Genomic DNA, 263,223 nt, shown 5'->3' with positions numbered 1-263,223 from the left:
GATTTAACTTGGCTTCACCTTTTAGAATATCTTCCATTTATCCATCTAGTAGCTGTGTAATTGGTAAATCAGAAAGAAATACAAAAAAAATTAGTATTAAATTTTTTTATTAGCAGAAAAGGATAGGTGTTGGTTTTCTATCTTTTTTTTATGATTATTCAGTGGGACTTTGAGTGGGACTTAACGACAGAGTTCTGAAGGTCCAGATTAATGATTAGACTTAGTTCAACAAAAGGTAGATTAGGCTATCACCTAAATTCCACGTTTATTATTTTCTATACCTTATAGTATTTTATTATTCTGCTTTTCAGGGGAGTTTATCCCCCCCAATTTCTAAAAGGGCCTTTTCATCCTGAGGCCCCCTTGACACTTCAGGAAGCTCTCATCCAGGAGGGTACCAGACTCCAGCCTGTTGTAGGAGCTGGGCTCGGAGAAGCTGGTGGGGTACAAGGCGTGACAGTTTAGACATGCCTTGTCCAGAAAGCTCTCATCCAGGATGGTAGCCAACTCCGGCGTCTTGTAGGAGCTGGGGTCTGACCCCCGACTTCTTGGCTGCTGCTTCTCCTCTGGACCGACACCAGGTCCTCCAGGTCCTTAGATAATTGCTCCACCCGAGACCGAAGCTCATCGGTGCTCGCTGGTGGGGTACAAGGCGTGACAGTTTAGTAGGGTTGGGCACCGAGAACCGGTTCTAATAGGAACCGATTCCTAACTTTCGGTTCCGAAACCGTTAAGAAAATGTTTGCATCTCGATTCTAAAAAAATAAAAGAAAATTTAATTATTATTATTTCTTTTTTTACTTTGTTAATACCCTAGTTACAGTACAGCAACCAAATTAAACTGTATCATGTCAACTGACAATGTGAATAGTATGAAAAAAATAAAGATTTTTCAAAAGATTTTCTCCTGCAAAATAAGCTGTGACCTGTTTTGACCTGCACCCCAAAGAATCGGAATCGAGAATCGTTTAGAACAGGAATCGTAATGGAGAATCGGAATCGTTCAAATCCAAACGATGCCCAACCCTACAGTTTAGACATGCCTTGTCCAGAAAGCTCTCATCCAGGAGGGTACCCAACTCCGGCGTCTTGTAGGAGCTGGGGTCTGACACCCGACCTCATCGCCCACCATCTGGGCTCCAAGCACGGTGTACAGAGCAGTCTTAATTGATCGGACCTCCCTCTCCCATGTTCCCCCGAAATGGGCGAGCATTCGTGGATTGAACTGGAAGGTGACCTGAGATGGAGCGAGTTGGAGTTCCTCACCCATGCTCAGGAAGCTCTACCTCAGTTCCGTGTCCCCTCCTCGAAAATTCGTCCCCTGGTCAGACAACAGTACTGAGGGGGTCCACTGAGGTCTGTGGTGGGGGGGAGCTCCTGGTAGTGCCAGAGGAACGTCCTTTTTTGGGCACTGTCCAGAGTCTGGCAGTCATCTAAGTCTGGGCCTGTTGGAGCCTGGGCTTGACTCAGCCCGCAGAACATGGACTTCTTTATCTCTGACTCGTCCTGGTTCGCAGCCCCGAGGTGTTGGGATGGGCCACTCCTCCTCCGGGAGTCTGAGGAACTCTGGACCGTCACTGTATGAGTTGGGACGGGTGAGGTCGGCTAGGGACATCCCCAGAGTGAGACCGGGGCTGCGCTCGGTTTCATTGATCGGGACGTAGTAGTGCAGGTGGGCCGTCTGACCTCCCTCGTCCTCAGTCAGGCTCTGTAGTCGCTCAGCTAGCTGCTCTGTAACGTAGACTGGTTCTTACCTGAAGCGGGGTCCAGTGTAGCTCCGTCGGGGAGGGTGCCCTCGACCCTTGGCCCGATGATGATCTCCGGGAGCTTCGGGCGGAAGAGTGGGGAGTTGCATTCCGGATCGCTTGCGTCATTTGTGCCTGGAGGCGGTCGCATTCCATATCCTTCTCTGCTTGAAGGCGCTCTCTCTCTGACTCGCACTGCGCCTGGATGCGTTCGTGCTCCATCCTTTCTTCAGCCTGGAGGCGCTTCGGAGATGTTCACGTTCACTCTCTCGTTGCGCCTGGAGGCGTTCCCTTTCAGCCGTGGCGGCTATCGTGGCGATTAGGGCTTCCGCTAGCATCCTGTCGGACTCGCTTGAGGATGACGCGGATGACCTTGATCCGGGGCTGCCCGGGCTGGGCGGCGAGCCAGTCTTCATGCGTGCCCCGAGATCCTCGTCGGGGGCACGGTCCTCTGTGGGTCTAGTCAAGTCATGCCTCACTGGTCCCCCCCTGTAAGCTAGGTTAGCTGCACTAGAGCTAGCTGGGGTCCCTACACCACGGTGTGCATCTAGGGTTGACTCTTGAGTAAGGTCGGGCATGCTTGAGCTACCAATGTTATCCCTGCTTAGCATCCTCTTGGTGAAGCTAGTGTGTAGATCTATGGCGTAGCCCTCCAGGTTTGGAGGAGGCTGACACCGGCGCATAGGGCGTTCTAATGGGGAGATCTGCTTGGGGAATGTCCACCGCTAGCCATATTATCACTATGATCCGGCTCGAAGGACCAATTGTAGCTAAGGGGCTACACAACCCTGACTGTATTTAAATGATGAGACTGACGAATACTAAATTATTAATTAACCAATACTAAATATACACAAAATGGCGGACACTCTTATTAACTGGGAGGGGACAGGGGTACCAAGTTGAATTATTACATTTAATGTGTAACATAAAAACACACATGTAACATATCACATTAATATCCTGGGGCTAATCAAATTTACATGCAACCAGTATCCTAATTATTATTATACAATTTATATATATCACAATGTCCAAATTAATTATACAATTTATATATCACAATTTCCGAATGAATTATGAGTCCTAAGCTAATGGTACCAGGTCGTTGGAGCTCTGAATGGGGGGGGGGGGGGGGGGATGGTGAATTGTCCAGAGGAGAAAGATGAGGACGGAGACGGTGATCTCTGGAGTTCCTACTCCAGAGGCTGATGTAGACCCGTGGAAGACCGTCGGGTAGTCGCTGGATAGGGGGGTCTCGTACGGACCGGGTTCCTATAGTCCAAAACGCCCGAGCTTCGGGTTCGATAGCTAGTTAGCCCTTTGTGCGGCGAACCAGCACAGAGCTGAATTCAGCCGCAACCGAACTCAGCCTAATGTCTCTCCTGTCTCCGTTATTTTCTGCACGTCGGCAGATCGATGTTGGAGTATGTTACTCCACTTCTCCTTTGGCGATATTACGATACCGTTTTTAACTAGTAATTCACCAACGTTACCATTACAGCGTTGTAGCAAAAACAACTCTCTCCTGATAACACTTTTTCTCGCCGCACCAACTGTAACCCTTCTCCGTACGATACACAGTTGCATGGGCTCGCTCTGTCTACAGCACGATACAAGGAGCATGTGACAAGGGCGAATAATAAAATACTATCGGGTCAATAAACGGAGTAAATATATATCTTATACAAATAAACAATATATGGTATAGAAAATAATAAACGTGGAATATAGGTGATAGCCTAATCTAGCTTTTGACGACGTGTACAGGTGGAGGTTGTTCCACTGGTCAGACGAGGGTCCAGCCGGTGTCGGTATCGACAGGAGAGAGTGTGAGGAACGAGGGGAGAGCTGTCTGCCGCTTCATCAAGCAGGCAAAGGACAGGAGCTCATATCTTACAAAGAACTAGGGCTGACCTCGACTGGTCGAATAGCCGACTAATCGATTGAAAGGAGCCGTAGTCGACTGCCAACCTCTTAGTCGAATGCAATCTTTTTTTTAATATACTTTTATTTTGAATAAAAGAAAATTGGGATCATTCTTTCCAAAAGCAAAGAGGCCTAGAAGCATAGCTGCCTAAGAAAACGGGCACAGAGGCACTGAAAGAGGATTTCACCCGTCTAATGAACACACTAGACTAGACAAATATCAAGATGTATCCATCAGTGGACCAATTGCATGCTTTTGCAGAGGACAATAAGCCTTCAGTCGACTCCTTCAGACATTAAGCACCCCCCACAGCCCAAATGGAATGATACAAAGAATAATATATATATATTTATATTTATAATTCTTTTTGAAATAATATTTTTTTTTTGCATTCGGGGCGGTAGTCGACTACCAGTCGATGTTGGCCAATCAAAGTCGACTATACAAATCCTTAGTTGGGGACAGGCCTACAAAGAACATAGATCTCACCACGTAGATCTCACTAGCTGTGGAGCATTTGTCATTACTTTTCTTTTCTCTCTCTGCCTCCTTTTCTGTTCTCGCCCCTCTGTCTCCTAGTGGCGTAGTGCTCCACGCTATCAGACCAAAGGTTGCATGTACACACTGTAGCTGTCGGGGGAGGAGGCGGTCGAAGAGAACAGACCTGGAGGAAATAGTATATGCTTTTAGATAAATAGTGATGTGCACTTCGTCCTTGGGGTCCACTCTTGATGGACGGTGGTTATGTGGCTTTGTCAAGTTACCATTTACTTCTTGTTTAAAAGCGTCATCTCATAGACACACGATAGGTTCCCCAGGTCTGCAGGGAACCCAACCTGAGCTCCTCGCTGCAGTCCCTTCGCCTCCCCTCTCGCAGGGCCACAGCCAAAGCCTGCTAGTTATGCAGAATTGAACAACAACGTCGAGAAGAACGAGGGAAAGTCCGAGAGAAAGGGAGCATGGAATGTTGAAGAGAAGGAATGACGGGATGGAGCGAGGAGTGGAAAGGGAAGAGAAAGTGTTAAGGAAGTGAGGTTAAGTGAGAGGTTAATAAGAGAGGTCAGAGGGTCAAGTTAAGGACAATCTGGAACTAGTATGGTTGAGAGAATATGAGTGTGCGATGAAGGAGAGAAGAGAGAGAAATAAAAATGGAGCTTACATTTCACAGTGCTGCCAGAAGGCTAGCTTGATATTGTAAACGTAAAAAAGCTTTCGTGGTGTTACACCATCCTACCAATTGTTATTTTTAGCAAGTGAGTTAGCACTTGTTTGTATGATGTTTACTGTTCTGTTCAGAATGGTTATTGTTATTATTTATTTATTTTTATTTACCGCTGCTGCTTTTGTTTTTGTGTGTGCTTTAGATGCTGCTGTCAATAATTTTTCCCCAAAGGACAAATACTTTATTGTTTATTTTTAAACCAAATAAGTGAAATAATGCAATGTGTACATGTTACCAAATATAGAGAGCCAGTCCGAAGATGGCAGAGGAAAGTGAGAGATTGGCAATTAGAAAGAGAGAGCGAGGAGAAGGTGACGAGGGAACAGAATAGGTTGATATCCCACGGCTACTAAACCACACAAACTAAGTGCACACACACTAAGCTAGCTCTCTAAGCTAATACAAGTATGTAGTCGTTAATCTCACAACATCACACTAAACAGCACAGTGTAAATAACATGATTAGGGGGAAACGTGTCTTTGTCTGTCCAGGTCTTTTTTCCAGAGTTCACTCTCTTTACCATTTTAGTCAGGAGGTCCGTCCTCCACCGCGCGTCCCACCCATCAGCGCCTCCGTCCGTCTCTCTGTCCGTCCGCACGCTCCACCACCACCATACACACCAAAGGTGTCGACAACTAAACGAATACAAAAAGAGCATTGTTATTATTGTTATGACTATTGTTATTGACATTATATATATATATAAAATCTCTCTGTAGCTAGTGAGGGAGGGCATGGGGGGGGGGTGGGGTTGTAGCAGTGCCTGTGTGTGATATACAGATGGAGACTGGTGTTCTAACACACCTGGGGCGTAAGCAGTCTGCTACTCAACCTAGCAGTCCTTTCTACTCTGTGGCTAGCGAAGACTTAGTCTTATAGGGAGGTGTAGTGGTTACGTCATTGCTGTTTCCGGCCGGTCCACCTCGCTTGAAATCGCAACGTATTTCCCCATTGCCCATTTCTAAATCGTCTCGTTTAAAACAAATAAAGCATGAACATTTGCATGGTGTACCTTTCTGTGCGTATTGATCCACAATCTATAGCTCAACATGAAAATATTCGCAATTAATCATAAAAGAATTACCTAACATTTTATTTCAACCAAAAATGCTTAAACAATAATGTTAGTGATGGAAGGGAACTGATTTTGTGCAAAAAAAGGAACGCTTTCCAATGTTCATGCGGCAGAATTGTTACAATAACCGATAATCCATTTTCCCAATGATAAATCCCTAAACGGGTGGACCTCGCGGGCGGTCCAAAGTGACGTCAGACTACACCTCCCTATTACTTAAAACAGAAGGTTTGCCATGTTGTCATGGGGTTATATATCCTGAGAGTGGGGTCTGCAGCCACAGTGTTTCTCAACCTGAGGACCATAGTTGGTCTCATCATCATGGCTCTCTGGTCGCTGACATCAGATCTGTAGTTGAGCGTCGGGGGGGTCTTTGGGGGGGCCTTCATGGTATATCTATGTAAAGTCTTGTTAACCCTTTCACTGCCACACTACCAAACGGTTAACCCTTTCACTGCGACAATTCACAGAAGGTTAACTCTACCTTCTCAAAAGTCAACTCTATGTATGTCTTTGTTACCAAATGTCCACCTGAAGATTTGTGTTAGACCCAGTCTCCTGCTGTCAAGTTTCTTCTTTTGTTTTGCTGACATTTCTCTCTTTTTTTTCTTTTCTTTTAAACATACACACTCACTCTGTTCTGCTCTTAGTTTGTGTGTATCTTTAAGTTTGAACACACCTGCTGGGCGACGGGGCCACACTTAACCATTCAAAAAGAAAAAAAAGTCGGTGGGGTTTTTACTAAATTGAGTGACTACTTTTGGTGTGCGTGTACGAAAATAAATTATAGAAAAATAAGTTTGAATACTAATGACCTGTGTCCTGGTGCAGTGTAACACACACACACATGTCTAGTTATTGTATCATTCTACGCAGTGATGCTGGCTACTGCCAATAGTGGCTTTATGTGTATGTTAGCATGACAGTGGTAAAGGCCAGCACTGTTTAAAAAAAAACAAAACAAAGAAAGTCCTCGGACACTGAGGGAGCGTGTATGTGTCACTCATAACCCATCTGTAAGTTAAACCAAATACCATTTCACTATGCAGTCATTCAAACCATGTCAGCTTGCTTAGATGAGGAAAGCCTCCTGTATATTTACACACATATGGTGAAACTGGAGATGGCGACAACATGAGACCTTTTTTAATTGAATTATTTTTTAACCCCCTCCCCAGTATGAGTGAGATCATGCCTTCAGCTAATCCACAGAGCTAACGATTAAGAGAGAGAGATGGCAAGAGACGTGTTTTGAATGAGCTGACAAATATTTAAGGATTGTATTGGGGTTTTGGGTGGGAGGGTTGTGGACACGGGTGGGTTTAGACTTGTGGTTTGTAGATTGGGAGATGTAGATTAATGCTGTAAAGTATATCAATTGCATGTTATTGTCACCGCTGCAACGGCCATTGGTTTTCGATAATGGTCTGTTAGGGTGGGGGAGGGGTGGGGACACAAACTCTATCTTTATTTATGATTTTTACATATATTATATATTATATATCTTTGTTTTTTGTGAAAATGTTGAATTGTGTACGTGGGGGGGAAAAGACACACTTTTGTCTTTTTTTAACATTCTCTCGACTTTCTGTTTGCAATATATACATTTAAACTCTGACCGTCACCAGTTGAGTTTGCGAGGCGGATGAGTTGGCGATTTTGTGTATCTCTTTAATGAGACCACTTTAGATTGTGTCTCTTTAAGTGTCTCTTTAAGTGTCTGTTTCCTTTTCACGTGTTGTGTGTCTTTAGTTAGCTGTGTGTGAGCAGAAGGGAGTGTGGGGGGGGCACGTGTCAAAGTGTTCTGTCTACCAAAAGTCTATTCGTGACGACGACGGCGATTATTATTACCTTTATTTTTGTCCTTTTTTTTATTTATTTATTTTGTTTATTATTTTGATTGTTTTTATTATTATATTCAGGGCAAAGATTACACCAAATTGAACAAAGAAATCACTGGGTGATCCCTGAGAGCGGTGAGAGATGGACAGCGTGGGACAGTTAGCTAGACGAAGTCTGTCTTTCTTTTTCAACGGTGTGTCTTTTTCTGGCGCGGCCGAGTGATCCCCTTTTCTCACCACTCCACTGTAGTCTCTTATCCAACCTACGTCTTCATCCACCCTACGTTGACACGTCATAAACTCCTGTCCTCTTCCTCTGAATTAGAAATTGTGATTCTGTTTTTTTGTTTTTTGTGATTAAATATCGTGATTTCTTCCTTTCTTGTTTTCCCCTCGTTCGGGGTCATAATTTGTGTGCCGTTATGCTGCGTTCACGTCATATGGGAGTTACCGTTAACCCATTCACTGCCACACTACCAAAGTGTTAACCCTTTCACTGCGACAATACAGAAGGTTTAACCCTTTCACTGCCACACGACAGAAGGTTAACCCTTTCACTACCACACTACAGACCGTTAACTGTCTGTAGTGGTAGTGAAAGGGTTAATACGAGCTGCCGTCTGGGGAAAGGACTGTTCACGGCAGCCTCCTAGTGGTTAATTACTGGGTGTAACAAAAATGTGGAAGTCTGTCAAAAATAGGCAGCAAACTTGTAATATTTGTTTTATATTTCAAAGCCACACAGGCTATGGTCGACTGGTCGTGCCCCACAACTGTAATATTATAGTTTGTTTCAGAGCTAAGCAAGTCCACCCATGTCTACCATCTTTATTTCCTTTCTTCCTCTATGTCTATGCAGAAGAAGATAACACTGGTTGATAAAATAACAAGAACTAATACCACAAATGAACGCTGAACTAGTTAAACATTTCTTGCGGGGACACTCTTGCTAAACACCCCTAATTAATTATCTCAAACCCCACCCTCTTTTCTTGATCCTCCAATCACAACTGTTGCTTCCCCAACAGAGTTTGTCCGGGGGAGGCAACGGTTGTGATTGGAGGATCAAGAAAAGAGGGCAGGGTCTGATAGGTCAACTGAGCATGCCCTCATTGCCTCAAGCACACAGACGGCTCATATCTAATCAGTTGTTGAAAGGTATATACTGTTTATACAGTGTATTATTATTATACACGTACCTTGCCCTGTCTTTCACTTTCTCTTGTGCAGAGCCTGCAACAGGAGCTTGCAGGAGAAATGTATTTGGCTAAATGTTATTGTCTTGACTGAAGTAGTAACATAACGTTGTTCCAGTGTTTGTCTCTTTCTTCCGACATGGCGTGAACGCGGCATTATTTTATTCTTGTGTTGTTTCATGTTTAGTTTTTTTTCTATCCATCCCCGCCCCAAAAGCCCCACTGTTTTGGTCTGTGGTTTGTCTGATGCTGTAGTCGTGAGCTGTTGGGTCAATATTGCTAGAGCTTTGTCCTTCTAATGCTGAGACTGTCATTACTGATGTTGCACTTGGGACGGCTCTGTTGATAGCGTGGGGGGCGGGGCGAGGGAGATGTCAGTTGGGCGGATAATGTGTGAATTTTTATTTTATTTTTTTTAAGTCTCAGATGTTCTTTTATTATCAATCATAGATCTGTGACTCGGAGAAAGAAAACAATGTGTTTTTTTCACTGATATTTATTTATTGGTTGTTTGTACTTTTTTTTATATATATATATACAGTATATATATGTTTTTCTTTTGGAAGCCAAACAAGACACGTGGTAGAGGAATGGTCTGTTGTCAGCATCTTACCATATACAGAAGCCAAAATATTGTATTCAACAACCACACAAACCAACTAGGCGATAGCTAATATAGGCTGCTGGTTTTTGTTAGATCTACGGTATGATAATATACGCTACTGCTGGCTTGCCTTAGTATCGGTCAGATGTAAAGGATGTTTGCCTATTGATGGCCGTTATTTTATTCATCAGACGTTCTACACAGTAGGCCCCAAACAAACTGTATGGTTTAAATCTACATAGTCACAGCATGGTGTATTAGAAATCTAGTGCTTTGCTAATAGTAAGTTTGCTGCTATTATTTGAGACTTGGATTGGTTTTAATACACAAATACTGAATGCCAGCTACAGTCCTAAAGCTGACTAGATGTTTTAAAGTTTTCTGTGTTTTTGATGGATGAATACAATTGTTAGGAAGTTGACTGATTGGCATACTGTTACACCATGGTATCGTCTGGACAGTCTGCTTTACTGACGCACCTTTTGTTTTCTCCTGTTTTTTTATTTTAATTTTTTTATCCCCACCCCGTCTCATTTCAAACAGAATAAATGCCATTATATTGTGAATACCTCAGGATTTTTTTTGGAGAAAAAAATTATAAAACACTTAAAAATAAAATAAAGAAATAAAAAAACTAAATTAAAAACGTATTGAGAAAAAGTTTGTGTCATCTGGGTCTTTTTGAGTTCAAGGTTACAAATACGAAACAGATATCACAAATATCTATTTCATTTTCACTATTCATTTGACACCTTTCATTTCTCAAAAAGCATAACTTCATCTTTTAAACAACACTAACCCTTTCACTGCCACACTACCAAACGGTTAACCCTTTCACTGCCACGTGACAGGGTTAGCCCTTTCACAACCGTCTGTAGTGTGGTAGTGAAAGGTTAACCTTCTGTAGTGTGGTAGTGAAAGGGTTCAATTCTAATTTGTTTTGAACTTTCAAGAGTTAACGCACCCTATTTATGCTCTAGTAACCTTTGTACAATTAAAATGTATGATCACAACCAATTGACCTATTTCAAGCTCCGTCCTCTTAGCTTGACGGACGAAAGCTACGCTTGTCGAGAAATGAGGGCCAGCCCTCACTGATTTCTCAAGGTTTAAATAAAGGTTTGAACTGGAAAGGTGCGCTCAGTAGAGCACAAATCTCCACATTTCTTCTTTCTCTCACAGAGAGAACAAACACGCCTACAATATTTAACAAATGCAACGAAAGCAGATCTCCCCGCACTATTGGTCCATATATTGGTTGAACAGGAATGTGCAACAGAATGCTCAATGCACTGGCATGACTTGTGTTTCCAAACAGCTTATACTAGATTGCTGATCTCCTCTTAGCCCGAGTTTCCTAGTAATGGCCAATAGCTTTAAAATGTAAAATCTTTAAATACTTACACCTGCGTCTGGAGGAGGGATATACCAGACCTGGAAAATGACTTTGATTGGCAAGGAGCCTGGGCAAATGTCCGACTTACATCAAGGAACCCGGATCATCAACAAATCAATCTTAACTATATTCACAGGACATACTTGACTCCTATAAGACTGTGCCGAATGGGGCTCAAACAAGATTCCAAATGCACCCAATGTACAAATGGGGACGAAGGGACATTTATGCACATGTATTGGGACTGCTCACCAGTTAAGGCATTCTGGAAAGATGTGACCCAACAAATATCAAAACTCGTATCTTGGAATATACCTGTACACCCCTCGGTATTGCTGTTGAATGATGTTTTTGAGTTTGCAGTGAATCCACAGCTAAAGAGATTGGTTTTATCGGGTATCACAGTAGCCAAAAAGCTGATCGCATCACGCTGGTTTCAACCGGAAAAAATGTGCTGTAAAGTTTGGTTTCTTACATATCTCGATGTAATTTACCATGAAATATCTACAGCAAGAATTCTGGGTCTCAATGAATCCAAAATGTCAATGTGGTTAGAAGTGGTGGAGAGAATAAAAGCTAGCTTATAATGGTAGTGTCTGGTTAGGTGCGAGGGATAGTGGAGGTACTTCTCAAGGTGGGGTCCGGGAGGGGGGGGTTCGAGCTGAGCATATGTGTGTAGGTTTTTTTTTTAGATAACAGGTATTATGGGTATATCTTATATAAAACAACTAACCAAAAGGTGATCTCATTGGATGTGCCCTGACAATTAATGCTTGTATATCTTATCGTGTGTTGTCATGTTTGTTTATATGTTTGTTTAAAAAAAGAATAAAAAAAAAAATACAAATACTTACACCTGCAAACATTTAGCCTACTTGGCTTATACAATCTTGTTACAACTAAGATATCATAGATCACTAGATTTATCAGCTGATAATACGCATTTGATGTTTGCATTTCCTGGTTGAAAACGGATGATATTAGCAAAATGGACATTAAAATGTCTCATTAAAGGGGAGATGAAACATTGAACAATATGAGCCTAGTTTGTTTTTTGTGTACCTTGGGTAAGACAGGGTCCTATAATCAAATGTGAAATCCTGCTTATTTGTCTGAAAACTCAAATGTAATTTCCCTGTTTTCGCCATGGGCGGCGCCATTTTAGATGGTGACGTCACGTGATGGTTTGGTCTGGCTCCTGGCTTACACTGATGGTTAGCTGCCTAGTAAACATGGAGTGTCTTGAAGGTCAGTAAATGGCTAAATGCAACGTTACCTACCAAACAACGGGACCGCGGTGGTTCTTTTTGTATTGCTCCCGGCTGTTCAAACTAATTTTACCGTGTGAAAGAGAGGAAAGTTGGTTCATTTCCACAAACTACCAGTGAAAAAAAACAGTGTTGTTGGCGCGTTGGCTGGCTGCACTCAAGCGGCGCGATCAGCCTGTTGGACAGGGAATGAAGATCTGCAGCGAACACTTCATTGCCTCGGATTATGTTGTTGAGGGTGTCTTTGAAGAGGATGGGAGGTTTGTCCAGAAGACCACTAATCAGCTGAAGCCCGATGCGGTTCCCTCGGTCTTCGACAGACAGACCGGCCCAGGCAGTTCAACCAGCGTCAGCCCTGCACCGGAGCATTTAGTGTGCTGGCTACCTAGCTACGGTTCAGCTAACTAGCTACATCCAGCATTTAGTGTGCTGGCTACCTAGCTACGGTTCAGCTAACTAGCTACATGCAGCATTTAGCATGCTGGCTACCTAGCTACGGTTCAGCTAACTAGCTACATGCAGAATTTAGCGTGCTGACTACCTAGCTACGGTTCAGCTAACTGATGCAGCATTTAGCGAGCTGGGTTAGCCGGCTAGTTGGCTTTGAATCCCGGCTAGGTAGCCAGCACGCTAAACAAGGAAAGATGAAATTACATACCTGGGTTCCATCCTAGAGGCTAATCTTTACTGTGACAAAATGGCATCCAATGTAATAAAAAAAAAGTCAACCAAAGAACTAGATTCTTGTACCGGATCTCCTCTCTGATAAACAAGAATACCCTGAAGACTCTGGCAGGAGCACTCATTAAAGGGTACTACGACTATGCTTGCACCTCATGGTACCAAAGCACCTCAAAGGCGCTAAAAACTAAATTACAAACATCTGAAAAACAAACTGGTCAGACTACTGCTTGACCTTACTCCAAGAACCCACCTCACCCCTGCCCACTTTGACTACCTAGGATGGCTTAGAGTAGACGACATAGTACAGCTACTTGCAATGGGCCTGGTCTATAAGATACACTACACCACTAAGGTACCCATGTACATGTCAAAATACTTCCCAAAGGTCAGTGAATACCACAACCACAACACCAGAGGGAGCTCTACAAATCATGTTAAACCCAGATTCGGCTCAAACAAGGGACTAAACACGTTTTGCAATTATGCCACATCAATGTGGAACGCCCTACCCACAGCTGTAAAGGAATGTGAATCACTACCCACCTTCAAAACCACTTTCAAAGAGCACCTACGGGAGACTGCAATTCGAAACTGGTCCCTGTAAATGTCCTAACACAACCCCCTCCAATGTACAGTTTCCCCCACCTATACCCAACCCCCTCCAATGTACAGTTTCCCCCACCTATACCCAACCTCCTCCAATGTACAGTTTCTTCCCCCTCAAATGTATATACTCTCTTTTTAGACTCTTTTTGTACTCATAAACAGTACTGTATATTTGTATATCTCGTATGTCATAAATGTCTAGATGTAACAGTACTGTCTACCTGTATGCAGGGGTGTAAAAAGTACCCAGAAATTATACTTAAGTGAAAGTATGGGTACCGTCTCAAAATCTTACTCAAGTAAAAGTAAGAGTATCTGGCTAAAAACACACTTGAGTAAAAGTAAAAAAGTTTCTACTTTGAAATGTACTTAAGTACTAAAAATAAAAAATGAAAACTTTTTTGTATTGCAAGGGATAGACCGGGGTCTCAAACTCATTCCATCATGGGCCAAGTTTTCATTTTAACTACACATTGCACCAGGTGAGTTAGTTGAAGAGGTGAGCCCATTGATGGGGATTTGATTGGCTGTTTTTAAATAAAGTGCGGCTGCAGTATTAATAAGTTAATAACGTTAACGTTAGTTCAGCCAGAGAAGAAAATTACCAATTAAAATAGTTGGACTTGCGAGATTTGTACTTTGTAGGTCTGCATTTTAAATGTATGGAGTAAAAAGTATGTTTTTTTTAAATGTAATTGAGTAAAAGTACAAGGATACAAACCTAATCGGCTGAGCGGGGTTGGGGCGCTTGATCGGGGGGGTCCGGCGGTCTCTGGGGAGGGGGAGGAGGAAATGTCTTGTCTGTCTTGGTTTTTGTCTTGTCCTTCTTAACTTTGGCTGGGGGGATTTTAGGGGGGGTTGGTATTTAGCTATTCTGCGCTATATGTCAATTCACATGCCATTTCCCCAAGGGACTAATATTGGCAGACTGATTGACCTGTCAACCAACTTGGAAGAGGAATTTCTTTCTTCTTACACTTTACCGTCTGCGAGTCTGGCAGTCTTGAACATGTGTAAGGGACCTAGGCTATCTACAGTAAATCTGCGACAACACTCTCATAAACAATCTTTTAAGTCACTCCACTTTGTAAAGGTGGGGAAAGGTTGCCATGTCTTGAAGACCCCTTTTTGTTATTGAAGTAGCCACCTATATTTGATAGGTTGGACGCTGTTTCTTTTCCTTTTGTCTTATAATTTATTATTCTGTATTATTGTTGTTATTCTCCTGTGAAGTTATGTTTTTTGTTACTGTGGTTATTGTGTTGTCCTGTTTCATGTAATTAATAATAAAAAAATTTGATCAAAAAAAAAAAGGATACAAACCTAATAATACTTGAGTAAAGTACAAATCCCCCAAAACAGTACTTAAGTATTGTAACGAAGTACAATTACTCAAGTACTTTACACCCCTGCCTGTATGTCATGTATGTCATATCTTATGATGAATTGAAAATGGGGGACCCTGATGTAAACAAGACGAAAGTCTTTCTCTGGTCTGCATCCCCGTAACAATTGTGTGTATTGAGCTGTACTGTATTTGTACCCATTCTGCAATCTGTTAATAAAATGTTCAATCAATCAAACTAACATCAAATTGCCTGACTGTAAAGAGGAGTCTTGTGTGGTTTCTAATGAGCCCATTTTCATTCAGATATTGAGGTGAAAAGTCAAGGGAACCATTTGAAAATGATCTGTGTATCGATTATTTGTAGCCTCTTTCGTGACTGTGATGCACGCCAACAAGGTTTGGCCGTGTGAATCCCTTGCTCCCCGATAGGAGACCAACCTATTTTAACTCTGAAGAACTGGTCCGACGCGAAACGTTCGTTATACAAGTATCGCAGAGAAATGTCAAAGGTACTCCGAGTTGCACAAGGGTCTTGGACAGAGAAACGCAATGGTTTGAAAGCTCGGCGTTGCTAATAAACATTTAAAATATTTTCTATAAACGTGTAAAGTTTTAACGTCACTGAGGCCCTGTTTAGACGGAAACGCTAGCAGGTGAATACGTTCGGAAAACAAAGTAAAATACTTATTTGCATCAACAGAGTGGAGGATATCTGTCCATGGATACTCACCGACCACTAGTCCAAACCTGGTCAAACTAGCTTCATTAAAGCTTCTCTTATATTTAGGATAGAGTATATAGATGGAGACTTATCATGTTCCCTATATAATATGAGAAAGATTGGACAATGATCAGCAATATCCATGCACAGAACTCCTGATTTCATGCTCTTATCCAACACAGTAGTAAAGATATTGTCAATCAGAGTGGCAGATGTCTCTGTTACTCTGGTTGGTACTGCAATCATAGGATGAAAGTAGTGGGAATACATTGTACAATACATACATCGATTTGTGGAGCTCCCTCTGGTGTTGTGGTCATGGTATTCACTGACCTTTAGGAAGTATTTTGACATCATTGTTACTCTGCGGAAGACATCAATAAGAGATGACATCATCAAAATTGCTCGCATCCAACGTGGGAAGCTGAAACATGGTGATCATTCAATATTTATCTACGAAGATCTAAGCAAAGACGCCATCGCTCGACGTCTACCATACAAGGAGGTGATGCAAAAATTGTTCAAGTCTGGCCACAGGCCAAGGCTAACATACCCGGCGCTGTTATCGATCGTGGGCAGGGACGGCCGCAGGATTGGATTACACACACCTAAAGAGGCTGAGGATTATTGGAATCGATATGGAGCAGATCCCCCAAGGCAGAACGACACTGTCTAAAAACAGATAAGCCGATTCATCTCCCTCTTTCTCTGTGTATATCAGTATTAGAATGACTTTTATTGTGTTCATCAAAGTAGCAGATGATATGCAGGCCGTCTATACCAATGCGTATTGTGTATAATACGATTCGTAATACATTATAATTTCAGACCTCTGGTCTCCGGGGAGACAAGAACATATCATTGGCAATAAGATCAATCTGGAATATTCTGGGTTTATCGCTCGACTGCCCTGGGTCACTTAGATCATTCTGGAACACAACAACAGTCTATTAGTACTAGTGTATTCTACAACCTTCTAGAATATAATGCACCATGACAACGAAGGCCTGCAACTCTAACATTAAACATCCGGTGTGTATAAACATAGCATATAATCAATTGACTGAAGTTCAATCAGACCTTAATAATACTTTAAAAATCATCCACACCTAAACGTATGAACACAACAAGGTTATTCTAACAATTTAAGTAATCACTCCACTGATGAAGAGACTGGCACATTGAAGCTCTAAAAGGCTCTGTTTTTCTATTTTATCTAATCACTCAATTCGGTTCTAGTGGCTTCTCCACGTTGAGTATTATTCTATCTCTCACTCCTTATCTTTATCTTTTTTTTTTATTATTCTATTTTTTCTCTCTTTCTTTTAACTTACATTGTTCTTTTCCATTGTTCTTCACATTAAGGTGTCAATATTTCTCTACAATCTTTTCCTTTTTCCTGACTTTCCTACATGTTAGTAGAGGGTTCAAATGAATATGTCGATGAAAGTTTATTCTCTTTTTTTTTCATTTTTCACAATATTTCATTACAGTAAGGGAAGGTGCAAGACCAAAAGCGACATTCTATTGTATTAGAATGAAAATGTTAGATCCTATGGCAATTAGCATAGGAAGATTAGGATTACAATGCTCAGTTTGGGCAATCCGGTGGACTAAGGGAGAAAGTCATACGCGGAGGATGTGTTTTTGGAACACAGGCCTGTACGACTCTCTGGGTGAGGGGAAAATAGGGGATTTTTATTTGTATATATATATATATGTTTTTAAGCTCGGCTCTCAACGGGACCTCATTAATTGGATGTACATCTATTGTAGCTTCGCACTCCAGAAGCATTACCAAAAACTACACAAAAACATGCATAGATTATGGCTAGTTTGAATATAATGATATGGAACACCGGTGGGATAAACAAACAACACAAACGCAAAAGCGTGCTCACACTGATGAAAAAAGAACATGTGGACGTGGCTCTACTAAGCGAAACGCACATTTTAGAGGAAGACATAGATACGTTAGCGGATAACATATACCATAATATTAGTCACTCTTCTTTTGGTACGAGAACTCGAGGTGTAGCCATAGTCGTCAGACGTAAATTAAATATCGAATTAAAAGGGGTATGGTCGGATGCTGAGGGGCGTATAACTATAGCTAGGATTGTACATAATAACAGGAAAATAGCGTTGGCAGCGGTATATGCCCCAAATTTGTACGAAGTGGGTTTCTTCACTTCACTAACCGTTGAAATGTTAAACCATCCCGAGTACTCATTTATAATAGGTGCGGATTTTAATGCCATTTGGAATCCAAGGATGGACAAATCTTACCTCGCCTTTTCCAGCGAACAAAAAAATTCATCTAAAGCATTAAAAGATTGGTCAAAGACTACAGGGGTAATTGATTTATGGCGTTCACTTAATCCCACGACCCGAAAGTACTCCTGTCGATCGGCGAGACATAACACATTATCCAGAATTGATTACGTCTTTGCATCCCCGAGACTATTTGATAAATATGAAGTGGAAATGATACCCAATGCGCTTTCAGATCACTGTTATTTAATCCTAAAAGCAACATTTGGTATACTATCTTCCCGGGCCCCAAGATGGCGTTTTAATACTATGCTGCTTAACAACAAGGAATTCATTACACAACTCAAAGAAGCTCTCACAGTATTCCTACGGGAGAATGCAAACGCGGTGCAAGACCCCAGAATAATATGGATGTCGGTAAAGGGTATGATCAAGGATTTCACGGATAGATTTTCCTCCATATTGCGCAAAAATCAATGCACAAAACTGTCTGAACTGGAAACGCTTTACTCAACGTTATTTAATTCTTTAAAATACAACAACTCAACTAGACTAGAAAATCAAGTTAACGTTCTAAAAACAGAGATCAATGCAATATACAGACAAAAATCGGAAATGCAAATACGCAGCACAAGACAACAGCAGTATTTCCAAGGTTCTAAACCTAGTCACCTATTAGCCATGCGATTAAGAATTAATGCAAAATTTGCAGATATAATTGCCATTAGAAAACAACAAGTACTTGTAACAGACCCCAAAATAATAAACGATACATTCAAAGAATTCTACTCCGACTTGTATAATTCAGAAACGACCTTTGATCAAAACAAATTGGACACATATCTTAATCAAATTATTCTCCCTAAACTTTCGGAGGACGACGCTAAACAGTTAGAAGCACCGATCACATTAGAAGAACTCAAGAAGGCCATATCCGGAATGAAAAATGGTAAGGCTCCGGGAAGAGACGGTATCCCATCAGAAATGTACCTTTCTTGTTGGGACATATTTGGACCCTTATTACTAAATATGATTTTATACTCAGTCAAGGAGGGGAGCTTCCATAATCACCACAATATCGCACTCATTTCAGTCCTTCTCAAAAAAGACAAAGACCCCACCGAGTGCGGTAGTTACAGACCTTTAAGCCTCCTCGGAACCGATGTCAAACTGTACTCTAAGGTATTAGCCATCAGATTGCAAAAGCATATGACGTCTTTAGTTCATCCGGACCAAACTGGCTTCATAAGAGGTCGCCTGATCAATGATAACATAAGACGAATACTGCACGTACTAGATGCAGACAAAGAGGACACCACACCTAAGGCGATGCTATCCCTGGATGCTATGAAAGCATTTGACAGGCTGGAATGGTCGTTTCTATGGGCAGTATTAGAAAGGATGGGGTTAGGAAAAGGATTCATTGATATGATTAAAGTATTATACAAGGACCCATCGGCCATGATTACAACAGGCACATTCATCTCCGAAATCTTTCCGGTATCACGCTCAGCCAGACAGGGTTGCCCTCTTAGTCCCGGACTATTCGATCTATCATTAGAGCCTTTAGCACAATATATAAGACAATCCCAATACATAGAACCAATCGTAATCAAGGGCACACAACATAAAATTTGTTTATATGCGGACGACGTAATATTGTTCATGCAAAGCCCCAACACCACATTGCCGCATCTACTCAAGTTGATAGAGAACTTTGGTGATTTATCGGGATTTAAAATAAATTGGCCGAAGTCGGCTTTCCTTCCACTTAACATCCATGCAAAAAAAGACACAACCCTCCCAGGTGCGATACCCATGGTAAAACATTTTAGATGCTTGGGTGTGGAAATATTTCCCACCATAAGACAAACGGTGAAGCACAATTACACAAAAATACAGAACAAAATCAAAGACGACCTGGACAGGTGGGCAAAACTTAAAAACTCAGTACAGGCAAGGGTATCAATAGTTAAGATGGATGTATTACCAAGAATCAACTTCATCAGCTCAATGCTACCGTTACCCCCTCCAGAGGGCTACTGGAAAAGATTACACTCCTCCACATACAAATTTATTTGGAATAACAAACCACCTCGCATAAAAAGATCCACCGCACAGAGAAATAAAGCAGACGGTGGCATGGCAGTTCCAGATTTTTTACAATATTTTAAGGCTTTCACATTAAGACCATTGACAATATGGTTTGATCCCCAGGCTTTGGTATCTTGGAGAGAATTGGAAGAAAACATAGTAGCCCCACAGAGACTGAAGGACATAGCACACACTAAACTTCCAATCAAGCACTGTGAGCGGAAATTTGGCCCCATAATTACCCATGCAATCCGAACATGGCGGGAAACACAAAGAAAATATCCTAACCCTCAAAAATGGCATAATCACACTCCCATATTCAATAACAATGCACTCTTAATGGGAAAACGTCCTATAAGATTCCCTATATGGGAAGAGCATGGCATACACTCATTAGGGGATATTTTTTATAACCAGGGCTTCTGTAGTTATGGAGAAATATGCACAAAGTTTAACCTCACCGAGTCCACATGGCTTTTTTACATACAGTTACGCCTATGTTTGAAGTCTCACGGTGTTCCATTACACATACCAGTTGAACACCACAGATACCACAAATTTTTCTATGAAAGAGAAACATTGGGAGGTTTTGTATCAGGTTTTTATTATCAATTACTAACGTCCTCGTATGAAACCCTTCAACTAAACGATGTCTGGAGGAGGGATATTCCAGACCTGGAAAGTGACTTTGATTGGCAAGAAGCATGGGCAAATGTCCGTCTTACATCAAGGAACCCGGACCATCAACAAATCAATCTTAACTATATTCACAGGACATACTTGACTCCTATAAGACTGAACAGAATGGGCCTGAAACAGGACTCAAAATGCTCCCAATGTACAAATGGAGACGAAGGGACATTTATGCACATGTATTGGGACTGCCCACCAGTTAAGGCATTCTGGAAAGATGTTACACATCAATTATCAAAACTCGTATCTTGGAATATACCAGTACACCCCTCTGTATTGCTTTTAAATGATGTTTTTGAGTTTGCAGTAAATCCACAGCTAAAGAGATTGGTCTTATCGGGTATCACAGTAGCTAAAAAACTGATCGCATCACGCTGGTTTCAACCGGAAAAAATGTGCCGGAAAGTTTGGTCTCTTACATATCTCGATGTGATATATCAAGAAATATCTACAGCAAGAATTCTGGGTCTCAACGAATCCAAAATGTCAATGTGGGTAGAAGTGGTGGAGAGAATAAAAGCTAGCTTATAATGGTAGTGTCTGGTTAGGAGTGAGGGATAATGGAGGTACTATCCAAGGAGGGGTCCGGGAGGGGGGGGGGGGTTCGAGCTGGAGCATATGTGTGTAGGGTTTTAGAAAATAGGTATTAGGGGTATGTCCTATATAAGCATTTATATAATTGTTAATTTCGCTGGATATACACTGTATACGGTTAAAATATTATTATAGACTTTTTTTTTTTTTTTGTCTTGTTTCTGTACTTGCATGTAATTTTAACCACCTTGACTGTTAGTTTCATTATGCAATATGTGTTAAGTACTGACTTTTAATAATTTTTGTTTTGCAATAATAAAAAAAATATAAAAAAAAGGAAGTATTTTGACATGTACATGGGTACCTTAGTGGTGTATGCTTTATAAAAAGTATTTAAAAGAGTCCAGAATCACAATCAAATATTTGGATGGCTTGTAGCCAAAAATTGCATGCTGCTGTTAGACAGGAAACAGGAAACGGAAGTCCATTAGTCCGACAGCCCTTTGCTCCGAAAATACCCACAGAAGAATGACCAGATAAGACTCAGAAACTGATGTGGGTTCAGTTAAAACCATCGGTTAACCAATTAGAAATACCACTTGTACAGTAGATGAACCCTTTCACTACCACACTACAGAAGGTTAACCCTTTCACTACCACACTACAGACGGGAAAAGGTTAACCTTCTGTAGTGCGGTTGTGAAAGGGTTATAACCCTTTGGTAGTGTGGTAGTTGTTGTGAAGGGCCAGATTAAACCGAATATATATATTTATTTATATATATATATTTAATTGTATTTGTATATTCTCTAATATTCCCTGATATCCCTTGTATATTCCTTGTACAATATGCATTGAATATCCATTCTAGCCTACTGAACATCCCATAATAGTCTCCATTCTACTATTGGTCGAGACCTTGGTGCCAGGCTGCCATACCCCTCAGACCCAGTTCAAACGTACCGCTCGACATGTACGAACAAGTCCTAGTTCCGCGTAGGAATTTGGCTACCGCACCACTAATGGGACTATTTGTTCATAGTGCGTATATATACTGCGCTACTAAAGTAGGACTTTCTTTTCAGTCCAGTTTCTTACCCTCCAATAGAGTCACAGACGTAAAGCCTCCCCGCGACGCCACGTGTGGGAGTAAGGCCAAGTTCGCCTACCATCGGTATTGAGACATCGTGTATATTAATATTTGAATAGTCATATTTGGCACTATATCGTTGAGTTGGACGTAGTCTATTAAGCTAATAATAGTCTGTTAATATATAGTGCTTCGTGCGGTGAGAATACTACCGTAGTCAGTACCCCATCGTTTCGGGCAGAGAACTGTCTGCTTACCCAGGGTGGTTGACCCTATGTGAAGCTGCACCCGAGGAGCCCCAGAGCCGACGAGCGAGTGGACCTGTATACCGGATTATTCTACCGACGACAGCCCGCCTTCCCAGGCACGGATTATGCTTTGGATACTTTGATTATTCCATGGATAAAGACCCCCGACACTGCCGTGTGTTGGAACCCCCCCCCCTGGAGAGGACGCAAGGTGAGGAGACGCTCTGCAAGACGAGGTCGCTTCACGTCTCTCCCCCGTGGACCGGAGAGAGCCGGCCCACAAAGAGTCCACCTGCTTTCATCTGTGGTCCAAGGATCGCCGGCGCATTGAACGGCACTACAGTGGGTTCACCTGGGATACCCTTGGCCGGACGAGGCAGCCGGATTCTACCCCCCCCCCCCCCTCCTACTCCTGTCGGCTTACAAGCGACCGGATTAACCCCCTCTAGTGTATCTAGTATAATCATTAAAGTATCATTGCTGTTATTCCTTAACTATTCCAGGTCGTATATTTACCACCTGCGCCTTCAGAGATTGGACATTCTCTATTGATATACCGACGAATACTCTTTGCCATAAAAGTGCATACTATTTCAATTCATAAATGTAATTAAGTGATTAAGTGCTTATTCTACACACCATCGCTGTGTAGAAATAAAGACCTGTTTCTAATTCGTACATTTGTGTTGGATCCGTTTCATCTACGTGAGAGTGTTCATGATAATATATTTATGCCGTGTACTGGGTGGCCGAATATTAAGTACAAAGGTAGTGGTAGTAAGTATCATATCTAGTAATACAGTCAGGGAATTGTACCCCTCAGTTACAATTGGTCCTTCGAGCCGGATGGTAATTAGTGTAATATTAATATAGTGTTATTAATATTGAAATGGCCTATGATGAACACTCCACGAAACGATCCTCCTAACCAACGCCCGCAGCGCGAACGACGGCTCCCTCAGTACTTAGAGGCTTACGCTGTCAGTCAACAACCTAGTCTTCTACTAACAGTAAACGCGGTAAAACTAGAAAGTAAAAGTATGTCTAACCCCAACGCCCAGACTACCCCGACCATAGAGGCCCCTACGGGCTCTAATGTAACTGACCAAGTTCACGGTGGGGACCAGTGGGAACCAGACATGACTTCACACCCCGCCAGTACTGAAGAAGTAGTCCCCGATGAGTCCCGGGAGGAATACAACGCTACCGAGAGAGAACTCGGCACGGAAGAAGACGGGGAGAGCACCGTGGAGATAGAGCTCCAAGGCTCCGCAAGGAGTACCCCGAGGGAAGGCTCCCCTATACAACCGCCTTCTCCAGAGGCAGAGAGGACCCTACAGCAGGCCTTCCTCATCAGCCTGAACGCCGCTGCTGAACGCGACCGACTGCAGATCCAGCAGCGAAGCGAACACGAGCAGATACGTCTAGAAATAAGACGCATTCAGATGGAAGAGAATGTGGCCCGAGAACGAGCCGGTGCTCAACGGGACGCAGCGCGCGACAGACAGCAGTCGCAACTAATAGAACAGCTGATCAGACGGACAACACCCTCTCCCTCCGCCAGAGGCTCCAGGAACTCGTCTAGACACACCTCCAGGGCGGCATCCCCTAGCCGAGTAAACAACCCTGAACTTGACCAACAGACGAGGTCTATACCCCCCACAGACCACCTCCCCCCACCGGTCCAAGCGAGACCTAGCAACCGGGAAGGAGCAGCATATCCTGTGGAGAGGCTAAACCAGAGACTACAAGCACTGGATGACCTAACTGAAGACGAAGAGGAAGAGGAGGAGAACCACGCCCGAAGACAGCACAGTACTCTACCGGACCAGGAGGTCCGGTACAGCCCAGGCTATACTCCCGCGGAGCTGCGCTACAGACCCCCGACTCTATACACGGGTGAGCACGACGCACGACCCGCACCGAGGAACAGCACCTGGACAAGCGGGCCATGGTACACTGCCGGTACCAGCCCATACCAAGGAGCGGGAGGAGACTCGCCTAGGAGGCCTCTCCCCCAACGCTCGCCGATGTATCCACAGTCAGCGTCATACATTGGCACGCCTATGGTACCCGACTTCACCCAAGAGAACCGGGCCCAGTATACAGAACTCCGCATGTGTCTGGAGACCATGTTGGTGGATGTATTGGATGAACGCCACAAATACGCCATCCTACTGAAGCACTTAAAGGTACCCCGCGCACATAATATAGCGCTCGCCTACGCGACTTCCACCACCCCATACACAGCAGCGCTGGTAGCATTGGACCAGAGGTATGGGCGCATATGGGATTACGTGATCCAGGAGATCCGACACATCGACCGCTTACCCCCAGCAATAGACAATCGAGCACTGGACGACCTGTCCATCAGAGTGCAGTCCCTGGTAGGGATGTTGGGAGCGCAAAGAGAGAAGGGGAGGCATGAACTTTACGCCAACTCAAATGTGGAAAGGATCCTGGAGAAGCTGCCGCCCGCTCGTCAGGAGCGCTTTAGGCGGCAGAGGGACCACAGAGACCCGAATGGCCCCGAACCGAACCTCCTCGATCTAGCAGACTTCCTGGCGAGAGAAGTCAGCAGCCTACGGCTAGATACATTCGGACGGAGCACCCCTGGCTCCAGAGAAGGAACCAGACGACTAAATGATGGAAGAAGATCGGTGACTGTGATGCACCAATCGGAGTCAGTACCGAGCAGCAGGAGCCACAGTACCCCCTCCAGAACGGAGAAGTGGAAGATAGTGTGCCCCTACTGTGAGAAAGAACACTGGCTAGCGCAATGTGACTCCTTCCCCAAGCTGAACGCGGAGGAAGCAGGTCAATGGATAAAGTCCAACAAGCGCTGTTTTCGCTGTGCGCGCTCACACATGGCAGCCGAATGCCGCTTAAAGAAAAGGTGCACCAAGTGCGATGGAGCCCATCTGGACATACTTCACGACAGTAACAGACGGCGCCCTTCACCTGCACCATCCAGCCGCAAAGCGAGCGTCATGTACATCGATCCCGCCAGCAGCAGTGGAGCCCGAGTACTCCTAAAAGTAGTGCGTGTGACACTAAGCTACCAGAATAAAGTCCTGGACACTTACGCCGTCCTCGATGACGGGTCAGAGAAGACCCTGCTGCTCGCCTCCGCTGCGGCCCAGCTAGGGCTGCGGGGAAGCGAAACCCAAATGACAATTCCGACAATAAGACGAGATTTGAAGACGATAAAAAGCGAGAATGTCTCATTCTCTATCGCAGCAAGCGGCCAGCCTGAGCGACGGTACCAGATTGCAGACGCTTTCACCAGCCAAGAAATAGGACTGTCGCGGTACACATACCCCGTCGCCAAGCTGATGGAGAAATATGCACATCTGCGCAAGTTACCGATCCCGCTCATAGACAATGCTATGCCGACCCTGTTGATAGGCTCCGACCATGCAGACCTCATTGTCCCGATAGACCGGGTTCATACCGGACCCCGAGGCTGCCCTGCAGCAGTCGAGACCCGTTTGGGATGGACTCTCCAAGGCCCGCTCACCAAATCTCTCAACCGAAGTACAGCCACTAGATGTCTCCACTCCCGAGTCACAGAGGGAGAAACCGCACTCCTGCAACACGTAGAGCGGCTATGGACCTTGGAACAAATGCCCTTTAAGAACGGAAAGAAAGACATTCGCTCTAAAGATGACATTTACGCCATTCACCTCCTCGAGACAGGGACCAAGAGAGTCCCGGTCAACGGCGTGTTGAGATACGCCACGCCACTCCTGCGGCGAGAAGGAATGCCTACTTTCCACGCCAAGACAGACGCCACAGAACGGTACCTGCTGAACACGGAGCGGCGCTTAGCCAAGAACCCCGCCCAAGAGAGTGTATACCGCGCTGAGATTGACAAGCTCATCACAGCGGGACACGTCACAAAGATGGACATTAAAGAGGCTGACCAGACCACTGAATCGTGGTACGTGCCCCACCACAAGGTCCATCACAACGGTAAAGACCGCATAGTATTTAACTGCAGCTACCAGATCGGATCCCAAAATCTGAATAAAGAGTTACTGCCCGGTCCCACACTCGGCCCCTCCCTACTCGGCGTTCTACTCCGCTTCCGCCAGGAAAAGGTGGCCATCAGCGGGGACATTAAAGGAATGTTCCTGCAGGTGAGATTAGTAGAGGCGGACAAGCCCCTGTTACGGTTCCTATGGAGAGAGAAGCCAGGAGATGAGCACCCAGCCATCTACCAATGGGAAGTCCTCCCCTTCGGAACGACGTGCAGCCCCTGCTGTGCGACATTTGCACTACAGAAACATGTAGCAGAGGACCCAGCAGCGGACGAAGAGGTCCGACACAGCGTAAAGAACAGCTTCTACGTAGACAACTGTCTACAAAGCCTTTCAACCCAGGAAGAAGCCGAGGCTCTCCTGATTAAACTCCGCGCCTCATTGATCAAAGGCGGCTTTGATCTCAGGCAGTGGGCCAGCAGCGATCCGCAAGTACTGCGCAGCCTCTCCTCCGAGGACAAGGCAGCCAGCAGCGAGACCTGGATGGCTACAATCCCGGGAGAAGCCCAAGAGATGACCCTGGGATTGGTGTGGCGATTCTAAACAGATTCGCTTCACTACAGACACAACCCCCTGACTACGGAGCAGGGAAGGCCGGCGGCGGCGCCGACCACCAGACGGAGTGTGTACACAACACTCGCCCGACAATATGACCCGCTAGGATGTATTCTACCGTACACCACCAGGGCAAAAATGACTGTACGAGCATTGTGGGACAAGGACCAGGGCTGGGACGACCCCATTCCCGCACACCTTGCATCCACCTGGAGAGAGTGGGAGATGGAGCTCCACTCACTCCCAGGCGTTAATATGCGCCGAAGCTACTTCCCACCCACGGTGAGGCCAGAGACATGTAAAATGGACTTACACGTCTTCAGTGACGCCTCAGAGGTCGCATACGGATCAGTAGCCTACTTGCGAGCCCAAGACCAGGGGGGAGAGATCTACACAGCATTTGTCCTCGCCCGCTCGAGAATAGCCCCACGCAAGCAACAATCTATCCCACGTCTAGAGCTCTGCGCAGCCCTAGCCGGAGCGCACCTAGCCACGCTCATCCAACGTGAGCTCACCATACCGGTGTCTAGAACAATCCTGTGGTCAGATTCCACGACGGTACTCGCCTGGATCAAATCGGACTCATGCAAGTACAAAGTCTTCGTGGGAGTCAGAGTCACCGAGATTCAAGACTTAACCGAAGAGTTAACCGGAGAAACAGAGTGGCGCTACGTTGATACAAAACAGAACCCAGCTGACGTCATCACCCGGGGGATGCCCCTGGATGACCTCACCCGTCGCAATGTCTACAGTGACGGCCCTGCATTCCTAAGACTCCCGGAAGGACAGTGGCCCATGCCTATCCCGAGGGAAGCAAGTCCAGAGGAGGTGGAAATTAAGAAGTCTGTGTTCTGTGGATTGAGCACCGTAGCCTCCACCGACCCTAACATAGACGATTGCACGTCCATAGAGAGTGCACAACAAAGAACATTCCTGCGGTACCACCCGGAGTGCAAGTCCCCCGCTGATATGTCAGCAGCTAACTACGAGGAAGCAGAATTGCTTCTACTGCAGCGAGCCCAGAGAGACTCGTTCCCCGATGAATTGGCCTGTCTACAGGGAGGAAAGCCCGTCCCATCCGACAGCAGATTAATTCACCTGGCCCCCGAGAGCGACGCTCATACCCTCATCAGAGTGGGTGGTCGCCTACGCAGACCCCCCAATCTACCGGATGACATTAAACACTACCTACCGTCTCTACAGACCCGCCAGAAGTGGGTAAAGGAGAGAGACAATTTGACAGAAGGAACAGTCGTCATGATTATTGATCAATCACTGCCCAGAGCTATGTGGCCGGCCGGCCGCGTAAGCAAAGTGATCACCGGTGCCGACGGCAAGGTCCGAGCAGCTGAAGTGCTCGTCCAGGGTCGCACTTACACCCGTCCCGTGGCGAGGCTCATAGAACTGCCTCGACTCCCAGACACAATCGATGATGACCATGACCCTACAACCCTATGACTTTGTGAAGTTGACTGACCCCTACAGCAAACCCTTATGTGTAAATAGACAACGCGATTAATCTGTCTCTGTTTAACTGATTAGGTCTGGGACCTATTCAGGGGGTGGCTGTTGTGAAGGGCCAGATTAAACCGAATATATATATTTATTTATATATATATATTTAATTGTATTTGTATATTCTCTAATATTCCCTGATATCCCTTGTATATTCCTTGTACAATATGCATTGAATATCCATTCTAGCCTACTGAACATCCCATAATAGTCTCCATTCTACTATTGGTCGAGACCTTGGTGCCAGGCTGCCATACCCCTCAGACCCAGTTCAAACGTACCGCTCGACATGTACGAACAAGTCCTAGTTCCGCGTAGGAATTTGGCTACCGCACCACTAATGGGACAATTTGTTCATAGTGCGTATATATACTGCGCTACTAAAGTAGGACTTTCTTTTCAGTCCAGTTTCTTACCCTCCAATAGAGTCACAGACGTAAAGCCTCCCCGCGACGCCACGTGTGGGAGTAAGGCCAAGTTCGCCTACCATCGGTATTGAGACATCGTGTATATTAATATTTGAATAGTCATATTTGGCACTATATCGTCGAGTTGGACGTAGTCTATTAAGCTAATAATAGTCTGTTAATATATAGTGCTTCGTGCGGTGAGAATACTACCGTAGTCAGTACCCCATCGTTTCGGGCAGAGAACTGTCTGCTTACCCAGGGTGGTTGACCCTATGTGAAGCTGCACCCGAGGAGCCCCAGAGCCGACGAGCGAGTGGACCTGTATACCGGATTATTCTACCGACGACAGCCCGCCTTCCCAGGCACGGATTATGCTTTGGATACTTTGATTATTCCATGGATAAAGACCCCCGACACTGCCGTGTGTTGGAACCCCCCCCCCCCTGGAGAGGACGCAAGGTGAGGAGACGCTCTGCAAGACGAGGTCGCTTCACGTCTCTCCCCCGTGGACCGGAGAGAGCCGGCCCACAAAGAGTCCACCTGCTTTCATCTGTGGTCCAAGGATCGCCGGCGCATTGAACGGCACTACAGTGGGTTCACCTGGGATACCCTTGGCCGGACGAGGCAGCCGGATTCTACCCCCCCCCCCCCTCCTACTCCTGTCGGCTTACAAGCGACCGGATTAACCCCCTCTAGTGTATCTAGTATAATCATTAAAGTATCATTGCTGTTATTCCTTAACTATTCCAGGTCGTATATTTACCACCTGCGCCTTCAGAGATTGGACATTCTCTATTGATATACCGACGAATACTCTTTGCCATAAAAGTGCATACTATTTCAATTCATAAATGTAATTAAGTGATTAAGTGCTTATTCTACACACCATCGCTGTGTAGAAATAAAGACCTGTTTCTAATTCGTACATTTGTGTTGGATCCGTTTCATCTACGTGAGAGTGTTCATGATAATATATTTATGCCGTGTACTGGGTGGCCGAATATTAAGTACAAAGGTAGTGGTAGTAAGTATCATATCTAGTAATACAGTCAGGGAATTGTACCCCTCAGTTACAGTAGTGAAAGGGTTAAAATAACTACTAGTTCAAGCAACTGTTATGATCATAACCACAGTCTGTAGAGCATGTGTCTCTCAAATCATTGTGCAAATGGTTTGATTGGGTGTGACATCACCTTCTCTGTGATCCTATCCCTTTGTTTTAGTAACCCTCTGCTTTCCCCATATGGAAAAAATAAACATGATTTTGTATTGCACTGGGCAAGTACTACAGATAGATAGGAGAGTTTTTTTTGCACCATATAACCGTTGGAAGTTCTTATCACTTTGAGCTACACCGGGGACCAGATGATGTTATTACACCTTGGACCAGAAATAGAGCTTATGTAGCATCCTGAATATTCGACTATTATTCAGAAGTGCTGACTTAACCTTTTATCTCCCCTTTGTGCACAAAGACATGTTAACCAGTTTCCCTTGATATTCTCCTGAACAATGACGCGAGTTTCTCCTTCTCTCACCGGCTGGAATATGGATTATAAACACTAACTGAATCATATTCAACCCAGCTCGCCTACCAGCAGCTTGTCAGCACCAGCAGACCAGCAGCAGGCTTCGGTTCGACGAAGCAGAGGATGCCGCCTCTCCAGCAGAGGTCGCCACAACACAGCACGCGCCTCCAACCTGCTACTGCCCCCCTGCCCACCACGGCTTGCTAGCCCTTGTGACGAGAGCGTTCGACGCCATCTTACCACCCGGACGAGTGGTGGTGAGAGCGAGGCCGCCATCTTGGCTAAGTACAGTGGCACTTCGGTGACCAAGACCATATCGTACATTGCACAGTGTGTCGCAGCCTACGGGTGAAGATAATGGTTGCTAACCACAGTACATAGGGGTACCCCACAAAAATTTCATGCCGGCATTAGTTAGGACTTTTGTTTGGTAACGTGGGCCCACATTTTCATTTCATTTTGAGTGTAATAACGTGTATGTTCATTCATAATGATTTCCCATCCAGTTAACCCTTCTCTTCTTGGGGGTAACGTAACGCTGCCATATATGTAAAGCCTTAGAGGGGTATTATTATTGGTACTAGCCCAGACGTGGGTAAGGAGTCAGTTACATTTGAGTCTGCAATATCTGGGTCTATTATCTTTGAGTCTGCAATATCTGAGTCTAGATTATATTGGGTGTGTACAATATCAGTTGTCTGCAAGGTATTGAGTTACGACTCGAATAATAGGAGAACTACATTTCATTTGACTCATTGCTATTTGATATTTGTAACTGACCAGTCCTTAAATAACACTAAAAGCTGTGGATGGGCATCTTGTGTGTTCCTGAGCCTTAACACTAACCCTTTTGGTGCGGGTAACGGTAATGCAATTAACCCTTTCCTACCTACCTTCCCCTTCCAGTCATTAAGGTGTCTGGTGGTCATTGAGGGAGGGAACTGCTTGGGGGGGGGAACAAACATTGTTATTCATCTACTAGTCACCAGGTGTGGGAGGACTAATGGAGGTATTGGGGGAAGTGAGAGTGTGTTGGGGAAATACTGCTGACCGCCCTGGAGAGGCGACAAGACCAGAGCACCGAACCCAGGTTGGTAAATCCCGGGCTCCATCCACTCCTACTGCCGGCCTCCAGTTTGACGCTCCAGGCCCAAAGACGAGGGGGCAGTCAGACAAAGCAGGGATAATCCACCCTGCTACACTTAGAAGATAGTTAGATCTGGTTTCCATTCATAACCAAATTGGTTTTAAGTCTCCAAAGTCCAAATTTTTTTCCGGTCTCTTCCGCCTTGTACATATATATTCTGCTTCAAAAGTGGTTATGCTTTGGCCCTCAAAGGGGGTTAGGGTTAGGGTTAAGGTTAGGGTTAAGGTTAAGGTTAGGGTTAGGGAACAACATATCAATTGTTGTTGAATATGCGGAAGAGACCCTTCGGCGCTAAACCAATCAGAAAGGGTCTTCGCTGTACGCGGCTAGCCAATCAGAGAGCGTCTTCGCAAACATAGGCTATGGAAAAAAATCACGCGGGGGGGGGGGGGGGCATCAACCTATGGTAAGGGAACCAGCTCCTAATCATCAGAGAGGAGAGTTGCATTCTTATATTCAGTTCCTGAGAGGATCTATACAAAAATGACACATGGTTTTATGTTATAGTATGCTATTTATAAAACAGGAATATAGAAACATCAAAGGGATTAAATAGTTATTTAGAATTAAAAAGTAGAATATGCATACTTATCATTTATTAGCCCATGCTCTTCTTCAGATATGGATTTTTCTCTTAAAAACTTTTTAGCAATGTCATACTGTATGGTTTATTTCATTGACATTGTTTATAGGTGGGTACAGCCCTGACATGTAATTGTATTCCTTTTTGTGACTGTTACATAGACAAGAGGTGAGTTGGGGGGGCGGCATGAACCAGGATTTGCACCCATGCAGTCACAGGGTGCATGGTATCGCTGGAGTGAACTAAAAAGATCACCACCTCAGTCGTGTTTTTAATTGCAGGTCCTTTAATCCATATTCAGTTACAGAATGGAACACCAAGAGGTGTCCAAGAGGTCTTTGTAGTACTGAGCTCTGGCCACAACGTCATTGGAATAGTCCTGGTGTTCGGTATTTTCATCCACGTTTTTGTAGGAGTGGACACGGGAAGCCCCCATGTTGTAGGCTGCTAGCGCCCCTGGGCAGACAAACAAAGAAAATTAGAAGATACATTTTTTCAACTGAACATTGAAATAAAAAGTCTGCCGTCTACTTCTGCGCACGCCTCACATATCGGGATGTAACTCGAGACCCGCTGAACGGATATCGACAGGCAACAAATAGGGCTTTAATTCTATATTGTATTAAGAAATATGCACACCGAGCCGCTAGAGGTCGCCAAAGTGCCGGTGGGCAAATCGTCCTCAAGAGTGTGTGTTGTCGTCGGGCCTTACAAATAAATTTGATTTGATTTACTATAGTAGACGGTGTACCGTGTTTCCACTGTGCTTCTAAACCTATAATACACTACACAGTGTTGCCACTGTGCTTCTAAACCTCTCTACTTCCCCCAGTCTAAATTAATAGAAAATACACAAGCAGAGGTTGGAATCCTCCAATGTACAGTTTCTACGTCAAATGTATATACACTCTTTTTCTGGACACTTTTTGTATCACAAACAGTACTGTATTTGCAAATCTGATATGTCATAAATGTATAGATGTAGCAGTACTGTCTATCTGTACGTCATGTATGTCATATATGTTATGATGAATTGAAAATGGGGGACCCTGATGTAAACAAGACGAAAGTCTTTCTCTGGTCTGCATCCCCTTAACAATTGTATGTATTGAGCTGTACTGTACTGTACCCATTCTGCAATCTGTTAATAAACTTTTCAATCAATCAATCAATCAATCAAGAGAGGACAGAACAAAAACGAAACAATAAAACAATATACTGTATATAAAACCAAGTCATAATCACCTTTCAGACACTTTTCTTTGCTGCCCCAGTCCTTCCTCTCAATTTCTTCATAGCATCCAATCAAAATCTCTGTGGCTTGACGGATATGTGCCTTCCCTTTGGGACCACCTCCTTTCTTAACCTGTTTGCCTTTTAGCCTCATGGCTTCATAGTCAACCTACAAAAATAATTAAATTACATTACAATCAGTGCAAAATGTAAGTACTTGTACCATAACATGGTCATTTGTGGCTGAAGTGAACACTCCTTACCAAAGTAAGTGGCTCGGGAAATACAGAAATGAACCAACAATTTTTTTTTATCCACTTTTTCTCCCATTTTCTATATTTTCTCCCATCCCAATTTCGTATCGTCCAATTCAACCCTCCCCTGTCACGAACGCTGTTTCTTGCCTCCCACAAGCCGGCTGCAATGTGGACTAAGTCATACATAGCACAAGTCCCCTCCGGTACTTGAGGTAACAGCAGTCGCATCTTTTCACCTGCGCAGCTCGATCTCTCAGTGGCGAGGAGTAACGCGTGGGAGGCTCACGCTGCCCCCGACACTTCCTGATTCTACTGCGCAGGCGCACCAACCGACCTGTAGGAGTCGCTGTCCACAACGCCCGATCCCCACCCATCAGTTTCCCACCCCCTAATACGGCCAATGTGTATTAGTACGGATGACCAGCTAAACTGAAAGCAAATGTGGAGCGCTGGGCTTGAACTGACGAGCCCAGCATCTCCAGCATTTCGTGGTGAGCGCCTTGCCCACTACGCCACGTAGCCGCCCTAGAAATGAACCAACAATTAAACAAATGAATGAGTACTAAAAACTTTCATTTCAGTCAGACTTAAAAATACTTGTACTTTCATACCCCAAGGAATGCACATACCTGCATGACCCCATAGGCTTTGCTATAGTCCCCTTCACCGTTGCTGTCCAGGCCGGTGCCTCCCCTGGACTCTCTAGAGATAATGCCGGCAATGACTGCTGGGTCCATTCGAAGATCTTTCCCAACTGCCAGTATGATATCCTTGTACTTCTTTATGTCCGATGCATCCGCCTTCGCCATGTCCTTTGACGTGGCCACACCTTTAAAAAAAATAAAAAATCATTCGAATGAACTTTTAAAGTTTTAGCTGCATGCTTCAGGAATCCCTTGCCCCATGTAATTCATTGGATAATACAGATTAATGTGTGGGATGCGATATTCCTATAGAAATTAGCACATACCGCCTTTATCACGTCCATCACCTCTCGCTGTCTTATCTGAGGCGCCAGAGGTTGCAACTTTTGTAATGTCTCCATAATCTACATTAATTAAAGACAACCATTAGCGGCACATTACGCTCACCAGAACCCCAGGCCAAACAGGAACTACTCAAATACAATTGATTGAAAATTGTATTAAGATTGCAGAATGGGTACAGTACGGCTCGCTCAATACACACAATTGTTAATGTTCACTACATTTTCTCCTTTAATTATCTATGTGCCAGTGAAAAATGCACACACAACAAAATGCACGTTGGGAAACCATCCATTCTCTCCCAATATTACAGTAATCCACAAAACCATTCATGTTACACAAAAATGTAGGATATAAAATGTATTTCAACTGCTAATGTACACAAATCTAAACTATGCTAACAAAAGGCATGGATAACACACATTGGACTTGGAAACGTCCTTAAAACAACAAAACCAAAAAAAGTTGATTCCATATATTGATAGCAGGAACAGATGGCCTGTTCTGGACATTATTTGTATAATATTATAAATATGTAATAATAAATTAAAATGTTGGGCTAAAAGTGATCTATATTTAGCCCGGACATATTCTACTGCTTACTGGGCTGAGAATCTATTCTTTACAACTACTGTATGTATTCATTTTCAAACTACAATCGCTGTAAGTAGTCAGAATCATTCCTTACCCATGTTGTTTTTTTTCTGTGTTTGGTCTTCTTTCCTTGCTCACCCGCAGATTTTGATTCCATCCAAATGTCAGGACAGTATATATAGCAGAGAGGGGTAAGTTCTATTGGTCAGTGGATTGAACATGTGGTTTCTAAAAAAGCAAGACCCAGTGAGGAAAAGAGCCCAAGTTCAAACTGAAAGTGAAATAACATTGTGTTAAACAAACAAGTCTGTCTGGTAACACAGCATCTGGTGACATAACTCTGTATGATAAGGATAAGGATATCTTTTATTAATCCCTCACAGGGAAATTCCAGTGACATACACATACAGCTCATCGTCTCATTAAACAAACATCATTTCACAATCATTACATTTTTACAGTAATAACGGCACAACATAAATTCAAACAGACATGTACATTTGTTGACACATATCGACTACAGTATGTCTGAGAACGAAAGTTACAGCTCTGGCTCGAAGCCCGGGAGTGGTGCAGAGTTCAGTTTTACTTTCCATTTCTGGTAGGTTTAAAAGAAACCACGATGGGATATTCTGTTCCATTAGGAAGGGGTGCGTATAGGCAGCAGGGTTGAACGCACAGTGGTCAATAAACAAAGGGAATATAGAGGCATACAGTAAGTGTTTTTTCATCCAAGCGCCTGGCGTGCGTCTGCCTCTACTTCACAAGCAACAACAACATGGGTGAGCATGGCACCACCGCTACACATCAAATGTAACATTATTATGAATTGAAAATGGGGGACTCCGATGTAAACAAGACGAAAGTCTTTCACTGCCACACGACAAAGGGTTAACCCTTTCACAACCACACTACAGAAGGTTAACCCTTTTCACTATCGGTTAACCGTCTGTAGTGTGGTAGTGAAAGGGTAAACTTCTGTAGTGTGGTAGTGAAAGGGTTACGAGCTAACATGGTGTTCATGATGACGGTTTTGTTTTGACAACATAAACATTCTAAATGGTCCCAAGTGTATTTATTGTTGCAGTGTATTTGTGTGAAAATACAGTCCTTGAGGGCAAGTGTTCTGAAAATAGTTTTGCTGCTGTCAAATAAATAAATTTGTTATTGAAATGGGTTGTCTTTAATCATATTTCTGCTGAGGTTTAAATGTTTAATAGATGCTGTTTAGACATCTCACGTTTTGAAATTGAGATGGGCATCTAAACAGCATCTATTAGACATTTGATTGATTTGATTTGATTTTTATTTAGTACATACAATTTATACAATAGTATAAAAACAAGGGGTACAAGGATAACATGTGAAAGTCTGTCGACTTGTTTCCAACATGGTCCCAAGAAAAATACAATAAATCACAAAGAAAGAGTTAAGATAAAATAGATACAACAAGTAGATAAAATAGACAACACAATTTTCTAAGAGCCTCATTACAGCATGTCATGTTCCTGTTCTTCAAGAGTGGTGGCCCAGCACCCTCTGCAACCTATTGTTGCAGATGTCGCTTCACACCCCTCTTGAAGACAGCAATAGTGGGGGAGTTTTGGATGGCCCTGGGCAGAGAGTTCCACAGCCGGCAGGCTGTAGACAGAAAGCCATTCTGTGAATAGGAACCCTTTCTAGGCTCATAAACTGAGAGCTGTCCAGACCGTAACTGTCGTCCGTGGACCTGGCCACGCAGGACAATACGAGAGCATAAATATCTGGGGGCAGATCCATTTAACATTTTATACATATGTCCCAGTTTCAGAAAGGAGACCCTCTGCTCCACAGGGAGCCATCCCACCTCATTGAAGTGACATGGCTCAATATGGGTTCGAGGTGGCAGATTTAGGACCAATCGTATGGTCTTATTTTGGCTGGTTTGTAGCCTGTGTTTACATTCCACTGTAACACCACTATACCAGTACGTACTTGCATAGTCATATTGGCTGAGGATCATGCAGTTGGCAAGTAGTAGACATCTAGGCTAAGATCTGGGTTAAATTTGGTTTAAAAGTGAAAGTTTAGTATAGACGTCTATATCATAGCTGAGCCATTGATTAAACATAATTTAGACATATATATTTAAACATAGCTGTTGAAATGACATTGAAACAATGGCTAGGTGTTATCTAGACATCTACTAAACTTTAGACTGATTTTAGCCTCGACAGGGTATGTACAGTAATGTACCATATAAACGTCTTTTCGTCATCAAATAAATGCTCAATGGTAGGTAGACTGTTAGTAAAATTGCAAATATTCTGCATAACTGCAACTAATGTCTCTCTCCCTCTGTGTGTGTGTGTGTGTGTGTGTGTGTGTGTGTGTGTGTGTGTGTGTGTGTGTGTGTTAGGTCAGTACGGAACCCTTACCGGGGTTGAGACAACAGGTGCATCATGGCAAACAGCACGTGATGATGGATTAGGCTGCGATGGTAAGTGACGTCAATCAAACTAGCAAGATGGCAAAGGCGATTTGTTTGATTCTCATTGAACTACATGTGTTCAATTATGCTTTATACGTCCTCCTGTCTCTATTATCTTTGACGGCCCCCTCATTAAAAGATTATAATACTTTTCTCTGTTTTGACAAGTTCTTACCTGTCATCATCATCATCATTATCATCATCAACAACATCATCATTATTATCATCAACATCATCATCACCACACTTTTTGAATAATCTAATAATAATCTATTCATCTAATAATAATAATCTGAGGAACAAACCAAAAACAAAGCTGCTGTTAACTCCCTTTTCAATGCAGGAGAGGCTGCATCTCATCAGTTGGCGTCAAGTGATCTGCCGTACGTCAACAATTACAAAGACAGGATCATCAGGGCGGCGAGCAGGCAGAACGTGGACCCTGCTGTGGTGGCTGGCATCATCTCCAGAGAGACCCGCGGTGGCAGAGGGGCAGGACTGAGCAACGGCTGGGGGGATCACGGCAACGCCTGGGGACTCATGCAGGTAGTAGAGATGAGTTAGAGTTTTCGAATGTGCGAATAGTCATGTGCCAGTCTCCACATTCGATTTTCATGTCAGATTGGAAAAATATATATATAAATGTTTTCTTTTTTTTCCCCTTTTTAAACCATTCTTATTTAATTAATTTTTATATTTAGAGGCAGCCTAATTTTCATAGCCTAATGCCCTAATTGATCTAAAAGATGCTGTCGACTAGAAACACACCTCTTCAATCAATATCTGAAATATATTTTTTTTAAAGAAACGATGTCTATACTACTATCTACTATGTACTATGCTACTGTCCCTATACTACTATATACTATGCCAATATGTCTATACTACTATGCATGCAAGAGTGTAGCACACAAGAGTTTAACAAACAATATCACCTACCCACTTACCAGAGGTGTAGCCTACTCCTCCTGCTGACAGCTAAATGCCTTAATGTAAATGTGTGTGTGTGTGTGTGTGTGTGTGTGTGTGTGTGTGTGTGTGTGTGTGTGTGTGTGTGTGTGTGTGTGCGTGCGCATGTGTGTGCGTGTGAATCTTGTTCCTCCTAGGTGGACCAGAGATGGCACCCGTCGCCCCGTGGTGGGTGGGACAGTGAGGAGCACATCAGTCAAGGCATTGAGATTCTCATAAGCTCTTACTCCCAAATTCACAACATGTTTCCTCAGTGGACCAAGGAATACAAGCTGAAAGGTGCAAATACTTGATTTCATTCAAAGAAAGTCTTGATGTATTTTAGATGTGCAATGCATTTTATATTCCCTCATAATTATCGTCATGGCATGAGCAACATGTGAAGGCAAAGATGGCCGATGATGAAGTAGCCACAGCAGGTGCACCTCTTCATGAAGCCCTCTGTGTTCTGCCTTAACCCTTTCACTACCACACTACCAAAGGGTTAACCCTTTTACTACCACACTACCAAAGGGTTAACCCTTTCACTACCACACTACCAAAGGGTTCACCCTTTCACTACCACACTACCAAAGGGTTAACGTTTTCACTGCTACAATACAGAAGGTTAACCCTTTCACTACCCCACTACCAAATGGTTAACCCTTTCACTGCAACAATACAGAAGGTTAACCCTTTCACTACCACACTACCAACGGGTTAAACAATAGGTTCAATCACACAGAATCCACCATGAGCAAAGGCGGCTATAACAATGAAGTAAGACATCATCACTCAGTTCTTTTAGTCTATTACATAACTGAGGTGAAATCTTGTTTTGCTTCTTTTAAAAGTATTTTGAGTGTCACCTGGCAACGTATCCCGCCTCTGAAGAGCAGGTGCAAAGTTACTGCAGATTTTAGGGGAATGTTGCTCATCCAGGTTTCTCCCTTTCATTCATCTCTTTTGACAACTAATGCTGGATTCTTACTGTCATAATGTCATACAAATATTATCATCAGCATATCCTTTCATTTTATGTTAATAGGATCTATGAGTGTAGACTAATGATGAGACAAATACATGACTGGCTTGCAACACTGCAACACTTTGCACATTGTTATCATTGGAGCCCTGCAGCGTTGCAAGCTGTTTATGTATTTGTCTATTTTCAGTGTTTGCTCTTTTGTCTCAGTACCTGTCCTCCGTGGTTTGGATGTGCATGTTGCATACTCCTACTTAGACTAATGACCAGCGATTATGGGAAATTACATTAGAGTAGGCTATTGTTGAATGAAGATTCCTATTTTGTTGTTTATAGTATTAGATGTTTATCTTGATATTACCATCATTATTGACAGTACTATATGTGAATACTGCTAAGGAAAAGAAGCAGGTCTGATCCAGCAACCTGATTGGTTGATAGCTATTTTATATAATTACCCTCACTATAATATAAAACAAACATACAGATGTGTTCCATAGACTCACAGGAATTGTGTAGAATTGACCAAATAGTGAAAGAAATAGTAAGATAGTTCCCCTTTAAGTGGCTTTCTACAGGGCTCTCTGACACAGAGCAGAGATGGTATAAAAAGCAGACCAGTTTATTGAAAAGGTGGTGTAGTGGGCAAGGCGCTCGCCATCAACGCTGGAGACGCTGGGTTCGAATCCAGCTCTCGGCATTGCTATCAGCTTGGCTGGTCGTTCATACTAACACAATTGGCAGTGTTAGGGGAGGGAAAGCTGATGGGTGGGTCCTGGGCATTGTGGACAGCGACCCCTACAGTTCGGTCGGGGCGCCTGCACAGCGAGGGTAGGATCTGGAGGGAGGTAGTGTGTCCTTCCACACGTTACACTCTCCCGGTGAGAATCTGCGCTGCCAGGCTGGCTGCCGGCTGGCTGCACATGTGTCGGAGGAAAGCATGTGACAGTCTCCGGCCTCCCGGACCAACAGTAGGGGGGAGTGCGCAACAACCACTTGGGGCTGTATTGGCATAACGACTAACAGTGGGATGGGAGAAAAATCGGAAAAAGGAGGGGGGGAAAAGATAATAAAAAATAATAAAAAAGGTGGCAAGATGACCGAAGCTACTGTAAATGTGTCATGATGACAGAAGAGAGTGCAGGTGTGTCCTTTCTTCATCAGCGTCGCCTTGCAGACAGAACTCTTCATTCCGAAACCAAGCGGCGCACATATTGTGGGGACATTTTAGATGAAAGCATGTGTGTCAGGCGCACGGCCATGTTGTCGGACAGCATGGGATTTCTTCCAAGAGATGACCAAATTAAATACAACTTCCTCTGGGGAAGATGGCAAATAAGTGTATTTCCCAAAAGGTTGGAGTGTTCCTTTAAATGAGTGCACCCAATATGAGTTATCCTAAGAGCCTATTTTCTCTTGACACTGCAGGTGCATTGGCTGCCTACAACATGGGGGCTGGGAATGTGGATTCATATGAGGAAGTTGATGCCAAAACCACTGGGAAAGATTACTCCAATGATGTCATCGCCAGGGCCCAGTTCTTCAAAAGAAATGGCTATTGAAGGCTGACTTCAAAGACCAACTGACCTTCATTTTGATGGGTAGAGGGCAAGCCCAAAAATTCTATTACCATGCCCATAGGCCTATACCTGCATGTACCTCCTCCCCCATGCTGTTATAATTCCTGAATTTCCCCAAGGTAATCAATAAAGGAATATCTTATCTTATCTTATTTTCTCATGTTCTTTTTTTTTTTTTTTTTTTTTTTTTACTTCAGGACAAAATCAAAACAACGAAAAACAGCCCTTTGTTGTTTTTCTGATTTTGGATTTGTAATCTTAAATTAAATGATCGAATGACACAGATTACTTTTTGGAAGGTTTCACTGCACAGTTTGGGGAAAATGTGACAATTATGCTCCATACACACTAATGGACTCTCCGCTCTAGCTGAAATCTGTGATTTCACAGTTATTACACAATAGGCTACACATGTTTTTATATCGCCACAGAGGCCACAATTGAATTACACATAATCATGCAAAAACCTTCATCAACTCCCTCTAGTACTCATATTCAAACATCTAAGTTTATCTCTTATGGTTTTGCTTTTATTGTACTCTAATTGAGTGAAGTGCCGCCTCATTGAAATGCATTGCGGATGGATGTGTGTCGGTTAAGATTTGAATCAATTAAGGCTGGCAGTTGGGTCATGATGCACATAAAGAAAACATTCAGTTAAAGGAACAGGCACATGAATAAACCTCTTACACTTTCACTGAGAAAAACACACACACACGCTTATGGAAGATAATAATAATAATACACTTTATTTGTATAGCACCTTTCATACAAGAAAGCACCTTTTCACATCAGTAAAAAAAGACAGGCATAAAATGAGTACAAAATTGGCAGATCAAGAGCAATGCATAAAGTGCAGACATAAAATACGAGCATAAAATAGATAGCAGAAAAATAGACAAAGTCAAGGTAAGGCATAGAACATTAAATCACAGTTCTTCATATTATGATCTAACATCCCAATAGGCCTCTTTGTTTACGAATTTGATTATCACTGATACACATAATAAAATAAACAGTAATAAAAGAGTAAAATAGTGCAATAGTGCAGTGCAATAAAATAGTTAGTAAAATAGAATAGACGAGTAAAATAATGCAATAGTATTATTTATTAATAAAATAGTTCTCATCTACAGTACAGCAATCACAAAGTGCTTCAGCATAGCAGTATTTTAGATGTTTGGTGCTGTCAGAGCCATAGGTCTTTCTCATATCCTCTGCCTTTCCCCCACGTTCCAAGGTACATTAAAGAACAATTACAGTTCTGAATTACATTGACAAGAATTTTCCACTGTTGTGAAGCACTTTGAACTGCAATTTCTGTATGAAAAGTGCTATACAAATAAAGTTGTTAAGGTTTGTGTTGGCAGAGGACCCAAACGCAAACAGAGACGAGGAGAGGTAGATGTAGATTGTCGAATTCTGAGCACTGCTCCTTTAATCCGAGTCACTGGTAAATGCAAAGAAAAGAGAGAGCAAGTCTCCCACAAAAATACAAAACAAAAAACACGTCACTAGACGGCGCTGCAAAAATACTCGCAGTAGAGACACTTGAATTAAAGAAGGCAAAAACAAACAATAGCGACACTAAACTGAGAAGGCTAGAAAACAAACGAAAACATAAACACAGCTAAGCTGGAAAAGGAACATAGTGCAAACGTTACCAGTCGAGTGAACGGAATACATAGGGAGCGTCACGATAAACAAGAACTCAGGAACAGACCATCGGGGAGAAACAAACACCAAGAGCAAGGCAGGAAACGAAATGACGCCACACCGAATACAAGGGACACACAGGCATATATACAGAGGCTGATTAATAACGAGTGACAGTAGAACTAACACAATACCTGATTAGGCCGAAATACAAATACCCACATTGAACAACACTAGACTAGATCACACTTATAAACACAGACAGGAGGAACACAAGACTAAGGCAGGGGAAACAAGGCAGACAACAGAATTACAGGCAAAGACACTAATGAGGTAAACAAGGTGACAAAGGTATTCAAGTTCAAGTTTGATTAATGCGCCGGATAAGCTCAGTTACACAACGGGTTATCCTAGAAATATCTGTGGTAGCTTAGCGTTTGGTTCATGTGCCAGAGACACTGTGAAGGAATCAACAGGCGAGCATCGTCGAAGAGCAGGTGTTAGACATTAGCCACCTTGCGTTAGCTGTTTATAGGCGTCATAGCAGGAGGGTTCAACACGACCCACAGTTTAGCTGTGTTTAGGCGAGTACCACAGTTTAGCACACGTGCCGGCCCACCTCAGCAGCCCAGTAGAGGACGCCACTACACTCCACGCTTCTCCAGCCTCTCCAAGCCGTTGCCCAGCATCACCTGCCCCAGCGTCTACTCCGCCCCGCTGGCTGTTATCGCGGGATCTCCGTCTGCCATCTTAGCATCCGGACTAGTGGTGCTAAGATTGGGCCCGTCATCTTGGATAAGTATCAGCGGTGTTCTGAGTGTTGAAACGTGTTCGGTAGACAGTCCACTGTGGGGCGCAGGCTCTGTAAGAGTGAAGATAAACGGTGCTTTGAACGAACGCTGGAGGGCAGTGTATAGGGGCGCCCCAACTATTCCAAGCCAGCTTTAGATAGGACTTTATTTGCTAAATGTGGGCCCACTGTTAATTTCTTTTGAGTGTAATAATATGTGTGTTCCTTTATAAAATTCCCATTCAGTAACCCCTTTATCCCTTCCCTCTTCCTCCCCTCTCTCCCCACCTATGGAGTAGCGGAACAGTATATATAAACCCTTAAAGGGAAGGTGTTGTTACTGTGTCTAGCCCAGTGTGGGAAGCACTTTAGTCTGTGTTACAGAGCGAGGGCACTAGGTGCCCAGGGCGTAAATCACTTGAATCAGACTGTAATTAACTGTAACTTGAATCAGACTTCACTAAAAGGACACTGAATGGGAGCACTGTGTGTGTCTGTTACTGAGTCTGTTGTCTTAACCCTTTTCTGCCCGGGTAATGCTCATTATTATTTAACCCTTTCCCCACCCCTGCTTATAGTTCATTGTTAAAGGTCTCTACAGGTCATTAAGGAAGGGTACTGCTTTGGGGAGCGAATACATCATCCATCTTACTGCCATCAGGTGTGGGAGTGCTCAGGAAATATTGGGGGAAGTGGGGGTGTGTGGGGAGCTACTGCTGTTTGCCCTGGAGGGCAAGAAGGACCAGAGTACAATCCCTAGGTCAGTGAATCCTAGGCCCCATCCGCTCCTGCTGCTCGACCTCCACTTCGACATTCCTGGCCTACAGTCGGGGATCCAGCTAGACTCAGCTCTGCTGCGTCCCGCTACCAGGTGGCCGTGTACAACCACTCCCATAAAGCAGGGATAATCCACCCTGCTACACATATATACAATGTTCAATGCAGAGTAGAAGTAACTGAGTTACCATACAATATACTATACAATATACTAATATACAATATACTATATAGTGCAAAGGAGAAATGGGATGAGGTACAATTTAGGTACAATTTACAGTAAGGTGTAATGAGGTATGGGTTGTAGTGCAAATTCTTTACCAATAAATATAAAGTGTGTTTAGGTGTTCTAAAGTGTGTAAAGTGGGTGCTGCAGTGAGTTGTTTGTTTAAAGTGAGTGTATGCGTGTGGATGTGTGTGCTGTGAGTGCATTTGATGGCTGTTACATAGTGTTATTGTTCGTTGAGCATCCTGATGGCCTGGGGATAGAAGCTTCTTCTGAGTCTTTCTGTGCTTGCCATGAGACTCCGGTATCGCTTGCCTGACCGCTTGCCTGAAAGAGGCAGTTGTTTGGGTGGCTGGAGTCTTTGATAATTCTCTTAGCCATACCCATGCACCGCTTGTTGTAAATGTTCTGGAGAGTGGGAAGCCCCCCTCCAATTGTGCATTCAGCTGAACGGGCCACTCTCTGTAGTCTGCTACGGTCTTGTGCGGTGCTATTCCCAAACCAGGAGGTGATATTGCCAGTCAGGATGCTCTCTATTGTACATGAGTAGAAGTTCTTAAGGATCTTCTGACTGACTTGGAACTAGGAAGTAGAGGCGTTGCCGTGCCTTCTTCACAACACTGTCAATGTGTGTGGTCCATGTCAAGTCCTCGGATATGTGGACTCCGAGGTACTTAAAACTGTTCACTCTCTCAACCGGTGCCCCGTCGATGCTGAGGGGGCTGTAGTCCCTGACCCCCGACCTCCTAAAGTCCACAATCAACTCCTTTGTTTTGCTGACGTTTTGCTGACGTTCAAGGAGATGTTCAGGGACGTTCAGTATTGAGCAGACATAACTGAGCAAGGTGCCATGTTGGGAATTGTCCAGCAGGTGGAGGAAGTCCATGGAAGAGAAAGTTCAAAGGTGGGGGTTGTTGAGGAGTACAGACAGGAGGGAAAAGTCCTGGGACAGTTGGACCCTTACAAAAGTTATTATTAAGATGTCAATCAACAGACTTCATTGGTCTAAAATTAACCAAGCCCCAATCTGTAAACCACGCCCCATTCTGAAGCCAGGCCCCCTTTCATAATTGAACCGTTTGAGACTTGTGGGCGGTGCCCTTGGACTCAGTAGGGATATCCTCTTTCATTGGTCTATGTTTTCCCCGCCTCCTATGTTTAGGTCCTGCCCCTTTTTGTATCTTTTTAACTGTTTGCCGTAGAGACTCGCAAGGGGGGTCGTGGGACTCGGCGGGAAGATCCGGTGCACAGGCTCCACCCACACTTTCACAATTTCCCCCATGGAATTGTCTAATTTTATTTATCATTTATTTAACCAGGGTAATGGAAATGGTTGAGATTTCCATCTCTTTTTCAAGTGGGCCCTGCCCAAGAAGGCAGCATACAGAAGATTTTGCATATACAACATTAAAACAAACACAACAAATTTAAATAAAAAATAGCAAGCAGGTGTGGTAGTCAACTACCTGCCTGCATGCAAAAATAAAATAAAAGGTTATTATTTAATTTGTTTACTTTTTTTGGGCATTCCATTCCATGGGCTGTGGGGGGTGCTTAATGTCTGAAGGAGTCGACTGAAGGCTTCTTGTCCTCTGCTAAAGCAATTGGTCCACTGATGGATACATCTTGATATTTGTCTAGTGTGTTAAATCCTCTTTCAGTGCCTCTGTGCGCGTGTGTGCGCGCGCGCGCGCGTGTGTGTGTGTGTGTGTGTGTGTGTGTGTGTGTGTGTGTGTGTGTGTGTACGACACAGAACAAAGTCTGTGGTCATATTTACCTCTCCAGCTGAATGGCTGTGTGTGTGTCTTCGTCCTCGAGCAAACTGCGGGAAGTTACATCATCCCCTGCATCGTGTAACATCAAACTGGGTGCCTTGCGGCAGTGGCAAGGGATGGACAAGATGACAAACCAGCCAAGTGTCTCCAAGAGACTGGAGAGGCAGGGAGGGAGGTAGCCACTGGATGACAAAAGTCACATTCCTCATGTACATACCAGACTCGAGACATATCAAGTACGGGGGGGGGGGGGTCTTTATCAAGATGATGGCTCATCTTTCAGCTTTCAGCAAACGGACTACTTTAGGGTTACCTCTGAATAAACGGTTCAGAGCTAACCTGCTGTAGGCCTGCTGTATGAGATTTAATAGTACTTTCCCAATGTACAGTTTTGCTTGTACAGTTGTACAGTGTTTCCCCCCCCAACCCCTCCCTACCCAACCCCCCCCCCCCCCACACAACCCCACCCAACCTCCTCCAATGTACAGTTTTTACGTCAAATGTATATACTCCCTTTTCTGGACTCTTTTTGTATCACAAACAGTACTGTATTTGCAAATCTGGTATGTCATAAATGTATAGATGTAGCAGTACTGTCTATCTGTATGTCATGTATGTCATATATGTCCTGATCAATTGAAAATGGGGGACCCTGATGTAAACAAGATGAAAGTCTTTCTCTGGTCTGCATCCCCTTAACAATTGTGTGTATTGAGCTGTACTGTATTGTACCCATTCTGCAATCTGTTAATAAAGTTTTCAATCAATCAATCAATCAATTGTTGATACACGTGATCGATCAATAACAGATTACATACAGATGCAGATGCCTTATCTTGACTGTGTGTGTGTGTGTGTGTGTGTGTGTGTTTTCTGAATCTGTTTGTGGGGGTGTGGACATGCACATAATCTGTGTGTGGGTGTTATCTTCTGCATCATGTGTGCGTGTGTGCATGGGCGTGCACCCACACGTCTGTTCTGTGTGTGTCTCCTCCCTTCCAGTCTCCCTATCATAGTCATGTTGCAACACGCTCGCCCCCACAGTTCTACCATATGATCTCTGATGCCAGACAGATCGGAGGGTGGGGGTGGAGTGGAGGTAGAGTTGGGATAGGGGGTAATGTTAGGGTTGGAGAAGTAACTTTACACCAGGGAGAAGACAATAGAATGGACCACACCTCCACCGCCTCTCTCTCTCTTTCTCTCTAACTCCCTCTCGCCCCCTCGCCTTCTTGCTCTCACACCCTTTCGCTCTCCCTCTCTGCTCTCTCTTCTTTCTCTTTGACCGTATATGGTAGGAAACTTGTGAAAAAGCCCATTGGTTGATGTCAGAGGAAGCGTCAGGTAGACAGAATCCTCATTACTGGAAGTGACGTTGTTTTGGTATTCATCACTGAAGCCTGAGGTCAGGGCCTTTTTGACTTCATGCATCATCTTCATTTGTCTTTTTTTTATTAATTTGACTGAATTTGATCTTCACTCGATTCTTCAAATTAAGTGAAAAACACAAGGAGGAGGAAGCTGTGCTGTAAATGCAGTTGTTTTTTACACATCTGTTTTGAAACTGGCACACACACACACGTCACACACACACACACGTCACACGCACACTGACACACACACGCACACGCACACACACACACACACACGCACACACACACACACGTGACACACACACTTTATTTGACCCCTTTGTCAAATCAGATTATATTCCTAGTCGTACATAGTTTATTTTGGAGGCTTTATCTTTCAAAAGGTTAATCAAGAAAATGTTTGGGTCGATCAGTTTTCAAACTGTTGTACACGAGTTGATCGACGGACACGGAATAGGCTCCCGCCCCCAACCCCGCCCCCTGCTATACTTGTGACCTACCGCGTAACCCGAAGTCAACTCAGGGGCGGGGCATCAACCCACCTGTGTGCGGATCAAAGACACAGGGCGTCCGTCCTGATTGAGCCACGCCTGGAGAGCAGGACCTTATGACAGCACAGGCGGAGGGAGAACAGAAAGGAGGGGTGTAGAGGAAAAGACAGAAATAGGTGCGGAAGAGGAACGGAGAGAAAAAAGGAGAAGAGATTCACTACAACTTTGCGTCTTGTTGTGAGGTTGCTGTTGTTGTCGCGCAGGAGGAGTTCTTGCGAACGCGGACGCCGAGAGACGAACTGAACCCACCCACACAGTGCCTGCAGGTGAACAACAAGCAGGTATGCTACGTGTTTTCTTCTGCAGCTTGACAGCCTGGTCAGTCTCTTCCCTGTGATATCCGTGATAACACACAGTGCGCACTTTCGACATTTAATACAATAGCTTGTTGATTACTGGAGCTCAATGGGGTATTAATGAGCGCACAACCAACATGCGGATATTCCTCCACCCCTGTAGCCCCTTTCGTGACTGTGGTGCGCCGAGTGAATACACAGTCACTTGCTCCTCAATGGGAAACCAACCTAGATGTACCCTGAAGGACTGGTTCTGCCCGAACCGTTCGTTATACAAGAATCACAAACATTTCAAAGGTACTCACAGTTGCACGAGGGTTTCGGACAGACATGCGGGATGGTTTGAAAGCTCGGCGTTGCTAATAAACATTTTAAATAATTTTTATAAACTGCTCAAAACGGCATTATTTCCGGCGTTGGGTGCCTGGTGCGCCTGCGCTGTGATCACCCAACGCCGGAAATAATGTTTGTTAGCAACGCCGAGCTTTCAAACCATCCCGTATCTCTGTCCGAAACCCTTGTGCAACTGTGAGTACCTTTGAAATGTCTTTGTGATTCTTGTATAACGAACGGTTCGGCCAGAACCAGTCCTTCATGGTACATCTAGGTTGGTTTCCCATTGAGGAGCAAGTGACTGTGGATTCACTCGGTGCATCACAGTCACGAAAGGGGCTACCACCCCTGCAGCCCAACGCGGAAACGCTACAATACCACCACTTATAGGCTAAGCATAATAGGTAGCTATACTGTCTACTAGCTATACTGTCTACTGGCCAGTGGTACTCAGACATAACCAAATTCATGAGCTCAACAAAAATATACTTCTGAAATAGCCACATTACATAGTGGCCCAAAGTCCATAACTATAGAAACAGAATAATGTAGTAGGCTACAGAGCCAGATCATCATAGAGATTAAACTGTTTAATATATCTATGCTGATCATCCCCACCACCACCACACAGTCCATAACTGCAGCTTTAGATTCTCTCTGCTCCAGGTAGGAGAATGAGAGGGGGAGACTGGGGAAGGTGCACAGTACACACACAACGCGCGCACACGCAGGGAGGGGCAGAGAACTTCAGGACAGGTTGACTGTACACAATTATATTAGTCTGTAAACTGTTAGCAGGAGATAAACATTGGACTTACCCCATTCATTGGGATTTGTGACACAATCGTTTTTTTAATCTGACTCTGTCCTGCCTGGATTGGTGATTGATTGAAAATGTTATTAACAGATTGCAGAATGGGTACAATACAGTACGGCTCAATACACACAATTGTTAAGAGATGCAGACCTGAGAAAGACGTTTGTCTTGTTTACATCAGGGTCCCCCATTTTCAATTCATCATAACATATATGACACACAGATAGACAGTACATCTAGACATTTATGACATACCAGATCTACAAATACAGTACAGTTTGTGATACAAAAAAAGTCTAAAAAGAGTATATATTTGAGGGGGAAGAAGCTGTACGGGGGGGGGGGGGGGGGTTGGGTAGGTGGGGTGGGGGAACTGTACATTGGAGGGGGTTGGGTTTAGACATTTACAGGAGCAGTTCGGTTCTTTTTAGTTTTCAGTTATTTTATATATCCTTTAGGAAAGTCTGAAGGCCATGTTACTGTCTGAACATTGGGTGTTTTGACAAAGCAGACAAATGCAACTCATCTTTGAATGTTGTGTAGCCTACTCACAGTCCTACACTTACATTTAGTCATTTAGCTGACTCTTTTATCCAGAGCGACCTCCAGTTAGGGCTGCAACTAACGATTATTTTGGTAGTCGACCAATCTAACGATTATTTATGTCACACCCTCCATCTCTGCTTCCTGTGGGCGTGGCTCCTTTTCCGGGCTCTTAGCAGACTTCTTAGCTAAACATAACAGACCGACAGTAAGTTTGGGGGAACTAATGGGATAACTGGGGTTGCAACAAAAGTGCAACTAGGGCTAAAAACACAATGAAATTAAATAATATATCCTTCTTAGCAGACTTCTTAGCTTAACATCCCAGGGAATTAATGGGATAACTGGGGATGTTGTTTGCTCCTGACAAGAGTCTCAAAGTCTGGGGTGATGGTAGACAAAGCAACTCTGAGGTCATGCTCAATGTCCAATCTGTTCCTCTGCTTTGTCTTCAGCTGGACCAGAGCTGAGAAGCCACTTTCACAAAGATAGGTAGTGCAAAAAAAAATTAAAGTTATAAAAAATTTATTAATTTACGACGCATCGACGCAAAAATTCGGCATCAACGAGTTTTTATGATCGACATCGTCGATTATGTCAACTAATCGTTGCAGCCCTACTTTCAGATTCAGATTTTATTGTCACATCTTCATACACTGTTACAGCATAGAGTGAAAAAATAGCAGTATAAGAAACAATAACATGGAAAAAAAATCTGTCCCGGAGTCTGCTGGTCCGGGCCTTGAGGCTGTGGTACCGCCATCAATTTGTTGTTCAGTCTGTAGTGTGGTAGTGAAAGGGTTAACCTGCTGTATTGTTGCAGTGAAAGGGTTAACCATTTGGTAGTGAAAGAATTTGATTCATACAGGAATCTAGACTTGGATGCATCTGGAGCTATGCTCATGGTTAATAAATTATGAGATGGTCCATGAAGTGATGCTGGTGTTCAGTCCTGGTGAATCCCTCTCCCACCATGTATATTGAAGTCAAACACACCCTCTCCCTCAAAGGTGAGGTTGCTGTTGTTGTCGCGCAGGAGGAGTTCTTGCGAACGCGGACGCCGAGAGACGAACTGAACCCACCCACACAGTGCCTGCAGGTGAACAACAAGCAGGTATGCTACGTGTTTTCTTCTGCAGCTTGACAGCCTGGTCAGTCTCTTCCCTGTGATATCCGTGATAACACACAGTGCGCACTTTCGACATTTAATACAATAGCTTGTTGATTACTGGAGCTCAATGGGGTATTAATGAGCGCACAACCAACATGCGGATATTCCTCCACCCCTGTAGCCCCTTTCGTGACTGTGGTGCGCCGAGTGAATACACAGTCACTTGCTCCTCAATGGGAAACCAACCTAGATGTACCCTGAAGGACTGGTTCTGCCCGAACCGTTCGTTATACAAGAATCACAAACATTTCAAAGGTACTCACAGTTGCACGAGGGTTTCGGACAGACATGCGGGATGGTTTGAAAGCTCGGCGTTGCTAATAAACATTTTAAATAATTTTTATAAACTGCTCAAAACGGCATTATTTCCGGCGTTGGGTGCCTGGTGCGCCTGCGCTGTGATCACCCAACGCCGGAAATAATGTTTGTTAGCAACGCCGAGCTTTCAAACCATCCCGTATCTCTGTCCGAAACCCTTGTGCAACTGTGAGTACCTTTGAAATGTCTTTGTGATTCTTGTATAACGAACGGTTCGGCCAGAACCAGTCCTTCATGGTACATCTAGGTTGGTTTCCCATTGAGGAGCAAGTGACTGTGGATTCACTCGGTGCATCACAGTCACGAAAGGGGCTACCACCCCTGCAGCCCAACGCGGAAACGCTACAATACCACCACTTATAGGCTAAGCATAATAGGTAGCTATACTGTCTAGGCCAGTGGTACTCAGACATAACCAAATTCATGAGCTCAACAAAAATATACTTCTGAAATAGCCACATTACATAGTGGCCCAAAGTCCATAACTATAGAAACAGAATAATGTAGTAGGCTACAGAGCCTGATCATCATAGAGATTAAACTGTTTAATATATCTATGCTGATCATCCCCACCACCACCACACAGTCCATAACTGCAGCTTTAGATTCTCTCTGCTCCAGGTAGGAGAATGAGAGGGGGAGACTGGGGAAGGTGCACAGTACACACACAACGCGCGCACACGCAGGGAGGGGCAGAGAACTTCAGGACAGGTTGACTGTACACAATTATATTAGTCTGTAAACTGTTAGCAGGAGATAAACATTGGACTTACCCCATTCATTGGGATTTGTGACACAATCGTTTTTTTAATCTGACTCTGTCCTGCCTGGATTGGTGATTGATTGAAAATGTTATTAACAGATTGCAGAATGGGTACAATACAGTACGGCTCAATACACACAATTGTTAAGAGATGCAGACCTGAGAAAGACGTTTGTCTTGTTTACATCAGGGTCCCCCATTTTCAATTCATCATAACATATATGACACACAGATAGACAGTACATCTAGACATTTATGACATACCAGATCTACAAATACAGTACAGTTTGTGATACAAAAAAAGTCTAAAAAGAGTATATATTTGAGGGGGAAGAAGCTGTACGGGGGGGGGGGGGTTGGGTAGGTGGGGTGGGGGAACTGTACATTGGAGGGGGTTGGGTTTAGACATTTACAGGAGCAGTTCGGTTCTTTTTAGTTTTCAGTTATTTTATATATCCTTTAGGAAAGTCTGAAGGCCATGTTACTGTCTGAACATTGGGTGTTTTGACAAAGCAGACAAATGCAACTCATCTTTGAATGTTGTGTAGCCTACTCACAGTCCTACACTTACATTTAGTCATTTAGCTGACTCTTTTATCCAGAGCGACCTCCAGTTAGGGCTGCAACTAACGATTATTTTGGTAGTCGACCAATCTAACGATTATTTATGTCACACCCTCCATCTCTGCTTCCTGTGGGCGTGGCTCAATTTTCCGGGCTCTTAGCAGACTTCTTAGCTAAACATAACAGACCGACAGTAAGTTTGGGGGAACTAATGGGATAACTGGGGTTGCAACAAAAGTGCAACTAGGGCTAAAAACACAATGAAATTAAATAATATATCCTTCTTAGCAGACTTCTTAGCTTAACATCCCAGGGAATTAATGGGATAACTGGGGATGTTGTTTGCTCCTGACAAGAGTCTCAAAGTCTGGGGTGATGGTAGACAAAGCAACTCTGAGGTCATGCTCAATGTCCAATCTGTTCCTCTGCTTTGTCTTCAGCTGGACCAGAGCTGAGAAGCCACTTTCACAAAGATAGGTAGTGCAAAAAAAAATTAAAGTTATAAAAAATTTATTAATTTACGACGCATCGACGCAAAAATTCGGCATCAACGAGTTTTTATGATCGACATCGTCGATTATGTCAACTAATCGTTGCAGCCCTACTTTCAGATTCAGATTTTATTGTCACATCTTCATACACTGTTACAGCATAGAGTGAAAAAATAGCAGTATAAGAAACAATAACATGGAAAAAAAATCTGTCCCGGAGTCTGCTGGTCCGGGCCTTGAGGCTGTGGTACCGCCATCAATTTGTTGTTCAGTCTGTAGTGTGGTAGTGAAAGGGTTAACCTGCTGTATTGTTGCAGTGAAAGGGTTAACCATTTGGTAGTGAAAGAATTTGATTCATACAGGAATCTAGACTTGGATGCATCTGGAGCTATGCTCATGGTTAATAAATTATGAGATGGTCCATGAAGTGATGCTGGTGTTCAGTCCTGGTGAATCCCTCTCCCACCATGTATATTGAAGTCAAACACACCCTCTCCCTCAAAGGGTGTAACTGACTTTGGCTACTTAACATCTTCAGAAAAAGCAGTGCAAGCGTCCATCATTGTCCAAATTGCCACTGTCCACCTTTGTCCAACCCATCGGCTGAACAGTGAAGCAGTCGAAGATATGTGTTTATTTCCCAATGTTCTTAATCAACTCCAAATGTCATAACGAACAGCCATCTTGTACAAATTGTTCACCCATCCATTAAACCTTCAATCCCTGTAGCCACCTACCAGGCTGACTGCAGATAGCAGGCAGTGATGCTGTAGTGGCACGTGCATGAATTCGGTGTTAAAAAGGGCCTTGGGTGGCGCAGCGGACTAAGCGCTCGTCACCAACGTGAGAGACACTGGTATCGAATCCGGCAGGCTGTCAGCGTTGCCTCCGGCTTGGCCGGCCGTCATACTAGCTTAATTGGCAGAGTCAGCGGGAGGGAAGCCGGTGGGTGCGTCCGGGTCGTTGTAAACAGCGACTACTACAGTTCGGTCGGGGCGCCTGCACAGCGAGGGAAGGATCTGGAGGGAGGTAGTGTGACCACACGTTACACTCTCCCAGTCAGTCCGCGCTGCCAGGTGAAAAGAAGTGGGTATACGTGTGTCGGAGGAAGGATGTGATAGTCTCCGCCCTCCCAGACCGACTGTAGAGGGTAGAGTGCGCAACGACCAGGAAGGGGATTGGGAATTGGCATAACGACTAACATTGGGAGGGGAGAAAAACGGAAAAAGAAGGGGGGAAAAGATAAAAAAAAAAAAAAAAGCCATTGAAGCCAAGTTAAAGCAGGGATTGACTAGCAGCCAAGGACAGTGGAAGACAGGAGATGTTGCTAGAAATGTGCAGATAAGAATATATATGAAAGCCAGGGATGAGATGATGGACATAACTGCTTGCACTGTAATTATTTTGGGTAAGAGTGACAGCTAAATTGATCAAACATAGGCTACATAATGCACAAACCCTTGAGGGTGTATCTTACTACTGAAATTGTGTAACAAGACTGTCTGAAAAGTGAGCCAGAACGTGCAAAACAAGCCAAGGCAGCAATGCAACTTCCTGAGGAAGTTAGCCCATAGATAGCGCACACACACAGTCAAGCCACTTCATGTGAATGTCACAAGTGGCAGCGTTCACAATATCTAAACCTCTCTTTTGAAACCTGTTGATTTTGGTGACTCCATGACTTTTCCTCTCTGGTGCCACCATATGGATTTATAACCTGGGTCTATTGAGACTGGCAATATCGTCCTGTTTCTGTCATCTACCCAGTAAAATGTTGCATGTGAAACTAATAGTGGAGTGATTGTTAAGCATTGCTCAGTGCACTCCACTGAGTGCATTCTTCTAGTTTTATAATGTGACTTCTACATGTGTTACAGTTCTGGATTTTCTTGACATTGTTCCAAGTAATAGCAGGTTCACATTGGATGCTGAAGGAGCCAGTTTCCTTTTGGTGCCCATAGTGCGATAGTTTCTGAGAGATCCTGGTGTGAACAATTGACTTCCAATTTCCGTGTGAACAGCATGGCATAAGATAGCAGGCCACACTTCTTTTACAGTGGCAGCATTAGTCACATGGCACATAATATGCCAACCAATCAGAGAACCCCTCCTCCTCCTCCCCCTCTTGTCTGAGTCTGAGCACATAATGAACTTAGACAGACATGCAGATTACACCTCTGTACTCTCATCCCTTTATCTCTCTTTAAACACGTATCTCATTCCTCTCTCTCTCCATATACACTGTCATCCAATTGTATTTAATACTTGGGAGTGGTTCATGTGTAGGATTAATACTGTTGGGTATTATATATATATACTAGGGCTGGGCGATATGGCCAAAAATGATATCACGATCGATAACAGCAATTTTGTCGTTGCCGCCATCTTTAGTGTTAACATCCCCTCACACTCCAGTTATCAGGCTGCAGCTGGTTTGAAAGCGAAAGTAAACAGGCTTCTCTGCTGGCTGTGGCACCAGGGGAGTTGAACAGTTCTGGCTCTGCTAGTTTCTTTACTATCTTTTGGCACTTTCAAACTGTATTTTAAATTAGAAAGCAAACAAAATAAATGGACGAGAAAAATAAATCTCAATTTGGTCAGTATTGTCATTTGGAGAAGCAAAGCCATTACTTTAAGTTGCAGGCAAGAAAGACTATTCGATTTTTTTGTTTTTTGATATCGATTATTAAAATATATCGCGATAATTATCGTTTTATCGCCCAGCCCTAATATATACATGCATGCAAATTGCATCCCCCTTGAGTGTGAAGGCAAAAGCTTAGCCTATACTATAGTATCACTTAACAGGGGGGGTATATGCAAGCAGATTGTACTAAAGTATATGATGTTTCAAAAGTACATGATAATTCATAACGGAGAAACACAAAGACAACATAATGAATATTTTAGGATAGCAACACAAAATGATGCAAAGGTGATTTTTAGGATGTGTGCTGTGCTTTTAACACTTTCACTACCACACTACCAAAGGGTTAACACTTTCACTACCACATGACAAAGGGTTAACCCTTTCACTACCACACTACAGACGGTTAACCTTTCACTACCACAGTACAGACGGGTTAACCTTCTGTAGTGTGGTCGTGAAAGGGTTAAGGTCTATGCAAGCAAAGTGATTGGATTATTATGTTAAGTTGATCAGTCAGTGAAGAAGGGAATTGCGTTGTATTTGATTAAACGCGGCATCGGTGTCTCTTTAGAGGGTGTGGTTGGGGGATAATGACATTTCTCGCTCTGCCCAAACTTGCTCCCAACATTCCTGTCCGCCTCCGCTGTTCCCCTGTTCTGCTCCATTGGCCTCCAGTCCCCTCAGCCCGCTGCCTGCAAGACATTACATAACGGGACAACCGGAGTGGCTTTTGTTGAACGGAGATGGTCTCGCCGTCCATTAGTGGAATGATTGGGGACGTTTTTGTTGTGTTGGAAACAGATAGGGGGGGGGGGGTAGTGGGGTAAGTAAGGATGGAACCAGGAAAAGGGTTGGGAATTTGTGGAATTCCACTTTTTTCTAATGAGTGGGCGAGGATGGAATGTAGGCCAGTCGTGGAAGAGGAGAGGGACGGGATGAGGAGAGGGAGGGGACAGGTAGAGGTGAGGGATGGGACAAGTAGAGGAGGGGACGGGTAGAGGAGGGGACAGGACGGGTAGAGGGAGGGGATGGGACAGGTAGAGGAGAGGGAGGGGACAGGTAGAGGGGAGGGGAGAGGGAGGGGACGAGGAGGGGGACGGGACGCGTGTATGCTTTCCGCAACGCAGTTGTGTTTCCGCGTTCCCGTTTTGCGCTCTGATTGGCCGAGCGCGCGCATGAGCCGCGGTAAGCCTCTCAGCCAGGCAAATTCCGCTTAACGCAATTTATACAAATGGAAGTATTGATTTCGCCGTAACGAATCATTACAAAAATATACCGTTAACGGGAATATGTTTCTTTACACGTATGTTGGATTATGTAATTGGTTTGTCATGACAAACTAATAAAAAATCAAATTAACCGGTGGCTACAACAACACACAGTAACTACATGCATTATTGTTTACAATGAACGGTGGGGCTAATCGAAAGGACTGGACACGGACAAGTTAAACTAACCTAAAGTTGGTTGTTCACCAACAATCTACAGACACAAACACAGAACCGGACTGTTATATTAAATTAATTGATTGCTGTTTAACGCGTCCGTGTCCAGTCCTTTCGATTAGCCCCACCGTTCATTGTAAACAATGATGCATGTAGTTACTGTGTGTTGTTGTAGCCACCGGTTAATTCGCGATTTTCTTTATTGGTTTGTCATGACAAACCAATTGCATAATCCAACATATGTGTAAAGAAACAACATATTCCAGTTAACGGTATATTTTTTTAATGATTCGTTACGTCGAAATCAATACTTCCATTTGTATAAATTGCGTTAAGCAGAGTTTAGTATTCCTGCCTGGCTGATTATCGCGGCTCACGCGCGCGCTCGGCCAATCAAAGCGCAAAACGGGAACACAGAAACACAACTGCGTTGCGGAAAGCATACACGCGGACGAGACAGGTAGGGGAGAGGGAGGGGACAGGTAGAGGAGAGGGAGGACGGTGAAGTGAGAGTAATGCAGGGATTGCATTTGGAAAAATGTGGCTCCACTGGGTCAAATGTGTGAAGTAGTATATCATTTCCCACGGTAATGTGGTTTGCGGTAAAACTGCAGTCTCCTTAATTTTAATAGGTTTGACAAAATAGTCCCTCTTCTCCTGCCAAACAGTTGAAGTATGACACGGAAAGCTTCAGATAACAGCCTTGGCAGAACACTGCAATTGGGTAACAAAATAATAGTTGTTTTTATATTTCACGCCGAGTTGATAACGATATCACAGGCCACATGTCGGTAACGATAGAAGCTGTGTCATTCATATGCCCCAGTCCATGGTGAGTCCTATTATTGTGGTTAGTTAAAGCATCAATGTGCACGTGCGCACACACGTCAATTGAAAAGCTTCTCTGTGATTAACCCTTTCACTACCACCCGTCTGTAGTGTGGTTGTGAAAGGGTTAACCCTTTGTCGTGTGGTAGTGAAAGGGTTAAACACAATATACCTCCCCACAGTGTTCAGTCAAGAATCAACAAGTTACAGACAAGTTTACTCTGGCGTTAGAGCTATGCAAAGCCTTGATAAAGTGATGATAACCTGAAATGTTTCACAATACTTTTTTAAAAACATGCCTTAAGGAGATGAGAAATTCCCTATGTAAAATATAGTGTTGGACTGACAAGTCCAGACTTAGCATGATGCTGGCTCATGGAGGCTGAGTTATGGGGTTGAGCTGAAAGGGGTTGCGGTAACATGATTTTACACTTTGTGTGAACGGGTAGCCTTCAGAATGCCATCTGGTTTTACTTCTGATTCTTTGAAATAGCTTCCCTGAGCATTTCCCTTGACACTGGTGTTGATTTTGCAAGCTACTGTAGTTGTGTTGGCTAATCTAACCTCAATGTACCCTGGTCTTTGTCACCAAACTTATTAGTTATTAGAGTGGCGTATTTTATTCACACCTTATTATTCATCCTGCCTTAACTTTCAGAGACCTGGGAAAGTCATGGAATTACAGCATGGCTAGTAACTTCTAAATCTTAATAATAATACAATATTTCAGGGTAATCTTCTGTAACTATATTCATGACGATATAATAAAAAAAATACTGAAATGCTAAATTGTAAATAGCGACAACATAAGTCAAAATATAAACATCACCAGCTACTAAACTCTCCTAACATGACTCTCCTCATACTCTCGTGTGTTTTCTGCTTTTAAGTGGCTGAGCAAGTTTGTTGTGTTTCCACTTTTAGCTTTAACTGTTAGCAAATTGTTGCTGTGACCTCTTGTAGCCAAACTACTTCCATGCAACCAAGTAGTTCCCCTTTTAGCTACTAGATCCGCTGGCGTTTAATTTTTTTTTATCCACTTTTTCTCCCATTTTCTATATTTTTCTCCCATCCCAATTTCGTATCATCCAATTCAACCCTCCCCTGTCACGAACGCTGTTTCTTGCCTCCCACAAGCCGGCTGCAATGTGGACTAAGTCATACATAGCACAAGTCCCCTCCGGTACTTGAGGTAACGGCAGTCGCATCTTTTCTTTTTTTTTTAAACTTTGGCCATTTCCCTGGCTCTTTTATACGTTTATCGCATTTATACTTGGTCAAGTTCGACCGACAGAAGCAGGCTGAAAGGGTTCAGATGGGGGGGGAAGACACTCTGGGAAAGGCACGGCTGCAGTCCGGGATTCGAACTCGCTCAGCCCCAGATCCGTGACGAGCACGGTTGTCCACGGCGCTGAAATAGCACTCGCGGTACGTGGTGAGCTACTGGAGCTCCCCTGTCGCATCTTTTCACCTGCGCAGCTCGATCTCTCAGTGGCGAGGAGTAACGCGTGGGAGGCTCACGCTGCCCCCGACACTTCCTGATTCTACTGCGCAGGCGCACCAACCGACCTGTAGGAGTCGCTGTCCACAACGCCCGATCCCCACCCATCAGTTTCCCACCCCCTAATACGGCCAATGTGTATTAGTATGAACGACCAGCTAAACTGAAAGCAATGTGGAGCGCTGGGCTCGAACAGGCAAGCCCAGCGTCTCCGTCATTCGTGGTGAGCGCCTTGCCCACTACGCCACGTAGCCGCCCATCCGCTGCCGTTTCATTTACATTTAGCTATCGCTTTTATCCAAAGCAACTTACAAGTTCTGTACAACAAGTCAGCAGGAAGGGTACAACTCTAGCAGCTAAGGGTAAGTAAGATTGTTCGTCAAACAGTGTCGAACCTGAATGCTATAGTCTTCGGTGCATAGTGTTCTAGACATATTGGCATTGTAGGTAGATTCCTGGATGGTGTGTGTAGTTACTTAGAGGCCATTGACTGGAGGTAGGAGGGAGATGTTCCCCTCACTGCATGGTCTGCCAGGTCAAGGACCTTGACGCGGATTTGTGTGGCGATGGGAAGCCAGTGCAGTTCTCTTAAGAAGTGGGGTAATGTGGGCTGACTTTGGTAGGTTGGAGATCAGGCGAGCCGCTGCATTCTGTAATTGCAGTGGCTTGGTGGCGGTACCCAGTAAACCAGCTAGCTGCCAGTGCATTGCAGGAGGCGAGACATGACTGTTGATTGCAGGAGGAGTTGGGTGGCTTCTTTTGTAAGGAAGGTGGGGGATCCTGCTGAGGAAGAATCTGCAGGTTCTGGTTGTTGAGGCGATGTGAGCAGAAAAGTTCAGCTGGTCGTCAAGGACCACACCTAGGTTGGGGATGGAGCCACGGCTACATTCTCCACTATGATGGAAAGGTCCGTCAGTGGGGAGGATTCAACCGGCAGCTGAAGTAGCTCCGTTTAGCTTAGTTTCAGTTTTGAGGTGATTGATTTGGTCGTCATCCAGGCGGAGATGTCGGACAGGCAGGCTGAGATCCACTCAGAGACTTGTGTATCTGAGGGAGAAAAGGAGAGGAAGAGTTTGAGTGTCATCGGCATTGCAGTGATATGAGCAGGCATGAGACGTGATAATGAGATTTTGGTGTATAGAGAGCGAAGAAGAGGGGTCAAAGGACCAAGCCCTGGGGGACACCAGTCTGTAGGGGGCTGATTTCTTTGGGTCTAGGAGGTTGTTCTGTAATAGATAATCAGTGAACTGGTTGGATATGGCGTGTAGAGCCATATGAAATCCGTTTTATCTTTTTCCCAAATTCCGTTTTTCTGTTATTTCAGAATTCTGTATTTTACACAAATTTTACCATCAGAAATAGTGTCTAATAAGTGGGAATGAATAAATGTCCACAATTTAATAAGATATATAACAGTCCATTTAATGTTTAAGTGCTGCAACTCAGAAATTGTTACATTTTACACAATATTTTTCAAATAATATTGACAAAATAAAAATTCACACAAAATAAAAAATACACATTTCAAGTGTAAACAATAGATACAGCTAGCTACTACTGACATTATCACAATGTCAGTAGCCTAGCTATATCTATTCTATTGTGATGAAATATAGTAATGCATGATTTATGCACCTTTAGTTTATTTCGTTTATAAAAGGACAGTGTGTACCGACGATCATTTGCATTAAACAAATATATGGGTGCACCAGATTTAGCAAGAAGCTATAATTGCCATCTATAGTCCTATCCTATGTACTGTAACGTTACATAGCTATTTAATCACTGTAACTGAGGGGTACAATTCCCTGACTGTATTGATAAGTATGGTATCATTAAACCACTACCGCTTTATGTACTTTAATTACTGACCATACAGTACATGATATATAAATATGATGAACACTTCCCACATTGAATCGGTTCCACACAAAGGTGTAATCAAGTATTTATTGCAGCAAAAGGTACATAATATACTTCTCTGTATTTTACTTTGGATGCGCTTATAAGGCAAAGGAATGTGCGTAGGCAAATCAATAATGAATGTCCATTCTCTGGTTACGCAGGAGGTAATTATACAACCTGAATCTTAGGGAATTTATGGTACACTAGTAATATATAGCGGGAGATACTGGAAGGGTCCCCCCGGTTGTAAGCCAGCAGGGGTAGAGGATCTGTCGGTAGTAGAGAGTCTGGTCAACGATGACTAAGGAGACTCCAAGTACAGGAGACGGTGCAATAGTCTCTTGATCCACAGACGAATACAGCTGTTCTCCGTAGACTGTAGCTCCACAGTGAAGAAAGCTAGCCGGCCTCAGGCTCTCTGAGGCGCAGACTCGACTGGTCTCCTCACAGGGTAAATCCAACACGTGTAGGCGTCGGCGATTCTCCGCTCCATAAATCACAGGACCAAAACAAATATAATCCAGCCGCAAAGGGCTATGTAGTCGTCGGGTAGATTAATCCAGTGTACATGTCCACACGGTTCTCGTCTAGGTCTCCTCGGGTGAAAGCGCCATGAAAGCAGCCCAGCCTGGATAAGCACTCTAGCTGATACGAGGAAGCGTTGGTGATGCTGGTCACTGTAGAACTTTAGCCGCACGATACACTATACACAAATAGACTATTACTGACTTAATAGAAATATGTCGCACTCGACGGTATAGCGCCAAACTCTGACAATTCAGTTATTAATTCGCACGCGGTCTCAATGCTCTATTTTGGGGCCAAACGGGCCATACTTCACCGCACAGAGTATCGTGGGTGAGGCTTCAACTTATTGGGTAACTCTACTTCTGTATTCACCTGCGCCATATTTATATGCACGGCGAACAATCTAGTGCCAACCTCATTTCTGTCTCGTATCCCTGGGCAAGGCCGGGCATGTACAGACATGTCTTGACGGTGGCTTTGAACCTGACTCTGGAGGCACGGCCCCGGCGCCTGTGGACCGCTGTCCAATAGGAGAATGAAATACCATGGTCTGCACTAGGCTAAAGGGATATTCCGTGTATATGTACAAGGGATATCAAACGATATACAAATACTATGCAATATATATCAATCAATAAATATATATATTCGGTTTAATCTGATCCTTTGTAACAATCACAATAGTGTCAGTGATTAGCCTCGCCCCCTAGCTGTATCTATTGTATTGTGATCACCAGAGATCATCGTTAGAGAGCTGGTGTGTTTTGGGAAGCACTGTGTTTGTCCTTGTTTCTGACATGGCTTTTGGAGACTAAGTGATCTTCGCACGTGTTTTTGCGGGTCCAGTCCACGGTATGTTGACAGAATTTGCAAACACCTTATCGCCTGAGGCATAAAAGTAATTAGGATACTGCTGTGCTCTGAATTTAGGGCTTAGTGCGGAATTTCTTCGCTTTTTTGATGACGTTAACACATTCCCGGCCATTGGAATGTGGCTGGAATTTTCTTCCCCCTCAAATGTATATTTCTCTTTTAGAATCTCTCTTTTTTTAAATTATGTTTTTGGTAGATTTTTATTGTTTTTACTGCCGGGCAGTCCGGCAGAGAGAGAGGGAGAGCGAGAGGAAGAACGGGAGACAGAGCGGGGGGAAGACATTCGGCAAAGGACGTCACGCCGGGTCCGGGAATCGAACCCGGGCCGGCCGTGCCACGACGCAGCGTGTTACATGGTTCGCCACTTGGGCGTTTTTTTTTTTTTTTTTTTTTTTATACAAAAAGTGAAGTTTGGTGAAAAAGCAAGTTATTGCACTATTAATCCCAATAGGGAAATTCATCTTGGTTTGATAATGTCTTTGTGTCAAATAAAAACAAAGCTTATTTAATGATTTCCTTGGCATTTCTAGTTTTTAAGAGAAATCGATGTAAATCAGATGTGGTGTGAAAAAATCAGAGATAAAATTTTTAGGCCATATCTCCCAGCCCTACCCTGATGTAAACAAGACGAAAGTATTTCTCTGGTCTGCATCCCCTTAACAATTGTGTGTATTGAGCCGTACTGTATTGTACCCATTCTGCAATCTGTTAATAACGTTTTCAATCAATGCTGCGTGTTGTGTGTAACACGCTGTCGCCTCCCCGGTCATGTTTGCTTTGCACCGAATGTTCCATCTTCTCCCGAACATGGAATTTCAGTCCAGATTAGGGCAAATTCTGCAATATTCCACGTTTTACAGTTCAGGAGACCATGTCTTACACAACATTCATCCTTTCGGGTGTGATTGTTTGCGTGCATGCATACATACATCATAATGAGCTAATGGTTCGTCATATGTTGTCTCCTGAGTTGAACAACATTTCTACATAATATGTTGGTCAACCTCTAGAACTGAACTCTCCTGAAGATCATATTTCATGTTCTTGACAAAGAAATAGATGGGCTAATCAAATAAAACTTTTAGCTGCACAAGCTGAGCTCTTGAATTATTGCTAGAAACATTTTCAGTTATCATTTAACAGCAACCAAGATGGTCCACTTATTTATATTGTGAAATTGTCATTGGTCTATATTCATGTTTTCTCTCCAGCTCACTCACTCACTCACTCAATCACTCACACTCTCATTCTCTTTATCCTACAGCCACCATGACTGATGCAAACAAGTTCCTGTATGGGGATAAATCGGTGAACAACCCTCTGGCCCAGGCCGACTGGTCCAGCAAGAAGCTGGTGTGGATCCCGTCTGAGAAGCTGGGCTTTGAGGCCGGCTCGGTCAAAGAGGAGAAGGGGGATGAGTGTCTCATAGAGCTGGCTGACACCGGAAAGAAGGTGAAGACAAAAACAAGTTTCTAGATTGGTAGAAAGGGTTGGAAGTTGGAACACATTTTTGTACCATGGCTTGAAATGAACACCAGCTAAATGCTAGTAAACTTTGGCCTTGGCAAACAACTCGGTCAATACAATTGACCCATCTCAAAACCCTGCTCTCTTTTCTTGATCCTCCAATCACAACTGTTGCTGCCCTCGGACAAACTAAGTTTTAGGTCAATTGGCCACTTTGGCAGGGATCAACTCTGATCTTTTCCCCCCAAGTTTATCGGGCCAGTCAAAATATAAAAGTTACAATTCAATTTCATAATCCATTAGCCTCTATTGCTGGAGGAAGTTGTTCCAGGAGCTGGTTTTCACCCCAGCTGATGTGAATTATCCACCCACTGAGGAACAAGCTCTGAACAGATCATGTGAATTATCCACCCACTGAGGAACAAGCTCTGAACAGATCATGGTTTGCTGAGAGTCTGTTGGCCCAACACAGATGGTTAAAGACGGGCCTGGCACTGGTATTGGCACATGTACAGTACATGGGGTGCGGACCCAGTGTTAAGGTTTTTAGTTAACGCTATAGTTGTGTTTACCCATCTATGACACGTCGAAATGTCTGCTTGTGAAAAGGGCCTATCAATTTCCAGGAAATTGATTAAATCTTTAAAAAATGTGTTTAAAAGAACATTTGTTTTAATATAAATCTCAGGTGAAGGTGAACAAGGACGACATCCAGAAGATGAACCCGCCCAAGTTCAACAAGGTGGAGGACATGGCTGAGCTCACCTGCCTGAACGAGGCCTCTGTGCTCCACAACCTCAAGGAGAGATACTACTCTGGCCTCATCTACGTGAGTTTGGGCTGGTTGGTTTTACAATTGACATCAGATTGGCCTCGTGTCATCTGCACTGTGCCAGGGTATCCCTGCCAGTCCACGTGTCCTAGACGCTTTCAATGTCTCGCGCAAATGGGAGAAATTCTGGTCAAATGTTCTGTGTTTTTATTACTCTTAAAACCATTTGATAGGCTATATAAAGAATGGCCTCATCACGGCATGTTGATTTATAATATTATTTTTATTGAAAAGTAGGCTACCTTTGCTTGAACATTATATTCCAAAATAAAATAAGTCATCAATAGACTCGCGTGCATCATGTTGAGTTGAGTTAAATAAAGTGTTCACAAAATCATGCCGAAGACCCAGAAATAGTAATAACCTCAGTATTGGGTCACCCGGCGTTTCATAGGGGCAATTTAAAATGTCCAGGCAGGGAAATGGGCAAATCTCCTGCTGCTGAATGGAGAAATACTACAGGGGAAGAGTGGACATGCCTGAAGAGACGTTTTAGAATGGCACGAACGCTCCAAGTCTGTTTAGAAAGTACGGTAATTGTTTTGACATAACTTGCTCCACTAACCAAACAAACTTTTAAAATGTATTTAATAAATTTTTATATTATGAATGTAAGCGCTTTCCTGACAGATGGAGGCCAAAAGAACTACAGAAATGGCATAATGTGTTTTCCCTCAAAAGTAGGAAAGATTGCGAGTAGAGCCAAAGTACCTGGGTGATAATGTGTTTCTGGTTTTATTATACTTGTGAGGACATTTGTATTGACATTGTTTTAGACTCATTCCCTAGCTCCTTACCCTGACATTAACCATACCTGCTAACCTTAACATGCATACACACAAATACTCAGAAATACACACACACATGTATATATAAAATAAATGTCAATATGAACTGTTTCTATTGTGACTATCCGTTCCCCCCTCCTTCCTAGACGTACTCGGGTCTGTTCTGTGTGGTGATCAACCCATACAAGTACTTTCCCATCTACACTGAGGACATAGTAGACATGTACAAGGGCAAGAAGAGACACGAGATGCCCCCTCACATCTACGCCATCACAGACTCCGCCTATAGAAGCATGATGCAGGGTAGGACAACATTATACACTTTTTTTTTATACACTTTTTCTCCCATTTTCTATTTTTCTCTCATCCCAATTTTCGTATCATCCAATTCAACCCTCCCCTGTCTCAAACGTTGTTTCTTGCCTCCCACAAGCCGGCTGCAATGTGGACTAAGGGCTCGCGTACACCTGCCTCATATTTATGACCGCACGCGTCTTTTTTCAATGTATCCCAATGGGGAGAGAGCGTATGCGGCCGCATGCGCCGCCTATAGTAAGTGCGCTGCAGTCGGCTTCTTTTTTCAGCTTTTTTGTGCGGCCGAAAGTTGAAACTTTTTTAACTTTTCAGAGCGATGCGCTGAGCTCATTTTCAGACAACCAATCACAGCCATTCATATCTACCACTCTGTTTGTAACCTGACACCGGAGCTGCCTGCCTGTCTTGGCTGTCTCCCACAGTAGACGGGCCATTGAGATTCGCGACAAAACACAAATACACTAATAATAATAACTACACGAATACACTACTAAAAAGCTAATAAAAAGCAAAGGGCGAACTGTGGTGTCAGGCAATAACTATATATATAATTAATATACAATAAAGTTATTAAAATATGCTATAATATGTGCAAAACCGCGGCATGAAAAAACGATAAAAGGATGGCTGTAGATTTCATTCTGTCATCTACAAGATGCGCTTCATGCCAGCGCTGCCGGCGCACTATCAGTGTTTTTGTGAGCCAGGTGGACGCGGGCCCTAAGTCATACATAGCACAAGTCCCCTCCGATACTCGAGGTAACGGCAGTCGCATCTTTTCACCTGCGCGGCTCGATCTTTCAGCGTCAGGGGTCTGCGCTTTGGAGGGGCGCCCCCCCCATCGCTTCCTGATTCTACTGCACAGGCGCACCAACCGACCTGTAGGAGTCGCTGTCCACAGCGCCCGATCCCCACCCATCAGTTTCCCACCCCCTAATACGGCCAATGTGTATTAGTACGGACGACCAGCTAAACTGAAAGCAATGTGGAGCGCTGGGCTCGAACAGGAGAAACCCAGCGTCTCCACAGTATTCGTGGTGAGCGCCTTGCCCACTGCACCACGTAGCCGCCCTATACACACATTTCTTAATGCAGAATGCAAAAACTCATACTATTGAGTAAGTCTGTAATCATTTGGTTACTTTTTGAATGATAATTCAACTGTGTTTCAGACCAGTTATCAGTTATTTCGTATCCCCTTCTACACCTGCATTTACGGTACATGCATGTTGTGCACATAGGCACAGTGAATGTTCTTCTTCTACACCTGCATTTATGATGCATCCATGTCATGTGCATGTGAGGCACGGTGAACGTTGGTTTCAGTTTTGAGCTGGAGGCTACAGTGATGGACCCCTGTACTGAATGATGTGCGGCCTGTGAAGTTCTGTTTAAACTTGAAACTTGTTGTTTTGTTTCTTATAGACTTCTTTTAAAACCCAGCATTAAAAATCACAATTAAAAGGACAGAATGACCAGCATATCATGGGAAGAACCAGTGCTACTAATGTAATTTATATTCCATGTATGTTTAATACCTTATCTTCTCCGTTCCCAGATCGTGAGGATCAGTCCATCCTTTGCACGTAGGTCACTCTTCTCTGATATGTTTATGTAAACTCCTCAACCACTTTCTGTCATTTCATCTCTCGCTACACCCATGTCTATTTAGGCAGCATGTAGTATTTACCAAAGGTATAATATACATCTCCTCACCACTTGGTATAGGCGCTTTCACTGGAACGCTGTGTTGCCAGGGAACAGTTTGGACCCAAGTGTATGTCAGTTATCGTGTTGGCAAACATTGCAACAGGAAATAAACTTGGTCATTTTTAGAATGTTATTGTCACTTTGAAACCGCCTGTAAGAACTTTTAATTCCCCCCCCCCCCGGGCGGATTGAGTTGTTGTTGCTGTATCTATTGAGTGCTGAGGAAATGTACATTATGGTATATACATTTTTAAAGAATTGAACGCAAACTATTTTTATTTGATATTCGTTGCTCTAACCCAGTTTGTTTACTACGGCATTAATGTTTCTCATATCTGTGTTGTCCTCAGTGGAGAGTCTGGAGCTGGGAAGACTGAGAATACAAAGAAAGTCATTCAGTATCTGGCCCATGTCGCCTCTTCTTTCAAGTCCAAGAAAGACCAGGTCAGGACAGTTGGTTTTGGCCCTTCTTCCTCTCTTCTTCCTCCTCTAAGATTATTTATCCATGTAAGGTAAACATATACCATGTTTCAAGTTCAAGTTTCTTTAATAGTTGTCATACAGAAGTACAGAATACTTTTATACAAAATGCTTCTTTCTGTTACGCTCCAGAGACTGTGCTAGACAAAAAAGATAAGTATGAAATAAAATAAGTATAGCATGTAAAAAATACAATGTAAAAAATAGAAGTCACGTATGTAGAAAAGTGTTCAGTATGTTCAATGCAGAATAGAAGTAACTGAGTAACATACTATGCATGTTAGTGGTGAACAATATAAACAAAATACCATGTTACGAGTAAACAATATAAACAAGTATCATGTTAGGAGTGAACAATATAAACAAATACCATGTTAGTGATGAAAAATATAAACAAATATGTTACGAGTAAACAATATAAACAAATACCATGTTAGGAGTAAACGATATAAACAAAATACCACATTCTCTCCTGTTTTCAAAATGGCAGTATTGCCGTCTTCGTCATATGTATACTGTATTTCTATGATATGAATTCAATATATTGTTCAGCCCATTGGTGTGCACAGGATGGAAGGGGGGGGGATGGGGCAACCTCCCCTGCCCGTTTTGTATTGCATGCAACATTGTTTGTGTGGATTTCCTGGCCGAAGGGCTACTCTTAAACCAAGAAGCCATGCTAGTTGGAACACGTGTGCCATAATTATTTGTGTTTTATAAGGTCCACTCACAGGGACTAGACCAGGCTCACATCACCCTCTTCCTTATGCTCATACCCCGGTGTAGTATTGAACTCTTTGTCCCTGCAGTGGTTCAGCTAAGATAAGATAAGATAAGAATAAACTTTATTGTCCCAGAGGGGAAAATCTACTAGGAAAATCAGTGCTGCATCAGTCTGCGATAACAGTGTAAACAAAGAAGAAAAAGATATATATATATACAGTATATACAATGATTCATTCAGTTAGTAAAAAGGACTTCAGACAAAAATGGCAATACATAGACATACAACCATAATTCATAAGTAGGTAAACATTTCAAAAGCTTCAAAAAGTGTCATATTGCACCTTGCCCTAATTAAATTACAACAAGATTAGGACTTGGACAAGAAAGAAAGAGGTGACAGCCCACTGTTAGGTGGCACCTCAAAGGAATAGACCTCTAGTGTTATTTATGAGAGTGATGGATGTAGGAAGGAAGGAGAGCTTGTAGCTGTTGCTCTTGTATCTACTTGCTCTGAACCGTCTCCCTGAGGGAAGAACTTCGTATTCAGGATATAGAATATGAAAAGGGTCCTTTTAAGATTCTGTGCCTGGCTGACCATTACTGGCTTGACCACTACACATCAGGGAGACCTTTCCCAACTCTTCCTCAACACTTTCTCCCCTCTTCTTCATCATCCTCCCTTCTCCTCTGTAGTTTTCCATGTTAGTCCTTATCTCCCCTCCACCTATGTGTGATCTGTTCACCTCTCCGTGCTGTCTTCCTGAAGTGGTTGTTGTGTATTCCTAACATTCCTCTCTCAGGCCTGGGCATGCCTGCCTGCCTGCTCCGCTCCTCCACCTTGACCAGAAGTGGGGCAGGACGCCAAGACGTGTGTGTGTGTCGCGTGTATGTGTGTGTTGGTTTGTACTTGTACTGTGATTGTGTGTAATGTTTTTACACTTTTCAGTAAGGTATTATTTGATTTATAAATCTAAATGGAGTGTACAAACGGGAATACTGTAGGTTTTATATCATTGGCCGATTCACCACATGGCAAAATGTTGAATTTTCTGTGCCTTTTTTCTCGTCCCCTCTCCAGGGCAGTGCAACACTGTCACATGTGAGTTCATCTCTGTCTGTCCTCAGTCTCTCTTATAGTGTATATATACTCTACTACACTATACTAACAGCAAATATCTTTTCCTGGCCTGCTAAGCGATGGGTATTGATGAGTGAATTACAATTCTGAATATTATAAGGTTGAAGCATTTGGAAATAAGATGGCAAGAACTGGTAATTCTGGGGTAATAACACTTAGGGATGTAGTGGTATGGGATCGGTCTGATACCAGGCTAAAATATCTATCTGAGAATTTCCCTTCAATACTAAAATCCGATATCAAGAAACATGCCAGAAATCATTTTTGACACGTTAACTCTAATGGAGCAAAATGTATTATATCGGATAATAATAGACCAATCTATACTGTTGATTAAAAGTAAAGTCAGCCGATACCCAAAGCCCAGGTATCTCTATCGGGATAGTCTGATCTGTGTATCCCTAGTAATGATCGTTGTACAGTACTACGATTTTCTACTTCAGGAAAACATTTTGCATTTGGGTCACAAATTTTGTATAGTTTGAGAGGATAATGAATGTTGTATAGTTTTGAGAGGATAATGTTATATAGTTTTGAGAGAATCATGAATGGTGTATAGTTTAGTTTTGAGAGGATAATGAATGTTGTATAGTTTTGAGAGAATGATGTTATATAGTTCTGAGAGAATCATGAATGTTGTATAGTTTAGTTTTGAGAGGATAATGAATGTTGTATAGTTTGAGAGGATAATGAATGCAAAGATGATGTTCAAAAGAAGCGAGTGCCGCACCTACTGTACTTGACACTATCCCTGTAATAACCTTATCTCAGGTTTCGCTGAACCGCTGACTTGCCCCTTGGTGTTAGCTAGGATAAGGCTAGGTGTGGTGATATATCCACTTCACCCAGCAGCTTTTGTTTTCCCCATCTGGTCGGCCTTTGTTGTAAACCTTGTATCTACTCTACCTCGTCTTCGGTGCTACAACATACGCCTGCTCTATGTTGTGTGTGGAAGATATTTAACATTTGTGTGCGAGTGTGTTTGTGTGCCTGCAGGGTTTGGTGGCGTTAGGATTTGTGCTTGAGTGAGCTTGTTTCTCCAGGGGAGTTAATGTGATGTGTTGGAATGTGGAAGATATTTAACATTAGTGTGTGTGTGCGTGTTCTTGATTGAGAAATGATAAGTAACTGGCTGCACATTCTTATTAACCCGTTCACTGCCACACGACAAAGTGTTAACCCTTTCACAACCACACTACAGAAGGTTATCCTTCTGTAGTGTGGTAGTAAAAGGGTTAATGGGATGCCTGCAAAGTTGTGAGAATAACACATTGTTTATGCTCATGCTCTCTCCGCCTAAAGCACGTATTGGGGGGAAAAGCGTGGCCTAACATACTAATATAGTTTACTGGAAGGTATCATTTAATTCCCTCGCGGTCTTGTCTCTTACCAGGGAGAACTGGAGAAGCAGCTACTACAGGCTAACCCTATCCTGGAGGCGTTTGGCAACGGCAAGACCGTCAAGAATGACAACTCGTCACGATTTGTAAGAATGGCCCTAAAGTGATTTGCTAATCGTTTTTTGTATTGCTTATCACAAGAGTTCAGCCTGTCCAATGGCCAATACATAACTTCTTTTCACCTTGAAGGGAAAATTCATCCGGATCAACTTTGATGTCAATGGATACATCGTTGGAGCCAACATTGAGACTTGTATCCTTTTCTTTGTACTTTCTTTTTACACCTTATGACTTCTAAGCTACACTTTAGATATTGCCATTGTCCTACGCCAGAAGCCTTACATCTCCACTTATGTGTTGCCAGAGTTTTTATGTTGTGAAAATTATGTAAAGAAGGCGTAATATTACCCTAGTTCTAAGCCAAACCACAAATGCATTGACGTCAATGGAGAAAATTATATTGTTCAAGAGCCTGCTAATGACCCTGTTAATATACAGTTTCGCTGTAATTATTTGTGCTGCAGTGTTTCCTTGACGTGCGTGTTGTCAGACCTGCTGGAGAAGTCTCGAGCCGTCAGACAGGCTAAAGAGGAGAGGACCTTCCATGTGTTCTACTACATGCTGAGTGGAGCGGGAGATAAACTCCGCTGTGAGAAATCAAGCCATTTCATACAGTTTGAATCTTAACTAATACTTAAAGGAACACGCCAACTGTTTGGGAAATTAGCTTATTTGCCATCTACCCTGGAGTTAGACAAGCGGATACATACCCTTTAATTCTCTGTGCATGCATTAGGCTTAGGGAACAGCCGATCCGTTGGCCTAGCTTAGCGTCATCCACTGGAAGTAGGTCTGCCAGTGTAGCCTAGTTCCAAACAGTCACGAACTACACTACAAATACAACTCAAACTTTCCTGTAAACATGTTGTGACCTGTGTATTTACCACGTGGAGAAAAAAAAATTACTTTTGTTTTCTAAGCAGATGTACTGTATACTCTGAACTATTTTTTGCCAAACCACTGCTGCCTGGGCGCAGTGATTTCATCACCTCAAAAGCCCAGTTTTAAAAAAAAGTTAATGACTCTAAGCTAGGCTAACGGTGCGGCTGTTCCCTAAGCCTAATGCATGAACAGAAGAAAAGTGTATGTATCTGCTTGTCTAACTCCAGGTTAGATGGCAAATAAGCTAATTTCCCAAAAAGTTGCCGTGTTCCTTTTTAAAGGTGCTATAGATAAAGATTTTATGTAGAGTAATATTTTTTTCCTCCCCATTTCTCCACGTGAAATCCACCTGATTGGATAAATGATATGCTGGTGCTCTTCTAGTGCGACATCTAATGGCTGAATGTTATCTATAGCACCTTTTTAAATAATCCAGGGAAATGATAAATCATCAGTGTCTGGGCAAAATAGACTGGACACAGTTTAACAATGTTATATTGTGTATTAATAATGTCTTCTTCCTCTCTAGCTGAGCTTTGTCTAGAGGACTATAGCAAGTACCGTTTCCTGTCAAATGGGAACGTGACGGTCCCTGGTCAGACGGATAAGGAAATGTTCATTGAGACCATGGAAGCCTTCAAGATAATGAGCGTCCCAGAGGAGGAGAGAGTCGGTAAATGTGCCACCATTGACCTATGTGCTGTAACTCGTTCATGGTCAATAATATACATAAATACATATTTATTTGGTCTAAAATACTGTAGTATGTTCAATAATATATTTTTTGGTCTAAAATATTTAGATTCATATTCTTTAATATATTACGCCTGATGCTGCCTTGTTATTGACCTAATTATTACAGGGTGACATATTATTTTATTTGATGTAAAATATAAACATGCGTGTCTACATTAAATATAAATGGTCATTTGCATTGCAGGGTGTTTTATTTGTTCAAATTTAGCCAAAGAGATTGTGTTATTATTTTGAATTCCCTTGATTGTTTACGTTGAAGCCTATAGTAATACAAAATAATGAATTCAAGAATGTGACTAATGGGAAGTCGTCATCCTTAATCTACCCTCCAATCACCCTCTGCTTGTTTGAATTTCTTAATGAATTACCTTTTTACTGACATGTTTGTTTCATTGGTCAGGTCTCTTGAAGGTGGTGTCTGCCGTCCTGCAGCTGGGGAACATAAGCTTCAAGAAGGAACGCCACTCGGACCAGGCTTCCATGCCCGATGATACTGGTACACATTAGCCCGATCTCGCTTAAAATATGTAAATAAAGTACTAATAATCTACAGCAGCGGTTCTCAAAATATGGGTAGGTGACTTGTGCATTGGCAAATAACATAGTGCTGTACAATGTTCCTCTAAGGTGTGCGCGTACATGGCAAAATGCTCCCGCGAACATCTGAAATCTGTTGCGCACAGAAACGTTTGTGTAAAATATGCATGTAGTTAAATTGACTAGCGCGTTGCACGGAATACTACGGTACCCTGTTGCGTGTGACGTTACCAAGAGAAGCCCCGCTTTCAGTGCCTTGTGGGCGTCACTACTGCGCTCTCACACACACAACAGATGAGGAAGCGGACAGATTCGACCAGCATTGATTCTGCTCACAATGCCAAAGCGAATGTACATTACAGATGAACTGCAGAGAAAATTCCCAATTTACCATCCCGGTCGAGACTAATTGGAAGCGGAGTGCTGGCTATCTCAAAGCTCACATGGACACAGAAAAACATTACAAACAAAGCTGTGCGAGGCGAGAGTTTGATGGCAAAGTTGACCGAAGTATATTCAGCTATACAGAGAGAGAAAGAAAATAATTTACCGTAAAACTATTTTGATGCCTCAAAATGATGTTTTGGTTTGATAAGATGCTTATGATACAATCATTCTAAGGATTATGTGTGTAATAAATTTGTTTTATACACTAATTGCAAGTTATGCAAATGTAAACAAATCCGAAACTGCATAGTGCACTTTTAAATTAGTATCTTGTGAGGTTACTGTTTTATAATTTACATTACATTGAAAAGATACAAAGATATATTTTTTAAAGCTTGATTTTCTAATACAGAAGAGGTATTATTTAGAACATTACTTCATATTTTACTTTTTATTTTGTCCACTAAGACTTGAAAATATATTATATAATATTTTGTCATAGGTTGATTTAGTTATTTTCTTGAGATTTGTCAGATTACTTTAGGCATAATACAGCATGTTGAGTAACTTTGGTTATAGAGAGATATTATTTTGTTATAAAATAATATAAACAATTGTATATCCATACAGAGGAGGCATACTTTAAATATATTAAAATGATAAAGCATCTTTGAGTAAACTTCGAGTATCATTAAGTATCTTGAGGCTGAAGGCAGTGTCCTCTTTAAAAGAAAATCACAATATGGTCACCCTTGAAGTCTCATGATAATTCACTTAATAAAATAATGACAAGTCAGCCTCCTAAAAAGACAAGTTAGTGACACGACTCACACCGCCGCCAACCCAGCCAAAGTAAGGACTGTATCATCAATCAATGGTCAAATAAATATTTGATTAAGGAATATAATATGCCTTTTTGTATTATTTCTGTGTATCAGCTAAATGTATAGATTTTTATGTTAGACATTGAGGGAAATTAAGATTCTCAGATTTTTTATCAACTAACCGGTTAATCGGCAGGTGACCTATGTTGCTCAGTAGCTGCTGATGTCTGCTCAGGAGGTTTGAGTGTTTGCTCAGACCGAAATAAAATTAGAGGGAACATTGGTGCTGTAATAAAATGTTCTAATAAATATGCATGATCAAGTTCAACAACGTGTGCTTTTATTTTGATATTCCTTAATTCCACGTTGAAATTACGCGATACATCAAGTGTGGGGTCGCCAAAAAAAATCCTAAATAAAATGGTTGTGGTATAATTTCTTTTTTGAGAACCCCTGATCTACAGGAAAAGGGTACATATTGTACATTCTGTTATAGCTATAAGTAATATATTGACATATTTACAGTATGTATTACAAATAAGTACATATAGAATGGGGAATGAACCCAGGGTGCTCGCATGGGAGGCAAGTGCCTTTACCTTACCTTATCTCTAACCTTAACCACACTGTTACCTTAAACTAACCATAACCTTATCTCTAACCTAACCTTAACCACACTGTTACCTTAAACTAACCATAACCTTATCTCTAACCCTAACCACACTGTTAACTAACCATTGAACCCTAACCTTAGCCCTAACTTTATATCTTAACCATAACCGTTAAATGTTCAAATGAACCATAATCATAGTATTGCTAGGTTTGTGTCAGGGTGGCTTAGTCTTGTGGTCAGAGCACTCTCCCACAACCACAATCTGTTTGTTTTGGACTTTTGCCGATACGAAATGTAAATAATATTACTTATGGCTATAATATAATGTACCTTTTTTTCCTGTGGTTGATTAATGCTCTAGTTACGTTTTCTGATGAGACCATGTTGCACACACACACAGTACTGTACATAGTGGCTTCTGTACACACCTCAATTCAGTCGGGTCAAAATGTATGTAGACGTTTTTCCTTTTCAGTAATTTTTTTTTATCAATTTAATTTTTTTTTTCAATTTCAACAAACCACACAACATCATCAATAATAATAGGGGCGCCAGGGTGCCGCACCACGTACAGTGCTGCGGTGCAATGCGGCCGTCCCGGGTTCGACTCCCGGACCCGGCGACCTTTGCCGAATGTCTTCCCCCCCCCTCTATCTCCCATACTTCCTCTCTCTCTCTCTCTCTCTACCGGACTGCCCGGTAGCAAAAACCAATACAATTCTACCAAAAACATAATAAAAAAAATTATAATAATGATTTGTAAAGGTTTTTCTCTCGAATTCCTCATCACCCCATTCATCCACCATCTATCTTACATGCATCCACCCACCTGTTTGAGACTCTACCTTCAGGGGTAGGGCCCAACAAGCCTACTGCTTCTCCCTAGCCCTTTTCGGACAATTGGACGGTGCTGCAATAGCAGCTGGTAAAACTTTGGCGATTTATGGAATGACCATTGTTATGTGTCCAATATCCGAAATAAAAATGTACTGAACTGAACCTTCCCCCCCCCCCCCCCTCAGCTGCCCAGAAAGTCTGCCATCTGCTCGGTATGAATGTGACCGACTTCACCCGGGCGATCCTGTCTCCTAGGATCAAGGTCTGTATGGGAATGTAATGACTGATCCCTACAAGTTAGTGATGTGTGTATTGACTGGAGCAGGATTAGCCAGAACAGAATGACATTAAAGTACTATTTGATCTGGTTTCAGGTGGGAAGGGACTACGTACAGAAGGCCCAGACCCAGGAGCAGGCAGAGTTTGCCGTTGAGGCCCTGGCCAAAGCCTCTTATGAGAGGATGTTCCGCTGGCTGGTAATGAGGATCAACAAGGCTCTGGATAAAACCAAGAGACAGGGAGCCTCATTCATCGGTATCCTGGATATCGCAGGGTTTGAGATCTTTGAGGTAAGACACGAGACACAACAATGGTGACTTAGGCATACTTTTAGGATAGTAATTACCACTACACTATTCAAAAGACAGTAGTTGGTGAGCTGAGCACATGCTGTGTTTTCTCTCTCTCTCTCACCATCTACCTCTCTCTCGCATGGGTGTGGTTTATCGCAAAAAGGTTGCAGCTTTTGCAAATGTGTATATTCCCAGTAAAATGCCAGGACAATTATTGTGAGTTACACAGATGTGTTGCATAAGCATTATGGATGGATTTATGTGTTGATAGTTTTTCTTTATTCCTAATGCTTACTATGTTGTAGGTAGTGAAGTTTTACTTCACTACTGCCTCAACACAACTACATGCTGTCATGTCAGGCAATCTTGTCCTCAGAGGTGCAGTGAACACAATACTAGTTTTGACATAATGGGTCACTTGGCTCAACATTACCATTATCACAGTAATTACAAATGTATCAATGTATATTTACTTGACATTTATTCTCTTTGCTTCTGTACACACTGATCTGGATTCAGATGTAGTCCGGTGATCTCACTTTGTAATTTTTTTAACCTTTTCACTACCAAAAGATAATAAGATGAGATATTCCTTTATTAATCCCCTTGGGGAAATTCGTGACACACACATACAGCTCAACGTCTCATTAATAATAACAACGCATCACAATCATTACATTTTTACAGTAACAATGGCACAGCATAAATTCAACAGACATGTACATTTGTTGACACATGTCATCTTACAGGAGGCCTGAGACACCGTATGCGCGATAGTCGGCAGCATTCAAACACAGAGTAGTAAACAAGATGGATCGCGCCACACTACAGAAGGTTAACCATTTCATCTACCTCTCTCTCGCTCCCTGTGCAGTTGAACTCCTTTGAGCAGATGTGCATCAACTACACCAACGAGAAGCTCCAGCAGCTGTTCAACCACACCATGTTCGTGCTGGAGCAGGAGGAGTACCAGAGGGAGGGCATCGAGTGGAGCTTCATCGACTTCGGCCTGGACCTGCAGCCCTGCATCGACCTCATCGAGAAACATGTAAGACGGCTCCCACTGATGATGTTGCACTCGAGCCTAATATGAATGAATGGATGAATGAAGTTTATTTCGAGCCATTTAGCATGTACAAAAAAAATAAACGCACACACAAATCAAATTACAAGTTGGCCGAAAAGGTTAGAGCTGAAGCTACAAGCTTGTAAATGCCCTAACCCAGTGCATCATCTCAAATGTATCGTTGATCTTTGTTATCGACCAAAAAATACCTAAAACATAATAATCGTTAACAACAATCGGCAATCAAAAATCTGAACAATTTATCTAATCAATTTGATTAAAAAACACATAGTTAACCGTCCGCGGGCATATTTATCAAGAATACGTTGTTTGTACTTCCTTTTAAAATCAGCAGCACTTTTACTTTCTTAACTCCTCTGGTAGACTATTCCACAACTAAGTTATATCCCCCTTCTCTATCTATGAAAATCTTTTGGATGTTGCCTAGTAGTAAATTATGTCTTGCTTTATACACCATTTGTGCAGTTTTAAATTCCACTAAATCCCTAAATTTCAGTGTGATTTTAAAAATAGTCCATTGGTAAGTCGTAATACCCTACATTATTCACTATTCTGATTGCTCTTTTTTGCATGGTAATTATTGCCTGTAGGGTGCTCTTGTAGGTATTACCCCAAACCTTCAGATGTTATAGTACCTGTGTTTTTATATCTGTCCTCTAATTGGTACTGGCACTTGGATGAATGAATCTTTATTTCGAACACGATTTAAAAAAACAAAGAATAAAAAAGAGAAATGACAAATACCGTAATTCCTCTAATAGTAACCGGGTCTCAAATACAAGCCGGGTCTCTATTAATGGCCGGGTGCGCTCTTGAGTTAAGCAATTATAAGCCGGCCTCCTAATACAAGCCAGGTTACTAATATACTGAGCTGCATACTGAGCTAGTTACTTGATTTCACTTTGAAAATGTTGAAATGACCAGTGACCACCTGTAATTGCACTGTTTACTATTTCATACAGTACTTGGTTTCAATAAATGAACCCAGTACCCAGTATGATCCATTTGAAATATAGGCCTCCCTCTTATACAGGCCTCCTCCTAATACAAGCCTGGTACCCGCTACAGTTGAAACAAATACAAGCCGGGGTTACTATTAGAGGAATTACGGTATACATATCACTGTTCGAAAAGGAGTAGGAAGAAGCCTAAGCTTATCATGCCCTACCCCTATCCGCCACTTCCAAGTGGGAACATGAATTTATACTTAAATTATATAATGAAGGGCGGCTACGTGGCGTAGTGGGCAAGGCGCTCGCCACGAAATGCTGGAGACGCTCTCCACATTTGCTTTCAGTTTAGCTGGTCGTCCGTACTAATACACATTGGCCGTATTAGGGGGTGGGAAACTGATGGGTGGGGATCGGGCGTTGTGGACAGCGACTCCTACAGGTCGGTTGGTGCGCCTGCGCAGTAGAATCAGGAAGTGTCGGGGGCAGCGTGAGCCTCCCACGCGTTACTCCTCGCCACTCAGAGATCGAGTTGTGCAGGTGAAAAGATGCGACTGCTGTTACCTCAAGTACCGGAGGGGACTTGTGCTATGTATGACTTAGTCCACATTGCAGCCGGCTTGTGGGAGGCAAGAAACAGCGTCCGTGACAGAGGAGGGTTGAATTGGATGATACGAAATTGGGATGGGAGAAAAAAGTGGATAAAAAAAAAAAATTATATAATGGAGAATAACCACATTACCAATAATTCTTCATCAAAACATTGAAAACAACATTAAATAAATAAATAATAGTATCCATAATGTAGTACAAAAGACAACAATAGTCTTTTTGGAAATTTGCAAATATCATTCCTTTATAAATTTTTTCCATTTTTTTTTAATAGAGCAATATTTCTGCTTTCCTTCATTTTATCTTCTATCTAGCACATTCCACACAGTTACTCCATAGGATGATATGCGCCTGAGATTGGTGCAAGCATAACGCTTATCAAAGTTGCAGTTACCTCTCAAATGATATCCCTTATCCCTCTCTATAAATAATTAAAATAAAAAAAATAAAATAAAAAAACGTTACCTGGGAGTTCTTGAATTATATTGCCTAATATTATTACATTATAAAATCCTTTGAACTGTGGGATGTGAACAGGGTTCGCACAAGGTCCTTGAAGTCCTTAAAGTGCTTGAGTTTTTACAAAGTCGAGGCCTGTATTAAACAGCCAATTTTTAACAAGGTGCTTAAAAAGTCCTTGAAATTCAAATCAACCATTCGCATTGAATGTTTTGTTCATCCATGATGAAATTGTTCAGAGTTTTTTTTTGTTCCGTTTGAATCAAATCTGACGAGTCACTGTCTCGTGCGCTCCAACTGCTTTTCCTCATTTCTTCGCGTGTGATGCTCTAGCTCGCTCTAGCTGGCAAGCAGGCCAAGAAGATGCTTTAAAAAACAGCATTTAAAAGTGAATTGTATCCTTCGAGTGATATCCTTGAAAATGAAAAATAGTGCTTGGAAAAGTACTTAAAAAGTCCTTGAGAGAGGGGGGCTCCAGTAGCTCACCGCATATTTCGCCGCTATTTCAGCGTCGGGGAAAACCGTGCTGCGTCACGGATCTGGTGGACTCCGAGTTCGATTCCCGGACCCGCCGTCATTTATCAGAATGTCTTCCCCTGATCTATATCCCGTTTCACCCTGTATCTGTCGGTCATGCTTGACCAGAAAAGCGATAAACGCTAAAAAAAAAAGTTTGAGAAAAAAAAAAAGTCCTTGAGTGTGAAAGCTCCATTGTGTCTCCTGTGTTCCAGTCGGGTCCTCCAGGCATCCTGGCTCTGCTGGACGAGGAGTGCTGGTTCCCCAAAGCCACCGACAAGAGCTTCGTGGAGAAGGTGGTTCAGGAGCAGGGCACCAACTCCAAGTTCCACAAGCCCAAGAAACTCAAGGACGACGTCGACTTCTGCATCATCCACTACGCTGGGAAGGTGATTGATTGATTTTGATTTGACATAATAAAATACAATACACGGGTGCGTACAGTATAAAAATTCATCAGAATAGCGCAAGAAAGTCCTTAGACTTATTTCCATTGCGATCCCAAGACACGGCAGGCAGAGCAAAAAGAGGGACATGCACAGTATGCTACTCCTCCTACTTGACAACCCGGAGTCAATCACACACCTACCGTACTCAATTACCTGTAACCATAACAATTACAATAATAATATAAAAAGTACACAAAAAACTAAGGCTGTCAAAGTTAACGCGGTATTAACGCGTTATCGCCCGATTCTATTAACGCCACTATTTTTTTTAACTCACGATTAACTTACATTTTTTTTTCTTTTTTTTAACTAGACTTCACTTAGGTGTATTATTGATGCTCTCATTCTATGCTCCATGTTTGTTTCTGAAGTGTGTGTGTGTGTGAGAGGGATATAGAGAGAGAGGGGGGTGAGGAAGGGGCAAGAGAGAAAGAGAGCTGAGAGAGAGGGGGTGTGATTACTCAGCCCTTGTGTGTGTGAATGTAACAAGTTCCTAACGTTTTTCTTTCCCCTATTATTTCATGCACACTTTATTCATTGTTTTAAATTATTATTTTCTTAAGTTATTTTGTGCATCACTCTGTTTTGAATTTGATGCAAATTTGCAATGCATGAGGGTCATCCTTTTGTGTTAAATGGCTGCATAAAGCAAGCATTTGTTGACTCATGTTGATAAGAGTATTAAAACTTGGAACTTGAAAAATATCTGTTTAAGGTAGAAAAAAATTAATAAAAAATGCGATTAATCGCGAGTTACCTATGGACAATCATGCGATTAATCGAGTTACATATTTTAATCAATTGACAGCACTACAAAAAACACATCATCGTAATATCAGACTCAAAGCTACAGGCTACACTACCCTAAGTTGCTCAGCAACCATTTTATCAGTTGGTTTTTTAACCCATTCAAGGACTGGGCAGATTCTATTTCACTGGGGATTTTGTTCCATTCCTCCCCCCCGCTATAGAGGAATGTACTTCTTCCAGCTTTGCTTTTCAGGTTGGGTATTTTCAGATTAGCTACACTAGCCCTTGTATTCAAGCTATGGGAGTCCCGGACATACAGAAAATAATTAAAAAAAATAATTAGGACACAAACCCTGTAAAATCTTATATACCATGGTCAATTTTAACGGTTTAATTCTACTTTATTCCGATTTTTTTCAGAATAATAATTTTAATGAGAATCTTGATCATACAGTGTGCATTATGTGTAAATGCATGCAGGGGTGTAAAGTACTTGAGTAATTGTACTTCGTTACAATACTTAACAATTTGAGCGCCAGCTATTACCTTCATCCCTGTAGTCAATGCGCCAGCTTTCCATTGTCTATTTTCACTGTGCGTCACAATGTTTGTAGAGCTATATCTATATTATAGCTATGGAGACAATACTATGGCTCATTTGACAGTCACTATCTCTCGTCTAACATGTAAAAAAGAGTAAATTTTTTCATGTATACGTTCGTGTGTTATCCCGTGGTGAATATTGTATAGTTTCAGAGTGATCCGGGCTAATTCCTGAAAAGCTGAGTTATGGAGCGCTATGTGAATTTAGCTAAAGTCGTTCGTGTTGCTCGCCTGGACACGTTACTATTTCAAAATCAAAGGTATATAATAGGTACCAGTATTATGTTTCATATGTGTCGGCAACGGCATACGTTTTGGTGTACGTTACATATGATCGTTGCGATCGATGTGAAATCATTGTTGGATCAAAGTAGGTTTGATGTCATATAGTCCTTACCTTTACTAGAAGGTATCCCAAAATGAATATTCCAATTGTCTGATCGCGATTTCCAGTATTGATGTCCATCGGGTCCCTGACATGCATTGGCACAAAATATGCATCAAGTGTAGGGATGGGTATCGTTAGGATTTTATCGATACTGCTTAACGGTTCGGTACTTTTTTAAATGAACCCGCCCACATCCATGCTGATTGGTCCTTGTGCAAGACTAGAAAGCGGGGATCTTTGATTAAACACCTGCTATCAGAAGAATAGACAGTCAGAGTGACGAGATACAGAAGATGGCCACAAATGATAGTATAAGTGATGAAGAGGACGAAACGGAACATTTAATTGCCCCGGAATAAAAAAAAAGTTAACTTTTACTGTTTAGTACTTAAGTACATTTAAAAGTAGAAACAAGTAGAAACATTTGGACTTTTACTCAAGTGTTTTTTTAGCCAGATACTCGTGACTTTTTACTTGAGTAAGATTTTGAGATGGTACCCATACTTTCACTTAAGTATAATTTCTGGGTACTTTTTACACCCCTGAATGCATGCAGAGTTATGTTTTTAGTTAATTTAGTTTGAGAATTATTGAGAGTAAATTAGATTGAATATGGCCACTCCCAATAACAGACTAAATGAATGTGTGCAAAACTGTTTAGATTTTGGATGTGTGTGAGATTATGTGCAAAATAAATCGGCATTGTTTTTTTGGTGAAGTGCCCCTTTTTAATAAAAAGGCTTGAGTTTTATCGACTACTTTAGACACGACCTCAAAGATCTTGTACACATCCTGAATGAAGCTCTCCTCTGTTCCAGGTGGACTACAAGGCAGACGAGTGGCTGATGAAGAACATGGATCCTCTGAATGAGTGTGTGGCCACTCTGCTCAACCAGTCTACAGACAAATATGTGGCGGATCTGTGGAGAGACGGTAAGTAACACAACGGTGTTGTCTTAATGTATATATTGCTTACTGTTTTATTAGGCATTGTATTGGTTTAAGAGCATTTTTAGATGTGACTAGCAGCTCTATAGGTCAGTCGGTCCACAGAAATGTCACCACTCTTCGTTCTATGAGGCTGAAATTTGGCTTGGAGATCAAGTGTGGTGCGTGTGTGTGTATGTGTTCGTGCCAATTGGGGAAAAAAAGGGGGGTGTGGTAATGGATATCGACTATCGCATGGGTGTGGTTTTTCGTAAAAAGGTTGCAGCTTTTGCAAATTTGTATATTCCCAGTAAAATACCAGGACAATTATGAGTTACACAGATGTGTTGCATTATGGGTGGATTTATGTGTTGATAGTTTTCCTTTTTATTCCTAATGCTTACTATGTTGTAGGTAGTATGTTTACTATGTTGTAGGTAATGTGCAGTATGAACTTCCATACATGCAAGCTGTGTAGTTTTACTTCACTACTGCCTCAATACAACTACATGCTGTCATGTCAGGCCATCTTGTCCTCAGAGGTGCAGTGAACACGATACTAGTTTTGACATAATGGGTCACTTGGCTCAACATTACCATTATCACAGTAATTACAAATGTATCCATGTATATTTACTTGACATTTATTCTCGTTGCTTCTGTACACTGATCTGGATTCAGATGTAGTCCGGTCATCTCACTTTGCCAGGACTTTTTATTTTATTTTTTATTTTTTAAACTATTTCAATACCACACTCCAGAAGGTTAACCCTTTCACTACCACACTACAGAAGGTTAACCCTTTCACTACCACACTACAGAAGGTTAACCCTTTCACTACCACACTACAGAAGTTGACCTTCTATAGTGTGGTAGGGAACGGGATTCACAGTTGGGTGACTCCTGATTTGGCTCCCACTCCTGATTTTTTGTTTCTTTCATCTCTCCCTCCTCTCCTCTCAGTGGACCGTATAGTCGGTCTGGACAAGGTGGCGGGGATGTCGGACTCCCTGCACGGTGCCTTCAAGACGCGCAAGGGAATGTTCCGCACGGTGGGGCAGCTTTACAAGGAGCAGCTGGGAAACCTCATGGCCACACTGAGGAACACCAACCCCAACTTTGTCCGCTGCATCATCCCCAACCACGAGAAGAAGGTACAGAATAGTTCACTGTCCACAAGTTACTGGCTGAGTTAAGTGACACTGAAATTGATGATGATAACCTTTTATGCCAAACGTGGGAGTTGTTCATATGATTGAGATGGAACTATTTTCTTTTAATATATAAAGAGGTAGTAATTGTGTATTTGTAGACTCATCACAGTTGTATATTATGCAGCTAGGTTCTTTTAATGTTTTACAGTACAGGACCTAAATGAGGAATGTAGTCTTTCACCCTGGGGTATGGGGTTCAAGGGTGACTCATTTTTGGTCCTCATAGTTTAGGACATGAATAATATAGAATTATTAATGATCATGTATTTCCATTTATATGTAGATTACTGGGCTATATTATCTGGTAATACAGATCCTTTGTCTATGAAAAGCCGTGGAAATGACACTAAATGCCTTTTTCACATTTCGAGCTAATGCTATGATTTCAACTCAAAACATGTGTGCATTTTGGACACAGAAGCAGTGTTTTACCTACAAGATGACGCAGATGAAAAAAGTATCTATGGAAAAGATCAAATTTAATAATGGCACCCTATCTGTCCCTACCCCATCCGTCTCCCTCAGGCAGGTAAGCTGGAGCCTCATCTGGTTCTGGACCAGCTGAGGTGTAACGGAGTTCTAGAGGGGATCCGCATCTGCAGACAGGGCTTCCCCAACCGCATCGTCTTCCAGGAGTTCAGACAGAGGTAATGTGGGAGAGATGATTTTCCTCAAACCACTGTCTTCCTCAACCTGACGAGAGTGGAGTTGCAGTAAATGCTTGTCCTCTCCTGTCCCGCAGGTATGAGATCCTCACTCCAAGTGCCATCCCCAAGGGCTTCATGGACGGCAAGCAAGCGTGTGTCCTCATGGTAAGACATTGACAAAGTCTTGGACGTTAAAAGTCTACATTTCTTTACAAATAAAACATGCCTTCAGGGTTCGCACAAGGTCCTTGAAGTGCTTAAAGTGCTTTATTTTTCACTCAAAGTCAAGGCCTGGAATTCCTTGAAACGGACAATTTTTTAACAAGGTTTAACAAAGTCCTTGAAATTCAAATCAACCATTCGCATTGAAAGTTTTGTTCATCCATGATCAAATCTTTCTGAATCAAGAAATATACTTTTTTTTTAATTTTATTTAAAGTGTAACTAATTGTCAGAAATTGGTTTGCCATACATATTTGATCAGATTTATTTTTCTATAAAAAAACGGCATTTAAAAGTGAATTGTATCCTTTTAAATGCCCTTTTAAAATGAAAAATAGTGCTTAGAAAAGTACTTGAAAGTCCTTCAATTTAGGGCGGCTGGGTGGCGCAGCGGAGATTGCGCTCGTCACCAATGCAAGAGACTCCGGTATCGAATCCGGGTGTCAGCATTGCCTCCGGCTTGGGCCAGCCGTCATACTGGCTCAATTGGCAGAGCCAGCGGGTGGAAGTCGATGGGTGGGGATTTGGACGTTGTGGACAGCGACTCCTACAGGTCGGTTGGGGGACGCCTGCACAGCAGAGACGGGAAATGGCGGGGGTAGTGTGAGCCTCCCATGCGTTACACCCCGCCAATGAGAGTCCGCGCTGGCAGGTGAAAAGATGTGACGGGCTGCCTCCTCGTGTACCGGAGGAGACACGTGATGCAAGGCTTCTATCTTCCCTACAACCGACCAGTGGGGGGCATAGTCGAGCAACGTTCAAGACGGGGGAGGGGAGAATTGGAAATATGAAATTGGGATGGGAGAAAAATAGAAAATAAGGAGAAAGTGGATAAAAAAAATAAAAGTCCTTGAATTTCATTTATGTCTGTGGGAACCCTGTGCCTTGTCCCCATCTTGACTCGTCCCCTTTCTCGAGTTATATTCATCCACCTCCTGATGTAAAACAACAAGAAGTCACCGCCTCTTCTCCATGTCAGGTCAAGGCTCTGGAGCTGGACCCCAACCTGTTCCGGATCGGCCAGAGCAAAGTGTTCTTCAGGGCCGGGGTCCTGGCTCATCTGGAGGAGGAGAGGGACATGAAGATCACCGACGTCATCATCAGCTTCCAGGCCTGGTGCAGGGGATATGTGGCCCGCAAGTAAGCTGGGTTCAGTGGTTGAAAGAAAAAGCAATCCTGGGCTTCAGGGCAGATCTCTCAACCTGACACAGAGGATGCTATGATGCAAGGAAAGCATGTTGCTAGTGTTGTCATTTGGGAAGCTGTCAAAAACTGTTTACCATGCTCACAAAGGGGTAAAGATTTTCATTTTACCTGTTTAGCTGGTCGTTCATACTAATACACATTGGCCGTATTAGGGGGTGGGAAACTGATGGGTGGGGATCGGGCGTTGTGGACAGCGACTCCTACAGGTCTGTTGGTGCGCCTGCGCAGTAGAATCGGGAAGTGTCGGGGGCAGCGTGAGCCTCCCACGCGTTACTCTCGCCACAGAGATTGAGCTGCGCAGGTGAAAAGATGCGACTGCTGTTACCTCAAGTACCGGAGGGGACTTGTGCTATGTATGACTTAGTCCACATTGCAGCCGGCTTGTGGGAGGCAAGAAACAGCGTTCGTGACAGGGGAGGGTTGAATTGGATGATACGAAATTGGGATGGGAGAAAATATAAAAAAAATTGGAGAAAAAGTGGATAAAAAAAAAAGTATTTTCATTTTACATCACTGGATGGCCTGACCCTAGAGTAGGAAGAATGAAAATAATTTTTGTTTTGTTTTTTCCTTTTCATCTTTTCTCCCGTCCCTCAGTTTTGTCTTTATGCTAATTCCCACATGGTCGTTGCATTACCCTACTGTCCGTGGAGGGTGTAGACTACCACATGCCTCCTTTTGATACATGTGGAGTCACCAGACGTTTCTTTTCATCTGACGGTGAGGGGTTTCAGAGAGTGTAACACACGTGGAGGTCCACACCATCTCCCCCAGATCCCCTCCCTGCTGAACAACAGGCGCCCAGACCAACCAGTAGGAGTCACTGTTGCAATGACCAGGACTCATACCCCACCGGCTTCCCACCCACCAACACTACCATGTGTTCGTCCTTAGACCTCTATTCTACCCAGTCGTAACGAAAATTTATTTAACGGCAAATAATTCCAAATGTCATCTTCATTTTATGTATATTTTTGGCCCAATTGAACAAATATTGTCTCGTCACTAAGGCCCAGTTTAGACGAGCGTTTTGTGAACAGAAACCGCAAAAGTCATCTTGCGGTTTCACTTTTAATTTTACGTTTAGACGAGCGTTTTGGGGTGAAATTCTCCGTGCAGACGACGCTGTAACGACGGAGACCCGCTGTCACACGATTGGCTCATATGTCACATGACGTGCTGTGAAGACCCGCCCTACTCTGCCTCTGATTCGCAGACTGTGGATGGGGAATGTGATTGCACCAAAGCAGAGTCACTCACAGACAGTGGGTCCACTCACGCCGCGGGAGTCAGATTCTTGTGTATTTAACCCTTTCACTGCCACACGACAGCCGGTTGTGTGACAGTAAAGGGGTAACCTTCTGTCGTGTGGCAGTGAAAGGGTTAAAAGTACTGCCAATGTAGCCTTCAGGTGATCTCCGTTGATATAAGTCAGACATACTTGCTTTGTTTACGTCTCGGCTACTGGCGCATACCTGCTACCTGTGACGTAAGCAGTACGCGCGACCAGAGCCGTGACAACCATTTCGTCATCGTTTTATCAGATTTATACGTTTTAACAGTTTAGACGAGATCGCAAAGCTTTTGCGTTTCTAGGAATTCCACCCTGGAAGGTAGTCTCACTTTTTTGCGGTTTCACCCCGTAAAAACGCCGTTTCCGTATAAACGAAAGGCACATCTGTAAAAATATTTTTGCGGATTCACCTGCTAGCGTTTCCGTCTAAACGGGGCCTAAGATGCTTTTGTGAAAGCAAGACAAGAATGGCTTTGAGGTTTTACAGTACTGTATGCAATACATTAGTTGGGACATATTTAATGGATGGCTAAGCTTATTGCTTCATGTTTTCTCTTCTTATACGTAAGGCTGAGATGATATGCCATTTGGAAGAATCGATAAATCGGGACAAAATTATCAATATTTGTTTTTGTATTATTATTTAGCATGTACATTTTTTTTAAATACTTAATAAAGAAAAAAACATTTAACGTTAGTTTGTGTACGTGTGTGTCACGTGCACTCACTGTAGATTTTACAATGCTGTAGTTGGCCCACGACACACACGAGCTAACGTTAAAAAATCGTTTTTATTTTTATTATTTTACACATGCAAAAAAATCGATAAGTGACGCCACTTAACGATTTCACGCAGTTATAGATAAATCGATAAGTGGTCTCGGCCTTAGTTATACGCAGTGAAAGTAGACATTGGTGGAGACACCCGGTGGAGGTGTATCATGTCGTGCCTTTTTTAATATTTCTTGTTTGGAGATTGTTTTTGCAGAAAATATCCTTTACACAAGATCTCTCTTTTGCGTCTCCTAGGGCCTTCGCTAAGAGGCAGCAGCAGCTCACTGCCATGAAGGTGATCCAGAGGAACTGTGCTGCCTACCTGAAGCTCAGGAACTGGCAGTGGTGGAGGCTCTTCACCAAGGTACAGAAGGAAGAACCAACATAGATGTACAATATGATGAAGATTTTATTTCCGACTCAAGGACCATATTACACATACACAAAACGACAACAAAAATACAATAACGAAAGAAACGAGGCCAACAACATAGATTAAAATGCATAAAGGCATCGATTCCAATGTTTCCACAAATCAGAGGAGTACCTTGTATCACTTTGTTCGACATCAGTAATGGCACCTATTTTTGACTCGATAGTCGACGCATACATTTAAACATCAAGTTCCTCAGCAGAGCATGGAAGGTGGGGACATTTGTAGTCGCAAACAAATGGCTTGCACTAGTCTGTCTTGGGAGTTTAAGGAGGATCCTACAGTAAATGCATCATTATATGCTACCTGCAGTTTTTTCATTTGTGCTGTGCTATAATTACACCAGAGGTGTGCAGTATAAAACGGAATACAATAGGCTCTGAACAGGCTTATTTTCACATTGTCTTTACACATACATATATCTGTACATATATCATCCATGTATCATAACGTGATTAAATGTCATTCCCCTTATTAAAGAACTGACTTTTAATCCAAATGTGTGTCCAAAATGCCCACTGCTGTGTGTGTGTGTTCCCCATCTCTCCTCTCTCCTCAGGTGAAGCCCCTGCTCCAGGTGACCAGGCAGGAGGAGGAGATGCAGGCCAAAGAGGATGAGCTGGTGAAGGTGAAGGAGAGGCAGCTACAAGCTCAGCAACATCTCAAAGAGTTTGAAGACAAGCAGCAGCAGGTATGGGTTTCTCTCACTGAAAGGGACATTTCAACTTAAAGGTCCCATGTCTTATAAATGGCCTTTTCCAGTGTATAGCATTGTTTTCTAGCAATGTGGGGTTGTATCAATGGGGTCTGTGTCTCTAATTCTCATTTTGGCTTATCAGTCCACTTCATATGTAGATCCTCCCCCACTGAACTAAGCCATTCTGAATTTCGCGTACCTGTGACGTCTAAGAATTCTCATCTGCATAACTAACGCCCCGCCCCCTCTATGGTTGTAGCGCACACTCAACCATTCGCTCAACAACAGAGCGAGTGGAAATACTGACACTTCCTCAAACGGGTTGACGTGCCCGGGTGCCGACAGAGAGAATCAACAATTCGTTCAACAACTGAGCAGTGGGAATAATGCGGAAGCGGTCTCCCTGTCCCTGACTCTCCCCCTCTCTCTCTCTCTCTCTCCACCTGCATTTTACACATAATCGCTCGAGCCGCGCACGGAGCGATCTATCCTCTCTCTCCACCTGCATTTTACACATAATCGCTCGAGCCACGCACGGAGCGATCTATCCTCTCTCTCCACCTGCATTTTACACACAATCGCTCGAGCCGCTCACACAGTGCACATACGCGTGCGGAGCGATCTATCCTCTTTCCCTCTCTCTTTTGCGCATTCTCTCTAGCTCTCTCTCGTATGTATCACGCTGTGAGGGTGACTGTCACTGAAAGCGCTTATGGGCGGAGCCCAGCCCAAAACAGCTTGAAATCTTGAAGTGGAAAAATGCTGCTTTAGAGTACTTGATTACAAATACAAAACAATGCATTTTCTTTTTAAAAACCTTACAGATGTGTTCCATAGACTCGCAGGAATTGTGTAAATAGTTAAAGGAATAGCTAAACATGGGACCTTTAAACTAAACCAGGGACCTTTAAACTACAACCCCACATTGCTAGAAAACAATGCTAAACACTGGAAAAGGCAATTTATAAGACATGGGACCTTTAAGAATATAGGACAGGCATGTATAAGCATTATGCTTCAGTCTGTAAATTGTCACTGCCAAATCAAAGATTGTTGAATGATTGTGCATATTGTATTGTGTGTGATGACTGAATAAAACGACTACTACTACAGATATCATATATATATATATATAATATATAACAACTTCTCTCCTGTGAATACTCCTTTGGATGGCCCTCCTCCCATCAGCTGAACGCTGAGAAACTAGCCCTCCAGGAGCAGCTCCAGGCGGAGACGGAGCTGTGTGCGGAGGCGGAGGAGATGAGGGGCAGACTGGCCACCAGGAAGCAGGAGCTGGAGGACATCCTCCATGACCTGGAGGCCCGGGTGGAGGAGGAGGAGGAGAGGGTCACCCATCTGCAGACGGAGAGGAAGAAGATGCAGCAGAACATCACGGTCAGTTGGGGTCTGGGGGCGTGGGGGGGACACTGACATCACTGTGGGGACGGGGTGCTGCCGACATCACTGCTTCGGTGTGAAATGTCCAGCCATTCAAATTATACTTTCACTGTTGTAGCACATAGAAATAATTGGTATTGATTTGAATAAGGACACACAATGTCATAGATGCGAAGCGTAATTCCTGTGACCCACCACTAGGGGGCAGAGTGGCTAACTGTGAGTGAGTTACTGTATGAGTGAGGTGGTGACATCGCTGGTCATATCGATATATGCTTCACATTTAAAAAAATTAGGCCTTCTCTCTTTACTACCTGAAACGTTTTCATCAGACAGCATCAATATGGGTCTTTTTAGACCGTCTTAAAGGAACACGCCAACATTTTGGGAAATTAACTTACCGTCTTCTCCAGAGAGACAAGAAGATCGATACCAGTTTCCTCTCTGTGCGTTCAGTAGAAAGCTATCTGGCTGCATGTTAGCCTAGCTTATCACAATGAATGGAAGCGGACATGGCCGGTTAGCCTTCGGGATAGGTGTTAGTTGGACGATGCCTAGGCTAACCGGCCATGTCCTCTTCCATTCATTGTGCTAGGCTAATGTGCAGCCAGATGGCTATTATTCTTCTTGTCTCTCTCTGGAGAAGACGATAAGCAAATTTCCCCAAATGTTGGCGTGTTCTTTTAATGATTCTACATAATCTATGATGTGGGGGGGGGGGGGTCCTGTTTTTACCTTGATGGGGGTTAGTATCACTGTTTATAGTTCTGCATCAGTATCTTCTTGTTCTGGAATGAGAAATAATGTAGCCTATTTTCCATCCATCCATCCAGGACCTGGAGCAGCAGCTGGACGAGGAGGAAGGAGCCCGACAGAAGCTGCAGCTGGAGAAGGTCACCATGGACGCCAAGTTGAAGAAGATAGAGGAGGACGTGATGGTGCTGGATGACCAGAACAACAAACTCAACAAGGTCTGTTTTGTAGTCGTTGCGATTATCTTAAGCTGTTTGAACCTTTGGGTTGGCACACAGTGGAAAGGGAACTGAAAATATGGGGGGGGGGGGAGGAAGAGGGAGAGGGAGACGGGGGAGACATACATATTGCTTCTCAATGTTTTTTTGTATTTTTAAAACTATTAACCAAATACAGACGCTGTCCACACTCTATAATCACAGTCCGACCACTTCTACAAATAGCACTACAACACTGCCTAGCTGTGTACGCAGATCAATGTCCAATCAATGTTATCTGATTGGGTCTGATTGTGTGATCTGTTACATAAGACTTGTACCATTGTCATTTTGGTCTCATCCCTTTGCACAGTCAAATATCTGCTTGCCATTTCCCCTTTGGCATAACCAGGAGAGGGATCTGCTTTATAGAACATAGCTTGTTTTTACATGTGATATTATGATGCACCATGTATACATTATGACTAGCCTGTGGGTCTCTCCCTGTACACCACACTAAAGACACTGTTAGTAGTATGCCTCTATGTGTTTGTTTGGCAGTCAGTTGGGCTGGTGATCACAACCACTTTAGCAGTGAACTAGTATCTAACCGTTTACTTGGCATCTTTGTGCTTCAGGAGAAGAAGCTGCTGGACGAGAGGATTTCTGAGTTCACCACCAACCTGACCGAGGAGGAGGAGAAGTCCAAGAGCCTGCAGAAGCTCAAGAACAAGCATGAGGCCATGATCACCGACTTGGAGGGTAGGTGGTTTACACACTTGTAGTGTATTTGTCTTTTAAGGGCGTGTTCACACCTACCCTGTTTGGTCCACTTTAAGTGGACCATGGTCCCTTTAGATCGATAGTCCGTTTGGTTTGTACAGGTGTGAACGCAAACCGAACTATAATGAGGACCAAACAACCGAACCATGGTCCTCTTGAAAAGTTGGGACTCGGTTCGTTTCAATCGAACTATAGTACCTAATCCAGGAAGCAAAGTAGCCTACTCCTCTCTAGACTGGCGCAGCACGCGGACAGTCTCTCTCTTCCTCCCTCTCTCTCTCTCCCTCTCCTCTCTAGACTCGCAGTCTCTCTCTTCCTCCCTCTCTCTTCCTCTCTACTCTAGACTCGCGCCGCGCGTGGACCCCCATCCAAATTCTAAACAACAGATTGGCTTTTCATAATATGTATGAATTATCTCTTGCAATAATATCCATGGGACTCGAATTTTTGCAGTCGTTGTGTTTGTGTGTCACGACGAACACACACGCCAACTTTCTCCTGCGTGAGGAGGACATTCGTGGACATTCTCTCAGATAAAGAAAAAAAAAGCGTACATACTTTTTGGGTCATTTCATAATAGCAGCGTGGACCAGCTCTGTAACAACAACGCATCTCGAGCTGCTCCTATGCAGCTGTCTAGTAGTTGACAGCTTACGCGCATCTCTCTCTCTCTCTCTCTCTCTCTCTCTCTCTCTCATTACGCTGCCGGCAACTGATTACGTTTGTCAGTGCTATAGTCCAATAGATGCGACAGCATGTCCTTTGTTTACAAATTAGATCCGCACCAAACAGGGTAGTGTGAACGCAGACCAAAATCAAACAATGTATCATTTTCACATTTGGTCCACCAGAAAGTCCGGACTATCCACGGATAGTCCGGACTATCCCTGGACTTTCAGATGTGAACACACCCCAAGTGTCTCCTATTTGTATGTACCATACTGCAACACAAACTGCCTCTTTGAGGACGTCTTACAAGTCCGTCGTCCAACCCTTGAGAACTTGCTGTCCAGGCTGGATTTTGAGGAAGCGCAGTAAATATTGTCCCATTTTTAAACCCCTTGGAAATTACTGTATGCCTGTGTGAGTCTTCTTTATCCTATCTCACTGATTTCAAGGCAACTCTCAAACTCTATTCCAAATCATAGTTGGTGAAATAAAAAAGGTGTCACTTAAGTGGATTTGAGAACAAATAACCCTGGCTTTTAACTACTATTCCTATTTTCTCTCTCTCTCCCCCTCAGACCGCCTAAGAAAGGAGGAGAAGCAGCGTCAAGAGTTGGACAAGAACCGTCGTAAGCTTGAGGGCGACTCCACCGAGCTCACCGACCAGATGGCTGACCTACAAGCCCAGATCGCTGAGCTCCGAGCCCAGCTGGCCAAGAAGGAGGAGGAGCTGCTGGCCGCGCTGGCCAGGTGAGGAAGATGAGGATAATAATCAATGGTTGGATAATTCCACATTATTTTATTTTGTTGGTACATAAATAGTTCTCTGTTTTGAAGATGGAAAAGTTGTGTCCTCAACTATCTCTTAATCCTTTCACTACCACCCTACAGAAGGTTAACCTTTCACTACCACCCTACAGAAGGTTAACCGTCTGTAGTGTGGTAGTGAAAGGGTTAAACCTTTTGTTGTGTGGCAGTGAAAGGGTTAACCTTCTGTATTGTTAGTTAAAGGGTTAACCGTCTGTAGTGTGGTAGTGAAAGGGTTAACTCCATAACTCATCACTATTCTTAATCACTCCTCTTCCTCACCTCCAGGGTGGAGGAGGAGTCCGCGGCTAAGAACACGGCCCAGAAGAAGATCAGGGAGCTGGAGGCCCAGATCTCTGAGCTGCAGGAGGACCTGGAGCTGGAGAGACAGGCCCGCTCCAAGGCTGAGAAGCACCGCCGGGACCTGGGAGAAGAGCTGGAGGCGCTCAAGACGGAGCTGGAGGACACGCTGGACTCTACTGCTGCTCAGCAGGAGCTGAGGTGATCTTGGAAGCACAGAAAAAAAAAGAGAAAATTGGGGTTTCACTTTAACTTTGCCGTTTGTTATTTGAAAGTATAAAAACTAAAATATATCTGTTTATTTAACATAATACAAAAGATAATAAAAAAAGACAACAAAAAGAGAAACTGATAAATAAATCATAGTTTACCCTGTTCGAAAAAGGAGTAGGAAGAAGTATACACTTTAATTCCTACCCCTTTTTAACTCTATAATTAATTATGTATAAATGCTGTATCTCTATACAATCTAATACATTTATATAAATATATCATATATATATTGAGGCTGTCAAAGTTAACGCGGTATTAATGCATTAACGCACAATTCTATTAACGCCACTATTGTTTTTAACTCGCGATACATTTTTTCAAGATTTTATTATTATATTTTTTTTTACTAGACTTCACTCTGGTGTATTATTGATACACTCATTGATACCATGTTTGTTTCTGACTCAAAGTGTGTGTGAGAGAGGGAGAGAGAGAGAGGGGGGTGAGAGAGATGATGAAGGGCAAGAGAGAAAGAGCTGGGAGAGTGTGTGAGAGGGGGGGGGGGTGAGTCCCCAGCCCTTGTGTGGGTGGATGTAACTAGTTCCTAACGTTTTCTTTCCGCTATTATTTCATGCACACTTTATTCATTGTTTTAAATTAAGTTATTTTGTGCATCACTCTGTTTTGAATTTGATGTGCAATGCATGAGGGTCATCCTTTTGTGTTAAATGGCTGCATAAAGCAAGCATTTGTTGACTCATGTTGATTATTAAAACTTCGAGCTTGAAAAAGATCAGTTTAAGGTATACAATTATTATTTTTAATGCGATTAATTTGCGATTAATCGCGAGTTAACTATGGACAATAATGCGATTAATCAGATTAAATATTTTTATCGATTGACCGCACTAATATATATATATATATATATATATATATATATACACTAAATAAATACCATATGATATAAATCATTTCTTCAAATTTGTATTTACATCTTACACATACTCCCAATCAACACACGTCCTCTTCCAGATATCATTATGACCCATTATTATGCCAGTGTAGATCTATTGCCTAATTTGAAGGGGGGGAAAAGAAAGTACAGTAAGACATAAATCCGTTCTTGCTTTTTGTTTAGTTGTATATATGGCACAGTCTCTTCATTCCTCGCTTCTCTTTATTCTGTCTTCTCTCTGTGTGTATTTGTCGATGTCACTCACTGGGTTCCTTCCACCCAGGTCCAAGCGTGAGACTGAGGTCACCCAGCTTAAGAAGGGCCTGGAGGACGAGGCCAAGGCACACGAGCAGCAGATGATGGAGATGAGACACAAACACAACCAGTCCTTTGACGAGCTCAACGAACAGCTGGAGCAGGCCAAGAGGGTGAGAGTGCAGGAGAGTTGTTTTAGAAAGAGAATCTTCCCTCTTATCTTTGAGGCACTTTGTGGACCGGCTGGAGATACTGTTTGTTTTCTGCTAAGCTGAAAGTCACTTGCAATACATTTTCCTTTTAGTCCTTTGTATGACGATAGTGAGTTGGACGAGTCAATGAAGCGATTGTAACAAAGACAAACCCAAGTCTCCCAAGCATACAAACCTCATATGATGAGAAGCAGCCCTAACCTTCTAATTTGTTTGTATTTATTGGTTTAAAATACAGAGACAGTGCATATTACTGTACACATTTGACATTTTACTGTAAATATGCCAGTTTAGCCAGGTTGGCTAATTTTCAACTGTAGTCTCTGGGGCAGGTGACACGAGCACTACAATAATTAAGACATAGTACAATACCGTAATTAAAACACAGTAGGAATCAGTAGGTTACAATACACTAATATACATTAAAATACATTACAACCCCTCAGTTAAAATGGTCGCACACTTGACCATCTCTCAACCATGATTTTAAGTTCAATTTAAATTAAATGTATCTTTGATACTCCCTGAGCCGTGTTGGAAGACTGTTCCAGGTGTGGGCTGCTCTCACGGAAAAGGCTGCCTGACTAAAAGCAGACCTCCCATTTGGGACTACACAGTCCCCTCTAACTACAGACCTGGTATATCTGTCATGGAAGTTTTGACCATGTGATTTTGTGGTAAAGACATTTTCAAACGGTTTTGTGATGACACTGATCCTTGCGTTATCATTCTCGTACACAATCAAACCCAAACATATTTTAAATGTTTTTATTTTATAAATTTTTATGTTTTAAACCTTTTTATTTTAATTGTATTCTCATTCTTCTGCTGTGAAGCACCTTGAGATCTCACTGAATGTAAAGTGTGCTATATAAATGAAATCTATTATTATTATTAAGTAACCGTTCCTCATATTTGTTTGTCACCTCCAGAGCAAAGGGTCTGTGGATAAGGCCAAGCAGGCCCTGGAGAGTGAGTGGAACGAGGTGCAGATTGAGCTACAGACTCTCACCCAGGGCAAAGGGGAATCTGAGCACCGGAGGAAGAAGGCCGAGGCTCAGGTTCAGGAGCTCCAGGTCAAACATGGAGAGAGTGAGCGGCAGAGACTGGATCTGGCGGACAAAGTGTCCAAGACACAGGTATGGACATTGCAATGATTTTTATTTTAATTTTTTTGGGGATTCATGAATAGAGGAATGAACTGATTAGTTGGGTAGATGAACAAGCTGGTGAGGAAGGCTAGAGGAAGGCTAGCTCCGTGGTGGGAGTCGAGCTGGTCAGACTAGAGGTATACTGGAGAATCCCTCCCACCCCCTCTATGATGAGCTAATCAAGATGAGAAGCACGTTCAGTCACAGACTCATACCCCCACGACACTCAACTAACCGCCTCGGCCAGTCCGTCATACCAGCGGCCATCAGGCTCCGCATAAGTTGGCAGGGACTGCTGCCAGACATCCAACTACTAGGAACCTAGTAGCTGACCCCCACCTAAAAGGACAATATACTTACCTTATGCATACCGTACCTTACTGTATACTTCATCAGAGCATAATCTTTAGCATTTTTAGATTATATATTCGATTAGATTTAGATTATATATTGCATATATTTAGCATTTTTAGATTAGGTATATATTAGTTTAGATTATATATTGTAACTATATTTATAACAGAGGGCATACATACCCTCATCTCGCACCTTGTTGCCCATATGCACATGTCCAGACTTAATTATATTGTTTACACTGCCTTTTTATTCTATTTTAATTTGTACTTCTCCACTGTACTATAATTCTGTGACCTGTACCCCCCCCCCATGCTGCTATGATACTGAATTTCCCCAGGGGGATCAATAAAGCAATATCTTATCTGATCTTATCTTGTCTTAGATGGATAGATTAATGTAGTTTTGCTTCCTTATTGATTTGCTTCTTCCATCCCGTGTCTAGTTGGAGCTGGACAATGTGAACAAACTGCTGAGTGAATCTGAACACAAGACTATCAAGTCCAACAAAGACTTCTCCTCTGTAGAGTCCCAGTTTCAGGATACTCAGGTACTCTTTCTCACTCACTCACTCACTCACTCACTCACTCACACACACTTTTTATTTGTTTATTTAGATGGAACGGAGCATATTAATGGACACTACAAATAAATGCAGTGTAAATACACCGGAAAACGAAGCAGGCAGGCAGTAAAGCATATCAAGCTACGAGACTACGCATAAAAACAGTAAACATACATACAAAAAACAAAGTACAAGGTATAAAGTTGTAGGATTTGTTATCAAGGTGCACTACTAGACTATTTTACTATACATACTATACATGGTCACAGGTTTGGTTATCAAGTAACTATTTTTTTTAAGATTGTACTTAAATTAGGGAAATGAGGTATAATCTCTTATGGTCAAAGGTAGATAATTCCAGATTAAACGGCCCTGGACTGAGAGGATGTTTTTACCGGACGGGCACATCGCAATCCCCTCTAGTGGTTCCCCTCGTGCCGATTCCTCCATCGGGCTTCCTTTCTATGAATTCCCTCAGAGGGGGCTGGCACAGACCATGCAGGGGTCTTGTATATAACAATAGCCAAAAAGTTCTGACTGACTGACCCGTCTCTCTTCCCCCTCGCAGGAGCTGCTCCAGGAGGAGACTCGTCAGAAGCTCTCCCTCTCCACCCGTCTGAGGCAGATGGAGGATGAGCAGAACAACCTGAGGGAGATGCTGGAGGAAGAGGAGGAGGCCAAGAAGAATGTAGAGAAGCAAGTCTACACCCTCCAATGCCAGGTCAGACTGACAAACCCAGGATCCATCCAGACTAATGTCCGCCGAAAGTTTCTAATGTAAAAGTAGTGGACCAGGACTTTGTTTCAGTATCCGCAGTGGGAGAAGTGGTTATTGCCGGTGCAGTCCTGCCACTTTACTACCATTATTGTATTCTACTGCCATTATTTATCAGTTATACTTACCGGTACTATGTACCGCTGCTGCAAAAAAAAAAAAAACGATTTGCACTAACTTCTCTTTTACCTCTTATATTTATTTCAATCATACATAAAAATGTTTAGCCACTGTTCATACTGTATATATAGTCCTGTATAGTGTATGTACATCGTGTCCTATATGTTACTTTATGTTTATTAGATGTAAATAACCCCATGAAAGTAATTACCTGCTTAATATTTGTGATGTTACTGGTTTAAGTGTGTGCCTAAAGTAATCAATGTGTTGGGTGGTTTTATAGAGATCTATGTCAATTAATGTTTAGGAATATCCAGGACTTTTATTATTAGAATTGAAGCCTATGTATGTGTATGACTCTTATTTTGAAATCCATGTCGCCGTGTTGCGAGGCAACAGTGTTTATCGCTGTCACTTTTTTGACCGGTTTGACAGTTCAGTTCAAGACAAGAAATACGCTAAACATGTTTTTTACTTGAATGGACCTGTATGAGGCCATAGCTCTTACAGTGTTTATAGGAATGTAATACTATGTAAAAAGACAAATTAAACAGTGATTTTACCAGCAGTAAGTTGTCAGCCACTTCAATATACGGGGATCCGTTAGTTTGTAACGGCAAGTATAGCATAAGGACATAGAAGAGAAACTGCACATTGTATAGGAATGTACATAGGATCCAGTGCCTTTAAGCGATTTTGTTAACATGTCTATTCTATCTTTATTATTATTACTATTGTTTCATTGCACAATCGTAGCGGGCATGGCCAACCGCATTTCACTGTATGCCCTGGTATGTATGTGATGAATAAACTCTTGAATCTTCCTCACAGCTGGCGGAGATGAAGAAGAAGGTGGAACAGGAGGCCTCTAGTCTGGAGGGGGCTGAGGAGAGCAAGAAGCGCAGCCAGCGGGAGCTGGAGGGGGTGACCCAGCAGCTGGAGGAGAAGACCTCAGCCTACGACAAACTGGACAAGACCAAGACCCGCCTGCAGCAGGAGCTGGACGACCTCATGGTAGACCAGGACCACCTCAGGCAGATCGTGTCCAACTTGGAGAGGAAGCAGAAGAAGTTTGACCAGGTGAGGTGTTGCCAACCTAATAATTTTCTCACTTCACTAATGTAGTTTCTGGATAGATAGTGAACTTCTGAGAAGACAAAATGGTGTGATGGTGATCGTGTCTGCAGAGGAAGATAGTTTTGCAATGTGACTGGCTCACAAAAGACTGCATTTTGTCAGTCTTGTACAATTGATAATACTAATAATAATAGCCATCATAAATGTGGCGACACTATTTATCCTAATGTGTTTGCGTGTCAGTGTGTCCACGGTGTATGTTAAGTGAACTAAGGACTTCCCCTCCTGCTCTAGATGCTGGCTGAGGAGAAGACCATCTCCACGCAGTACGCCGAGGAGCGCGACCGGGCTGAGGCCGAGGCCAGAGAGAAGGAGACCCGCGCCCTGACGCTCACCCGCGAGCTGGAGACCATGACCGACCTGAAAGACGAGGTGGACCGGGCCAACAAAAACTTCAAGGCCGAGATGGAGGACTTGGTCTCCTCCAAGGATGATGTCGGCAAGAATGTAAGAGAGCACCGGTGTCGTCTGGTGGAGTTTGCATGGGAGACTGAGGAAGAAAATCTGATTTGAATCTGGAAGGGAATTTCAGTGCAGATTCACTCCTATAATTTTTTTTAATGGTGTAATCAAAGCAGAGTCTGGAAATGAGTATAATTCCTCTTTTCAGTTACTCCTGTGGAAGTAAATGTAATTCCTCTTTTCAGTTACTCCTGTGGAAGTAAATGTAATTCCTCTTTTCAGTCACTCCTGTGTTGAATAAAACACACACAATCTAATAATGCAGTTTTTTTATTATTATACCATGACTCCATTTAATTTAGGATTTTTTTTGGCGACCCCACACTTAATGTATCGTGTAATTTCAACATGGAATTAAGGTATATCAAAATAAAGGCACAAGTTATTTTATTTTTCCATCTACTTTTTCTCCCATCCCAATTTCGTATTGTCCAATTCTACCCTCTCCTGTCTCGAACGTTGCTAGACTATGCCTCCCACTGGCCGGCTGCAATGTGGACGAAGCCTTGCATCACGTGTCCCCTCCGGTACACAAGGAGGCAGCCGTCGCATCTTTTCACCTGTACAACGCAATCTCTCAGTGGCGAGGAGTAACGCGTGGGAGGCTCACGCTGCCCCCGTTACTTCCTGATTCTGCTGCACAGGCGCACCAACCGACCTGTAGGAGTCGCTGTCCACAACGTCCGATCCCCACCCACCAGCTTCCCACCCCTAACACTGCCAATTGTGTTAGTATGAACGACCAGTCAAGCTGGTAGCAATGCCGAGAGCTGGGCTTGAACCCAGCATCTCCTGCATTAGTAGAGAGCGCCTTGCCCACTGCGCCACTTAGCCGCCAAAAGCACACGTTGTTGAACTTAATCATGCATATTTATCAGGGGTGTGTAAAGTACTTGAGTAATTGTACTTCGTTACAATACTTAAGTACTGTTTTTGGGGATTTGTACTACTTACTCGAGTATTATTAGGTTTGTATACTTGTACTTTTACTCAATTACATTTCAGAGAGAAAAAACATATTTTTATCAATACACATTTATAAAACAAGGCATATTTAGCCAAAATATGTTGCCAGAACATAAAACAAATTGTATATATTTGTATTAGGGGTGGGCGTGAGTAATATGAGAACTCTATCTTTCAGCCAACAACAGCCAGCTACTGCACTATGAACTGCCAGCCAGCTAGCTGGCTACCCGAATCCACAACAGCCAGCCAACCGTACAAAATACAGTCTCAGCCAATCACATCGATTTGTACAGTTGGTTAGCTCCACTCCATTGGCTACCTTTTAATTCGCAGTCTGCACACCCCGTATTAGCTAGCTACAGTTGCTAGATAGCTAACGTTAGCCAACGGAAGAACGGTATCTAGCTAGCCAACAGCTGCAAAAACTAACGCCAGTGATGTAAGATATTATTAGTGTGGGTGACCTGGCGAAGCCAGGTTGCCACCCACACTATACATATCCATACTCTTTTTATTTATTTATTTATTCTTTATTCCACCGATTTTGCAAACACTTTGCAACACGTAAGCGTTCGCGCCCCATACACGTGAAAGGTATCAAAACGAGCGGCTTGCCTATGGCAACACCGGTCTCCGAACTCGTAAAGTTTCACCGCACCGTCTGGCTACGAATCGACTTTAAACGGTAAAATATCGGTCCCATTGGGAATGCATTGCATTTTAGAGTGTAGCAGCTGAAATAATCTTTTTCCCCCTACCTTGGGTGAATTGCGAGTGTGATCTCAATTTTGGACGTAGAAATAAAACAAACACATCAAAACGATGACACGGCTGTCAACCCGCTCACAAAAGAAAAATAAATGGAATTGGACATTTCTATCTCAACTGACGACCATTTGTTTGAAGGTTCTCCTCCCCATTGACCGCCATGCAATCGCACTCTAGAAATCACATTTTTCACACTATTTTTTAGCCTTCTGTTCCGATCGCCGAAGGAGTGCCACAATATCGCACGAATGTCACAATATCGCGCACAACCCTTCGCCTACTCGTTGTAGTGCTCATGTGCGCGTCACAACGCTTCATCTCTTATAGTTTTCTTTTAATCAATGTGACAATGCAGTCATGCATCTGCCTCCATAGAAATGCATTAGATAGAAAATATGCAAGTCATAGTGATTGCTTCACCTGTGTGGCTCATGGCTCACTCATGATTGGTTCAGCTGTGTGGCTCGTGGCTGAGCTGCCAATGACATCATCCACTTAACCCATCATTGGCCATCACTGTGTTGCACTACTGAATTGCTGACAGCGCCCTCTGTCTTGTGGGTTGTGTCATTGTACTCAGTAGGGATATCCTCTTTCATTTTTCATTGGTCCATGTTGACCCCCTTTCATTGGTCGATGTTGACCACTCCCCCGATCCTTAGACCACGCCCCCTTAGGCCACACCCCCTCAGTGTATCTCTTGAACCGTTTGTCGTAGAGACTTGCGGATTGTGCCATTAGTCGATGTTGACCACCTTTCATTGGTCGATGTTGACCACTCCCCCTGTTGACCACCTTTCATTGGTCGATGTTGACCACTCCCCCGATCCTTAGACCACGCCCCCTTAGGCCACACCCCCTCAGTGTATCTCTTGAACCGTTTGTCGTAGAGACTTGCGGATTGTGCCATTGTACTCGGTGTAATAGTGTAATAGTGTGTAATAGTGTAATAGTGTAATAGTGTGTAATAGTGTAATAGTGTGTAATAGTGTAATAGTGTAATAGTGTGTAATAGTGTGTAATAGTGTAATATTGTGTAATAGTGTAATAGTGTGTAATAGTGTAATAGTGTAATAGTGTGTAATAGTGTAATAGTGTAATAGTGTGTAATAGTGTGTAATAGTGTGTAATAGTGTAATAGTGTGTAATAGTGTAATAGTGTGTAATAGTGTAATAGTGTAATAGTGTGTAATAGTGTAATAGTGTAATAGTGTGTAATAGTGTAATAGTGTGTAATAGTGTAATAGTGTAATAGTGTAATAGTGTGTAATAGTGTGTAATAGTGTAATAGTGTGTAATAGTGTGTAATAGTGTAATAGTGTAATAGTGTAATAGTGTAATAGTGTGTAATAGTGTAATAGTGTGTAACAGTGTAATAGTGTAATAGTGTAATAGTGTGTAATAGTGTAATAGTGTAATAGTGTAATAGTGTAATAGTGTAATAGTGTAATAGTGTAATAGTGTAATAGTGTGTAATAGTGTGTAATAGTGTGTAATAGTGTGTAATAGTGTGTAATAGTGTGTAATAGTGTGTAATAGTGTAATAGTGTGTAATAGTGTAATAGTGTAATAGTGTGTAATAGTGTGTAAGTGTGTAATAGTGTAATAGTGTGTAATCGTGTAATAGTGTGTAATAGTGTAATAGTGTAATAGTGTGTAATAGTGTAATAGTGTAATAGTGTGTAATAGTGTGTAATCGTGTAGTGTGTAATAGTGTTGCGGGTTGTGTCGTTGCACTCAGTAGGGATATCCTCTTTGATTGGTCTATGTTGACCACTCCCCCGATCCTTAGGCCGCGCCCCCTTTTTGTATCCTTTGAACCGTTTGTCATAGAGACTCGCGAGAGACCCTCTCCCCCGTTGGCCGGCGGTGCACAGGCGTCACCCACACTTTCACAATTTCCCCCGCGCGGAATTGTCTAGTTATTATTATAACATTTATATAGCGCCTTTCAGGAGACCCAAGGCGCTTAACAGGAGGGGGCAGCTAACGGAGGGGAACAGGGAACAATGTAACAACAAAATAATAATCAAAAGGAAGGAAGGGGTGAGGGGTAGGGGGAGGGCCAATGAGGGCACTGCGAGCAGTGTGTGTGAGCATGTGTGCGGCAACAACTTGCTGTAGGAGGAGAGAAGACGGCGAGTAATCGATCACTACTAGAGTACATCATGCAATCAATCTATCTGGATTTTTTTATTTTTTAATGCCCATCCCTAATTTGTATATATATATTTTATTTGATTTTTTACTTGCAATGCACCTACCCCACTTTGGGTCGCAACCCGTAGTTTGAGAACCGCTGCAATAATACATAGTTTTTCTTTTTGAAATTGTTCAATCCGAGCTCCCTCCTCTTCTCCTGCCCCCCCTCTCTGCAGGTCCATGAGTTGGAGAGGTCAAAGCGTGGCATGGAGCAGCAGCTGGAGGAGATGAAGGTCCAGCTGGAGGAGCTGGAGGACGAGCTGCAGGCCACGGAGGACGCCAAGCTGCGTCTGGAGGTCAACATGCAGGCCATGAAGGCCCAGTTCGACAGGGACCTGCAGACCAGAGACGAGCAGGGAGAGGAGAGGAGGAAACAGCTGGTCAAACAGGTACACTCAAAATGGCTTCCATGCGCAATAAATTACACTTTCCTGCCAATATTTACTGGGTTGCAAATATTCTGCAGATTTAGGTTTGGGTGGGCAGCTGGATAATTATGGAGGTCTAAGCACTTGCCTACTACCGCAGAGATCCGATTCAGTTCCCGGCAGCGGTGCCTCCGGCGTGGTCAGTTGTGCCCATGATGCCTCTAGCTAAATCTTTTTATGCTGTTATTTTATATTTAATATTTACCTCTTAACATGCAACGGCCCTGGCCTGGCCATCGTGCCCGCCAGCAATACACTAAAGTCACGGCACTTTGCGAACTTCTAGCGGCTCGGGCTGCATTTTTCGCTGAACATATTATATATAGAATTAAAGCCCTATTTGTTGCCGTTCGAATGCCACCTCACTCGACCAAATCCGTGCCTCGGATTGGCGTGGATGAGGAAATGGAGAGCTTTTTTCTTGGCACACGGTTTACCCTGATCTCTCTAGTCTAGAAGACTAATTTCTGAACGAATTTTTATCAAATTTAGACCTGTACTACATAAGACTTCAGGCTATGGATTCGTGGCGTTTTACAGCTCATTCATTCATACTTTGTCAGGTGCGTGAGATGGAGATGGAGCTGGAGGATGAGCGCAGACAGCGCTCTCAGGCCGTGTCCGGCAAGAAGAAGATGGAGCTGGACCTGGCAGAGTTGGAGGCCCAGATAGACTCCGCCAACAAGGGACGCGACGAGGCCCTCAAACAGCTCAAGAAACATCAGGTACTACAGAGACGGAACCGGATGATAATAATAATGAAAACAATGATTTATCATGTAGTTGTCTCTCGATGTAAAAATCTGTATTACAAGGACCAACTTTAGCTTACTGTCTTGATACTTACTGGATACTATTTATGTTAAGTATAAGGAATGAGAACGAGTGTGCTCAAAAGCATATTACTGCTTCTACACACACACACACAAACTTTTGCCATTGCGAAGATGATCTGTGTTCACTGTAAGTTTAGTGCTCTGTCCATGTACCCCACCTGCCAGGCCCATATGAAAGACCTGATGAGGGAGCTGGAGGAGCTGCGCGTGTCCAGGGACGAGGCCCTTAACGAGGCCAAGGAGAACGAGAAGAAGGTCAAGACCATGGAGGCGGACACCATGCAGCTCCAGGAGGTAGAGACGTCCAAAAAGTGTTATCTGGACCATCCATATCATCTTCCAAGAGTCTAATGCAAAGACTTTTTACGCAACCACCTCCTTTTACTGTCTTTACCTGTGGATTGCAAGAACTCATCAGATTATATTACCCCCAAGATTATATTACCCTAAGAAACTTAAGTCATTAGCTGCCCTAGTATAGTCTTGGCAGTAGTAGGCATTAACCCTTTCACTACCACACTACAGAAGGTTAACCTTTCACTACCACACTACAGATGGTTAACCTTCTGTAGTGTGGTTGTGAAAGGGTTAACCCTTTGTCGTGTGCCAGTGAAAGGGTTAACCTTCTGTATTGTCACAGTGACGGGGTTCAATTCTTAACCCCCCCCCCCCCCCCCTTTTCTCCTGTGGTCCTACAGGACTTGGCGACTGCAGAGAGGATGAAGAGGCAGGCCCAGACCGAGAGAGATGAGCTCCAGGACGAGATCAACAACAACACCGCCAAGCTGTATGGAAAACCCATGGATACCATATAACCTTATTGTCCACAAGATAGAAAATAGTATTTGGTCACACCCACCCCAGACACCAAATTGGATGTCTGTGCACAACACGGCACAAAAAATTTAAAATAAACATTGGATGGGAGTCAATTTGTACCTCAATGAAACTTGTACTTCATAATTTCAGCTGATATTGTTTTGAGTAAAAGCAGTTTCACACCAGTGCCATGCAAATACATGGTGCAAAAATGTGAACATTAAAATCCAAAGATCACACTCCTGTGGAATCTTCTCAAAATTAAATAAATTATATATTTTTTAAACATTATAGCTTTTTTGCAATCAGTGTGCAAGTAATCAAGAGTGGTAGATCAAATTTGATCTTGGTGTGAAAAGGCTTTGAATCGTTTTTCTTTTGACCATAAAGAATAACCACCACTACTTGTGGTTCATTATTCCCTGCCTATACATGCAGGTCCCTCGCTGCAGACGAGAAGAGGAGGCTGGACGGCCGTATCTCTCAGCTGGAGGAGGAGCTGGAGGAGGAGCAGGTCAACACGGAGATGGTGAACGACCGCCTGAGGAGAACCACGCTGCAGGTAAGGAACCATCTCACCTGACTGTAATGTAGGGATGCAGTTCAAGAATCATTTCAGTTGTCTGGACGATTATTTTCCAGGTATTTCTGCTTCCACTGACGAGGGGAAGACGAGATTAGATTAGATTAAAATGTATTGTCACCATACAGCACAAGTACAGTACAACGAAAATAAGTTTGTCATCCAACCAGAGTGCAAATGTAACGGTAAAGTGCAATAATAATATACAATGTACAGGTAATTAAACTCTCTATAAATATATATAATATATGTCCGGCAGCATGGCTACACGAGTAGAGCTCCGGACTCATGATCGGAAGATCACCGGCTCGAGCCCTGGTCAAGGCCGTTGTCGGAAAGTGGTGGTGGTGGTGGTGGTGTTGTTGTCCAGCAGGGGGCACTCTGTCCTCTGGACTAGTCAGTAACAATGCCCCTGTTACGGGACACCGTATAGCTGCGAGTGCCGTCCTTCGGACGAGACGCTAAACCGAGGTCCTGACTGAATCTCGGTCGCCCAGGACGCATATCTCAAAGAGTAGGGGGTTCCCCGACGTTCCTGGTCAAATTCCCAATCGGGCCTCTGACATCAAGGCCACCTAATCATCCCTTCCCCCTTACTTGGCTGATATCAATCCCTGTCTCCTGAGCCGTTCAGCCTTTGTGTAGTGTGATGTGTGCCTGGTACCAGTGTATGGCAGCCATTGAGCCTGTGTAGCCCAAGGTTGGGTGCTACCAGTGGTGGTGAAGGGGGCAAAGCACTCCCCACAATGCAGGGTGGAAATTGAGTGTCTAGAAATGCGCTATATAAATGTAATGAATTATTATTATGTGTTAAACAATCAGTGTTGCGCTTCTCTACCATGGACAATTACATTTATTTCATGAAAGTTTAGGCCTGCGTTGTTGTGTTTCCAGCAGTAGGCTATAATTGCGCAAATTTGATGCTCCTTCATATAACAAAAAACTAAAATGGTTATTGAATGTTACATGATACTGAAAGGAATTTCATGCAACTGAAATGACAAGCTGTTCAAAATAAACTCCGTTCTTCTCACGTAGCTTATGTCTGCATTTTGAATGAGGGAGTCGCCAAGTCATTTGAATCCTAGAAAGTGTACCGGGCAGAAAATTTATTGGGGAAACCCTGGCATATAAGAATAAATAAATATATATATATGGTATATACAACATTATTGTACATGCTATCATACAGAGTTATATGCAGGTGTATATGTAGGTATATAGGAGGATTATATGCAGGTATATTCAGACCGATATGTGTATATATATATATATATATATATGCGGTACAGCACTGTTGTACATGCTATCATACAGAATATATGGGTAGACTATAGTGAGGTGGGTAGTTAAGATTACTATGATTTCAGTGTAGGGCAGTTGTAGACAGTGAAAGCACTATAGGTAGGTATAAATTAGGTAGGAGCCATACCATCATAAACTGGATTGACCCCCTCGTCGTTGTAAGCACATGATATGTTCTGTAGCTCACTAAGTACAGTCAGGCAGTGAGCACAGCAGGTGGCCATTAATCTCATTAATCTATATACCCATGACCCATTGTGGGTGCTGATCCATAGTTTGAGACACTTCTTTAACCCTTTCACAACCACACTACAGAAGGTTAACCCTTTCACTAACATACTACAGACGGTTAAGGGTTAACCTTCTTTAGTGTGGTTGTGAAAGGGTTAACCCTTTGTTTTGTGGCAGTGAAAGGGTTAACCTTCTGTATTGTCTCAGTGAAGGGGTTAATCCCTTGATAGTCTGGTAGTGAAAGGGTTCAAACATTGTATTCAATTTAACATTGTACAGTATTTCACCTGTATGCCGTTCCTCCTGTGTGTCTCTAACCTCAGAGTGAGCAGCTGACCACAGAGGTGGCTGCAGAACGCAGTACCTCTCAGCGCCTGGAGGGGGTGCGTGCTCAGCTGGAGCGCCAGAACAAGGAGTTGAAACTGAAGCTGCAGGAGCTGGAGGGAACCGTCAGGTCCAAGTATAAGTCCACCATTGCCACGCTAGAGGCCAAGTCGGGACAGCTGGAAGAACAGCTCGACATCGAGTCTAAGTGAGTTCAGAGCCAGTCCACTGTGTGCTACGTTTGTTGAGACCTGGACCCTAGCTGATTTATGAATAAGTTGCATTTGTTTTGAGACTGCCTGGACCCTAGCTGATTATGAATAACTTGCATTTGTTTTGAGACCTGGACCCTATAATAATAATAATAATAATGCAGGACCTGTCGCAGAGGTCTTTAATTGGCATGCAATGACACTCAATGTTAGTGGCACACACACACCGGAACACACATGCATGCATTATCTGCGCTTAACCCTAGATGATTATGAATGAATAAGTTGCATTTGTTTTGAGACTGCCTGGACCCTAGATGATTTATGAATAAGTTGAATTTGTTTTGAGACTGCCTGGACCCTAGATGATTTATGAATAAGTTGCATTTGTTTTGAGACTGCCTGGACCCTAGATGGATTTATGAATAAGTTGCATTTGTTTTGAGACTGCCTGGACCCTAGATTTACAGAAGTGCGATCTTATAACGCTTATGTGACAGTAATGCTGGTTTTTAAAAGATAAATCAGTCAAACACATACAGGATGTAACTGAGGGGTTACAAAACCCTGACTGTATTAAAGATTGTGATAGATTAAACCACTGCTAGGTATGTACTTTAATTACTGGCCAGACGGTACATCGAATATATGGTGGACACTCATAATAACACGGCATTGACAAAGAAATAGTATTTGAGGGTATTTATTATTATGCAACAATAGGTTACAGAATGAGAATTAGGGTTGCGCTTGTATGGCGAAGAATATGCATAAAGTCAGTCAGTAGCATAAGTCACTGGGAATAGAATGATTCCTACGATGGGTACTAGGCTGACGCCACCTGGCGTATAATAGCAATTATAGAGGGCAACGCTGGTACCGCCTGGAGACACTGGGTTCCTCCCAGAGTTGTAAGGTCTGGAGGATAGAGGAATGTTCGGATACTCAGTCTGATCAATGAAGAAGGGGATTCACGTACAGAAGCCAGTCCTTGTAATCCAAAACTCAGCAACAAAAGCAATAACTGTAATCCATATGCTCGATAGCAAACGATGATAGCCAGCTAGCCTCGGTCCATGAGGCCAGCCCGAATGTAAATCCTCACGAGGTTAAATCCCAAACGACAGTGGAGATTAACGATGCTCTTCTCCGGGTAACACGTTCCACAATCAATATAATCCAACCAGTAATGGTTCTGCAATCGCCGCCGCTGGTTCTCCTGTGCACATGTCCAGCAGGTTCTCCGACTAGGCCTCCTCGTGTGCTGGCACCAATGTATTTAGTCCACGCGCACTGGCTAAGGTCCACTAGCTAAAACGAACGAACCGCTGGGTAATGCTACACACGAACGAACTGTGGTTGGCACGATATACAATAAATTAACGACTGTTTACTTCACATTAAACTAAGTTAAACTAAGTCGAACTTGACGTTACTGCATTAATCTGACACTTTACTATTCAATTCGCACGTGGTTCTCAACGCTCTATTAGACGCACTGCTGCTCACTTCACTACACGTTGACTCGGGATGAACTTGATGAACATCTGGTTGAACAGCTACTGTTCGCACCTGCCGCAGCATATATACTTAAGTGATTATCTAGTCCCAAACCTCAGTTCTCGAATCAATACGCTGTCTCCAGGCATGTTGCGACATGCCTGGGCTCGTCTTTGAACCTGACTTTGGGGGCTTGCGGTCTGGCGCCTAAGGGCGTTATCCAATAAGGAGAGCGAATATTACTATGATTCGAACGCAGGCTTAAAGGGATATACCGTGTATATATAAATAATATACAATGTATATAAAACAATAAATGTAGATTCTCAGCTTTAATCTGGCCCTTCACAACACAGGATGTTTTAAAGAGATTCACAGATGCCATCTTATTTCGGAACACCGGATGTGGCGGTGTAAGGTTTTTTCAAAATAATTAATTGTTTTGTATTTCTAATAAAGTACTCTAAAGCAGCATTTTCTCCACTTCCAGATTCCAAGCTGTCTTTTTAGCTGGGCTCCGCCCATACTCTCAATGTACTTTGAGTGACAGTCACCCACAGTCTGCACTGGCAGATCTTTGGGGAGAGAGAGATAGAGAGGGAGACTAATTAATTTTGCCACAGGGGGGCATAATCCCACGGGACAATGCATTGGTAACTTGTTTCAAATTACAATATATACCCCCGTGAATTTTTTTTGTGATCAAATCTTTTTTATTTTGTTTTTCAAACATGAAACAAAACATCTCACAACACAATAATAATAATAATACATAAAAAGACATCCCAAATCATTAACTTAACACAACAATGACTAGACAATAAATGAGACGGACCGTACAGTTAACATCCCAAGCCCCCTCCATCACCACCCACCGCAGCCACGATCCCCAGCCCTCGAGGGCCCCGAGTCCGGCACCCCATACCCCCGTGAATATTATTGCATGGATCGGAATATGCGCGCTATGATATTTTGCAACAGGTTGGCGTGACGCGAGTGCTGATGAGAGAGAGAGACGAGAGAGACATCACCTCCTGGTTTGGGAATAGCACTGCAAAAGACCGAAGCAGACTACAAAGAGTGACACGTGCAGCCGAACGCACAATTGGAGGGGGGCTCCCCACCCTCCAGAACATTTACTACAAGCGTTGCAAGGGCAAGGCTAAGAGAATCATTAAAGACTCCAGTCACCCGAACAACTGCCTCTTTGAACTGCTGCGGTCAGGCAAGCGATACCGGAGTCTCAAGGCGAGCACAGAAAGACTCAGAAGTAGCTTCTATCCCCAGGCCATCAGGCTGCTAAACGAACAATGAATGAACACTACACAACAACAACCACCAAACGCACATAGCACACACATCCACATGCACACACTCACTTTAAACAAACACACTGTAGCACCCACTCCACACACTTTATAGCACACACCCACTTTAAACAAACACACTGTAGCACCCACTCCCCACACTTTATATTTATGGATGAAGGATTGCACTACAACTCGTACACCTTACTGTAAATTGTACCTAAAATTGTACCTCATCCCATTTCTGCTTTGCACTAGATAGTACTGTACATTAGTACACTGCATAGTATTGTGTATTGTATATTATATGGTAACTCAGAACATTGTACATATGTCTATACCGAACACTGTGACCTCATTTTCTTCTTCTAAATTCATGCTATATTATGTTATTATGTTATTTGACACTATCTTGTCTAGCACAGTCTCTGGAGCGTAACAGTAAGAAGCATTTTGTATGAAAGTATTCTGTACTTCTGTATGACAACTATTAAAGAACTTGAACTTGAGAGATCGCTCAGAGCACGTATGCGCGCTTCGAGTCGCGATGCAGGGGGACTCGGCGAGAGATAGAGAGAGATGGAGAGAGGGGGAAAGAGAACGCTCCGTATGAGAGAAACGGGACTAGCTAGAGATTTCACATCTAGTCAGTGTTGGTACAACCCCACATTGCTAGAAAACAATGCAAACCACAGGAAAAGCCCATTTATAAGATAGTTCCCCTTTTAATGTATTGCATAATTTCAACATGGAATTAAGGAATATCAAAATAAAAGCACACGTTGTTGAACTTGATCATGCATATTTATTAGAACATTTAATTACAGCACTATGTTATCAATACACATTTATAAAATGAGGCATTTAGCCAAAATATGTTGCCGGAACATAAAAAGAAACGAATTTTTTTTATTATTTATTTTTTTTACTTTCCAATGCGCATGTCACCTACCCACGACCCCACTTTGGGACGCGACCCATAGTTTGAGAACCGCTGGTATAAGTAAATCTTCTGCGTGATGAGCGGGAACGTATTGACACATCTTGAGGGGTTAAGTCTTGGTGTACTGATTCATCCTGTGTGCTCACCATCGTGCCCTGTCCTCCTGTCCAGGGAGCGTCAACAGGCTTCCAGACTGGTGAGGCGCACGGAGAAGAAGCTGAAGGAAGTGATGCTGCAGGTGGATGATGAGAGACGCAACACGGAGCAGTACAAAGACCAGGTAGGTCTCATCACTGATCCTCTTGTTCTGAAATAAAATGGAATAGAAATACTTTATTCATCCAGAGGGAAATTTGACACTACAAATCGCAAACTTTCTGTGTGGAGTTTGCATGTTCTCCCCGTGCTCGCAAGGGTTTCCCCCCCGATAAGATAAACCCAATGGAAAAACATGCACAACAACAAGATCGCTAACGCTGTGGCGTCCTTGACGAAGACGGACAGGAGCACTTGGATTGGTCCCCTGGCGCGGCTCACGTTGACGCCTGTCTGCTCCCGGCTGCCCTTGGGGGAGAAGGACGACGGGATGGGTTAATCGCAGATACGAATTGCATGCATGCATCGCATGTGTGCCAATTGATGACCTCGGAGCAGGTCCTAAATTATAATTATAAATTATTATCGCTCACAGTAAACATGGTAGACAAACCAAAGTCACGAATAAGAATAAAAATAAGCCTAAGAATAAAATATGGTCCGGGATTTACTTTTCCTATGTTATGTATATACAGTAAGTGTAATATTGAACAATGTTGTTTTTAAAGTAAAAGTCCAGGAAGATGGTAACTGTCACCCTGTGCTCAGTGATGCAGTGAGGCACAGTGATTCATTGTAAAGTCTGATGGCTGTCGGAATGAAGGACTTCCTGTGCCGTTCAGTGCTACATCTTGGGAGTCTTAACACATTCAGCGCCAGATGTCGCTGTGGGCCGTGTGTGCCAGCGCTGTAATTAATGGGGCTACATGCCGGTGTTTGCAGTGCTAAAACTATATTAAATAGTATAGCTATGGATCTAATAATATAGTCACTTGTCATTGAGTTTCTTCCGGTCAAGATGCAAAAAACAGAATTTTTTCTTCATCCATACATTCCCGTTTTATACCGTGGTGAATATGAGTATAGTTTTAAAGTAATTCTGTGTAATCCCAGGAAACGCCGCTAAACAGCGTTTTAGTGCATTTCACTAGGAACCATTCCTCGCTTGGATCAACAATCGATCTGAAAGCAACGCTAGATTATCGGTATTATGTTTCATCATGCATGCATGAAAGGGTGGGGTTTTCTCTATGCTTCGATCGTCACCAACGGAATAACACTAGACAAAATATAAATAGGAGTTTTTAAATAGTATTTTGTGGCTGTAAAGGGTTTGTTTACGTTGGTAATGTTTATAAACACAGGAGTAAAACGAATCTATATTCCGATTTACAAATTGGTTTAGAAAGTTCCAAAAATCTACAGATGAAACTTTTCAAGAATGTATGCGAGTGAATATATATTGGATTGGTGCTTTTAATTACATCATGATGTCATCAAGTATAAAGTCTGGAGCTGCTCCATTGACGATGAATGAGAGACTCATTTTGTGAACCCGCTGAACATTTGTTTTCTTTTTCATATCCAAATTAAGCTTTATTCTATAGTAGTGTTCTCAGTTCTGGAACTGAAAATGTACCTATGAACTCGGAACATTTCCCTGGGTCCTCTCAGTGTCATCTATCAAATATTTCCCAATTCATTGTCTTATGGAGCAGCTTCAGACTTTATATTTGATCACATCACAAGTTTGAGTCTTAGCACTTGGATTTGAAGAGAGTTGCAAATTCTTCACTAATATGTTTGTACGGTCTTATTAAACCAGAGGAATAACATGTATGAATTCTAAAATTGGACATAGTCAATTGGTGTAGTCGTCTGTATGGCTCTTGCTCCCTAGGCAGTATGGATGCTCTGACTGCCTCTTGTGTGCTCCTGCTCCCTATAGGCAGACAAGCTGAACAGCCGCATGCGGCAGCTGAAACGTCAGCTGGAGGAGGCGGAGGAGGAGGTGACTCGAGCCAACGCCTACCGCAGAAAGCTCCAGAGGGAGCTGGAAGACGCCACCGAGTCGGCTGACTCCATGAACCGTGAAGTCAGCACCTTGAAGAGCAAGCTCAGGTATGTACCGTCTCGGATGTACTGTAGCTCAGGTATGTACCGTCTCGGATGTACTGTAGCTCTCAGGTATGTACCGTCTTGGATGTACTGTAGCTCAGGTATGTACCGTCTCGGATGTACTGTAGCTCTCAGGTATGTACCGTCTTGGATGTACTGTAGCTCAGGTATGTACCGTCTCAGATGTACTGTAGCTCAGGTATGTACCGTCTCGGATGTACTGTAGCTCAGGTATGTACCGTCTCAGAATGACAGACACTTATAGCCAACGCGTGTGTATACATTTTCGTTAAAAGTGGCCCCCAGTGGGAATGCATGAACACAGTTTAATACTGCTACCATACATTTGATTACTCCCACACCAATTTTTTTTAAAACAAACATCTGTTGGGGAGCTCCAGTAGCTCACCGCGTACCTCGAGCGCTATTTCGGCGCCGGGGACAACCGTGCTCGTCACGGATCTGGGGTTAGCGAGTTCGATTCCCGGACTGCAGCCGTATCTTTCTCAGAGTGTCTTCCCCCCCATCTGTACCCATTCAAACCTGTTTCTGTCGGTCATTCTTGACCAGAGAAAATGCGATAAACGCAAAAAAGAGCCAGCGTAATGGCCAAAATAAAATAAAAACATCTGTTGTAGCTTATCCTTATCTCACTCATCTTCCGTTTGTCCCTTTTTTTGTCTGGTTGTAAGGCAGTAGAACTATATGCCCTGATGTATAACTTACCTATTACTTATCATGATGGTGAGTATGAAGCTTTAAATGTTTGGCTGCTTCAACAAATTGGGCGTTAGTTACATATAAATTCAATGCAATTTCTTTAATATATATTTTATTTTTTGCTTTTTTAAGACGCGGAGACTTGCCTTTCAACGTGCGTCGTGTCGTCAATCGCTCCGGCCTGGACAGTGACGATGAGGTGGACATGCAGAGTGAGGCACCCGAGCCGGCGCCTGAGTAAAGGAGACGCACCGCTCCATGCAGCAGGCAACACCGGGGATGCAGTCCATCACCAGGACAAATACCGTTTAACCCTTTCACTGCCGTGCGACAAAGGGTTAACCCTTTCGCGACCACACTACAGAAGGTTAACCCTTTTACTGCCACGCAACAAATGGTTAACCCTTTCGCGACCACACTACAGAAGGTTAACCCTTTCACTGCCACACTACAGACCGTTAACAGTCTGTAGTGTGGTAGTGCAAGGGTTAACCTTCTGTAGTGTGGTAGTGAAAGGGTTAAACGTTAGCCGTGCGAGCTACTGAACAAAGATTTTCTAAATAAAGATCGACCCACTTGTTTCTGCTTCAGAGCATAAATCCTATAGCCTTATTGTTGTGTTGTATTTAAAACATGATCTTTATATTTGGCCAAATGGTACTATTTCAATTAATTAAACACTTTTTATTTTATATATATATACTGTATATGGATGCTTTCCAAACATGTACTTTTTCTAGATCTATTTTTCTACTCTGCTGTTGTATCATGATGAGAAAAAAATCGATTACACTATTGTTGTATTCTATCACGCTTAACATTTCCTCTACCTCTTTTTGCTTGGAGTTTGTATACGTTTACTTTGCCACTTTGAAAACACTGGTCAATTTGTTCTTTGTTTTGCACAGTGTTTTGTTTTTAATCTTCACCCATGGTATTGTTGAGTATGAAAGCTCTTTTTCAGCAACGCCCTGCTTCATATTCACTGCCCAGTACAATCACAGTCTGACACTGTTGGCCACTAAGCAGCTCCACTGGAGCAGTTGGGGGTTAAGTGCCTTGCTCAAGGGCAATTCAGTGGTGGATATTGAGGGACAAGAGAACGTCATTCATTCACTTACCCAACCACATTTTCCGTATGCAGTAATGCCATGTTTCACAAGAAGAGATGGGTCTTTTTAGGTGTTTTGATGCAGTAATGCCAAGTTTCATGAGAGGAGATGGGTCTTTTAGGTGTTTTGATGCAGTAATGCCATGTTTCATGAGAAGAGATGGGTCTTTTTAGGTGTTTTGATGCAGTAATGCAATGTTTCACAAGACATTTTCAATATCGCTCGGTATATTTGTATGCATTTCCTCACTGTTATAGTACTTTTATTATACTGTACCTCACAGCCAAACACATGTTTGTAATTTGTTGATGTTCCTCAACATGTTATGGTGGAGTTGGCTATAAGGACAAAGATAAATGTGTAATATTGTATTATGAATTGTTTTGGGGTGCTACAGTATAGTTGATATACAAAGATGGCCTGCTGTACTCTCTCAGTGGTTGTAAAACTATTCTTCTTTGGTGGTGGTTTTGGTAGTCACTCACACTGTACTTTTCCCATATGCTTTGCACAACAGGGATCATGTTCTTCAATTTGCACATGAGGTTTGTCTGGTGTTTTGTTAGTTGCATCCCTCTTATTTCCACAGATGTTAAGATCAGTTCTTTATCCTCACATTGTTGTTAAAGAAACTAGGTGATTATATTGATTCTGCTATTTTGTATTTGAACAGATGCCATATTGCAATAAAAAAAAAAGGCTAAATGCTAATTGTGTGTTTTTACCTTTTTTTCCTAATTATCCCACAACAAGGAAACACTGCAACACAATGTCTTGCTGTTTGAAGAATAACTGATCAACCTAATCCAGTAGCTCTCAGAAGGCCCTTTCACACCGGCAGGCCTCTGGTTCTAGCTCCAGCTACGTATTGGAGCCTCTGAACCTTGGTGCTCTCTGGCGAACCAGCCCGCGTTTACACCTATTTAAGCAGAACCAACGTTCCACTTTCTCCGTCATCAACTGGGGCAGTTACTCAGGCGGCGGTAAAGAATGCGTGGAGAGGCTGAGCGCGCGCGCGCAATAGTTCCAGCAAAGTAGGCTTCTATTATTCAGTGGCGGCCCGTACTATCTACTGTTGGGTGGTTCACGTTAGGTCGAGTTGAAAATGTAACGTTAATAAATGCTCTGGAGCAATCTCTCTCTGTCTCTGATCAATCCAATAAAATAATTAACATGTATATGTTGTCATTTTAAACAACTCACCATTCATTCATACAATATGCTTTATGCATCAGCAGCAGCAAAATTAATGTTATAGTTCACAACACAGCAGCGCGTTTTGAAGCGCTATTATCATCTCAGCAAGCACCGGTCAATACTTTCCATAGCCGCATTTCTCGGAGACACAGGAACACAGCGATGAGAGAGAGAGAGACTCACTGTTTAGTTTAAACGTCCAGGGCAGGAGGGCTTGATAAAGTGTATAATCCACTGTCCCACAGTCCCAGACTGTTGATGTATATCCAGACCAGACCACTGTCCAGACTGCATCCGCCATATTATAGCTTCTTGTTAGCCAAGTGTTGGCACCACACAACACAAGTACTATGATTTCTTTGCCCATTTCCCCGTCGAACAGACTGCAAACTACCTGGCGTTCTATCGCCATGCTCTAAGACAAACTCTAACCTTAACCAACTTTGAAAGAGTGCCTAAGCTTAACCGTCGAAAGAACTTGCCGTCATGCTCTAAGACAAATAGCTGCATCACAACAACACAAGTTACACAACAGCTACAACAGAAACTGGCGTCGGCCAATCAGAGAGCATCTCCGCGAAATGCGGCTACGAAAAAAAAACTGACGTCGGTCAATCGGAGAGCGTCTCCGCGAAATGCGGCTACGGAAATTATAGACGCTGCTAAGGCTGCTGGCTTAGACCGCTTCAAATCGCGCCCGGCTTCCAACATAATACATCATATTTCACCGCACAGCGCGTTATGCACTGATTGGCTGTGACGGATACAGCGATGAAACAGTGCACGCCGTGCACACGCACTCAGAGCGCTATTGCGTCTAGCCCGAGACGAGAGAAATAAGGCTAGGAGAAATGAGGCTACGGTAACGGAACGTGAGTCACTTCCTGTTCAGGAAAACGATTATTTATATTTGATATTATTAACGTTATATTGTGCATTGGAAACACAAACATACTTAAAATGAGTAAATATTATTCATTTTAAACATGTTTATATTATTTATAGGGCTATAAAACAAAAAAATTATATTTCTTGTTCATCTCTCTTTTAACCAGGGGGGGGGCGGCGCCCGAGCGCCCCTAGTGGCGAGCCGCCACTGCTATTATTCAAATTACTTGTTTTAATGGGTATCAACGACTCTTGACAAGTGTAAACTATGGATTAGTCAGTCACCGTTTAGTTAATGTTGGACCGTTTAGCTCAACGGATTAGTGCGGCTGCCTGTGGGTCCTATTGTCCCAGCATTGGTCTCTCGCATTGGTGACGAGCGCAATCTCCGCTGCGCCACCCAGTCGCCCAATTAAAATGTATTATTATACAGCACAAGTACAGTACAACGGAAAGAAGTTTGGCATCCAACCAGAGTGCAAATGTAGCAGTAAAGTGCAACAGTAATACAATGTAAAGGGTGATTAAACTGGGTAAAAAATATACAAATTAGTACTACTGAGTGTAGTGCTAATCAGATGTATGTACAGAGTTGTAGTATAATAAATAAAGACTGTCATGTACATATATAGATGTAGTAAGGGACTGTGCAGGTAAGTACAGACAGTTGAGGATAGGTATATATGTGGTGAGAATAAATATATATGGTATATACAGCGTTGTTGTACATGCTATCATACAGAGCTATAATAATAATAATAATATGCTATCATACAGAGCTATGGGTTACATACAGGTGTACAAGCAAGTATATAGAGGGGTTATATGCAGGTATATTCAGACAAATGTGGGTAGATATAAATGTAAATATGCTGTATATACAGCACTGTTGTACATGCTATCATACAGAGTATATGGGTAGACAGTGAAAGCAGTAGGTACCGGTAGACAGGGGCGTAGCTGGGGGGGGGGTAGCTTAGGATGATTCCAAGGGCCCAGCACTGGGGGGGGGGGCCCAAATTTTTTATTTTTTTTTTTAAACTAGACATCACTCAGGTGTATTATTGATGCTCTCATTGATACTATGTTTGTTTCTGAAGTGTGTGTGTGTGTGTGAGATATATAGAGAGAGAGGGGGGGCTTTGGTAGACTATTGCATTGGTCCATTCATTGAAGATGAACGCAATGCGACATCCTTTACTAGGTTCACCCACCAACAGTGCAGGTGCTGAACTGCTGATCCGAATGTATAGGTAAAAACCATATTATGCGTTTTCATCAATAAAAAAATTGCCAAATTTTTTTTCGCTCGAGCGCTCGCATTCACTGGGGGCCTACAAATACATTCTTTCATGGGGCCCAGAATCTGGAGCTACACCCCTGCCGGTAGATATAAATTGAGTATAGGCCCTAGGCAACAGAGTTCAGAGTCATGCAGTATGGGTAACAGAGCCTAGGGTGTAGTAGGCAATGGAGTCAGAGTTTATATGGAGGGGGGTGAATGAATGAATGAAAACTTTATTTAACAGATTGCAGAATGGGTACGGCTCAATACACACAATTGTTAAGGGGATGCAGACCAGAGAAAGACTTTTGTCTTGTTTACATCAGGGTCCCCCATTTTCAATTCATAGTGACATTTATGACATACACAACATGCATGACATCATGACATTTATGACATAGGGACATACATGACATACAGGTATATAGTACTGTTACATTTGTGACATATACGATATGCAAATATACAGTACTGTTACCCAGAGATCCTAACAGAAAATATATACGTATGATGGGGAGGAGACTACATTAGGAGGGGGTGGGTGGGTGGGAGAAAATATATACATACGGTGGGGAGGAGACTTGTCTATTAGGAGGGGGTGGGTTGGACACATTTACGGTGACCAGTTTCTAATTGCAGCCTCCCGTAGGTGCTCTTTAAGAGCGGTTTTTGATGTGGGTAGGGATTCACATCTTTTTACTGCTGTGGGTAGGGCGTTCCACATTGTTGTGGCATAATTGCGAAACGTGTTTAGTCCCTTGTTTGTGCCGAATCTGGGTTGCACATGGTTTGTGGAACTCCCTCTGGTGTTGTGGTCGTGGTATTCACTGACCTTTGGGAAGTATTTCGACATGTACGGAGTAAAGGTAAAATAAAGAGGAAAGCAGTGACTAACAAAGAAAAAGCTGAATTATTGGCAAACTGTTTTGTTAAGGTACATAGTTCAAATAATTTGTCTGAGGGGGCAAAAAGGGGTAGGGAGAAAACAAAATCTGAAAACAGAGGCGTTGAGGAGGAAGGAAAATAATGGAGGTGTGCAGGAGGTTCCATTTACAATGGAAGAGTTCAAAAGGACATTGGATAAAGCTGGTAGGACTGCACCAGGGAAGGATAACATTTGTTATGAGATGATAAAACACTTGGGGCAGACGGGCTGAGTAAATGATTGGGACTATATAATAAGGTGTGGGAGGAAGGCAGATTACCAGTGAGTTGGAAGGAGGCGGTTATAATTCCAATAAGGAAACCAGGGAAGGATGCAAGTAACCCAACAAATTACATTAAGTTGAGGTATTTTCTGGTACTTTGGGGTATTTTGGGGTACTTTGGGGTATTTTGGGGTATTTTGGGGTACTTTGGGGTACCAGTGACACGGGTCCCTTGAATTAAATTGGGCCAGGCCCAGTAGAGGAGAGGAGAGGGCACTCCCCCCCCACCGAGCCAAGCCTGCTACCTCCCATGTCACAGAGAACCCTACCCCACGCACACGACCCCACAACGGCACACGACCCCACTGGGCAAAGCTCAGCCACTCTGACCCCCATAAGAGAAACCCCTCCCTCCCGCCATCATCCCCGAGAAACAGAACACCCCCATATCCCAGGTCCACCACGCGCGGAGCTGAGCACCTAGAGCCCCCACCCCGACCGCCAGGCCCCCGGCCCACGAGAACTCCAAGCCCAGGCCCGCAGAAGGCCAGAGCACCACCCCTCAATGGCCCCCAGACCCCCCGCGACCCCAAGCCCGGTGTCCCCCCGGCCCGGCGACCAGACCGCCCAGGCTACGGCGGCCAAGGGTCCCAAGGAGCCCCACCCCACCCGTACCGACCCCACAACACGCAAGGTCCCCCTCTCCCGGGTCGAACCGCCGGAACGATGGTCTCTCCCCCCGACATTCCCCCCCACTGAACAAAGCCTGCCCACTTCTGTACCTCTCATGTCACTGATATCACTATGTACATTTATAGCAACAGCTGTTCTAACATGACTTACAAAATAAAAATGAAAACAAAATAGGCCATATAATTAGCACTTCCCAGTGTGGGATATTCGTGGATATCCTGAAGAAGAATGTTCTCAGTCAACCGAGGTTCAGTTAATAACAAAGGTTTATTAACCAAACAGATAGAAATATACATAGTACATAGAGAGAATGGCTGAGGGGCTCTCCCCAGGTGATCAGCTGAAATGACCCAGGTAAAGACCTCGATTGTGGTCGGGAGGAGCCTGTGGAATAATATATTGATCCCCCAATACATTAATCTCACCCACATTATAATAGAGAAAAGTGAGTAACTGTGGAATAATATAATGCCCTCATGTAAAGACATTCCCCTCCCCTGTGTCCCCTTACCTGTGTGCCCCTCCCACACCCAATTGACCTATCAAATGGGACCACATCCCCCCCCCCTTTTAACTATATAGGGCTCCTCCCGACCACAATCGAGGTCTTTACCTGGGTCATTTCAGCTGATCACCTGGGGAGAGCCCCTCAGCCATTCTCTCTATGTACTATGTATATTTCTATCTGTTTGGTTAATAAACCTTTGTTATTAACTGAACCTCGGTTGACTGAGAACATTCTTCTTCAGGATATCCACGAATATCCCACACCAGTTTTGCCCTCGTTGGCGGGTTGGAGGGTAATCAGCTCTCCTAGGGAGAGCCCCCCCCCCCCTAGTGACGGAGTTATCCCCAATGGAGATTCTCCCAAGCCCCTATTATTGTCCAAATTGTTTTGAATTTTTGTCCTTCACAGATGATCATGTGCACATTCAAAGCAACTGCTATTCTAACATAACTCAAAGAAGGGAAAAAAAAGAAGAAAAAAAAGACAACATTTGGTGCTCCCATGGTGTTAGAGGATCTTAATCGTATCCCTCTGTTCCCCGTTGGAAGGGTGGGGAGTAATGGCTCTCCTAGTGAGAGGGCTCCCCCTAGTGGCGAAGTGCGCACTATATAAGTCCAACATTCGTTCTGTGGACGGCCTCAGAACTCCCGGTCAATGTTCTGAATTTGTCTTTCTTATGCTCATGTTCATTTGTATTGTGTGTCGTGTGTAATCCTGTAGTTCCTTCATACCAGTCCATCGTGTATTATTCCCCAATATGTTTCCTAATCAGCGTGTCCCTTTTAAAAAAAAATCTAATCGTTTGTCTATAACGTGTGTATTGTAAATCATAGTGTTATTTATTCTAAATTCTGGTGTTATAGTTTTCTTATACTTCTTGGGGTAACTGTTCAATTATCTTTCCTCTGTTGCATATTCTCATCCCCAGGTCCCCCGTGTGTATGTTTGTATTGGGTACTCTTCCACGTTGATTTTGTCTTGCATCTTTCCTTGGATCACTGTGGCCCTTCATGCCCCTTTCTCGTGTCTCAGTGTCGTTCTTCATATTTGATCTGCTTTGAATCGGTTCAGGTCCCCTCTTTTCCTCCTCCCGTCCTCCTCTCCTCGTCCTCGTCTCTCGGTTCTGGTCCACCTGCGCGCCTTCTCCATCCTCTGCGTCAGCGTAGGCCTCTCTCCTTCCCCTCCCGGCACCTTCCATCCTCTCCGCGCCGTGTCCCTCGCCGCCTCCTGCATGTTGTTGGGACCTGGTTCCTTTCTTTTTCAGAATTTTCTTTATTTCTACATAGCTCCGACGCTTCATTGCCACCTCCGTTGGATTTTTCAGTGTTACATTGTATGCTCCACATTTCTCCTAATCCAATCTGCGTGGTGGCCTGGTTAGCCTCTATGTTAGCTTGTAAGCTAGTTTGTATGTTAGCCTGTAGCTTCTCTGCACTGACATTCAGCGTTCCGCTAGCTTCATTACTTAAGGCAACCTTCTTGCGTTCAGCGCCCCACGTGACCACGCCTAGCACGCCCCCGCGGCGACGCGGCAGCGGCAGGTGGCAGCGGCAGAGCGGCAGTGGCGCGCAGGTTGCCGCACGCAATCCCCCCTGTTTTAACATCGACGGTTAGCTCAACTCGTTCGCCAGCTTGCTGTAGAGCCTGCGGTCCAGTTGGTGACAAGTTCGAATCACTTCAATTTCTTCTTCTTTTTTTTTACGTTTAATTAATTTATCGCCTCTCTATATAAACGTCTTTCTTTCGCCGGTTAAGTTTAGGCATTCTTTCGGAGTTGGTTAAAGTTAGGGTTAAGTTTAGGCATTCTTTCGGAGTTGGTTAAGGTTAGAGTTTGTCTTAGAGCATGGCAATAGAATGCCTATCTTTCTTTCGCCGGTTAAGTTTAGGCATTCTTTCGGAGTTGGTTAAGGTTAGGGTTAAGTTTAGGCATTCTTTCGGAGTTGGTTAAGGTTAGGGTTAAGTTTAGGCATTCTTTCGGAGTTGGTTAAGGTTAGAGTTTGTCGCAGAGCATGGCAATAGAATGCCTGTCTTTCTTTCGCCGGAGCAGCAGCCTATTTCCGCTCTGCCGCGGTCACATGGGCGTCATGGCCAATCAGAGAAACGCTGAACGCAAGTAGGTTACCTTAAGTGTTCATGCGTCCCGCTAGCTTGTTCTACCTGTTGCATCATTGCCTCGTGTTGAGTCTTTTCCATCTGTGTATTTACTTCATCTGGGGTTGCTTTTCTTTCATTTGTCCTCGTGTTCATTCTTCCTTCTTCCTTTTGTCCTCGAATCTTCACTTTTTATTTAGTTTTGAATTGTTCTTTCGCTCTTTCTATTTCGTTTTGAATTGTTCTTTCGCTCTTTCATGTGGCTGCTCACCAGAACGTCGCAAACCGGAAGTTCCGTTTTACCTTTTTTCGACAGCAAATTCAACAACTGCAATGAAAATATACATCTGTTTTATCTAATATGATACAGTAAGGTTGTTAGTCTGTTCACCTCACTCCAATAATTCTTATTGCAGCAAAATGGGATTGATACTTGCCATCAGTGTATCGATATAATATCGGCATGCAAAATATCACTATCAAATTTTCCCCCACCCCTACAGAATAGAATGTAGCACGATCCAGGACCTTATTGCCAAATGTACCTCACACACATAGTGAACAGTGTATTCTTGGTACTGTATGTTACCTGCCACTGCATGCCTGTCAGTATCATCAGAGTCCATTATCCCATTGGCTGCTACAATATCCAATATTCATTATAGCACTGCGTGATTATTAATATCAAATATTTGGATTTCTCCACAGAAAGGGAGAGGAGGCAACAGAGCCAGCTGTGGATGAGATTGATGACAACAATATCTCTGTTTACTTCAAGAGGACATTCGCCTCCTACTGTATAATAATATAACCTTTGTGATTTCTCTCTCTCTTTGATTGTGTTGTGTGATCATGCATGGATAAATAAAGAGACCATTCAAGTTGCTATTCTGTGTGACCTTCAACAACCAATTATTTGAAAGACCCATGAAAGACCTGTGTACCAGAAAGAGTTAACAAATGTAGTTGGTGGGGGGGGGGGGCAAACAATGAAAATAATCAAATCAAATTTACAAATCAAATAAAAAAGGGTTGCGATATTTTAATAACGGAGTTGACATCCATATTGGTTGCCGGTGTTGTCTGTATCTGTACTTCCAAAGGGAGCTTATCTCCTGTAGTTCTATCTATTACTCTATTTCACAATTTTCTTATATACTATGATTCTACTGTCACCATGTATGCATATGCTCACTACATGTATTTATTGCTCCATCTCCGCCCACTACAAACATGGGAACTCTCTAACCCCTGTTCCAACCCCCCCCCCCCCCTCCATCTCTCTGAGTGCTTGTCTCGTAGTGCTGACCAAGGTGGTGGATGTCTCTGGGTCTTGGCCAAGATTGCAGTGACGTTCTACGTGCACCACAAGGCCATGGATCAGCTTCTTACCGTCTTCTGTCCGTGGTCTGTCAACGTGGTTTCATTGCTGGGTTAAGTACTTCTATTCTATTCACATAATATGCTTACTTCATATATCTATTCTATTCACATATATTCTTACCACTTGTATCTATTGCTATGTCCGCCCATCACAATCACGCGAGCTGTCTAACGCCTGTCCCATCTCCCTGTCTCCCTGTGAGTGGCTGTCCCGGAGTGATGACCGGAGTGTTGGACGTCCCGTGATGAAGACCGGGAGGATGCGACCCTCTCTGCGTGCCCCCCAGTTTCCCTGTTTCCGGCTGTCTCGTAGGGATGACCGGAGTGTTGGACGTCCCGTGATGATGACCGGGAGTATGCAACCCTCTCTGGGCTACCCCCTGTCTCCCTGTCTCCAGCTGCCTCGGAGTGATGACCGGAGTGTTGAACGTCCCATGATTAAGACCGGGAGGACGCAACCCTCTTTGCGCCGCCCCTGTGCCTCAAATAGATCCGCTATCAGCTCTATCTTTAACCTGTTAAGCTGTAGCCCTATTTCGCCTAAAGGTACATGCCTAAGTAAATGGAAGATTGCTCCACTTCTGCAAGGTCAATTAGCATGTTCTTGGTATCTAGGAACATCTAGGGACCTGGGGGTATGTCTGTTACTAGGCTTGAGTAAATTGTAATGAAGAAAAGGAGAATATAAATTATGATTTATTTTTGCATCTTTGCCGGTGAATAACACCATGTTACAATTGTGCCGTAACCGAGGTCGCTCACTGAGCTCATTCACCACCTTATTGAGATCAAGTGTAAAATAAATCTAAGCAAATGAATAAAGGGAAGATGATTAAACAGAAGGATTTGTAGATACAGTAATAAATGATAATCGATTTTAATTATGAATTCATATTTGACCTTGAACTTGACCTTGACCTTATTATGGCCTTATCTATGGATAGGGAAAATGCTCCTCTTTCCAATGGCAGGGTTGAATCTGGATTTAGTCATTTCCTTGCGGTTTTACGATAATTAGCATTTTTCTGATAAATTCGTATTTCCGATTAATCGTATAAAACATCGGTAAAAATGAAAATATACACTTTGACTACTGTTTTTGATAGGGTTATGGTCTTTACTCTTGGCTACAAAGAAATTAAATAAAAAAAACATTAACCTCTTAACACATCCCACGCCGGAAACGGCTTACGACGTGTTTCTTTTTTCTTTTTTTTTACTTTGACCAGTCAGCTGGTTCTTTTTAGCGTTTATCGCTTTTTCTGGTCAAGCATGACCGACAGAAACAGGTTGAATGGGATATAGATCGGGGAAAGACACTCTGAGAAAATACGGCGAGTCCGGGAGTCGAACTCGTGTACCACAGATCCGTGACGCGCACGGTTGTCCCCGACGCCGAAATAGCGCCGAGATACGCGGTGAGCTACTGGAGCTCCCCTCTTACGACGTGTTTCAAGTTCATGCGAATTCTGCCAATCCACGGCGTACAACGTTATTGACATCATATTTCATTTTTTCGCCATGTTATTCATAATTCCCTCACGGAGCCTCATCTGATGCAGTTGGAGCATGCACAACTCTGCAACGCTTCAATACTGCCGCCTGGTGGATGATCGGCGAGTTGCCAAACCGAAAATGGACGAGTCGATCTCGGTGCGTCTGGGAAATGCGTCCGGCACTCACATATTGTTGCGGGACTGTATACACACGTCTGTGTGTAGCGATCGCTGTCATAACGCAATAATTGAGACGATTTGGCCGTTTATTATGATTATACAAACCGGAAATGGATTTAGGAGATTGCGTCAAATAAGTGGGATCTTTTTCCTCCAGTCTCATCGTCGAACGGTAAGAGGACACTGACGTCATTTTCAGCGCGTTTGTTTATTATTATCCATGCAAACTGCTCTGATCAATATATCACCCATACTACATAAAGCATTTACTGATGATCACGGAATTATAAACGACCCCCCCTCCGTTCATCCGCGCATGATCAGTCATAACGTTTAGGATCATGTACAGTTGAAATTTTTAATATAGCGTGTATCGCCAACAAACGGCATTTGATCATCTATAATATGCGTTTATGCCTATATCTCACGTTCTAGGAATTACTGCAGAAAACGATAAAAACATATTTATATTCTAGACGGTATTTTCGTATGAATCTATGAATGAAAAAGTAAAACGTTCCTACATCCTGAACGATAGATAATCGATGTTGAATGGGCCATAGTAATGTCAATTTAGCAATACAATTAAAAAAGTTATAGCCCTGCAAATAAGGTGAACATCTCCATAGGCTTACAGTGCTGGCAGAGAGTGGTATAAGATGCTCAAATTGCGTGGCAGGGAATGTGTTAACATCCACATGTGGACGATTCGCGATGCCACTTTTCCGACCTCTAGTGGCTCGGGTGTGCATTTCTTTTAATACAATATATAGATAGAATTAAATCCCTATTTGTTGCCTGTCGATTGCCCTTTCAGGTGACAGAATCCGTTCAGCGGTTCTCGAGTTACATGCCAATATGTGAGGCGTGCCCCAAAGTATGCAAGAGTACACATTACCACCCCCGACTCCCGGGACTCTAGCTCCGTCAATCATTTGGCGATCTCGAAAATCCTTGCACAGGGTTGTAGCCAATGAGTGTGGCTTTCCAATGATACTCCATGATATGATAATTGGGGATCTAATACGGTCTCTATTGATCGATTTATGATAAAGAAAAGCAAAGGGTTAAGGCTTAAGTAGTTCTTTCAAAATGTTCAGTTGCTATCGCATGCACTCATCTGTGTTTCACTACACACATGAGTGCATGCTTAACAACTCTTCGCCTGTTTTTACTGCAACACTACTATCACCGACATCTAAGAAGGGAGATCCCCCCTTGAATGGCCCTTCTAAGGTTTCTCGCCTCCACATTGCCTGTGGTGCATTTTTTCCTATTGCTAGGTTTTAGTGAGTTTTTCCTTACCTTCGCGTGGGGTATGTCTGGGAGTGTTGCATTTATTTTCCATTTATTAAAAAAAAAATTACCTCATGGTGTTCTTGTTTTGTTCTTGACTTATTGTTTTTTTTTTTTTTTTTTTTTTTTTATATTTTTTGCACAAATCTCTCCAATATTCAAAACATCTCTTTCCACATCATCATATGCAATTTCCAGGATTTGCCTTTTTCTTTTTTGTAAGAACATACAAAACATGTAAAGGACTCATACAAATACATTAACAACTGACATGGAAAATAAAAAAATACTTACGAAAAAAGAAACATACTATACTATACATTATGCGTATACATCCCTGATATATATACTTTGCATATAGACCGAACTACCTTCGAGCAGGTATGTGCTGCATCCTCTATCGGGATGCCACCCTTCTCCATATTGCATGTGAGAGAAAGCGCCCCAGACACATGCAGTTGTGCATGATAACATGCATGCACGCATGTCTCCAACACATGTATGCATGTGTACATGCCTCATATGTGTGTGTGTGCATCTTCCTGGTATGTGACTGTACTCCTATCTCTTGTGTGTGTCTCGTATCCATGTGTGCCTCTGCCCCCTATGTGAGTGTATATCTCAGATGTGTATATATATGTGCGTCTCAGCTACGTATGTGTGTGTCTCCTATATACATGTGTATCCCCCATATGTGTCAGTGAAAGCCTATACTTCAACTATGTGTATATGTAGGTGTGTGTATGCCTATTTCCTATAAGTGAGTATGTGCATGTATGTGTGCCCCTGACGTGTATAACTTGTTCTTGACTTATTGTGATGTTTCTTCTTGACTTGTTTAAAGAAGACGTGTACGGCCCATGGGGACATTAACGTGTGTTGTCGGGCCTTACAAATACATTTTATTTGATTTGATCTGATACATCCGTTCCCAGTGGGATTTATTTCTGACATCATTGTCAATTTCTTTAGCTTTCCAACAACTGTCCCTCCGGTTGATTACTCTTGCCATGTTTTAAATCAAACGTCCACGGCCACAGTTGAGAACATTTGGATCTCAGAAGTATTACAGCTCAGTGAAATGCTAAGGTAGCAGTCCCTATAAGCACAACCCCTGTTAGCTGGAATACCAAACCACTACTATGATCAACTGCATAGTATGAGTTTGGGTGAAAATACCATAGGCCAGAAAACAAATGCTTGTAATGTAAAGACGTGAAAAAAGTTTGTTATGACACTACCTTGGTCACGCCAATGGAACGAAGTTGCAATATTCAGTTGATCATTTGTTCAAGTTTCAATCTTCTGCCGTGCCTACATTCTTTTTTTTTATCCACTTTTTCTCCCATTTTCTATATTTTTCTCCCATCCCAATTTCGTATCATCCAATTCAACCCTCCCCTGTCACGGACGCTGTTTCTTGCCTCCCACAAGCCGGCTGCAATGTGGACTAAGTCATACATAGCACAAGTCCCCTCCGGTACTTGAGGTAACAGCAGTCGCATCTTTTCACCTGCGCAGCTCGATCTCTCAGTGGCGAGGAGTAACGCGTGGGAGGCTCACGCTGCCCCCGACACTTCCTGATTCTACTGCGCAGGCGCACCAACCGACCTGTAGGAGTCGCTGTCCACAACGCCCGATCCCCACCCATCAGTTTCCCACCCCCTAATATGGCCAATGTGTATTAGTACGGACGACCAGCTAAACTGAAGGCAAATGTGGAGCGCTGGGCTCGAACTGACGAGCCCAGCGTTTCCAGCATTTCGTGGTGAGCGCCTTGCCCACTACGCCACGTAGCCGCCCTGCCGTGCCTACATTCTTATATCTGATGTAAGGCCTTTACTCCTATCCACCTGCATAACTGTGACATCATGACTAATTGGAAAGGCTTACAGTGTGAAAAATCTAGGATGTTGGAGTCCCATAAGTTGAAGCTATTTTGTTTTGTTAGAGGATTCTGTGCGACATTATTCAGATTTCAGATTCAGATTATTTTATTGTCACGTCGTTCAGTACCTTACAGCAAAAATAGTGAAATTCACTTGGTTGTGTTCCTCGACCATAGCAGCATCCAATATAATATAAATTCAATAAAAATGTTCATAGAATACAAATTTAATAAGATAAAATAACAGCAAGATGACTATATAGTTCTAAATAGGTGTGCAGTGCAGATAACAGGATGTAGATATTATACCATATCAAATTTAAATAACAAAAAGGCTATGTACAGTTCCAACAAGAAAAGTATGTTATGTGATGTGCAATGAGCAATGTCCAATAATTAGCTGTGGGTAAAATGCAATGTGCAATACAGTTTAGCAGCAGCAACAATTTACAAATATACACCATATCAAGCTGAGTAGGTACAAGTTAAAGAGACATTCCACCAAAGATACCACCACTGTCTCATCTATTCTGTAGGTTACAGTTTAAAGTGACTATTAGATGTAGGCCTATGTTTCTGGGGGATTTCTAGCGTATTTCTATACAAACATTGTGAGTCTGAGATTCTAAATTGTGACAAACGAATCATTATGGAAACAAACACAGAACAAATGTTGTCAATGCTCAGAATTTCCAAACAACCGCGTCTCAACAAAGAACACCACTTATACATTTTCTTTGGGGTTAGTAAAGTAAAAGTAAAAGAAAAGGAAATACATGGTCAATTTCCAGAACATTTATTGATCAAATACAATCATATAAAAAGAAAATTATGTCATTGTTTGGACAAAGTAGAAGTGTAACCATGTAGATTTGAAATTGGGACCACTGGGTCCACAGTTGGCCGCACTAACCAGCTGAGCTAAAGGGTTTGGCCCATGGGACACACTCCACCTCCCCCAAGATCTTCTGTTGAAGTTTGTCCAAAAACTTCAAACTGCTGTGGAGCGTCTGCATGTTTCTCTGCAGTCTACCAGGGGCGGAGCTAGGGGGTGGCTACCTGGGCTCAAGCCCCGGATGTATTCTGAAAAACCCAGAATCTATTTAAAAAAATAATTTTTTTTTTTTTTTTACAATTCATCATTGTTACATGAAAATATGTTTGCACCAGATTTAGCAGAAGCTAATTTCCATCTGTGGTCTATCCAGCTGCTAACTGTATTTGAGTGAGTTAAGTCTTGGTGTTATGGTAGACTCAGACCTAAGCTTTAAATCACAATCAACAAGTTGACAAAAACTTAATTCTTCCACCTTAGAAACATAGCTAAAGTACGGCCATTTATAAATCAAAAGGACGCTGAAAACCAGATCCATGCCTTTATCTCAAGCCAACTCGACTACTGTAATGCACTCCTTACCGGCCTCCCGAAAAAATACAATGATAACTATTTTATTGCAATGCACTATTGCATTATTTTATTCTATTTTACTAACTATTTTATTGCACTGCACTATTTTACTTTGTATCAGTGAATCATAGGCGCCAGGCCATAAGAGCATTCGGAGCATCTCTGCTCTCCCACTATTGAACTTGGGGGGTATGATCTTGCTCCACCACTTTTTGATTATATGAAAAATATGATATATCCCCCCCCAATATATAAATCTAACCATAACTACGTTATGGTTAACTGAGTTTTATAGTGAAAAGAGCAGCTTTATTGGTCAAGATTGAAGGCTCTATATTGCAGGAAATTGCACGTACAGGTTCATTAAATTCAAGAAAATTCTGTTGTGGAGGGGGTCATTGCCTGCCAAAAAAAAAAAAATAAGAAAAAAAAAAATTAAAAAAGGGGGGGGCCCATCTGGGCTAAGCCCCGGATCTCCTACAATCCTAAATCCGCCCCTGAGTCTATCCCGCTGGCAGGGAAGAGGTGAGACCTCTGGCCAGAGACTGCTCACAGGCCAATAGAAGTCCAGGGGCTGAGAGAAGGCTGGACTCCACAGTAGCACAGCATCTTCACTGACTGTTGAGTCCCCTTGTTGTGATGGGAAGCTGGAGTGTGTTCAGTGTTGCTTGTGTTGCGTTGTGTCAACTTGTGTGTCAGCAGTGGGACTGGCTCAGCTTTTATATTCTGCCTCTGGGAGTTCCATTGTCTTCAGGAATGTTCCTGTCATTACCACAAAGTCTCCACTGGGTGGCAGCCTCACTGCAGGTGACGTAAACAAACCACTACTCATATTCAAAATTGGAATGGTCCAGAATGACCTAGTCAAGTATATTGTTGCGTTCTTTAATTGACCTTGAAGGATGAGGAGAGGGTTTAGCAATCAAATATTTATTACAGAGTGAATATTAAATATTACAGAGTATTTACACAAACAGCTCTACAGGTTCTACTCAGCTCTGGGCTCAGCAGGAGTGTGGCCAGCTTCTTCCATCACATTTATACTTCTCTGGTTGGTGTTCTAAGCGAATGAGGTGGCTCTCTTCCAAATGAGCAGCCTGGATGCAGACCAGAGAAAAGGGTCCCCCATTTTCAACTCATCATGACATTTATGATATGTACACGACATACAGATATACAGCCAGTTTCGAATTGCAGCCTCTGTGGGTGCTCTTTGAGGGCGGTTTTGAAGGTGGGTAGGGATTCACATTATTTTACGGCTGTGGGTAGGGCGTTCCACATTGTTGTGGCATAATTGCAAAGTGTGTTTAGTCCCTTGTTTGGGCTGAATCTGGGTTGAACATGATTTGTGGAACTCCCTCTGGTGTTGTGGTCGTGGAATTTACTGACCTTTGGGAAGTATTTCGACATGTACATGGGTACCTTAGTGGTGTAGTGTATCTTGTAGACCAGGCCCATTGAAAGTTGCTGTACTCTGTCGTCTACTCTAAGTCATCCTAGGTAGTCAAAGTGGACAGGGGTGAGGTGGGTTTTAGGAGTCAGGTCAAGGAGTAGTCTGACCAGTTTGTTTTGTGATGTTTGTAATCTTGTTTTTAGCGCCTTTGAGGTGCTTTGGTACCATGAGGTTTCTATCCTTACATCCATCTCAAAAGTCATGGAAAAAATAGTATACGAACAGGTCGAAAAGTACCTTGCGGAAAAAAATCTAATCTACGAATTCCAATCTGGCTTCAGAACATCCCACTCCACTGACACATGCCTTCTCTATTTGAACGACCACATCAAGCAAGAGGTGGACGCGGGCAAATACTGCGGCATGGTCATGCTGGACCTACAAAAGGCCTTCGACACTGTCAATCACACCATTCTGATTGACAAGCTAAAAGCAATTGGTTTTGATAGTTTATCAGTGAGCTGGATACAATCCTACCTGGAGGGGAGAGAACAGATGGTGGAGGTAAACGGTACCCTATTCCCCCCCCCTCACAGTGAACTGTGGTGTTCCACAAGGAAGCATACTAGGACCGCTACTGTTCCTAATTTATGCAAATGACATGTCGTCAGCTTGTGACTGCAACTTGTTCCTGTTTGCGGACGACTCAGCCCTGCTGGTCTCTGACAAGAACAAGTTACAGGTTGAAAAAACCCTCAGCTCGGAACTAGGCAAAATCTGCATATGGCTCGCCGACAACAAACTATCATTACACATGGGCAAAACAGAGTCCATTCTCTTCGGTTCAAATAACAAACTCAGCAAGACCGACGGCTTCTCAGTTACAGTGGGTGACAATATTGTCACAAGGAAAGATGAAATTACCTACCTGGGTTCCATCCTAGAGGCTAATCTTTCCTGTGACAAAATGGCATCCAATGTAATAAAAAAAAGTCAACCAACGAACTAGATTCTTGTACCGGATCTCTTCTCTGGTAAACAAGAATACCCTGAAGACTCTGGCAGGAGCACTCATTCAAGGGTACTACGACTATGCTTGCACCTCATGGTACCAAAGCACCTCAAAGGCACTAAAAACCAAATTACAAACATCTCAAAACAAACTAGTCAGACTACTGCTTGACCTGACTCCTAGAACCCACCTCACCCCTGCCCACTTTGCCAACCTATAGGATGGCTTAGAGTAGACGACAGAGTACAGCAACTTGCAATGGGCCTGGTCTACAAGATACACTACACGACCAAGGTACCCATGTACATGTCAAAATACTTCCCAAAGGTCAGTGAATACCACGATCACAACACCAGAGGGAGCTCCACAAATCATGTTAAACCCAGATTCGGCTCAAACAAGGGACTAAACACGTTTAGCAATTATACCACATCAATGTGGAACGCCCTACCCAAAGCTGTAAAGGAATGTAAATCACTACCCACTTTCAAAAGCACTTTCAAAGAACACCTACGGGAGACTGCAATTCGAAACTGGCCCCTACAAATGTCCTAATCCAGTTGTACAGTAAAGACCAAGTATGGCTTTGTCAGTATTCCAATGTACAGTGTACAGTGTGTGTGTGTCCTGTGGGATAAAATCAATTTATTTATGTCCCTAGATACATTTATTCATGTCTTCCTATTATCAGGTCTCAGCCTGTATTTATTTGAGCATGTCTGTGGCCAAACTGAGGTGTCAAAATCTATTTGTTACCGGAAGGGTCACTACAGCTGTTGGTAAAAAGCCACACAGCCCCACAGGCCCAAGAACTGATGAGGTGACGGTTTTGGCTGACCACTGACCAGGGGGCATTGTCAGGATCTAGAATAATGTATAATATCTATGAATCAATCCATTTATCTACTATAAGAACCATAAGATATCTACAAATGTGTGTACCATTAAAATGTGTTATTATGATATGGTATTAAAACAGTGTGTTACACTAAAATGTGTCACAAACTACCAGGAGACAGATGTAATTCTAGACCCTTGCCATTTCAACTGTTTACCTTATATAGACATTTTTTAAAGCCCTGAACCTTTCTTCATGCTAATTTGGAAGAAAGCCACCTCATTCGCTCAGAACACCAACCAGCTGACTATAAAAATGACAACTGTGACAATTAGGGGAGGTAAAGTACGCGAGAGTTTTGTGGGATGGGAATCTGGCCGTAGGGTGTGGTAGTGAGGGGCAGGTGGAGGTGGCTAGGAAGATGCGGAGCATTGGGGGGGTGGGTATAAGTAAGGTGGCGAGAGTAGGGGAGAAGAGGGGGGGGGGATGTAAGGGGGTGATAGCTGGGGTACCGGTTGAGGTTACAGTAGAGCAGCTGGTGGAAGAGCTAATGGAGAACGGGCGTAATGGCATAGTTAAGAGTGCAGAAAGGATGAAGAGGGGAGCAGAGAGGGCAGTGACGGGGACGGTAGTGATTACGTTTGAGGGTGGGGTTGTTCCTAGGGAGGTGTTTGTAGGGCGTAGGATGTATAGGGTTAGGGAATTTGTTCATAATCCTCTTAGGTGCTATAGGTGCCAGGAGTTTGGCCATATAGCTACCACGTGTAGGAAGGGGCTGAGGTGCGCTAGGTGTGGCGGGGAACATGAATATGGGAATTGTGGAGAGGGAGTGAAGCCGAAGTGCTGTAGTTGTGGTGGGGAGCATAGTGTAGCGTTTAGGGGTGCGAGGTGATGATGAAGGAGGTCGCGGATCGGAGAGAGAGAAGGGAGGGTAAGTTGACGTATGCTGGGGCGGTTAGCAGGGCAGGACAGGGTAGCCAAGAAAGGGTGCAGGGGGTTGAAGGAGGGCATTTGGCAGTGAGGGTAGAGCAGGTGGAAAGAGAGAGGGGAAGGGAGGAGAAATTAGGTATTGTGGCCTTCGTGGCAGGGGTAGTTACTGGTATGGCAGAGGCTAAGGGTAGAACAGAGATGGTGAAGATGATTGTTAGGATAGCGGTTCAACATCTGGGATTGAAAGGTCTGGACTGGAAGGAGGTGTATAGTGAATTGGCTGAGGGGGCTGCGAGGGACAAGGCTGCGAGGGACAAAGCAGCCCAGGATAAGATAGCAGGGGGCAAGGAGGGTCCCGCGGAGGGGGGCTCAGGCAGGAAGTAGCAGCAGTAGCTGCACTCCAATGGACAATGTAGTTGATGACGGGGTCCAGTAGAAGAAGAAAAAGAAGGTGAAGAAGGAGAAGAAGGAGAAGAAGAGCCCATAAAAAGAATTGCGGAGGGCAGTAATACGCCACGATGCGTCTACTCTGCCGGAAATTCAAAAAAGAAAGAAAGAAGAAGAAGGGACCGGGGACACACTGCTGTGCCCTCCCTCACCAAGCTAAGTAGAACTGTCCACTCTCAGCTGTTTGTGTAAATACTCTGTAATATTGAATATTCACTCTGTAATAAATATTTGATTGCTAACACCCTCTCCTCATATTTCAAGGTCAATAAAAGAATATGCCTTATCATTCCCCACCTCCAATGTACAGCCCCACCCACCCAACCCCACCCCACCTACTCAACCTCCTCCAATGTACAGTTTCTATGTCAAATGTATACACTCTTTTTCTGGACACTTTTTGTATCACAAACAGTACTGTATTTGCAAATCTGGTATAATGTATAGATGTAGCAGTACTGTCTATCTGTATACGTGTGTGTCATATGATGAATTGAAAATGGGGGACCCTGACGCTCGCGATGTAAACAAGACGAAAGTCTTTCTCTGGTCTGCATCCCCTTAACAATTGTATGTATTGAGCTGTACTGTACTGTACCCATTCTGCAATCTGTTAATCAACTTTTCAATCAATCAAGCAATCAATCAATCAATCAATCAATCAATCAAAGGTGCAAGCATAGTCGTAGTACCCTTGAAGGAGTGCTCCTGCCAGAGTCTGACTCTTCGGGGTATTCTTGTTTACCATGCACATCGCAGTCACGGAAGGGGCTAGTGTCAACCTTGACCTGTGGTCCGAGGGGAGGGCAGAGAGGAGAACAACGACACGTTAGCTTTAGTTCTCTCTCCAACAACAGGAAACGCAGCGCTGGAAGCAAGTGTCATCCGAGGACACGCACAACTTTATGAATGCCATTTAAAATAATGGCGTTAGTCATATAAAGTTATTAAATAATAGAGCTGACTAACGCGGCTAACGCGATCAGCTCGACCAAATCGTGCTTGCTCAGCAGAACCGTGCAACATTAGGCACTTACTTAGCTTGGAGAAGTTACATGAGCTGACATTGCGTGTAGAGAGACTCAACAAAGTCACCAGCAACATGACATTCCTCAACAACACGGAGTTCACGTCAAAAGAAGTCATCAACACAACAAGCAACCGTCTTTAACGGGCTTTCGATTCAAAGTCAGGTAACGTTATTAATGAGGACCACAGCTAGCAGCAAGCTAGCCGATTAGCACACATAGCGAACCCAGTCCCAGACGTGTTGTCGAGTCACTAATGTGAGACCCGAGTTTCACTATAACGTTATTTATTTCACACAGTGGCGATCGGTGTTCTGAGTGTGCTTACTATGCTAAGCTAGTCGACAGTTAACCACTAACTTCGTTTAACAAGCGCATTCATGATCTTCTATCTTGCTAACCAACGTTTCACTATGAATTGCAAATGTGGGACCCTGATGTAAACAAGACGAAAGTCTTTCTCTGGTCTGCAAAAGTTTTCATTCATTCAGCTAAATAATTAGTGTAAAGTAGTGTAGTGTACTGTATATTTGCATATCGTATATGTCACAAATGTAACTGTACTAAATACCTGTATGTCATGTATGTCCCTATGCCATAAATGTCATTGTGTATGTCATAAATGTCACTATGAATTGAAAATGGGGGACCCTGATGTAAACAAGACACACTTCTTTCTCTGGTCTGCATCCCCTTAACAATTGTGTGTATTGAGCCGTACTGTACTGTACCCATTCTGCAATCTGTTAAATAAAGTTTTCATTCATTCATTCATTCATACTCTGTGCATCGTCTCTTGAGTCTTGTGCCACCAGCAGCCAGCTGTTGTGTAACGTTAGTCTAGTTAACGTGTAGACTTTGAACTAGCATACATACAATATTATTAACATAAATAATCTGACATTTCTCTAGTTGGGGCTTGAAACAACCGGCTTCAAAACGGCAGCAGACACATCCACCTCAAAGATGGAGCTGGCGCTGGTAAGTGCACCTGCTGACTGGTGGTCATGATGATGATGGGGTCATATGTTTTAATATTTGCAGCTCATTTATTTTGTTTCAGTCTCCCATGGGCCTCAAATCTGGCTACCTTACTGTTTACATCAACCACCTTTACATTTATTCAAAGGTTACAATTAAATACTTACTTACAAAATTAGAAACCAGTCAAACCGCTGTCCGTGCACCCTGCCCAAAATACTTCATAGCTGATGGCACGAAAATACTGTCAAAATGGTTAGTAATCTGTCAAATTGAATGTAGTAAAAAAACACATTATTAGCCTTGGCAAAAATGTAGTAGTATTTGTCTGATCACCATAGTGCGTTTGTATGCAGATCAATGAGTTGGTCTATGTAAATACCCATTTACAATAGTAGGGATATGTCCATATACTGATCAGAAACCCAAATATGATCACTGGGATATGTTGATATAAAAATATGCTGTTGGTTCATGTAGACAAGCATATTAATCAGAATATGAAATTACATTTAATACCTTATTTTGATGTTAGATATTAGCCAGGATATTGGCTTTCATCTGGAACAGGGGCTTTCAAAGACTCGGACATGAAAGTCTATTCATGGTCTTCCAATGGCACAGTACAGTTTAAATGGAATGTATGCTATATTTCACATTAACGGTAACATGGCATGGCAAATAACTGAAAACCTGGGCACAGTAGCTGTCTAAATACCTGAATATTTTCTGCCCAAAGTTACATCCTAGATGATAGTCCTAATACATGCTATTTGGTGAACACATGTGTAGTATTGTGTACTGTAGGCCTTATAGTACATCTTCAGCAAGGTTCCTCATGGGAGTCGCACCACTCACTTTGCTTGTGTTGGTGTGCCATGTCATGTTCTACCTATTGACATGGCCACCGCTGAAGCCTGCCGGAGGCCAAACTGATTGTCCTGTCAGCCTCTGGTAGGTTCATAGTAGTTGGTTGCCATGGCATCCTCTTCAGAGGTGGGACATAGCTTATCTGGAGGGCATGACCGTAGAATGTTGAATTGATTTTCATGCTCAGGAGTCAGGACTTGATGTGATGTCATGTGATGTACTCAAGCTGCACCAATAAGAGAAGAATTTAAATGGGATATCTGAAATGAAATAAGTGATTTGCATCCGGTTTTCGTTTTGTGTTGAAATGTTCATATCTAACATATCTATTCATATCTAATGTCTAGCATAACCCCCCCCCCCCCCCACATTCTCTGTGACCCACATTTATACACACACACACACACGCACACGCACGCACACACATAGACAGACTATATTCCCAGCCACTGCATGACTCATGCCATTTCACAAAGATGGGATTTATGTTAACCCCTTTGAGTGTTTCAGAGGAGAGGAGAGGAGAGGAGAGTGGGTGTAATTAATACAGGTGTGTGGGTGTGGGTAAGACGCAACCCTATAGAAAAAGACTGGATTGAGCTGCTTCTGTGACTGGGAAAGGGGGAAGGGAGGAGGAAAAGCAGGAAAAGCAGGAGGAAGCTATTGTGAGAGAGAGAAGGAAGGGGGGAGAGAGAGATGGAGGCTTATTCTATAACATGCTCTTCGTAGCAGCAGAGAGAAAGGGAGAGATGCAAGAGAAACAGGATTCTCCAACCGGAGCCCCTGGTGGCCTGGGAAAGGTAGGGTGTGTGTGTGTACAAATCTATATGTGTGTGTTTGGAGCCTACACATATAGTGTGTGTTTATGTATTGTGTGTGTAGCTTACTTTGTATGTAAATGTCAAGCAAAAGGCACACGTACTACTACACAGTGTTGCTGTTATAGTGGTCATTGTTATCACAATTAGCCCTAAGAAATGCATCAGAGGGGCACCCCAGTGGCGCACCGCATAGTGCCTCGCACACCTACGCGGCCGTCCCAGGTTCGCCTGCCGCTCCCGGGCTGATTTGTCGTATGTCCTCCCCACATATTCTCCCGTTCTCCCTCTCCTCTGTCGGTCTTGTATGGCCAATACAAAGCTGTAAAAATGCTCAAATAAATCTTTAAAAAAAAGAAATGCATCAGACGTCCCTCATCCCACATCTACATCCGTGTGTAATATGTCTGTTTGTCTGAGCATCATGTGTATGTGTTTCCCTCCACATCTGGCTATATTTCACATCTGCCTGATGTCTGTCCATCCCTCATGTTTCCTGCCCCCTGCTCACTGTTTGTCCACAAGGCTTGTAACTGCTGATAACACCATGTCTCTGTGTGATTCGCCCAGACAGCCTGTGTGTTTGGGCTGTCCATGCATATCTGCATCACCTTAACTGGGTTGTGTGTGGGCGCTTGCCCCTGTTCTGTCTGTTGCCCTCCGTCAATACCATACAAAGCACAGCCGGAAGAGGGGCGACAGTGGCTCGGGAGGTAGAGCAGTCGTCTGGTAATCCAGAGGTTACCGGTTCGATTCCCGGGCGGCTTGTAGAACCCCTAACTGCTCCCGATGAGCAGGTTGGCACCTTGCATGCACAGTCAATTTTGCAGAGTAAATTTTACTCAAACGGAGTAAATTTTACTCAAACTGAGTACAATTTTACTCAGTTTGAGTAAAATTTACTCTGCGAAATTGACTGTGTGGTCGTGAATGGCTTAAATGTGAGGAACAAATTGTAAAGCGCTTTGGATAAAATATAAATGCACCATTTACCATTTACAGCCCACGTGTTTGTACCGTGTGTGTGTACTGTATACTATATATATATATACAAATGATATTGATGTACAAAAAGTGTCAATACGTGTTTGTCGAGGCTAAATGCTCAACGTTGATGTTCAGCGGGGCTGTCTGTTGACCAAACACATTCTGAGTTGATTAATTGTCATAGGATTTGTCGACCACTCGATTAGGCTAGTTCACTAGTTGAGTTGCTAGCTAGCTGATGTTAGTTGGTTGATGGTGCGGTACTGTAGCCAAAGGCAGGAGGATAATGGCTATTGGCTCGAGGGCATCCACATGACCGCAGGCTGCCTCTGACCGTGGAAGAACAACGCTGTACGTTGCACCGTGCACTCCAGGAGGAACATGAACAACGTCACAGCAGCTTCATTGCACACTTTCACACAATACTTTTTCACAGTGACTAATCCATGGTCTTTTATTTTTTCTTATCAACTCCTTTCCGTCTTCCATCATTCTCTCTGTATTCTCCTCTTTCCATCACTTTCTCTCTTTTGATTTTCTTCCCTTCATCAACCTCTTCTCGTCTTCTGTCCTTCCTGCATCTCCTCCACTCCTCTCCGTCTCTCCTCTGTCTTCTTTCCTCAGGCTCACCCAGCTCTCAAAGCCTTCATGTGTGGTTCTCTGAGCGGCACCTGCTCTACGCTGCTCTTCCAGCCACTGGACCTGATCAAGACGCGCCTGCAGACCCTTCAGAACAACATGAAGCCAGGGTGTGTAGCACATGAAGCATGATAGACACACACACATGCACCACACACGTAAAACAACAAGTACCTGACTGTAAGTGAGAATGATATTTATTAACACTTTGAGTGCCAACGACGAGAAATCTCGTTGTTCGCCGCCATGCGTTGAGTGCCAACGACGAGAAATCTCGTTATTTAATTGTTATTGCTTTTATTAGCGATATCCATTCATTTTTCATCAATCCAGCCTCACGTTATCATTGGGACTGTCTCTGACCTCAAAAAGGGGAAATACCGCCCCCTATAGTCTCCCGGATGGTAATGCACCCATTGGATTGGACTCAATGGAAATGCATGGGGGGGAAAAAACCCGGATTCCACATTTTACTTCTCAGGCATGTAACCCGAGACGATTGCATTCATTGGGGACCCTCAGAGCAGCGTGGAATATGTGTTTCGAGGTTGGATCAATAAACGCAATCGATATTTGGAATGGCGATCAGGAATTGGAATAATCTTTTTGCAGAACATCTGATGTGAAATAAGGAATCTATTTGACCAGTCTTGGGGTAATCGGATGTTTTTTTCACATATTCCACAACGTGTGTATATGACGTTAGCACTGACCAGGTCATAGATAATCGATTTTTCAGCCCGCTTCTCTAGCGTGCATAAGTACACATATACTATCGATAATCTAGCGTTTATTTGAAAACGAAATGTGTTGTGTGTATTCCAGTAAATGGCTATTTCCGCGGAATCTTTAATTTTTTCTAGACATTTCCAAAAACTTCAGTTTTTCAAACCGGTATAAAACGGAAATGTACCGATGAAAAAACAATCCGTTTCGTACATGTTGACTGCAAGCAAGTCATTGATAAGCGACGGGCGTATTAGACACATAGCCATAATATAGAACAGGGGTCGGCAACCTTTTTGACATGAAGTGCCAGTTTGAAATGCTCTTGTTAACTAGTGTGCCATATCAACAATATTCCATCCATATACAGTAGGCTACATGCATCGTAACAGCATTTTAAAGACACATTTTTATCTCATCAGGTATTTTTAATAATTTCTACATTATTATTATATTATTATTAACCATATTATTATTATGGTTGTATCCTAGGTGACCATATTTTGATTTCCAAAAATGCTGGCTCCAGCCTCGAGATACATAACCCTAAATCTGAATTGGGGGAAACAAGCGATGGAGACAAACGGCTACATACATACATGAGATGACCATTTCACTCGCATTTGCCTATTCATTTGAATTTTGAGCAAAAAATAGACGGAAAAAAAGAGGAATCCGACGAGGGGGATTCGCAAGCCTCATCTAACGAGGTGTCGCAAGGTTTAACTGAGGCGGCTAACGTTAACATGACAGCACTCACGTTACCAGGCTAATGTCGAGCAGCCGTACTGTATTGTACCCATTCTGCAATCTGTTAATAAAGTTTTCAATCAGACATGACGTAGCTCATGTTACCAAGCAATCGTGCGCAAAGTTCAGCACCACATACATACAAGGTGGACGGCTCCCCTAGCCCGACACTTATACGTACACCCTCAAACACACACACACACACAAAGCACACACACAAAGCACAGGCACCTAGAGAGAGTTAGAGTCTTTATGGACAGATCTCCAATAAAATAAGGTTGTTTCTCAGTCTCTAAAAACACATCAATCCCAGGTAAGTGAATACATGTGCGCATGCATGAACATGCCACATATGCTCTATATATGCACATTCAAGTTCATGTTCACATGCAAACCCATGTGTAGGAAAATAAACAGCTTCCTACCAGTCAGTGTGATGTGATCCCTGTTTTGCTTTGTCCCCAAATCGTCTTATGATCTCCGAAACATGTCCAAAACAGTCTGCCCTGCACCTTGCAGTCGGAGATTGAACTCGTTGACGTGTCTCGTAATATCCGTGAGAAACATCAGTTTCACAACCCACTTCACTTCTCGTCCTCGAGTTCTGGCCGGGTAGTCTTGGCCTTTCTTTATCAAAGCAGCCGGCAAACTGTTCCACAGCGTAGCCACCTAACCGCGGAGTAGAGCGGGACAGCTTTGTATTTCCTCAAGCAGTTAACTATGAAGTTAACAATTGTTGCCACCATAGCCATAACCTCATTAAGAACATTTTCCAAACATAAAGCACACATACAGTAGAGCTCATTTACCTTAGCTTTCTTAGCTAGCGGGGTTGCCATCATGACATCTACAACTATGCAGAACGCAACCGCGGCACTGTGTATGTATGATTACAATGGGAAACACACGGTGTGACACACCTCAATCAAACTAAATAAAAAAAGTGTAGCCAATGGCTGTTCAAGAGGTGATTTGACATGTCATAGGGGTGTGCAAAAGAGTCGACTTACAAAAAATAACCTGTGGGAGGATTTCAACAAGATAAATGCGGCAACAGTCCAGTGCTAAATATTAAAAGTGAAGTAAAAAAAGAAGATTTTTATTTATTTATTTTTGTCAATGGGTGCTGCGTGCCAATCAAAATGCTAGGGTTGCCCGACCCCTGATATAGAATATAGAAATAGCTCTGCAAAAATCATGAAATATCGGAAAATCAGTCCAAAAAGGCTGGCATTCAAGCGATAAATCGTGTGCCCCCTGCTGGCACTCAATGTGTTAAGATGTGCATGCACCCTCTGAGGTGCACAGCCCAATAACAATGCTCCTGGGTGTTTCTCTTTCTCTTTTTCTATTCTATCTATATCGATCTATCACTCTCGATCTATCACTCTCGTTCCCTCTCTGCGTGAGAGCGAGAGCTACATGCTCTGGGTGGGTGCTTATGAAACACACACAGCAGGGTTTCCATAAATAATTGGTGCCGGTCCACGCTGGTCAAATATTATTTTGTAATAAGTAATGTTACACTACCTCGACTCTGTCTGCACTGTTTGGGTCCATGTGTAGCATGACTCAGTGAGCCACAATTTCAATGTGTCTGTTAGAATGTGTACGGTGATGTGTGTTAGTGTGTGTACTGTGTACGGCCATGTGTGTTAGTGTGTGTACGGTCATGTGTGTTAGTGTGTGTACGGTCATGTGTGGTGATGTGCGTCTCTAACCTTCCCTTGGTTTTCTTGTCAGGGCGCCGAAGGTGGGGATGTTCACAGTTTTCATCCATGTCGTTAGAACAGAGAGGTTCTTCAGCCTCTGGAAGGGCGTTTCACCGGTGAGATTCTGGCTTCACTCCACACAACATTTCTCTTTGCTATTAACCAACGTCTCACCAGGTTTGAACCCTTTCACTACCACACTACAGACCGTCTGTAGTGTGGTAGTGAAAAGGATAACCGTCTGTAGTGTGGTAGTGAAAGGGTTAACCTTCTGTAGTGTGGTTGTGAAAGGGTTAACCCTTTGTCGTGTGGCAGTGAAAGGGTTAAGTATCGTATGGCTGCAGCATTTGAAAGAACTATGAAGATTAAGACTGCTGTCACAGGAGTTTCTATATATTTTAAATGTTGTATGGTGGAGATTGATACACTCCTAATGTTCCACAAACATCCCAATCTAAATAATTGAACGTCGTCTGTGTTCTCTCGTTGACGCTAAAAGTCATCCGGTTTTCCAGTTGCTAATAGCTGAAGAACTAACATGCAACGTCTTTGATGCTGATGGATTTTTTAATACTATTCCTCTTTTTTCTCTCAATCCTGCCAGTCGTTTGTGCGTTGCATCCCTGGGGTGGGCATCTACTTCAGCACCTTCTACTCCCTGAAGCAGCATTACTTCCTGGAGCGGGCGCCCAATGCTGGCGAGGCCGTGCTGCTGGGGGCAGGGGCCAGGACTGTGGCTGGTGTCTGCATGCTGCCCGTCACTGTCATCAAAACACGCTTTGAGGTGAGTGAAGGGTTACTTTAGAAGATGCTATTATTTCTGTGTGGGGAGAGCTCAATTTGTGGGCGGCGGATGAGATCGGCAGATTTGCTTGGGGGAACATATTGGAGGGGACAGCCTTGGGAATTACTATTAGTACTGTAGGTAACATTTATGTCTTGAATGGAGGATAGAGGGTTGCCCTGTGATAAAATGGGAGAGGCTGGAGTATTGTTTATATTGTATTTTGTTTCAGATGCATGTCTTGTGAATTGTTTGTTGAATTGCAAAATGGAAAATTTGTAAAAAGAACATAACCAAGAACTGAAAAATAAAATAAAAACATTGTGGAAAAAAGAAAAGAAAATGCAATTATTTAGCTCAGACTTGGTGGATAGGTTGATGGTCAGCCGAGAAGCTGCACTGTTGAATTATTTTCAACAAGATCAGTGGTACAAAGTTGTAGCCGTTGGTTGTCCGGTATGGCAACCAACAAGATTCCTGACTGAGGGACGCTAGGTGGGGTGGGCACACGAGCCAGGTCTGTGCCAGGTCTAGGTGGGCACACGAGCCAGGTCTGTGCCAGGTCTAGGTGGGCACACAAGCCAGGTCTGTGCCAGGTCTAGGTGGGGACACGAGCCAGGTCTGTGCCAGGTCTAGGTGGGCACACGAGCCAGGTCTGTGCCAGGTCTAGGTGGGGACGAGAGCCAGGTCTGTGCCAGGTCTAGGTGGGGACACGAGCCAGGTCTGTGCCAGGTCTAGGTGGGGACACGAGCCAGGTCTGTGCCAGGTCTAGGTGGGGACACGAGCCAGGTCTGTGCCAGGTCTAGGTGGGGACACGAGCCAGGTCTGTGCCAGGTCTAGGTGGGGACACGAGCCAGGTCTGTGCCAGGTCTAGGTGGGGACACGAGCCAGGTCTGTGCCAGGTCTAGGTGGGGACATGAGTCAGGTCTGTGCCAGGTCTAGGTGGATGACACAATATTATAATGAGTCACCTCAAAGGTAAAGATCATGATAGAGGTGGAGGATGTAAAGGTCATGGTAGAGGCTTAAAGGTCATGATAGAGGCTGTAAAGGTCATGATAGAGGCTGTAAAGGTCATGATAGAGGCTGTAAAGGTCATGATAGAGGCTATAAAGGTCATGATTGAGGCTGTAAAGGTCATGATAGAGGCTGTAAAGGTCATGATAGAGGCTGTAAAGGTCATGATAGAGGCTGTAAAGGTCATGATAGAGGCTGTAAAGGTCATGATGGAGGCTATAAAGGTCATGATAGAGGCTGTAAAGGTCATGATGGAGGCTATAAAGGTCATGATAGAGGCTGTAAAGGTCATGATGGAGGCTATAAAGGTCATGATAGAGGCTGTAAAGGTCATGATGGAGGATGTAAATGTCATGGTAGAGGCTGTAAAGGTCATGATAGAGGCTGTATTATAGAGGCTGTAAAGGTCATGATGGAGGATGTAAAGGTCATGGTAGAGGCTGTAAAGGTCATGATAGAGGCTATAAAGGTCATGATAGAGGCTGTAAAGGTCATGATAGAGGCTGTAAAGGTCATGATAGAGGCTGTAAAGGTAGATATAAGACCGTGATGAAGATAAATAGAAGTGATGAAGATAGAAGAGTGTGATTAAGATGGAAGAGAGTGATGCAGATAGAAGAGAGTGATGAAGATTGATAGAAGAGTGATTAAGATAGAAGAGGGTGATGAAGATGGATAGAAGAGTGATGAAGATAGAAGAGGGTGATAAAGATGGATAGAAGAGTGATTAAGATAGTCGGGTGATGAAGATGGATAGAAGAGAGTGATGAAGATAGAAGAGGGTGATGAAGATGGATAGAAGAGTGAAATTAGGTTGTGGGACTTGTACAGCACTTTGTTCAACTTTGTCAGTGCTGTGAAGTTTAAACCTTTTTAAATCTTAGACAAACGAAACACTTTGCTTTCATGAAATATTGTAAGCCGTCATTTGAGGCTTTATAAAAGCAGCACAATGAACACAAGTCAGTGCCGAGTCCGACCTCATCTTAAATAACAACAGCATTGCTTGTTGTAGTTAACAAAGAGAGGCAGAGTTGATTTTGCACCAAAAGAATAAAACATTTTATTTATTTTTTATTTTTTTTATATATATTTGAATTTTATTTTCATATTCTAATCCCAAGCCCATCGAACGAAGCTTCGAAGTATTTAAGATGGCCCTAGTGTGAGTGATCACTGAAAGCCTGTTTGGTTTGCGGTCTGCCTGGAGATTCTTTTAACTGCCTGTTGTGAATAGATGCCACTGGTTGTCTTGTTAGCAAGCGGTTAGATTATGTGTCAAGACTGCTAATGCAGCCATTTGTGTGTGTCGATGGTTATGTAAGTTTAGAGTGTGTTTGGGATGTAGTAATGAGGGCTTATCTATTGTGTGTAGTGTACATGTACATGCATATATAATATATATGTATATGTGTGTGTCCAACTGTGTGTATGTCAGAGGGTGTGATTGTATGCTTATGTTTTTGGTTGGTGGTTTCGGACATAGATAATTTTTTCTCATTATAATGCAGGGGGCGGGGGCGGCTACGTGGCGTAGTGGGCAAGGCACTCGCCACGAAATGCTGGAGACGCTGGGCTCGTCAGTTCGAGCCCAGCGCTCCACATTTGCTTTCAGTTTAGCTGGTCGTCCACAGTAATACACATTGGCCGTATTACGGGGAGGGAAACTGAAGGGTGGGGATCGGGCGTTGTGGACAGCGACTCCTACAGGTCGGTTGGTGCGCCTGCGCAGTAGAATCAGGAAGTGTCGGGGGCAGCGTGAGCCTCCCACGCGTTACTCCTCGCCACTGAGAGATCGAGCTGCGCAGGTGAAAAGATGCGACTGCTGTTACCTCAAGTACCGGAGGGGACTTGTGCTATGTATGACTTAGTCCACATTGCAGCCGGCTTGTGGGAGGCAAGAAACAGCGTCCGTGACAGGGGAGGGTTGAATTGGATGATACGAAATTGGGATGGGAGAAAATATAGAAAATGGGAGAAAAAGTGGATAAAAAAATAAAATAATGCAGGAGACGGAATGAAGAAATGAATGCAAATTAGCTCTTTTTCGTTCATCTACCTTTTCAGAGTGGCCGCTATAACTACGCCAGTGTGACGGGTGCTCTGAGGAGCGTGTACCAGACGGAGGGTTTCAGGGCTCTGTTCTCCGGGCTCACGGCCACGCTGCTCCGAGACGCCCCCTTCTCTGGCATCTATGTCATGTTCTACAGCCAGGCCAAGAGGTCCCTGCCACACGGTGAGTCACACTTAGGCTGAAGTTACACTAAGGGAAGACAGGAACGTTTCATTTTCACTTTTCAGAACGTTGCGTTATGACAGTCAGGTTAGACGTTGTTTGTCTCCTGAACTCTTTTCGTTGTCAGAAGAAGCTAGGCGTGGTCAGACGGCAACGGATCTCGTCACTGAATTCAACACTGAGCATGCGCAGAGGTATTCGTCGCGTCACTCGCGTGCACAAAAGCGCGAGCTCTGGGGTTAAAAACGGAAAATATAGCCTCAAATGTTGACTGGGAGTCGGTGTTTCAACTTGTTCAACTTGACTAACAGGGTGAAACATTAGTTATTAACCCATTCTCCGCCATTGACGGATTAAGACGTCATTCCTCACCATGCTTAATCTGCCAATGACGGATTACGCCGTCATCGAGATCAATATTTCAAATTTTCGTCATGGTATTCACATTTCACCCACGGAGTCATGACTGGTGCTGTAGATCTCCACTCAACTCTCCAGCGCTTCAATACCGCCACCTGGTGGCCGATCGGCGAGTTGCCAAACCGGAAGTGGGGCCGGAAGTGCTTGGTGTCACCCCTATTCCGTCCGCCACTCGCTATCGCTCGCGGGACTCCATCTGGACACACTGGATAATCGATCCGTTGCCATAACTCGATAAACAACATTATTTGGACGTATATAGTATTTATTATACAACCTGGAAATGGAGCGCATAGATCAACATCCCATAATAGAGATCTTTTTGCTCCAGTATCATCCCCCATCGCTACGAGGAAGCTGCGGTGAGTTTCAGCGTTTTTTATTTATTCTTCTTATTTATTCTAGTCATTCTTTATATAGCCTGCCTATCAATTGTTTTTAAGCTCAATAAACTCTGACCGGAATTTCTCCCATTTGTCTGGGAGATTGAAATCTTGCAGGACACGGAGACCGGCACCAATATTTTTTTTTTTTTTTTTATCCACTTTTTCTCCCATTTTCTATATTTTCTCCCATCCCAATTTCGTATCATCCAATTCAACCCTCCCCTGTCACGAACGCTGTTTCTTGCCTCCCACAAGCCGGCTGCAATGTGGACTAAGTCATACATAGCACAAGTCCCCTCCGGTACTTGAGGTAACAGCAGTCGCATCTTTTCACCTGCGCAGCTCGATCTCTCAGTGGCGAGGAGTAACGCGTGGGAGGCTCACGCTGCCCCCGACACTTCCTGATTCTACTGCGCAGGCGCACCAACCGACCTGTAGGAGTCGCTGTCCACAACGCCCGATCCCCACCCATCAGTTTCCCACCCCCAAATACGGCCAATGTGTATTAGTACGGACGACCAGCTAAACTGAAAGCAAATGTGGAGCGCTGGGCTCGAACAGGCAAGCCCAGCGTCTCCAGATTTCGTGGCGAGCGCCTTGCCCACTACGCCACGTAGCCACCTTACCGGCACCAATATTTTCTAACGGAAACCCTGGTCCATACTGACACAATTGGCAGTGTCAGCGGGTGGGAAGCCGGCGAGGGTGGGTCCTGGTCGTTGTAAAACAGCGACTCCTACAGTTTGGTCGGGGCGCCTGCACAGCAAGGGAAGGATCTGGGAGAGGTAGTGTGATCCTTCCACACGTTACACTCCCCCAGTGAGAGTCCGCGCTGCCAGGTGAAAAGAAGTAGAGATTGGCTACACATGTGTCAGAGGAAGCATGTGATAGTCTCCGCCCTCCCAGACCGACGGTAGGGGGCAGAGCACACAACGACCAGGTAGGGGATTGGGAATTGGCATAACGACTAACATTGGGATGGGAGAAAAACGGGAAAAAGGAGGGGGGAAAAGATAAAGTAAAAGAAATAATAAAAAAAACACACATGTAACATATGGCATCATTCAGACGCAACCGAACTCAGCCCAATGTCTCTTCACCGTCCATTATTTTCTGCATGTCGGCAGATCTATGTCGGAATACGTTACTCCACTTCTCCTTAAACTTCATATTACGATACCGTTTCCAATCACAGCTCACGAGCAAAACCTGCTCTCGTAAATTACACACGTCGCTGGCCTTTTTTCTCCCGCTCCAACACTGGCATTTACAATACGCAGGTGCATGGGCTCGCGCTGTCTACAGTGCGATAAAAGGACATATAATAAAAATACTATCAAGTAAATAAACAGTGTAAAGATATATCTCTTATACAAATAAACAACACATGCCATAAGGTATAGACGGAGCCACCTGGGAGAAATGCGAGGCCCTGTGCGAAATGTATTTTTGCCTTAAATTATCAAAAGATATTAAATCAGGTTGTCGTCTCCAATCAGTAAGAAATTGTATATATATATATATATATATATATATAAACACACATTTTACACACATGTTTGATTATTATAATGAAGCCTTGATACGATATGAGTTTTTATAGTAATGCGTGTTTATTACAACACCACACAAAACAAAATCCCCATCGCACAACACATTCCCAAAACCCAAATATAGGCAATAATAACAGTCAGGGGGGGGGTTGATATGTGCCTCTGGGCGGGGAACACACTGGGAAACCCCAGTGATATACGTAGCCTATATAGGCCTACTACCCACTTCAAATAATTGACAACAATAACAATAAGCACTCCGATGTCACAAACGGCAGATAATTATGTGAGGATTTTCCTCCTGGCTTTCCTTGCAGCAAATTCTGAAATAATGTCTTGATAATCCAGAGTAGATATCAACGTCCTTTTCTATCGCGAGGATGGAAAGTCCACACAGTCTCTCCTGGGACATTGTAGTGCGCAAATACCGTAATTCCTCTAATAGTAACCCCGGCTTGTATTTGTTTCAACTGTAGCGGGTACCAGGCTTGTATTAGGAGGAGGCCTGTATAAGAGGGAGGCCTATATTTAAAATTTTCAAACTGATCATACTGGGTACTGGGTTCATTTATTGAAACCAAGTACTGTATGAAATAGTAAACAGTGCAATTACAGGTGGTCACTGGTCATTTCAACGTTTTCAAAGTGAAATCAAGTAACTAGCTCAGTATGCAGCTCAGTATATTAGTAACCCGGCTTGTATTAGGAGGCCGGCTTATAATTGCTTAGCTCAAGAGCGCACCCGGCCATTAATAGAGACCCGGCTTGTATTTGAGACCCGGTTACTATTAGAGGAATTACGGTAGTTCTTTATCAATTTTAACTTGGAGAAGCTGCGCTCCCCAGATCTATCTCTTTCAGTTTGGATAGGTTCAAAATAAATCCAAATGTGTCCTCGAATTGTTGCAGTTGCTTAAATCTGGAGTTTAATGCTGCGAGGGCCTGATCCACTATTTTGAGGAAATATTCCGTTTCGGGTGGTTACGTGGCGCAGTGGGCAAGGCGCTCGCCACTAACGCAGGAGATACTGGGTTCGAGCCCAGCTCTCGGCGACCGGCCTGTCACGATAACACATTTGGCGGGGCGATTAATTGTCCCAGAAATTATTGCGATAAGTGATATTATTGCGGTTTTGAGAGCATTTATTTTTTTGAGAAATGTATTTCCCAGAAGTTTTCAATCAACCTTTTTATTTTTTTTTACTAATATAATGATAATAGCATAATAATGCATGGAAACTGTTTCAAAGTGCAATAAACCTTTATTTAACATTGGAAGACATTTTAAATATCCTAAATTACTACCTAACCAATCAGATCTGTGATATGAGGTAGCGTCACAAGCAGAGTAACCTTGGCAGGCAAAAAATGCTCAGTTTGATTGTTTATTATAAAACAAACTGAAACTGGAAACAAGCCCTCTGTCTGGCTTTTTGTGTCATCCTTTTAACATGTACCGGTACTTGTATTATTAATGTACCTTGCGGTACCATGTACAAAATGTTAATAAAGTAGGAAAGAACTGTGGAAAACGTAATAAATAAAAGGCAGTGAAACAATATTCAAATAAACACCAAAATATATACTATCTCTATTGGAATGGAGACTTTTCAGCACAGGATAAACTAGGGATGGGCAAAAATAATCCAGATCGATTGATCACATGATGTACTCGAGTACTCGTGGAGGAAAACGCTGTACAAAATAAACGTCTTTTCCTGTGTTTTAGACTTTGCTCTTTTATTTTGAAACCCACCGACCGGAGCGGAAGTATTGTTGTTATTATCCTAGCAGAACCTATGAGCGGACAACTTGTCTCGTCCGGTTCTGTGTTTTTGAGCTAATGATAAAACAAATGTTGAGATTGTTGGTGAACAACTAACTTTAGGTTAGTTTTAACGTTAGCTACTAACATTAGATGCAGCTACTACAGGAAATCAACGATGAGGAGGAAGCGTCAAAGCCGCATATAATAGAATAGCCCTGTGGTGCGTAGGCACGACAGCGCAACTCGAAACTACCTGTTATAATAAATGTATTTATGTTTAACTTGTCCCTGTGTCCAGTCCTTTGACTAGCCCCACCCGTTCATTGTAAACAATGATGCATGTAATTGTATTAACGTTATTGTGTGTTGTTGTAGCTATGTTATACATTGTATTTAGTTGGTTAGCTATTTAGCTAATGTTGATAGCATTGAATAGCATCAACGCTAGATCTTTAATCTTTATTTAGCAGTCCAGTTTCTCCGGGCAGTAGCGAGTCACTACTTGGGTCTAAAAATAGCTACACTACAAAGAACGCTACTTGGTTCAAAAGGAGCAACGCTATTGAGAAATGTAGTTAAGCTATGTAGCGTTGCTACTGCCCAACATACGCATGGTGCTCACAGGAGCTCCCGTGCTGTACTCTAGTAACGCCAGCGGCCCGCCCCCCCACACGGAGAGTGACTGACAAGAGGTACTGGTTCCGCCTCTTTAAAACAAACACGCAAATAGCAATTAATCGCGCCTGTCAAAATCATTGCATTCATTTTAATTATCGGGCGATAAATTGATTTATTGCTTATCGCGACAGGCCTCTGTGTTGCTTCCGGCTTGGCTGGTCGTTCATATTAGGGGGTGGGAAAGCCGGTGGGTGGGGATCGGACGTTGTGGACAGCGACTCCTACAGGTCGGTTGGTGCGCCTGTACAGCAGAATCGGGAAGCAACAGGGCCAGCGTGAGCCTCCCACGCGTTACTCCTGGCCGCTGAGAGATCGCGCTGTGCAGGTGAAAAGATGCGACAGCTGCCTCCTCGTGAACCGGAGGGGACACGTGATGCAAGGCTTCGTCCACATTGCAGCCGACCAGTGGGAGGCATGGTCTAACAACGTTCGAGACAGGGGAGGGTAGAATTGGATAATACGAAATTGGGATGGGAGAAAAATAGAAAATGGGGAGAAAAAGTAGATACAAAAAAAAGGAAATATTCCGTTTCGAATACCCGCTCTGCGGATAGTGGGATATTGTGTGTCTCTTTTTTGTTTCATGACTCGTGACTCCCTGAATACTACCTCGACGTCCATCTCTTTAGCAATATCTTTAGCTGTTATTTTTGCATAGGTAAATCCAGTTTCTTTGTATTTAACAAAAAAATCTATCAGTCCCTTAATGTCAGACAAAGCCACGTCCAGCTGCATATCCTTAGTACTGCATAGTCTTACTCACATGTGTTCACAGCAAACAACATGTCATACATAAATGGACAGGGACCTAGCTACATCAACAACACTCTAATCAATTACAGGTCAGCAAGAACACTGCGATCATCAGCTGCTGGACTACTAGAGGCTCCCAGAAACAGTCAAAAGAGGATCGGTAATGCAGCCTTTATCAACTATGCCCCAAAACTATGGAACAAACTACCCCAAAACATCAGGGAAGCCAACTCGTTAGACATCTTCAAAAGACAGCTTAAAACCTATCTCATTGCTCAGGCATTTAAATGAAACATCAGGGATATCCTGACACAAATTGTACTTTACCTGCACTATTCTTACCCTACCTACACTTCCTATCAAATTCATGTGTCGGTTCTATGCACTGTAATTTTAAGAGCACTGCTCTGTTGTAATTCAAAATTGAACTATTTTATCAATTTTTTTCACTGCTCTGTTGTATGTTAAATACCCTGTTGTATGTCCGTTCTATTTTATAATCTTTTGCCTATTTTTAAACTGACTCCAACCGCACTTTGTTTTTACTCTGTCTATTCAATTTTTATTATTTGTATTACTGAATGAAACTGTCAACAGAAAGGCCTATTGGGATGCTAGATCCTAATGTGAAACACTGTGATTTACCTTACCTTGCTACCTCTATCTTTTTTATGCTTGCTTATGCCTGTATTTTTTACTGTTGTGAAGCACTTTGAACTGCAACTTCTGTATGAAAAGTGCTATACAAATAAAGTTTATTATTATACCATATAATCATAGCCAGAATGAATTAAAATTGTTCAAGCTCATAGTTGACCAGAGACTGGGCTTCACTTAAAATTTTAGGGTCATTAGTGCTCTCTGCCACTTCAAGCAAAGCATCCTTAATATTATTAAGTTGGTAGTGTACTGCTTTTACACTCTCTACCCGACATTCCCACCAGCTGAGAGCGCGAGCCGATAGCGAGAGCCGAGAGGACCAGCCGAGAGCCGAGAAAGAGCAGAGAGCACCAGCAGAGAGCGCGTCATTTAAAGGGGAACTATCTTATAAATGGCCTTTTTGAGTGTTTAGCATTGTTTCCTAGCTATGTGAACTTATATTAATATGATCTATGTCTCAAAATTCTCATATTGGCGCATTCTTCCAATTCTCCTCTCACAATATTCACCCTCACTGAACTGAGTCGTTTGAAAATGTGCCTATATGTGATGTCATATAGTCACTGCTGCATGTTAATGTTCAGGGGAAGACGACGACCCGCAGTGGTTTAGGAGCCCAGGCTCAAAACAGCTCGAGATCTTGAGGTAGAAAAATGCTGTTTTTGAGGACTTGATTAGAAATACAAAACAATGGATAAAAAAATATATATATATTACAGAGGTGTTCCATAGACTCACAGGAATTGTGTAAAAGTGCCCAAATAGTGAAAGAAATAGTAAAATAGTTCCCCTTCAAATAAACTAACAAATGCTTCCCCAAATGTTGGCTATACTGAAATTAGCTTAACTTTTAGGCCCATCAATTGTGGTAATTAAAGACTTTAGAAAAAAAAAACTATATATTATATAAATATATCCCAAATGAAGAATAACATAATGCTACCTGCCTCGACAAAATCCATGCCTTGGTTATCCAGATGAATTATCTTTTACAGCATCTTTTACGTCTTGAGCAATGTTATGTTCCGAGACATATACATTTAATTTGTTAGGCTATTTGAATACACCGTTTAGCCCTAAATGGAGGATTCAAATAGCCTAACAATTACAAATAAAAAGGCAATATGTCTTGGAACATTGGCTTGCAGTTGCATTATTGCAAACTAAAGAAAATGTGAATTAAAGAAGTTAAAATGAATAAAGGCAGCAAACATCTGGGCTACTTGGTCGTTCATGTTGACTAATCCAGTGCTGGAAAAATATGGCTGGATCCTGTTCTCTTCGGACGTTGGTGAGGGCACACGGGACGTCGGTGTCTAGTGTGCATGGGCATTGGACGTGAACGGCTCCGTCTCCGGCTCGCGCAAGTTTACATGGCACCGTTCCAAGGGACTTTGAGAACGAAAACCCCCTTGGAGCGTTGCCGCTAGGAGAACGAAAATGCCAGCTAAAACGCTGTTGCCTTTTAACTTGGGACATGCAAACGAAATCATTCTAAAATACAACGTTGCTGTTTTCCCCCAGTGTAACCTGGGCCTTACACAGTAGATAGAACAGAATAGAATAGAAATCCTTTAATAATCCAGAGGGAAATTCGGCACTACAGATCACTCACATTGAACAACAATAAACTAAAATCAATTGGACTAAAATAAGAATATAGGAATAAAATAGAATAAAGAATAAATTACCGTCCGGGATATACATTCTGGTATGTATATACATTCTAAAATCTTAAATATACAACTATCCAGCCAAAAATATACAGTAAAGTGTACAGTAATAACAAGTGTAAAAATGTAAAGTGTCCAGGAAGATTTCACCAGGCTGTACTGTCACCCTGTCCTCAGTGATGCAGTGAGGTACAGTGATGCATTATAGAGTCTAATGGCTGTCGGAATGAAGGACTTCCTGTGCCGTTCAGTGTTACATCTAGGGAGTCTTGGTCACTAACACTGAACACTGAGAAAGTAAGAATTTGGCTTTAACCCTTTAACTGCAGAAGGTTAACCTTTCACTACCACACTACATTAAGGTCTAATGCTTTACCTTCCTCCGGGTGGTTGTATGTCCCCCTCAGAGGTGGGCTCGTCATCCTACGCCCCGCTGGTGAACTTCGGCTGTGGCGTGGCGGCCGGGGTCTTGGCCTCTCTTGTCACTCAGCCTGCGGACGTGGTGAAGACCCACATCCAGGTCAGCTCCACCCACTGGAGCACCATGGAGGCCGTTCGCTACATCTACACGGTGAGGACTCGGTTCACTGGAATCGGCAGCTTTCCTTCGGTTAACATTTGTGTCTCCCTTTTGTTAGTATCTTGAGATAGAAATATCACATTTTCAAAAGTCTGTGGTCCCATTGCAGCTTGTTTTTATTAAAAAAATTAAAATGTTAACCATTTGTCACACCCCTACCTGTAACAATCCAAATTAAGAAGGGGGGGGGGGGGGGTTATACATTTTTGCACAGCTTATAATGAGATTTTGCTACCTGCCAAAGATCGTATATGGATGCTTTACCTCATGGCTTTTTTATGTCTGTCATGGACCTTTACCTATTAATTGCCATTTGTTTGTTTTTATTGATTTTCAACCTGATGGGTAATGATTTTAATTAGATATACATACATTATCTAATGAGCGGAGATGGGTAGGCGGGGTGGCGGAAACTGTACAACAGTTAACCCTTTCACTGCCACACGACAAAGGGTTACGGTTAACAGTCTGTAGTGTGGTAAGTTAGTGAAATGTTAACCTTCTGTAGTGAAAGGGTTAATAGTGAAAATGACATGCTGCCATGTGAAAACGTTACTATTTTTCATTTCAGTTTAGTTGAGTAGTCTCATTGTTGTTTGTGTGCTAGGTACGTTTCATGACCCCAAGTCCCATTCAGAACCACAAAAAAATATAGGAAGTAGGGTTGTTTTACTTGACTACTGAAAACGTCACTGTCTGGAGATGTATTAATGTATTGGATAGAAGCAACACTGAACACTCCTCTTCCCTCAGGAGAATGGACTGAGTGGTTTCTTCCGCGGCGCAGTGCCCAGGTCTCTACGAAGGACACTGATGGCTGCCATGGCCTGGACTGTCTACGAGCAGCTCATGGCTCATATGGGCCTCAAGTCCTGAGGAAGTACAGTTTGGAGCAAAAGGAACCGAATGCTGATTTGATACATAAGGGACGGTGATAATGGTTTCATACAAATGCCCGATGGAAGAGGCACAAGAGATTGTAGACACTGTTTCCTAGCAATCCCCTGGTATTAATTGGAGAGAGAGAGAGAGAGAGAGGTGTACATTGGTGGGTTACAAATGATGAAGAGTGAGAGAATGTGTCTGTATTTACTTTTTCGTGTACATGTGCTTGTGTATATTTATTGCTGTGTATGAGGTTGTGATGCAACACTTGATCCACTCTAATGTCAAGCCTGACCCCCCCCAAGTAACATTCCCCCACAGCTGTGAAGTGAATCTGTCCCTCCTCTGACTCCTAGATATCCCACGGTGTGACTATCACTCCAGTACAGTAAGTCTTATCATCTCCTCTCAACTCCACCTATCTCCTTGTCATCATTGTTGACTTGAACTAGATGTTTAGAGGTGCTCTCACCAAGCTGTTTACACACCTGGGTATCTGTGCTTAGGTGACCAAAAACAAGTGCAGCAGTAAGTGAAGTGGAGAGAGAGAGAGGCCCTGACTTGTGCCATATTTATCGGATTGAGTGTTGTTTATTACTGTCCAGCTGACTAAAAATATATTTGATATTGTTTCAAGCTTGGGACAATCACACTAAGCCACACTGCTGTGCAATGTGGGGGGGGGGGGGGCGGGGTTATGCTCTGTGCTGATTAACTTCAGTAAGCACAATAAAGCCAAAACTATGCCAATTAAAACGTGTGTACAACTAAGGTGCATTCATGTTTCTACATACAACTGGCTGTGCTTTCTAAACAAGTAATGATAGTTGGCCTTATCTGAGTAACACAAACACATTCTGAACTATTACCCATCATATACATTACTGCAAAGAAACATTTTTAATAGCATCTAGCCAGATATAATACACATGCAACAGAAAAAGAATTAATAGCATCTAGCCAGATATAATACACATGCAACAGAAACATTTTTAATAGCATCTAGCCAGATATAATACACATGCAACAGAAAAAGAATTAATAGCATCTAGCCAGATATAATACACATGCAACAGAAACATTTTTAATAGCATCTAGCCAGATATAATACACATGCAACAGAAAAAGAATTAATAGCATCTAGCCAGATATAATACACATGCAACAGAAACATTTTTAATAGCATCTAGCCAGATATAATACACATGCAACAGAAACATTTTTAATAGCATCTAGCCAGATATAATACACATGCAACAGAAAATAAATTAATAGCATCTAGCCAGATATAAATATAATACACATGCAACAGCATTTTTTTACAGAACATTTTACAATAGCATCTAGCCAGATGTTTTTGGAATATTCTATAATATATCTATACAGCCTCATCAGTGCCGGACAGACTTGACACTGGATGTCTTCCAGTTTCCTATAGTTTTGTAAATATTTATTCCCTATATAGAGAGAGAATATTCATTGTCTACAATGAAGCCCATATTTTTATGTTGGTTGTACAGTGTGCCATCTGTCCTGAATAGTATTTATTATTGTTGTGTGTCAAGAGAGATGAGATATTTTGCAATATTTTTTATGTTGTATGCAGAAAATGGACATAACCCAGTGAAGTAATTTATAGAAGTTTGATTGATTTTAAAAGAATTTTTAAACATTTGCAATTTTGCATAGAAAAATAGGATGCTCCCACAGGGGACAAACAACTCAAGAATATTTTTTTTTAATCCACTTTTTCTCCTTATTTTTCTCCCATCCCAATTTTGCTTCGCCAATTCTCCCTTCAATTCTTCCCTCCCCTGTCTCGAACATTGCTAGACTATGCCTCCCACTGGTCGGCTGCAGTGAGGACCAAGCCTTGCATCACGTGTCCCCTCCGGTACACGAGGAGGCAGCCGTCGCATCTTTTCACCTGCACAGCGCAATCTCTCAGTGGCGAGGAGTAACGCGTGGGAGGCTCACGCTGCCCCCGTTACTTCCTGATTCTGCTGTACAGGCGCACCAACCGACCTGTAGGAGTCGCCGTCCACAACGTCCAATCCCCACCCACCAGCTTTCCCACCCCTAACACGGCCAATTGTGTTAGTATGAACGACCAGCCAAGCTGGTAGCAACGCAGAGAGCTGGGCTCGAACCCAGCATCTCCTGCGTTTTTAGTGGCGAGCGCCTTGCCCACTGTGCCACTTAGCTGCCCACAACTCAAGAATCTTGAAAGCAACTGTCAAACACAATAAAGCTAGTCACTCATTTCCATTGGAGTCCCTGATATAGACTTGCTTTGTGTTGCAAACATGTACCAAAAAGAGCGTGTTTGAGTTGCACAGGGTAGGTACTATCATTGCCTCTATATACTTTTGTATTTAAATTTTTTTTAATCTGCCTTAACAAGTAGGAATGCGGGATGGTGTCTATAGAGAAAGAAGAGTACAACATACACACACATTTGACTGATTTAGAATCTTGGCAAAAGAGGTTAGTTATCCATCAACAATGCTATTCAGTAGAATTGTGTTGCTAGGGGAACAGCTTGGGCCCAAGTGTATTTCCTGTCCTGCTGTGGATATTATTGGTAAACACTCCCAACAGGAAATAAGCTCGGGCCTGTCTACAATGTTTATGTTCAATTTGTAAAGGTCTAGAATGGCATAGTGACATGTACAGGCTGAGCCATAGATTCTCGCTAGATTATCATAGATTATCTCTCAAATCTGCTATATGGACAGTTGGACACAGACAGTTATGTGAACTTGTCAATGAATGCACTTTAGAAATAGAGGTATGTGGTTTTAACCAAGGCCCCTATTGGGGCTGGTGAAGTTAAGTGGCTAATTGTGTATGACGGGACATTTATTTCTATCAGCCTCTATCTATGTTTGCTGTGTTGTAACAAACTCTGTACCAGACTGTTGTGTGTGTGTGTGGCATCATTTGGACATGGATATTTTGCCTTGCCAGTTCAATTGTCCTTGTTGGTCTGACGTTGTGACTATATTTGTATGTGGTCATTGGTATTGTAGATAGTTGGTATGTGCGTGTGTTTGTGCAGGCAAATGCTGTGCCGGTTTTTAAGGTGAATAAAGTTTTTTTTTTTAAATAAATCTTTGGTTTCATTATCTTTCCTTTTGTTAGAAGTAAGATGAGGTTAATGTTAACATATATCAGTATCTGGGCCCATGTTTTTCTTTACTAATAATGTAGATTGGTGATAGTATTCAGTGATGGTATTTTTGGCGGTATTTTTGACCACCTAGGATGGCTTAGAGTAGACAACAGTACAGCAACTTGCAATGGGCCTGGTCTACAAGATACACTACACCACTAAGGTACCCATGTACATGTCAAAATACTTCCCAAAGGTCAGTGAATACCACGACCACAACACCAGAGGGAGCTCCACAAATCATGTTAAACCCAGATTCGGCTCAAACAAGGGACTAAACACGTTTAGCAATTATGCCACATCAATGTGGAACGCCCTACCCAAAGCTGTAAAGGAATGTGAATCACTACCCACCTTCAAAACCACTCTCAAAGAGCGTCTACGGGAGACTGCAATTCGAAACTGGCCCCTGTAAATGTCCTAACCCAACCCCCTTCAATGTACAGTTACCCCCCCACCTACCCAACCACCTCTAATGTACAGTTTCTTCCCCCTCAAGTGTATACTCTCTTTTTAGACTCTTTTACTCATAAACAGTACTGTATATTTGTAGATCTGGTATGTCATAAATGTCTAGATGCAACAGTACTGTATGCCATGTATGTCATATATGTTATGATGAATTGAAAATGGGGGACCCTGATGTAAACAAGACGAAAGTCTTTCTCTGGTCTGCATAACAATTGTGTGTATTGAGCTGTACTGTATTGTACCCATTCTGCAATCTGTTAATAAAATGTTCAATCAATCAATGCCTGGTACAATACATCTAACTGAAATGGCTACATGGTAAATACCGGTATAATATAACTGAAATGGCTACATGGTAAATATATAACTGAAATGACTGTCATGAAAATGTTATCTATGTCTATACATCTGTGTTAAAATACATATTCTATGTCTTACAGTTTGACTAGTTAATATGATCAACTAGTAAGCTGAGCTCAGACACTGGGCCAAAGGGCCAGGAGATGGGAGAGGTCCAAGGCTATTTCCCTCTCCAGTTAAGACATAAAGGCTATTGAGCCAATCTTGTTATTCATTCCCTAACTGGGGCATATTTTGTTGACCTTTTCTGTCATATCTGGATGTCTAATGTACGTAATTTCAATTATGTATTTAATCGTACGTCTTACCAGGGTTCTGTCTCACTTCCTGGTCAGACGCTTGTGTACACTTGGGTCTCTGATTAGTAACTGAGCACTTTCACTGTGATCACAATGAATAAATCTATGTTAATTCTTTACAACTCGACTCAATCAGATTTACTCAGCTCATCGTTTCTTCTCTTAGAGTAATTTCCACGACAATTACATGGTAAATATATAACTGAAATGGCTACATAGTATAGATATAACTGAAATGGCTACATGGTAAATATATAACTGAAATGGCTATATAGTATACATACAGTTGAGGCCAAAATGATTGAGGCCAGGAATTATGGAACATTTTCCTAAAGTTCTTCCCAATGTTTGCAGCGTTGATCAAACTTGATATAATAAAACATTCACCAGTGCTATTTAGTAGCTTTTGGAATATAAAACAAGTATTTAGACAAATGGGTTGGTCAAAAATATTAGCCCCACCATGGGAATTGTTGCTTTCGAAACACCTCACAACCAATCAACCAATGAGCTTTCATACCACACCTACAGAGTCAATTGGCGTATTAACAACACCTGCATTCAATCAGCAAAGCATACAAGTACTCCAAGAAACAGGCCACTTGAACACATTATTGAGGGGGACTATACTACTAATCTTACTAACCATGCCAAAGATAAAGGAAATCAGTCTTGAGCTCAGAATGAAGATAGTGGAGGCTCATGATAAGGGCGAAGGCTATACTGTCATTTCCAAGCGTTTCACAGTGTCTAGAACTGCTGTACGTTGCATCATTGCTAAGTACAAGGAGACTAATTCTGTAAGAAACTAACCTGGGAGTGGTCGAAAGCGCAAGATTTCAAGAACTCTGGAGAGGAAAATAGTCGGATGTTGCCAAGAAGCCCCGGACATCTTTCACAATGATTGTTGCTGACCTGGCCTCTTCTAGAGTTGATGTTTCAAGGAACACAGTTGGGAGGGCTCTTCATCATGGTGGGCTCCAGGACCATCGTCCCAGAAGAACCCCTTTACTCAAAGAGCGGCACATCAGAGCCAGACTGAGGTTTGCCCGTGAACATTTGAAAGGTAAAGATGATCCTTTATTAATCCCCTTGGGGAAATTCGGGTGTCAAAGCAGCATGGGGGTATATATGCACTATAAAATATGAATACAATATAATCTAAAAAAAAGTACAAAACACAAGATAGTACATGAGTTTTGGAAATAAGATATTCCTTTATTGATCCCCTTGGGAAATTCAGGCATTGATTGATTTATTTTATTAACAGATTGCAGAATGGGTATACAATACAGTACAGCTCAATACACACAATTGTTAAGGGGATGCAGACCAGAGAAAGACTTTCGTCCTGTTTACATCATGGGTCCCCCATTTTCAATTCATCATATATGACATACAGAGACAGTACTGCTACTACATCTATACGTTTATGACATACCAGATTTACAAATGCAGCATGGCTACATAGTATATTTATATATTTTTTATAGTATACCGGTATATATTTATATTTTCAGTACCATCGATCACTGGCCGTGGTATATAGTACAACTATGATGAATTGAAAATGGGGGACCCTGATGTAAACAAGACAAGTCTTTCTCTGGTCTGCATCCCCTTAACAATTGTGTGTATTGAGCTGTACTGTACCATTCTGCATCTATTAATAACGTTTTCAATCGATTGGATTTTGTTTCCCCCGGATATAGAAGCTGATTGGACGACGTTGGAGTATAAAAGCAACGTAATTTCCGCTTCTCGGTCTCTTTTACCGTCAAGTACAGAACTCCAACGGCGTTGTCTCGTGGTGAGATACTTTTGTTATTTAGCAGTGGTGTAACTTACAGCGTCTGTTGGAACAAATGTATTATAAACGTGCAAGTATGCCGTGCGTCGTTATATCTTATTCGTGGCGCTATAGGGATGTTCTAGATGAAATAAAATGTAGATGACAACGCGTGCAATACTAGGCCGGAGGCCAAGCTGCTTGGCTAACGTGATAGCATGTGCTGCTGCCTAGGCTACATAACGTTACTGGTTGATTGATTGATTGAAAACTTTATTAACAGATTGCAGAATGGGTACAATACAGTACGGCTCAATACACACAATTGTTAAGGGGATGCAGACCAGAGAAAGACTCGTCTTGTTTACATCAGGGTCCCCCATTTTCAATTAATCATAATGTATATGACATACAGGTAGACAGTACTGTTTCATCTATATATTCATGACATACCAGATCTACAATACACTACTGTTTGTGATACAAAAAGAGTAAGAAAAAAGAGCATACACATTTGAGGGGGAATAAACTGTACATTGGAGTGGGTGGGGTCAATTAATCATAACATGACATACAGGTAGACAGTACTGCTACATCTATATTCATGACATACCAGATCTACAATACACTACTGTTTGTGGTTCTAAAAAAAATAGTATATATAAAAGAGAGCTACTCAATCACACCTACAAATCCTGATTTAGTAATGACGATACTACTAATATTAATAAGAACGACGATACTATCGTTTCACGAGGCTACATGCCAGCCTAATTGGGAAAAAGCATTTTTATAATAAACGTGGTGATAACGCTATTAGTCGGATGTATGACCCTTCCTGATGGCTTGTCATACAGAACTTGTAAGTCGCTTTGGATAAAAGCGTCAGTTAAATGTAAACGTAAATGACCATACTGCAAGAGATCTTTTATGCAATATATATTAATTAAATTGACAAACTGGCAGTTACGCTGCAAAACCCTGGCTGTAGTGGATTGGTGCTCGAATTGTCAACGACTCTGTACACATTGCAGCCCTGATGTACTGTACATACAGCACACTTTTAAAGCCTGGCACTAATGTTGGTGTTTGGGTGTCGGACGTGTGCCAGAGTGACCCGGCCGGGTTTTCGCTAACACCATGAGGGCAGCTGTCCTATGAATGGGGTTTGATAGTGACCTGAGCCACAAAATATGGACATATTATTGCTTGCAGCACATTTGTTACTTATACATTTCTGAAAAATGGGGCTGCAGGCTATATGCAGAAGCACATATTGGATTCAAATGTATTGTCACTATACAGCACAAGTACAGTACAACAAAAAAGTTTGACTTCCAACCAGAGTGCAAATCTAACAGTAAAGTACAATAGTGATATACAATGTACAGGCGTTCATAATGGCCATCGGGCTCGCTGACACTAATGCCGCTAGGAAGAGAGCTGTGCTCATACACACAACCTGGGAACTGAGGGACAACGGATCTTTAGGTCTCTAAAGGGATATGTATAAATAATATAGTATCTACAGATATGTAAAAAAGAACATGCATACGGTAAGAATAAACATGTATATATATATATACATACAGCATTATTGTACGTGCTATCATGCAGTTGTCTGGGTTATGCAGGTGTAAAAGTAGTTATATAGAAGGATTATATGCAAGTATATTCAGACGGGATATGTGATTTATAGTAAATTTATACACTATTGTCCATGCTATCATACAGTTATATAGTATGAGGTAGGTAATCATGATCACTATGATTAGTGTAGGGCAGTTGTAGACAGTGAAATTAGTAGGTAGGTATAAATTGCGTATAGGCAACTAGACTCAATTTATACAACTTGATGTGTATTAACTTGACCAAGCTAAAGGTGTCTTTACCCTTCTCTGCTCTCTCCTGCCCCCAATCCCCTCCAGCTTTCCCAATAAACTCGTTACACAGGGAAAGAGGTCACGATGTCCGGAGGTCTGGATGTCCTTCAGATGAAGGAGGAGGATGTGCTGAAGTTCCTGGCGGCAGGGACCCATCTGGGAGGAACCAACATGGACTTCCAGATGGAGCACTATGTCTACAAGAGAAAGAGTGACGGTGAGTGTTGGGTGATGCCACACTGATTTTTATTGGGCATTAGAGGGTCAAGTGTGAACTAGTGGCACTGCCTCCTTGGTTCATTTTGACATTGCATTGAAGATGTGCATTATGAATTACAGAGAAAAAAAGATCCATATTGGTGTTTTAACTATCCTGTAGTAGTAATAATGACAAACGTGTTTTTTTTTAAAGTCATCACAAGAGTGAGTGTTAACCCTTACAGTGCCACGGACGACATGCTGTTTTATCAGCCCCCCCCCCCCCGTTGAGTGCCCACGACGACGAATATAGTTTTATTAGCAATCTGAAATCATATTTCATCAACCGAGTCTCCCGTTGGTACACCAGCTCCTACAGGAGCTCAGAATGGAAAAAAGCGCCCCTATCATCTATTGGATAAAAGCGTCTGCTAAATGTAAACGTAAATGACTATACTGCAAGAGATCTTTTATGCAATATATATTAATTAAATTGACAAACTGGCAGTTACGCTGCAAAACCCTGGCTGTAGTGGATTGGTGCTCGAATTGTCAACGACTCTGTACACATTGCAGCCCTGATGTACTGTACATACAGCACACTTTTAAAGCCTGGCACTAATGTTGGTGTTTGGGTGTCGGACGTGTGCCAGAGTGACCCGGCCGGGTTTTCGCTAACACCATGAGGGCAGCTGTCCTATGAATGGGGTTTGATAGTGACCTGAGCCACAAAATATGGATATATTATTGCTTGCAGCACATTTGTTACTTATACATTTCTGGTTCATTTTGACATATTGCATTGAATATGTCCATTATGAATTACAGAGAAAAAAAGATCCATATTGGTGTACTTGGGTCTTGTTCTTAAAAGTATCCAATGATATTCAGTCAGTACTTAGTGTTCCTAAACTAAGCGAGATATTGACTATGAAGACTACCGGTAGGTAATGTTATGCCTTTTAGTCATCTTTTAGTCTTCATCTTGTCTCCTACCAGGTGTCTACATCATCAACTTGAGGAAGACCTGGGAGAAGCTGCTGCTGGCGGCGAGGGCCATCGTTGCCATTGAGAACCCAGCCGACGTGTGCGTCATCTCCTCCAGGAACACTGGACAGGTCAGATGAGCCCTCCAGGTGTCTCAACACGGCACAACTCGGGTCTATACAGTATGTATACAATGTTTTATATGTGGACTGTCCTGTAGCCAGGTCCCCACCACAACAGAGCTCACTCAAGTCTTATAGGTGGACTGTCCTGTAGCCAGGTCCCCACAACAGCCCACTAAAGTCCTATATCACCTAACGCCAAGATGGTCGAGGACTTGAGATCTAAGATGCTATGGAGGCTGCTTACAAAGTTATGTTTTTCACTTGACAAAAGATCTTGAGACTTGACAAGAGTTGGGGCAGTATGCATTTTAAGCTATAGTGTGTGTGGGATGCTGGAAGTGATGATGAGAGATGTTAGTCGTGGAGGATTTCTCCTCCTCTTCCCCAGTCAGTACATTCTCCCTCTCTTGTTGGTCCAGTATGGCACTGAGAACCCCGACTGATCTCGGGTGTAAGGTTACCTGCTGGAATCCTGATGGAGAGGGTGACTGGTGTGGAGCAATGACTGATTGCATGCATATCTGTCTGCATGCCTACCTGTCTGATCCCATCCCACATTGTTACCAAGGCCCCTACCCTCTCAAACCAGAATCCACATTGGATCCTGGAAACCTTGGACTTGACTGTTTTTAGTTTTTTTATTCTCGATTGTTCAGTGTTGACTTTGAGCCCATCCTGACTGAAGTGAAGCACCAATATGGTGGTTATGACTTTAGTCCAGCAGATAATATGTGAGAAATCATGTACTTTACGATAAAAGCATGACATTTGGCACACTAGAATATGCCCTAAGAAGGATTTTTAGCTATAGGGTCATCGCAGATTTGTCCCATGGCAACCATTTTCCAAAATCTCCACCACCTATTTTATCAGTAACTCAGGTTCTAGACCACCTAGGATCTTGATTCTGGTTTCTAATCCTACATTTACAAGGATGAGGAATCCAGTGGTACAATTTACAAGCTGCTAGCAACTACCTTACTATATTGGTCATTGAGGGAACTAAGTAATACTAAAATCAACTACCATATTTAATATTGCCACAGTATGCATGTTTCTGAACTGACATGCCAGAGTACAATGCTGCTATACACAATACTGAATTTGAGCTATAGACCATACATAATTTGAACTATACACTATACTGAAAAGTTACAGTACCGTAATTCCTCTAATAGTAACCGGGTCTCAAATACAAGCCGGGTCTCTATTAATGGCCGGGTGCGCTCTTGAGCTAAGCAATTATAAGCCGGCCTCCTAATACAAGCCGGGTTACTAATATACTGAGCTGCATACTGAGCTAGTTACTTGATTTCACTTTGAAAACGTTGAAATGACCAGTGACCACCTGTAATTGCACTGTTTACTATTTCATACAGTACTTGGTTTCAATAAATGAACCCAGTACCCAGTATGATCAGTTTGAAAATTTTAAATATAGGCCTCCCTCTTATACAGGCCTCCTCCTAATACAAGCCTGGTACCCGCTACAGTTGAAACAAATACAAGCCGGGGTTACTATTAGAGGAATTACGGTATGTAGATTTGTTTATTTGTATGACAAAGTCAGTCAACCCTTGCAATCTGTTTCATTTAATTAATTGAAAACGGCATTGATATTACGTAAAAGCAAACTGGCAATAGAAAAGATGTTCAAAATGATCTAGTTCCCTTAAAACGCTAACGCTATTAAATAAGTATATATAGTGGAGGTTAAAATAAGAATATGACTTGGCCTGAAAAAGTCAGGAGGTATTTTTTTTGCTTTAATCCCTGCCTATATGTGGACTGTCCTGTAGCCAGGTCCCCACAGGGCTTTACAGTGCGACCATATTGCTCGCATATGCCCCTAGGAATATGTGTGTGCAAAGCGGAAAAATCAATTACTCGCACGGTGTGTGACTCAAGATTACAGCCTCAATCGTGCTTTTTTTCTCCACTATAATCGTTCAAAAACTACAAGTCCCACATTGCACTCAAGCCAACGGTCCAATCACAGTAGAGTGACGTGACTGGTTTCAAGAAAGAAAAAAAAGGAAATTACCATCGGAAGCTTTGTGGTGCCAAGGCCACAAAACATTTTCTACTCTAATTTCAGTTGTAAAGTACATAAAGAAATTAAATAATTAAGAGATGCACTAATGCAATTTTGACATATCTGCCAATAGTGTGAACCTAAAGTACATGAATTTTCCACAGCCAGTGATGGTAGACTTGGAACATCCTATCCTAATATCCAATATCATATCCTTGTAGTAGTTTATTGTCACAAATAAAGTACAGGTACATTACAGTGAGATGCTTGGTTCATACACATGCAGCTCATTATAGTAATATTCCACAATTATTACAGTTGATAGTAGTAGGGATGCACCGATATGAAAATTGGCCGCCGATACCGATACCGATTGTTCAACTAACACTATCGGCCGATACCGATACCGATACCGATATTTGTATATAAGTATTTGTAATTTTTTTTTTTTTTTTTTTTTTTTTTTATAATTTTTTTTTTTTTTTTTAATGAAACTACTGTATATTTGTATGTGTTTGTATTTGTAGGCCTCTTTACTTACTTAAAAAAAGGAAACATCAAGAAATATGTTTATGGTATCACTATCTCTCTCCCAGTATCGTCTTGCGGCCTGCAGAGGGATACTATTTTCTCAACCAGAGCTTTCAACCAATGCAATCATTCTTGCGGCCTGCAGCAGGATACTATTCTCTCAACCAGAGCTTTCAACCAATGCAATGGAACCATTTTGATTGACAGTCGATTCGGCCAATTACGCCACACCGGTGACCGCTAGCACCCACCTCCTGCTGTCCTTACCACCAATCGGCAAGCGTTTATAAATTTTTCTACTTCCGGGCATTCTGTTTGCGAGAGACCGGCGCTCCACGCATGACCAAATGAGACATAATGATTTTACTGCAACAAATGTTATAATAAAACAAAGCCTTTCTATACATTTGTCTGGTTGAAAACTTTATTAACAGATTGCAGAATGTGTAGTTGGGTACGGAATGAGCAACGGAATGGAACCGAGCTATGAACGTACTAACTGAGTAATGCCTTGTTTACTGCTATCTTCGGGTAAATAATATGCTTGTTATTGAACGTGTAACACTTCATTTTAACAGCAGATACTTTCTTAAATGCCATCTTCCCGAGAGAGGGTGTTGACGGGGAGTTGTGTTATTAATAGCATTGAACAGCTAACCGAAAGCTAGCGTTAACTATTGTTAAAGGTTTAGCCATAACGTTACCTTGGCTAAAGTTGCGGCTATTCATAATGCAGCAATAATGACTGCAGACCTGCAAGCAAAGTACAGCAAGTTGACAAAGGAGTATTCCAACGCAAATCACATTTTCACCAGTAACGTTAGTCTTGCATCTAATAGCTAATAACGTAGCTACGTTAGCTGCCCGGCCCGCCGACCGGCGCTCCACGCATGACCAAATGAGACATAATGATTTTACTGCAACAAATGTTATAATAAAACAAAGCCTTTCTATACATTTGTCTGGTTGAAAACTTTATTAACAGATTGCAGAATGTGTAGTTGGGTACGGAATGAGCAACGGAATGGAACCGAGCTAATGAACGGACTCGGAGTAATGCCTTGCTGCTATGGGTAATAATAATATGCTGATGTTATTGTCCGTGTAACACTAACTATATAACGCTAATGCCACAAAACGAATGCCTTGTTAATCATAAGTAGTTACTTTGATGCAGTAGATTGTGTGTGTGTGGGGGACGGCGGGCGTTGTGCAGGTAGATCGCGCGAGTGAACTTTTTTTTTTTTGCCTTTTGACGCTACACAAATTGATGGGTATTTATCGGCGACTGCTATCGGCACATTTGAGCTTATCGGCCGATAGGCCGATAGCAGTCAACAAGGCACTTATCGGCCGATACCGATACCCGACCGATATATCGGTGCACCCCTAGATAGTAGGGCTGACTCCTATTAGTCTACTAATCGGTCGTCGACTGCCAACCTCTTAGTCTTTTTTTTCTACTAACGGCTAATTTTGGCCTAATTTTGGCCAATCATAGTCAACCATCCAAATCCTTAGTCGGGGACAGCCCTAGTTGATAGTAATAATGGCACACATACATTTCACACCAACATGCGCATTTGTTGATACATACAGGACTAAGTCTTGAGACAGACGTATGTGTATCACCGCTGCCATTCTGCGCTCATGTTACACCAGTCCATGTCTCAGATTCTGTACTCCCTATCCCTGCTCTCCCAACAGAGGGCTGTGCTGAAGTTCGCCTCAGCCACCGGCGCCACCACCTTCCACGGTCGCTTCACCCCTGGTACCTTCACCAATCAGATCCAGGCGGCCTTCAGGGAGCCCCGCCTCCTGCTCGTCACCGACCCCCGTGCTGACCACCAGCCACTGACTGAGGCCTCCTACGTCAACATCCCCACCATCGCCCTTTGCAACACTGACTCTCCACTCAATTATGTGGACATTGCCATCCCTTGCAATAACAAGGTATGGAAAGGGACACAATCTGAAAATATATATATATATTATTTTTATCTTTGTTTAATACATTTTCCAAAAACATCTTTGTGCCATTGTAGCCCAAGGGATGACCTCTACCAGGTTTTCTTGTGCAAGTGTGGAAACCCTGTTAACTTTCTCCATATTCTTCTGAATGAATGGGCCAGATAATGTGGAAATAAAATGATTTATTCCAACTCTGCATTGAACATTTTTGCACAAGCAAAAGATTTCACGGGAATATATTCATGTTAAATAGACTATGAATATAGGCTGCAGTCGCAAGGGTAGCTGTAAATTCCCTGGGCAGATGGAATAGTCTACACTTTATCACAAAATATTTTGGCAGAGCAGTGATTCACAATGGTGGTATTGTTGTGCAACAAGTTTTAAAAGCTAGACTGTTCTGGGTGAGCAGACTTAAAACAAGTAGGTATATTACCACTAATTGGCAGAAACTGGAGAAACGCAGAGTCTCATTATCTTGGGTCATCTGTCAACAATGCAATTGTTGAGACCATTCACAGCCAATGCTAAAATCTAGTGGCCTGGATACAGCAAGTCATGGAAGTGAGAAGTCTCAAGACTGACTTGGAATCAGCCGTGCAAGATTAGCTAAGGAACAAAGATGGAATTTGGTACTTGTAAAAATGCTTTTGGAAAACAAACTTAATTTTGTTTGATTGGAGGGAATCTAATCTTCCTCTATTGTAGTCTGTTAGACCTGCTCTGATAAACACAGCACACCATTAAAACCTAGCACTGATGTCGGTGTTAAGGTGTCGGAAGTGTGCCAGATTAACTGGGCCTGGTTTTCGCTAACGCCATGAGGGCTTCTGCCCAATGACGGGGGTTTGATAGTGACCTGAGCCACACCTTGAATCATTCAGACAATATTTACTCATCGAAGTATATGATCTTAAAATATTCTCAAGGTTTCCTCCACTGTAATGGAATTCTTTACGATAAATCTTAACACTATTTGTGTATAATGATGCCTTGTGGTGTGTTCCAAAGCAAACATTCAGTTTCTATGTTTTACTATAGAATGTTTACTTGCTCAGACTATTGTATTGACTTCAATGACTGCAGATTCTTGACAGTCGGTTGGCTGGCAAGCAGCATATGCGCACATGGTTTGATGGATGCTGAGATGTGGTATGAGTCAACAGACTTCTGTAAATAAAGAACGGCACAAACGGTGGTAATTCACTCATTGGTTTACAATAGAATTGACTGTGCAGTCAGAAAGCGAGCTGCCGTTAACAGATTTAATCGAATTTAGCACTTTGTTCACCCAGGTAGAGATGAACCACCACAGTAAAGCATGGAGCCTCCAGGGCTAGAGCTCCTCTTGATGTCTTCTAAAAGACATGCCTTTTATTGGAGGCATTCTGTAGGAGAAATTATTTAATAAAAATAATTTATTAAATGATGGCGATAACAAGGATAATACTTCCGGTCGGCGGGTTTCAAAATAAAAGGGCAAAGTCTAAACCACTGAAGCTATTGAAAGACGTTTATTTTGTACATTTGTGGCAGCGTTACAACATTTTCACTCGTTTTGTTTGGATGCACATATTTCTTGAGGCGATCTTTCTTTTTTACAGAACTTTTGAAATAAAAACGAAAAAGATCGGTTCTGTGTTGATGTGGCCTTAATTCAAGCTTGTTTTGTCTGTTCCAGGGCCACCACTCTGTGGGTCTGATGTGGTGGTTCCTTTCCAGGGAGGTGCTGAGGATGAGGGGCACAATCTCCAGGGAACACCAATGGGAGGTCATGCCTGATCTCTACTTCTACAGAGATCCTGAGGAGGTAGGATGCATACACTCAACAGTGTAATGACATGTTTGCTAGGACTGCAATATAGAGAAATCAACTATTCAGATAAAATGGATTAAATCGCATTGGATAATCCAATTGATCTTTATATTGCATTGCACGGTAATGAAAGTGTTGTTGCGGGCACATTTGGCATAAAACCCCTGTCGATTGCATACCCAAAGTTATTTGTGATTATTTATAGCACATGCATGAGTCTGGTCTCTTTTGAAAGGTAACATTCTGAAGTCCTTTTGAGTGCTATAGAGAAAGAGGTTTGAACACTTAAATACAATATTAGCTTCTTTTGCATTTACTTGTTGCCAGATGCCTGTTTTTGGGTTCCAGCTTTGCATCAGTCCGATACCGGTATCTGTGCATCCCTAAATTAATCATTCCTTTATAGTAGTCTGTTAGACCTGCTGTGATAAACATTCAGCACACCATTAAAACCTAGCACTGATGTCCGTGTTAAGGTGTCGGAAGTGTGCCAGATTAACTGGGCCGGGTTTTCGCTAACGCCATGAGGGCTTCTGCCCAATGACGGGGGTTTGATAGTGACCTGAGCCACACCTTGAATCATTCAGACCATATTTACTAATCACTTATTTAACATCCTAAAATATTTCGGGTAATTTTGTGAGGAATCTGACTTTGTTTCATTATTTAGTTGTGTGACTGTTTCATTATTTAGTTGTGTGACTATTTACAATATCAACAAATTCCACAATTTGATCACACAGAAACTATAAATCTTTAATATCAGTTTTAGGTATATAATTTGCCATAATATTAGATGGTTGTGTGATAGTGTAGCCACATCCTCAACAGTACCCCCCCCCCCCCCCCCCATCCCAAACACCACTGCACACTTGCATGCACAAAAGCATAGGGGCAGTGTGATTTGAATATAGTGTGTAGTTATCAAATTTACAATGTCTTTATTTATTATTATTTTTGGTCAGTGACTGGGGGAATTCTGGTAGGAGTGGTGCTTTCATCACTAGTCTCATCTGTACTGGACAATCTCCCATCTGTCATGGCAAAAGTCTCCATAAAACAGCCTGTATTTCAGTTAAGGGGTTTTAATTAGTATTGGAATATTATTCACATTAAAACATAAACTTTTATCAACAGTCTCCTATGTGGGACTTTAAAAAAAAATTATATAATGCTTTTGTAGCTAAATTCTAACATTGAATGTTTTGTATGTCCAGATTGAGAAGGAGGAGCAGGCAGCAGCTGAGAAGGCTGTCGGCAAGGAGGAGTTCCAGGGAGAGTGGACCGCCCCTGCAGCTGACTTCACCCAGCCTGAGGTGGCAGACTGGTCAGAGGGCGTCCCGGTGCCCTCGGTACCCATCCAGCAGTTCCCAGCTGCTGCCGAGGGTAAGACTTACAACAACTATTATCTAGAATAGTAGCAGTGGTAGTTGGCTGTTTGGTTCTAGTACAGATTGTAGAAATCTTTTATCGATGCTTTTATGATAAAAGTTAGTAGGGAATTGGCCATTTCCCAGCTGAATGAGCACTGGGGGAAAGTAATGTAACAAAAACGAGTCATGTTATTAGGCTGCAATGGGTTCCAAGCATGACTGTTGGTTGGTCACGCAGTCGGGTGCCCTAGCAAGGTTCTCTATGGCAATGTCGCTTTGCATCAGTCCGATACCGCTATCTGTGCATCCCTAAATGAATCATTCCTTTATAGTAGTCTGTTAGACCTGCTGTGATAAACATTCAGCACACCATTAAAACCTAGCACTGATGTCGGTGTTAAGGTGTCGGAAGTGTGCCAGATTAACTGGGCCGGGTTTTCGCTAACGCCATGAGGGCTTCTGCCCAATGAAGGGGGTTTGATAGTGACCTGAGCCACACCTCGAATCATTCAGACAATATTTACTCATCGAAGTATATGATCTTCTTAAAATATTCTCAAGGTTTCCTCAGCTATAATGGAATTCTTTACACATATTCAAGCTCAAGAACTAGTCTCATCGCATCAGTGGATTTGGGTTACTTGGTGGTGGTAACTAGTGGTTCTCAATGCTCCTGTTGAAGCATGTCCTTGAATTAGAATGTTAATGTAGTAGTTTCAGTTGGATCCGTTTGCAGTGCCATTTCCTGGGTGGCACAGGACTATTTTTCAAAGATCTTATTTTCTGGAATATTATGAATTTACCGAATGTCAATTTCTTTCCCGTATTCTGCAGGTGCCCCTGCTGCCAAGGCCCCAGCTGAAGGTTTTGCTGGTAAGTAATGTTGACATTTGTTAAACATAATCTTTAAATACGATGGAGAGTTGTTCTTTTTAAGATGCAAATCATCTGTCTCAAACTCACTCAGTCATGTCATAATTCACCCACTCGCTCAGTTAGCCGCCCTGCCCCTAGTGTCAATCAAGTCACCCAGCCAACCAGCTTGCAAACCACGTAGCTCAGATTTGGCTATCAAGCTAGCATGCCAATTCTTGTCCAACAGTTCATCCAATTCATGAAAATAAATGGGATCAAAAAGTGTTAACAATTGCTTTGCATACCAGGCCACCAAGCTACTTCCACCAGCAACACACGGGAGCATTAGCATAGCCTCATTGGAAATGGCCATAGATAAACGTTAGCATGGCGCTAATCACGATTAGCATGTTGACTAGCTATTAAAAATTATACTATGAATGATTAGATTAGATTGTACTTGTCATATTTGCATATGAGATTTGGGACTCAAACTTAAGGTGCAGTAGTGGAAGCAAATATAAAAAGGTAAATAGGAATGGCTGGCTAGCTGTAGTAGATGTTATCAGAACTTGTGTTCTATTTTTATTGTCATGTTTGTATAGTCTCCATGTCAATCGGTGGGAATTCTTTCACAGCCAATGCTCAAATCTAGTGCCTGGATACAGCAAGTCATGGAAGTGAGAAGTCTCAAGACTGACTTCAAATCAGCCGTGCAAGATTAGCTAAGGAACAAAGATGGAATTTGGCACTTATATAAATTCTTTTGGGAAAAAATGCTTTTTTGTGGTTAGAGGGAATCTTTAATCTTCTATTGTAGTCTGTTAGACCTGCTCTGATAAACGCAGCACACCATTAAAACCTAGCACTGATGTCGGTGTTATGGTGTCGGAAGTGTGCCAGATTAACTGGGCCGGGTTTTCGCTAACGCCATGAGGGCTTCTGCCCAATGAAGGGGGTTTGATAGTGACCTGAGCCACACTTAATTGTATGCTTTTTAGAAGCTGGAGCTCAACTTTTCGACATGGAAGCCTTTGTCAAGAGCATAATGTTTGAGAAAGCTTGCCTGGCAAAACGTTGAGCAATTTGTAAACAAATTGGCTGGAGTGTCACATTTTTCTTCAATGAGGTTAAAAAAAGGTTGAGGATCAGCACCCTATAAGAGTTGAGCATGATGAGTTGATTAAATGCACAAAACATCTTTACCTTGGGCTTTGAGTTAGTGTTTCAGCCTGCTTTGCATCTATGGAAATGTCCTTGTTCCCACCATAAAGACTACCCTGTTTATTGTTGGACCAATACAAAGTTTTCTTTCTCAAATTCTTGTCTATATTTATTATGCCATTATGTAATTATTTTGTAATGAGTTAGAATAGTTCATTAATGCTATGTTCTCACACTAGATCCCCTCCCTCCCACAGAGGATTGGAGCGCCCAGCCTGCTACTGAGGATTGGTCAGCTGCCCCCACTGCTCAGGCTTCTGACTGGGGTGGCGCCAATTCTGATTGGTCTTAAGTCTGTCAATCACACAGGAATCCAAGATAATCATTGTGAGCTGATGGTCAATAAAGTTGGCTGAATGAATAAAATGTTTCTGTTTTTTTTTTCTGGTCCTGGAATATGCCCGTTTTACTTTATTTGTTTGAACGTCGACGTGGAATATAGATTAGGCTACATGCTTAACTTGAATTCGTATTTAGTGTATGTGCAATATGCCAAAAACCAGCAGCACCTTTTGTTAACCCTTTGACTGCCGCACTACCAAAACTGTTAATCCTTTCACTGCGACAATACACAGAAGGTTAACCCTTTCACTGCCACATGACTGTTAACCGTCTGTAGTGTGGTAGTGAAAGAGTTAAAGTTGTATGGTTACATACTCATAGCCAAGCTCAGGGACCTGGGCTTGGGCTATGACCTCTGCCAGTGGGTCTTGGACTTCCTGACTGGCAGACCCCAGGTGGTGAGAGCAGGCAACTGCACCTCCTCATCCATCACCCTCAACATAAGGGCCCCCCAGGGCTGTGTTCTGAGTCCCCTCCTCTACTCCCTGTACACACACTACTGTGTGGCTCAGCGGAGTAGCAATACAATCGTCAAATTTGCTGACGACACAGTGGTGGTGGGCCTGATCTCTGCCAACGACGAGAGGGCCTACCTGGAAGAGGTCAAGGTCCTGGCGGGATGGTGCCAGGAAAACAGCCTCTCCCTGAACGTCAGCAAAACAAAGGAGATGATTGTGGACTTCAGGAGGTCGGGGGTCAAGGCCTACAGCCCCCTCAGCATCGACGGGGCACCGGTTGAGAGAGTCAACAGCTTTAAGTACCTCAGAGCCTACATATCCGAGGACTTGACATGGACCACACACATTAACAGTGTTGTGAAGAAGGCACGACAACGCCTCTACTTCCTCAGGCGCCTAGGAAGTTCCAAGTCAGCCAGAAGATCCTTAAGAACTTCTACTCATGTACAATAGAGAGCATCTTGACCGGCAACATCACCTCCTGGTTTGGGAATAGCACTGCACAAGACCAAAGCAGACTACAAAGAGTGACACGTTCAGCCGAACGCACAATTGGAGGGGGGCTCCCCACCCTCCAGAACATTTACTACAAGCGTTGCAAGGGCAAGGCTAAGAGAATCATTAAAGACTCCAGTCACCCGAACAACTGCCTCTTTGAACTGCTGCGGTCAGGCAAGCGATACAGGAGTCTCAAGGCGAGCACAGAAAGACTCAGAAGAAGCTTCTATCCCCAGGCCATCAGGCTGCTAAACGAACAATGAATGAACACTACACAACAACAACCACCAAACGCACATAGCACACACATCCACACGCACACACTCACTTTAAACAAACACACTGTAGCACCCACTCCACACACTTATAGCACACACCCACTTTAAACAAACACACTGTAGCACCCACTCCCCACACTTTATATTTATGGATGAAGGATTGCACTACAACTCGTACACCTTACTGTAAATTGTACCTAAAATTGTACCTCATCCCATTTCTGCTTTGCACTAGATAGTACTGTACATTAGTACACTGCATAGTATTGTGTATTGTATATTATATGGTAACTCAGAACATTGTACATATGTCTATACCGAACACTGTGACCTCATTTTCTTCTTCTAAATTCATGCTATATTATGTTATTTGATACTATCTTGTCTAGCAGTCTCTGGAGCGTAACAGTAAGAAGCATTTTGTATGAAAGTATTCTGTACTTCTGTATGACAACTATTAAAGAACTTGAACTTGAATGGTTGTTCCACTCTTCTAGTGGAGCTGTGAACAAACTGTTGCTTGGTTGTGATAGCGAGTTAAGTTAGCTGACGCTACATCAGATATGCAGCAACATGGAGACGCTTGCGACACGCGGCAGAAACTACAAGGAAAAGCTGACCGTCGGTTGTGTGATAGTAAAGGGTTAACCTTCTGTTGTGTGGCAGTGAAAGGGTTAATGTATGTTACAGCTTTTACACAGGGTTGACACAAGGTCCTTGAAGTGCTTGATAAAAAAAAAGTCAAGGCCTGGAATTCCTTATACAACCAATTTTTTTTAACTGCTTAAGAAAGTCCTTGAAATTCAAATCAACCTTCGCATTGAAAGTTCATGATGATATTGTTCTGAATCGAAGTAACTAATTGTCGGAAATTGGTTTTAAGCCATAAATATTGGATTGATGATAAAAAAAAAAAAAAAAAAAACTTTAAACGTGAATTGGAATATCCTTTTCCAAGCAGTTTTGCATTAAAAAAAAAGTCCTTGAATTTAATTTAGCAATGTCGGGAAACCTGTTTACAGTAGGTCCTGTTCACGGTTCAATTTAGAAACTTCATGTTCGTATGACGAAAGGTTTTTGTATCTCAATCTGTAGTAAAACTGGAATAGTGTGAACATGGAGCTAAAGCGGCAATGACCAAGCATGAACCAGTTTAAAAAGTAGAAGGACATGATTTTCATGAGGTACAGGGATGAAGGGCATAGATTATCTACTTTTATTACTGTGGGTACATATTTAACTGGCTATTTGGATGTGTGCAGGGTAAACGGGTACAATCGATAACCTTGATTATGGTGGTTCCATTTAGAAGTGCCACTGCCCTGGTATTGTGCATGCTGAATTCAAGAGGTTTATTTGTCAACATGCATACGGTACATAAGACATAGTGAAATGAAGGTGGCCATGCCTGCCTCGATTGTGCAAATAATAGAATGGATGTAAAATAGACGTGATAAAATGTACTAGGATACAATGGTATGCTTACGAATTAAAAGGTAATGAGTCCTATATACAGTTATACTATATATAACTAAACTACTATTACAAAAACAGTTAAAGTGACCTGTAGTGTGAGTGCCTGTGTGGAGAGATCAGTGTTCTGATGGCCTGGGGGAAGAAGCAGTGTTCTTGCTTCTTGTAGGCGCTTGTGTAATTCCGCACGCATAAATTCCACCATAATTATTAGTTGCACATGTTTACACTGCTATGATGCCTCAAATGTCTGTTAAATGCAGTTTACTCCTTTGACTCGAAAATGTCAATGACTTCTAATTACTCTACCAGTGTAGGATATGTGGGCCTAGCTGCAACACTTGCTTGCACACAACTCGAGTCCGAGCCTTAATTAACTGTCTATGGAGCAATCTCAGGTTTTACATCTCGAGTCACTTCACCAATTAGAGAGGGTTCTTTTTGGTATCTCGCTTTAGGAGAGGTGAATGTGAATTCTTTAAATCGGTGGTATTGCCTGTTCATTTCTCATTGGCAGTTTGGTAGATGGCTTGAATATGCTCAGTTGCTAATTGTAAGCAGTGATGTTGCACTACCTCCAGGACCTCTCCCCTCAACCTGCAGACGGGACACTCCGGTCTGGCAGCCAAAACCTCACCATCCCACACGCTAGGCTGTCAACCATGGGGCACAGTGCTTTTCCCGCACTGGGGCCGCGCCTGTGGAATCAGCTGCCAGGGTCCATCAAGGCCTCAGGCTGCCTTCAAGGCCAGCCTTAAAACCCATTTATTTTACTCTGCCTTCCACTAGGGCCTGTTTTTTATTTAAATTTTTTAATCTGCTCCTATGTTTTGTTACTTCATTCATTTTAAGTGTTTGTTTTAAACCTTTTTTATGTTTTTATTCATTTGAATGTTTTCATGTTTTAAACCTTTTATTTGAATTTCCTTCTGCTGTGAAGCACTGAGATCTTACTGAGTTTAAAGTGCTATATAAATGAAATATATTATTAGTAGTTGAAAAGGTAACACCCCAGATGGGACTCGAACCCACAATCCCTGGCTTAGGAGGCCAGTGCCTTATCCATTAGGCCACTGGGGCAGCTGTAATTGATCCAGCAGCACAGAGTTTACATGAATGATACATAGTGATGTATTATTTATTATGTATGTATTATGCATTGTATATATGCATATCATTTACTTACATCAAATATGCATGTAAAGTATCAGACATTTGGTAGAATTTGCAGATGACTAAAATGTTTTGTTCTCGGGTGAATTTACAGGAAATTAGCAAATGAAGGTGATTTGACAAATGATCATTTGAGCAAAACATAATTGAAAGTTTGTGAAAATACCGGAAATCTCACATAAAACATACAAACTAAATTGTTGAGAAGCATTTCTGTATTGAGTTAAGTAAAGCATGTTTTGGATCACAAATCTATCCATATTCTTTACTGGTTTACTGTGCGGAGGTTTGGGCCAATACATATGAATGTTCACTGCATTCACTATATATACTCCAAAAACGAGCCATAAGCTGACAACAGATGATGAACTCATAACAGAGTGGTGTTCCTCCTATTCTAGTATACTGAGCATTGACAACATACAGATGAACTCATAACAGAGTGGTGTTTGATTGATTGATTGAAAAATGTATTAACAGATTGCAGAATGGGTACAATACAGTACAGCTCAATACAAACAACTGCTAAGAGGATGAAGACCATAAAAAGACTTTCGTCTTGTTTACATAAGGGTCCTCCATTTTCAATTCATCAAGACATTTATGACATAGATAGAAGACATACAAATATACGGAACTGTGTAAGAAAGAGAACATCATAAAAAAATAAAACTCCGAAGGAAGAAACTGTACATTAGAGGGGGGGGGGTTTGACATTTACAGGGGCCAGTTTCTAATTGCAGCCACCCGTAGGTGCTCTTTGAGAGCGGTTTTGAAGGAGGGTAGGGATTCACATTCCTTTACATTATTGTGGCATAATAGCTAAACGTGTTTAGTCCCTTGTTTGAGCCGAATCTGGGTTGAACATGATTTGTTGGACTCCCTCTGGTCTGGTCGAGGTTGTGGACTTCACTGAGCGTTAGGAAGTATTTTGACAGGTACATGGGTATCTTTGTGGTGTAGTGTATCTTGTAGACCAGGCCCATTGCAAGTTGCTGTACTCTGTCGTCTACCCTAAACCATCCTAGATTGTCAAAATGGGCAGGGCAGGGGTAAGGTGTGTTTTAGGAGTAAGGCCAAGCAGTAGTCTGACCAGTTTGTGTTCCTCCTATTCTAGTATACTGAGCATAATAATAGCATATACATTTTTTTTATCATTCCATTTGGGCTGTGGGAGTGCTTAATATCTGATTTAAGTTAAATCAGACAATATATTCCTTGTGCAGTTAGTGCAGCCATTCGTCGATACCACGTTGCTAGGCAACAAATGGTAAACCTCTCTCACATCTTCCGAACAAAGCTTCCGTCAGAGGTTCCTCCGGCTCCGTAAACGTAAAGGTAGCTACTGTAGTCCTCACGATTATTTCCGATTTAACTGCCGACGCGCATTTACACTTCAAAATAAAGGTAATACGAAGCTATCGGTATGTAACGTTACTGGTCGTTAAATCAACATTTCAACACACACTTACATTTGTTTTGAAAATATCAGACCGGAAAAGGCTGACTTCAGCTTTACGGAGAGAGTAGCCAAGCTAACCATGTTCATAGCAACGCCGTGTATTTTGTAATTGTAATTGACCTGATGTGCCTAGCTAACGTTAGCAGCGCGAAAGAGTGAAGCATAATATTATCTGAATACTCTGCATGCAAGAGACTTCAGCTTCGGAATGGTGAGTACAATAATTAACCAGCTAATGTTATTAATATCAAGCTATCTAAACGAAACGATCTAAACTCACTAATCAGAACAACTTACTTTGTATAGTCACAAGCTCGCTGGTTTTCATATGTATAGTTAATATCCAGATAGGTTCTCGTTAAAGGTAGAACACATTTATGCAATACCTTGACTCTTTTGCCTAGAGGTCGCTGGTTTGACGGCATTACACATTCTACCTATAACGTGTTGTTCTGGCATCACTTCTGCTCTGTTGAAAATAACTTTACCAACAGCATGTTGCCTGTCCCTACAAAATCCATATTTGAGACAATTTTTTTCATAATATGACAGATCCTGTCCCGCGTGAAGCCAGCTGTGGAAAGAGAGGAACCGGCCAGTGTTGGTGAGAAGAAGAAGAACAACAAGACGAGGAAGACTCCCCGCCTGGAGGAATACCTCCAGCAAAGGGACTACCTTGGGGCCCGGACACTGTTGGAGGTAGAGACAGTGCACACATTCATTGTCTCAAATAACTAAACTTGTGGCTTCCTTTCATTCCCTAAGCCCTACATATCTTCATAACCCAGTCGTTCCCAATTTTTTTCAGCCAGGACCTTGGGTAATTGGAACCCCCCCAGTGGTGGAAGGTAACTAAGTATTAAGTACTGTACTTAAGTACTATTTCGAGCTACTTGTACTTTACATGAGTATTTTCATTTTAGGGAACTTTATACTTTTACTCCACTACATTTCAAAGGAAATATTGTACTTTTTACTCTACTACATTTATCTGAACCCATTACTAGTTACTTTGAAGAAAAAGATTTTGCATAGAAAACATGGCAAAGATTATACTTTCACATTTGAAGCATGTCAACTTCAAGACATAATCAGAGCAGTATAACTGGACCACATACCACTTCAACATAACCTGTAGAGGTCAATGGAGGCTTGAATACTCTCAAGTACTGGAATACACAAACATGATGTAGAATGCATACTTTTACATTAGTTACTTAAGTACATTCAATATCAAATACTTCAATTAAGTATAATTTAAATGGAGGAATTTTACTTTTACTAGAGTAGGCTACTCACCCACACACACACATTATGATTTTTTTTAACAGATTGATTGATTGATTGAAAAGTTTATTAACAGATTGCAGAATGGGTACAGTACAGTACAGCTCAATACATACAATTGTTAAGGGGATGCAGACCAGAGAGACTTTCGTCTTGTTTACATCAGGGTCCCCCATTTTCAATTCATCATAACATATATGACATACATGACATACAGATAGACAGTACTGCTACATCTATACATTTATGACATATCAGATTTGCAAATACAGTACTGTTTGTGATACAAAAGTGTCCAGAAAAGGAGTGTATATACATTTGGCGTAGAAACTGTACATTGGAGGAGGTTGGATGGGTGGGGTGGGGTTGGGTGGGTTGGGTGAGGGCTGTACATTGGAGGTGGGGGGGGGGGGGGGGGGGGGTTGGGTAGGGGACACACACACATTTTACACTGTACATTGGAATACTGACAAAGCCTTACTTGGTCATTTACTGTACAACTAGGTTAGGACATTTGTAGGGGCCAGTTTCGAATTGCAGTCTCACGTAGGTGTTTTTTGAGAGTGTTTTTGAAAGTGGGTAGTGATTCACATTCCTTTACAGCTTTAGGTAGGGCGTTCCACATTGATGTGGCATAATTGCGAAACGTGTTTAGTCCCTTGTTTGAGCCGAATCTGGGTTTTACATGATTTGTGGAGCTCCCTCTGGTGTTGTGATCGTGGTATTCACTGACCTTTGGGAAGTATTTTGACATGTACATGGGTACCTTGGTCGCGTAGTGTATCTTGTAGACCAGGCCCATTGCAAGTTGCTGTACTCTGTCGTCTACTCTAAGCCATCCTAGGTTGTCAAAGTGGGCAGGGTGAGGTGGGTTCTAGGAGTCAGGTCAAGTAGTAGTCTGATTAGCTTGTTTTGAGATGTTTGTAATTTGTTTTTTAGTGCCTTTGAGGTGCTTTGGTACCATGAGGTGCAAGCATAGTCGTAGTACCCTTGAATGAGTGCTCCTGCTAGAGTCTTCAGGGTATTCTTGTTTACCAGAGAGGAGATCCGGTACAAGAAACGCGTTCGTTGGTTGACTTTTTTTTATTACATTGGATGCCATTTTGTCACAGGAAAGATTAGCCTCTAGGATGGAACCCAGGTAGGTAATTTCATCTTTCCTTGTGATAATATTGTCACCCACTGTAACCGAGAAGCCGTCGGTCTTGCTGAGTTTGTTATTTGAACCGAAGAGAATGGACTCTGTTTTGCCCATGTGTAATGATAGTTTGTTGTCGGCGAGCCATATGCAGATTTTGCCTAGTTCCGAGCTGAGGGCTTTTTCAACCTGTAACTTGTTCTTGTCAGAGACCAGCAGGGCTGAGTCGTCCGCAAACAGGAACAAGTTGCAGTCACAAGCTGACGACATGTCATTTGCATAAATTAGGAATAGTAGCGGTCCTAGTATGCTTCCTTGTGGAACACCACAGCTCACTGTGAGGGGGGGTTATAGGGTACCGTTTACTTCCACCATCTGTTTACAGAGCTTTGAAAATGGCCAAATGTATTAGTGTAATCAGGAAAGTGTTTTTTTTTTTTTAAACTTTGACCAGTCAGCTGGTTCTTTTAGCGTTTATCGCTTTTTCTGGTCAAGCATGACCGACAGAAACAGGTTGAATGGGGTATAGATCGGGGGAAAGACACTCTGAGAAAATACGGCGAGTCCGGGAGTCGAACTCGTGTACCCCAGATCCGTGACGCGCACGGTTGTCCCCGACGCCGAAATAGCATCCGAGGTACGCGGTGAGCTACTGGAGCTCCCCAATCAGGAAAGTGTTTTAAAAAAAAAATACCATACCTTGTTTCTTCATTCGAACATAAAATTTGAGGTTCCTCTATTTATTGGGTCTCATAGTTAGATTTAAAAAAAAAAACGAAGCCAAGGAAGAGGTGTGCCTCGTCATACTGGCTTACTTTTGCTTTGTAACTTGAGCGATATTAACCCTTTCACTACCACACTACAGAAGGTTAACCTTTCACCACCACACACGATGAATTGAAAATGGGGGACCCTGATGTAAACAAGACGAAAGTCTTTCTCTGGTCTGCATCCCCTTTAATTGTGTATTGAGCCGTACTGTATTGTACCCATTCTGCAATCTGTTAATAAAGTTTTCAATCAATTCAATCAAAACTACAGATGGTTATAGTGTGTTAGTGAAATGGTTAACCTTCTGCAGTGTGGCTGTGAAAGGGTTAACCCTTTGTCGTGTGGCAGTGAAAGGGTTAACCTGTTTTGTCGCAGTGAAAGGGTTAACCCTTTGTTAGTGTGGTAGTGAAAGGTTAACGTTCACACATTGTGGGTGTGTCAGATTTTCCTTGTAGTTTCTGCCGCGTGTCGCAAGCGTCTCCATGTTGCTGCATATTTTATTTTTTTCTCCACTTTTTCTCCCATTTTTCTATATTTTCTCCCATCCCAATTTCGTATCATCCAATTCAACCCTCCCCTGTCTCGAACGCTGTTTCTTGCCTCCCACAAGCCGGCTGCAATGTGGACTAAGTCATACATAGCACGAGTCCCCTCCGATACTCGAGGTAACAGCAGTCGCATTTTTTCACCTGCACGGCGCGATCTTTCAGCGTCAGGGGTCTGCGCTTTGGAGGGGCGCCGCCCCCATCGCTTCCTGATTCTACTGCGCAGGCGCACCAACTGACCTGTAGGAGTCGCTGTCCACAACGCCCGATCCCCACCCATCAGTTTCCCACCCCCTAATACTGCCAATGTGTATTAGTATTTAGTACGGACGACCAGCTAAACTGAAAGCAATGTGGAGCGCTGGGCTCGAACAGGCGAACCCAGCGTCTCCAGTATTCGTGGTGAGCGCCTTGCCCACTGCACCACTGCACCACTATGTTGCTACATATCTAACGTAGCGTCAGCTAACTAACTCGCTATCACAACCAAGCAACAGTGTTTGTTCACAGCTCCACTAGAAGAGTGGAACAACCATACAACTTTAACCCTTTCACTACCACACTACAGACGGTTAACCCTTTGTCATGTGGCAGTGAAAGGGTTAACCTTCTGTATTGTTGCAGTGAAAGGGTTAAACGTTTGGTAGTGTGGTAGTGAAAGGGATAAGGGAATAATGTTTTTTCCCCCCCCTCCATCCAAACATTTGATTACCTCCCAAAGTCAGAGCCCCATCAAGTGGAATCCAGGCTGCCTGGGTGTGTTGCACTGTTCATATTTATGACACGGATGTCTAGCTACATACTTATTAGGTAGGTATGTTATTAATGTACTTTTGTTGAGTTGGACTGCAGGAACAAAGACACACGTCTACACATGAACTTGGCGGGGCAGGGAGAGAGTTTATTGCACATGCGCAGAGGTTATATACACACATGTATGGATACCCGCAATGATCAAATGTGAGACTGTACATTACATGTTGTTCAACAGGGTGAAAACCAGCAATGCTGCTGGATCATAATGTGATCTTTCTGTCATTGTTACTAATGTTTTGCTTTTGCTGTGTTCCCACAAGTTCCAGAGAGATGTTGGAGAGAGAGAGGAGCATGCAGACCAGTGGATTGGCTATTGTGCCTTTCATCTGGGTGATTACAGGAGAGCGATGGAGGTGGTTATTATTGTTTGTCTGTGTGTGTGTGTGTGTGTGTGTGTTTTTGCTCCAGAGTATAGCTGGTTGTATTACACGTCTACTCCATGGGCCGCGTTGCATTACCGCAGCAGAGCATAGTGAAGTGTTGCCACATTTCCCTGCCAGTGTAATCAATGTGAGGGGCTCTATGGAGCCTATTTGTCACGTGCAGTCATGCTGCTGCCAGATCCACACTGCAGTGTTGCGAGCCCATCATCTATTCTTTTACGCAAGTAGTCTATTTTCATACTCGACAGCGCTCCCCTTTTGCATGAAACAAAGAAGAACATGAACATGTAAGGGATAATGAATTCGGGTCCAGGCGAAGGTCATTTAAACTGAGCAACGCCCCCAAACCTGAGGTTGTTATCTCACAATATCTATACAATGGCTTTTCAATGGAAAACATCATTTCTAAAACGATTGCACATATTAGCTTTGAACAGTTTATGGTAAGAGTTATACTCTATCCATAAAATATCCAAATGATAATTACTAGGTGCTGGACAGAAGAGCATGTGAAAAACAGAGAAATACACACTAGATCACTCTAGATCACACTCTACCACACTAGATCCAATGGTCATGGGAGCATGATCTAGTGTGCAGACTCTTAATTTAAAGTTTTTCAAGAGTTATACCCTTTCCATTGCAACCCACGTGGTCAGACTAATGCATGCAAAACAATGAACTCCGACCTAACTATTCCTATGCAATAGAAATGGTCCGGACTCTGCTCCAACAAGTGGTCAAGTCCCTAGTAACAACATAGCAACCAGTAATTCTTATAGTCCCTCTCCACTCAACTCACACTAACATCATATTGGTTGTCAGATCAACTATGCTACCCCCACTTCTGTGTTAAATCCACTAATGCCATTGGTGTGCCAAAATTCACCATAGAATATCATCTTTAGTTATATTTGATTAGGGGTAATTTACTCTAATTCTACATCTATATATAGCCATGACAGTAGAATGGAAAGGTGTGGCTATCGAGGAGGTGAATGAATGAATGAATGAAAACTTTATTTAACAGATTGCAGAATGGGTACAATACAGTACGGCTCAATACATACAATTGTTAAGGGGATGCAGACCTGAGAAAGACGTTTGTCTTGTTTCCATCAGGGTCCCCCATTTTCAATTCATATAGACATTTATGACATACATAACATACATGACATTTATGGCATAGGGACTTATAGGTATTTAGTACTGATACATTTGTGACATAGGCGGTATTCAAATATACAGTACTGTTACCCCTAGATCCTGACAGAGTATATACATATGATGGGGAGGGGACTGTACATTAGGAGGGGGTGGGTGGGTGGGAGGGGAATATACATACGGCGGGGAGGGAATATATACATGCGGTGGGGAGGAGACTGTCTATTAGGAGGTGGTGGGGGTTTTGGGCATTTACGGTGGCCAGTTTCGAATTGCAGCCTCCCGTAGGTGCTCTTTAAGGGCGGTTTTGAATGTGGGCAGGGATTCACATTCCTTTACAGCTTTGGGTAGGGCGTTCCACATTGTTGTGGCATAATTGCGAAACGTGTTTAGTCCCTTGTTTGAGCCGAATCTGGGTTTAACATGATTTGTTGAGCTTCCTCTGGTGTAGTGGTTGTGGTATTCACTGACCTTTGGGAAGTATTTTGACATGTACATGGGCACCCCGGTCGTATAGTGTATCTTGTAGACCAGGCCCATTGCAAGTTGCTGTACTCTGTCGTCTACTCTAAGCCATCCTAGGTTGGCAAAGTGGGCAGGGGTGAGGTGGGTTCTGGGGTTCAGGTCAAGTAGTAGTCTGACCAGTTTGTTTTGTGATGTTTGTAATTTTGTTTTAAGCGCCTTTGAGGTGCTTTGGTACCATGAGGTGCACGCATAGTCATAGTACCCTTGAATGAGTGCTCCTGCCAGAGTCCTCAGGGTATTCTTGTTTACCAGAGAGGAGATCCGGTACAAGAATCTAGTTCGTTGGTTGACTTTTTTTATTACATTGGATGCCATTTTGTCACAGGAAAGATTTGCCTCTAGGATGGAACCCAGGTAGGTAATTTCGTCTTTCCTTGTGACAATATTGTCACCCACTGTAACTGAGAAGCCGTCGGTCTTGCTGAGTTTGTTATTTGAACCGAAGAGAATGGACTCTGTTTTGCCCATGTGTAAGGTAAAGCACAAGTTATGCTTCAGCTATCGGAAAATTGAGCAGAGACAGAAATGGAAAGCGGTAGAGTTTAAGGGCTTAGCCTGCTGCTGCGGCTGACACCGTCCTGGCTGAATGCAACAGTGTAACTAGCTACACCTACCCAGAAATACAGTCACAGCTGGAAGAAACACTGTAGCCCAACTAAGCTTAGAGAATAGGAAGAGGGAAATCAGCCAGAAAAATTAATGGCAGGCGATGTCCTCACTGAAAACCATTCACGTTATTGACCAAGCTGATTATGTGCAGCCCCAATCGACTTATCAGGAAATGTAAATTTCAGTATTGTAAATAAAATGTGTTCTCAATTTCATATAGAAAGTAACTAGCGAAACCGCAGGCCTAGCTTACCCTGGTCTCCGCACATCATCAAAAAAGGCTAAATATGCCATTATAACAAAAATCCCTTTGCAAAAAATAAAGAAAACGGATCAGCTGAATGACATTCAGAGTTTAAACCTTCAATCTGTTTCTAAGACCCTAAACATTGCAAATCTGTTGCTCAATCAAACAAGCCTCCTCTACTTTTACTGGTGTAAGCTATATTACGTCTCACTCCATTCATTTGGGAGCTCACGGCCGGGTCTGCATATTCTTCCAGAGCTGACCAACGTCTCTCTTTCTCTGTGTGGCAAATTAAATGCCTTACTGCCATCTAGAGGAGTTGCAAGGGAACAGCCGTAATGGAAAGGAAATTAATGTTTAGTACAGACGTGTAAACCTTGATTTAGAACGGTGAGTCGCTGGGCGTATATATATATTGGGTGCAGAAATAATGCCCACCTCTCAGCCAATCACAATTGAGTATTCACACAAGCCCTTGTATAAGCATCGAAAGAAAATCTATAAATACATGTTTGTAAAGTATTTTGTAAGCCTATATTACCAGTGATATTCTTACTTGGGGTCTATTTAGAATGTTTCATGTTATCAAGTGGTAAAACTAACAACAAAGGAACAAAGACACAAACCTCTTTTCCGGAAGTGCAGCTATGTGGTTTAGTGAAGTGGCTGCTCTGAGCGAAATATGCAACGCGGTCTATGGCGCTCTGGCATGAGAGAGAGCCGACATGCACGTAATTCCAACTGTATACGGAGCACATACAGCGCTATACATGAACATAATACAATGCAGCAGGGATAATGTTGTCCCATCGCTAATTGTGTCCCTTGTGATTTTGTTATGTGTTGATAGGAGTACAAGTCTATTACCCTGCGGCCTGAGTGCCCAGCAGATGTGTGGGTCTATCTGGCCTGTACCTTGTTCTTCCTGGGGCTCTACAAAGAGGCAGAAGAGGCTGCGTCTAAGTGTGAGAATCAATATTTGTGTAATTTCCAAGGTTTATTACCAGTGGTGGATGAAGTGGGGGAAGTTAGGCAGTTCAGTTATCGTATTATCAGATACTGTATTGTCCAGAATAGAAGATGATGTTGTTATGCCGCAAATTACACCTCAAGAAGTCATTTATGATTCATGATTTGATTACGATCCCCATTAGCCGATGCAGAACATCGGCTACTCTTCCTCAGGTCAAACACGTAACAAATAAACAAGACAATTAGATTTACACACAAAACAACCAGGTGGTATTCAATTCAGAAAGTTACAATATCCTTTCTCTCAAACATATACTATACATACCATATTCTTAATCATGTAATCATACATAGTACAATATATATTACATAATACAGTATATAATATGCACTAAATTCACAAGCAGTGAGAAACCATAAACATACATACATATACTACATACAGTCTTTTACCCTGATTCATAGGCACTGGATATACGTACAAATGAACTCGTAATACCAACTACTTGTATAGGGTATTGCTATTCCTATCACAAAAAGACTAAATTAAAATAAAAGTAACTAGGTGTGTGTGTTTTGTATACAAATGTACCTAATGTGTTTACAGGCGTAGGGCTGTTAGATTCAGTTGTTTTTTTAAAGCTTGTTTTAGTTTGTGCTTTAGCAATCTGTTCTGGAAGTTAGTTCCATGCAACCATGCATTGCATTGATTGTGTTCTAGCTTTTAGGGGGGGGGGGGTTCCCTTATATTTGCGCTCTAGAGATTGAAGGTGTTGAGTGATATTTAGCCCCTTTCTTTCAAATCATGTCACTGGTTTATTCTATCACTGGGCTAGTTGGATGAACAACCTGCTCATCATTAGGTTTCAGAGGGTTGAAAGGACGGAGGAGTTATGATTTCACAGTGGTCAATCAGTTTAATTGAAATATAACCTATGGCTCTATTTTTAAATTTGAGACATGATGTTAGAAAAGGGCCCATCAAGTAGGCTACAGTTTAATAAAACTTATTATTTTTGAATAATTCAAATGTATAAGAAAAAAAAGAAAAGTGCATTTATATCTTGCATAAACAAGACATTTTCATTTAAAATGTAACTATATACTCAATAGATATATTTCATTCAACGTGTTACTGTTAGATTCTTGTCAGATACAGTAGGCTATACTTACTTTATTTATAAACAAATATATATATTCTTATATTCGGGTGAGTACGGAGTGCTCTGTGATCTGTGTATGTTATGTAAATGCTGTTTAAAATGTCTCATCTTCTCTGGGTTTCAACGTGTAATTCCATTTCCTGTCTCTCGTTCTCTATAGCTCCTACATCGCCCCTCCAGAATCGTCTCCTCTTCCATTTGGCTCACAAGGTTTGGAAAACCCTCAATTTTACCTACCTTTTTTAAGTGGGATTTTGTTTTTGTGGGTGTTTGATAATGATTCCCCCCCCTTTGAGTGCCAGCCACGAGAAATCTCGTTATTTCATGCCATGCGTTGAGTGCCAATGACGAGAAATCTAGTTATTTAATCGTTATTGCTTTTATTAGCGATATCTATTAATTTTTCATCAATCTAGCCTCACGTTACCATTGGGACTGTCTATGAGCTCGAACAGGGAAAATACCGCCCCCTATCGTCTCCCGGATGGTAATGCACCCATTGGATTGGACTCAATGAAAATGTATGAGAAAAAATAAATCCGGATTCCACATTTTACTTCTCAGGCATGTAACCCGAGCCGATCGGATTCATTGTGGACCCTCAGAACAGCGTGGAATATGTGTTTCGAGTACCTAACGTTGGATCAATAAAAAACACGATTGATATTTGGAATGGCGATCAGGAATTGGAATAATCTTTTTGCAGAACATCTGATGTGAGGTAAGGAATCTATGTTACCAGTCTTGGGGTAATCCGATGTATTTTTCACATATCTCAACGTGTCTGTGTGTGTGTGTGCGTGTATGACGTTAGCGCTGACCAGGAAATAGATAATCGATTTTTCAGCCCGCTTCTCCAGCGTGCATAAGTACACATATACTATCGATAATCTAGCGTTTATTTGAAAACGATTCATAAATAGGCCGAAAAATTACAACGTGTTTTGTGTATTCCACTAAAGGGCTATTATCACGGAATATATATTTTTTTCTGACATTTTGAAAAACGTCAGTTTTTATATATTCCGTATCAAACGGAAATGTACCGATGAAAAAACAATCCGTTTCATACATGTTGACTGCAAGCAAGTAATTGATAAGCGACGGGCGTATTAGCCACATAGCCATAATATAGAATATAGAAATAGCTCCACGAAAATCATGAAATATCAGAAAATCTGTCCAAAAAGGCTGGCATTCAAGCGATAAATAGTGTGCCCCCTGCTGGCACTCAGTGTTAAACAATCTCCCAGTCATGTTCCAACCCCCACCCATTCACCTTTTGTCTCACCTAATACCCCCCCCCCTTTTTTTTCTAACTCAACCCTTCATGGCCCCCCTCCAATCCGCGTCTCTACAATTCGTAGCCGCATTTCTGCAGACCCCTCTCTGATTGGTTGAGCTCCATTTCTGCAGACCCCTCTCTGATTGGTTGAGCGAAGCCCCTCTCTGATTGGAAATGTACTACCAGATTCGCGTATAACGTTATTTCGCGTGACTTCGCGGTTTATTCATAACGTTATGCACATTTCACAACACAGCCAGCTGTCAGAAACTGTACATTGTAACGTTGTTATTTCGCGGCCTGCCCATTTGATGTTCCCAAATCATATTCAGAAAGTATCACAGAGACTTCTATTGACCAAGGAATTAGTTATTATTAGTAAGACACAACATTTCCGTAGCAATTGACCACCAGACTCTTTCTCTTAAGGCATTAACTGGGTTAATTAATATAAATTTTATATTGTAACTGTCTAGTTACACATTGGTTCCGAAACATGTATGTTCCAGGCTGCAATTAAAACTTTGAATCTGAGAGAGCTCTGGTCAGCGAAGCCGGCGAGCGATTATTATTGGTTTTTAATGACAAACCAATTACATAATCCTATCCAACATATGTGTAAAGGCACACACAACATATTCCAGTTAACGGTATAGATTGTGGAGGGCTTTGAAGGTAAGTTGAAGGTTTTTTTAATTGAATTGACCCGAAAGTGCACAGGGAGCCAGTGTAGTTGAATTAGGACAGTGGTGATGTGGTCGGATGAGTTGGTGCGGGTGATGATCCTGGCAGCAGAGTTTTGGATGGTTTGGAGTCTGTTGAGGAGTTTGGTGGGAAGGCCAGTGAGGAGAGAGTTGCAATAGTCGATCCGGGATGTGACGAATGAGTGGACTAGGGTTTCAGTGCTAGATTGGGAAAGAGATGGGCGGAGTCTGGAGATGTTATGGAGGTGAAAGAAAGCCGTATGGGTGATGTATTTTTTTTTATAATTTTTTTATTATCTTTTTCCCCCTCCTTTTTCCGATTTTTCTCCTATCACACTGTTAGTCGTTATGCCAATTCCCAACCCCCATCCTGGTTGTTGCGCACTTTCCCCTACTGTTGGTCCGAGAGGCCGGAGACTGTCGCATGCTTTCCTCCGACGCATGTGCAGCCAGCCGGCAGCCAGCCTGGCCGCGCAGATTCTCACTGGGAGAGTGTAACGTGTGGGAGGCCGCACTACCTCTCACCAGATCCTACCTTCGCTGAGCAGGCGCCCCGACCGAACTGTAGGGGTCGCTGTCCACAACGCCCAGGACCCACCCACGGCTCCCCTCCCCCTAACTCAGCCAAACGAGTTAGTATAGCGATCAGCCCGAGCCAAGGCAATGCTGACTCTCCGGGAGTCGAGACCGCAGCCTCTTGCATTGGTGACGAGCACAATCTCCGCTACGCCAAGGGTGATGTTTTTAATGTGTGGTGCAAATGAGAGGGAGCCGTCCAGAATGACACCGAGGCTTTTGACTTGGGGAGAGAAGGGTACAGGGAAGCCGTCGATGGTGATGTTTGGAACTGGGGGGTTTTGTGATTTGGTGAGGGGGGATTTGTAGCCGATGAGCAGAGCCTCAGTTTGGCTGCCATTTAATTTCAAGACATTTCTGCTCATCCAGCTCCTGATGTCCTCAAGGCAAGTGGTGAGGGAGGTGGGGGCAGTGATGGGTTTGGAGGAGATGTAGACCTGTGTATCGTCTGCATAGCAGTGAAAATGGACCCCATGGTGATGGAGGATTGTGCCTAGGGGGAGGAGATAGATGGTGAGGGGACCCAATACTGACCCCTGGGGGACACTCAGTGAAACAGCCGAACACCCTTACTTGTGAGTCCTGAGTTGTACAAACTGTTGTCTGTCAGTGAGGTATGATGGGAACCAGGAGAGTGCGACACCAGTAGGGCTGTCTTAAATACTTCGAAGCTTCGTTCGATGGGCACAGGATTCGAACGGGAAAATAAAATTCAAAAAAGATAAAAATAGGGCGGCTACGTGGTGCAGTGGGCAAGGCGCTCACCACGAATACTGGAGACGCTGGGTTCGCCTGTTCGAGCCCAGCGCTCCACATTGCTTTCAGTTTAGCTGGTCGTCCGTACTAATACACATTGGCCGTATTAGGGGGTGGGAAACTGATGGGTGGGGATCGGGCGTTGTGGACAGCGACTCCTACAGGTCGGTTGGTGAGCCTGCGCAGTAGAATCAGGAAGCGATGGGGGCGGCGCCCCTCCAAAGCGCAGACCCCTGACGCTGAAAGATCGCGCCGCGCAGGTGAAAAGATGCGACTGCTGTTACCTCGAGTATCGGAGGGGACTCGTGCTATGTATGACTTAGTCCACATTGCAGCCGGCTTGTGGGAGGTAAGAAACAGCGTTCGAGACAGGGGAGGGTTGAATTGGATGATACGAAATTGGGATGGGAGAAAAATAGAAAATGGGAGAAAAAGTGGATAAAAAAAAAATATATATATATATATATATATCAATTTATTTTTATTTAATCTTTTTTTATCCTCCTCCCCACCTGCAAAATCTTGCACCTCCAATGCAACGAACGTCATACACCTCATTAACTCTACCTCTCTTTGTTAACTACAACAAGCAATGCTGTTTGTTATTTAAGATGAGGTCGAACTCGGCACTGACAGATTTGTGTTCATTGTGCTGCTTTTATAAAGCCTCAAATGGCTTACAATATTTCATAAAAGCAAAGTGTTTAGTTTGTCTAAGATTTAAAAAGGTTTAAACTTTACAGCACTGACAATTCTCTATAGTATTTTTTATAGTGTCCCGACCCATATAAAAACATGTCTTAATAAAATTAAGTCGAATTCTGCCTTTGTCTCTATTAACTACATATAAATATTTATATAATTGTTTGCTTTATAGACGAAGGTTGCAACATAATTATGTAATGTTGTTGGCTGTGTAACGGAGAGCAGCCGCCCAGGCAGCGCAGCTCCCGACTCATTATTAATTTAATTAATTAATCCAATCCACTTCATTTATAGAGCACATTTGCTGTAAAGTGCTGTACAAGTCCCACAACATAAGATAAAAAAATAATATATATTTTATTTTATTTAGAAGCTTCGAATAATAATCGAATCTCGGCCCTGAAGCTTCGACGGCCAAAAAAAGCTTTGAAGGTCAGCCCTAGACACCAGTGATCCCAATGCCAGCCAGGTGGCCCAGAAGTAGTGAATGGGAGATGGTGTCAAATGCAGCTCTGAGGATGAGGATGGTGATTTTGACAAGGGTTTCGGTACTGTTGTGGGCAGAAACCGGATTGAAAAGGTTCGTGGAGGTTGTTTGTGTCAGGGTGGGATTGAAGCTGTGCGGCAACCACCCTCTCAAGGGTTTTAGAGAAGAAGGGAAGGTTGGAGATTGGCCTATAGTGGTATCAGCTGGGTCAGCACCAGACTTTTTGAGAAGGGGAGTGATTGCAGCCTGTTTGAGAGTGGGGGGTACAGTTCCAGAGGTGAGGCAGGAATTTATTATGTCCATGATCATGGGTGAAATGGATGGCAGACAGGCTTTGACGAGGGTGGTGGGAAGAGGATCAAGCTGACAGATGGTGGTTTTGGCGTAACGGATGAGCTCCGGGATGGTGTATTCCGATGCTGGGGTGAAGTTGGAGAGGGAGCTGATCAGTTGTTGGCCAGTGGTGATCATCCAGGGTGGTGCATGATGAGGCCAGCGGTAGGTGAATGGTGTTGATTTTGGAGTTAAGAAATTTCAGAAATGCAGTGCGTTGATTGGTGGAGATATCTGGAGGGATGGTTTGAGGAGTAGGTGGCTGACTGTGGAGAAGAGGACTCTGTTGTTACCTTTACCAGTGCTGATGCGGTTGGGTGGTATATTCAAAGACATTGGGAGACAAGCTTTTAGGTTTAAAGCACAATCTGACTGGAACAATTTGCCCAGCTCATTCAGATCAATTACGTCTTTCCATAATGGTAAGATTTGGAGGTCACTGAATTGTTTATAATTTGTTATAGTTTGTATTTAGTTTTGTCTGGATGTTGTTGACTTCTATGTTTTGTGTTTGAGTACCCCCTTGAAAAAGATCTTGAGGGGTTTATCCTCGGAATACAATTTTGAAATGAAAAATCTCCCCATTCAGCTGCAGGATATTTCCCCATTTCCCTACCTTGACATTTAGTATTGCGTTCATGAATGAGAGGAACAGAGGCCCTCGACTTATAGTGAACAAAAATCAAATGCCGTTATTAAAAGTGTCTTGCCTTCCTTCAGGGAAAGTCGATTGCTCTGGTTCCTCTTATCCTTTCAAGTGGAATGTTCATACCCTCTACCAAAGATAGAATGTTCAGGTGGCTATAATCTGAGAGGAGAGCTAAACTTTAAAAAACTTTGTGTCAAAACCAAAATGAAAAGTATGTGCATGTCAATCTGTGGGGTGGACTTGTGGAACAGTCTGGAGTTAGAGATAAAACGGAGTACAAACATAAACACGTCATTCCCGGCCATGCTCAAGTTGCCGAAGACGCTTTACAGCGTCTTTAATATCAATATTTCAAAAATCTGGGATCGGATTCATATTTCCCCTCCGCTGGCCTGAGATCCACCAGGAGGACCCACTGAGCTCTCTGGCGGTTCAGGAGCGCCATCTGGTGGCCGATCGGCGCAATCGCTTAACAGGAAGTGCTATGGAGATTGTGCTGGTCGGCCGTATTACTTCCGGGCACTAGCTATAGGTTCCGGGACTCGATCTAGACACACTACATAGCGATCGATTGCCAATAACTCGATAAACAACATGATTTGGACGTATATACCATTATACAAGCTGGAGATGGACCGGGTAAATCGACATCCCATAATGGTAAAATTTCTACTCTACGATGATCGCCCAACGGCGCGCGGAGACTGGGGTGAGTTTTAGCGTGTAAAGTTACCGTCTTCGATACTAACTGCTATTATCAACATTTGACCCACATTAGATGATTGGTATAACGCTGCCCACGGAATTATAAACGCCCCCTAGCCCATCCGGTCAACATCAGATGACGTGTAGTAACTTCTAGAAGTACGTCTAGTTGGAATTTTTTATATCGCGCTGATTGCCATAAAACTGTATTGCATCATCAATATAATGTATTTGGGGCTATAGATCACGTTCTGGAGAAAGCTGCAGAAAGAGATGAAAACATACTTATACATTAGACCATACTTTACTATGAATATGTGAATGAAAAAGTTTAACGTTGCTACACAATGAACAATACATATAGGACTTTGAATGGGCCCTAATAATGGCAATGTAGCAATAGAATTTAAAAAGTTATAGCCCTGCAAAGAAGGGGACTTTCTCTATAGACAAATAGAGCCGGCAACCTACGGTTGATAATGAATTTAACCCATGGCAGCCAAAGTGTTAAATAGGTATCTGGAAGAGGAAGTGTGTTGATTGGGAGTATGTGTAAGATGTAAATAAAAAAATGAAGAAATGATTTATATCATATGGTATCTATTTAGTATATATGATATATTATGTGTATATGTATATATTAATATAAATATATTATATATTACATATTTATAGGTATAATTATATAAATGTATTGGATTGTATAGAGATACAGCGTTTATACATATAATTAACAAATTATAATTTGTGATAGTTAAAAAGGGGTAGGAATTTTAAAGAGTATACTTCTTCCTACTTCTTTTTCGAACAGGGTAATCCCTTGATTTGTTTATCTGTTTCTCTTTTAAATTTCTTTTATCAAATCTTTTTATTGCTTTTTCTTTTTTCATAACAAGACAATACACAATACAGTAATAACAATAATAAACAGCAATAATAGACAGGACTTCACATGACAACAGCAGCAACAATAACAACAACAATGACAACAAATTTAAATAACAAGAATAATAATAAAAACCAAGTATGAAATAAAATAAGTTGCCACAAAATATACCAGTAAAGGAATAGGGAAAATAAAACATTTACTATATAACAGGCTTCCTGAGCCCCCTCCATCTCCAGACCCGGCAGCCGCGAACCCCAACCCCGGAGGACCCGGAGTCCGGCACCCCGCAAGCCAAAGCATCACGCCTCTTTAATGCCTCGACCCGCAGAGACCCTGAACCACGCCCCCCCCCAGTCCGAGGTCACGACCACCAGACCCACAGCTAAAGGGGCCCAAAAAATATACATAATTAAAATTACAAGAAAAAACTAAACGAAAAAACAAGTGGACATGGGCACTCGCTCGCTCCTCCCCCCCCCACTCACCCCAGGACCTCAACGTGAATTAAATACATAATATATATTATATATTATCCAGCAATCGAAAGTTATATGCGCTCTTTAAAGGAAAACTCCAACATTTTGGGAAATTAGCTTATTTAACATCTTCCCTGGAGTTAGACAAGAAGATACATACCTTTTTTGTCTCTGTGCGTGCATTTAGCTTAGGGAACAGTCGCTCCGTTAGCATAGTTTAGCTTCAATACTGGAAGTGAGGCGGTGCCGGAGCCTTACAGTGTATAGTTTGATTGATTGATTGAAAAGTTTATTAACAGATTGCAGAATACACTCTAAATACAACTCCAAAACGTTCATGTAAACATGTTGTGACCTGTGTATTCACCACGTGGAGAAATAAAAAATAATTGAATTAGACAATTACGTTTTATAAGCAAATATACTCAGAACTATTTTTTTGCCCAACCACTCCTCTCTGAGCGCAGCCAGTGATTTCAATGTGTCGTCGTGATTGTTGACATTCTCATTCATTCAAAGGATCCGAACCGATGGAAGTTTATGGATACCATGACTTGAAATCCTCTTACCTTGACGATTAAAAGCCTCCCCAATTTAGAAAACAGTAATCCAATGGCTGGTATTGTTATACCGGACGCTCTGAGCTAACCGGAGCTAACACAGATCAGGATGGTAAAGCATATATAATGACTTCCTTTCTGGGGTTGTCAAAATAAAAGTGCAACGTTTATAGCAGCGGAAAACGTTTATTTTGTACATTATCTAACGTTAACACGAACCTAAACTAACTTTAGGTTAGTTGTAACGTTAGTTTAGGTTCGTGTTAACGTTAGATAATGTAAAAAATAAACGTTTTCCGCTGCTATAAACGTCGCACTTTTATTTTGGCCTCACATTTCTCCCAGACGGCACTGCTTATGACGGGAACATTCCACAATAAGTAATATATGACTGAATTAAAACATTATTGTGCTGGATTGGAAGTTCGGAACAGAGTTCAAGCATGTAGGAGACCTATTTAAACTGACCAATATATTTTATTTAGGGATGTTTGATATTGGCTTTTTTACCGATATCCGATATACCGATATTGTCCAACTCTTAATTTCCGATACCGATATCAACCGAACCGATACCGATATATGCAGGGTTGCCCCCCCAAAAAAACGGAATAATAAAAATATATATAAATCTCTTTATTAACACAACATTATGCATACTTTTGACAATAAATAAAATAAAAATGTGTTCTTACCTGCTTGCCTGGGTAAATAAAGGTTAAATAAATGTAGAAAAAACAAATAATTTTTTTTAACCGATACCGATCATTTCCGATATTACATTTGAATGCCAATATCGGCAGATAATATCGGACATCCCTAATTTTAATTTATAATTACAAAGAATGCGATATAACTATGTTAGGGCTGCAACTAATGATCATTTTCTTATTGATTAATCTGTAGATTATTTTAGAGATGAATTGAGTAATTTAAACAACTCATTTCAACTCTAATCAAGTTTGATGTTTTTTCCCCCTTCTGATTTAACACATGTTGAGTAAATCTGACCAGCCAATTACCCTATTTCTTTTCTAAAACAAAGATTTCTCCTTTCTTCCAAAGTTCAGAGAACTCGCCCCTTCTCCTGTTCAAGCACACTGTGTCACCGGGGTAACGAGGTGATCAACGATGCTTCACTGTATCAGGCCCCCGATGCACCAAGATGACCCAGCAGTAAGTTCCAGCCTAAACTCATCCATTCATTCATTGTCTCCCTGTCTGCGTGTCTTTCAGTTCAACGATGAGAAGAAGTTGATGGGTTTCCACCAGAACCTGGAGGACGTAACGGAGGACCAGCTCAGTCTGGCTTCCATCCACTACATGCGCTCTCACTACCAGGAGGCCATCGACATCTACAAGCGCATTCTTCTGCAGAACAGGTACACATTTTTCTTTTTACATTTATTTTATTTACCTGTTTTTTATTATTATTTTCCATTTATTTTGCTGCAAAACATATCTTTTAACGTGGGCACACTGATACTAAAGTACATTCTAACACCAGATACCTTTGATATATATATACCTATATAAAGAATGACGCCCTCAAGCGTGTATCAGGCGGTCATTCTTTATATAGCTCTCAAAGTGCGCCAGATTGAAGCATTTACATCGCAAAAAAATACAAATTAGAAAAAGGGTGGATTCAAACGCGGGTCGTCCGCGTGAGAGGTATGAGGACTAACCATTACACCACGGTGGCAGATAAATAAAATATCCATTATATATCCATTAATGGACAAGAGAGCCATACGTCGGCCGTCTAATGAAGTTAGATTTATACAGTACACTTTGACTGCTGAATTGACACGTTTAACTTATTCATTCTTTAATTCAGCAAGGCGAAGTGAACTCCAGCGTCGCGCCACTGGTAACGCAGTGGGAAAAGTGATTAAACAGCTCTGCACTCAGAAGATGTGGCGCGACAGCGCTGCTGCGTTGAAGTGGGAAAGCGGCAGTGAAACACAGCAGCCTCTGGCGTTGCCGCCTCGGCCGCTGCCGCGGAGTGGGGCCGCGGCGTGTCACGTGGCCGTCGCGGCCAATCAGGCCAACCCCGGAAATCAAATCCGTTGCGGAAGTGATACACGCGTCCTGGATAGCTGTGATATGTTGAATAAAAGCACCTAGGCAGAACATAGAGTAGAACATAATATTAATAGTAGAATTGCCCTGTTTGGCAAAATAATTAGCTAACTAAAATTTATAAACGGATATAGAGGTTTGCCAACTAGTAATCTCCCCTACATTTATTTATGTATTAACACTAGCACAGCCATGGAGAAAATGACACTAATTCCCACCGGGAACGGGTCAGATTACCCGAAAGCCTTTAGAATGGAGATGGGAGGGAGAGAAGGGAGGGAGGGAGAAGGAGAAAGGGAGGGAGGGAGAGGAAGTGAGAAGGAGGGAGAGGGAGGTATAGAGAGAGGGAAAGAGGGAGAAAGAGAGGGGGAGGGAGAAGGAGAGAGGGAGAGAGAGAGAAGGGGAGGGGGGAGAGAAAGGGAGAGGGAGAGGGAGGGAGAGAGTGAAAGGGAGGGAGGTGGCTGCTCGGCAGAAATAGCTGAAATAACGTCATTTTGAAATTTCAGAAACCGTGCCAGATAAAATGGGTACTTTTAGGAAAAGTCATTGAGTGACAGAGCTGGAGCTCGACCGAGTGACGAGGATACATTTATTGAAAATGCCTAGGGGTCATGTGACCCCTTGTCAGCTGTGCTAGTGTTAAAAAAAAACAGAATGTGGTTATATTTTTGTATGCTTTTGTAGTTATTACAAACCTTTTTCTAACATCTTTTCAGGGATTTGCTGGCGCTGAAGGTGTATGTGGCTCTGTGCTACTATAAACTGGACTACTATGATGTGTCCCAGGAGGTGCTGGCTGTCTATTTACAGAGCATTCCTGACTCCACCATCGCCCTCAACCTCAAAGCCTGTAACCACTTCAGGCTCTACAACGGCAAGGCAGCTGAGGTACGCACCGTCTAATCCTGGACCCCTTACTGATAACCCAACAGTGTAGTAAATCAAAATCAAATTTATTTGTAAGGCCCGACAACACACGTTAATATCCCCATGGGCCGGACACGTCTTCTTTAAACAAGTCAAGAAGAAACATAACAATAAGTCAAGAACAAAACAAGAACACCATAAGGTCCAACAAATTTAAAATAAATGCAAATAAATGAATGAATGCAAACACTCCCAGACATACCCCACGCGAAGGTAAGGAAAAACTCACTAAAACCTAACAATAGGGAAAAATGCACCACAGGCAGTGTGGAGGAGAGAAACCTTAGAAGGGCCATTCAAGGGGGGATCTCCCTTCTTAGATGTCGGTGATAGTAGTGTTGCAGACTGACAGTTGGTAAGCATGCATTCATGTGTGTAGAAAAAGGCGAAGGCCGGACCAGCACTCTCAGATTTAAAAAAAATTGTATTTAATGGCAGCCTATAATACAGACATGTTTCGGAACGTGTTCCTTCTTCATGTGTGTAGTGAAACACAGATGAGTGCATGCAATAGCAACTGAACATTTAGAAAAATTAAAGATAGAGCTGATAGCGATAGCAACTGAACATTTTGAACGATTAAAGATAGAGCTGATAGGGGGCGGCGCAAAGAGGGTCGCGTCCTCCCCGTCTTAATCACGGGACGTTCAACACTCCGGTCATTGCTCAGAGACAGCCGGAGACAGGGAGATAGGGGGTGGCGCAGAGAGGGTCGCAACCTCCCCGACATCATCGCGGGACGTCCAGCACTCCGGTCACCACTACGAGACCGTCGGAGACGGGGAGACAGGAGGGCACGCAGAGAGGGTCGCATCCTCCCGGTCTTCATCACGGGACGTCCAACACTCCGGTCAACACTCCGGGACAGCAACTCACAGGGAGACAGGGAGACGGGACAGGCATTAGACAGCTTGCGTGATTGTAGTGGGCGGACATAGCAATAGATACAAGTGGTAAGCATATATGTGAATAGAATAGATATGGTATCTAGGGCGGCTACGTGGCGTAGTGGGCAAGGTGCTCGCCACAAAATCTGGAGACTCTGGGCTTGCCTGTTCGAGCCCAGCGCTCCACATTTGCTTTCAGTTTAGCTGGTCGTCCGTACTAATACACATTGGCCGTATTAGGGGGTGGGAAACTGATGGGTGGGGATCGGGCGTTGTGGACAGCGACTCCTACAGGTCGGTTGGTGCACCTGCGCAGTAGAATCAGGAAGTGTCGGGGGCAGCGTGAGCCTCCCACGCGTTACTCCTCGCCACTCAGAGATCGAGCTGCGCAGGTGAAAAGATGTGACTGCCGTTACCTCAAGTACCGGAGGGGACTTGTGCTATGTATGACTTAGTCCACATTGCAGCCGGCTTGTGGGAGGCAAGAAACAGCGTTCGTGACAGGGGAGGGTTGAATTGGATGATACGAAATTGGGATGGGAGAAAATATAGAAAATGGGAGAAAAAGTGGATAAAAAAAAAAAGATATCATGGTATCCATAAACTTCAATCGGTTCGGATCCTTTGAATGAAATGAAAATGTAAACAAACACTGGCGTCACGTTAGAAAGTAGCACTGGTGACGTGAAATCACTGAGCCCAGAGAGGAGTGGTTCGGCAAAAAATAGTTCCGAGTATATTTGCTTAGAAAACGTAAATGTTGAATTCAATTATTTTTTATTTCTCCACGTGGTAAATACACAGGTCACAACATGTTTACAGGAACGTTTTGGAGTTGTATTTGGAATGTATTTCGTGACTGTAGGGGACTGTAGGGAACTTCAGGGTAAAGGTCTGACCCACTTCCAGTGATGAAGCTAAGCTACGCTAACGGTGCGGGCGTTCCCTAAGCCTAATGCATGCAGAGAGACGAAAAAGGTATGCATCTTCTTGTCTAACTCCAGGGAAGATGTTAAATAAGCTAATTTCCCAAATTGTGGGGGGGGGGGGGGGGGGGAGGTCACACCAGGACAATTATTTGCACTCGCACGAATGCTACCAATTATATTTTGAGGTCGCACCGATACAATTTTGGTCGCATATGCGACCAATTCGGTCGCAATTTCGAGCCCTGGGTCTGTGTCTCTAATTCTCATTTTGGCGGATTGCTCCAATTCAGTTGAGACAAGATCCTCCCCCAGTGAACTAAGCCATTCTGATTTGACTCGCTATCCTACGTAGCAAGTCAAGTCAAGTCAAGTCAAGAGTTTTAATTGTCACGGCATACAGGTATACAATGAAATGCGGCTGGTCTTGCCCGCGACGATGTGCAATACAGTGGTACAACATATAATAGAATCCAATAAAATACAGTGGTACAACATATTAATAGAATCCAATAAAACAGTGCAATAAACAGGTACATGGTGTGCCATCTCGGTATCTGTACATTAGTATTTACAGAGCATATAGGACATGCTAGGTAGCTTTAGTAGTGCAATACACTGTTCCTGATGCTATACTACTTTAAGTGGCCTTTCCTCTGGCCATAAGTGTGCGTGTGTGCGGCATGAGTGTTAAAGTGGCTGCTAGTGTGTGAGCGTGCTCAGCGTGCGTGTCGTGTATGTGCTTGTGTGTGGATAGTTCAGTTTCTGTGTCTCTCAATGTTCATTGTTCAAGGCTCTGATGGCCTGGGGGAAGAAGCTTAGCCTAAGCCTCTCCGTCCTAGTAGCTGGAGTTCGCAGGCGTCTGCCTGACCTCAGCAGCTGGAACAGGCTGTTATTGGGGTGGTGGGGGTCTTTCATTATCCTGCAGGCTCTGGATTTGCACCTCTTGTTGTATAGAGCCTGCAGGGGAGGTAGCGCAATACCTGTGGTACGCTCGGCTGAGCGCACCACTCTCTGTAGGGCCTTCTTGTCCTGTGCCGTGCTGTTCCCATACCAGGCAGTGATGTTTCCGGTCAAGATGCTCTCTACAGCTCCTGAGGAGAAGGACTGGAGTATCTTCCCCGATACTCTGAACTTCCTTAACTGTCTCAGGTGGTAGAGGCGCTGCTTCGCTTTCTTTACTACTGTGTCTATGTGTGTTGACCATGTCAGGTCCTCTGAGATGTGGACCCCCAGGTACTTGAAGCTGCTCACCCTGTCCACGGTAGCCCCGTTAATCGTCAGTGGTGTGTGTGTCTCCTGCTGTCCTCTCCTATAATCCACAATCAGCTCCTTGGTTTTACCAATGTTCAGGAGCAGGCTGTTGTCCTGGCACCAACGTTCCAGTACCTCAACCTCCTCTCGGTAGGCCTTCTCGTCGTTGTCCGAGATCAGCCCCACCACCACCGTGTCGTCGGCGAACTTCACAATGGAGTTGGAGCTGATCAGCAAGGATCTGATCTGCATAACTAACGCCCCCTCTATAGTTGTAGCACACATTCGCTCAACAACAGAGCGAGTGGAAATACTGACACTTCCTCAAACAGGTTGACGTGGCGCGGGTGCCGACAGAGAGAGACGGGACGCATCTCTCCTCTCTCTCTCTCTCCCTTGAGTCGTCTCGGAGCATTTACACACATTCCCTGTGTGTGGGGAAACACACGCAGTCGGGACGCATCTCTCCTCTCATTCTCTCCCTCTCTGAGCATCTCTCCTCTCTCTCTCCCTCTCTCTGTCTGTCTCTGTCTCTCTCTCCATCTCTCTCGCTTGCTCGTTCTCTGCTCTCTCTGTCGGCACTCGCGTCACGGCAACCTGTTGCAAAATATCATAACGCACACTCCCCCGCGTATTCTGATCCGTGCAATAATATTCACGGGGTATATATTGTCATTTGAAACAAGTTACCAATGCATTGTCCCGTGGGATTATGCCCCCCCGCGGCAAAATTAATTAGTCTCCCCCTCTATCTCTCTCTCTGTCTGCTTGTCTGTGGGTGACTGTCACTCAAAGTGCTTTGCGAGTATGAAATCTTGAAGTGGAAAAATGCTGCTTTAGAGTACTTGATTAGAAATACAAAACAATGCATTTTTTACCTTACAGATGTGTTCCATAGACTCACGGGAATTGTGTAACATTGCCCAAATAGTGAAAGGAATAGCAAAACATGGGACCTTTAACAATCTTTGATTCAGGCAGTAACTAAAAAGGTACAGACTGAAGCATAATGCTTATACATGCCTGTCCTATATTCTTAACAAAATTAAGACTCAAACGGTATTCTAAAAGAAAATAACAAAACAATTATTATTATTCACATTTGTAATCTTCAAAAATAGCTCTACAAACCATTTTCTTAAAAACCAAAAGCGAATTACACATTCTTAAATGTATATCAGCATTGTTCCACAAGTTAACCCCAACAATAGAAATACACCTCCTTTTTTTGTGATCAAATCTTGAGATACACCTCCTTTTAATCCCTTTCTTAGCTTTTTTAACAGTAAATGTACAAATGTCTCTCAAATCATATTTTCTTTCATGTATTGAAAAAGAAATAACCCAGATGAGGAAATTAAAATACTTTCGAAACAGCACAGCCAAAGACCAGACCCAGAAACGTGGAGGAACCTAAGCAAATCCAAATACGAATTGAACAACATATATCAAAAGAAGGCTGAATATGCGTTATTTAGGACCAACCAAAAATATTATGAACAAGGGGAGAGAGCGGGTAAAATATTAGCGAATCGGGTTAAACAAATGCATAATCAGAATATTATATCCTCGATTCGTAATAAAGATGACAAGATTATTACAGACAAAAAGGAAATTAATAATGTCTTCAGGTGCTTCTACCAGGACTTATATACCCCACAGAAGGCGGTGGATCAGCTAAAAATGGACGCGTTCTTCGACAAAATCAAATTACCGTCATTATCGAAACAACAGGTAAAATCAATGGAGGGGGGGGTCTCGATAGAAGAAATACACGCGGCAATCAACAGCCTTAAATTGGGTAAAGCACCAGGAGACGACGGGTTTACTCCCGATTTCTACAAACAATTCAGTGATATAATCGCTCCGAGATTATTAAAAGTATATAAGGACTCACTGATAAAGGGGGGATTGCCCACTAGCCTGAGATCTGCCACTATTACATTACTACAGAAAAAGGGCAAAGACCCTCAATGCTGTGGAAGCTATAGACCTATATCCCTGAGCAACTTGGAAGAAAAAATATTGGCAAAGATACTTGCGAATAGAATAGAAGATGTACTACCAACTTTGGTGCATTCAGATCAAGTGGGCTTTGTGAAGGGGAGAAACTCAGCTGATAATATCCGCAGACTCCTACACATAATGTGGAAGGTAAGGAATGATATAGAACCTACAGTGGCCTTCTCATTGGATGCCGAAAAGGCCTTTGATAAGGTGGAATTTGCATTCTTATTTCACACGCTAGAGCGCTTCGGGTTCGGTCCATCGTTTACTGGGTGGGTAAAACTGCTATACACAAATCCGATGGCATCAGTATTGACCAACGGGATCGTGTCCTCGCCCTTTAACCTAGGGCGGGGGACGAGGCAAGGTTCCCCGCTTTCTCCCCAAATGTTTGCGCTTTTCCTCGAACCACTTGCTATCGCACTGAGGGATAATCAGGACATCAAAGGGATAATAGCGGGGCAGGTAGAACATAAATTATTTTTATATGCGGACGATATCTTATTGGTATCCAGCGATCCCCGAACAGCAGTTGGGATCATTGGAAATGTTATCGAGTCCTTCTCCGAAATATCTGGATACACAATCAACTGGAGCAAGTCAGAAGCAATGCCTCTCTCTAAATGCTGTCCCCCTGATATCAGAAGGGGGTGGCAATACAGATGGATGCCGTCAGGATTGATATACCTAGGAATAAAGCTGATCCCAGGTCTGAAAGAGTTGATGCAAGTTGCCGCTATAATCGAACACGTTAGTGCTCTGACCCAGAATTGGGCCAAAATGAATATGTCCCTCCTGGGAAAGATAAACCTAGTGAAAATGATATTAGCTCCCAAATTAAACTATATCCTATATATGTTGCCGCTGACTCTCCCGACCCAGTTACTCAAACAGTATGACAAAGTCATTAATGTATATCTGTGGGGGGGCAAAAGGCCGCTGTTTGGACGGACCAAAATGTATGCAGCAAAGGAAAATGGCGGCTTATCCCTGCCTAAACTAGACTGGTATCACTATGCATTCTCGCTCTCCCAGCTCTCCAAACTGAATCACTCGTCTGAGGAGGCACCTGCTTGGGTCAGGATGGAGGAGGAAATGATATATCCCTCATCTCTGGAATCCTTCCTGACACAATCAGACAGACCTACACCTCTTAAAAACCCTTTGATGGCATTTATCAGGGAAACTTGGAATCAATCGCACAAAATGACTGGTGATAGCCCATACTTAACTACGAGAGCCTCTATATGGTATAATAAGAAACTAAAGATTGGGAAGAAATCAGTCATATGGGACGATTGGGTTAAAAGGGGGATACATGTACTGGGTGATATAGCCGGGGAGGATGGGGTTTTGCCTTTTGAGGATATTAAGGAGGATTTTGATATAGATAATAAAAACTTTTATAAATTCCTACAGATTAGACATTGTATATCGTCATCAATAGGAGGACCAAAGTGCGGCCCAATTACTGCAATTCAAGAAATATTCTATAAAGGATGGCGCAGGAAAGGCGGTGCGTCAAGATTTTATGATGTTATAAGAGAATACAATGCACCCAAATTGGCGGGTTTGAGATTGAGCTGGGAGAACGATGTACATGAGGATATTACTGAGGAAATGTGGGAGAAACTGGTATCCAAATGGAGTAAATTCTCTAGGGAGGCGCAATCACAACTTATTTTTTACAAAGTACTGAACAGAAGCTATTGGACGCCTAGTAAGCTGGCCAGACTGAAATTAAGGGACAGTGACATCTGCTGGAGATGTGAGAAGGAGACAGGCACCTTACTGCACATGTTGTACGAATGTGAGAAGGTCCGGAAAATGTGGGATCAAATTGTGACATTCCTAAGTAAGGTCCTGAATGTGAAGATAAATAACGCCCCAATGGCATGTGTTTTGGGTATAGTACCGAAAGGAATTAAGCTGCCTAAATACCGGGGAATGTGGTATAGAATGGCCATGATATCAGGATGTAGAATTGCATTACGACATTGGAAATCACCTGTTGATATTACTTTTAAAGAATGGATGGAACTAATGTTTCGGACAGCATCATATGAAAGGGTGACGTATAGAGTCGCAGGGAGAGAGGATATTTTCGCTGAGATATGGGACAGTTTTTTACACCTGACTGAACGATCTGAGGACAAATGATTAAGATGGGAATACAATATTATCAAGGATGAATATGAAAAAGGGGATTTGATCTGATGATACTTGTGCTCTATAATATATTATGTATATATGTACATATATTTTATGTCCGGATGGGGTGTCTATGGAACGGTCAATGTCTCTATCACACTCACATGTGCGCAGATATAGCCACATACAAATATCTAGGATACACATATTCATATGTGTACATAATAGGTTTACACGCACTCATATACACAAGGATAAGGTATACACGTCAGGGGCACACATACATGCACATACTCATGTATAGGAAATAGACATACATACACCTACATATACACATAGTTGAGATATAGGCTTTCACTGACACATAGGGGGATACACAAGTATATAGGAGACACACACATACGTAGCTGAAACGTGGAAAAAAATAAAAAAGGTAAAAAAAAAAAAAAAAAGAAAAAAAAAAGGAAAAGAAAAGATGCAGCAGGTAGATCGGCCTACATGTAACGTATGACGTATATATATATATATATATATAACAGATGTATATGCACAATGTATAGTATGTTTTTTTTTTGTAAGTGTTTTTTTAATTTCCATGTCAGTTATTAATGTGTTTGTATGAGTCTCTTACATGTTTTGTATGTTGCTACAAAAACGAAAAAGACGAATCTTGGATGTTGGATACTATGCTGTGAAAAGATACACTGTGAATAATGGAAAGATTTGTACAAAAATATCAATAAAAAAAAAAAGAAAAAGAAATAACCCAACAGTGCGAGAGATGCCTCTGCTGATCGGCTAAACGGATTTCAGATCAGTTTCATTTCAGTATTTTAGGATGCATTTTCCATTTTCATCTTACTACAATTCTACTGGGTTTTTCTATTTCAGCTCACGGAAAAAACACTTGTCACTTGTCAATATCTGCACCATTTCCTTTGGGAATAGTAAATACGTTTCAAACCTCTACTCTACATTCTGTCTCTCTCTCAGGCGGAGCTGAAGAACCTAATTGACATCTCCTCCTGCTCCTTTGAGTTCGCTAAGGAGCTTATCCGACACAACCTGGTAAGCTCTGCTCAAACCCCAGTGTATCTGTGTAATAGTGACCTACATTCTACCTTTCCTCACTCCCACTTATCTGTGTGTGTGTGTGTGTCCGTCCACTCTACTACAGGTAGTATTCCGTGGTGGGGAGGGGGCCCTGCAGGTGCTGCCCCCTCTGGTAGACGTGATACCTGAGGCCAGACTCAACCTGGTCATCTACTATCTCAGACAAGGTGGGACTGCGGCACTGTTTGATTGATTGAATGATTTTATTTTATATATAACTAAACATGTGACAGAAGCACAGTCTGGAATACTAGCCAAGGATAGACACAAAAAAGCTCAGAGCTTATTTCCATTGTGGTCCTTGTAGGGGGGGAGGGGAACGAAGTGTTCAGACATGCGTCATACAGACATCGTAAAGACACATGACATCACAACACATCACATCACATAGACATAACGTAGACACATACAAACATGTAAAAGTGGTGTGACATCATCATGTTAACCTATACAGTTGCACAGGTAAGATGTGACATCATCATGTTAACCTATACCATTGCACAGGTAAGATGTGACGTCACTTTTAACCTATACAGTTGTACAGCTAAGATGTGACCTTACTTTAACCTATACAGTTGTACAGCTAAGATGTGACATTCCTTTAACCTATACAGTTGTACAGCTAAGATGTGTGTGATCTGTATGTACAGTACATCTATATACTGTATATGTAATGTACAACAACAGAGGGATGACTCTGATCTTTGGCTCTGATGAAGACGTGGTCAGCATAGAAATGTTTGTCTATTGACCTCTCAAGCCCTGTCCTGTTTTCTTGATCCTCCAATCACAACCGTTGCTTTCCGAGGTTTGAGATAGGTATATATTGCATCGGAAATTAACTGTTTATGTGCTCCAGTGATCTCCCTATCATAATGTCTAATCAATTAAAATAGACACATCATAATAATAATAATACACATCATACCGCCTTACTACATTGGTAAAATATGAATGGTAATGTATAACGAGTTGGTTTCACTACATACCACCTGAGCATAACCTTTTCTTTTTTTAATGATTAAAAAGTGATTTCAGATATTTAAACTGCATCAGTACATATATATATACCGTAATTCCTCTAATAGTAACCCCGGCTTGTATTTGTTTCAACTGTAGCGGGTACCAGGCTTGTATTAGGAGGAGGCCTGATAAGAGGGAGGCCTATATTTCAAATTTTCAAACGGATCATAATGAATAAATCAACATTTTGTGTCAGTTTGAACCCAGTAAAATGTACTGGGTTCATTTATTGAAACCAAGTACTGTATGAAATAGTAAACAGTGCAATTACAGGTGGTCACTGGTCATTTCAACGTTTTCAAAGTGAAATCAAGTAACTAGCTCAGTATGCAGCTCAGTATATTAGTAACCCGGCTTGTATTAGGAGGCCGGCTTATAATTGCTTAGCTCAAGAGCGCACCCGGCCATTAATAGAGACCCGGCTTGTATTTGAGACCCGGTTACTATTAGAGGAATTACGGTATATATCTGTGTAGGGAAGTCATAATGTAATTTTCAAAAGCAGAACACATCCCCCTCTATCTGGTTATGCGGTAATTTCTTAGCTGAATTAGAACACACACAAACGAACACAGAATTAGCTGTGTCTTTTCAGTATCCGTGACTAGCAGAGGCAGTTTAGTGCTGACATTCATGTCCTCCTCCATTTCTAGATGATGTCCAAGAGGCATACAACCTCATCAAAGACTTGGTACCAACCACGCCGCAGGTAATGATTCTAAATAACACCGGCTATCCAGATCCAGGTGCTATTTCACTTAGCACATGCACTTGTGTAGGGGTTCAGGAGCAGTATTCACTAGGGGTGTAACGATTCGACCTCACAACGATTCGATTACGATTCTTCAGGCAACGATTCAATGCATCATGAAATCTCTTCATTTGACCACGATTCGATTCGATACATTTTCTATTAATTTTCTATCAGTTAATTCCCCAAAAAAGAATTAATACACAAATGTGGCTGGGGGAACTGATTCACTCAGCATGAATGGACTATAGGTCAATAAAAACAATACACACACAAAAAAAACATAGAAAAAGAAAAGATTTTTTCCCCCCGATTAATTTAGATTATAATCGATTCTTAAATCGATGCATCGAATCAAACACATTAGAATCGATGCATTTCGATTAATCGATGCATCGTTACACCCCTAGTCTTAACCCTTTCACTTACCGTCTGTAGTGTGGTAGTGAAAGGGTTAACCCTTCTGTATTGCCGCAGTGAAAGGGTTAACCGTTTGGTAGTGCAGCAGTGAAAGGGTTAAAGATAAGATATTTCTTTATTGATCCCCTTGGGGGAAATTCAGGCAACATGGGGGAGGGGGAGGGGAGGTACAGGTAGTAGAAGACGGGTCATAGAATTATAGTGCAGTGGAGAAGTACAAATTGAAATAGAATATATAAAAAAAAAAAAGGCTGTGTAAACCATATAACAATATAATTAAATCTGGACATGGGCAACAAGGTGCAAGATGAGGGTATGTTATGTATGCCCTCTGTTATATTTGCGCTGGGATCCACTGTCCCAGTATTACTTCCCTATTACTACCTGGCTCGTTCCGCAACATGTTTTCATATGTGGTAGAAATGTGATATTTTTCTAAATTAAAATGAGTGCGCAGTGGTGATTATTCTCTCTCTCTCTCTCTCTCTCTCTCTCTCTCTCTCTCTCTCTCTCTCTCTCTCAAACTATTTATACCGCTGTCTACACCGGCTATATATTCTATAGTGTATTCGTATTTAATACCACTGTCTCTATAAACAATAGTGTTTATGCTCACTGTTCATACTGTACAATGCTGTTCATACTTTTTATACTTTTCCTTATCTTCCATATTTTATATATATATATCATAGTTATTCATATTATGTATACCTCTGGCTACTTTGATTATATTATCCATAGTGTATTCATATAATTTACACTACTGTCTATAGTGTTTATAGCTACTCACTCTGTTTATACTGTACACATGCTAGCTTTTCCACATGATCTACATTCTATACACATGTCATACATGTACATTACAGTGCACTTTACTGCTCCTTTGCGTGGCGGTTAGATGCTAACTACATTTCATTGTACCCTGTACCCTGTGCAATGATGATAAAGTTGAATCTAATCTAATATGCGGGAACACAAGAGACCTCTGGATGCTAAAGTACTGTCGCAGAAGTGCACACGGATAAAATGTCAAATGGAATAATTGTTTATTAACTGCATTTGAAGAGCACTATCAGTCCATTTGAAGAGACGACATGAAAAAGGGAAAGAGCTCTCGTCAGTCCATTTCAATAGAAGACATTTAAAAAAAGAAAAAACAAGCACGTCATTTGTGATAAGCTCCATGCAGGTGCTGAGGAACACGCCAACATAGCTTACCGTCTTCTCCAGAGAGAGACAAGAAGATATATACCAGTTTCCTCTCTGTGCGTTCAGTAGAAAGCTATCTGGCTGCACATTAGCCTAGCTTAGCACAATGAATAGAAGCGGACATGGCCGGTTAGCCTAGGCATTGTCCAACTAACACCTCTCCCGAAGGCTGACCGGCCATGTCCACTTCCATTTCCATTCATAAGCTAATTTCCCAAAATGTTGGTGTGTTCCTTTAAAGTAGCATTGAGTTTAATAGAATTGTAACCCGGGAATCTACACGGGCAACGAGTTCTTACAGAGACGCTCAAATTTACCGCTGCAGTCTCCACCAGGGGGCGCATGCTGTGCATGTGGTTTTCTGCTGCTCCGTTCTTCTCTTCAAGTCTATTTTTCCCAGCCCTGCGTGTAAATAAACGACATCTTCATAATAAAGAAATTCATACATAATTATGTTAAAATATATAATCCCTTAATTTTGTCCAACTGCGCCAAGATTTCAGTTTCCTGATTGAAGCTATTGATGGGCTAGATGAGTAGGCAAGATTACTTTAAAACGGCAATGAATATGTACACCGCCTCATAGGCTACAATTAGGTAATTGTATCACTTCTACATGCTATATAAAAACATTATTAAATGGTGTATTTAATGTAGGCTAATTATAATAATAATAACTTTATTTGTATAGCACCTTTCCTAAGATAAGATATTCCTTTATTGATCCCCTTGGGGAAATTCAGGCATCATAGCGGGATGGGGGTGTACAGGTAGTAAAAACAACACAAGCAGTGTAAACACAATAACAATTTAATATAATTTACTATCTAACTAACTGAAACATACAGTATTCACAGTATCACATAAGGTGCAGTATGCATAAGGTAGTGTTATAATTTACTATCTAACTAACTGAATGAATGAATGAATGAATGAAAACTTTATTTAACAGATTGCAAAATGGGTACAATACAGTATGGCTCAATACACACAATTGTTAAGGGGATGCAGACCAGAGAAAGACGTTTGTCTTGTTTACATCAGGGTCCCATAGTGGAAATAATTATAGTGTATAGTGAAATATACAGTATCACAGTATTCACATAAGGTGCAGTATGCATAAGGTAGTGTTATTGTCCTTTTTTAGGTTCCTAGTAGTTCTAGTTGGATGTCTGGCAGCAGTCCCTGCCAACTGTTGTGGAGCCTGACAGATGGACTTATACTAGCTGCTTGGTTGCAAAAAGAAAAAAGGGGGTGGGGGGTTAATGACTTGAGAATTGTCTTTTTTTTTTCTTTTCTTTTTTTAACTTTGACCAGACAGCTGGTTCTTTTTAGCGTTTATCGCTTTTTCTGGTCAAGCATGACCGACAGAAACAGGTTGAATGGGATATAGATCAGGGGAAGACACTCTGAGAAAATACGGCGAGTCCGGGAGTCGAACTCGTGTACCCCAGATCCGTGACGCGCACGGTTGTCCCCGACGCCGAAATAGCGCCGAGATACGCGGTGAGCTACTGGAGCTCCCCGAGAGAATTGTCTTTTTGATTTGATTGATTGACTTAAGTGGTGCTACTAAATATTGTGCTACTAGTGGAAAAGGATAGTCTGGAGCCCTGGACCAGTAATGATATTCCATATGACTATGTGAGCTAAAACTGTTCTAACAAAGTTAAATTATCGCTTCAAGTCATTCTTGTTTCTTGTTTTTGTATACTATCAACATCTCTCACCATTTAAAACTTTTTTGCGCCATTAACTCATTGACTGCCATGCTGTTTTTCCATCTTTACTCCCTGGCGCCAGCGTTATACTCCAACAGGGACAAAACTTTTTATTTCTACATACCTTCGTTTGTGCGGTATACCACGCACGGGGGGGGGGGGGGGGGGGGGGGGGGTTCGATGGTGCGATCATTACAAAAGCATGTTTTATGATGGGGTTTGGTAAAATAGACGTAAAATAGACAGAAGGGCTGAGTCCAACAACAGTCTGGTGGAAACGCACCTTATCATCCATATAATGCGCTTTGTCTTCTTCATAATATCCAATAGTTCGCTGTAGGCGATCGCCATTGTCGAACGTTAGATTGCTGGGAGTGCCCTAGTGATCCCTAGTGATTTCGTTGCTCTCACTGAACTGGCCCATGCAGTTCATAAGGTAGGCGATACTGCCACCTGTCGGGATTCAATCATCATTGCAGGTCCCGGGCACACTCGCAAAGGCCCGCGCGAGTGTTTAGAATAAGAAAATAGTAAAAAAAGGAACTAAAAACGAGATCTCGTTTTTGGCGCTCAAGCGTTGGCTCTCAGAAACGAGATATCTCGTTATTGGCGCTCAATGAGTTAATGATGAACTGGACGGGTGCGTGTGCACCTTTTACCTTGACTGATTCTTGTTTGTTTGTTGTTTTCCCTCTCAGGAGTATATCTTGAAGGGAGTGGTGAATGCTGCGTTGGGACAAGACATTGGATCTGTGAGTAACATGGGACTAGCAGCTAACCGAGACATAACAATAAGGAACATGGTCAAGTTCATTGCTTATGTGTGTATTGTGCCGACATCTTTCAGAGGGACCATCTGAAAATTGCGCAACAGTTTTTCCAGTTGGTCGGCGGCTCGGCTAGTGAATGTGGTACGTTGGACAGAAATATGATGGAACAACGTGCTTGTGTGACACGGAGAACAGCCAGGGATAGTGTTTTCATTCAGAGCTGTCAAGACACTGAGGCACCTCCTGCCTCTCTTTATGATCCCCATGAGTGAGGAAGAGGACATGAGTGAGGAAGAGGAGGAGAGAGGATATGAGTGAGGAAGAAGAGGACATGAGGGAGGAAGAGGAGGAGAGAGGATATGAGGGAGGAAGAGGAGGAGAGAGGATACGAGTGAGGAAGATGAAGATATGAAGATATGAGGAGAGAGGACAGAACATGAGTGAGGAAGAGGAGGAGAGAGGAGAGAGGTCAGGACATGAGTGAGGAAGAGGAGGAGAGAGGAGAGAGGTCAGGACATGAGTGAGGAAGATGAAGATATGAGGAGAGAGGACAGAACATGAGTGAGGAAGAGGAGGAGAGAGGACATGAGTGATAGTATGCACCCAGCGGATAGTGGGGCGTAGAAATAAAAGTAAAAATATAGTATATTTATTATTATCATCGTCTCCGTCTCACTGTGTCTCTTGTCCTTTCAGACACCATACCCGGCAGACAGTGCATGGCCTCCTGCTTCTTCCTTTTGAGACAGTTTGAAGACGTGCTCATATATCTCAACTCCGTCAAGGTCAGCCTCGCTCGACACAAAGCACACATCGCACCACGTATTCTAGTGGAGAACTGATGCGAATGTTGCTGTATTATGTTACCTGTAAGGTGGGATTGAATAGAAGAATACTCCCACACACACTGCACTTGAAGAGCGTCTATTCAGTACATGAGGGCTCCTTGGTGAGCGGCACTTGTGTGGAGGTGATTTTTTCTTATTATTTTTTTGTGCTTTTTACAGTTTTTTTTCTACCAAAGGAAAATAACTGACCTGCACTCGCTGTGTGTTGTTTTTCTGTGTGTGTTGTTTTTCTTTGTGTTTGTTGTTTTTCTGTGTGTGTTGTTTTTCTTTGTGTGTGTTGTTTTTCTGTGTGTGTGTTGTTTTTCTATGTGTGTGTGTGGGGGGGGGGGGCGACACCATTTCTGTGTAGGTTGACTAGAAGATGTGATTTAAAAAAATAATTACAATTGTGTTTATTTTCTGTTTTTTACAGAGTTACTTCTATAACGACGACACATTCAATTTTAACTACGCTCAGGCCAAAGCAGCGCTGGGCAACTACAAAGAGGCAGAAGAGGTACATGACTTAATATGACATCATATGCATTAACCCTTTCACTACCACACTACCAAAGGGTTAACCCTTTCACTGCGGCAATACAGAGGGTTAACCCTTTCAATGCCACACAACAAATGGTTAACCCTTTCACTACCACACTACAGAAGGTTAAGCCTTTCACTACCACAGTAAGGCTTAACCTCTAGTGTGGTAGTGAAAGGGTTATGACATAATATTTATTAAACAACAGGTTTTTCTTTCATTGTTAACTTAATTTTGACATGTTATTAAAAAATTTAAATAAAATGTTTAATGTATTTTCCAGGTTTTTCAGCTGATTCAGAGTGACAAGATCAAGAGTGACTATGTGTACCTGAGCTGGCTGGCTCGCTGCTGTGCGTACAGTGAATCAACGTGAAGGACAGATTGTGGCTGATTTTTTTGAAAATAATTTGTTATAGTCTAGGACTTGGCCATCTTTGTAACTAATCTAATAGGTCTAATAATATTTGAACACATTTGAATCTATGATAATGATCACAGGCTGTGAATGAGTCATGATGGAGGGAGCCTTTCTCTTTCCGTCTCCTCCAGACATCATGAACCAGAAGGGTCGTCTGGCCTGGGAGCTGTACATGAAGATGGGAACCTCGTCCGACTCCTTCAACATGCTGCAGCTCATTGCTAACGATTGCTACAAGGTGGTGCCATCCTTTACTCTCACATTCTCACTTCATCTGGTCACCTCTCTTAACCCTTTCACTACCACACTACAGAAGTTTAACCCTTCACTACCACACTACAGACGGTTTCTGTAGTGTGGTAGTGGAAGGGTTAACCTTCTGTAGTGTGGTAGTGAAAGGGTTAACCTTCTGGTAGTGTGGTATTTGTATTTATTGGTTTAAAATACAGAGACAGTGCATATTAAGGAACATTTGACTGTAAATATGCCAGTTTAGCCAAGTTGGCTAATTTTCAACTGTAGTCTCTGGGGCAGGTGACATGAGCACAACAATAATTAAAACATAGTACAATAATTAAAACACAATAGGAATCAGTATAGGCCACAATACACTAAAATACATACAAACAAATACATTAAAATACAACCCCTCAGTTAAAAAACATAGTACAGTAATTAAAACACAGTAGGAATCAGTATAGGTTACAATACACTAAAATACATACAAATAAATACACCAAAATACAACCCCTCAGTTAAAATGGTCGCACACTTGACCATCTCTCAACCATGATTTTAAGTTAGTGAAAGGGTTAACAGATCAATCATTTGTCTACTACTCAGTATTGACGGTGCATAGATATTTGAGTCAAAACACATTGTCGCTGAACAAGCCAAAAGAAACTAGATGAAAAAGGTTAAATAAATGGTATACATTTGGTAATGGGACATTAACTCATTGACTGCCACACATTAGCTTCATCCTGTAGCAGCTACCGCCAGCGCTGTAACCGGTGGGAGTCGCTCACCTTGTTTGCAGGGCTATAACTATTTAAATATTATAGCTATATATGCAATACTATGGCCCATTTGACATTGAGTATCTATCGTTCAAGATGTGAAAAAGGAATATTTTTTCCATCCATAAATTCTCGTTTTATACCGTGGTGAATATAAGTATAGTTTTAGAGTGGTCTAGGGTAATTCCTGGGATGCTAGTTATAGGCTGCGACGCATATTATACTTAATCCATTGGCATTTCGTCCCTATACACGCTAAAATAAAAAATTAAAATGCATATGATCTGTATATTATGTTCCATCATGCATGCATGAAAGGGGGGGGGGGGGGGGTCGTTTCTGATTAATTGATTGTCAATAACGGCATTCGTTTTTTTTTTTATCCACTTTTTCTCCCATTTTCTATATTTTCTCCCATCCCAATTTCGTATCATCCAATTCAACCCTCCCCTGTCACGAACGCTGTTTCTTGCCTCCCACAAGCAGGCTGCAATGTGGACTAAGTCATACATAGCACAAGTCCCCTCCGGTACTTGAGGTAACAGCAGTCGCATCTTTTCACCTGCGCAGCTCGATCTCTCAGTGGCGAGGAGTAACGCGTGGGAGGCTCACGCTGCCCCCGACACTTCCTGATTCCACTGCGCAGGCGCACCAACCGACCTGTAGGAGTCGCTGTCCACAACGCCCGATCCCCACCCATCAGTTTCCCACCCCCTAATACGGCCAATGTGTATTAGTACGGACGACCAGCTAAACTGAAAGCAAATGTGGAGCGCTGGGCTCGAACAGCCGAGCCCAGCGTCTCCAGATTTTGTGGCGAGCGCCTTGCCCACTACGCCACGTAGCCGCCCCTCAATAACGGCATTCGTTAGTACAACAGCATACGCTGATCAGGGCGATGGCTATGAAAACAATGGACAACCAAGCTGAAATTGATGTTAAATTGCTCTTACCTGTGGCCGATGAGACTCCAAAAAGAATATTCCAATTATTTGATTGCCATCTGCTAGATCGTATGTCCATTTGGCCCACGCCATAACCCCCAACAGCATAATGATTCTGGCGTCTCGAAGGCGATTCAATGCGATCGGGTGAATATCTTGATCCACGTTACAAGAAAACCCCGCCCGGATGACTTTCAATGACGCACAGCCACATTCACAGTCAGAAAGGAAGTGCGAGGGGCGCCCCAGTGGCGAACCACATAGCACGCTCAGCCGCGACACGGGCGACCCGGGTTCGATTCCCGAACCCGTCGTTATTTCCCGAATGTCTTCCCCCCACTCTGTCTCCCATTCCTCCTCTGTCTCTCCATACTGGACTGCCTGCCCAGTAGAATAAAGCGATAAAACGCAAAAAAAAAAAAAGAAAAAAAAAAAAAAAAGGGAAGTGCGACATCGGCCGCATACCACCAGGTGGCGGTATCGGACCGTTGCGATCGCCGACACATTGCCACACAGTACCACAGCCTTCCAGGATGAATTATGAGTGGAAATAGTGAATAAAATAAATAACGATCATAATAAATAAATGGCGTCCAACGATTGGCTCGTTGTTGGCAGCCATTGAGTTAAAAGGACATTCATAACTTATTCTTTAGTGACCTATCAATATATTGTCATAACAGCATCGTAACACATGCCGCTGCTGAGGGTGGTAGGTATCTTCTAATGTATTGTAATTATAATTAGTATAAAAAGTGTCCAGAGAAAGAGATGGGTATTATTCTGTATGTCTGCGTATACAGGGCCTAGACTACTGCACTGATTCTGACTCCCGGATGTGGTATAGTTAATAGTGCAATATGTTAATAGACTAATTAATGTGTTATGAGTCCACTTAAAAAGGCACACTAGTTTGCTATAGACTGCTTTAACTTGACACCAAAAACAAACTATAAACCAGCATTCCAGAACGGACTGCGTTTAATTTCCCGTCATTGCAACAGGAAATCAAATTAAATCAACCGTTTCCTAGCAACACATCGAACATTCCACCGAAACCGCCAATGGCACACTAGTCGAATGCCGCTGCCTGCAGGAGCAGTTGCACTACCCCCCCCCCCCCCCCCCTCCCCCAAATCCTAACCACAGTCAGGAGAGGAGACATTTCCCCAATCGATCTGGGAGCAATTTCACCTTTCTACTGCCCAGTATTGATGATGTGCAATGAATCAAAATGTGTTTCTTTCCAATACCAATTTCAACAGGATTTTTTTAAAGTGACTACTATGGGTACTATTGTCCTGCATGAGCTCATCTTTACTCACCTGTCGAGACCTACAAGTGTTATTATAAGCCAACACAGCCTGATCACGTTTCCCTGTGCACTTCCTTTATCACGCAGCCGCTGAAACAGCTGACTAGAGAGAATGTGGAGTTGACGTCATGTGGGCGGGGAGTCAGACGGTTGCCAGGGCATTCTGAGAGGATTACCCTGGTAACTGTGTTGACGGGCAGTCTTGTTGTTTGAAAAGCCGCCACAGAAACTGTCACGACCGCCACGGTGGAAACTCCAACCCTCCTTCTTCATCCCTTCCTCTGTTTTTGACATTTTGCAGTTTTAGTTGATTTCTTTTTTTCCCCCTACTTTTTCTCCCCCTTTTTTCTGTTTTTTTATCCCATCCCCAATTTAAGTCGTTATGCCAATTCCCTTCCTGGTCGTTGCGCGCATTTCCCCCCCACTTGCCGGTCTAGGGAGGGTTGATAGATACTATCGCATGTCTCCTCCGATACATGTGGAGTCAGCCAGCCGCTTCTTTTCACCTGACAGCGAGGACTCTCACTGGGAGAGCATAACGCATGGGAGGATCACACTACTTCCCCCAGTTCCCTTCCTCGCTGAGCAGGCGCCCCGACCGACCTGTAGGAGTCGCTGTTTACAACGACCAGGATACACACCCCACCGGCTTCCCACCCGCTAACACTGCCAATTGTGTTAGTATGGACGACCGACCAAGCCGGAGGTATCGCTGACAGCTGGATTCGATACCAGTGTCTCTGCGGTGGTAGGCAGGCGCTACCCAGCCGCCCCAGTTTTAGCCGATTTATCAATACAAATCGATTCAAGTGTTCCTTCCAAGACTCTCCGCCCACTTAGAGGGCTGGTTTCACAGACGTGCAGATTGAGACGGAGATGTCCACTGAGAAACCAGGCTAGTCTAGGACAACGTTCAATTAAGCCACGTCTGAGAAACGAGTCCACTGTGTGAGAAACATATAATAACTTACTCAGTCGATGAATCTGGTTAATAAAATGTATTAAAGTATCAATTACAAAGTCAGAGAATATGGCTTGGATGGCCCCCGTCCCAGTGATTGGCTTCATCACCAAGAAGGAAGAGGACGACCCCTAGTGAGGAGCCGTCCTTTATACCCAGGAGAGGGAGTGGGGGCACACCTTAAAGGGGAGGTTTAACAACAAGGAGGGGACAAAGACATGTCCTTATGAGAAGACCAGTCTTTATCGCCCACAACTGTATCCAAGCACTCACCATCATGTTCTGTTTTTTTATTTAGATGGGTCAGTTCTACTATGCGGCCAAAGCGTTTGATGCTCTTGAGAAGCTGGACCCGGGCTCTAACTACTGGGAGGGAAAGAGAGGGGCCTGCGTGGGGATCTTCCAGCTCATCCTGGCAGGCAGAGAGTCCAAGTACGTCCGTCCTCCTCGTTCAGTCACAATTTGGATTTTGTTTTTCTCTTCAAATGACTAATTATTTTCTTCAGTCCGAAAACATCGAAGGACTATATTTGTGTTAAAATGTTTACATACATATAAAATATGTGATATATACTGTATATTTATGAAATGTTATATATATATATATATATATATATATATCCATATCTGTCTGCATATAATCCTCCTATAGACCTACTTATACACCTGCACATAACTCTGTATGATGGCATGTACAATAATGCTGTATATATATATTTATTCTTACTGTGTATATATATATATATCCACCTGTATGTACATACCTGCACATAATCCTTTTACATATCTGTAGATACTATATCTATACATATCTCTTACCTACTCTACTAGTTATACTGCTGGCCAATATGACTACCTGTATCACTGTACATATTAATATTACAACTCTGTACATACATCTGATTAGCACTACACCCAGTAGTACAAATGTATATATTTGATACCTAGTTTAATCACCTGTACATTGTACATTACTATTGCCCTTTACTGTTACATTTGCACTCTGGTTGGATGCCAAACATATTTTTGTTGTACTGTACTTGTGCTGTATAATGACAATACATTTGAATCTAATCTAATCTAAGGTGGCCTACATAGTTCTCACCCACGGTTTAATTTCTCCCCAGAGAGACACTGAAAGAGGTGCTGCCCCTGTTGCGGAGCTCAGGAAACACCCAGGTGGAGTACATCATCAGAGCTCTAAGGAAGTGGGCCAAAGACAACAGAGTTCCTCTCTCCTGATGCTCTTTGGATTGTATGGGATTTGGCACAAAATGGCCACTGTGTGAATATGGTCAATGTTGAGATATTTGAAGCAGAAAACATCAGGATTTGTTGTTATGTATGCTAGTGGAAGTCAATGGGGGGCATAAAGCATGATTATTGCCTTGAAATATAATTTAGAATGTTTCATGCCAACCCCCCCACAACTTCCACACAATTATAGGACGAGGTTGGTGATGTCATAAAATGTACAAAAATGGCTTTTCTGCTTTCGATATCTCAAAAAGCATTGGCGTAAGTGCTTTTTGTGGTGGATTGGAAGGAGAGAGTTTAGGTTATAGCTTAATACATATCAATAGGCTATAGCTACTGTATGTTATGTATATATATATATTATACACACATAGTCTGTTAGGTTATTTAATTAATATGAATTGTTATGCGTGTTACCATGTAGCGTCTGTTTGGTATGAATCATTTGTATACCAGTTTGAGCTGTTGCTTTAGTGAAACAAAGGTAGAGCTATTGTATTTATTATCTGCATCTACATTCTTGTACCGGATCTCCTCTCTGGTAAACAAGAATACCCTGAAGACTCTGGCAGGAGCACTCATTCAAGGGTACTACGACTATGCTTGCACCTCATGGTACCAAAGCACCTCAAAGGCGCTAAAAACGAGATTACAAAACAAACTGGTCAGACTACTACTTGACCTTATCTCTAGAACCCACCTCACCCCTGCCCACTTTGACTACCTAGGATGGCACCAGAGGAAGCTCAACAAATCATGTTAAACCCAGATTCGGCTCAAACAAGGGACTTAACACGTTTCGCAATTATGCCACATCAATGTGGAACGCCCTACCAAAAGCTGTAAAGGAATGTGAATCCCTACCCACATTTAAAACCGCTCTTAAAGAGCACCTACGGAGGCTGCAATTTGAAACTGGCCACCGTAAATGTCCAAACCCCCCCCACCCCCTCCTAATAGACAGTCTCCTCCCCATGTATATATTCTCTCCCCACCGTATATATTTCTCTCCCACCCACCCCCTCATAATGTACAGTCTCCTCCCCACCGTATGTATATATTCTCTCCCACCCACCCACCCCCTCCTAATGTACAGTCCCCTCCCCATCATATGTATATACTCTGTCAGGATCTATGGGTAACAGTACTGTATATTTGCATATCGTATATGTCACAAATGTAACCTTACTATATACCTGTATGTCCCTATGCCATAAATGTCATGATGTCATGTATGTTGTGTATGTCATAAATGTCACTATGAATTGAAAATGGGGGACCCTGATGTAAACAAGACAAACGTCTTTCTCTGGTCTGCATCCGCTTAACAATTGTGTGTATTGAGCCGTACTGTATTGTACCCATTCTGCAATATGTTAAATAAAGTTTTCATTCATTCATTTCATTCATCTCTTTTCTAATGATGCGTGTACATTTTGTATGGCAGTGAAATAATGAAAGGATATTTGTATACACTGCAAATTATTAAATGAGTATTAAATGATATTTTCTCTTTTTTAATCTCATTTTATTGTGGTGAATTATGCAAGTTTTTTTTAAAGTTTTTATTTATTGTTAACATAAGCATTTTGCTCATAATGCTTTTATGAAATGACATGCACACATAAAGTCACACCAACAGGTGGCCATTTCAGTGTAATTGTGTATCAGTTGGATCAGGGTGGAAAACCGAGAAAGCCAATCGACGGGCTTGTTTGCTTCCGTTTTGGATCTGATGTGTGTGTGTAGGCCATTGTAGAAAAATGCACAATTCAGCATTTTCCTTAGCTCTAGGTATGAATAGAGGATAATAATGTCCTCAAATAAAAACCTGCCCAGTTTTTCTACAACTGAGCAAATTGCTGATGTGTGTTCAGAGATATGCTGGAGACTTTACTTTCGCTACTTGTCCTTCAGACGGACATCTCTTTATAAAGGTCATAATAAGAATAGTACCATCTTATGATTGTCTTATTATCGCCTGTGGTGATAGGGGCGGGTTTAGGCATGGGGGCGGGCGGCGATTGGACACGCTGACCCCCCCTCGGTGACGCTGCTTCCGCTCTGGCAGTACGCGCAGGCCCAGTGACCTCTCTGCTATTTTATTTACTCCCGAAATCCAAGATGGCCCCCGTGAATGTCTCGGTCCCATAGCGAATTGAGGATGCAAGAAGCTACTGGAAAAACAACTTTCCCCCGACCGTCACATCCCCGGAGATCCACTAGTTCGCACGGTGCGCCGGAGCCCCTCGCATCTCTGTAGGCGCTGAGCACCGAGCACCCTTCAAGTCACACGTTTGGGAGTTAGTTTCCACAAGTAGAGAGAGAGAGAGAGGGGGCTTCAGGGCAGGCAGCTCGTCCAAATGGCCGAACCGAGAAAAGTACAATTTGTCACCCTGTCGGCCTTCGCTGCCGGACCGGCCACGGAGTCTAGGAAACGCCGGCTGGAGGAGGAGGATGAGGAGGCCGACGTGAAGTTTGACGGAGACGGGGAGGAGGTCGACGCGGCGGCTGCGGGGCCAGGAGGTGCCGGCGGCGGGGACGAGGCGGAGAAGATCACGGTGCGACTGGATCTGTCTCTGGCGGAACCCAGCGACCACTCGTCCGCCGAGTTTAATTACGGCGAACTCATCCAAAACCTCCAGGTAGGATCATCATCCCATACTAGGCCAGGGGGGGGGGGGCGTGGGGTTGGAGTTATTGATTTGATTGCAATAGGAAGAAGTGTGTGGGACTTGTCATTGCTGACTAATAAACGGGAAGTCCACCTCGTCCTTCTTCCATGATCTACTAACCGTCGTGGTGGGAAATAATGACCATTCATGGTGTCTCTCCACACAAAAGGCATCAGTTTAGCTCTTCATCCAGCCGTCACTATTATACTCTTATCTGCTCGGCCAAGTGTTGCAACTTCAGCGGCACTCTAACGAATATAATAACGTTTGCTAGTTTTGGAGCTCCTTTTGCACATGACACGATAATAATGCTTATCTTTTCCCTGCTGCTGCCTGTGCCCTACTCACTTCTTTGACTTGCCCGGCAACAGCCTAGTCACACAACAGCCATTACAGCACTTGATGCCACATGCAGTGTGGCCCTCCTCTGTCTGTGGCTGTCTGTCTGTGGCCCTCTGTCTTTCTGTGGCCCTCTGTCTGTGGCCCTCTGTCTGTGGGTGATGGACTGGGGAGCTGCTGATGGAAATACCAGGATGGATCAGCATGGAGGATTTTAGGCAAATGTCAGGCTGCTGTGAGATCAAGACAAGACTGGTTCAACTTCTTTTTACTCTTGCACAATTGGAAATAATACATGGATGTAATGGCATTTTCGGCATGTTGATAATGAGTAGGCGTAAAGTTTATAAATGGCCATGTTTGTATTCCTATAAAGAAGTTAATTTCGGTGTTGACAATTGCACATCAACATCATGCCCCATATCTTAGTTTTGCAACATCTTTGTTGCATTTACAAAATGTTTTAGTTTCTTTGCAGTTGGAGAGCCATGATGTGTTCCAAAATTATTTGTATTATTATTATATATATATATATTTTTTACATGTCTTCTAGGCAAAGAACAAACCGCCATGTCTAACTCCAGCCCTGGACCCTAACGACCCCTTCAACGATGACGAAAGAGAGAGACAAAAGATGGAGACCCTGGCGAAAAAATTTGAAAACAAATATGTAAGTTTTTATTTTTATGGACACACAATTGCGGATAATAATACCCAGATGGAGATGTAATGACAGCTATTGTGTGTTTTAGCAAGACTTAATTTTTTATTTTTTTTTATCATTACTATTAGACTCTGTTTCCTATGTAGTTGCTTCTCTCTGCAGTGCTACATGAATGTGTGTGTTTGAACCCCTGTTCCAGGCTAACGCTGGCAAGAAAAAGAGGAAGGACAGAATGCAGGACCTCATTGACATCGGCTTTGGTTATGACGACACCGACCCGTTCATCGACAACTCTGAAGCTGTGAGTATCTCCCCATTCTTCTCCTTTTATGTACCTCTATTCATCAGGCTGAGACCGTCCTTTGTTTCAGGGGTGTGTTGTTTTGTTTAAGGTTTCGGTTGTTTTGGACACGCATATAAATCCCCTTTCATTCCTAATGAAGATGAATATTCTCCAGCTCGTTCCCTTTTTATAATTCAGTTTTTCTTGTCTTGTCCCGATCACAGTTCTGATGTTGGTTTTGTTATTTCCTCGCTCTGTTTTTTTAACACGGTATAGTCTTATACACTTGCACAGCTTGCCACAGGGAGAGCTGTACAACCGGTTTCTGTTGCTCTGTATTCCCAGAATAATGGCGTCTGCTAGAATGTAATGGCTGCAATTATGTCCTTATTATATGGATTCTTTGCCATTTTCTGTCAGATGCGTGTGTGGGTAGGTGTTTGTGATACACACTCGATGTGCGCAAAATGATAGTCTGTCTGACCCTAATGGTTTAAAATGTGTCTTTGTTTTCATACGTTCAGGGATGTGATTTTCTAAGTGCGTCCCACAGGGACATGGTGGTGGTATTTTTGTCTTCTTTTTGAGACCCATAACTCCCCATTAATTTACACTGTGGATGATTCCTCTTCACCGGCTTTCTTTGTTTATTATTATCTGCTTTTTTTGCCCTCCTGACCACATCCCTGTGTGTTCTTACATGCTAGGATGGGATTGTAGCAGTTAAAAAAAATAAAAAAATGTATTCATACAATCCTGTTCCCCTGTCATTTACTCTTATCTATGTATGTTTTTTTTATGTTGTCCTGATCACATCTCTGTGTTATGTTGTTCAGTTCTGATCACATTTCTGTTATTTATGTTGTTCTGATCACCATGTTTTTTTTTTATGTTCTGATCACATCTGTGTTTTTATGTTCTGATCACATCTCTGTGTTTTCTTTATGTTGTTCTGATCACATGTCATGTTTTTTGTGTCTTCCATTGTGTTTTGCTGCAGTATGATGAGCTGGTGCCTGCCTCTCTGAACACTAAGTTGGGTGGATTCTACATCAACACCGGAACACTGCAGTTCAGAGCTGCCTCTGACTCCGAGGGAGATGAGGGGGCCAAGGTCAGACTGCCCGCATTCTTCCGTGTGTGTGTGTATGGTCAATGTAACAACAAACAGTCCATCTTTCATATGAATGTAACATTGATGGAATGTTGATTCTCTCTCTCACACACACACACACACACACACACACACACACACACACACACACACACACACACCCTTGTGTTTTTCTACTTGTGAGGACATTCTGAAGACTTTCATTCATTCCCAAACCCGCATAACTGATCCCTAACCCTGTCTCTACCCTTTTACTAATGACGTCTCAGTATTTTTACTGTCTTTGTTCTTGTGAGGACAAGACAGGATGGTACAACATAGTAAAGAATCTCTCTCTTTCACTCTCTTGCACATACAAACATGCACGGTGTGACATACGCAACTAGTTGTTGTTTGCTCTTTGGAGTCAATAAAGAGTGTATGTGTTGTTGTTTCAGAAGCTGAACGATGGAGTGGAGCAAGTGATGAAGAGGAGGAAGAAGAAAGAAGGGAATATTAGTCTGGAGGAGAAGAAACCCAGGAAGAACAAAGCACCCAAGCTAGGGTGAGAAGGATGTAGACTAGAGAATGATCTTTTTATTATAGTTTGTATAACGGGTGTTTTTCTCTCAAACATTGCTGCAAATGGTGTTTTGATTTGTATTCGTAATTTTGTATAGAGATTAGATGCTTAAGTTGACACACCTTGCTGCCACTCAGTGTCGACACACATCTATAATCTGCTGCATTTGTTCACAGATTTATCTTGAGAAAGATTGAATGTGTGGCCTGCTTTAGCCCTCTGCTTCTTCTTCACGTGGCCCATCATCCATCCCCCATGGTGTTGTGATGCTGCTCACCGCCACTTGCTATTGGGCCGTCTTTTTCTTCTTTCTGTCCACTTTCTTTGTCTCTGTTAAATGTAAATGCCTCGTCCTTTTCATCTTATGAGACATGTGTGCATATGTGTACGTCCTCATGGACGCTGTTCACATTTAACCCTTTCAGTGCCACGCACGACATATCTTTTATCAGCCCCCCCCGTTGGGTGCCCACGACGACAAATATAGTTTTATTAGTTTATTAGCGATCTGAATTCATATTTCATCAACCGAGTCTCCCGTTGCTACACCAGCCCCTACAGGAGCTCAGATTGGAAAAAAGCGCCCCCTATCGTCTATCCCTGTGTAACTGCAGGTCAGTCGCTTAGACTGACCTGGGATCTGTAGATCTCTGGGGGGGGAGCCAACTCGCTCCTTGTGCTGGCGAGCAGTACGCTCAAGAGGGATCTGCTCGCGGGATGGGAATCAGCCTGGAATATATATTCACAGCAGCCAATAATCAATCAATAAGCGTGATCGATATTTGGAATGGTGATCAGGAATTGGAATAATCTTTTTGGAGAACATCTGATCTGAGGTAAGGAATCTATTTTACCAGTCTTGGGATAATCAGAGTTGTATTCGCTGAGATCTCAGCGTTTGCCCTATGTGTGATGTGTCTGTTTGTGCGCGATCGCTGATGAGGAAATAAGAGAATAGATTTTTCAGCTTGCGTCTATAGCGTGCATACGTACACATATACTATCGATAATCTAGCGTTTATTTGAAAACGATTCATAAATAGGCCGAAAAATGACAACGTTTTTGTGTATTCTAGAATATTCCAGTAAATGTCTTATCTTTATATTTTCCTTGAAAACAAGGGTTTTTCAAAATGCAATAAAACGAAAATGAACCGATAAAAAAACAATCCGCTTCGACAATGTTGACTGCAAACAAGTCATTGATAAGCGACGGGCAGATTAGACACACAGCCATAATTTAAAACATAGATTAGGCGTTTTTAACGCTAACATTGAAGTGGATGGTGGCATTCAACGGGGTAAATCGAGGTTAATCAAGGGCTCTGAAAGTGTTAACAAGGCAAATGGTGGACAGGTGAATTATCATCTTTTGACATGTATATCTCAGGGCAGTGTACCAGTATTTTGACATGTATATCTCAGGGCACTGTACCAGTATTTTGACATGTATATCTCAGGGCAGTGTACCAGTATTTTGACATGTATAGCTCAGGGCAGTGTACCAGTATTTTGACATGTATAGCTCAGGGCAGTGTACCAGTATTTTGACATGTATAGCTCAGGGCAGTGTACCAGTATTTCATAACTGCTATGGACATGAGGGAAGCCATCTCCTTCATCCCTCCTCAGATGCCCCCCCCGTCTCTAGTAATTGACCACGTCTCAGTTTGTTCTCATCTCTCTCATCCTACAGAGTGTCTCCCCTCAACCTCCACCGGCCCGAGAAGAAGAAGAGGAAGAAGCTGATGAAGGACTCTCTGTGCCTGGCGGCCATGCTCCGCCGTTTCACCCGGGAGAAGGAGGACATGAGGAAGAGGAGCCCCATCATGGTGCACCCTGGCATGGCTGGAGGCTCAGCCAACAGGCCCCACGTCGCCGCCACCACCACCAACCACCTTCTGGCCTCCAACTCCTCCCTCCTTCACGGCGCTGTGGCGGCCAACAGCGACGTCTCGCTGGCCGACCTCACCGCCGATCCTGCCATGATGTCACTGCTGGGCTCGGCCAATGAGAAGGAGTTGCAGGATCTCCTGGGTGACCTGGACTTCAGCCTGTTGGAGTCCACGGCACCGCAGCAGGTCATGGTGACGGCCCGCGAGAACGGCCTTCTGGGAGTCGGAGTCCCGGCGGCGCTTAAAGCGGCAGGCGTCAGCCAGGGGAGGGGACTGGGCGCATTGAGTGGCCTGTATTCGCCGCCCACGCTGCCCAACGGACTGCCCGCCCCGCTCATCAAACGCATCGAGGACCTGCGGGCGGTGAGTAGGTGGAGGGAGCTCCACTGAGGAGGACTGTGGGCGGTGGTTGTTGTTAACTGTACCGAGCTCTCGTAGGCCTTTTTGAATGCACCACTGTAGTTGAAGTGATATTTCACTTTGGTATGAAGCATTTCTAGTTTTCAGCACTCGTGTCTACATGAGCAGCGGTCGGCCGTTCCCATAATTAGTAGTCGTAGTCAGGCTTTTCTGTCCTTTTTGCAGCCTGATCTGATCTGAACTGATCATTCAAAACCAACTCGTCGCCGGGTGAACATGCGCTCCAGGTTACCTCTTAAGGGCCCGGCTGCATTGATGCGTTGTGTCTGTCTTTAACCCTTTCACTACAGAAGGTTAACCCTTTCACTACAACACTACAGAAGGTTAACCCTTTCACTACCACACTGCAGAAGGTTAACCCTTTCACTACCACACTGCAGAAGGTTAACCCTTTCACTACAACACTACAGAAGGTTAACCCTTTCACTACCACACTGCAGAAGGTTAACCCTTTCACTACCACACTACAGAAGGTTAACCCTTTCACTACCACACTACAGAAGGTTAACCTTTCACTACCACACTACAGAAGGTTAACCTTTCACTACCACACTACAGAAGGTTAACCCTTTCACTACCACACTGCAGAAGGTTAACCCTTTCACTACCACACTGCAGAAGGTTAACCCTTTCACTACAACACTACAGAAGGTTAACCCTTTCACTACCACACTGCAGAAGGTTAACCCTTTCACTACCACACTACAGAAGGTTAACCCTTTCACTACCACACTACAGAAGGTTAACCTTTCACTACCACACTACAGAAGGTTAACCCTTTCACTACCACACTACAGAAGGTTAACCTTTCACTACCACACTACGGAAGGTTAACCTTTCACTACCACACTACAGAAGGTTAACCCTTTCATTACCACACTACGGAAGGTTAACTTTTCACTACCACACTACAGTAGTGAAAGGGTTAACCTTCTGTAGTGTGGTAGTGAAAGTGTTAACCCTTTGTTGTGTGGCAGTGAAAGGGTTAAATAATCTTTCAACACGGGGTATCTGTTTTGATGGACAGGGCTGATGATGTGTCCGTCTCACAGGTTTGTGTGAGAGGGTGGAACTTTTTACATAACATCACCGTCTATCCGTGAAGCTCGTCGTTTCTGCAAATGCACCGCTACGTTCTAGTTTTAAGGTTTAAAGATAAACCAACGGACCGTAATACTTTCCGTCGAACATTTCTTATCGGTGACTGATCGGTGTAGCGGAGTGTGGCGGCTAATAACGTCTCAGTATGTCGGGGTGTTGAAAGATGCAGGTGTTTTTAAGTTACTGAGGTGAAATGTTGCTCTGACGTTAGAGGCCCCGACAAGAGGCATCAAAAGCTAAATATAATTCCTGGTCCACTACCTTGACTGATTCAGCAGGAGATGAGAGCATGACTTCTTTTAACATGGTGGTAAAAATGGAAAGCAGAGGAGGAGGAGGAGGAGGAGAAGGAACAATACGATATGAAGCAGAAGAAAAGGTGTTCTGTGGGGAGAGGGTTCAGCGTCAGATGTGCTATCTGTGTGTGTGTGAGCAGTGGTTTTACAGTAATTGCAAGACATTAGGAAGCCCTTGTGTGTGTGTGTGTGTGTGTGTATACGTGCTGTATGGAACAGTGCAGTTATGCTGACTCCACCTTTCCTCTTCACAGGCATCACGTCAGTTTGATCAGGAGGGTAGAAAGAAGTTCTTCACTCTGGACATGAATAACATCCTGCTGGAGTGAGTCACCATCCACCTCTCTCTCTCTGTCTGTATACGTTAATGTCTCTCTTTCTCTCTCTCTCTCCGTCTGTACGTTGATGTCTCTCTCTCCCTCCCTCTCTCTCCATCCACCTGTCCACGTTAATCTCCTCTCTCTCTCTCTCTCTCTCTCTCTCTCTCTCTCTCTCTCTCTCTCTCTATATATATATAATCTGTGTGTCTCTCTCTCTGCCTACATTAATGTCTGTCTCTATATATATATATTTGTCTTGTCTATCTGTGTGTCTCGCTCTCGTCTCCACTTGGATGTCATGTGTATGATTTTTTTAAGCTAGTATATATTTACCATTTCTCTTTCTCTCTCTCTCTCTCTCTCTCCTACCCCTGCATCAAACTCTTGGCCTCCATCCCTCACCCTCTGTCCCTCTCTATCCCTCCATCTTTATTATCCCCCTCCTTCTGCCACTCCCCCTCCTGCACTCCCTCCTCCCCCACCACACTCCTTTCCATCACTCTTTACCATTCCTCCTCTTCCATCCCTCACTCACTATCCTTCTTTTAATCCCTCTTCATCACCCCCATCTGTGTCCTCATCATCACTACCGTCTGTGTTCTCATCATCGATATCCATTTCTCCCTCCCTCCCTCAGTATCGAGCTGCAGGTGCAGGAGCAGCCTATGGAGGCGCGTTCTGAGATCTACTCCCACATGGAGGCCTTTGTTCCGTGCAATAAGGAGGCTCTCCTCAAGCGCCTCAAGAAGCTCAGCCTTAACATCCAGGTACAGTGGGCACTTCGCCAGGGAATCGAACCCATGCACCGCATGAATCAGGACTTTTATATTCTAGTCTGTGTTTGGGGGGATATACATTATGTGACTCTACGGATGAGGAGTCCAGATGCTGAGTCTACAGGGTTTCGGGTTAAATGGGACTGCATTCTAGAAAGAAAGTGATGGGGGGAAAAAAAGGTTACTGTTCATTGGTCCAGTCAGTAGGCCTGTAAGTGAAAGTATATCTAAATGTTTTCCTACGATCATCAGGGAGGTTTTCAGCAGTTTTTTTTTTACTATTTCAGTACTTGATCTGATTACTGCTCTCTCTTGTAGTTTCTTTAATAGTTGTCATACAGAAGTACAGAATACTTTTATACTAAATGATTCTTACTGTTACGCTCCAGAGACTGTGCTAGACAAGATAAGTATGAAATAAAATAAAGTAGCATGTAAAAAGAAGTAAAAATAGAGGTCACAGTGTACTGTTCAGTATAGACATATGTACAATGTTCAATGCAGAATAGAAGTAACTGAGTTACCATACAATATACTATGTAATGTACTAATATACAATACTATATACTTATAGTGCAAAGCAGAAATGGGATGAGGTACAATTTAGGTACAATTTACAGTAAGGTGTACGAGTTGTAGTGCAAATCCTTTACCAATAAATATAAAGTGTGTTTAGGTGATCTAAAGTGTGGAGAGTGGGTGCTGCAGTTTGTTGTTTGTTTAAAGTGAGTGTGTGGATGTGTGTGCTGTGTGCATTATATGGTTGTTGCATAGTGTTTATTGTTCGTTGAGCAGCCTGATGGCCTGGGGATAGAAGCTTCTTCTGAGTCTTTCTGTGCTCGCCTTGAGACTCCGGTATTGCTTGCCTGACCGCAGCAGTTCAAAGAGGCAGTTGTTCGGGTGGCTGGAGTCCTTGATGATTCTCTTAGCCTTGCCCCTGCACCGCTTGTTGTAAATGTTCTGGAGGGTGGGAAGCCCCCCTCCAATTGTGCGTTCCGCTGAAAGTGTCACTCTTTGTAGTCTGCTTCGGTCTTGTGCAGTGCTATTCCCAAACCAGGAGGTGATGTTGCCAGTCAGGATGCTCTCTATTGTACATGAGTAGAAGTTCTTAAGGATCTTCTGACTGACTTGGAACTTCCTTAGGCGCCTGAGGAAGTAGAGGCGTTGTCGTGCCTTCTTCACAACACTGTCAATGTGTGTGGTCCATGTCAAGTCCTCGGATATGTGGGCTCTGAGGTACTTAAAACTGTTCACTCTCTCAACCGGTGCCCCGTCGATGCTGAGGGGGCTCTAGTCCCTGACCCCCGACCTCCTAAAGTCCACAATCATCTCCTTTTTGTTTTGCTGACGTTCAGGGAGAGTCTGTTCTCCTGGCACCATCCCGCCAGGACCTTGACCTCTTCCAGGTAGGCCCTCTCGTCGTTTGCAGAGATCAGGCCCACCACTTCTGTGTCGTCAGCAAATTTGATGATTGTGTTGTTTCTCCGCTGAGCCACACAGTCATGTGTGTACAGGGAGTAGAGGAGGGGACTCAGAACACAGCCCTGTGGGGCCCCTATGTTGAGGGTGATGGATGAGGAGGTGCAGTTGCCTGCTCTCACCACCTGGGGTCTGCCCGTCAGGAAGTCCAAGACCCACTGGCAGAGGTCATAGTTCAAGCCCAGGTCCCTGAGCTTGGCTATGAGTTTGGAGGGGACTATGGTATTGAATGCTGAGCTGTAGTCGATGAATAGCATTCTCACATAGTTCCCCTGCCTCTTGTCCAGGTGTGATGCTGCTGTGTGCAGCACATGGGCTATGGCGTCCTCCGTGGACCTGTTGGGGCGGTATGCAAATTGCAGGGGGTCCAGGTTGATGGGGAGGGAGGAACAGATGTAGCCCTTCACTAGCTTCTCAAAGCACTTCATGGCTATGGAGGTGAGAGCTACAGGGCGGTAGTCGTTGAGGCAAGTGGGCGTAGATTTTTTGGGTACAGGGATGATGGTGGACTTCTTCAAACAGGTGGGGATGACAGCCTGTTCTAAGGACAGGTTAAATATGTCAGTGAATACCGGGGCCAGTTGGTCGGCACAGACTTTTAGGACGCGGCCGGGGATGCCGTCCGGTCCTGCTGCCTTCCTGATATTCACTTTCTTACAGGTCCTCCTCACCTCATGTTCTGTTATTCTGAACACTGAATCTCCATCAGCAGCGCCCCCCCCCCTCCATTGCAGTGGTTTGTAGGCTGGTGTTATTATTCACCGCCTCAAACCTTGCATAGAAGGTATTGAGATCATTTGCTAAGGAGATGTCACTGTTCAGCTTGAGGGAGGTGCCTTTGTAATCTGTCATCGTTCTGAGGCCCTGCCACATGCCTCTAGAGTCAGCCTGTTCAAACTGAAGTTCAACTTTGTCCCTATAACGCCGTTTTGCCTCTATTACTGCTCTCCTGACGTTGTATCTTGCCGTCTTGTGTTCATCCATGTTGCCTGTCACAAGCCCGGCGTTGTATGCTGAGGTGCGCACTTTCAGAGCCTCACGGACGGATTTATCTACCCAAGGCTTTTGATTTGGGTAAATTCTAATTGTGGTAGAGGGGATTGTTTCTTCTACCAGAGTACAGACAAAGTCAAGCACCGTTTCAGTGTATTCGTTGAGGTTGGCTGTGTTATCACGAAACACATTCCAGTCTGTGCATTCCAGCGCAGCCTGTAGTGTTTCCTCTGACGTCACAGTCCAACGATTAACCTCTCGCGATACTACCGCCGTGCGCTTGATACTCTGTTTATACTTTGGCAAAAGAAATATGGCGGCGTGGTCCGATTTGCCGAATGGACTAAGAGCCTGTGACTTGTACCCATTCTTAAATTGCGAGTATACATGGTCTAATATGTTCTCGCCTCTGGTGGGACAGGTCACATGCTGGTAGAAATTCGGCAACACCTTTTTAAGACGCGCACTGTTGAAATCGCCCAGAACCAAAATAGCAGCGTCTACGTTAGCTGTCTGTTGTTTGTTTACCTCGTCGTGTAGCTTCGAGAGTGCGGCCCCAGTGCTTGCTTGTGGTGGGATGTACACTCCGATCATGATGATGGACGTTAACTCCCTCGGGAGAAAGAAGGGTCGGCATTTGATGGTGATAAACTCCAGGTCTGGGGAGCAGTGGTTAGACAATTCCTTTGCGTTGCCTATATCGCACCACTCCTTGTTTACCATGAAAGCTATGCCGCCTCCTCTCGTCTTTAGTGATTCTTCTGCCGTTCGGTCCTTACGGAGAACGAAGAAGTGATCTGCCGGTTCTATTGCATGGTTTGGGACGTCCGGAGTCAACCAAGTCTCGGTGAAACAAAGGACGTTGCAGTCCCGAATGTCCCTCTGGAATTGGATCCGTGCTCTGATGTTGTCCAGTTTGTTTCCTATCGATTGCACATTGGCCAACAATATGCTGGGCAATGTGGTTCTGTGTCGCTTGGATCTCAATCTGTTTCGGACCCCAGCTCTTCTTCCTTGTCGTCGCGCCTTTTCCTTGCGTCGGCCGCAACAAAGGATCTCCGCTTATTTCATCATTCCTAACTTGGAATTAAGCAATAATACTAGGGATGCACCGAATGAGAAATTCTTGGCCGAAACCGATACCGAAAATAGGAAACAGTTGGCCGAAAACCGAATGCCTAAAGGCAGAAAATTAATATAAATATATATAATGTATTTCTTTTTTGTTCAGCTACCTGATTATGGCAAAAGACATGATTATGGCTAAACCTAACTTAAATAATATTAATAATCACTATTATGGGTCCATAAAACATTTATTCAGCACTTTTGAATGCATACATTAATTCCAGACTGACTGCTGAAAGATTGTACATTAATTCCAGACTGACTGCTGAAAGATTGTAATTTTTTTTTAAATATTTTTAAATATTTTTCTCTGCCTGATTTTCAATTTTTCTCCCCATCCCAATTTAGTCGTTATGCCAATTCCCCCCTCCCCTACCTGATTGTTGTGCGCATGTTCCTCCTACTGGTCGGTACAAGGGAACCCTGAAGTCCACCACATGCTTCCTCCGACACGTGCGGCGACAGCCAGTGGCTCTCTTCTCACCTGGCAGCGAGGACTCTCATTGGTGAAGCGTAACACGTGGGAGGTCACGCTACCTTCACCATTTCCTGCCTTTCGCTGAGCAGGCGCCCAGACCTGACCTGTAGGCGTCGCTGTCCACAACGCCAGATTATCACCCACGACTTCCCTCCCCCTAACTCAGCCAAACGAGTTAGTATGACGACCGGCCCAAGCCGCAGGGCAATGCTGACTCCGGGAGTCGAGACCGCAGCCTCTTGCATTGGTGACGAGCGCAATCTCCGCTACGCCACCCGACCGCCTATGAAAGATTGTACAATTTAAACATTTTCTCTTTGCATACAACAAAATGTGCATTAAAGTCAAGTGCATTTTCTTTTCTCTGTAGGATAATAACTACAACAAAGTGCATTCAGAACAAAGCCAAGGTGCTTTGAAACTGCATAAAGATCTGCATAAAGACACACACACACGAGAGAGAGAATAGCTTATAGCAGACTTAATGATGTTACTGTAGTGGCTACTGTCATAATTCACGGCGTTCTAGCCTACATGGAAGGACTGTTGTATTTACTACATCTCCCGTGACTCTTAGCGGGGGATGACGTAGCTTACGAGTGAAAGGGGAATGGAAGCTTAACTTAGTTAGCAGCTAACGTTAGTTAAAAAGGTTTTTAACCGCGACAGGCATATAGTAATGGCGAGGATATAAAGCATGTTAAAGACTCATTTGGACGTGTTGCTCGCAGAGTTTACATAGAAACAGCGCGACTCGCAAGAGGTTATCACAGGATGTAGAACGCAGGACTGAAGAGCTCACGTTACACGTTGCGCATGTAATGACTGAAGCCGTGTTTTGTAACCCTGTTCTTTGACATTCGGTGATATATTTTCGGTGCTAAAACCCTTTCGGCCGAAAGTGCCTTTTTGAACCATTTTCGACCGATAATTTCCGGTGGCCGAATATTCGGTGCATCCCTAAATAATACACTCGGAAGCCAGTGGTATGTCATGAATATTGCCACGGCTGTGATGCGCCCGCAGTCACGAGAGCTAACACCGAGTGGCGTAGGCATCACAGCCGTGGCAATATTCATGACATACCACTGGCTTCCGAGTGTATTATTGTTTTTATACAACAGGTTGCGTCTGGAAAAATATAGGATGAATACAGACAATTCTAGGGTCTTTTTATATCGATTTCAGTGAACTTGGTGTAGAAAAATAGTTCCTAAAGATGTCTTGTTGCTATGGAATTTCAAATGGAGTAGGCTATCAACAAGCTTGGCAACGCAAACAAATGACGTATTAGTCTAATTTAACGTACCCGTTAACTATAAACGAGTGGATAGATATAGAGGACGGGCCTACATCTAACGGTATTCATAAAAACAGCATTATTAGACGTGCCAATCCAACGAAAGATGAGCTGGACGCGCTGGAGAAAAGCCGCAATTAATCCTTCAACACCACCAAGTCGACGGCCTGGGCATTGAACTGGAACTGTCTGAGGTGCTGATGACTTTTTCCGACTTTCTATTGCTTTCTCCTCTATATCTATCCACTCGTTTATAGTTAACGGGTACGTTAAATCAAACGTAACGTTGTCCGCGGAGTAGGTCATGTTGACAGTTTACGTTTGATGAATAGCAGTTGAAATTTTCTACAACATTCTAAAGCCAGCGCAGTGGTATATTCATGGTGATTTAACCGTGAGTGTATCATGAATATACTCACGGTTTAGAACGCTCTCAACCAATCACAATGCGTGGTCAGACCTACCTGTTGTATAATGCTTATTTTTTTATTTTACAATGTAAAGTATGGTTTCTTAAAACCTTTTTTCTAGTCTGGGACCAAAATTAGTTTTTTTGGTCATTGTAGGGCCCAGGTTAATTTCAGTATATCCCAAACATATACGTTTTGACCCGGCAGAAGATGACTGCGAGGAGGAGATGAGTGAAAGATTGATGTTTTGAACCCTGGATGAATCTGCCGCTTCAAGTGAACCCCTGCAGACCGACATGGCGTTTTGTCTGTTGTTCACATAGCTGTTAGATTCTTAACACTTAACCTCGCCATCTCAATTGCTAATGCCTCAGGGTCTCTGTGTGGGCGGAGCAGTGCTATCAAGTGTGCCTTGTTGACTCTCTCTCTCTCTCACATTGACATTGATATTATATTATTGATATTATTATTTTGTACATGCTATATATTCAGTATGTTTGTATGCCAGTGGTGATGCTCTAAACTCAATTTCGTTGTACCAACAATGACTATAATGATTCTATTCTTCTATTCTTTCTCTCTTTCTCTCCCCCCCCAGGATGACCGTCTGCGGACCCCCCTGATGAAGCTGAAGCTGGCTGTGTGCAGCTCGATGCCCGAGCAGATCACCAGATACAACCTGGACTGCATGGCCAAGGCTGCCAAGTATGACGTGCTCTCTCTTTGGCCTCTGTTGTTGTTTGATTTGTCAAAGTCCTGCCCCCCTTAGTTAACTTTGTAGCACCGAACCACGTTAAAATACCTCAGAAAAGATTTTTTCTCTTGTTGGGATAAATGATATCTGACATTGTCTATAGTCTGGCCTTAACTGGACCAATACAAGGTGAAAGAGGCTGTTGAGTTTCTTTGAAGCTGAGGGATATTGTCTTGTTTAGAGAACCCCTTGTTGATTAGAGTATAGAAGTTGTCTCCATTGTGACTCATCCTCTGCTCAGCAAGTTGACTGTTTGAGTGAAGTATCTACAAGCCAATCGATTGCTACACTTGCATTGCGTTGTGTGTGTCCCCCCCCCCACCTCTATAACAGAACTCTTTGGACAACCTACACTACTAGCTCACTTTCCCTCCATCACCCTGAAACCAGCCAAGCCACTGAAAAAGCATTATTAGTTACATGTCAAAATGATTTAATATTATTATTATATTATTAAAATCAACCTGGTCTTTTGAGTCTGTTGAAGGCTGTCTGCTGATTCGGTCGCTCTGGTGAAGGGATTAGGAGCTCCAGAGTGCTGGTTAAAGGAGTGTGTGTGTGTGTGTCCTCCAGGCAACAGTCTGGGGAGGGAGAGAAGAATGGATCAGAGGAGGAGGACGAGGAGAAGCCAGGGAAGCGAGTGATGGGCCCACGGAAGAAGTTTGTCTGGGACGACAAGCTCAGGTGAGGAGGACTATTCATGGTGGAGGAGTCATGGTGGAGGAGGAGGAGGAGGAGTCATAAAGGAGGAGGAGTCATGGTGGAGCAGTGGCGTTTTGAGTCTGGCTCAGTGCCTTTTGTTGTGTCGTCTTGTCACCTCTGTCTCTCTCCCATCTCACCTCTGTCTCTCTCCCATCTCACCCCTGTCTCCCATCTCACCTCTGTCTCTCTCCCATCTCACCCCTGTCTCCTATCTCACCTCTGTCTCTCATCTCACGTCACCTCTGTCTCTCTCTCATCTCACGTCACCTCTGTCTCTCTCATCTCACGTCACCTCTGTCTCTCTCTCATCTCACGTCACCTCTGTCTCATCTCATGTCACCTCTGTCTCTCTCTCATCTCACGCTTCACTGTTTGCAATCTGGTAAAACCCACAGGCCCAAATGGAAGAGTATCTAAATCTTTGGACTTATCAGAGATGTGTTCTTTTTTAAATTTTTTTATTATCTTTTTCCCCCTTCTTTTTTCCGTTTTTCTCCCCTCCCAGTGTTAGTCGTTATGCCAATTCCCAATCCCCTTCCTGGTCGTTGCGCACTCTACCCCCTACCGTCGGTCTGGGAGGGCGGAGACTATCGCATGCTTCCTGCGACACATGTGTACCCAGCCCACCACTTCTTTTCACCTGGCAGCGCGGACTCTCACTGGGAGAGTGTATCCTTCCCTCGCTGTGCAGGCGCCCCGACCGAACTGTAAGAGTCGCTGTTTACAACGACCCGGACTCACCCACCGGCTTCCCTCCCGCTGACTCTGCCAATTGAGCCAGTATGATGGCCGGCCAAGCCGTCATACTGGCCAGACACTGATACCAGTGTCTCTCGCGTTGGTGACGAGCGCTTAGTCCGCTGCGCCCACCCAGCCGCCCTGAGATGTGTTCTTTTTGACGAGAAGCACCTCTGTGACCGGCTCACTCTGCCCCTAGTGGCAGCTCACATGCATTGCACTTTGTAAGACCAGTTCAATTTATGCGAGAATGCTTTGCATGTCCTCGTTCACTTTTTGACACACAGCTTTTCCCGTTCATTTCGAATGAAGATCCACGTTTTTCCTGCCTTTCCCACTAATTCCTGCATTATCTACCAATTTATTTATTGATGTATTTATTTTTAACATTGCAGATCTGAAACATCATTGTGTGTGTGTGTGTAGGAACCTGCTGTGCAGCCTGGTGCACGTGAAGCTGAGTTGTTATGAGCTGCAGAATCAGTGCGCTCTGTCTGTGGAGGACTACCTCAAGACCTTCATGGAGAACGAGGTCAAACCGCTGTGGCCCAAGGGCTGGATGCAGACCAGGTGTGTGTGCTATCTTTGTGAGGACTAAAAGGTATTTCCTGCCATCGCCCTTGACCAAGGTACTGGCATTACAGCTGGAGTTGGTCTCCTAAATAGTTAGGATGGGTCACATGCAGAGGACGGATTTCCTCGAGGGGATGAATAAAAACAACTTCTTCCAAGAGCAATTCAATTACACACACAAGGGAACAACTCTCATGAGGACACTTTTGAGAGCCCAAATAAGAGACCATTTCAGGGTTATGGTGTGTGTGTGTGTGTATGTTATTATACTTCTATCTTTGTGAGGAGCAAAAATTGCTTCCAAGACCAGTCTAATTACAGGAAAAATCTACTAAAACCTTGTGAGGAGACCTTTGGAGCCCAAACAAGAGACGAGTTCAGAGTTCTGGTGGTTGGGGATTAGAGTTCTGGTGTAGCCAGGCATCTGCTGGTTGGGGATTAGTTATGGTACATTAGGGAATGACTGCAAGAAATACAATTTGTGTGTGCGTGCATAAGATAAGATATTCCTTTATTGATCCCCTTGGGGAAATTCGGTATCATAGCAGCATGGGGGAGGGGAGGTACAGGTCGTAGAAGACATACAGGTACAGGTCACAGAATTATAGTACAGTGGAGAAGTAAACATTTAAAATAGAATAAAAAGGCAGTGTAAACAATATACAATATAATTAACTCTGCACATGCGCATTATGGGCAACAAGGTGCGAGATGAGGGTATGTATACCCTCAGTTATTTTGCCCTACAATAAATATAGTTAAAATATATAATTTAATGTAAATCGAATCAAATATATAATCAAAAAAATAATAATGCTAAATATATGCAATATATAATCTAATAATCCAATAGTCTAAATCTAATCTAATAAAAAAAAATGCTAAATATATGCTCTGAAGTATAAAGCATGGGTGGTTGACTCATTACAGGAAGACATTAGTCATCATCACTATCCAGGATCACATTTGTGTATTTGTGTGTGTGTGTGTGTGTGTGTGAAGCTCACTATGACTCATCATTCTGTGCGTGTCCTCCTCTGTCAGGATGCTGTTTAAAGAGAGCCGTGCCGTACACAGTCACCTCACTGGAAACCTGTGAGTGTTCACTCTCTGCCTCTTCACTCACTCTGATTACTTCTTCTTGTAATTGTATGATTATTATTATGATTGTTATTATTTTTGGTAACCGCAAACGGTAAAATGCTAATGCTAGGCTAAAATCTTTTGTACTCAGAGTGAAGCGGAGAATGGTGTCGGGTCCCAAGGCTAAAGCCAAGGTGAGTGATGATGTCACGGTCTTCTCCCTGCTGTCCTCTCCTCCTCCTCCCTTACCCTCGAAACAGGACGTGGAACGCATGCTTGAGTGACAACCGCTTCACTCCACCCGTGTTGATGGGCTCTGTTGTCCACACTAGACCCGCCCTGCGTGGAGCTCCGTGTTGATAGGCTCTGTTGTCCACACTAGACCCGCCCTGCGTGGAGCTCCGTGTTGATAGGCTCTGTTGTCCACACTAGACCCGCCCTGCGTGGAGCTCCCCGTGTGGCATTCAGGCTATTCTCTGCACTGGACGTGAACTCTATACAAATACACTGGGAGGTTCAGTCGCAGCAGCTCCAAAATGCACTCAAACACCCTGGACTTAGTGTATTTGCTCTGGTACCAACATCCTGTGCTTACCTCACGCTTGGTGTATTTGCTCTGGTACCAACTGTCATGCTCTGTTTCAGGGGTTCTAGTCCTAATCCACTGACACCATGTTGAGGCAGCCCAGTGTTTATCCACTCCCCACTAGGCCCCGTCTCCGCTGAGGGCAATATTGCCTCAAAATGTATCCCTGTCTTTACTTCATGTTATGTTTATTCCAAGGATAGAATGAATTTTTGTGTCTCTTAGAGAAAACTTTAATGTAAAAAAAAAAAGTTTAAAACATGATTTGTTTTCCACTGACTCACCCGATGAATCCAGGAGGGCACGACGTGGATCCACAGGCCCCTGGCGACCAACCCGTCCCTGTCCGGCTCCGTGCCGGCCCTGGCTGCCAGCCGACGCCCCCCTCCCTCCTCCCCCTCAGAACCCATCTGTCTGTCGGACTCCCTGGACGAGGACCTGACGCCTCCGTCTCTGGACTCCATCTCTCACGCCCTGGCCCTGCTCAGCAGCGCCTCCAAGGGCCTGTGCTCCTCCGACAGCCCCCTCTCCCCTCCGCCCCTCCACATGCCCACCTCCTCCCCTCCCTCCGTCACGCCCCACTACCCCTCGGCCAACCCGCTCTCACTCGTCGCCTCCTCCGCCTCGCTACATTCCCTGCCCAAGATGGAGACCGCCCCGCTGGTGTCGGCCGTGTTCGTTGGCCACTTGCCGATGATGACGACGACGACGCCGTCCTCCTCTTCTACCTCCTCTCCCTCCACCTCCTCCGTGGCTCGCCTGCAGGGAGGAGCGGCTTACGGCTCCATCAAAGCGTCCGGCCCCATGGGCCAGAATCAAAGTCGGGGACATGTTACCATGGCGACGGCCACTCACAGGCTGAGCTCGGCCATGGGGGGGGTCGGCGGCAAGCTCCACCCGCAGCCCTCGCCGTCGCCTCCTAAACAGCGCCCCCCTCCCACGGCCTCCCCTCTCCTGCCCCCCCACCAGAAGGGCTTCACTTCCCCCGCGGGGTTGCTGGGCAAGCAGGGGATGGTGGCCACCATGGGAGCCAAGGGCGGCGCCAAAGCCGGCAACGCCAGCAGCAACGGCGGAGCCATGATGAGCGGCATCCCGCCCTCCTCCGCCTCCCCCGCTCAGTCCCGCTCCACCTCCGCCCCCAACTGCCACGCCGCGCTGCAGTCCTTCTGCGGCCACTCCCCGGCGGCGGCCGCCTCCTCCCCTTCCCCCGCCTCCCAGGGCAAACACGCCGGCCCCCATCATCACCACCAACACCACCAGCCCAACTTCATCACCCCCATGCAGGCCACCCTCACCAAGTCCTCCCATAGCAGCAACTCCTCCCCCATCATCAAGCTCACTCCGCGGCCGCCGGCCCCCACCCCGCCGCCCTCCTCGTCCCCCTCCCCCTCCTCCTCTCCCTCCCACCCGCTCTCCCTCCCCCAGATGATCCCCAGCCAACAGTACTCCCCCAAAGGCTTCCGGCCCTCCTTCGGGGTCCCCGGGCAGTTGAAGCAGTACAGCTTCGCCGGGGGCCAGAAGGCTCAGTCCGTCAGCAGCAGTAATAACAGTGGTAGCTCCAACAGCGTCATAGGAATCATGTCGTCCGACAAGAGCCCCTCCCCTTCTTCTTCTGTGGTCACAACCAATCACGGGCAGAGACAGAGGGCTGCTGGGGGCGGTGCGGGCCAGGGTTCCAAGACCGGAGGCAGTCGGACGTCTTCCGGAAGCTTGACCACACCCTCGGTGACCTCGCACCTCGCTCAGGTGAGTCGGCCATTATCACATGAAACCAGGTAGAGTGTCGGGATGTTTTTTTTGAGTTGCACTGTGTGTTACAATCCAGAATGAATGGACAAGCAAACTGGACACTGCTTCTCTGTCCCTCTGTCCCTCTACTCCCTCACCTCCTCCTCTACTCCATCACCTCCTCCTCTACTCCCTCCCTCTCTCCCTCACCTCCTCCTCCTCTACTCCCCCTCTCCCTCACTTCCTTTTCTTCTACTATCTCACCCCATCCTCTACTCCCACCCTCTCTCCCTCACCTCCTCTACTCCCTCCCTCTGTTCCTCTTCTACTCTCTCCCTCCCTCACCTCCTCTTCTCCCACCCTCTCTCCTCCACTTCCTCCTATACTCCCTCCCTCTCTCCCTCACCTCCTCTACTCCCTCCCTCTCTCCCTCACCTCCTCTACTCCCTCACCTCCTCTACTCCCTCACCTCCTCTACTCCCTCACCTCCTCTACTCCCTCACCTCCTCTACTCCCTCACCTCCTCTACTCCCTCACTCTCTCCCTCACCTCCTCTACTCCCTCACCACCTCTACTCCCTCACCTCCTCTACTCCCTCACTCTCTCCCTCACCTCCTCTACTCCCTCACCTCCTCTACTCCCTCACCTCCTCTACTCCCTCCCTCTCTCCCTCACCTCCTCCTCTACTCCCTCACCTCCTCCTCTACTCTCTCACTCCCTCACCTCCTCGTCTACTCACTCTCTCCCTCACCTCCTCCTCTACTCTCTCCCTCACTTCCTCCTCCTCTACTCGCTCTCTCCATCACCTCCTCCTCTACTCTCTCCCTCACCTCCTCCTCTACTCTCTCACTCCCTCACCTCCTCCTCTACTCACTCTCTCCCTCACCTCCTCCTCTACTCTCTCACTCCCTCACCTCCTCCTCTACTCGCTCTCTCCCTCACCTCCTCCTCTACTCTCTCACTCCCTCACCTCCTCCTCTACTCACTCTCTCCCTCACCTCCTCCTCTACTCGCTCTCTCCATCACCTCCTCCTCTACTCTCTCCCTCACCTCCTCCTCTACTCGCTCTCTCCCTCACCTCCTCCTCTACTCTCTCACTCCCTCACCTCCTCCTCTACTCACTCTCTCCCTCACCTCCTCCTCTACTCTCTCACTCCCTCACCTCCTCCTCTACTTGCTCTCTCCCTCACCTCCTCCTCTACTCGCTCTCTCCCTCACCTCCTCCTCTACTCTCTCACTCCCTCACCTCCTCCTCTACTCTCTCACTCCCTCACCTCCTCCTCTACTCTCTCACTCCCTCACCTCCTCCTCTACTCTCTCACTCCCTCACCTCCTCCTCTACTCACTCTCTCCCTCACCTCCTCCTCTACTCTCTCACTCCCTCACCTCCTCCTCTACTCACTCTCTCCCTCACCTCCTCCTCTACTCGCTCTCTCCATCACCTCCTCCTCTACTCTCTCCCTCACCTCCTCCTCTACTCGCTCTCTCCCTCACCTCCTCCTCTACTCTCTCTCTCCCTCACCTCCTCCTCTACTCTCTCACTCCCTCACCTCCTCCTCTACTCGCTCTCTCCCTCACCTCCTCCTCTACTCTCTCACTCCCTCACCTCCTCCTCTACTCACTCTCTCCCTCACCTCCTCCTCTACTCTCTCACTCCCTCACCTCCTCCTCTACTCGCTCTCTCCCTCACCTCCTCCTCTACTCTCTCACTCCCTCACCTCCTCCTCTACTCACTCTCTCCCTCACCTCCTCCTCTACTCGCTCTCTCCCTCACCTCCTCCTCTACTCTCTCTCTCCCTCACCTCCTCCTCTACTCTCTCCCTCACCTCCACCTCCTCCTCTACTCTCTCACTCCCTCACCTCCTCCTCTACTCACTCACTCCCTCACCTCCTCCTCTACTCTCTCACTCCCTCACCTCCTCCTCTACTCACTCTCTCCCTCACCTCCTCCTCTACTCTCTCCCTCACCTCCACCTCCTCCTCTACTCTCTCCCTCACCTCCTCCTCTACTCACTCACTCCCTCACCTCCTCCTCTACTCCCTCACTCCCTCACCTCCTCCTCTACTCACTCACCTCCTCCTCTACTCACTCACTCCATCACCTCCTCCTCTACTCCCTCACCTCCACCTCCTCCTACTCGCTCTCTCCCTCACCTCCTCCTCTACTCCCTCACCTCCACCTCCTCCTCTACTCCCTCACCTCCACCTCCTCCTCTACTCACTCACTCCATCACCTCCTCCTCTACTCCCTCACCTCCACCTCCTCCTCTACTCGCTCTCTCCCTCACCTCCTCCTCTACTCCCTCACCTCCACCTCCTCCTCTACTCACTCACTCCATCACCTCCTCCTCTACTCCCTCACCTCCACCTCCTCCTCTACTCACTCACTCCCTCACCTCCTCCTCTACTCACTCACCTCCTCTACTCACTCACTCCATCACCTCCTCCTCTACTCCCTCACCTCCTCCTCTACTCTCTCCCTCACCTCCTCCTCTACTCTCCCTCACCTCCTCCTCTACTCTCTCCCTCACCTCCTCCTCTACTCTCTCCCTCACCTCCTCATCTACTCTCTCCCTCACCTCCTCCTCCTCTACTCTCTCCCTCACCTCCTCCTCTACTCTCTCCCTCACCTCCTCCTCTACTCTCTCCCTCACCTCCTCCTCCACTCACTCCCTCACCTCCTCCTCTACTCGCTCTCTCCCTCACCTCCTCCTCTACTCGCTCTCTCCCTCACCTCCTCCTCTACTCGCTCTCTCCCTCACCTCCTCCTCTACTCGCTCTCTCCCTCACCTCCTCCTCTACTTGCTCTCTCCCTCACCTCCTCCTCTACTCGCTCTCTCCCTCACCTCCTCCTCTACTCGCTCTCTCCCTCACCTCCTCCTCTACTCGCTCTCTCCCTCACCTCCTCCTCTACTCGCTCTCTCCCTCACCTCCTCCTCTACTTGCTCTCTCCCTCACCTCCTCCTCTACTCGCTCTCTCCCTCACCTCCTCCTCTACTCGCTCTCTCCCTCACCTCCTCCTCTACTCGCTCTCTCCCTCACCTCCTCCTCTACTTGCTCTCTCCCTCACCTCCTCCTCTACTCGCTCTCTCCCTCACCTCCTCCTCTACTTGCTCTCTCCCTCACCTCCTCCTCTACTTGCTCTCTCCCTCACCTCCTCCTCTACTTGCTCCCTCTCTCCAGGTGTCGGCAGCAGGCAGTGCCCTCCTCGACAGTTCCCTTCTCCCGCTGGGCTTTGGGATGTTGGGGGGCCTGGTGCCCGTTTCACTGCCCTTCCAGTTCCCCTCGCTGCTCAACTTCACCTCTACCGGAGTGCCAGGGGTCAGTGGCATGGGCACATTGCCCGGTGCCAACTCAGGATATTCCCTAGCACAGAATGACTTAATGGGTGAGTCGAGGATGGCAGTGGAATCTTCCCTTAACCCTTTCACTACCACACTACAGAAGGTTAACCCTTTCACTGCGACAATACAGAAGGTTTCACTGCCACACGACAAAGGGTTAACCCTTTCAAAACCACACTACATAAGCTTAACCGTCCATACTTAACCGTCTGTGGTGTGGTAGTGAAAGGTTACCTGTCTGTAGTGTGGTAGTGAAAGGTTAACCTTCTGTGTGGTAGTGAAAGGGTTAAGGGAGCTAATGGCTTTAGTCAAGGACACAAGCTGTTTCTACACCAATGTGTTGTAGATATGCAGCATTTAAAGTTGAACATTTTGAATCCAAGGATAATGGTTCTCAAACTCCTGCGGAATTCCCCAGAAATGTTGCCAAAATTTATATTTTCTTCCCCCTCTAAAGTAAAGCCAGTGTAAGTAGATATTTTATTTTATTGTTGCTCCAGGTCACTAATATTTTCACTAGGGATTTAACCCTTTCACTGCCACACGACAGGAGGTTAACCCTTTACTGTTACACAACCGACGGTCGCCGGCTGTTGTGTGGCAGTGAAAGGGTTAACCTTCTGTGAATTGTCGCAGTGAATGGTTTAACTGTTTTGGTAGTGCGGCAGTGAAAGGGTTAATGACTGGCATGAACCCCTTTTTTAAATGACTACTAGTATGAAAGTAGAAACATTCCAATACAAACATTATCCAGCCCTCCCCAGTTGTATTCGTGTTAAGTACGTCCAGATGAACATTGATTGACATAGCTATGTACATGAACTGCTACCAATGAACACACCGACGTTTAACCCTTTCACTACCACACTACAGAAGGTTAACCTTTCACTACCACACTACAGACGGTTAACCCTTTCACTACCACACTACAGAAGGTTAACCTTTCACTACCACACTACAGAAGGTTAACCCTTTCACTACCACACTACAGAAGGTTAACCTTTCACTACCACACTACAGAAGGTTAACCCTTTCACTACCACACTACAGAAGGTTAACCTTTCACTACCACACTACAGACTGTTTTTTTTTTATTATCTTTTCCCCCCCCTCCTTTTTTCCGATTTTTTTCTCCCATCCCACTGTTAGTCGTTATGCCAATTCCCAACCCCCAAGTGGTTGTTGCGCACTCCCCCCTACTGTTGGTCCGGGAGGCCGGAGACTGTCGCATGCTTTCCTCCGACACATGTGCAGCCAGCCGGCAGCCAGCCTGGCAGTGCAGATTCTCACTGGGAGAGTGTAACGTGTGGAAGGTCACACTACCTCCCTCCAGATCCTACCCTCGCTGTGCAGGCGCCCCGACCGAACTGTAGGGGTCGCTGTCCACAACGCCCAGGACCCACCCATCAGCTTTCCCACCCCTAACACTGCCAATTGTGTTAGTATGAACGACCAGCCAAGCTGATGGCAACGCCGAGAGCTGGATTTGAACCCAGCGTCTCCAGCGTTGATGGCGAGCGCCTTGCCCACTACACCACCTAGCCGCCCTACTACAGACTGTTAACCGTCTGTATTGTCGCAGTGAAAAGGGTTAACCCTTTGGTAGTGTGGTGGTGAAAGAGTTAATTCTAACAACTAGAGGACACACATGAATCGGAGTGTTCCTGAGATAAAGACGTTGGCTAATTAATCGGAGAAAGGAAAGAGGCATAGTTGACTTGACCTATCTCAAGCCTCGCCCTCTTTTCTTGATCCTCCAATCACAATTCTTGCTCTTCCCTCGGGGGAAAAAAAACAAAGTCAAACAAGGAAAAGGGGGCAAGGCTTGAGATGTGTCAATTTAGGCGGTAAAATCTAGCAGGTCTCCCCATGTGGCCAGCTGTCTTAAACATGGAAGGTATAGTTTCATTCCATCAATTAGATTGTTATCCCCCCCCCCCCGCCCCAATGCCAACTGTAGATTCCTTCTCTCTTTCCTGAGTTTGTAGGCAGGCTGACAGGGTGACTTGATTAGGGGAGACATAGGAGAGAGAGCAGGCTCTGGCTGGATAGGTTGGGGCCCTTTTTAAAACTCATAGTGTGTGTGTTTGCATTAATGTCTGTGTGGTCTTAAAACGTCTTGCAATAACCTCTCTATATCAGGCTTAAGCCTTGTGTGGTGTTCACGTTTTAGTTACTCACCCAAAGTCTGATGGACCCACAACATTATTGGGATTTTAAAACGATGAACCCATAACAATTACTGTAAAAATACTTAACAGACGTTATCTCAATTGCAAGCAATATAGACAGCATATATAATATTTGCCACTTACCTCCGCTAGCCTCAGGCAGGCAGAAAAGTGGCAATTTTTTTACTATTTTTCTTTAGTGGTTGCAAGATTTCATATTCCATTATTCCAGCATAGAGGTATGAGCTGGAAAACACTGCGGTTCCATAGCCTTAACACATTCCCTGCCACGCTTCTAGCCCATCTTATACCACTCTCTGCCAGTGCTGTAACCCTATGGAGTCGCTCACCTTCTTTGCAGGGATATAACTTTTTAAATTGTATTGCTAAATTGACATTACTATGGCCCATTCAACATTAATTATCTATCGTTCAGCATGTGGGAACGTTATACTTCATACATTCATACGAAAATACCGTCTAAAATATAAATATGGTTTTTTTTCGTTTTCTGCAGTAATTCCTAGAACGCTAGTTATAGGCCTAAACGCATAATATAGATTATCGATTGCAGTTTATTCGTGATACACGCTATATTAAAAAATCCAACTGAATACGATCCTAAACGTTATGACTCATCATGCGCGGATGAACGGGGGGGGGGGGGGGGTCGTTTATAAGTCCGTGATCGTCAGTAAATGCTTTATGTAGTATGGGTTGATTTATTGATCAGTTGGTTTGTAAACTACTTACAATCGCCTTGAAAATGACGTCAGCGTCCTCTTACCGTTGGCCGCTGAGACTGGAGCAAAAAGATCCCACTTATTTGACTGCGATCGAGTCGATCCATTACCGGTTTGTATAATAATAACAGCCCAAATCATGTCGATTATTGAGTTATGGCAGCGATCCATATACACGTGTGTGTCTTGAGTCAATATGCGAGTGCCGGACGCATTTCCCAGACGCACCGAGATCGACTCGTCCATTTCCGGTTTGGTAACTCGCCGATCATCCACCAGGCGGCAGTATTGAAGCGTTGCAGAGTTGTGCATGCTCCCACTGCATCAGACCAGGCTCCGTGAGGGAATTATGAATAACATGGCGAAAAAATGAAATATGATCTCAATAACGTTGTACGCCGTGGAATGGCAGAATTAGCATGAACTTGAAACGCGTCGTAAGCCGTTTCCGGCGCTGGATGTGTTAAGTACAGGTTCACATTTCTTTGTTTGAATCTGTTCAGAAACTCATGTTCGCTCGTCAACTTTCACCTACGTCCTATATTCGCACCCCCCACGTGGGGTATCGTTGGAAGCGGACACTCGTTGGCTACAACGCTGACCAATCATTTTCGCCATCAGCTGTGATTGGTCAGTTCTCGAGCGTATACTGTCCGATGTGGTCATTTGATGCGTGGCCTGTAAAAAGATGCTTGTCTGACATATCGTCATGTAACTCGAGAACCAAGGCACGGAATTGGTCGAGTGAGGTGCCGTTCGAGCGGCGGCAAATAGATGTTTCCAAAGGTATATTATACAGGGTTCGCACAAGGTCCTTGAAGTGCTTGATTTCTTAAAAAAAAGAGGCCTGGAATTCCTTGAAAACACCAAAAAAAATTAACACGGTGCTTAAAAAGCCATTGAAATTCAAATCAACCATTCGCATTGAATGTTTTGTTCATCCATGATCAAATTGTTCTGAATCAAGAAATATATTTTTTTGTTCTGTTTTAATCAAATCTGACGAGTCACTGTCTCGCGCGCTCCAACTGCTTTTCCTCATTTATTCGTGTGTGATGCTCTAGCTCGCTCTAGCTGGCAAGCAGGCCAAGAAGATGCTTAAAAAAACAGCATTTAAAAGTGAATTGTATCCTTCGAGCGACATCCGTGAAAATGAAAAAGTAGTACTTTGAAAAGTACTTAAAAGTCATTGAATTTCATTTTGCAATGTCTGTGGGAACCCTGCCTACTGAAGTGTAACGGCCTCTCTACCTCCTCCAAACTGTGCCTCCTCACTATGACCACCCTCATGTCCTCTCTCTTCTCCATCTCTCTCTCTCTCATTTGTTCCTTCTATATTCTCTGCCTGTGTTTTGTTATCTCAACCCTTTTGTACTTCTAAACCTCTGACTCTTCACTCTCATTCCTTTCAAGTTTCTTTATTAGTTGTCATACAAAAATACAGAATACTTTTATATGAAATGCTTTTTCCTGTTCTGCTCCTGAGTGTGCTAGATAAAAATAAAATAGATAAGTAAAGAATAGAAGTCAAAAGTACGTAACGAGTGTAAACAAAAGTGTTCAATATACAATACAATACAGAGTAGAATTTTTTTTAACTGAGTTACAATGCAATATAAAGTACAATGCAGAAATGGGATGAGGTACAACTTAGGGTAAGGTGCAACGAGGTATGAGTTGTAGTGCAAATCTCTTTACCAATAAATATAAAGTGTCTAAAGTTGGTAAAGTGGGTGCTACAGTGAGTGTGTGTGTGTGTGCTGTGAGTGTATTTGATGGTTTGTTACATAGTGTTATTGTCATTGAGCATCCTGATGGCCTGGGGATAGAAGCTCCTTCTCTCTCCTTTTATGTCGTCCATCTCTTTTTCAACATCCTCGTTTTGTTATCTCGCCTCCCTCTCATCTCTCCATCCCTTCCTCCATCTCTCCTCAGATCTGTACAAGAGTCTCCAGTCAGGGGCGCAGAGTGGCCTACCTCCTCACTTGCAGGCGCAGCTTTCTTTCTCAGGTAATTTTCTCCTCCTCCTCCCCCCTTTCTCTCTCCATCCATTTTGTTGTTGTTAATAGAGATGGGTCATAAAACAATTAACAATTCAATAATAATAATCATTTGTGGGGATCAAAGTTGACTTTTTTGTAATGTGATAAAAAATAATTGCATGTTATCGATCATTTTATTGGATGGAACCATTTAGACTGAAAAGCTATTTTAGATTTCAGCCACTAGAAGGCAGTATTGTGCCATTTACTTGAGCCTGGAGCCTGTTCTTGCCTGGCCTCTGCATGCTTTGTTGTCATTCTTTATTTGCTCAGTATCTAATCTGGCTGCAACGTAGCCCTGTAGCAAACTTCAAGAGAATTTAATGAAACTCTTGTCCATGTGTGGGATATGTGGACCACAATGAAATGTTCACAAAGCCGCCTAAATTTGTGTGCATTTGTTTGTCCTAATACAAGTGAGGATGTCGGACCTAGCTAGCTAATCAAATTAGCCTAGCATGATGAGTGTAAGTTCCATGGCAGAGTGCCAGACGCTGCAGTCATCTATTCTAGCCTTTGTGAACATAAGAACACACAGAATATTCGGTTATTTGTTCAGATCACCCGCCAACTAACCAACCACGAAAAAGTGAACTTGTGCACATCCCTAGTTGTCAAGTCTCATCCATGACTCTGCTTCTCTGCTGTGGTTTGTTCCCTACTTGACTGCTTGCTTCAGTGTTACTGGGTGGTTGTCTCGGCCTGTGTGGTTCCTTCTCTGACTCTGCGCTTTGCATAATAGAAGTAGGGCTGGGCGATAAAACAATAACGATAATTATCGCGATATATTATCGATTGATAAAAAAAAAAAAATCAATACATTTTTATTTATTTTTTTGTGACCTGCAACAGGGCAGTTTTAAACCCAGAGACAGTAGACAGACTTGTCTTTCTTGCCTGCAACTTAAAGTAATTGCTTTGCTTGTCCAAATGACAATACTGACCAAATTGAGATTTATTTTTCTCGTCCATTTATTTTGTTTGCTTTCTAATTTGAAATACAGTTTGAAACCGTCTGTACACATCAGGCTATGTGTGATAGCAGAGCTAGTCTCCAGTCACGAGTCACGGTGCACATGTGCGGTGGTTTGTCCACCAAAAAAGCGCCAAAAGATAGAAAATAAACTAGCAGAGCCAGAACTATTCAACTCCCCTGGAGCCACAGCCTGTTTACTTTCGCTTTCAAACCAGCTGCAGCCTGAGAACTGGAGTGTGAGGGGATGTTAACACTAAAGATGGCGGCAACGACAAAGAATTGCTGCAAAATAAACATACATCTGTTGTTAAAAAAATATATATATATATATATATATAATAAAATAAAAATGTACATTTAAATTTTTTTAATTTTCTTTTTATACTTATAACAATATAGATAATTATCGAGTGATATGATAACATTATCATATCGTTATTGTGATATCATTTTTGGCCATATCGCCCAGCCCTAAATAGAAGCACGCCTTTTATCTCGGTCATATACAAGTAAGCTAGCAACCACTGCGGTCCCTGTCGTCTGCTGTCAACACCACCATTACTCCCAGGTGTCAGGCTCCTCATTCACTTCCATTCATGTTGAGGACCAAGTTGAAATATAATACTTCTGAATTATAACTATAAATTATTATTCAGCAATATTGTTCTGTGGAATATATTTTTCTGAGTCAAAGGTATTTGCTTTTTTTTAGCTAATGTATAGGAACTATTTCTCACTTGAGGTGTAGTTTGACCAACTGTCAACTTTTCACAGAAAGGTTAGAATCTTTCCATGGTAACCATGGTAACCACTCCTCAACTTTCTATGCAAGGCAAAGATACACAGTGCATTCAAACCTACAACCAGTTGACCGGATCTGCTTTTATTTTTCAAAGGTAATAAATCTACATAGACTCAAAATGCCATAACAAACACGTTCCTTTGACTCAGAATAGTCTGCTTTATTTAAATCTTTGTTTATACTTCAGAAGCATGCTATTTATAGTAGGTCCCCAAAACGATGGAAGTGAACGAGGAGCCCGACACCTGGGAGGAATGATGGTGTTGACGGCAGATGCCGGGGACAGCAGTGGTCGCTAGTTTCTTGTAGATTACTTTAGGTGGAGGTGAAACTGCTGCACTTTAGGCTGGACAAGATATGCCTCCTAAAGTGTCTAAACGGAAGTACAGGCAATAGGCGTACCAGTTCCGGTCAGCCCAGATCTGTTTATAGTACAGACATCTTTTTCTTTGGCCGGTATCCTCAACTGGTTTCGTCTGCGTAACAGTACTCGTCTGTTCCATTTTTGGGTATTGTGAGGCTAACCTCGTTCTCAGTTTTATCTCCGTGCGTGAGGCTGGACGAAGCGGCGATAACGAGGTTGTTTCTGGGGGGGGGGGATGCATTTTCATGAACACTGTGTTGTGATTGATTCGTTCGGAGGCAGCTTCCAGGGGAAGTACATACACCGGAAATTCTACCCCATAGACACTTTCGGCAGTAGTTCTTTACCAGGCTTTATCTCACGGAGATAAAACTGGGAACGAGGTTACTGCACTTTGACAAGTTTCACTAAAGTGAAATATCCCTTGTCGGTTGTCGTGGAATAGGATCTCTTGACCACCCTCATGTCCTCTCTCTTGTGTTTCCATAGCTCCCTCTAGGGGAGAGAAGGAGGAGTTGTTGACATCACAGGTGTCTGCCTCTGGGTAGAATGTATTGTATACACACTCTGATCTCTTGTCATAGTGCTGGGTGTGTTTCCATAGCTCCCTCTAGGGGAGAAAAGGAGTATTGTATACACCAATCTAATCTTTGGTGTTGTTGATGACTCCTGTGTTTTCAGACGGTCCTGTCTCCTATAGTCTGAGAAACAGGAGAACATTTTAGTTGAGTTAGTATTTGGTTCTCTGATAGCTAGTCTGCACCACTGCTAATGTTGAAAGAACGGCATGCTGCGATACCTTTCTTAATTATTTGTGAAATTCATTTAAACTGCATTTTGATTAACAACAGTTTTTATTTTTTGTGATAATGAAGATTTATTTGCCCCCAATTTGAAATAGTCACAAATTGCCTCTATGACATTCATGCATGTAGCATCAGTGATGTTTAAATTCTACAGTCGGTATGGCTATGATTCATGCATGTACAGGCATTAAAGCGTTCCGTCTTGAGACGGATATCCCTCCATTTGATTCGGAGTCGTGACGGATTTTAACCTGAGCCAATCGGAGGCGTCAAATATCATGAAAAGGGCCTTTTTTTTTTTTCTACCGCGGCCGCGCCAAGCAGTCATTGGCGAGCATAATGTCACGGTGCTATGAAAAAATCTGTCGGCAATGAATGAATTTACTGCGTAGCTGCCTGTGTGAAAAAAAGATTTGCGCGTGAAGTGAATCTGGGCCACGCTATATACTTGGAAGTTGTAGTCTATCGTGCGATTAAATACCGTACTTTTCGGACTATAAGCCACAGCTTTTTTCCCCAACGGTGCGGCTTATATGTGGACAACCCGAAAATCGAAATATTGCTTTTTTTACTGCATTGAAATGTTATTTATCTGTTCCCTTATTTGCTAAACTTAATACAACTTGTAAATGAGTTAATGTTATTTGTCCGACAGTATTGTGTCCCAATGGGTGGGAACTTAAAGCTCAATATAAGAACGGCCATGCACCACCACTCACAGAATCGAGAAAGAGCAATCAATCTGTCAATCATTTCCTTGTCCGGGCCGGGTGAGGTTTCCCGCGTTGAGTCAAATTAAGCCGCAGGCTCCACTCCTTACATATGGTAATTAAACATTAAAACACATGCGGCTTATAGTCCAGTGCGGCTTATATATGTACACATCATTCAATTTAGCTGCTGCAGCTTATAGTCAGGTGCGGCTTATAGTGCGAAAAGTACGGTACCATGTCTGCGTAGAGTCCACATCCAACACCAAATCCCAGAATTCCTTGCGAACAATCGAATCGAAACTGAATGTGGCCAGTTCTGTGCAGCAGCATCGCCAAAGAACTTCCTTTCAATAAATTTAAGCCGCTAATTTTGCTCTGCAAGAAGAACGGAGCGGATATCAGTCCATCTTATGACAACCACGTCCGATGTGGAGAGATGATAGAGACCATAGCCGATTAAATTAAGTCTGATCTGGCAGTGATGATTGACGGGGACACGGACACTTCTAACGTTCAGCCATGCATTAGGTGAGTCGCCCACTATTAGGACGTGAAATACTGTCTACTTAAATTTCCCTCCGGGGATCAATAAAGTATCAACCAATCTATCTATCTAATAATGAGACAATATGCAAATAAGATAATACTAATAATTGTCACGGTTCCCCGTATGAAAGTGGCTCGTTTTGCATAGTATTGCATTCCTCTTCTATAAACAATCAAAGTCCTACCGTAAGAGCCTCATACGGGTCAATTAAACCTTTTTGATTAGTCTTTCCTTCGAGCTAAGTTGAACTGAACATTTCACTGTCAAAAGCGCAAACTTAAACAAGGTTGCGTCGCAACACGGTTTTCGAAATAAAGGTCACATATACAAATACCTCTCAATTCTTATAAAAAAAAAAGTCCCGGATATACATAAAACATTAATTGGCATAGATCTCTATAAACGGCTATACATTTCTCATTTAGGGGCAAGTGTGCCCCTAGTGAAAAAGCTTAGTGTACAGCCCTGCTAATGTACAGTCTCTCCTCCCCATCATATGTATAATCTCTGTTAGGATCTATGGGTAACAGTACTGTATATTTGCATATCGTATATGTCACAAATGTAACAT

General features: G+C 43.3%; 7 protein-coding genes across 10 annotated transcripts in view; 6 read left to right on the top strand and 1 right to left on the bottom strand.

The window, feature by feature from the left end:
• Positions 1-32,380: 32,380 nt before the first annotated feature.
• Positions 32,381-35,651, bottom strand: LOC311231440 (lysozyme g-like). The gene is made up of 5 exons (XM_084318020.1): positions 35,517-35,651; positions 34,813-34,890; positions 34,472-34,671; positions 33,598-33,754; positions 32,381-32,808 (listed from the first exon to the last, which is right to left on the bottom strand). The coding sequence occupies exons 1-5, from the start codon at positions 35,518-35,520 to the stop codon at positions 32,654-32,656; spliced, it is 594 nt and encodes a 197-aa protein (XP_084174146.1). The 5' UTR covers positions 35,521-35,651; the 3' UTR covers positions 32,381-32,653.
• Positions 35,652-36,003: 352 nt separating this feature from the next.
• Positions 36,004-41,552, top strand: LOC311231988 (lysozyme g-like). Its single transcript, XM_084318637.1, has 5 exons — positions 36,004-36,204; positions 37,821-37,901; positions 38,236-38,438; positions 38,999-39,140; positions 41,254-41,552. Exons 1-5 carry the CDS (start codon positions 36,201-36,203, stop codon positions 41,385-41,387), a joined length of 564 nt encoding a protein of 187 aa, XP_084174763.1. The 5' UTR covers positions 36,004-36,200; the 3' UTR covers positions 41,388-41,552.
• A 7,063-nt stretch (positions 41,553-48,615) lies between these two features.
• LOC311231896 (myosin-9-like) lies at positions 48,616-119,424 on the top strand. 2 transcript variants are annotated; one of them, XR_014619888.1, is made up of 45 exons: positions 48,616-48,834; positions 51,553-51,656; positions 64,844-65,031; positions 65,735-65,875; positions 66,813-66,969; positions 68,540-68,567; positions 69,042-69,135; positions 70,976-70,996; positions 72,429-72,521; positions 72,625-72,688; positions 72,986-73,084; positions 73,907-74,050; positions 74,534-74,629; positions 77,517-77,593; positions 77,706-77,900; positions 78,778-78,951; positions 81,743-81,916; positions 84,536-84,650; positions 85,608-85,798; positions 86,384-86,505; positions 86,601-86,670; positions 87,707-87,867; positions 90,257-90,365; positions 90,994-91,125; positions 92,323-92,529; positions 93,366-93,503; positions 94,121-94,244; positions 95,510-95,681; positions 96,027-96,239; positions 97,493-97,637; positions 98,609-98,815; positions 99,627-99,731; positions 100,315-100,467; positions 101,473-101,721; positions 102,013-102,225; positions 106,356-106,568; positions 107,171-107,332; positions 107,609-107,737; positions 108,142-108,230; positions 108,701-108,824; positions 110,705-110,913; positions 114,839-114,947; positions 116,712-116,884; positions 117,734-118,834; positions 118,887-119,424. XR_014619888.1 is itself a non-coding variant. In XM_084318526.1 (44 exons), the coding sequence occupies exons 3-44, from the start codon at positions 64,849-64,851 to the stop codon at positions 117,840-117,842; spliced, it is 5,883 nt and encodes a 1,960-aa protein (XP_084174652.1). In that variant the 5' UTR covers positions 48,616-48,834; positions 51,553-51,656; positions 64,844-64,848; the 3' UTR covers positions 117,843-119,424. The 2 variants fall into 2 exon arrangements, 1 of the variants encoding a protein (XP_084174652.1); XM_084318526.1 differs by having other exon boundaries at positions 117,734-119,424.
• Positions 119,425-139,425: 20,001 nt separating this feature from the next.
• slc25a38b (solute carrier family 25 member 38b) lies at positions 139,426-161,362 on the top strand. The gene is made up of 8 exons (XM_084318499.1): positions 139,426-139,987; positions 140,735-140,803; positions 144,103-144,227; positions 147,337-147,421; positions 147,910-148,089; positions 151,174-151,342; positions 159,640-159,803; positions 160,566-161,362. The coding sequence occupies exons 2-8, from the start codon at positions 140,789-140,791 to the stop codon at positions 160,686-160,688; spliced, it is 861 nt and encodes a 286-aa protein (XP_084174625.1). The 5' UTR covers positions 139,426-139,987; positions 140,735-140,788; the 3' UTR covers positions 160,689-161,362.
• Positions 161,363-166,762: 5,400 nt separating this feature from the next.
• Positions 166,763-180,155, top strand: rpsa (ribosomal protein SA). Of its 2 annotated transcripts, none has more exons than XM_084319268.1 (8): positions 166,763-166,812; positions 168,720-168,891; positions 169,872-169,990; positions 174,258-174,503; positions 176,203-176,331; positions 177,555-177,723; positions 178,545-178,583; positions 179,987-180,155. In XM_084319268.1, the coding sequence occupies exons 2-8, from the start codon at positions 168,759-168,761 to the stop codon at positions 180,079-180,081; spliced, it is 930 nt and encodes a 309-aa protein (XP_084175394.1). In that variant the 5' UTR covers positions 166,763-166,812; positions 168,720-168,758; the 3' UTR covers positions 180,082-180,155. The 2 variants fall into 2 exon arrangements, with proteins under 2 accessions (XP_084175394.1, XP_084175393.1); XM_084319267.1 differs by having other exon boundaries at positions 179,969-180,155.
• Positions 180,156-185,541: 5,386 nt separating this feature from the next.
• On the top strand, positions 185,542-229,213 carry ift56 (intraflagellar transport 56). Its single transcript, XM_084318742.1, has 18 exons — positions 185,542-185,684; positions 186,026-186,172; positions 190,291-190,383; positions 193,809-193,923; positions 195,254-195,303; positions 204,455-204,600; positions 206,020-206,191; positions 214,449-214,523; positions 214,633-214,735; positions 216,245-216,300; positions 220,391-220,444; positions 220,540-220,603; positions 221,159-221,247; positions 221,723-221,806; positions 222,114-222,183; positions 222,383-222,489; positions 226,789-226,922; positions 227,618-229,213. Exons 1-18 carry the CDS (start codon positions 185,682-185,684, stop codon positions 227,730-227,732), a joined length of 1,677 nt encoding a protein of 558 aa, XP_084174868.1. The 5' UTR covers positions 185,542-185,681; the 3' UTR covers positions 227,733-229,213.
• A 673-nt stretch (positions 229,214-229,886) lies between these two features.
• The window catches only part of ubn2a (ubinuclein 2a), a 38,316-nt gene continuing 4,979 nt past the window's right edge, over positions 229,887-263,223 (top strand). The window contains exons 1-16 of one of the 2 annotated variants that reach the window (XM_084317891.1): positions 229,887-230,392; positions 231,315-231,431; positions 231,625-231,726; positions 232,709-232,822; positions 233,263-233,366; positions 235,081-235,642; positions 237,351-237,421; positions 238,054-238,183; positions 244,579-244,685; positions 245,308-245,418; positions 246,601-246,744; positions 247,792-247,842; positions 247,982-248,024; positions 248,714-250,162; positions 253,328-253,532; positions 258,338-258,412. In XM_084317891.1, the coding sequence (XP_084174017.1) occupies positions 230,111-230,392; positions 231,315-231,431; positions 231,625-231,726; positions 232,709-232,822; positions 233,263-233,366; positions 235,081-235,642; positions 237,351-237,421; positions 238,054-238,183; positions 244,579-244,685; positions 245,308-245,418; positions 246,601-246,744; positions 247,792-247,842; positions 247,982-248,024; positions 248,714-250,162; positions 253,328-253,532; positions 258,338-258,412 (3,667 nt within the window). In that variant the 5' untranslated portion in view covers positions 229,887-230,110. Of the gene's footprint in view, positions 230,393-231,314; positions 231,432-231,624; positions 231,727-232,708; positions 232,823-233,259; positions 233,367-235,080; positions 235,643-237,350; positions 237,422-238,053; positions 238,184-244,578; positions 244,686-245,307; positions 245,419-246,600; positions 246,745-247,791; positions 247,843-247,981; positions 248,025-248,713; positions 250,163-253,327; positions 253,533-258,337; positions 258,413-263,223 lie in introns of both variants that reach the window. The other variant, XM_084317890.1, reaches the window with a different exon arrangement.

Source organism: Notolepis coatsorum (genome assembly GCF_963971535.1).
Source record: "Notolepis coatsorum genome assembly, chromosome: 7".
NCBI lineage: Eukaryota > Metazoa > Chordata > Actinopteri > Aulopiformes > Paralepididae > Notolepis > Notolepis coatsorum.
This window is presented reverse-complemented; position numbering and strand designations above follow the sequence as displayed.

Bases quoted from the DNA above. Each gene is read 5' to 3' on its own strand.
- ift56 (XM_084318742.1), top strand. The intron at 206,192-214,448 runs GTACGCACCGTC...TCTCTCTCTCAG, and splicing joins ACAACGGCAAGGCAGCTGAG to GCGGAGCTGAAGAACCTAAT. The intron at 220,445-220,539 runs GTGAGTAACATG...GACATCTTTCAG, and splicing joins TGGGACAAGACATTGGATCT to AGGGACCATCTGAAAATTGC.
- slc25a38b (XM_084318499.1), top strand. The intron at 147,422-147,909 runs GTGAGATTCTGG...CAATCCTGCCAG, and splicing joins TCTGGAAGGGCGTTTCACCG to TCGTTTGTGCGTTGCATCCC. The intron at 151,343-159,639 runs GTGAGTCACACT...TGTCCCCCTCAG, and splicing joins CAAGAGGTCCCTGCCACACG to AGGTGGGCTCGTCATCCTAC.
- LOC311231440 (XM_084318020.1), bottom strand. The intron at 34,672-34,812 runs GTATGTGCTAAT...TTTTTTTTAAAG, and splicing joins TGATGGACGTGATAAAGGCG to GTGTGGCCACGTCAAAGGAC. The intron at 33,755-34,471 runs GTATGTGCATTC...TTATTTTTGTAG, and splicing joins AAGCCTATGGGGTCATGCAG to GTTGACTATGAAGCCATGAG.
- rpsa (XM_084319267.1), top strand. From the start codon at position 168,759: ATGTCCGGAGGTCTGGATGTCCTTCAGATGAAGGAGGAGGATGTGCTG. The intron at 168,892-169,871 runs GTGAGTGTTGGG...GTCTCCTACCAG, and splicing joins CTACAAGAGAAAGAGTGACG to GTGTCTACATCATCAACTTG. The intron at 174,504-176,202 runs GTATGGAAAGGG...TGTCTGTTCCAG, and splicing joins CCATCCCTTGCAATAACAAG to GGCCACCACTCTGTGGGTCT.
- LOC311231988 (XM_084318637.1), top strand. The intron at 38,439-38,998 runs GTAGTAGAGATG...TGTTCCTCCTAG, and splicing joins ACGCCTGGGGACTCATGCAG to GTGGACCAGAGATGGCACCC. The intron at 39,141-41,253 runs GTGCAAATACTT...TTGACACTGCAG, and splicing joins CAAGGAATACAAGCTGAAAG to GTGCATTGGCTGCCTACAAC.
- LOC311231896 (XM_084318526.1), top strand. From the start codon at position 64,849: ATGACTGATGCAAACAAGTTCCTGTATGGGGATAAATCGGTGAACAAC. The intron at 86,506-86,600 runs GTAATGTGGGAG...CCTGTCCCGCAG, and splicing joins TTCCAGGAGTTCAGACAGAG to GTATGAGATCCTCACTCCAA. The intron at 114,948-116,711 runs GTAGGTCTCATC...TGCTCCCTATAG, and splicing joins CGGAGCAGTACAAAGACCAG to GCAGACAAGCTGAACAGCCG.